The 288,358-nt window shown below is 45.9% G+C and overlaps 2 protein-coding genes and 1 long non-coding RNA gene across 3 annotated transcripts; all 3 read right to left on the bottom strand.

The window, feature by feature from the left end:
- Window positions 1-175,227: 175,227 nt before the first annotated feature.
- LOC103165721 lies at window positions 175,228-246,198 on the bottom strand. The gene is made up of 4 exons (XR_484651.2): window positions 245,921-246,198; window positions 239,475-239,554; window positions 198,764-198,810; window positions 175,228-175,642 (listed from the first exon to the last, which is right to left on the bottom strand). It is a non-coding gene; the product is annotated as an uncharacterized LOC103165721 (long non-coding RNA).
- A 3,270-nt stretch (window positions 246,199-249,468) lies between these two features.
- RPS15A (ribosomal protein S15a) lies at window positions 249,469-255,795 on the bottom strand. Its single transcript, XM_003428273.4, has 5 exons — window positions 255,652-255,795; window positions 253,258-253,395; window positions 252,714-252,793; window positions 251,454-251,539; window positions 249,469-249,681 (listed from the first exon to the last, which is right to left on the bottom strand). Exons 2-5 carry the CDS (start codon window positions 253,388-253,390, stop codon window positions 249,588-249,590), a joined length of 393 nt encoding a protein of 130 aa, XP_003428321.1. The 5' UTR covers window positions 253,391-253,395; window positions 255,652-255,795; the 3' UTR covers window positions 249,469-249,587.
- An 11,800-nt stretch (window positions 255,796-267,595) lies between these two features.
- On the bottom strand, window positions 267,596-284,711 carry ARL6IP1 (ADP ribosylation factor like GTPase 6 interacting protein 1). The gene is made up of 6 exons (XM_029057599.2): window positions 284,609-284,711; window positions 276,383-276,516; window positions 275,994-276,113; window positions 271,259-271,376; window positions 270,412-270,496; window positions 267,596-269,386 (listed from the first exon to the last, which is right to left on the bottom strand). Exons 1-6 carry the CDS (start codon window positions 284,642-284,644, stop codon window positions 269,268-269,270), a joined length of 612 nt encoding a protein of 203 aa, XP_028913432.1. The 5' UTR covers window positions 284,645-284,711; the 3' UTR covers window positions 267,596-269,267.
- Between the last annotated feature and the right edge of the window lie 3,647 nt (window positions 284,712-288,358).

Raw genomic sequence — 288,358 nt, 5'->3', positions numbered from 1 at the left:
TGTTGCCGACTTGTTCATCCCAAGCGCTTAGTACAGTGCTCTGCACATAGTAAGCGCTCAATAAATACTATTGAAAGAATGAAAGTGGCAGAGCCGGGATTCGAACCCATGACCTCTGATTCCCAAGCCCGGGCTCTTTCCACTGAGTCACGCTGCTTCTCTACTTGCACGCATACCCCATGGACAGAACTAAAGCAGGATGCTGATTCCCTTTCTTCAAAACCATTTTCAAAACAGCTCTTTGATTTCTCCAGTCCTATCTCCAGTCACTTATTCATAAATTTAGACCCTCTAGCATCGTGGTGACCCTCGACAGCAGCCCCTAGAGACACTTCTGGAAACCCTAAACCGATCCTACGACCAGATGAGGATTTCCCCAAAGGAACATACCAAAACTAGGCTTGAGGGTCACTGTTCTAAGCTAAAGGTGAAGGATGGTAACTAGGAATTTGTGGGATTAGAACACAATCCTCAAAGTAAAGTTGGAAGCGGCTGTTATAAAACACTTTCTAATCTAAGGCTTTTTTTTTTTTTTGCTTTTTTAATTATTCCTTCTCTCCCCTCTCTAGCTCTTGATCATAGCTGGCATTCTTGCCTTCTGTAAGCAAAATCATACTTTCATTCAGACTGAGTGCTAACATAGCAATGACATCTGACTTTCCTCATTAGAAGGACTCTGCTAATTAGACATTAAAAACGGACTTTCAAATTAAGTAGATCACAGCTCTCCAAGATGTATAAGGTAGCAATCAACCACAGTCCACTGCCCCAGCACACAACAGCTGTGGTTGGAAGAGTTATTTATCCAGATCTAAATCCAGTGACTAAAAGTAATTCTCCCAGAAGTATTCTGATCATGGTTAAAGCAGTGCTCAGCTTCCTCTGGGGCCTGGAGAGGGGTCTGTTCTGTGGCTGCTTGCTGATCGATTGATTTGCTGACAAGAGGGTTACTGGGTGTCCTCGTTAAGAAGAAATCCTGTCATTCTATGTTTTATTAAACAACAAATAACTTATCTTTCTGATTTCGCTATTTAGAAGTGAATGCATCTTCTCTTTTCTTCCATTACTCCTCTACTCTCCGAGACTTCATTTGGGAACTTTCCCTTTTCTTAAAGGAACACTGTATGAACAAAGAGGGTGAACTGGATCCACTCTCTACATATTTAATTCCCCAACTGAAAAAACATTAGGTAACTTATTTAGCTTATTTTAAAAGAAAATAACTTTGGGAAAGTATCGGTAAAGATTCCAGAAAGTTCTAAATCTCAGAGGCACGGAACACCTCAGTCCCCACCTCTAGAACTTCCAATGGCTACCCATTTCTCTCCACCTCAAATGGAAATCCCTAACCATTGGTTTCATGACTCTGAGAGCTTTCCACTCTCTTCTCCCAGAATATTCCAGCTGGCATTCATCACTCCTCTCAAGTAAATCTCCAATTGTAACTCACTCTTGACTCTCCCATCATTGATACATTGTACTCATCCTTATACTTGGACAGAACTCTCTTCTTCACCAAATTATGTCCCTCCTCATTTGAAGCCCTCCTAAAAAAACGCCACCTCTTTCAAGAGGCGTTTTCCAAATAACCCCCACCTCTTTGGTCATGTCAGCCCAACAAACCCCCTCAGCACTTACGGGTACATCAGTTTATTCTATTTACTCACTTTTGTTCTTCATTTTTATCAGTTATCGATATACTTTTATGCTTATTTCTCTTGTATTTATACAGTTTATCCTTGCCTAAACCCCTCCACTAGAACGTAACCTCCTTTAGGGCAGAGACCATGTTTTTGATTTTTATTATATGCTCCTAGGGTTTAGTTCGGTGCTCTGCACACACAATAAATACAGAAGTTGGAGAGAGAGAAGAGGAGGGAGAGAACCTCATGCAAAGCAGATTGGCAATTTCTGCTTATCAACCCAGGTAAATTACGATGTACTCTAACTGTGATGCTTAGAATGATTAGAAAACTGAATTTGATTTTTAATGTGTACATTACCCTCTTTGAATACTATGAAGAGCAAGAGATCTTCAAGTTGGAATTTGACTGTGTTTTTTCTGTCCCACTGAGAAACCTCCAGCTCAGAAGGTTAAGAGCATGCCCCAAGTCTTTGAGGAAGTGACCAATCAAAGGTATTTACTGAGTACATTTGTGTGCAGAGCACTGGACTAGGAGCCTGGGAGAGTAGAATACCACAGAGATGGTAGACATATTCCCTGCCCACAACAAAGATAAGCAAATGATCAAGAACAACTTTCAGATACAGCACAGGCCTACTGCCTGTCATGAAGTCAGAAGAAAATGGAAGTCAGGTACCAGCTATGCCTGGAAAATCCTACAATCAAGGCTTTCCGCCCACAGCACAGACACTGAAGCAGTCACCAAATCGTGCTGCCTAGTCTAAGCGCTGGCCAATAACGCCTGGATAAAGAGATGAGAAACCGAAAAATAAAGGCCAACAAGGTCCTTGGAAGACGAGGCACGAAAGTCCATACTAAACGGAACGATCATCCACAAGGCCGTTGTGGTGTCTAGTCTCTTATGTGGCTGTGAGTCCTGGGCCAGCTAAAGAAGAGACCAGCAGCTCCTGGAGCAGTTTCATCGCTACAAACCACATTCAACATCCGATGGAAGCACAAGATTACCAGGAGGTGGTTCAGGGGCAGAGTCGGCGCTCACTGGACATAGACTTGAGGGTCTACCCTCTCCCAAGCTTCATCCTCCACTTCTGCCTTCTCTCCCCAAGCCTTACCACCAATTTTCAGCTGGAAATGGTCCAGCCGGGGGTTGGGAGATGTAATGGTGGCTTTGTGGAGGATTAGATTTGGAGTGGAGGGGGGGTGTGGAGAGAAAAGGGAGGGGAATTGGGGGAGGCAGGGATGGGGAATGGGGGAAGGGGAAGTGTGCAAGTCTGGGATTTGAAGAGCCGTCACTGAGCACCAGAGCGTGGGGGAGAGAGGGGGCACTTTGACACCAACAGGGTCAGGGCAGGATAGCTCTTCAGTGCTCATTTCAAAAGGAGCTGAAAGCAGAGAGCAGCCTGGCCTAGTTGATAGAGCACAGGCCTGGGAGTCAGAAGGCCCTGGGTATTGATCCTGGCGCCACCATCTGTTTGACCTAGGACCTTGGGCAAGTCACATCACGTCTCTGTACCTCAGTTACCTCATCTGTAAAATGGGGATTAAGACTTTGAGCCCCATGTGGGCCATGGACTGTGTCCAAATTGATTAGCCTGTGACTACCCCAGCACTTAAAACAGTGCCGGGAACATGATAAATGCTTAATAAATACCATTAAAAAAGGTAAAACTTTGGAGGATCCTGAGGAGGATCCCTGCCAGGCACTGTACTAAGCGCTGGGGTGGATACAAGCAAATAATATTGGACAAAAGTCCCTGTCCCGTGTGCATCTCACAGTCTCAATCTTTACTTCTAGATGAGGTAACTGAGGCACAGAGAAGTGAAGTGACTTGCCCAAGGTCACACAGCAGACAAGTGCTGGAGCTGGGATTACTATTAATAATAATTATAGTATTTATGTGCTTACTATGTGCCGGGCACTGACTAAGCACTGGGGTGGACACAAGTAAATTGGGTTGGACACAGTCCCTGTCCCATGTAGGGCTCACAGTCTCAATCCCCATTTTACGGATGAGGTAACTGAGGCACAGAGAAGTGAAGTGACGTGCCCAAGGTCACACAGCAGACACATGGCAGAGTTGGAATTAGAACCCGTGACTTCTGACTCCCAGGCCCATGCTCTATCCACGATGCAGCCAGCTCTTGGACCCAGGAGGATGTGAACTTGGGCAAGCAGAGGGGAAATGGGATCTGGTGGCCCAACAGGAACCTCCTAAATAGGCTTGCCTTTATAGGGAAAAAAAAGGGAAATATAGAGGAAAGCTAATAAGCCTGAAGGGAAATATTTTCCCTTAGAAGAATGAATGCTGTGATTTTCAAACCTGACAAGGCTTTCAGATATCATTACAGTTCCTCTATCCAACTCACACTCCTTGAACATTTTTTTTTTTAATAGGAGCTCTTCTTTCTGGACTCAGATTGTTACCTGCCTGGATGGGTTTTCCTAAACCTAGGTAATAGAAAATCCTTTATGGATCATATAGATGGCTCCCGTTTTCAACTTGCTTTTTTTGCTTATTTTAAGAATAAGGAGGCAGCTTGTAATTCCCTGTTCAGCAATAATTACAAATGTTAATGAGCCTTATCTTTTCCTTTAAAATAGTCCCAATTGTCATGTCACTGCAGGCACAATCATACCCAAGGGACCAGGTAAATACCTCTGAGTTCCCTTCTTGCCCCAGGTCTCTATGATGGCAAGATGATATGATAGTGGGGTGCCACTTGTTCAGAATTATAAAGCACAGCATCCTCTTCTCTTGAGTTCAGTTGTTACTCTTATATCCTGTGGGAATGTCGTATTACATTTTTTTTTCCATTTCTCCCACTCTGATCTAATCCCTTAGAGTAGATGGGACAACTGTCAGTCAACAATCACCTACCTATAATAATAATTGTGGTATTTTAAGAAATTTCTATGTGTTGAGGACTGTTCTAAGCACTAGAATAGATACAAGTTAATCAGGTTGGACACAGTTCCCTGTCCCGCATGGGGCTCTCAGTCTACGTAGGACCCTCTAGGCTGTAAGCTCGTTGTGGGCAGGGAATGTTTCTGTTATATTGTTATATTGTACTCTCCCAAGGGCTTAGTACAGTGCTGAGCAGACAGTATGGGTTCAATAAATACAAAACCGACTGACCGATTGTCATGCTTTCAACTCTCCCAACTCCATTCTCTCACACAACTCCCCCAGTTCTCCCCATATCGTTCAGACTACATAGTTAAATCTCCCCCTAAAGCCCCATCTCCTCCTACAAACTTTCCCCAATTAATTTTCCAGCACCCTGAGCCACATCCCCTCATCATATTCTCCCCTTCCTCCTACCCCAAAGCTATACGTCTTTCTCTCTCAATCAGTGGTGTTTACTGAGAACTTATTAATAATAATAACAATAATGTCGGTATTTAAGTGCTTACTATGTGCTGAGCACTGTTCTAAGCGCTGGGGTAGATACAGAGTAATCAGGTTACCCCATGTGAGGCTCACAGTCTTAATCCCCATTTGCAGATGAGGTAACTGAGGCCCAGAGAAGTTAAGCGACTTGCCCAAAGTCACATAGCTGACAGGTGGCGGAGCTGGGATTAGAACCCATGACCTCTGACTCCTAAACCCGGGCTCTTTCCACTGAGCCACGCTGCTTCTCTTGTTATGTGCAGAGTTCTGTCCTACAGGACTTGGGAGAGTTCAACAGAGTTGGTAGACATGTTCCCTGTCCACAAGGAGCTTACACTCTAGAGGGAACTTCTTTACACCCTCCTTACCATCTGTACATATATGCTTAATTAATTTATTTTGACCACTTTACTTGCACACATTTTTATGTTTGCCTCTTTTGTTACAGTGAAAGCTACTTGTGGGCAGAAATCATTTCACTTGGTTATTCTGTACCTCCCAAGTGTAAGTGACCAGTAGAGTGCTCAGTGACCAAAAAATACAATTGACGTATTAATCGATCGATCCTGTGAGGATTTGCGCCCGGTCCTCTAGCCCTCAATAAAAATGGAATTAAATTGATATTCCTTCACCAGAATGCCCTGGAGAGCACCTCTGTACACTATTTGTTTCCTTCGTAAATTGCTGATTTCTTCTGGGAGCTGCTATCTACTGGGAGAAATTCTAGAATGAGGGAAGCAACCTAACTTCTCTCCGAGATGTGTAAGACAAGTTTCTTTATTTCTTGAACTCTGGCAAACCCACTGTGCCTTCCCCTCTACAGTGAAAATGTCAAGAGTACAAAACTTTAAGTATTATTTCAAGACTGATTTCCTTTCATCGGTCCTCTGCCTAATCCGTTCCCATATCCTGCCAGGAAAGTGGCCAAGGAGATGTGAGGAGAGGGAAAGGGGAGGGTGGGAGGTCAAGGAAGAGACTAGACTGAGGAATGGAGGAAGTAAGAATTGACATGAGAGTCCTTATCAAGATGAAGACTGCCTGAAGTGGCCAGGAGACCAGAATAGAACTCTTTCGTGGATAAAAGCGCTTGCTCCCGAGCTTCCTTCGGACCTGAGAATGTAATGATTTGTATTTTAGATTTGACTGTGGCATCGTGAAAGACTGTGACAGCCGCTGCTGTAGCAGAGGAGCAGCATGGCCTGGTGGAGAGAGCATGGGCCTGGAAGTCAGAAGGACCTGGGTTCTAATTCTGGTTCTGCCACTTGTCTGCCTGGACCTTCAGCCAGTCACTTCACGCCTCTGTGTCTCCGTGACCTCATCTGTAAAACGGGGATTAAGACTGTGAGCCTCCTGTGGAATAGGGACTGTGTCCAACCTGATTACCCCGTAGCTACCCCAGTGCTTAGAACAGTGTCTGGCACATAATAGGTGCTTAACAAATACCTGTTCTGTTGCCGATTTGTACATTCCAAGCACTTAGTACAGTGCTCTGCACATAGTAAGCACTCAATAAATACTATTGAATGAAATACCATTAAAAAAATATATTGATTGATACTACTACTTGTATTCTGGTGAAGCTCAGAGAAGCTGGAATTCTTCTACCTTCTTCAATCACCTCACACTCCTCCCACAATTTTCTCCTAACACCATAAGAGCTCTTCAAGGTTCTGGTTTTTCAGCATAAGCAGTAGGGGTATTTGGAGTTAGGGGTGCAGAGTGTAAAATGTTCAATGGCAACAGAGCAGACATCCGAACCTGCTTTTAGTATATTTTTCAGAGACCTTCCTAAAAAGCCAAGATGTGGGGAAATATGCAAGCGAAGTACCCATCAGAGACTATGGGAATAAAGGAGAAAACCAGTACTGATAAGAAAAATGGCATGATGAAGATTATTTTAAGAGGGCCCTGCATTTGCAAGTTAAGATATAAGAGCGCAAGGTAGCCAAATTGCCAATTGTGCTTATCAGTATGATCGTATTAGGTGTTAATAAACAAATTAGAAGACGAAATTCACTTAGACAGAAATCAATCTGATTCAAAACGGTGAGTGCTTTAGAGAGATAAATGAAAAAGTATCGTTTTTAAACCAAAGGAGTTGCATCTATCCAGAATGGGCATTTTGCACCGAGTAATCTTATTTAAAAATTTTACAATACAACCTCTTTCTCCTTACCAGTTATTGTGATTAATAATCTCTGAATCCCACAGGGCTGCAGTTCTCTAGGCTGGCTTTGAGTACTTATTTCCCTTCCAAGATGATAAAGCACAAATCCTCACGAATATTTTGTGAGGATATTTGTGTCAAGAAAGCCTATTCTATGATTACTACCATTTCTGAACAGAAACATTCCACCAGGACTGTCTCTCCCCTTTGAGTAAAGATATGATTGAAACTTGCAGAGCAATTGTTATTATCATCAAAACAGGGGCATCAAGGCTTAATATTTAAATTTACCTAGAAGCCAACTGTTACTGATAGCACAAGATGCGAGGAGCCATCCAAGTGTGGAATTGGCTAAAATATGAGTCTCATCATCAAAGCTAGAGACATTAGCGCAGATGCTTATATTGCTTGCAGCAATGATAATTAGCCATCATTAGTGCATTCCCAGAATGATATTCCTTTTTACAGCAGGAGAGGAAAGTTCAGCTCTGCATAGGTGCACTCTCAGCTTGGCGGTGTAATCCATCATTGTCTTACATTAAAAAGCTCAACCCGTCTTGGCAATTCGACTGCAGGCATTAAACTCTCCCTGTTTCTACCCTCAAGTGAAGGAAAATTAGTTGTCTTAGAAAATGGCTGTCACCTGTGAACCCATAGGGATTTTTTTTTGACAGTGTCTCTGCCGGAGGAAGAGGGGCACGTGTACAGCTCAATTAAAAAATTACCGGGGTCGACCATAAAAATGAACGTCACCTGCAAATTGTATCTTACTGAAAGTGTTCTTGGGGGATGACAGGTAGCACAGATACTAGAGCTTGGGGACATCATTTCTTTCTCTGTTTCTTCTTAGAAGATGGTATATTAACAAAAATAATTGCCCCCCGAAGATTTGCATGAACAATCTCCCTCTAGACAGTATGCTCGCTGTGGGCAGGTACCACATCTACCAACTCTGTTGTACTGTACTCTCCCAAGCACTTAGAAATGTTCAATGGCAACTGAGCAAACATCTGAACCTGCTTTTGGTATATTTTTCAGAGTCCTTTCCTGCCCACTGTAAGCATTCAATAAATAGAAAAGCAGCAGGGCCTACTGAAAAGAGCACGGCCCGGAGGTTCGGAGGACCTGAGTTCCAATCCTGATTCTGCCAAACTGCTTGCTGTGTGACTTTGGGCAAGAACTGTGCCGCAGTTTCATCAACTGTAAAATGGGGATTAAAATCCTACTCCCTCCTACTCAGACTGTGAGCCCCATGTGGGGCAGGGACTGTGTCCAACCTGATAAAATTTCCATCTACCCCAGCGCTTAGCAGAGTGCTCGACATAGGAAGTGCTACGAGCAGGGAATGTGTTTGCTAATTCTGTTGATTTGTACTCTCCCAGGCATTTACTACAGGGCTCCGCCCATAATAAGCACTCACTAAATACGATTGATTGATTAAAAAATACCATACAAAATAAATACCATTAATTGATTATTGACTGAAGAACTGGCTAGTGCGCTCTAAAAACTGGCGATTAAACTCTTCCATAATAAGATACGAGTTCTCCTTTCTCCAGAAAGGACAAATCTACCTGGTCTTTTCGATTTCTTATTCATTTGGCTCTACTTGCAGGAATCCGTTGGGCCATCTTTGAAAGTAGGGGGATAAAAACCTCAGCTTCTGCATCACATCTGTTCCTGCCCTCTGCTGCTCCTTTCACTTTTTCCTTGGTCCATTCACCATCCTGGGGTCAGGCAACAGTTGGCCTAGGATCCCATCTCTGGAATGGTGCACGTGTATCCAGACAAATACTGAGAAACTAAATCTTCAGCCATCTCTCAGTTTTTTTTCCTCTTCTCTCTGACTTCTCTGTTCCCCAGCCCGGCGTTCTCTCCTTTAATTAACCGCTTGTATTTATTGAACACTTACTGTGCGCAGAGCACTGTACTAAGTGCTCAGGAGAGTACAATACAACTGAACTGAGAGACACATTCCCTGCCCCAAAGGAGCTGACAGCCTAGAAGGGGAGGCAGACATTAAAATAAATTATGGATATGTACGTAAGTGCTGTGTGGCTGAGGGTGGGGTGAAAATCTTTCATCAATATATTAATGCCATCTGCTTTCCAGGCAGACACTATATTAAATAGGAGGTTTGAGAAATAGAACTGAGCTGCAGCCTGCTCCCAACTTCTTAAAACGATCAAAGAACACCTGATGGGTTTGAAAACCGTGAAAAACAAACAGGAAAGTTTACTATACTTTGCCTTGCTTGGGATAAAACAAATGAAGATGTAAATATTTAGCTAATTAAGTTGTTTATTAATTGGTGCTTGCACTTTTTTTCTATATGACAGTTGGTTTTTGCTTATGTTTATCTCATTCAAATCCACTTTAGAAAATAATTGCTCAGAGGAAGATACTGTATTTAACTTGTTTTATATACGATCGCTTCCTAATAAAAAAAATAACCGGCATAGAGTAGTTCCTAGACAATTGGTTAAAGACTTTGAATGTTGTTTTTAACGTTTGAGTTGTAAAAGTCCCCCATAGCATCAGGATCATATTCTGACACCAGCTTCCAGGTATCTATGGCATTGCAAAGGGATAAATTATAAGTAATTTACATTAATGTTTGCTTCCTTATGCCTTACGTTTGCCTTATGAACTAAGCACTGGGGTGGATACGTGATAATTAAGTTGGACACCGTCCCAGTCCAACATGGGGCTCATAGTCTAAATGTGAGAGAGAATAGGTATAAAATCCCATTTTACTGATGAGGAAACTGAAACCCCAGAGAAATTAAGTGACCAACGTCACCTAGCAGGCAAGAGGAGGAGCCAAGATGAGAACCCAGGTATTCTGACTCCCAGATCCTTGCTCTTTCTCTGAACACCAAGAATTTCCAGAATTACGGGATATGGCCCAAACTTCAAGTGGGTTTTAAGGAGAGGCTTAATTTCTGGGACCGTCCTGAAAAATCCAGAGACATATGGTCATCCTCCCAAGAGAAAAACTGCTTTGGAAATGGTCCTGACACATGATATTAAACTTGCTTCCAGTCATGCCTACTTGATGAATTCCCTCTGGCAACACTTGTGTACAGTTCAGAAAGCAATTAAAAGTAAATTGACATTAAAACTGCTAATTAGTTACTTTAGTGCTCAAATATTTCTCTCTCCGGGAGATCATGGAGCTTTCAATTCCCAGGGACACAGGAGGATACAAGTTGTTTCTCCACTGTTAATGCACAAACCCCCAAACACCCAATCTAGAGCTGATCCAAAAGCCCCATGTCCATTGGATGGCTCGAGTTAAGGAGTAATTAGATTATGACTTTAGACTCAGCTCGCTGTGGGCAGGGAATGTGTCGGTTGCTGTACTTTCCCAAGCATTTGGTACAGTGCTTTGCTCACAGTAAGCACTCAATAAATATGATTGAATGAATAAACGAATGAGTAAATGCTTAGTGACTGACAATTGATCTTTTCCCTAAGTTTCTCTAACGGGCTCTCACTGGCCAGTTTTGTGACCGTGAACACTCAGCTAACTTTTATCAAATAATAAGCATTGGCCATAGGAGAGAAAAAGGATTGAGATTGGTCAACTGACTATTCTGAAAAACCACAGCTCAATCGATCAATGGTATTTCTTGAGTCCCTGAGGCTGGAGCCCTTCACTAAGCACTTAGAAGCAAAACCCCTATTTCCTGCCTTTCAAGGGACTTGCAATCTGATGGGGGAGATAGGCAGACACAAATGATTTACAAATAGTGAGAGCAGGAGGAAAAACTATTTGTAGTACCAACATGTCAGGATGAACTATCCGAATAAATGACCAAATATGCAAATAAAACATGTACACTTAAGTGAAAAGGATGGATATAATAATAATAATTATGGTACTTATTAAGCGCTATGTGCCATACATAAAAGGCTTAATACAGAGGTTGAGTTGAAATAACAATAACCATAATAATAACAGTAGTAGCATTTCTTAAGTGCTTATCCCAGCTCCGCCACCTGCCAGCCGTGTGACTTTGGGCAAGTCACTTTATTTCTCGGTGCCTCAGTTACCTCATCTGTAAAATGGGAATGGAGACTGTGAGCCTCATGTGGGACAACCTGATTACCCTGTATCTACCCCAGCGCTTAGAACAGTGCTCGGCACATAGTAAGGGCTTAACAAACACCAATGTTATTATGTGCCAAGCATTTTAATAAGCAGTGGGGTAGGTACAAGGTCAGTCCCAGTCCCTGAACCACATGGAGCTCAGAGTATAAGTAGGAGGGAAATCAGGTACTGAATTCTCATTTTACCGATGAGGAAACTGAGGCACAGAGAAATTAAGCAACTTGCCCAAGGTCACACAGCAGGCAAGGGGTATCAGAAGGCTTCCCTGGAGGAAGTGGGACTTTAGGGAAGCTCTGAACATGGGAAGAGTTTAGGACAGGCAGATATTAGCCTGAGGGAGAGAGTTCCAGGCTGAGGGAATGGTATGAACAAGAGATCGGGGGCAGGAGAGTTGCGACCAAGTTACAATCGGAAGGTGAATTTAGGAGTGAAACAGAAAAGCCAAGGAGTAGTGCGTGGAGGAAACCGATAGACAAGATGGGGAAATCTAGGGCAGAGCCTTGAAGCAAATAATGAGGAGTTTTTGCATTCTGATGCAGTGAAGTCAACAGGGAATCCAGCTGGGAATTTCAAAGTCCATCAAAGCTTTTAACAATTCATCTCCAATCTGGCCAAGGTGATAATGAGCAGTGACACAGTGAAGAGGTGTGCAACAGGGGGAAGAATGAGGAGGCGAAACAAAGGGCCTGGCAGAGCAGACCGACTAGATGGCCCTGAATCACTGAGAGTGGGTTTGATGAAGCCAAGGAGCTTGCTCCACTGACAAAGTGCGATGAGAAAGAAGTGCCTCTGGCCACCTAATTGAGACTAAACTCACTGGAGGGCACCAGCGCAAGAGGACATTAAAGCATCGCAAGCCGATGAAGCCAGAGGTGCCTGGATGAGGGGCACCTGGGTATAACAGATGGTCCCAAGCCCATCAACCATATGCCAGTCCCTTCCCTGCCTTGCTTCCGGTAAGAGGTTGGCAGCAAAAAAGGCAGAAATCACTGGGCCGTTTTCTTTTGGTTTATGACTCAAGAGACACGGTTGTTCCGCGAGCTCAAAGACGATGTTACCGATGACGAGTGTTCTCCATGTGCACAGCCTTCTTAGGCAAGTCTGCATTTTTCTCTTTGACTGGACTTGTATGAGCAGGGTGGCCAGATGTCCCATGTATATGAGATTGTCCTTCATGTCGCTACCTTATGCCCCGTTTTCTGAGAGAGAGCTGTCTGGAAGGAACATACAATTGTCCCTCATTAAAATGGCGGAAGCCTCCCTCCTGTCTACAGGAGCTGAAGTGGGGTTGAAGCAGAATGGGTCCCAGAGTTTCTAAACAATGAACACAGAGCAAGCAGCAAGGTGTAGTGGATTGTACAGGGACCTGGGAATCAGAAGGTCATGGGTTCATTCCAAGCGCTTAGTACAGTGCTCTGCACATAGTAAGCGCTCAATAAATACTATTGAATGAGTACTATTGAATGGGTTCTAATCCCGGCTCCCCCGCGTGTCTGCTGTGGGTGACCTTGGGCAAGTCGGTTCACTTTTCTGGGCCTCAGTTACCTCATCTGTAAAACGGGGATTGAGACGGTGAGGCCCACATGGGACAGAGACTCGATTTGCTTGTATCCAACCTGGGGCTCAGTACAGTACATGGCACACGGTAAGCATTTAACAAATGCCATCATTTTTATTAACAAGTGGAGGAGGGATCCGTAAGGCAGAAACACCTTAGGTGGATCAGATGTCTCCTTCTCAGGATCACACCTGAAGAATTTCCAGTACTCTACCGGTCTTGGCTATGGGAGAAAGAGTCAAGTGCAGGCCTACCCATCCCATGCTTCGCTTGGGCAGCGGCGAGTGAGTGGAAGGCAATTTTCTACAACTCAAAACTCACCTGTGCTCGGCAGCAGTGGCACGGGAGAGAGTCAAGGGTGGAGACTCAAGTTTACTGCGTAGAAGGCAATGGTAAACCATTTCCACATTTTTACAAAGAAAACTCTATGGATACACTCCCAGAATGATTGCAGATGGAGGTGGGGCGTTCCGGGAGAGATGCGTCCATGGAGTCGCTACGGGTCGGAGGCGACTCGACAGCGTAAGACCTGACAAGGATCAGATGGAATTCTACAAAAATGTACGTTGGCAGTGTCATACACCACAGACCCAGTGAAATGCAGGGGAGCATATCTGCATTTCCTTTTCTGGTATCTGAGGAGTCCGTCAGCAGTAGCCCTAGTGGAAACTAAACAAGAGGGGGCACTACTTAGGTAACCGGTGCCTGAGATCTCTCTGATGTGATCAAGTCACTTAACTTGGTTCATTTATTTAGATAATAGAATATGAAAAGAGAGCCCTGTGAGGGTGAAGTGTTAGCATTAGTTTCTGGATTTAGGACTTTAAATAATACATACCAGTCACTCTTGGACACGAATACAATGCTTGCTATATGTGAAGGCTGCCAGAGAGTAGGCATAGAAAGGATGGAGAGTATTATCTTAGGAATTAAATTCAGGAAACAGTGGGTGAATGCATTCACAAGCTCCAAATTCAAAGACTGAATTTGCTAAAAAAGCCCCCCCCAAACCTGAATTGAAATAAGAAATCAAAACAAGGGGGAAAACCCAATTTTCAGAAGAGTTTTATTGGAGACCAAAAGTCCCTGAAATGGCCCCTTTTTATTCTCTTTACGTTGCTGGGAATTATCCACGCGTCACTATCATTTGCTACAACGAGCTGGGCCAACTACATTCATTCTAACTCAGCTTTCCGTACCTCAACGGCAAAATGAAGCCACAAAATAAAATACATTCTCTGCCAGGCCGAAATATAAAACGGAGAAAGGGTTGAATAATATGTTCTTTCCTTTGATTCTTTTAGGTCCAATCATGAAAAGATGCACACCTTTTACCTTTCTGAGTGAGCTCCCTTTTCACTTTGGCTCTCATTCTGTCAAACAGACATTCAAAGGAAAATATTTCCAAAAAACACAAATTTGGGAAAGCACCATGGGGAGTGATGCTCACCCAGATCGTGATAAGAATAGAGCAAGAAGCCCCAACTTTCAAAGCCGCACATTCTACAACTCCACTCTTTGAACAAATAATCTTCCCTGGGCACAGAATGTATGTAACAGCTGGAAACTGACCTCACAGTATTGGTCTCATCTAGGGTCTCTTAGTACGTATTCCAAACTGCGGCACGGAGAAGTTAAGCGACCTGCCCGAGATTACACAGCAGACAAATGGCGGAGCAGGGATTAGAACCCAGATCCTTCTACCTCCTAGGCTTGTGCTCTAACCACTAGACCACGCTGCCTCTCCATGGGCTTCCTTTTCCCTTCCAACTCATCAGACTACGTATAGCACCTAAAGTCCCGGAGATAGACATTATAGAACTATGTAAATGCTGATATACGGAGCCGCTCAGCGGATGATTCTACCCTAGAGCCGCATACTCGAGACGTCATGAAGATTATTACAAATGGCTTCGTGGAATCAGTCAGGCACTACAGACGGTATGCCGAAGAAAACCGAAACAATATATTAGCCTGCACTGGAGAAACTTTACACACAATCGGAGGTCTTTATTGGCCGCTAGAATCTATGTGCTGTCGGAATTCTATAATCTAAGCAGCACCTCATGATTTGGCCAAAAGAGAGGCTTGTAGAATCCATTTAAACATGCGAAGAGAGTTGAGAAACATGAGCGACAGGTATGTGTTATTAACAATGAAATCAACACCCACTGGTCTGAAGGGGAGAGACAAGGATAGAGACCGAAAAGATTATATAAGCATAACACAGATGAACTCATATTTAAGCCACCCAAGAATGATAATGGTATCTGTTAAGCACTTACTATGTATTAAGATTAGACTGTAAGCCCGTCAAACGGCAGGGACCGTCTCTATCTGTTGCCGACTTGTTCATTCCAAGCGCTTAGTACAGTGCTCTGCACATAGTAAGCGCTCAATAAATACTATTGAAGGAATATTAAGCACTGTTCTAAGCCCTGGTGTAGATATGAGTTAATCAGGCTGGACACCGTCCCTGTTCCACATGGGGCTCACAGTCTGAGGAGAAGTCATAACGTATTGCATCTCTATTTTACAGTTGAGGAAACTGAGGCACAGAGAAGATAGGTGACTTGCCTAAGGTCCCACAGCAGGCAAGTGGCAGAACCAGGATTAGAACTCACGTCCTCCGATTCCCTGGCCAGTCTTCATTCCACTAGGCCAAGGTCGTCTTCAGTGAGCAAGAAAAAGACAACATATGACCTGGCCCCCGGGTTGGCGGAAAGCTACGGAGCCACTGTCAATTAATCAATAGTATTTATAGAGTGCTTACTGTGTGCAGTACTCTAGACTGTAAGCTTGTCAGGGGCAGGGACCATGAATGCTAATTCCGTTATACTTTCCCAAGTGCCTAATACGGTCTTCTCTCTCATTCAACCTACGTGTTTAATCTATCGTTAAATCCTATCGGTTCGACCTTCACAACATCACTAAGATCCACCTTTTCCTCTCCATTCAAACTACCATATTAAACCAAGCCCTCATCCTATCCCACCTTGATTACTACATCAGTCTCCTTACTGACCTCCCTGCCTCCTGTCTCTCCCCACTCCCACCCACTCTTCACTCGGCTGCCTGGGTCGTTTTTCTACCGAGTCGTTCAGTCCGTGTTTCTCCACGGCGCATCTAACTCCTTACCGTTGACTTGAAAGCCCCTTGCCGCCTCCGACCTCACCTCGCTGCTCTCGTACTACAACCCAGCCCACACACTTCAACGCTCTGGTGCCTACCTGCTCACCGTACTCCATCTTGTCTAATAATAATAATGATGTCGGTATTTGTTAAGCGCTTACTATGTGGCGGGCGCTGTTCTAAGCGCTGCGGTAGTTACAGGGTAATCGGGTCCCATTCGGGGCTCGCAGTCTTAATCCCCATTTTCCAGATGAGGTATCTAGTTGCTGACCTCTTGCCCACGTCTTCCCTCTGGTCTAGAACGCCCTCCCTCTTCATATCCAACAGACCACTACTCTCCCCACCTACAAAAAGCCTTATTGAAGGCACATCTCCTCCAAGAGGCCTTCCCTGACTAAGCCCTCATTTCCTTTCCTCCCACTCCCATCTGCTCTGCCTTCATTTGCTCCCTTTATTCACCACCCCCTCAGTCCCAAGGCACTTATGTACAAATCTGTAATTTATATATTCATAGTAATGCCTGTCCTCCCCTCTAGATTGTTAGTGCATTGTGGACAGGGACTGTGTCTATTATATTGTTATATGGTACTCTCCCAAATGCTTAGTACAGTGCTTGGCACACGGGAAGTGCTTAATAAATGACCGATTATTTATTAGAGAAGCAGCGTGGCTCAGTGGAAAGAGCCCGGGTTTAGGAGTCGGAGGTTATGGGTTCGAACCCCAGCTCTGCCACTTGTCAGCTGTGTGACTGTGGGCAAGTCACAACTTCTCTGTGCCTCAGTTACCTCATCTGTAAAATGGGGATTAACTGTGAGCCTCACGCTGGACAACCTGATTACCCTATATCCACCCCAGCGCCTAGAACAGTGCTTGGCACATAGTAAGTGCTTAACAAATACCAACATTATTATTATTGATTGCTCTGCACATAGTAAGCACCCAATGAATATGATTGATTGCAGAACATTTTAATAAGCACTTGGGAGAGTTCCATCGGTAGAACCTCCCGTCTCTTCCCCACTCCAGTCCATACTTCACTCCACTGTCCAGATCATCTTTCTATAAAAACGTTCAGGACGTGGCACTCCTCTCCTCAAAAGTCTCCACTGGTTGTCTATCCATCCCCATATCCAACAAGAACTTCTCACCATTGGTTTTAAAGGACTCCATCACCTTGACCCCTTCTAAAACCCAGGCCGCACACTTCACTCGTCTGGTGCTAAGCTTCTCACTGTGCCCTGATCTTGCCTGTCTTGCCGCCGACCCCTGGCCCATGTCCTGCCTCTGGCCTGGAATGCCCTCCCTCCTCAAATCCGACAATTACTCTCCCCGCCTTCAAAGCTTTATTGAAGTCACGTCTCCTCCAAGAGATCTTCCCAAACTCAGCCCCACTCTTCCTCATCTCCCTCTCCCATCTGCATTGTTGTGATTTGCTTTCTTTGCTCTTCCCCCAACTCCCAGCCCCACAGCACTTATGTATATATCTATAATTTTATTTCTTTGCATTGATGTCTGTCTCCCTTAGACTGTGAGCTCATTGTGAGCAGGGAATATCACTGTTTATTGTTGTATTGTGGTTTCTCAAGCACTTAGTACTGTGCTCTGCATATGGTAAGCTCTTAATAAATGATGATGATTATGATGGTATTTGTTAAGCGCTTACTATGTACCAAGCACTCTTCTAAGCGCTGGGGTAGATACAAGGTGATCAGGTTGTCCCACGTGGGGCTCACAGTCTTCATCCTCATTTTACAGAAGAGGGAACTGAGGCACAGAAAAGTGAAGTGACTTGTCCAAAGTCACACAGCTGACTAGTGGCGGAGCTGGGATTAGAACCCACGACCTCTGACTCCCAAGCCCGGGTTCTTTCCTCTAAATCACACTGCTTCTCAACTACGTCTGAATGAATGGAGGTAGTTGATAAACACATTCCCTGCCCGCAGTGAGTTTACAATCATTGATTGACATTTACATCCATCTCCCTCCTAGAACTTGAACTTGCCAACTGACAGTGCACCAGAGAGCAGTGGACCATGGCATCTATTTTTTTTTAATGGTATTTGTTAAGCGCTTACTATGTTCTAGGCACTCGGGTCAATACAAGTTAATTAGGTTGGACAGAGTCCATGCCCCAGATGCTGCTTACGGTCTTAATCCCTATTTTACAGATGAGGTAACTGAGGCTGAGAGAAGCTAAGTGACTCGCCCAAGGTCACCCAGCCGACAAATGGAGAGAAGGTGGGATTAGAACCCAGGTGCTGACTTTCGTTTCTGACTTTCGTCTCTCAAAGTGCGGCTTGAGGTCGTTTCTGTGACCAGCTTCCCTTTGGAGGTGAGCAACTGCTGAGCTGATTCCATATCGGATTCTAGGAAAAAGGGATTTGGGGGACTCAGAAGAATTAGCCTTTCTATTTTACTATGTCTGTTGAGCCTGAAGTGAACCAGCTGTGATTTTCAGAGGCAGTAAACACACTTATCAGTAAACTGCAGTACAGGAAGCATCTTGCAATATTCAAGGTCACTAACAGGTGACATGACGAATAAAGGGAGATTAAGCATTGTGGCTTGTCTGACATGGTTCCGTCGGATATTTACCAATCACACGCTATGGAACATTTGCCTTTCCTTGACGAGAGTCACTGAACAGAGTGCAATTTTCCAGGAAAATGAAGCCTGCCATTTTTCTCAAGACAAAAGGACAGGGAGATATCACGCTAATTGTATTCACGGAAGCCCAGAGCACCTCGATCCTGGTAGTGGAGAAAGGGAAGATGCGGCTTCTGAGAGCAGAAGGGAAGAGAGAGTCGGAGAAGCCTTCACCATCATTTGTGTCGGACACTTGCGGTCTGCAGGACACAAAGATTGCCAACCATTAGAAGAAAACAGGCATTGGGGAGCATGAACAGTGCCACCTTTTTTCACTCCCTAAGAGTTGAGCTAGATACTGGGTGACTTTTCACCTTATTTTTTTACACTTTTGTGTATCCCTAAAAAAATGTAATTGTTCTGACATTTTTTCATGTCAGAGGACAGTCCATTCACCAAGAAGTGAGATTGAGGCCTCACCTCAATCTGGAGGCAGTGTGGCCTACTGGAAAGAGCACGGGGCTGGGAGTCAGGATACCTCCAGATCCACCACTTGCCTGCTGTGTGACCTTGAGCAAGCCCCTTAACTTCTCCGTTGTCTCATCAATAAAATGGAGATAAGATACCTGTTCTCCATCAATCAATCAAAGGTATTTGCTGAGCGCTTAGTATGTGCAGAGCACTGCACGAAGCCCTTGGGAGAGTCCAACACAAGAGCATAAGCTGACACACTCCCTGCCCATTAAGAATTTACAGTCTAGAGGGGGTACTGTGAGCGCAGTGTGGGGCAAGGACTGTGTCTGCTCTGATTATCTTCTACTTAGTGCTTATAATAGAGCAAGAACTTAATATAAGTGCCAACACTGTCACTCCCGAGGTGATTGATGCTTAGGTTTCCACTTTTGCAAATGAACCAGGGAGAAAAAACCCATCCCCTCTCTAATAGCATGGTGTGGGGAAGAGCATGGCGTAGTGGATAGAGCACGGGCCTGGGAGTCAGAGGGTCATGGGTTCTAATCCCAGCGCTGCCACTTCTCCTCTGTGTGGCCTTGGGCAAGTTACTTCACTGGGCCTCAGTTTCCTCTTCTGAAAAATGGGGATTAAGACCGTGAGCCCTACGTGGGATAGGGACTTTGTTCAACCTGACTACCCCAAAGCCAGGCACATAGTAAGCGCTTAACAAATACCACTTACAAAAAAAAAGCCAGAAACCTGATTACTTGCAATCTACTCCCACAGTGGATTGTTCCTTTTCACTTTCTTTGCCCCCTTTCCAAAGCAAGATGAATGGTTCAGAGCAATAGGTCAACCTCACAGGGAAGGTATAGAATTGGTTGGGATGGATTGGAGTGTAATAAGCCACAGCTTCAAATACAGCCACTTGATCCCTCTTTTGTGTTCAACATCCATCATGTGCTCATCCTTCTTTGTCCGCTTGTCTTCCTAATTGAGTCGATGTGTCTCCCCTAACCGACAGAGAACGCAGTTCTTTTTCTGAACTTTCAGGGAAGGAAAGAGACTGAGTCCACCTCCCAAGAGAACCCATGGGCCCAGATTAATGGTAGATATTGGGGCAATAGGTCAAGGAATAATAGAGCTGGACCTCAGATGTCACCTAATCCTGTCTCCTGCTTCGTGAACTTTCTTCTCAACAGGCAGTTGGCAATACAATTGAATGAATGAATGAATGAATGAATGAATGAATGAATGAATGAATGAATGAATGAAGATAACTCTAGATTGTCTAGACTGTCTCTAAACTGTTGGCTCGTCGTGGGCAGGGACCGTATCTAAAAACTCTATTGCACTGTACTCTCTCTAGCACTTAATATTGGGCTCTGCACCTAGTAAGCGCTTAATAAATACCACCGAATGATGAGTGCAAGGCGGGAAAAGGAGCAGAGATGGGGCGGAGCCAGAGCACTGAAAGTGTAGAGATGGACCACTGGCTTTGGATTAGTAGAGCTGGTGATGGCAATGGGGCCTTCAGTTATTTTAGGTCACTGTCATCATCATCATCCATGATATTTATTGAGTGCTTACTCTGTGTAGATCACGGTACTAAGCGCTTGGGAGAATGCAACGTAAGAGTTGACAGACATGTTCCCTGCCCACAATCTGCTTACAGTCTAGAGGACTGTACTACACTCTGTCCTCTCCTGGTTCTCCTCTTACCTCTCTGGCCGGTCATTCTCGGTCTCCTTCACTGGAGCCTCCTCCCCCTCCCATCCTTTAACTGTTGGAGTTCCTCAAGGGTCAGTTCTCGGCCCTCTTCTGTTCTCCATTTACACTCACTCCCTCGGTGAACTCATCCGCTCTCACGGCTTCGACTACCATCTCTACGCAGATGACACGCAGATCTACATCTCCGCCCCCGTCCTCTCCCCCTCCCTTCGGGCTCGCATCTCCTCCCGCCTCCGGGACGTCTCCACCTGGATGTCGGCCCGCCGCCTGAAACTCAACGTGAGCGAGACCGAGCTCCTCATCTTCCCTCCCAAACCCGGTCCTCTCCCAGACTTCTCTATCACCGTTGATGGCACGACCGTCCTTCCCGTCTCTCGGGCCCGCGATCTCGGTGTCATCCTTGACTCGTCTCTCTCGTTCACCCCACGCATCCTATCCGTTACCGAGACCTGCCGGTTTCACCTCTACAATATCGCCAAGATCCGCCCTTTCCTCTCCACCCAGATGGCTACCTTACCGTTACGGGCTCTCGTTATATCCCGGCTAGACTACCGTGTCAGCCTTCTCTCTGACCTCCCTTCCTCCTCTCTCGCCCCGCTCCGGTCTATTCTTCACTCCGCTGCCCGGCTCGTCTTCCCGCAGAAACGATCTGGGCGTGTCACTCCCCTTCTTAAACGACTCCAGTGGTTGCCTATCGACCTCCGCTCCAAACAAAAACTCCTCACTCTAGGCTTCGAGGCTCTACGTCACCTTGCCCCTTCCTACCTCTCCTCCCTTCTCCCTTTCTACCGCCCACCCCGCACGGTCCGCTCCTCCGCCGCCCACCTCCTCACCGTCCCTCGGTCTCGCCTGTCCCGCCGTCGACCCCCGGGCCGCGTCCTCCCGCGGTCCCGGAACGCCCTCCCTCCTCACCTCCGCCAAACTGATTCTCTTTCCCTCTTCAAAACCCTACTTAAAACTCACCTCCTCCAAGAGGGGTTCCCAGACTGAGCTCCTCTTCTCCCTCTACTCCCTCTGCCATCCCCCCTTTACCTCTCCGCAGCTAAACCCTCATTTTCCCCTTTTCCCTCTGCTCCTCCACCTCTCCCTTCCCATCCCCACAGCACCGTACTCGTCCGCTCGACTGTATATATTTTCGTTACCCTATTTATTTTGTTAATGAATTGTACATCGCCTCGATTCTATTTAGTTGCCATTGTTTTTACGAGATGTTCTTCCCCTCGACTCTGTTTATTGCCATCGTTCTCGTCTGTCCGTCTCCCCCGATTAGACCGTAAGCCCGTCAAACGGCAGGGACTGTCTCTATCTGTTGCCGTCTTGTTCATCCCAAGCGCTTAGTACAGTGCTCTGCACATAGTAAGCGCTCAATAAATACTATTGAATGAATGAATGAATGAATGAAAGGACATCAACGAGGGGGGATGGAACCCTAGCACTCACTCCGATCGGACTCCTCAGCCCCTTCTCCAATGTCGCTCCTAGACGAGTATGGATAGTGTTGGAATGCTTGCCGTAAACGACTCATTCATATCCCAGTGTATATCCTATAATAACGGCTTCATTCAAAAACTACCATAATCATTATCAGTTTATGGTATCTGTTGAGGGCTTACTGTGCAGAACAACGTATTAAGTAATTGGGAGAGTACAACAGAGTTGGTATACACGTTCCCTTGTCCACAAGGAGGTTACAATCTAGAGGTTTTGAAGAAAATCGGGAGATAAGAATATCATATCAGAAGAAAATCATATGAGAAGCGGTGCGGCTAGCAAATGGGAGAGTACAACAGAGTTGGTATGCACGTTCCCTGTCCACAAGGAGCTTACAATCTAGAGGGCAAAGAAAATCAGGAGATAAGAATATCGTATTAGAAGAATATCATATGAGAAGCCGTGTGGCTAGTGCAGGGGTTTGGAAGTCAGAAGGTCCTGGGTTCTAATTCCGATTGCCCCACTTGTCTGCTGTGTGACCTTCGACAAGCCACTTGACTTCTCTGTCCCTGTTACCGCATCTGTAAAATGGGTACTAATACTGAGAGCCCCATGTGGGACAAGGACTGTGTCCAACCCCATTAGCTTGTAACTATCCCAGCGCTTAGTATAATGCCTGGTATATAGTAAGCACTTAACAAATGAAATTAAAACTAAAAAAGAAAAATATGGAAGTGCAAATTTGCATGTTGTTTTTTTTGCAGGGAAGGTGCATTACTAATTTGCAGCCCCAGAGTAAATGTCACTGACTGAGGGATTCCAGGCAAAGGGCCGGAAAATGAACAAAATATATCCCCCAGAATCCTCTGGAGCTCATGATGAGGGAGAATTGAACCACACAAATATTGACCTTGGCGGTTAGATAATGTCTGGGCAAAGAATAACCTAATCATCATCGTCCTGGGAGCCAAAGATAATCAAATCAACCAAAGTTTCTTCATCAGGGTCTTGGGAACCTGAAGGCTGTCCTGGTTCAAATCCCTTTGTCATTTAATCCAAATTAAGCCCCGAGATCTAATTTGCCTCATGAATGAGTTAGGAGACACCGAAAAAAAAGTCAATAAGTGAAAGACATGGGGTGGAGTTTGTGTTGTGTTTCACGTACTGTCAAGGTCAGGAAGAAAAAAACTCCTGTAAAGAGACTAGCGCAGACCAGTTGAGATGTAGGAATCCCATCTCTTTTATCTAATCTCAAGATCCTCAACGGGAAAAACTCAAGAGAAAAGAGGTTTGATTTTCAGTTATGGACAGTGTTTTTTAGGAAATTCATCCTCCTAGGGATTTGCTGGAAGGCCCTCTCTGATGGGGCAATGGAGTTGAGCCTAACTCCTTCATCTCACCTTAACTTGGGCACAAAACCTAATTTTTTTTGGCTCTGAAACTGAGCCAAAGAGTAGGGATCCCCTGGCCAATCTCAACTGCTTTGGAGGAAAGGTGAACACAGAGCACCTAAGTCTTCTTTTATGCCAGTCTGAATCCCTGGGTTACCTGCTTTGAAGAGCAACTGCTGATTTGGAATTGTGAACTCTGGCATTTGCTCTCCGAGAAACGTTTCTCTTGCTTCCTCCGGAAGGCCTGTCACAATAATCTAAATTTAATTCTGTCTTTTTCAGTAAAAATACCCCTCCAGAAATCAACAAACCCTAAATGCCATCCAACTTTTCAACATTTTCTCTTCCTTTCTTTCCCCGAGCTTCTCTCATCGGATGAGCTAGCCACGACAGAATCCCAACTCCGAGAACTATCCCTCAGAAGATCTCCGAGTATCAAATAAAGACGAATTGTCTGTACCTGTACTTTGAAGAGGCCGAGGCTAGAGATGAAAAATTTTAAACCGACTTAAGAGATATAAATATTCCTGAGATTGGTATTCTTTACTCTCTTACCTCTTAAATACTATATGACAGACTCCACAGGTATAATGGGAAATACATTATCTATTTTCTAAGTAATGATTTTGCCTGGAGTATTAACCGTGACGCTATTCTTTATGTACGGGCCGTTCTTTACCGTGTTTAAAACTGGCCTATCTTCTATGCAGATAAGCGGAGCTCCCATCCTCCGCTGCGAGCGTTAAGAGCCTCTGAATCTGTCTTGCTTTTCAGCTGATTATCGGTGGCGATTTGACTTTGCGGCTAACCGAGACAGAACGAAAGACACGGGCTCATCGGGTCTTTAAACTGCGTGGCCTCAGATTCATTTAACTTGGCCATTTGGTGTGAATGGAGGGTGATTAATAGGGCCTGGGTAGTGCTTCGTTTCATCAACTTTTCTTTAAGTTGCAGGCCCATTTCAGAAGCAATAGAGTCCAGACGGTTTTGTTTGGATATGCCAAGAGGTCATTTTTGCCCTTTTGTCTTTCTCCTGTCCTCTCCCTCCCTCTCTCTCCTTTTTAATAGAGATCTATTTGCTAAAATAAATTGAAATGGGGGAAAGGATATAAGACACAATTTATACTAGATATCTCTGCAATTACTAACTCTGAATTAAACATATCCCTTCATGAATAATGAAGCAGAAATAGGCCAGAGGAAAAATGAGATAAGATCTTAAATCCATGTATTTTTAATTGCTTCATTATCTAAAATTTGGTATGAATAGCAGTGGATACAGTTTGCTGTTATGCACAAAAAGAAATGGGAATTTTCAGCCAAATCACAAAAGGCTATCAAAAATTAATTTTGTGTGCTGTGATCATTGAAAATGTAAGTGATTTTGTGGCAGAGTGACATTAAAAAAATACCATTTATATGCTAATAATGAACAAGTCATATTTTTTCATTTTGATGCAAAGTATATTTTATTTTCATTTTAATGAACTGTAATGAATTATAAGTTGTTTCTTTTTATCTTTAGGTTAAAACCGTGGAAAGAGAAGTTTGGCAGGAAGGCAACAAGAAATGAAAATGGGACAGAACAGAGAATGACCCATAGGATGGTGGCGGATTCGCTGGTCCTAAATGAAAGATGAGCTCCGTACCCGCTAACTCTTTGGAAGATTTCAGAGATGACGATAATAATGATAATAACCATGGCCTTTAAGCACTTGACACTTGCCAAACACTGTACTAAGCACTGGGGTAGACACAATCAGGTTGCACACAGTCCTTATTCATACAAGGGGCTCACAGTCTCAGTTGGAGGGACAACGGGTGTTGAATCTCCATTTTACAGATGAAGAACCTGAGGCCCAGAGAGTGAAGTGATTTACCCAAGGTCACACACTGTAGCAAGTAGCAGAGGCAGAATTAAAACTCAGGTCCTCTAACTCCCAGGTCTGTGCTCTTTCTACTACTGCTTCAGCGGCTTCTCGTAGCTGAACTGTGCCTTTCACATTTCTTAGGAGTTCCTTAGTAAACAGTTCAGTTATTTGCTCCACATGGGGCTAAGAGGATTTCTTGATTTGTTTGGGATGTCAGTGAATGGGAAGCCTAGTTATCCACTTTTAATTCCAAGGGTTTGGTTTCTTCACATTGAGAATGGCCAGCGTGCTGCTTTTAGTGGGAGACCAGTAGGACAGGTCACTAGAGTAGGAGACTAATTAGAAAGCAGCCCAGGCATCAGGTCTGACTGAGACTGTCTCTGCCTTGAGGTCATCAATTAACGGCATTAATTGTTTAATGGCCTCTTCTATCGGTGGTATTTATGGAGCATTTACTGGGTGATAGCACTATCCCAAGTCTCTAATGCTCTCATTCCTCCATGGGATAGATGTTTTGTTTTCATGGCTCAAGCCTCTGTTCTTCAAACAATTTAACCAGGGTTCCTAAAAATGGTAGCCTGTGAGTTACAGGGCAATAATTCAAACTCCGTGATCTATGGGCCCCAAATCATAGGTCAGATACTGCTAAAAACAAAGGAAGGCCTGAATTATTATCCAATAACTGACCCCACAGAAGTATCCTATTACAATCAGACAGGTCTCTTCACTGCCATTTAAAAAAATAGAGTTCTCTATCTTTTTTTTTCCCCGCCTAAAGTCAATGTCAGGACCAAAGTAGTCCTTATTTACAAGAATAAAAAAAGTATATCAATTATTTCCTTGACATTTGATAATAATATATCACAGACGTTAGTATCCCTATTCAAATTTAGCCTTCATACTGTCACATTATCATATAGATAATTCTTTCTCTTTCCTTCTTCCTTTTGTTGTTCTGACAGCGGTCCTGTCGGTAATGGGAAAATGGATTTGTTAAAAAGAACTTTTCCTTTAATGAAAAGGCAAGTTTGGGCTCCAATCAGCACAGAACAAACCAACTTTAAATGCTAAGCCAACAAGATCAAGAATTGCTCTGTGCAGACAAGATTTAACAGTTTTGTCCTCAGATAATTGGGGAAGCCACGTGGATCAGTGAAGAGAGCATCAGCCTGGCAATCATTCAATCGTATTTATTGAGGGATTAGTGTGTACAAAGCACTGTACTAAGCACTTGGGAGAGTATACTGTAACAATACACACGTTTCCTAGGCATGTTCCATGCCTTCAAGGAACAAAGCCTCAAGAGAATTGTACCCAGATACATATGATGTCACATACTAACTCCATATAATGTAATGATGTCATATGGCCGTGGGCAAGTCACTTCACTTGTCCATGCCTCATGTACCTCATTTGTAAAATGGGGATTAAGACTGTGAGCCCCTTGTGAGACGGGGACTTTGTCCAACCTGATTAGCTTGTATCTACCGCAGCACTTACAACAGTGCTTGATACATAGTAAGCGATTAACAAATACCATCACCATCACTATCGTCATATGGACCATTTTGTGCGTGTTCCACGGAGGCCCCCCCCCCCCCCCCCCAGATCTAGAGGGTGTCTCTAAGGCAACCCCTGACTCTCCAGTGAGCACAAATTCCAAGCTGGGAAACTTGGTGGCAGGAGCCAAGGAGTGGGGGCCTGGCATTTAAAATGAAAATACCCAACAAAAAATATCCCAAAAAGTGTGCAGAGCACCGTACTAAGCACTTGGGAGAGTACAATACAATCAATGCTATTTACTGAACGCTTACTGTATGTCGAGCACTGTATTAATTATTAATAATTTTGGTATTTGTTAAGCGCTTACTATGTGCAGAGCACTATTCTAAGCGCTGGGGTAGATACAGGTAATCAGGTTGTCCCACGTGAGGCTCACAGTTAATCCCCATTTGACAGATGAGGTAACTGAGGCACAGAGAAGTTAATAATAATAATAATGTTGGTATTTGTTAAGCACTTACTATGTGCCGAGCACTGTTCTAAGCGCTGGGGTAGACACAGGGGGAATCAGGTTGTCCCACGTGGGGCTCACAGTCTTAATCCCCATTTTACAGATGAGGTAACTAAGGCCTCGAGAAGTTAAGTGACTTGCCCGCAGTCACACAGCTGACAAGTGGCAGAGCCGGGATTCGAACTCATGACCTCGGACTCCCAAGCCCGGGCTCTTTCCACTGAGCCACGCTGCTTACCTGGGAGAGTACAACAGAATTGGTAGACGAGATACCTGACCACAAGCCACTTAGTCCAGTTCCTCTAAGGAGTAACAGCCACCCAAGCTCGGAGGAAATTGGGACTTCTTCACACGTACTTTCACGAATTCCCCCAACACCTTCAACTCTCCCCCTAAAATCCACCACTGCCTGACACAAGAAGATATTCCCTAGTAACCTCTCCACCTTAAAATCTTTCTGGCTGACAAAAGATTATGGGAAGAAAGCAGAAGAGGGCAAAGCCCTAAATCACAGAGTCAAAAGACGTTGGTCTACACACGAATCGGCCTGAAGATGTACTAAATGGACACACGATTTCCCGATTCGACGACTCTATGTTCTCTGCCAAAGAAATGAAGAAATGAGGCTTAGGTCTAAGATGAAAAGGCAGGATTAAAGAGGGAGGGTAATGAAGCTTTTAAGTGTATATCAGTCAAAATGTGTCGGCTTAGAATGGGAAATTGTGAACCCTTGAAAAGTAGAAGAGAACCAGACCGGGCAGTTAGAAGACTAAGGAGCTGATAAGGTACAAATCCAGTGGATGAAAGCAGAGCCCAAGGAGATGAGATAAGGAAAGTACTGCATTTAAACGTAATAGGCTTATAATTGGGTGATTTCAATCTCCCTAATATGAATAGGGAATCTTTCATACCTGGTGTTATGAAAGACCCTACGATAATGGCCTTGAGCAATGATTACTTCATGCGCTGAGTGTCAGGGGGAATCCGAGCTCTGCTTTGCTCCTAGGTCTAACGCAAACCCATGATTAAGCTAGCACTGTAGAGAGTGGGGAACACGGATGCCTTATAAACCAAGGGGATTAGGGCAAGAGGAGACCAAGGGATCCACCGAAGGACAGAGGGACTTGGAAGCTGGAGAGGAGCCTCTGTGGAGCCTCCCCTTCTTAAAAGGCTCCACACGCAAACCGATGTAGCCCTGAATTCTGTTGCATTTTGGTAGTCGCTTTCTTAACCATAAATGCTTAAAAAGGTTGCATTTCCCCCTTTCGACACCCTTGTGAAGATCTACTGAACCTGGGAGGAAAAACAGCATGGCCTAGTGGAAAGAACACGGGTCTGGGAATCAGAGGATCTGGGTTCTAATCCCACTTCAGCCAAATGCTTGCTGTGTGACCTTGAGCAAATCACTTAACTCCTCTGTGCTCCTGTGTCCTCCTGCTCATCCTTCTACTTAGACTGTGAGCCCCACGCGAGACGGGGACTGGGTTCAACCTAATTCACTTGTGTCCGCCCCAGCACTTAGAACAATGTTTGACATAAAGTAAGCGCTGAACAAATGCCGTTTAAAAAAAAAAAAGGAAAGGACTGCTACTGAAAAGAAGCCCTCAGAACTAATCGAGCAATAGAGAATGATTATACAATGAGTGCAAGGAAAAGAGAAAAACAAACACAAAGCAGCCAAGAGGACCTGAAAAAGAGAACCTATATAAACAGCACCACCAGACCAATTAAATGTATTTTTCTAGTACCACAGTGGAGCTTTGAACACACTTTGGATTTTAATTTTAGCTACTGCCTCAGCACATTCAATGGAAATTGGTTGTATTTTCGTTCTGTCTTTAATCAAGTGAAATTGCACCATAATTTTGTTTAGTCATTAAAATGTTCTATAGCAAATCTAACCAACAAGAGGCATCTAAAGAGTGCTAATCAGTCTCAGTCAATCTTGAACAAGGTAGAGTTACAACATTCTCCACGAGACAATTGGAAAGATGGAACACTAAAGACAAACAGCCTGATCTCTCCATCTGTGGAGAGCAGAGCTCTTTCTAGGTTTCAGACCAGTTTTTGTCCCTATGATCAGCAGCAAAAAAAGTCTTTCATTTTTACAAACTTACCAGCTTTCCTATCATTCTCCTCCCAGCACTGGAATCAGTTTTTATCTGTTAACACTCTTCTGGAAGATACTGAGGGAATGGATTTGTGGCAGGGGTGACTGGAAGGGGCTTCGGGCTTGGAGAGAGTTGACGGGTCCAGAAATAGTTCTCTCTGGGTTCAACTCCTGAACATGCCTTTTACTTCCTTGTGGGTAGGGAATGTGTCTACCGACTGTTTTGTATTACCCTCTCCCAAACAGTCAGTACACAGTAAACACCCAACAAATACCACTGATCGAATAAGTGGCAAGAAATGGGAGGTCCAAAGACAAAGGAAACGTGTGACTTTAAAAAAAAAAAACACAACTAAAAACACTCCTCGAGGAAGGAGACCTGAAGAAAGTTAGGAATTTAAGGTGAACTGGGATTTTTCTGCATTATTCATGAAGCATTCGCTTTTGGAGAGCAATATCCCCAATTTACTATTCATCAGGTAGCACATAGATAGTCTAGGCCATTAGACTATTAGAGAATAATAACAGAACACGAAAATTGAAATCAATGAGGATACCGTAAAATAACTGAATTATTAATTGCTTCAGTTCTTAATCACATGCTAGCAATAGCTAGAAAATGTGTTTGTCTACTGAAGCTAGGATCATCTTGGAAGCAGCAAGCAACATGGCCTAGTGGGGAGACCATGGGTCTCTGAGTCAGAAGGACCTGGGTTCTAATATCAGCTCCACCACTTGTCTGTTTTGTGACCTTGGGTAAGTCATTTGACTTGTCTGTGCCTCAGTTACCTCACCTGTAAAATGGGGGTTAAGACTGCGAGCCCCATGTGGAACTGGGACTGTGTCCAACCCGATTAGCCTGTATCCACCCCAGTGCTTAGTACAGCGCCTGCCACATGGTGCTTAACAAATGCCATTTTTTTAAAAAGGGTGCCTACCATTCCATTTCATGTAATAGAGAGGAGAGTGAAGGTCTGGAGGTGGCAAATCAAAATTGATGTTTCTGCAGTGGAAGTAGACCCAAGGGAGAGATGAAGGCTCTCCCATCCCAGGTTTGGGAGTTGCAGGAACAGTAGGCGGGAGTCTGGAGTAAAGCAAGGGGGACCCTGGGTCCATGCCCAATTCCCATAAAGCTATTTACAGTTTTCCTTTTTAAAGTCTGTCAGTAGCCTCCACATCTCCCTCCTACTAGGCTTGTGAATACATACTTAACCTTCTGCTATTTAGCAATGTTTCTGAGGACCGGTGACAAGTTTCGGCCTCCTACGGCTCCAACACACAGGTAAGCGAAGGGGGACGTTATTTCAAGAGGCATACAGTTTGAAGGCGCATGGCATCTTTCTGTGTGTGCCTCAACTCAAAAAAATTAAGTGAAGGAGAACATGGCTGACCCAGGAAACGTGCTCTGAACAATAGATGTGGGAAACAAAACTCGAGCAACCGCAAAACTGCCCCAGAAAAATGAGTGTGGGAATAGGTTAGGTCACGTAGAGGACAACATCTCTAAACTATTCGAATATGTGGGGACAGAAGAGGCCGTTCAGACTAGTTCCAGTTTTCTGTTCCGAAGCTCCGTATGCAGCACAGGGGACTCCCTCAGCATCGGACTGCCAAGGCCTGTGGCCAGGGAGGAAATCTCCCCCTCCCTCAGGCCACTGAGATTTCTCAGCAGCCCCTGCTCCAGGCTGACAAGGGAAAAGAGATGCCATCAGCATGAAGCCTTCTCAACCTTGAAAAAGTTGGGAAGCCGCAGTCTGACAAGGGCAAAGAGATCATATCAGCACAAAGCCTTCTCAACCTTTAAAAAGATCTAGGACATCACCTCACCCTCTGCTGCAACTGACACACCCATGGCCGCCTAGAATTCTGCTCTTCTAACCACAGTGCCCTCTTCATCTTCTCTGTCATTTTCCTTGTCTTTTATGTCGTCTTTGTGTTATCATTTCCTCTTCCCTTAGATATCTGTCACAAATCCCCCCCGCCGCCCCCAACATCTATTCTTAGAGAGTGAGCCCTTTGACGGCCAAGGAGTGTGTCTCATTCCCATCCTTGTATTTTTTCCCAGCGCTCAGTACGGCGCTCTGCGTACGGTAAGCACTTAATACAATTACTACAATGAAAGAACGTTTAGCCAAGGCGGCCAAGGGACTTCCATTTGCAGCCTCGGACCCTCTCCGCTTCCAAAGATGGAAAGGACAAAATTCAAAGAAGTCAAGAAAATAAGGACACAGTAGAAGTGATGCTTGGATCAGAAGCTCAGCATATCCACTAAAACCAGGTTACAGCAATTTGATCGGGAAATTCATCGAAATGTGTGTATGCAATCTCATTATCTCTTCAGATCCACCTAGAGTCAAGGACTTGGAGTCAAATAGGCTTGAAAAGCCAAGTAAATGATGAACTTATGTTAGAGGAAGGATATCTATGCATAATTTTCCTATGCATTGAAAGAAGACCCCCACCAATGGTGAAGTTCAGCTAGGAACACGTGCCAACCACAATAATAATAAATATAACGGCACTTGTTAAGCACTTACTTTGTGCCAAGCATTGTTCTAAGCGCTGGGGTAGGTACAAGTAAATCAGGTTGGACGCAGTCCCAGCCCCACACGGGGCTCACCCAACTCCCATTTTAAAGATGAGGTAACTGAGGCCCAGAGAAGTTAAGTGACTTGCCCAAGGTCACACAGCAGACATGTGGCAGAGTTGGGATTAGAACCCAGGTCCTTCTGACCCCCAGCCCCATGCTCTATCCACTAAGTCACGCTGCTTCACAATGTGCCCAAGAAAGAGCTGACCCTTATGTTGTCATGCTTAAGGTTTGCAGCGCCCGGCACTGTTTTTTTTTTTTTTATTTTGTTCCTTATCTCCTGTTCCTTAGGAAGCTTTTACTGAAAGAGAACCACTCTCTCATTGATGACAGTGTGTCATGCAGGCCTGTCCTCAACAACTGACTTCCAGGGTTCGTCTGGGATGCAGCTGTGTTGGAGATTGTCTTTTACGGCACCCTTAAAACGTTTCCTCTGCCCTCGTTGCTCTCTCTGTCCTAGGTTCGGCTCTCCATACAGCAGCTGCTTGGTTGTCTCTTTTATGCTCTGTCTCCTCCCAAATCCCAACAAGTGTAGCTTTGTGAAGATGAGAAGAACTTGGATATTAGGAAGCTGACACCTTTCCAGACTTCCATTGCCTGTGATTGCCTTGCCTTTCTATACCGAGTATGTCCATGTCAGTCAATCGTATTTATTGAGTGCCTACTGTGTGCAGAGCACTGTGCTAAGTGCTTGGGAGAGTCCAAACCAGAACTCATCTCCCCACCCAAACTTTGTCCTCCCCCGTCTTTCTCTTCAGTGTAGACAAAACCACCGTCCTCTCCATCTCCCAAGCCCATAACCTAGGCATTAACCTTTCATCACCGGCATATTAAATCTGTCACCAAATCCTGTCGGTTCAACCTTCACAGCATCACTAACATCCACCCTTACCGCTCCATCCAAACTGCTACCAATTTAATCCAATCTTCTCCCGTCTTGATTACTGCATCTTGCTGACCTCCTGCCTCCTGTCTCTCCCCACTTCACTCTGCTGCCCGGATCATTTTTCTAAAAAAACAGGTAAGTCCACATCTCCCCATTCCTCAAGAAACTCTAGTGGGTGGCTATCCACTTCTGCATCAGACAGAAACTCCTGAGGATAGGCTAAAAAAGCACTCCATTTTCTCACCCCCGCTCTTATCTTACCTGACTGATCTACTACAGCCCAGCCCACACACTTTGCTCCTCTAGCGCCAGTTTGCTCACTGTGCCCCAGTCTCGTCCATCTCCCCACTGACCCATTCCCACGTCCTCCCTCTCACCTGGAACTTCCTCCCCTTCCAAATACGCCAGACCACCGCGCTCCCCACCTTCAAAGCCTTATCAGAGTCACATCTCTTTCAAGAGCCCTTCCCAGATTAAGACCTCCCTCTCCCTACTTCATCAAATATGCATTTGGACCCACACTCTTTAAACACTTGATAATCACCCCACCCCAAGCACTTATGGACATACCCAAATTTATTTATCCATATCAATGTCTGTCTCCCCCTCCAGCCCGTAAACTCACTGTGGGCAGGAAAGGTGTCTACCAATTCTGTTAAATTGTAGGTTCCCAAGTGCTTAGTGCAACGCTCTGCACATGGTAAGCTCTCGATAAACTGCACTGATTGATTGATCAATTGGGTCCGGAGTCTATTCGACTGTCACCCAAAATATGTGTAGACCTTCTCGACTCAGTTTCCTACTTCCCTGTCTGTCACTGAGGGGTGGGCCGGTCTGCCGCCTAGAAGAAGGCGGTGCAAGTGGAGTCACCTCACAGCAAGTTTGTTGAAGTGAAATACTACGGTCCCTCACGGGAAACGGGCTGGGCCTCGCGTGAGCGATGGATTTTCTTGAAAAGAATTTGTCCACAGTCAGCGATGTGCTTCTGAATCATTTAATTTCGCCGACCAATCAATTAGATCGCTAATGTTTCTTTCCAAGAGGAATAGGTTTGAGAGGATCGACAATATGCTGACTTCGTGTCACAGGAACTCTGACTAGCTCAGTCAGCAGGATCTGTGAAAAGGTCTCCTTATCCTACCCACCAGAATATATTCCCTTTGACGGAAACCCTCTTGCAGAATTGCCCAGTCCTTGGCAGTTTACGGATTTAGGCGTAGGGTTTTTAAGGTCCTGTTTACAAAGCAAAACATTATTTCCCTGTGTTGTTTCCTATCAGCAGTGAATAGGGGTTCCTACCAGGAACCCCCCCTGCCAAAAAAGGGAAAGAACCCACCCGTCACTCCAGTAGAATTACCAAACCGAGAACGAGAAGACACGTCAAGGGGTCCACAACGGTGCAGTTTACTGACCTGCCTTTACACTGGTGCAGGGACCAGTGGACTCCGGCCTGCAAGCCCGTCATTGGGCAGGGATTGTCTCTATCTGTTGCCGAATTGTACGCTCCAAGCGCTTAGTACGGTACCCCGCACATAGTAAGCGCTCAATAAATACTATTGAATGAATGAATGAATGCAGAGCCAAGATCATTCCAAAAGACAATTACTCTCCCCAACTTCAAAGCCTTATTGAAGTGACATCTCCTCCAAGAGGCCTTCCCTGACTAAGCCCACTCCCTTCTGTGCCACCCTGATTTCCTCCCTTTATTCTTCCCCCCTCTCAGCAATCAAAGCACTTATGGACATATTTACATAATTTATTCATTATAATGTCGGTCTCCCACTGTAGATTATAAGCTCACTGTGGGCAGGAGATGTGTCGGTTTATTGTTATATTGTACTCTCCCAAGTGCTTAGTACAGTGCTCTGCACACAGTAAGCTCTCAATAAACAAGATTGACAGACCGCCTGACTGTACCCTGGATTCCTTTTTACCCTTCAACACTCTCTTCCCATCCCCAGTTCTGCCCTCAACCGGGCTTGGGAGTCAGAGGACATGAGTTCGAATCCCGCCTCTGCCACTTGTCAGCTGTGTGACTGTGGGCAAGTCACTTCACTGTGCCTCAGTTCCCCCATCTGTCAAATGGGGATTAACTGTGAGCCTCACGTGGGACAACCTGATGACCCTGTATCTCCCCCAGTGCTTAGAACAGTGCTCTGCACATAGTAAGCGCTTAACAAATGCCAACAGTATTATTATTATTACCTCTGACATAAGTCTGGGAGGTCTAGGGCACTCCTGAGGTGTCTCCATATATTTCAGGGTGTTCCCCGACTGGGAATCTTAGGCAGTTCTCGCAAAAGAGTCACGGGCAGGTCAGCTAGGCTTATTGTCCGCGGAGAGTTTCTTTGGGCCTTCAATACTGGCAACATCGATAGTTTTCCTAGTGGTGATGGGGTGATCTATTCTTTGTTGTGACCCTATCGTCCCTTCTTTTGTGCTCTATGTACTGTTGTGTGGCTCCTGGTACCTACCTTTTTGTGGTAATGCCAGAAACTGCTTGCCTCACCCCATTCTGCTGCTCCTTCCAGTATCCCCCATACATATACAGTGGCCCAGTGGATAGAGCACAGTCCTGAGAGTCAGAAGGAGCTGGGTTCTAATCCTGGCTCCTGTACTTAGGAAAATCACTTTAACTTCTTAGTGCCTCAGTTACCTCAACTATAAAATGGGGATTAAGATTGTAAACCCCGTTAGGGACCGGGACTGTGTCCAATCTGATTAGCTTGTTTCTACGTCAATGCTTAGTACGGTGCCTGGGACATAGTAAGCGCTTAACAAATACTACAATTATTATTATTATTTTACAGTTTTATCACCCCAGGATTAGCCCTAGGAGCCCTCGACCTCAGTGCCTAGCCTCCGCAACACCCTACCTACCCAAGAAGCTGTAACTGACACTTGAAATATGGAGTAAATTCTATACTCTTTTGTTCGCTGAGCTACGGGACCGAGACTTCATTAAAAAGTGCACATCGATTTTGGTCATAAAAATCAGCTTTTGCTACCTCAGCCTTGGAAATAAGTACCGAACATTTTTCAGGCCACAAATTATCTTGCCCAGCCTGCTCAACCCCTGGAGGGTTGGAGGAGGGGAAAGAGGGTAGTCTTACTGGGAGGGGGAGAAAAGGCAGTCTCTTCTAGTCACCCAGAAAATACTGTTAATTTGCCCTTACTGATAGAATAAGGAATCATCAGCATAATTCGTCTAGCTAAGTGTGTTGAATGCCTCTGTCTGTGGCCAAAGGATAGCTATTTGTCTGGTTTTAGTAGGAGGAATGATAAAGCTTATTACGAGCAGGGCACATATCTACCAACTCTGTTGTACTGTACTCTCCCAAGTGCTTAGTACAGAGTTCTGTACACAGTAAGCCCTCAATAAATACCACTGATTGGATGATTAATGGTGGCATTTGTAAAATGCTTACTATGTGCAAAGCATTGTTCTAAGTACTGGGGGGGGATACAAGGTGATGAGGTTGTCCCACGTGGGGCTCACGGTTTTAATCCCCATTTTACAGATGAGGTAACTGAGGCACAGTGAAGTGAAGTGACTTGGCCCAAAGTCACCCAGCTGACAAGTGGCGAAGTCAGGATTAGAACCCACGACCTCTGACTTCTAAGCCCGTGCTCTTCATTGAGCACCCATCTGGTGTGGTGCATTTTAGTAGGTGCCCTGCACTTGGGAAGTACAGAATCACAAAGTGACACATTCCCTGCCCACGAGGAGCTTACACTCAAATGGGAGGGACAAAAATAAAAATATTTACAGGAAAAAAATTTTTTTAGATTAAAATTATTCCTAAGGAGGGTGTTAATAACTTCATAAGTGATATTTTTTTTCTGACCACTTGAGCGTTCGGCTGGTCTGCCCCAGTCCAGAACAGTTTCGGGCCCCGGATGCCTTTAAGTCTGATATTTTTACTTTAAGTTTCAATCTCCTTCTGCCTCAATTCATGCCATCAAGTCGCAGGGCTTGAGTGCAGTGGTCAGACAAACCCTGAGAGAAATGCTCTAGTCTCACAGGAACTCGGTGTACTGTTACGAAATGGTGACTCTGGGTAAGTCATAATCTCTACAGGCCTCAGTTTCCTCATCTGCGAAAAGAGGGTGAAATACTTGTTCTTCCTTCTCCTTAGACTGAAAGCCCCACGTGGGACAGGGACTGTGTTCAATCTGATTGCTCTGCACCCACCCTAGTGCTCAGAGCAGTGGACGTGGATTACATTACCAACTCTGTTGTATTGCAACAATAACAATAATAATAACTGTGGTATTTGTTAAGCACTTACTATGTGCCAGGAACTGTACTAAGCATTGGTGTAGATACGAGGTAATTGGGTTGGACTCAGTCCCTGTCCCACATTTGGCTCAGTCTTAACTCCCGTTATTTTCAGTTGAGGGAACTGAGGCACAGAGAAGCAAAATGACTTGTCCAAGGTCACACAGCAGACACACGGCAGAGCCAGAATTAGAACGCAGCTCCTTCTGATTCCTAGGCGGGGCTCTATCCACTAGGCCTTGCTGCTTCTCTCCCAAGTGCACCATACAGTGTACTGCATGCGGGAAGAGCTTGATAAATACTATTAATTGATTGGTTTCTTGGCTTCAACACCACACTGTTGCAGTTAATATGTGTGTCTCAGTATCCGGTATCTTCAGGGTCAGTCAGCGGACACCCTTAACAGCTATGACATCAAAATTCTGTAGGCACCCATTTGGAATTCAGCTTCTAGACTGCAGTTTGTGCCCCCTTTAAGGATACTTTTTCCTAACATTCTTATCCCTTCAGTATCCTCAAAGCAACTTCCTTGGAAGGTTCCCTTGAGTTAAGGCAGGACACGTCTTGCACCGGAAGCAGAGGGAACTTGCTGGATTTCCCCGGGTTCTAGTCTCATAACAATCCAGCTTTACTGTGTTCCTTCAATCCCTTGTGGCTCTAGAAGATAAACTGAGAGGCCGGAGAGACCAGGAACATGGTATCAAAGGGACAGGGCATGTGTGATCATGTCTGCTATTCATTCAAAGCCTTCTAGACTCTTTACCTATGTAGCTAATAGAATCAAAGACATTTCAGGCCCTGTTTTCCACTCTGTGAGGGGAAAAAAAAAGGTATGAGGAACTCCCTCTTTCAGGGTTTTAATGGTGAACTGCAAAGTAAAGTTCTGTTTTCCAAATAAATTCTGAAAATCCTCTTCCTTGACAAGGAGGGGTTTTTGCCTGAATTGCTGGGTCTTCTCAGAATACAAATTCCAACAGCCAGTTAAATAGCTCTCTCCTCCTTGAATTCTCTCTCATCCTTAAGCTAAGACCCAGAGGCTTCCATAATGTTGAGTTTTCTACAAACCTCCTTCTTAACCCCAAGAGGCCTCTCTTCCACACACAGGGCCCTGAGAGGCATTATCACTGCTAAAACAGAAATGTTTCCTGTGATGTGAAGGCAAAACCAACCTCTTTAGCCGTATGCTGCAGTTGGAGTTTAAAAGAACTCTCTTTTCTGTGAAATTGTCATTTATACTTGCAAACCAGCTGCAAATGTTCTAAGAGTGAGCAGTCCACCCTCACCTCCCCCAAGTATATTCAGAACTGAAATCATTAGCTTTTATTTCTGTTCTGATTCATCAATAGTATCTAAATAATAATAATAATGGTACTTGTTAGGAGCTTACTATATGCCAAGCACTGTTCTAAGCGCTGTGGTAGATACAAGGTAATCAGGCTGTCCTCCTTGGGGCTCACGGTCTTAATCCCCATTTTACATATGAGGTAACTGAGGCCCAGAGAAGTGAACTGACTTGCCCACAGTCACACAGCAGACAAGTGGCTGGGCCGGGATTAGAACCCATGACCTCTTACTCCCAAGCCTGTGCTCTTTCCACTAAGCCACGCTGCTGCTGCAAATGTAAATCTTCTCTTAAATTTAGAACAATGGTCCATTCCCCATTTTCTATAAAATAGTTTTGCTGTGAAAAAATGTATGTTCAAGCAACTATGGTTCAGTTTTGTACATCCAGGTTACTGGATGGTCAGGGATTACTAACTCTATTGTATTGTACTCTCCTAAGTGCTTAGAACAGTGCTTTGCACACCTCCAACTGGCCACAGGAGTACCCAAAGGTGTCAAGTTGTCATCTGGAGTGGTGGGATGGGATGGGGATTTTAGCTACAGAGCAAAGGGGATGGGCTCTGAGGGAGGTGGGCCAAAGGAGGGGGGGATAGACTTTTTTCAAAGTACTGAAGGCCAGGATGTTACCTTAAGAAGTCTGATTAGGAACTCTTGTCAGAGATGAGGAAGTCCACTTTACAAGGATGGGGGCGGCTATTGACCGTACCTCCCCACCCAACTCCCAATCCATGGATTTGGCACCCACGGGAGTTCCAAAATTGATTGTCCGTGTCTTCTCTTGCATTGACCGAGCCCATTAAATCTAGCCTCTTCACCCTCGTTCTGGAGCTAAGGATGCCTTCTGCCATATGGGTTCATTTTAGGAGAGACTAAAGTCCTTAAGGTTTTTAGGGCTGTCTATTCGACAAGAATGGAGTCAGAATTCCTACTGTGCCTATGACATAATTTTTGTTACCTTTCTACTAGGCATCCCCATGGGTCTTTTCTTCCCAACCTCTTAGGGATCATTCGGTTTTAAAGGCCAAAAAAAAAAAAAAGAATCCATTTAGAAAAATCTAGGCCAGGGCCTTGGCGAACTGGTTTCATAATATTAGATAACCACCTGCAGACAATACATGTAGAAACATGTTATAAAATCATCCTCTAGGCCAGACGGTGGACTGACAAAAAAGAAATCGGGGGGCTGTTTGTTTTTACAGACTTATTTGCAAACGTGCTGACGCCCTAAATAACATGAGGATCTCTGGCTGTTATTGCTTTTTAAACGAAAGGTCTTTGTCAATGGTGGTGTTAAATGTTTTAAAAAATTTCTTGGGCTGGGGTGGTTGGCATTATTAAAAAATAGTGCTATTTGTTAAGCACTTTCTCTGTGCCAAGCACAGTACTAAGCACTGGGGTAGATACAGGATAATCAGGTCTCATTTGGGACTCACAGTCTGAATAGAAGGGAGAAGAAATATTGAATCCCCATTTTGCAGATGAGGGAACTGAGGCACAGAGAAGTTAAGTAATTTGCCCAAGGTCACACAGCAGGCAAATAGCAGAGCCAACAGTAGAACGCAGTCCCTCTGACTCCCGGCCCGTGCCCTTTCCAGGCCACGCTGCTTCTCATTATTTTATATCATTATTTGATTTAGGAAAAGCAGTATGGCTCGGGGCTGAAGATCAGGAGATGTGGGTTCTAATCTTAAGTTTATCACTTACCTGCTGCGTGACCTTGGGCAAATAATTTCTCCGTTTCATTTGTAAAACTGGCATAAAATAACTGTTCTCCCTCCCTCTGAGACTAAGAGCCCCATGTGGGACAGGGCTTGTGCCTGACCTGACTGTATCTACCCCAGGATCCCAGGGCACAACAGTAATTATGGTATTTAAGTGCTTACTATGGATCCAGGACTGGGGCATATAGTAAGCACTTAAATACTATCATTATTATTATAATGTAGTGGGTAGAGGGCGGGTCTGGGAATTAGAAGGTCACGGGTTCTAATCCTGGCTATGCCACTTGTCTGCTGCGTGACCTTAGGCAAGTCACTTCACTTATCTGTGCCTCAGTTACCTCATCTGTAAAATGGGGATGGAGACTGTGAGCGCCACGTGGGACAGGGACTGTGTCCAACTTGATTTGCCAGTTTACAGCCCCGTTCAATCATATTTACTGAGAGCTTAATGTGGGCAGAGCACTGTACTAAGCACTTGGGGAAGAGTGATTGCTTGGTGGATTTGAGGAGGGAGGGCATTCCGGGCCAGAGGTGGGATGTGGGCCAGGGGTCAGTGGCGAGACAGGCAGGTTTGAAGGACAGGGAGTAGGTTAGCACCAGAGAGGCGGAGTGTGTGGACCGGGATGTAGAAGAAGAGAAGGGAAGTGAGGTAAGAAGGGGCACGGAGGTGGAGAGCTTTAAAGACAATAGCGACGGGTTTTTTCTTTGATAAAGAGGTTGATACGCAACCACTGGGGATTTTTGAAGGGGCAGGGGTGGTAGGTGACATGACCTGAACGTTTCTGTAGAAAGATAATCTGGGGAGTGGAGTGAAGTACGGACCCCACAGCTTAGTACAGCGCCTGGCACATGGTAAGCGATTCACAAATACTATCATTATTATTCACTTAGAAGTCTCTGAGGAGGCTGGGTGCTATAAAGATGGTTCCGAAAACCCAGAATCCTTTCTCCAGGAGCTGATATTTTTAATAGAGATATTCAAGGATGGGTCCCAGGCATGATGAAGGCAGGAAAAGATGAAGAGCAAGTATCTAAAATGGGTAGAGGACAAGAAAATCGCCCATTCCCAATCAAGGTCCACTGTAGAAGTGCGCTCCTTCTGCAGAAGAAGAAGAGCAGAAGAGCAGCAGAAAACACCTGCAGAATCACAGTTGACGAGGAACTGGTTTCTGCAGTCAGCAAGATAGGGCTGTTATTAATAAGCCCGATGTGGTATTAGGAAGCAAAAACAGGAAAATCAACTTTCCTCCTCAACCCACTCCCATGACCATCCTCCCTGGCCCCAGGGCCCACGAGCGTGATGTCCTTCTTTCAGTTCTCCCATTCAATCAATAAGTCAGTTGTACTTATTCAGCACTTCTCTGTGCAGAGCACTGAACTAAGCAGTTGGGCGAGCAGTATTATCACTACGTATAATTATCGTGGTGCTTGCTAAGCACTTACTATGCGCCGAGCCCTGTTCTAAACGCTGGGGTAGATACAAGTTAATCAGGTTGGACACAGTCCCTGTCCCACTTGGGGCTCACACTCTTGATCCCCATTTTACAGACGAGGTAACTGAGACCCAGAGAAGTTAAGTGACTTCCCCAAGGTCACGGGGCAGACATGTGGCAGAGTGGGATTAGAACCCAGGTCCTTCTGACTTCCAGGCCCCTGCTCCATCCGCTGAGCTATTCTCATTTTTCTCCCCCCGCTCTATTACAGGTAAGCTGCCTTTCATCCATGACCTTTTCCTCTCTCGCTCTCTCCTCCTCCTCGCCCTTTCGGAAACGTGGCTCTCTCCCGAAGACACGGTCTCCGCCGCCGCTCTCTCCGGCGGAGGCCTCTCCTTCTCCCACTCCCCCAGACTCACCGGTAAGGGAGGAGGCGTCGGCTTCCTCCTCTCGCCCCGTTGCCGCTTCCGCACTATCCCTCCTCCCCCCTCCCTCTCCTTCCCCTCCTTCGAAGCCCATATCGTTCGCCTCTACCACCCCCTCCGGTTACTTGTCGCCGTCATCTACCGCCCTCCCGGTCCCACCTCCGACTTCTTCAACCACCTTGACCCCTTTCTCACCTTCCTCCTCTCCTTCTCTCTGCCCGCTCTGATCCTCGGAGACTTCGACATCCATACGGACGTACCCGACGACTCCTCTGCCGCCCGCCCGCTATCCCTCCTCGACTCTGCCGACCTCCTCCTCCACCGTACCGCGCCCACTCACCGACTCGGTCGCACCCTCGATCTCGTCATCTCCTACCGCTGCACTATCTCCTCCCTCACCGACTCTGAAATCCCTCTCTCTGACCATAACCTTCTCACCTGCCTCCCCCTGCAGATCTTCGCTACTGCCCCACAGAGACCTCCGCTCTCTCGATCCCATCCGTCTTTCCGATAGCATCTCTCCTCACCTTGCCGCCCTGTCCTCTCTTCCCACTCTCGACGATCGGGTCTCCGCTCTCGACTCCACCCTCTCTACTCATCTCGACTCTCTCGCCCCCCTTTCCCTCCGCCGCTCTCGCTCCACTGACCCACGGCCCCGGATCACCTCCTCCGTCCGCCTCCTACGCTCCTATGCTCGAGCTGCCGAGCGCTGCTGGTGAAAGTCCAAGCGCCGAGCCGACCTCACACACTTCAAATTTATCCTTTCCTGCCTTAACTCTGCCCTCTCCTCCGCCAGGCAAAACTTCTTCTCCTCCCTCATCGACACCCATGCCCGTCACCCCCGCCGATTGTTCCGGACCTTTAACTCTCTCCTTAGGCCCCCTGTTCCTCCCCCTCCCCCATCTCTCACCCCCGATGATCTGGCCACCTATTTCCTCACGAAAATCAACACGATCAGGTCTGAGCTCCCCAAAGTCACCCCTCCGCCTCTCCCCTCTGAGCTCCCCAAAGTCACCCCTCCGCCTCTCCCCTCCCCCACACCGACCCCCTCCCCTACTTTCCCATCCTTCCCTGCAGTATCCTCAGAGGAGATCTCCTCCCTCCTCGCAAGTGCCACCCCCTCCACCTGCGCCTCGGACCCCATTCCCTCTCACCTTCTTAAAACCGTCGCCCCTGCCCTCCTACCTTCCTTAACTTCTATTTTTAACCACTCAATCTCCAAGGGCTCCTTCCCCTCTGCCTTCAAACATGCCCACGTCTCCCCCATCCTAAAAAAGCCCGCTCTCGACCCCACTTCCCCCTCCAGTTATCGCCCTATCTCCCTACTACCCTTCCTTTCCAAAATCCTAGAACGAGTCGTCTACCATCGATGCTTAGAATTCCTTAACTCCCATTCTCTCCTAGACCCCCTCCGATCTGGCTTCCGTCCCCTCCGCTCTACCGAGACCGCTCTCTCTAAGGTCACCCGTGACCTCCTTCTTGCCAAATCCAATGGCTCCTACTCCATTCTTATCCTCCTTGACCTCTCTGCTGCCTTTGACGCTGTCGACCATCCCCTTCTCCTCCATTCCTTATCTCACCTCGGCTTCACGGACTCCGTCCTCTCCCGGTTCTCCTCTCACCTCTCTGGCCGGTCATTCTCGGTCTCCTTCGCCGGAGCCTCCTCTCCCTCCCATCCTTTAACTGTTGGAGTTCCTCGAGGGTCAGTTCTTGGCCCTCTTCCGTTCTCCATTTACACTCACTCCCTCGGTGAACTCATCCGCTCTCACGGCTTCGACTACCATCTCTACGCAGATGACACGCAGATCTACATCTCCGCCCCCGTCCTCTCCCCCTCCCTTCGGGCTCGCATCTCCTCCCGCCTCCGGGACGTCTCCACCTGGATGTCGGCCCGCCGCCTGAAACTCAACGTGAGCGAGACCGAGCTCCTCATCTTCCCTCCCAAACCCGGTCCTCTCCCAGACTTCTCTATCACCGTGGATGGCACGACCGTCCTTCCCGTCTCTCGGGCCCGCGATCTCGGTGTCGTCCTTGACTCGTCTCTCTCGTTCACCCAACGCATCCTATCCGTTACCGAGACCTGCCGGTTTCACCTCTACGATATCGCCGAGATCCGCCCTTTCCTCTCCACCCAGACGGCTACCTTACTGTTACGGGCTCTCGTTATAACCCGGCTAGACTACCGTGTCAGCCTTCTCTCTGACCTCCCTTCCTCCTCTCTCGCCCCGCTCCGGTCTATTCTTCACTGCGCTGCCCGGCTCATCTTCCTGCAGAAACGATCCGGGCATGTCACTCCCCTTCTTAAACAACTCCAGTGGTTGCCTATCGACCTCCGCTCCAAACAAAAACTCCTCACTCTAGGCTTCGAGGCTCTCCGTCACCTTGCCCCTTCCTACCTCTCCTCCCTTCTCTCTTTCTACCGCCCACCCCGCACGCTCCGCTCCTCCGCCGCCCACCTCCTCGCCGTCCCTCGGTCTCGCCCATCCCGCCGTCGACCCCCGGGTCACGTCCTCCCGCGGTCCCGGAACGCCCTCCCTCCTCACCTCCGCCAAACTGATTCTCTTTCCCTCTTCAAAACCCTACTTAAAACTCACCTCCTCCGAGAGGCGTTCCCAGACTGAGCTCCTCTTCTCCCTCTACTCCCTCTGCCATCCCCCCTTTACCTCTCCGCAGCTTAACCCTCTTTTTCCCCTTTTCCCTCTGCTCCTCCACCTCTCCCTTCCCATCCCCACAGCACCGTACTCGTCCGCTCGACTGTATATATTTTTCGTTACCCTATTTATTTTGTTAATGAATTGTACATCGCCTCGATTCTATTTAGTCGCCATTGTTTTTACGAGATGTTCTTCCCCTCGACTCTATTTATTGCCATCGTTCTCGTCTGTCCGTCTCCCCCGATTAGACCGTAAGCCCGTCAAACGGCAGGGACTGTCTCTATCTGTTGCCGACTTGTTCATCCCAAGCGCTTAGTACAGTGCTCTGCACATAGTAAGCGCTCAATAAATACTATTGAATGAATGAATCATACAACATATTTGGTAGACATGTTCCTTGCCCACAGTGAGCTTGTAGTCTAGTTTACAGTCAACTTCTAAATCCTGTCAGTTCTCCTTTCACAACATTTTCCGGATCTGCCCTTCATCCATACAAACAGTCACTACCTGTGTTTTTACCAGATCACAGTTGGGTGACTGCATCAGCCTTCACCGTGGCCTCCCTTTCTACAGTCAGAGGTAAGATAATGTTGGTATTTGTTAAGCGCTAACTATGTGCAGAGCACTGTTCTAAGTGCTGGGGTAGATACGGGGTAATGAGGATGTCCCACGTGAGGCTCACAATTAATTCCCATTTTACAGATGAGACAACTGAGGCACAGAGAAGTGAAGTGACTTGCCCACAGTCACACAGCTGACAAACGGCAGAGTCGGCATTCGAACCCATGACCCCTGACTCCCAAGCCCGGGCTCTTTCCACTGAGGTTTGGTAAGGTGAGGAGCTTGAGAGAGGTAAAGCAAGCTGGGTAATAGCTCACGCAACCACTCAGTCTCCAAAGACTCTTTCCCCTCTGCTACTCTTTCCCCTCTGCTTTCAAACATGCCTATGACTCTCCATCCTAAAAGAAAAAAACCCTCCCTTGACCCCATGGCTCCTTCCAAGTTATCTCCCCATTTCCCTCCTATCACTACTTTCCAAACTCCTCCTGGGTGTTGTCTACACCACTGCCTCTGCTTCCTGTCCTCAAGTTCTCTCCTAGATCTTCTGCAATCTAATTTCTGCCCTCTTCATTTCACAGAAACTGCCCTAAAGGTCACCAGTGACCTCCTTCTCGACAAATCCGATCCATTCGAAACCTCCTCGACCTTTCAGCTACCTTTGACGCTGTGGATCAACGCACTCTCCTCGAAACGTTATCTAACCTTGGCTTCACACTTCACTGACAGTGCCTGCTCCTCATTCTCCTATTTCTCTGACCACTATTTTGCAGTGTTGTTGTTTTTTTACTAGTTCTTACCCTGCCTCCCACCCTCTCACTGTGGTTGCCCTTCAAGACTTAGTTCTTGATGAATGAGGGAACAGAGACCAGGTTAGAAAGTGCTGGAGAAAGATCAAAAACAAGATCCATGTTCTCTTTTTCCTTCTCCCTATGGCCTTGCATACATGGTCTTCCCCTTTTGAATTTCTGTCTTCCTTCCTTTGTGAGTGTGTCTTGACTGTCTCTCATCATATTTAAAAAGAAAATTAGAGCAGCCAAGAAAACTAAACTGAGAGAGGACGCTGGTGCAAAAATAGAAGACTGAGTTCAATTGCCCTGTTTCAGTCTAAATGCTAGCAAGGATTTTCACGACAACTTAGTAACACGGGGCCAGGAAAATAGTTTTATTGGTTCACAACCCAGCTATAGCATGACTACCCACTTATATTTATCCTTGGTAGTTGTCATTTTTTCAATTGAACATTTGAATACTCTGTGTTACTCTGCAAATATGTTTATGTCTATCCTCACTTTAGAGGAAACAGCCCTTCAATCAATCCCACTTATTCATTCAACCATATTTTGAGTGCTTACTATGTGCACAGCACTGTACTAAGAGCTTGGAGAATACAACATAGGGGGTTGTTACTCACGCTCCCTGCTCACAACAAGTTTAAAGCCTAGAGGCTTGCGTTGTTGACTTGTACTTTCCACTGATTAATGCTCATTAAATACAACTATTACTCGTCTCCTCGCCTCCCTAATGCAAAAAAAGGGAGAATTAAAATTAAAATTAAAAAATTAAAATTAAAATTGTAAAAAAGAAGTAGAGATCAGTGAGATGACAATTAAAAGGTGAAAGAAAATAGGTGAGTGGCCAACCGGGAACCTTGTGGAGAAAAGCAACATGTCTGAGACACGCCCGGGTGAGGGAAGAGTGAATGGAGAGGTAAATCACTTTTCTAACCTGACCCATCGGATTTTATTTGTTGGATGAAGGAGGGAAGCAATCACCTGGAATTCAGAGTCTACTCGGTGTACCTGCACAAGACATGGCTAGAGCAGACAGCTGCTATTTTTCCATTGTCCCAAGCCTTTATTTCTCCAGGAAGGTCTTCCTGGCCACAATTTATAGCAACCCACCACCTCCTAATGCAATTTTGTAGATCTGTAAAAGGGGGCAGTAAACATCTCACTATATATTTCAAACATTAATTGTCTTCCCGGACCTTGGAATTTCTCAGTGAGCTCACTAACAACTTTTATTGGTGGCGTAAAATTTATCGTGTTGACATACCCTCTAAAATGCTGAATTCATCAGAGCCAGCCCAGCGCCTGGGTGACATTACAGAGAATGAGTCAAAGTTTTTATAGGAAGTATGTGTTTTTTTTTTCCTCGTCTTGCATAGCAACTCAAATTAAGCCACTGAAAAAGTGACAACACTTGTAAAGAAAAGTAATCATCCTTTACCAGAAGCATTCACGATGAATGGGTAATGAAACTCTGTATTTATTCTTGAGACATCTGAGACTTAGCAAATAGGCATCATCATAGGATTTTTTTGTTGCTGTTTGAAAGCCTCTGTATGGCAGGACCAAACCACACAAGACCTTGGGTTGTCATGTGAAATGTGAAATGAACTACTTTAGAAATTTGTTACAGAAAGTTCTGATTTCCATAAAATGAAATATATTGTAATATTGTCTTGCGAACCGACAGTTTTTCAAAAGTTCACCTTACATCTTACATTTTGACACAATTATTAAGGAAGGGTTTTTTTATAACATAGAGCAGAAGAAAGGGGAATAAAGCATATCATGCTGGGGCCAAATTTCCCGGAGTTATTAGATATCTGAGGTAAAATCTGAGGCTTGGAAACTGTGGCTTGTAGAAAAAATAAATCATGCTGGAAGAGCCGGTATGCAAGTGCCGTTTAAATATCAGGACAACCATTTCAGTGACCTTCCATGGTCAGAAATTTGAAGCCATACAGCTCATTAATTTTCATTTGGCCTGATGGGCTTTCTTGTTGTGCAGCTTATTCATTCTAATGAGGAATATATTCCCGGATACATCATCGTCTAATTCCTCTTAGCGGAAATGGCAAAATTCAGGACGATCACATTGGTGTGATTGCGCTTATTCCTTTCACATAGTTTCAGATGGCAAGTGTTTGGGAAGATTTTATAGATTCCTTAAGGTGAGGCGGGAATAAGGGAAGGAGAGGAGGGAACTTAGTTTTATAGAATAAGCCAACTATTCCCTTTTCTAACAACTGTGACTTCCAGATTCTCAGGGATGGGACACAAGTAGCTGATAGGCTATTTTCCTGATCTCAGATGGACACCTATAAAATTTCAAAAAGCTAGCTAAAAATAGTTGTCCTTTCTGTGCAAAACTCAGGAAAAAACAGGATTACTGACATATATTTAGAAAATGGATAAACCATCAAATTCTCCGGCTAAAAGTTCAAATTCCAAAATCTGAATTTAAGTCAAAGCAGGCTTCATCCATGACCCTTTTGAATGCATATTTATTCTTTCATGAACTCAGTGTGTTTTTTTGGATTACTCTGTAAATGCTCTTATACTCATCTCCCCCAGTACAGTATAATCCCCTAATGGACAGGGAATGGGTCTCCTACTTGTTTTGTACATCCCACTCAGCAAAGCGCAACACATCCAGGGTACACTCGATAAATGTTGTTATTAGTAGCAAACACCGCTTATTTCAAGATGCTCCATTCTGACCAATCATTCATAGAATTAGATTTGGAATATTAGGACAATAAGGATACAACTGCACGATGCAAATTCAATATTCATTGAGGGAGTTTGAAAAATTGCCTAAACAGCATCGAGTACGATGCGTAAAAGGGAAGAATCTTCCATTAGATGCTGCCAAAAGGAGCAGTTTTGTGGCAGCTTGTAGTGGGAGATGCTATCGGCTAGCTACGTTTCAGGTACAGTTTAATGAAACACTAAATGAAGGAAGTTAAACTTGCTAACAATAATAATAATAATAATGTTGGCATTTGTTAAGCGCTTACTATATGCAGAGCACTGTTCTAAGTGCTGGGAAGATACAGGGTAATCAGGCTGTCCCACGTGAGGCTCACAGTCTTAATCCCCATTTTACAGATGAGGGAACTGAGGCACGGAGAAATGAAGTGACTTGCCCACAGTCACACAGCTGACAAGTGGCAGAGCCGGGATAGAGGGCTTTAATTCAGACAGAGGAGAAGGCTCAGGCTTAGACAAACTCAATGATGCAGTTGGAAGTACAGCAGGGCATTTTATTGGTATTTGGTATTTGTTAAGCGCTTACTATGGGCAGAACACTGTTCTAAGCGCTGAGGTAGATACAGGGTAATCAGGGTGTCCCACGTGAGGCTCACAGTCTTAATCCCCATTTTACAGATGAGGGAACTGAGGCACGGAGAAGTGAAGTGACTTGCCCACAGTCACACAGCTGCCAAGTGGCAGAGCTGGGATTCGAACCCATGACCTCGGACTCCCAAGCCCGAGCTCTTTCCACTGAGCCACACTGCTTCTGGATGCAACAGGTGTGAATATCTGCCCACTAACCTAGTAGGTTTCATGTAGGTGCGTCTGATACCAGGAGTGACTGTTTGTTCTCTGCTGACATGGATGGAACTTGTCACAGAGGCAGAGAATTCCTTATTCATATTAATGTGTGTCTCCTCCTTTAGTCTGTAAACTCATTGTGGGCAAGGAATGGGTCTACCAATTTTTGTAGATTGGTATATTGAACTCTCCCAAGCACCTAGTACAGTGCTCGGCACACAGCGAGCTCTCAATAAATACGACTGACTGATTGATCGCTCTCTCGGGGAGCTCATCGCCCGGCATTTTTATGGCATTTGTTAAGGGCTTACAGTGCCAGGCACTGTACTAAGCACTAGGGCAAATACAAGATAATCAGTTTGGACACAGTCCCTGTCCCACCTAGGCCTCACACTCTCCATCTACATTTCAGAGATGAGGTAACCGAGGCGCAGAGAAGTTAAGTGACTTGCCCAAGGCCACAGAGCAGACGGCGGAGGAGCGGGGATCAGAATCCAAGTCCTTCTGACTCCCAGGACCATGCTCTATCCACTAGACCACACTCCTTCTCTAGCTTCAGTTGCTACCTCTGTGCTGATGACTCCTAAATCTCTCCACAACCCCTAATCCCTCCTTCTATATCGTCTCACGTTTCCTCTTGCCTTCAGGACATTTCCATATGGATGTCCCACCGGCCCCTCCAACTCACCCCGATAAAAAGTGAATTCCTTGATGACCCCCGCGAAATCCACTCCTACTGTGTCAACACTATCCAAGAAGCCCACAGCGGTGGTGTCGACTTGTACTCTTTACCATCTTTTAACTCTCGGATACGGTCTATCCTCAAATCCTGCCAATTTTTCCTCAAAAAATATTTTCCGGATCCACCCCGCACTTTCTGCTCAAACAGTCACCACTCTGATTCAAACTTGCAGAGGTTCAAGACTAGACTCTGCGTCAGCCTCCTCACTAGTCTCCTTCCCACTTCTCCCCACCTACAGTCTCGACTCCATTCTGTCATTTGAATCATCTTTCTAAAATGTCTTCCAACGCGCGACTCTCTGTTCTTCAAATGCTACCCCGGTGTTCTCCACCGTGCATACGCTCCTGACCATTGGCTCTGGGCTCATTCGCAGGTTTCTTGCCTCCTTGCATAGAAGCAGCGTGGCTGGTGGAAAGAGCACGGGCTTAGGAGTCAGAGGTCATGGGTTCGAATCCCAACTCCGCCACCTGTCGGCTGTGTGACTTTGGGCAGATCATTTAACTTCTCGGTACCTCAGTTACCTCATCTCTAAAATGGGGATTCACGTGGGACAATCTGATTATCCTGTATCTACCCCAGTGCTTAGAAGAGTGCTTGGCACATAGTAAGTACTTAACAAATACCAACGTTATTATTATCATCATCCCCAGCATAAGCTCAAGCTCCACTCAAGCCAACCTTCCTCCTGTGCCTCACTCTAGACTCTCTCGCACTAACTCCCACTCCCACTCCTGTCCCTCAAATTGCTGGGTTATTTCATTCAATAGTATTTATTGAGCGCTATGTGCCGAGCACTGTACGGAGCACTTGGAATGTACGAATCGGCAACAGATAGAGACAGTTAAGCACTTACCATGTGCCAGGCGCTGTACTGAGCTCCGGGGTAGATACAAGCTAATCAGGTTGGATACACAGTCCATGTCCCACATAGGGTTCACGGTCTCAATCCCCATTTTACAGATGAGGGAACTGAGGCACAGAGATGTGAAGTGACTTGGCCCAGGTCACGCAGGGGACAAGCAGCAAAGCTGAGATTAGAAACCAGGTCCTTCTGACTTCCAGGCCCACGCTCCATCCACTAGGCCATGCTGCTTGCTAGCCACCAGACCACAGCTTTCCCAATCTACAAGGTGCGCCTGAAATCCCCCCCACACCTCCTCCAGGAAGCCCTCCTGGATTCATTTCTGTCACACCAGCTCATGTCAACCCAGCAGCCACTTTCGACATTTATACAAGTATCCTTATTACTTATGCATATTTTGATCCACAGACACTACAGCCATTCTGCTTTATCATGATCTTCTTTTACTGCATTCCCTCTAAAGGGCTATTAAATTTTAAGGCCAGTATTCGTTACTGCACTTCGTGAGAGTGTTCTCAGCAGCAAGCATGCATTCTCCGTGTTGGGCATGCCCCGGCTCACCCAAGTAGTTGAATTTCATAATACTTCATTATTGGTAGATATTTTCATTGCTGTGATCCTGTAAGTTAATGCTGTTCCCTATACTGTGTTTATCATTTTTAAAAACCATTTATTGTTTTACTCAATTTGGGGGGGACTTGGGACTACATTAAGGCATTTTACATGATAGTCTATGGGAAAGTAGGCTTTATTTAAATACTCCAAAATTCCTCTGACTCTCTCTCTAAATAATAATAATAATGTTGATATTTGTTAAGCTCTAACGATGTGCAGAGCACTGTTCTAAGTGCGGGGACAGATTTACAGGGTAATCAGGTTGTCCCACGTGAGGCTCACAGTCTTAATCCCCATTTTACATATGAGGTAGCTGAGGCACAGAGAAGTTAAAGTGACTTGCCCACCGTCACACAGCTGCCAAGCGGCAGAGCGGGGATTCGAACCCATGACCTCTGACTCCCCAGCTCATACTCCTTCCACTGAGCCACGCTGAAATAACATATCTCTGCTTCTCTTTCCCATTAGATTGTAAGCATCTTGGGAGCAGGAACCCTGTGCTTCGCTTTTTTTATACTCAACCAAGCACTCGGCACAGTGCTCCGCACACAGTAGCTGCTCAATACGTGCTACTGACTGGTGCTCTGACTGATTGAGGGCAGGTCATTCGGGTAGGTCCCGGAAGACAAGCTAAGCTCGTTGGGTAAGGAATCTAAAAAGCACAACCTTCAGGGTGGCATTCTCGGAAATTCTGCTGATCCACGTCCAGGGCCTGAGAGACGGGGTCCAAAGTTTCACTGAGTGGATGCAATATGAGAGTTTAGAAACTCTAAGAGCTGGGTGACACACTGGGACAGGCGAGGTTATAATAATAATAATGTTGGTATTTGTTAAGCGCTTACTATGTGCAGAGCACTGTTCTAAGCGCTGGGGGAGATACAGGGTAATCAGTTTGTCCCACGTGAGGCTCACAGTCTTAATCCCCATTTTACAGATGAGGGAACTGAGGCACAGAGAAATGAAGTGACTTGCCCACAGTCACACAGCTGCCAAGTGGCAGAACCATGACTTCTGACTCCCAAGCCCGGGCTCTTTCCACTGAGCTACGTTGCTTCTCATCGATGAACCCAAACAGCAGCAGGTGGCTAGTCTTAAGAGTTGCTGAACCACCTTTTCCATTTTCTAACTAACAGCTGAGGAGATTCCAGAGGGGTGAAAAACTGGATAACCTATCAATAAAACTCCCACGAAGGAGGTGGTGCTGGGGGGTGGAGGAAGGGAGAGTCATAAAGAATCAAGCGGGACATTAGGGAAAATGATAACGGCAGATTTGGTTGCCCATCAAATGAGAAGCTGGCAGATGTAGACATTTCCACCCACTCAAGCTTGAAGGTGGTCAGGTCAAAATAAACAAAGCTGTTTTCACCCAGTATTTGGTAAGCAAATGTGTATGTGTGTATATATATATACATATATATATATATAAAAACACATAATTAATACCTATATTTACACTTACTCAGAAGAGAAGCAGCGTGGCTCAGTGGAAAGAGCCCAGGCTTGGGAGTCAGAGGTCATGGGTTCGAATCCCCACTCTGCCACTTGTCAGCTGTGTGACTGTGGGCGAGTCACTTCACTACTCTGTGCCTCAGTTCCCTCATCTGTAAAATGGGGATTAAGATTGTGAGCCTCACGTGGGACAACCTGATGACCCTGTATCAACCCCAGCGCTTAGAACAGTGCTCTGCACCTAGTAAGCGCTTAACAAATACCAACATTATTATTTATTAAGCACTTACAATGTGTCAGGAGAGCCGTTACCGGTGCTGGGGTAGATGTACGATAACCAGGTTGGACATGGTCCTTGTCTCCCTTGGGACTCACAGTTTTAATCCCCATTTTACCAATGAGGCAACTGAGACACCGAGAAGTTTAGGGACTTGCCCAAGGTCACACAGCAGGCAAGTGGCAGAGCTGGGATTAGAACCCAGGTCCAGTCTCTGTCCTCGAGGTCCGGCTGCTTCTCCAAACATTCAGAATCTGTTCCCGAAGAAACTGTGCAGGTAAAAAACGATCAGTAGTTTCTAAAAGGGCTTCGGATAAAGTCTGGAAAAGGTAATCCAAAATGGATTACGAGAGGGAAAGTTGAGGGTGTAGAGGTAAAAATTTAGGGTTTTTAATGATTGTCTCCCTCTCTAGACTGTAAGGTTATTGTGGGTAAGGTCACTGTGGGCAGGGAACGCGTCTATGAACTCTCTCTTACTGTACTCTTCCAAGCACTTAGCAGAGTGTTCTGCACACAGAATAAATAACATAGATGGTTCAGCCCTAAGCATTAGTATGGATGGCAAAATCTATGTTTCCTCTTGCCACTGTCAGTGAACGTACACTGGACTCTCACAGTAATGATTCTGCTTTCGTTCTTCTATCGCAGACCTTCTCATTGATTCTTACACGAGGGCTCCAGCCCCAACAATCATACAAATCGTACAGATGAGTCAGCCCTCTGAGCGGCTTTTCTGGCTTGGTGAGTCGGACCCTGACCGAAAATCTCCAAATCTAAGAGAAAAAGTCAGTGTGGTGCTCTACTTTGACATTGTGCAACCATAGCCCGAGTCTGATTTCCTTGGGGTAAGCGGTCTAAAAATTTGCATCTTGGGAGGACAGGGACACCTTCAGAGAATGCCAGAGGAAGGTGTAATAAATCACATTAACAACATTTAATGAAATGGAATACCCAAGGCTAAGGCATCTTAATAATAACTGTGGTATTTGTTAAGCACTTATTACGTGCCAAGCTCTGTGCTAAGTGCTGGGATAGAAACAAGGTCATCAGGTCCAACATGGGGCTCACGGACTAAGCAGAAGGGAGAACAGGTACTGAATCCCCATTTTGCAGCTGTAGACGGCACCACTATCCTTCCTGTCTCACAAGCCCGTAACCTTGGCATCATCCTTAACTCCTCTCTCTCATTCAACCAACATACTCAATCCATCACTAAATCCTGCCAGTCCCTCCTTCACAACATCGCTAAAATCTGCCCTTTCTTCTCTATCCTAACTGCTACCAGGTTAATACAGTCACTCATCCTATCCCACCTGGATTACTGCATCAGCCTCCTTGTTGACCGCCCAGCCTTCCGTCGGTCTCTTCTCCAGTCCATACTTCACTCTGCCGCCTGGATCATCTTTCTACAGAAACGTTCAGGACGTGTCCCTCCACTCCTCCAAAACTCCAGAGGTTGCCCATCTACTTCCACTTAAAATTAAAAGTTCTCACCATTGGCTTTAAAGCACTCCACCACCTTGCCTCCTCCTACCTCACGCCGCTACTCTCCTTCCACAACCCAACCCACACACACTTTGCTCCTCTAGTGCTGACCTTCTCACCGTGCCTCGGTCTCACCTGTCTCGCCGCCGACCCCTGATCCACGTCCTGCCTCTGGCCTGGAACCCCCTCCCTCCTCAAATCCGAGAATTACTCTCCCTCCATTCAAAGTCTTACTGAAGGCACATCTCCTCTAAGAGGAGTTCCCAGATTAGGGCCCCCGCCTCTTTCCTCCTCTCCCAGTGTCGACTTGACTTCCTTTATTCTTCCCCTCTCGCAGTCCCTCAGCAACTGAAATACATATCTGTAATTTATTCATATTGATGTCAGCCTTTCCCCTCTAGACTGTAAGCTCATTATGAGCAGGTAATGCGTCTGTTTATTGTTGTATTGTACTTTCCCCAAGCACTTAGTACAGAGTCTTAACATAGTAAATGTTTAATAAATATGACAATCAATGAATGAATAAATAACATCACAACAGATCAGCGGGGAAGCTGAGTTAAAAAAAAGGAGAAATGTGAAATCATAAATTGCGATGTTTTGGAGATAGTGAGAAGCCCAGATTAATGCTCTGGTGGGCCCAGGAGAATGGGGTCCAGTGAGCTCCCTCACCCACTCTGAACAAAGTATACACCCATCCTGTCTCCAGACATGCATGTTCCCTCCTGTCTCATCTCTCTTTAGTCCTGGAACTGCCACGGCAGAGATGAGGGTGGGAGCGGGAAGAAGAAAATAAGTGTTGGTGACAAAATGGCTGCCGTTATTCCCTGAAGACTATGGGATCACGGCAGCCGCCCCTTTTTGTCTAAGATGTGAAACAGCTCTGGTTGGAGAGAAGTTTAGAAAACGAGTTTTCCTAGAGGATTAAAAATTATTTCCATTCTCATCGGTGGTTTCCTTACACGTGTCTGTATATAGAATCTGCAAATTGTCCAACGATTCTCCCAGAGGCAGCAGTTTGTGAGACTCTTGCCTATAGCAATTTCCATGCAAATCAGGACAGTAATGCAGGCTCCACATAATTCAACAAATGCTCAGTGTTTCACTGAAACACACATAAGCCTTCCTTAATGAATAGCCAACCATGGCTTAGGAGAAATCCCTTCATACTCTAGTCCCTAATTCTCAAGTCAAGATCATTCAGATTTTTAAATTCTACCAGTCTTTTCTCATTCCCAAGGGCAAAGAAAAGGAACTTTCCTTTATATTTAAAAGGTGATTTTACTGGGTCAGTCGTGGTCGTCTATGGCGTGAAGTTAAGAAACAAAGAGGTGCAGCAAAATCCCGAAGTTTGGGGGAATATATTTCATTTTCCTTTGTATTTGAAGAGGAAACGTCTGATAATCGTCACAGTACGTGCAGATTGCTGGGGCCAGGGAATCTGTCCACCAACTCTTTTGCACTGTACTCCCCCACATGTTTAGTACAGTGCTCTGCACATAGTAAGTGCTCAACAAACAGAGTGGCCTAGTGGATAGATCATGAGACTAATAATAATAAATAATAATGATGGTGCTTGTTAAGTGCTTACTATGTGCCAGGGCACTCTACTAAGCTCTGGAGTGGATACATGCAAATTGGGTTGGACACGGTCCCTGTTTCGTGTGGGGCCCAATCTCCATTTTACAGATGAGGTAACTGAGGCCCAGAGAGGTTAGTGACTTGCCTAAGGTCACCTGGCAGAGCCGGGATTAGAACCCATGATCTTCTGACTCCCAAGCCCAGGCTTTATCCACTGGGACATGCTGCTTCTCTGACTAGGAGTCTGAAGGACCTGGGTTCTAATCCCCACCCCGCCACTTTTCTACTATGTGACTTTGGGCAAGTCACTTAACTTCTCTATGTTTCAGTTACCTCAACTGTAAAATGGGGAATAAGACTGTGAGCCCCATCTGGGGTCATGGATTGTGTCCAACTTGATTTGCCTGTATCTACCCCAGGGCCTAGTTCAGTGTCTGGCACATAGTAATTGCTTAATAAATTCCATAAAAAATAAATGAATACCAGTGACTGAGTGATGTATGTAAATTCTTTGTGGGCAGGGAACCTGTCTACCAACTCCGTCATACTGTGCTCTCCCAAACAGTACAGTGCTCGACAAATAGTAAGCGTTCAATAAATGCTACTGCCTGATGAACTGATGGGTCAATGGAGAAGAGTCACGACAGGACCTTTCATCACTACATATCTAAGGTCCATTCTGGCTTGCAGCTTGGGTTGTCTGCAGTCATTTACCTCAGACTCTCCGCCGTCACCAGAAGCTATTTACCTCAGACTCTCCGCCGTCACCAGAAGCTGTTCACCTCAGACTCTCAGCTTTCACCCAAAGCTATTTACCTCAGACTTTCTGCCTTCTTTCAATATAAATTATCCCATTCCTGCTTACCCTGATTAGCCCGGCTTTTCTTTTGCAAGTTCCCCCCGGCTGCTTCGCCACCTGAGGCTTAGCCTCCTTGGATCTGTGAAACCTTTCTTCCGTCCATTTTGCTTATGGATGCCCTTCTTCAATTCATCACCCAGAAGCTGTTTGCTGTCTCCTGTTCCTTGCAATGAACTAGATGCAATGCTGGAAGTCTAGCGGCACTCCAGTGATAATTAAATGTGTCATCCTCTGTGCTAAAAATGGAAATGTTGAAGTCTGGATTGCGATTTATGAAAAGCCTGCCTCTCATTCCGAGGCAGAGGCTGCAGAGGAGCAAAGGAGGGTTTGGGTCTTGAAACGGATCCTGCTGTGGAACGTGGGAGTCAGAACCATTGTCAGAAATGGGGCCTAGGCATCCACTTAGGGGCTCGAAGTCCTATTCGTGAGCTGGAAGGATTAATTCATTTTTGTTCTCCGTCTTGCCTGAGTCTGGGGGATGCGGGGAAGGACTTTAGACCCCACTCCAAGACTGAAAGATAGGCCATAAACATCACCTTTCTCCTCTGAGGCCTTGGAGGACAATAGGCAATAGGCAACAGGAATGCTAGGATTGCAGGATGACATATGCTGGGTCCCTTCAAGCCCTACTCTTACAGTAATAATAATTGTGGTATTTGTTAAGTGCTTGCTATGTGTCAAGCACTGTACTAAGCACTGGGGTAGATCAGAGATCATCTTGTCCCACAAAGGCTCACAGTCTAAGTAAGAGGGAGAACAGATATTGAATCCCCATTTCGCAAATGAGGAAACCGAGGCACCGAGAAGTTAAGTGACACAGCAGATAGTGGCAGAGCCAGGATTAGAATCCAGGTCCTCTGACTCCCACGTCGGTGCTCTTTCCACTATGACGTGCTGCTTTTGTGATTCTAATTCGCCTGTTCAAAGGTCTCCCCACTGAAGGTCCGGATCTTACTGGTGTATATAAGGTTCGGTTTGAACCCGTCTGAACCTGAAGCTGTCTGCATCGCAATCTGCTCTGACAGTCTCCTTAAAATGATGTTGGGCTTTGGGACCTGTATTTCTACCTTCCCAGAAGTGCATTAAATTCTGCTAGCTGGGCAGCACACTGCCCAAAATCAGCTTGAAAATTCTCTACAAATGTAAAGGTCCCTTCCAACGGCAAAGGGAGGCAGCGGGGCTGTAAAATGGGTAGAAAAAGAATAGAACCATGCTAGTGGAAGCGATAGCAGGGAGCATTAGGCCAGGGAAGTTTGAAGGAGGGGTGGCTGGAGAGCCTGAGAGAGAGTGAGACCTAGCCCGGGGAGCCTGCCAATCTCCCCATAGCTTCCCAAAACTGGATTACTCCCCAACTTGCAAAACTGGCTAGAATGGGAATGGCCAGACAATAATAATAATTGTGGTATTTAAGTGCTTAATATGTGCCAGGCACTGTACTACGCGCAGGGGTGGTCCCACATGAGGCTCACAGTCGCAATCCCCATTTTACAGATGAGGTAACTGAGGCACAGAGACTTAAGAGTTAAGTGACTTGCCCATGGTCACACAGGAGACAAGTGGCAGAGCCGGAATTAAAACCCATGACCTCCTGCCTCCCAGGCCCACGCTCTAGCCACTGAACCATGCTGCTGGTACCAAAGAATATTAAATTTATATCTCCTTCAAGAGGCTGCCCTAAGCCCTCATTTCCCCTACTCCCTCTCCCTCTGTGTCACCCATGCACTTGGATCTGTACCCTTTGAATACTTGATATTCACTTCACCCTCAGTCTCACAGCACTTAGGTACAGATCCATAAATGATGTTAATGTCTCTCTCCCTCTCTACACAGTAAACTCATAAAGGGCAGGGAACGTCTTTACTAATTCTGCCATTATTTTCCTCTCCCCAGTGCTTAGAACAGTGCTCTCCACATGGTAAATACTGAATAAATATCAACGATTGGTCGGTTGGCAGTGGGCAGAGAACGAGTCTACTAATTCGGTAGCATTGCACTCTCCCAAGCGCTCGGAACAGTAAGCGCTCAATAAATACCTTTGATTGGCATGATCCTTCTATCTGAATTTTCCCTGGATTGGTTCTCTCCTGGCCCTTCCGCCACTCCTCAAAGGAAGTGGTGGTTCTAAAGGTCAGGGTTCTGACGCTACCGAGATCCCGGGCCTCGCTGGAGCCGGTTGAAGCACAACCTTGGTCTTCGTGCTTGTAATCAGCCCACAGCACTTTGTGGAGTCAGTCAAGCGGTTCATAATTCTTCGCATGTCATCTTGAGTGAGTGCTTCCAGAGCGTTTAAATCAGGATTCATATAGCTGCCCTTCGCTTTCACAGATGACGCCTCTGACCGTGAAATCCTAGCCATGCATGCATGTGTGGCTGAAAAAACCCAGAGCACAACCGACAATCAAGTCTACACTGGGAACGTGTAAAAGTCACTCCTCCCTGTGCTGAATTGTTTGCTGCCTCCAGGCCCTGTCATGGTTTCAGAAACCGCTTCTTGACTCATTCATTCAATCCTATTTATTGAGCACTTACTGTGTGCAAAGCACTATACTAAGTGCTTGGGAGAGTCCAATACAACAACGGGCACATTCCCTGCCTTCAACAAGCTGCGGTCTCTGCTCTAGAAAAGCAACATCTCTCCCAACTGGCAGGTCACTGGGCTGGACTTTCAGCCGCGAACTGATGGGAGAGTCCACAGCAGTATCACATTGCTTCATTACTCCCTCAGCGTAATAAAGATTATTATTGTTATGGTATTTGTTAAGCACTTACTATGTGGCAAGCACTATGAGAAGTACTGCGGTAGACAGAAGATAATCAGGCTCCGCACGGGGCTGACAGTTTAAGTAGGAGGGAGAACACTATTCAATCCCCTTTGTGCAGATGAGAGAACGGAGGGGCAGAGAAGTTAAGTGATTCGTCCAAGATCACAAAGCAGAGGAGTGGCGGAGCCAGGATTAGAACCCAGGTCTTATGACTCCCAGTTCTGTGCCCTTTCCACTAGGCCAAGCTTGGTTTTGCCCTCCCTGATCAAATCTCTCATGCAGTAGATGCTAGGCACCATGGTCTAGGGGGTAGAACGTGGGCCTGGCAGTCAGAAAGTCCTGGGCTACAATTCCAGCTCTGCTATTTGCTGTGTGACCCTGAGCAAGTAACTCAACTTCTCTGGGCCTCAGTTGCCTCATCTGCAAAATGTGGATTAAGGTCGGGCCCCCCACGTGGGTCGGGGACCGGGTCCAACCCTATATCTTGTATCTAACCCAGCGTTTAGAAAATTGCCCGACACGTAGTAAGTGCTTAACAAATATCATAAAAAAAAATCCCGTTAATCAGCCATTCTCCTCAGGTGTCTTGCAAAGGGAAGTCGAGTCTCTGTGGGCATAGTCTAAATGGTCCAGGATCTCAACCTCAGCGGATTCGCCTGCTGACAGTGAGGAAACGTCCCCAAAGACTGCTCCCCTAAGGTTGGAGGGGGGAAAGACTGTGTGACTGTGGGCAAGTCACTTAACTTCTCTGTGCCTCAGTTCCCTCATCTGTAAAATGGGGATTAAGACTGTGAGCCCCACGTGGGACAACCTGATTCCCCTATGTCTACCCCAGCGCTTAGAACAGTGCTCGGCACGTAGTAAGCACTTAACAAATACCAACATTATTATTATAAAGACCAGGACTTTGCATGTTGTAACGAAATGCTGGAAAACCCACGTAGCGCATCATCGATTTTAAACACTTATGCTTACTGCAGGTCAATAAAACCGGCCTCTTCGCGTCTGGTCCACAATGTATCAAAACCAATCGGGACCGGTAGGTTGAAAATAAGGTCGGCATGAACTGTTCAATCTGTATCTACCGGCACGACAGCCGCTTCAGTGAGTCGGGGGCTCCTCAGTTGGGTGGGAAAAGGCCCCAAGCCGACCAAGTGTCTGTTGCGCCTTGAAATCCTTCACCACATTCCGGCTAGCTGTCTGACTGTTCTTCTCCAAATGTGAGGTCTGTTCCTTACACCTGTCAGTGGGCCACAAAACTTCCTCTATTTCCGGAGGCCCTCCACACTGGCTGCCTCATCCTTTATCTTAGCATCCCCCAAGTTTAACACTGCCACGTAACTGCCTTTCACACTGCTGCCAATTAAGTCTCTTTAACATTCATCCTGGAGCCACAGACATTTGGGGAAGCAGTTATGGTAACCAGTGTCTTTTTCAAAGTCTAGAGCCTCCAACTTTTAGTGCTAAAACTGGGCACGATTGGCATTCAGTGCCATGTGCAACATTGGTGGGCAGCACTCAGGCAGAAAGTTCTCATCAGATAGGGCTAAACAAACATAGACTCGAAGGGGAATAAAGGCCTTTGTAATGACGGATGTATGAGTAATTTAATAGCTATATTCATTCTTGCAGAGCGGATTTTTCTCAAATGCATACAAATAGAAAGTTTGAAAGTTATGAGCCCCTCGCTAGCTGATTCATCTTCTAATATAAAATTCACCTGTGGAAATTTCCTAAATCCTCTCATCTCCTTTTCAATTATTTTAACCCTCATATTCCGACAGGTTGGGAAAAACTCAGATCTTCATTACCAGGAGCTTGGAGATGGAGGAAAAGAAAGTCAGGGAAAATTGGGGGTTTTTTTCCTTCTCATTCATAGCAGGATCCAGGAAGACTGTCACTGATGATGATTTATTAAGAGCTTACTATGTGCCAGGCACTGAACAAAGCGCTGCGGTGGATACAAGCAAATCTAGTTGGACACAGTCCCTACTCCACGTGGGCTCAGTCCCAATCCCTATTTTACAGATGAGGTAACTGAGGCACCGGAAATAATAATAATGGCATTTGTTAAGCACTTACTATGTGGCACGTACTGTTCTAAGTGCTGGGGCAAATACAAGGTAATGAGGTTGTCCCACGTCGAGTTCACAGTCTTAATCCCCATTTTACAGATGAGGTACCTGAGGCACAGAGAAGTTAAGTCGCTTGTCCAAGGTCACACAGCAGACAAGTGGCAGAGCCGGGATTAGAACTCACGTCCTCCGACTCCCAAGCCCGTGCTCTTTCGACTAAGCCATGCTGCTTTTCTAGAAGTGATGTGACTTGCCCAAGGTCACACAGCAGACAGGTGGCAGAGCTGGGATTTAGAGCCCATAACTTTCTGACTCCCAGGCCAGTGCTCAATCCACTAGGTCACGATGCCAGTGAGGCAAATCCGGGAGTGGTGGCCAAATAGATCTCTGGGAGGGAGTAGCCGAGGGAGGAAGAAAGGAAGGGGAAGGGAGAGAGCTAGGCGAATGCCCTCCATGTCCTCAGTGTTATGTCTTTGAGAGAGGCAAAGGCACACCCTGGCTCGATTTTCAATCCTGGAGTGTAGATCAAAGGTCCTGCAGGTCCAGCTTTTGGAAGTTGGTGAGATATAAAATAGCCCTTTATGTTCCAAGACTAGGATTTGAGCTGCATGGAGAAAAAACTAGGTCCTATTCGTATCTCTGGGGCAGGGCTGTGTGTGGAGAGGATCCCTAGGGCTCACCTCAGGGTAAAAAATTAGGACCATAGGTGTCCTGGCTTCTTTAATAATAATAATAATAATAATAACGATGTTGGTATTTGTTACAGCTCCAGATCCCAACCAGACCTTAAGGCTGAGTCCCATTTTCCTCCTTGGATTGGACTCTAATACAATAGTGGCCTCGTGACTCTATTTCTCTGTCAAAAATGGGACAAAAGTTTCTCCTGAGTGCCTGAAACCCTAAGCTCTTGGCACAGGTTAAGCAAAATATAAAATGTCCCCTCTGGGCTTCAGAGGATGCGGGAATCACCAGGGTTTACAATTCCAGCTCTGGGTGTGGGTCAACATAGACCCAAAAGAGGATCCTGGCACCTCCCTGGAAAACAAATAGGAGACTAGCCAGGGAGAAGAAAGATGGAGAAGTGTTAAAATCCAGAAATATTTCACAGGTATCAGCCAATATTGATTATAATATTGGAGCAACTGCTATCTCTTTCTTCTGTGTAAACGAAGAGAAAGCCGTGTCTAATGGCAAGATAATTAAGCCCATGTTCACTGCCATCCTTCTCCCACTTCTCAGAGGCCTTGCAAATAGGGATCATTTTATTTAGTTAGCACACGACCAGGCCTGTGTTAAAATTTAAATTTGTTTCGTTATAAATCCTAATTTAACCCTTATGGGGCTATTTCATTTGCACCCTCCTAAAGTCAAAATTCCTTTTCTGAGTGTAAAAAACAATCTGCCTTCAGCCTGCCAATATTGCCTCTAGGGAGAGGGGTCAGGTGGGAAACAAGACTAGGGTTTCAAAAGATTTCAAAGTGTTTGTTCTGCAAACAGAAATTCCTGACCATTAGCTTTAAAGCACACAGTCACTTTGCCCTCTTCTGCCATAGCCTTCCTTGCTAATTTTCTACTGCAATCCAGTTCACACATTTCCTTTCTCTAACACTACTTTACTCACTACACTTTGATCTCATCCATCCCTCCAAAGATCCCTTGCCCACATGGTCCCTCTGGCCTGGAATTCCCTCTCCCTTCACATCCAATACACCATCACTCTCCCCATCTTCAAAGCCTGACTAAAAATCACTTCTCCTTCAAGAGGCTTTCCCCAGTTGTCATCTTTTCCCTTACTCCTCTCTCTCCTGTATCACCTCTGGGAAAGAAGCATGGCCTAGTGCATAGAACACAGGTCTGAGAATCAGAAGGACCTGGGTTCTCATCCCAGCTCCGCCACTTGTCTGCTGCGTGACCTCGGGCAATTCACTTAACTTCTCTGTGCCTCAGTGACCCCATCTGTAAAATAGGGATTAGGACTGTGAGCCTTACGTAGAACAGAGACTGTGTCCAACCTGATTAGCTTGTATCTACCCCAGCGCTTAGAACCGTGCACGACACATAGCAAGCGATTAACCACCACCATCATTTCCTACATACTTGCATCTGTACCCGTTAAGGACTTGATAGTCACCCCACTCTCGACCCCATAGCACATATGCACAGATCTTCAAATTTATAGTATAAATCATTTATTTACATTAATGTCTGTCTCCCCCTCTAGACTGTAAGCTAGCTGTGGACAGAGAATGCGTTATATTGTTGTCTTGTACTTCTCCAAATGCTCAGTACAGTGCTCTGCACAATGTTAAGCACTCAATAAATACCACTGATTGACTGCATTTGTGGTGGCTGTTTGTAATCTTAGATGCTCACTCCACTGGGGTGACCATCCCCTCCATGACTCCCACAATGTTTTCAGCTGGAATCTCAGACTTGCTCATCTCGAGCCTGAAACAAACTCAGATGGTGGTTTTTGGCTTTCTGATTTTTGATGCCTTATCCCATCCCCGAAATCCCTGCCTCCGTCTCCATCCCCCCCATTCACAAAGAAAAAGTTGCCACCTCTATCTGCAACTCCTGTATTCCACCGGCTGCTTTACAGTTAGTGTTTGGTAGGGTAGAAAAAGAAAACACTACAGGACAAACGACTCTCCAGTTAATTTTAACGTGAAGATTTTGAAGATTTATCTTGCCCTCACAAGAAAACTGACGTCGCTTTTGGTCTTCCAGAGGTCCTGAATCCTCACCCTCAATTCTTCCAAAGCACTGGGTGGCTCCATCAACTAGGCCTCGCAAGCTTTTCTTTTTTTATTTTATTTAAAGGGGATGGGGGGGAGGTCCATAATAAGCTAATCGATAACTAGCTCACTGAATAGCTTTCACCTTCAGGACCATCCTGTGTGATTTAGACTTTCTTCTCCAAAGAAGAAGGGGCTTGAGCATATAGTCTGCTATAGGACTGTATTTTATCCTATTATTTAGGGTCAGAGTGCTTACTCTGTGCAGAGCAATGGGCTAAGAACTTGAGAAAGCAAACACAACAGAGTAAGTAGACATTATGACTGCTCACAGGCACATCCGGTCTAGAGGATCATAACTAATACTCCATTCATGGTGGCCAGAGCTTACTCTTACAAAATATCCCGCCAACATTGTCCAATGACAAGCCAATTCTGCATTTTCATCATGTTGTCTTTAAATCACTTCAAAATACTTTGCAGAAAGCTTATCGGGCAAGCATTTTCAAGACAGGATATGAGTCTCCCAGCAACAGAATGTCCCGATCGACTCTGGGCGCCTTTACAACCAGGAGTGGATATTTATCTCCCTAGAGAAAGAATACACCTACAGTCATGTTATTTCTGGTCATTTACTCTTTCTCTACTTTTTTTAATATTTACTGAGCAACCAGAAAACTCCAGGAATAAGTCGGATCTCAAAGCAACGGAGCTATCTAAACACCATTAAGCTAAGCTGTCTCTCGACCTGTGCAATAACTCACTGTGACGCACCACAGTTCAACTGTCTCAATTGATTGGATTCTCTTGGATGGCCGAGGGGAGGAGGCTGTGGTATGGGGGAGCCTACGATAAATCAGCATTTGCACACAAGTTTAGTGAAGTGTGTGAGCCCACGTGTGGGTCTTCAGGGAAAGGTGATGAAAAGGGTAAATGACTGCTTCCTGTTGACATCAAGAAATATGAAGAAGACAGAAAATGGCTTAAAAACGGTGAACAATTGAAGCTGAACTGCCTTAATCTACTCCCACCCACATATGGTGTACACCATGTATATATATATATATATATATATATATCTGCCCCTTGTCAGCTGTGTGACTGTGGGCAAGTCACTTCACTTCTCTGTGCCTCAGTTCCCTCATCTGTAAAATGGAGGTGAAGACTGTGAGCCTCACGTGGGACAACCTCATTCCCCTGTATCTACCCCAGCGCTTAGAACAGTGCTCTGCACGTAGTAAGCGCTTAACAAATACCAACATTATTATTATTATTATTAAATCTGTTTTCAATACTGAACCCACTAGACTGTAAGGTCCTTAAGGGCAGGAATCTAACAAGCAGCATGGTGCAGTGGATAAAGTACAAGCCAAGAGACTGAAGGTCATGGGTTCTAATCCCAACTCTGCTTCTTGTCTACTGTGTGACCTTGGGTAAGTCACTTCGCTTCTCTGTGCTTCAGTTACCTTATCTGCAAAATGAGGATTAAGACTGTGAGCCCCATGTGGGACAGCGACTGTGTCCAACCCTATTTGCTTGTACCCACCCCAGTGCTCAGTACAGTACCTGGTACATAGTAAGCACTTAACAAATTCCAATTTTTTTTTTACTCTTCCAAACACTGAGTACAGTACTCTGCACACAATCAGTGCTCAATTAATCCATTGATTCAGTAACGTCTGTTTCCCCCTGTACACTGCAAAGCAGCATAACCTACTGGAAAAAGCAAAGTACTGGGAGTCAGGAGTCCCAGATCCTATTCCTGGCTTCGCCATTTGTTGGCTGTGTGACCTTGGGGAAGTCACAACTTCTCTGGGCCTCAGTTTCCTCATCTGTAAAAAGAGGAATAAGTACTTGTTTTTCCTACATCTTAGATTGCAGTCTAATAATATCCACACCAGGGCTTAGACGGGGATTGTATTTACCAACTCTGTTGCACTGTCCTTTCCCAAGTGCTTAGTACAGTGCTCTGCACATAGGAAACACTCATTAAATCACTGATTGGAAAGCACAGAAGCTCAATCACCTTACCTGTCCTTAAGGGCCTCAGCTTAAACAGAAGGATCGATTAAAAGTATGCAGATCCAAAGTATCTTCAAAACAGATGAGCAAACAAAATCCCTTCAATTTACCAAAATGTCTGAACTGACTCAACTCTGGCTGCCATCTTGGGTAAATTCTTGAAAACCAAGATTCAAATAACTACTTTTGAAGCTTCATTTTCATCTCAGATTCAGTATAATGGCAATAAAATTAATGGGATGAAAGTTTCTCTTCTAATAGGAGCTGCAGGAATAAATGTCTCAGCCATTTGTCTTTCAGTTAAACAAAAAAATAAAAAAAGCACCTCACATTACAGTATTGCTTTTCTCGCATTTTGGTTAACATTATCATTTAAATTGCATCTCACACGCTACTAGACTCGAGAAGATGATGGTTGAATGAGTTACAGTTGGCTTTTCCTTACATGATAGTTCAACAGTTTAAAATACATTTTGAACTTTCTAAAAACCTCTGGCAATGAGGCCATTCTGAAGAAGTATTAAAATACTAAGTATTTTTTAATGTTTGAAAAAAAATAGTCATCTCTCAATTTTCTTGCGTTTATTGGCAGTCTGAGGATTCTTCCTTCTTTTTTCCCTCCTGAAGCTCAATTTTTCACTTATATATTGTACTCTCCAAAATGCTCAGTTCAGTGCTCTGCACATAGTAGGTACGCAATAAATACCATTAGTCGACTGACTGATTTCATTGTTTGCCAGAACCTGCAAGTGAGCTGGAGAGGCAGTAGGATTTATTAGTTTTTCTTGTTTATCAACATCTGTGAAGCCTTTGCTGGGAGAAGAGGTGTAAACCCGTCACTTCTGTCGTCCCGCTAATACTGTGTTCTGCACATAGGAATACTTCAATAAATACCAGGGATTGATTGCCATGTTAAAAATGACGTTGCAATAATAATTATGGCACTTACTATGTGCTTACTATGCATCAAGCACTATTTTAAACACTGGGGTAGATATAAATTAATCAGATTGGATACAGTCCCTGTCCCACATGGGGTTCACACTCTCATCCCCATTTTACAGATGAGGTACCTGAGGCTCAGAGAAGTTGGTGCCTTGCCCCAAGGTCACACAGTAGTCATGTGGCAGAGCCAGGAATGGAACACAAGTCCTTCTGACTCCCAGGCTCATTCTCTATCCTCTAAGCTACGTTGTTGTAGTAGAAAATGTCTACAGTAAGAGACAGGAGAGAACAGGACCCTGTGGAAAGAGCTCGGGACTGGGCATCAGGAAACCTGGGTTCCTGACCCAGCTCTGCCACTGTCCTACTCTCTGACCTTGGACAAATCACTACCCCCCTCAGGCCTCAGTTTCTTCACCTGTAAAATGGGAATAAGGGTGGACTGCGAGCCCCATGTGAGACAGGGACTGTGTTTGAACTGATCCACTCCAGCACTTCGCAAGGATTTAATAACTACCATAATTACTAGAATTATAGCTCTATCCTGGCCATTTGATGTAACAGCTCTACAAGCGATGACGTGGAGATTTTAGTGAAACTAAATATTCAAACCGGCCTAACAGCTTGCTCCTAGCTTTTACAAAAAAGAATTGAAAAACAGAGAAAAACCCAAACTAACCACCAACTTTCCCACTGATGGAGGTCTGCATCACTCAGTTTAGGAGATGTATATCAGTGCTCAGACATTCCAGGTGATTGACAGAATCAACACTCTTCTCACTCACCAAACCATGGAGCATAAAGGGGCTAGGAAATATTTAAGCCTTTAAACCCCCTGGATCTCCCTCTAAAGGTGTCCTGCGCTTTTTTTTTCTAATTCATTAGAGAATAAATCTATGATAAGCAAAGTAAATTAGATTCAGTGACATTCCGCTAATTAAGTCATCTCCTTCTGCCTGGCTTGGCTGAGTTGTTAATTACCAGCTAATCTCATCAATACGGTGGATGACTGGCAGAGAGGTATCGTGCTGTATTACAACGCTGGTGAATGAGAAATAGAACTGCATGGAGCACTTCTTGACCCAGTTGTGGGGGTGTGGGCTACCCTTCCTTCTTTCTCCAACCCCCTCCTGCTCTTCTCCTGTCTCCCTTCCACCACCCCTTCCCGCTCTTTCCCTCCCCATCTCCATCCCTCTCCCCCCACCCCACCCACTAGGTGGAAATCATTCGGCAAAATCTCATCGAGTGATACGACCAATAAAGTCCCATTTCAGCTAAAACAGCAAAACAAAAAGTCTAAATACCAAAGGCAAGTGGCTTACGGGTTTTAAGCAGGAAATACGACTGAATTTTCTGCCCTAAACAACGAAAAAAAGTGCCATCCTCTTCACCTCAATGTTGATTAAAATGTATTTCACTGAAGCCAAAGGATTCAGTGAGCAGCGAAAGATATTGAACCATATTTACATTGCCACCCTGAGCGAGAACTTGAGTCTTGGTTTGATTTTATTGCCCTGAGAGATTTAATGGGGTTGTTCTCTTTCCCTCCTGCTTAGTCCCCTGAAGTGATTCTGATTTGCCAGGGCCCAGCATGGATGGGGCACATGCTGCACCTGAACTATGCCAGGCAGGGCTTGTACGGCAAATCAAGACCAAAGCCCTCCTCTGAACACACTTGATTTTTCCCCTCGCTTCTTTTTAAATTACATGGAAAGCCATTTGTTAATCTTCCTAAGGTTCTTAATGAGTGCATAGTAAATTAGGGTGCTAGAGCAGTAACTAGATCTGGCTTTCATCCCCTAAATCACCCTGCATTACACACACACGACGATAGCAGTTTCTTGTAAGGATAAATTTTATTTAATATCTATCATGTCCATCTGAACTCTGAAGAAGCTGTTGCTGTATCGAGTTCGTAACGAGTTGAAGTTAAGCTTCCCACATTCTTTGTATATAATGAGTTGCGGATGGACGGGGCGGGAGGGAGAGGGGGGATTGAAGGATTTAATTCACTAATAAAATAAAGAGAGATTAATTTTGACCTTGAACTCAGCTTTCCATTGATGTTTGAATTGGAAGACCAGGGAGAGCAAAGGATGAGACATGAAACTCTACAAACTTAGAATTGCTAAGTGAGCGGAAGTGTCTATATTAGCGAGACAGAGAGCTCACCGAGCTTTTTCTCTGTGCAGTTCACTTAAGGAGTGATCATTTTAGAAAGAGGGAACTTAAAAGGCTCTTCTAATATCTGTTCTAAATCAACAATCAGGCCACAGTATGGCTCTTCACATATTTCTCAAAAACCTCAGCGTGTTCCTGGATGCTGTGATAAAGGGGATATTTTAGCTCTGGGATAGAGACAGATGAAGCAAATTGGAGTTAGGAGCAGCAGAGAGAGGAAGGAATATGGCTATCAGGGCTTAAAATCCTCTATCTCAGGCTCTTCTGGATTTTAAACTCTGCTTATTTCTTCTCAAAATGGGAAGAGACACATTTCCTAATACCTCCTATTACGGCCCATCGCATTTCAACCCACTTTTTGAATTGAACATCAGCTCCAAAATCAATTTAAGCCTTTAGACATTTTCAAAATTCCATAGGATTTCCAAAAAACCTCCACAGGAATATTACTTACGAACTTTTTCAGACACAAGTTTAACTCGGAAAGTTTGTGATGATAATTTAAAGAATGCCCAGCAGTTTTTTCAATGTTCTTGAATAAATATAGCTATAGATTGTAGCACATTTGAGTTACCCTAATGAACATCCGCTCAAAGTATTTTAATCACTCTCGAGAAAGCAGCGTTAATGTATTCAGGATGTTTCCTTCCAAATAATTCTTTCCATTCTAGTGAAAAGAGCATTTATATTTATCCTTTGTGTGCTCCGTTCTCCTCTAGTGAATCAATCAATGGAATTTATTGAGCGCTTACTATGGGTAGAGCACTTTACCAAGTGCCTGGGTGAATCATTATCGCCCCTTCTTGACTGTGAGCTCGTTGTGGGCAAGAATGTGTCTGTCTGTTGTTACATTTTACTCTCCCAAGAGCCTAGTACTGTGCTTTGCACAACAGTAAGAGCTCAATAAATACAAATGAATGAATATAACAGAGTTGATGGACACATTCCCTGTTGACAACAAGCTTACAGTCTAGAGGGAGCATGTTTACGCTCAGCTCTGCTGGGGCACAGAGCAGCATAAACACACCCATGAAAATCACCTTATGTGCTTTTCAAATTCTGAAAATTAATCTCAACCACCTGACCAAGTCCTTAAAATAATCACACAATCAGGACATGTGGATTTTATGGCAGTACAAGGATGGCCCTTTAGGCGGTAAGCTTGTTGTGGGCAAGGAACATGTCTGCCTACTCTCTTGTATTATCCCAAACGCTTAGTACAGTGCTTTGCACACAGAAAGCACTCAATCAATACTATTAATTGATTGATGATAGTTAAGAGCCTCAAAAGCCTGAACAAGAATGCTACACTGAGGACTGCCCAGACATGCATTTCCACTCCACATTTGGATGGAATGCTGTTGGGGAATTGGAGGATTAGGGCATATTCTTTCAATAACACACAACTGTCTGGACACAGTATGATGCAATGATGGAATAGTTACAATAATAATTGCGATGTTTGGTAAGTGTTTACTATGTGCCAGGCACCGTACTAAGTCCTGGGGTAGATACAAGCAAATCCAGTTGGACACAGTCCCTGTCCCCCATGGGGCTCACACTCTTAATCCCCATTATACAGATGAGGAAACTGAGGCACAGAGAAGTTAGGTGACTTGTTCACGGTTACACAGCAGACAAGTGGTGGAACTGGGGTTAGAATCCAGATCCTATGACTCCTAGGCCCGCTTTTTCCACTAGGCTACGCCGCTTCCCAAAGAAGGGGTATGACAGATGCCACGCAACTCCAGACATATGAAATATATCTAGTACCAAGAAAGGAATTTTCCTCTCAGCAATAATTTGTAAGTTGCCACATATCAAGGTATCCTGGGCCTTATATCGTGCCAGGGCTGGAGGGGTTCAGTCTTGTAAACTTTGGAGAAAGTCCTACCGCCTTACTGGGCAGGACTCCAGGGCCTGGGAATAGGAGGAGGGCAAGGAGGAGAAGCCATGGCCACAGGAGACATCAAGAGGTGGGGTTGCCAGTGATTGCCCAATCAGAAGCCTAGAACTGCCAGGAAAAAGTCATATGGGAGCAGTGGCCTACCGGCCAGGAAGCAAAGAATCTCCCCCACATCCCCATCACAAACTCGACTCCCATCTCCTCCTTGAGAGCTAATAATAATGACAATAACAGCAATTATTGAGTGCTTCCTACATGCCCAGCAGTGTACTAAATGCTGGGTTAGATTCAAGATAATCAGATCGGATGCATTCCCTTTCCCACATGTGGATTACGGTCTAAACTAGGGGGAGAACAGCTAGTGAATCCTCATTTTACAGATGAAGAAACTGAGGCACAAGGAAGTTACGTGACTGGCTCAAGGTCACATACAGAATCCACCAATTGCATGGAGTCAGGATTAGATCTCAGATCTCATGACCCCCAGGCCCGGGTTTTATCCTCTAAGCCATATTGAATGGGAGCATCAGCAGCAGTCTTGGCCCTTCCTACCACAACTCAGCTATTTTGACCTTTATTTTTTAGTCTCATATTTTTCAGTGCTCCTACAGCCAGTAATTTGTCTTATATCTGTCTTTCCTTCCTCTCAGACTGTGAGCTCCATGTGGGCAGTGCCTGGTGCTGAACCGTTGGCCTGATATTCACCCCAGAGCACATAGTAAGCACTTAATATCATAGTTCACTCTTGCCACCTTGTCATACTGAAGCAGCATTTTTCCTGTACTAACACAAAATCACATTTCTGGTGCCATTATTTTTTAACCCTCCACTGGCCTATAATTCAGAGTAGCTTATTTTCTCTTAACTTTTCCCTACCTTCAAGAATTTCATTCATTTGAGAGAAACATGCATTTGGGGTGTAAGAGTTGTTGGGTAGCTTTTTTTTTTGAAACCAGAACACTTGGAAGACATTATAAAATGAACTGCTTCTTGTAAAACCTGGGTGTTGGCCATTTTTCTTTCCCATCCTTATCTAAGGGCTCATCTCTGAACTTCTTGGACTGGGTTCTACCATCCTATTTCCTACTATGGGTCCTACAGTCTCACCAAGCTTTCTCTGTGGATCTGGCTTCCATGAATAGAGCTAACAGAAGAGAGACAAATCAGCTCTTTCTCCTTTAAATACTCTGGCTTCATCAGGGTAGGCACAGTTCATAACACCGTAATCGTGGGGTTGGAAAAGATTCTCCTCTCTCCACATCTCTCTTCTTCCCGCTCTCTCCAGGGGTTTCTCGCCTCTTTGAAATTGACAGCACTCTTGGGAAGGATAAATAAAAAATTAAAATATCCCAAGACTTCAGACATCTGAATGACTAGGTCCAGGTTTACTCAACCACCGTGTGAAGAAAACCTGCACCGTACCCTTCATACTCAGTAGCTTTCTCTTTGGGAACGCTGTTTTCTTCAGTGGGGATGCGTTGACTGTTTCTTTTGGAAGTTCTCTCTGTTGTTATGTCTAGGTGGTGGGTTTGTCCTTCCTCTGGCCGAATGATGAGAAAACTTGAATTTAAGCCTGTCCATCCCATCCCGAGGATGGGCATTGATTCAAGGGTGTGAGGTGTTTATGGTCTGTGTCAGAGAGAAGAGGAATGAAGTCTGGGATCATTTATTGTCCTGGGAAATGGAAAAGCGTGGTGGATGGGGTGGTGGTGCTGGGGAGAGTCGCCTTCTCTAAATTACGACCAAACAGTATTGATCAGCATTATGGTAATAATAATGTTATTTCTGAAGTGCAGCATGGGCTAGTGGAAGGAGCATGGGCCAGGGAGTCAGAGGGACCTGGGTTCTATTCCCAGCTCCACCACTTATCTGCCGTGTGATCTTGGGCAAGTCACTTCACTTATCTGGGCCTCCGTTACCTCAACTGTAAAATGATAATTAAGACTGTTGGCCCCTGGTGGGGCATAGACTGTGCCCAACCTGATTAGCTTGTCTCTACCCCAGCACTGAGTACAGTGCCTGGCACATAGTAAGTGCTTAACAAATACCACAATTATTATATACAAAGCACTGTACTAAGCACTGGGGCGGACACAGTCGAGCAGATCGGACACGATCTCTCTTCCACGTGAGTGTCAAGCCCTAAAATGGAGGCCGCACCTGTATATAATCCCCAACTGATGAAAAATTAAGTGATCTGTCCAAAGTCACGCATGGCAGGCAACTGGCAGAGTCAGGATTAGAGACTTGGTTCCTGACTCCTAGGCCCAGGTTCTTAGTTCAAAACAGGAATCCAGGGGAAGATCTCAGAATCTCCAGGTTTATCCTCAAGGAGAGAGGCAGCCTTCCAGGAGAAACTGGGACAGAATGAACGCTGCTTTCCCTTTGCTCTCCAATCTCCTCCCTGCCCTCTCCTCCAGCTGGCAGAAGGGACGGAGTTCAAAAGCAGGGGTAGGGTTTATTTCATATTACTGTCCTCTGACTGGCAGTGACGGTCTCAAAGTGGCCACGGACCACGGACCAGTTCGTTGTGTCTCCCAGTGGGCACGCTATGATCTGACCCCTGACCTCTAGCCCTCTCCCTAGAATGTGAGCCCAGCCAAAGTCAGTGGTCTCTAAAGAGCAGCCCAGCTGGACAGGGTCAAAAATGGCTCTTTGAATGATCAGAAAGTTCCAAGGACACAATTACTGTCTATAAAAATCACAGGTCACTCTCACTTATAAGCCTTTACCTACTCAGGAAAATCCTGTTAACAAGCTTTAGAGGGCTTTTCAAGGCACTATAATGGATGTTATAAGCATCATTAACATCTTTCTTTTCTTCATTTGTCATTTCGCCAGTGACTTAATCTTACATCTCAACCCTATAAATTCTTATTGAAGTGACTCCTTTTTTTCCCTCCCTAAAATAAATCATATAATCCATGACTACAACCACTACCTTGCCGGGTGACTTTTCCTTTGAGATTTTTGGGAGATGGGAATTAATCTTTGTTCAATTATTTTTCAGCTGAATTTTTCCTTTACAGACCTACGTTCCCATTCGATTGGCTACTGTGTCTGTGGGGGATTATTTTCTTATTATTCCCAAGATTTCAGTGAGGGTTACGGTCTGACTCCCTCCAAAACCCAGTTATCAGGAAACCTCAGGTGAGGGGAATTTTGTGTGGGGGGGTGGGGGTTGGGGGGAGAACTCCAGGCCTCAGAATATCAATCAATGGTATTTTTTAAGGTCTTACTATTCATCTTGGACCAGGCTGTCTGGTCAGTCAGGCACAGGATAAAATGACATCAAAGGCAAGTAAAAGGATCCTGAAACATCTTTACGGATAAACACAAAAAGTATAATTATGCCCTTTAATTATGAAATTTATTAAGCACTATGTGCTAAGAACTAGGGTAGGTATAAGGATAGGAGATCAGACAGTGGCTGTGACAGGGACAGGGAATGTGTCCAACATGATAATAATAATAACTGTATTTGTTAAGCCCTTACCATGTGCCAGGCACTGCACTAAGCACTGGAGTGGAATACAACCACATCGGGTGGGACACAGTCCCTGTCCTGTGGGGCTCACAGTCTCAATCCCCATTTTACAGATGAGGGAACTGAGGCCCAGAGAAGTGAAGTGACTTGCCCAAGGCCACACAGCAGACAAGCGGCAGGACCAGGAATAGAACCCACGACCTTCTGTCTCCCAGGCCCGTGCTCTATCTACTATGTCATGCTGCTTCCTGATATGCTTGTATCCACCCCATTGCTTAGTACAGTGCCTGGCACACAGTAAACACTTAAATACCAGAGTTATTATTACTATTATCATCATCATCCAATCGGCCACCACGCTGGCCCAGTTGTTTGTCAAATAATAGCTTGATTAGTCTGGACTCCAGCTTTTCCCCCCTGCCAGGCCATACTCCACTCTGCTGCCTGGATCATTTCCCTCAAATGCCATTCTACAAAGGTCTTCTCCACTGTTTGAATATTTACTCATTCTTCTCAGCAGCAAGCAGAAACTCCTGGCTATTGGCTGTGAGGCACTCGATCTCTATAGTCTGAGCTATTCGCATAGCTTAACTATATAAAGAGAAAACTCTTCTGACTCCATGGAAAATTTTCCTCAAGGATGCATGGCTCATTCGAGAATCAGGGTTGAAAACATCATGCAGCTGTGCTTTATCAGATTTCTACATAAAGTTCATTAATTACGTAGAACTAAAGGAAACTTCATCATTCTACCAGTTCAGAGTGGAATTTTTGCATTATGATCATGACGGACTCTCCCGGCAGAACGACAAGGCAGGCTTGGGTCCCGAGGCTTCAGGACGGAGAATCTGTGCATGGAATTTTATGACAGTGATGTTGGCTTGTGCCCTGATTACTGAACAACCCTCTAAAAATAACTCTGCACAATGACCCAGCAGATCTTCCCCCATGCTGCTGCTTGAACTTTAAGATGAATTAAACTCTGATAGACCCTCACTTCTACTTGGTTTGATGTTAAAGTTCCTTTTTTTCGGTATTTGTTAAGCACTTACTATGTGCCAGGCACTGTAGTAAGCATAAGCACTGGGGTAGATACAAGCTAATCGGGTTGGACACAGTCCATGTCCCACATTGGGCTCACGGCTGAATCCCCATTTTACAAATGAGATAACTGAGGCACAGAAAAGTTAAGTAACTTGTCCAAGGCCACACAGCAGACAAATGGTGGAGCTGGAATTAGAAACCAGGTCCTCCTGAGTCCCAGGCCTTGAATTAGGAATAAAGTCTGTGTCCTGATTCCATGTTATCTTTTCTACTTGGCCCTGCAAATCTCTCACTGGATACCACAAAGGAGACGGTGATAGACTCAATCAGACATATGAGAAGCCGCGTGGGCTAATGGAAAGAGCACAGATTTGGGACTCAGAGGACCTGGGTGCTAATTCTGGCTCCACCATTCGTCTGCTGGGCAAGTCACTTAATTTCTAGTATGGTTAATGCTAGAAGGATTCCTTAAACACTTCCCATTAGAATCCAAACTTGTCTCTTCACCCATAATCTCCATTTCTTCCTTACTCCCCTTCAACCCTTTGATACCTCCTTTCTTTCTCCCCCTCTCTTCCTCTAGGGTGGAAATTCAGGACCTCTCTCATCTTCTCTTTTCGCACCCTCCTAAACCCTCAAATCTCTCCGTGACTGGGCTCAAACCTTCGCTCCGAGAAGAAGAGGGGCTCCTTGGAATGCCTAAACTTCTTGGATTCTCAACAATCCAAGAATGGTATTTCTTAAGCACTCACTGTGTGCAAGGCACTGTACTAAGTGCTAGGGAGGGTATAATGCAACAGAATTGAGAGATGCTCCTTGCCCACAACAAGCTTACAGTCTAAAGGGGGAGACAGACGTTAATACTAATAAATGATTTATAGATAGGTAAACAAGTGCTGTGGGACTGAGGGTAGGATGAATTCCAAATCCCCAGAGGACACGGATTCAAGTGCATAGAAAATGCAGAGGGAGAAGGAGTCAGGGAAGAGACAGCTTAATCGGGGAAGGTCTCTTGGAAGAGATGCGACCTTAATAATGCTTTGAAGGTGATGACTACTCCCTTCCTACTCTCTCAGTCATTTGTTTCATTAAATGGCTGCTGATGATGGACTTAAATCTATTAATAGACCTGTGCCTTCACACTCTTGAAACCTCAGGGACAATTATGGAAATCAGGAAAACAATGTTAAAAATGGCAACGGCCCAAGATGTTCCAAGATCCTTAAAATGCAGAATTTAAAGCAGGGCAGCAGTTGGGGTCAATGTTTAGAGGTGGAATTATAAGGTCAACACACTTGGAAACACAAGTCCGCTGAAACAGGTAAATTAATTCTATTAAGTGAATAGGAGCTGAACCCATCTTATCTTCTGTGACGTGATATGACTCGAGACGGATTTAGTGAGAAAGATAGATGATGATTTAACTTTTACCCTGCTCCTGATATCCTGGAGGCTAGACTATAGGTACCCTGGGGAGGCAGCATGGTCTCATGAAAAGAGTGTGGGAGTCAGAGGACCTGAGTTCTAAACCCAACTTTGCCACTAACCTGCTGTGTGACCCTGGAGAAGTCACTAACTTCTACGTGCCTCGGTTCCCTCATCTGCCAAATGGGGAATTCAATACCTGTTCTCCCACCTACTTAGACTGTGAGCCCCATGTGGGACCTGAATATCTTGCATCTACCCCAGTGTTTAGTATAGTGCTTGGGACATACAGCAAGTGCTTAATATTATTACTATCATTATTATTATAGCCCCAGTTCTGCCACATATGCTTTGTGATCTTGGGCAAATCGCTTAACTTCTCTGTGTCTCAGTTTCCTCATCTGTAAAATGGGGATAAAATACCCGTTCTTCCTGTGAGCTCCGCGAGTGACAAGGACTGTGTCAGATATGATCATCTTGTAATTCCCCCAGCACTTAACAGATTGGTTGGCACATAGTAAGTGCTTAATAAATACCATCACAACTCGAAACGAAATGAATAAGAGGTTCCGAGATGGAGCTCTCAGGCAACGGAAGCAAAATGCCACCAGAACTCCAGAAGCTGTAATGTTGAGCAGAGATGGCCATGATGATCTCAAACAAAGAAACCAATGATATGGCTGGCTTGGCAATGAAAGAAACTGTACCTCAAAAGGCAAGCTGGCAATCTGTGCCACAAATGGATGAAAGACGGATCTCCGAGCAGAACAGCCAGCGTGAGTCAGCATGAATACGGAGAAGGGAAAGCCGTGTCCTCTGGAGAGAAACGACGTGTTTCTGCAAGTCGGATGCCATAAGTGATGGTTGCTGATGAGCCCGGAATCAGTGTAGCGTGAACCAACTTGGGACTGAGCTCACTCATAAATTTGAGAAGAATTAGGCCATCACATGGTAAAGGCAGAAGAAACAACCAGGCGCCAAACACTTTGCCTGTAGCTTGGGAAAGCATATTTTCTGCCTAAGGAGAGGGGTTATCGGACAATCAAATTCAATCACGACGATAATTCAGAGGGCAGTATTTAATGTTAAATACATAAAATAAGGATGTTGGTATTTGATATTATTGTTATTACGGTATTTGTTAAGTACTCACTGTCGAGCACTGTTCTAAGAGATGGGGTAGAGACAAATTGATCGGGCCTCATGCAGTCTCCGTTCCACATGGGGCTCACAACCTTAAGTAGGATGTAGGATGGAGAAGAGGGGCTGAATCCCCATTTTACAGAGGATGAAACTGAGGCACAGAGAAATTAAGTGACTTGCCCAAGGTCACACAGCAGTTAAGTGGTAGATCCAGGATTAGAACTCAGATCCTCTGACCCCCAAACCCAGGCTCTATCCACTAGACCACACTGCTCCTTGAGGACAGACTACAGGCCTAGGAGTCAGAGGGCCTGGGTTTTCATCCCATCTCTGCCAGTTGCCTGCCGTTTGACCTTGGACAAGTTATCTATCTGTGCCTCAGTTTCATCTGGAAAATGTGGATTCAGTATCTGTCCTCCCTCTCCCTTAGATGATGAGCCTCATGAGGGGCAGATAATAGCATAATTTTGTATGTACCCAGCACTTAGTGTAGTGCTTGGCACATAGCAAGCGCTTAGAATAACCAATTCTGATAACTATGATATCTTAGCAAAGGGCCTCATGTTCTTCGGCTTGGCGTTAGAATAATGGGCAGTTTTCCTTTGCAGCTCCCAAAGGTGAGTTACCCAAGGAAGGCACGGAGGAACTGGAATGACAGAGGTGCAGTGTAGATCTAAGCTAATCAGGTTAGTCACGGTCCCTGTCCCACATGGGGCTCGCGGTCTCAATCCCCATTTTACGGATGAGGTAACGTAGACCCAGAGAAGTGAAGTGACTTGCCCAGATTCATACAGCAGACAAGTGGCGGAGTCAGGATTAGAACCCAGATCCTTCTGATTCTGAGGTCAATGCTCTATCCACTAATCCAAGCTGCTTTTCACTTGAATACCATCATTATTATTATCATCATTTTTAAGATCCCAGGAAGAGGGAGGGGCAGCTTTTGAATGTAGCTAAAAAAGAAGAGGTTTGTGAGAGTTTGAACACAAGAGAGGAGGAGGCAAGATGGAGGACGGAGAACTTCTGAAGGGAAGAATAGCAAAGTGAGAGCGGTTTTCTGCTGAAATAAGATCCTTGCTAAAGAAGAAATTAGTCTTCAATACCAGGATATTCACCCGTGGGGCCATACTGGACCCTTTTTTGAATGACTTTTCTCAGCCCCCAATTCTTTCCAAGGGCATTTGCATCCAGGTTGAGTGTAAGCACATTTTCTATTGTTCATCACTTATATTACTTCTACTCCCTTTCTCCCTGCCTTGTAGTCATCACCTGCCGATACCATGAGCCGAAGCCTGAAAACGGTTTGGAAGGTTAATTGTTTGTTAATGAGAGATTCCCTCCTTATTCCAATGGGAATCCCAGAGGTGGGAAGTCTGTTTAATAGAGACCCCTGTGAACATGAACCCAGGTCCTCAAAACCCCCTCTTCCTTATCATAGGGGTCCTCAGGGTAGGGAAGGAGGAGATTTTACAAAATAGTACTATGTCCTTAATCAAGCGATCACATTCACTGAGCGCTTACTGTGTGTAGAGAAAGGTACTAAGAGCTTGGGAGAGTAAAATATAACACACTTGGTAGGCACATTCCCTGGCCACAACGAGCTTACAAGTCTAGAGGATTCATACAGCACCGCTTCTTCCAAAGATCTAAAATCATTTCCTTATCCATATTTCCTTTTGTCATTCTTGTGAAATCGGGAGGGAGGGCCAGAATTGTTCCTGAGGTGGAAATAAATGCCCAGAGGGAGGAAGGGATTTACCCCTGTTATAGCTGTGGAAAACACAGTGAGGGAGGATTAACGATTGCCCAGGTTCAAACTGTCCCAAGCAGAGACAGGATTACTACCAGGGAGCCTCAGCACCTGGTTAAATGCTCTATATGACTTCAACTCAACCATGTTTCTGTCTCTCTTGAGGGTGTTTTCTCCCTGCAGAAACCTATTATTATTATTAATAATGGTATTTGTTTAGCACTTACTATGTGCCAGACACTACTAAGCACTGGGGTGGATACAAAACAAATCGGGTTGGAGACAGTCCCTGTCCCACATGGGGTTCACAGTCTCAATCCCCATTTTACAGATGAGGTAACTGAGGCACAGAGAAGTGAAGTGACTTGCCTAAGGTCACCCAGCAGACAAGTGGCAGACCCAGGATTAGAACCCAGGATTAGGGGAAGCAGCGTGGCTCAGTGGAAAGAGCCCGGGCTTTGGAGTCAGAGGTCATGAGTTCAACTCCCGGCTCTGCCACTTGTCAGCTGTGTGACTGTGGGCGAGTCACTTCACTTCTCTGGGCCTCAGTTACCTCATCTGTAAAATGGGGATTAATTGTGAGCGTCACGTGGGACAACCTGATTACCCTGTATCTACCCCAGCGCTTAGAACAGTGCTCTGCACTTAGTAAGTGCTTAACAAACAAATACCAACCCATGGCCTTCTGACTCCCAGGCCCGTGCTCTATCCACTACTCTATGCTGTTTCATATCAGGCTGCTTCTTTTAGCAGGGTATAATAATATTAATAACAATAATGATGATGGTACTTGTTGAGCTATTACTACGTGTCAAGCACTCTTCTAAGCACTTACTAAATGTCAAGCACGGTTCTAAGTGCTGGGGTAGATACAGAGTAATCAATTGGACACAGTTCTTGTCCCATATGGGGCTCACAATCTTAATCCCCATTTTACTAATGAGGTAACCGAGGCACCTAGGAGTGAAGTGACTTGCCGAAGGTCACACAACAGACAAGTGGCGGAGCCAGGATTAGAACCCAGCTACTCTGACTCCCAGGGCCGTGCTCTTTTCCACTAGGCCACACTGCTTCCTATGCAGAATATGTCTATAACTGAGGAGATTCCATTTCCAATTTAAGGAATGGATCCCAAAACACCATTCAAGATCCATATATGAATTACAGGACCAATTGCAGGTTAACAGAACAGTGCAAAGAGAGCATAGCTTTTCATCAAAATGTGTGATTTCTTTTACCTCTGAAGTCATCCACGCGTACAGTGCCATTCTCAGGTTCCAAGAGTATTATGTTTTATAAGTTTTGCTGAGATAGGGCACTGTGTGGTTTTTTCCTACCTCTATGACTCAACCATATTGCAGGAATACCTGGGCTTGGGATGTTTGACTTGGAATGGGAGAAGGAAGGTGCCACCGATCAATCAATGGCATTTGAGCGCTTTACTATGTGCAGAGCACTGTTCTACGTGCTTGAGAGAGTACAGTACACTAATATCATGATCCAAGCATTTCATATCCCACCTCAAACTCTGCAGCTCTCAAAATGAAATAAATAGTTCAACTGAATCTATTTTAAACATTGATAGCGCCTGCACCATTCTCCCTCTTTGAGGTTCTCGCCCAAGGCCCAGAAGCTGTGTTGTTCAAAGATATGATGAAATGAGGTATCCATGGGGGCAGAGAGTCATTCTGTATAGTCGAGGAAAGTGCAAGGAAGAGGCCGGGTTCAAGAGCAGGGTGGGGAACGTGATCTGGACCAGCACGGGAAGAGAAGATCGCATCCAGGGACTGACCTCACTTTCTATGGGCAGAATGAAAAAGCGCATCTCCTCCAAGAGACCTTTTCCAGCTAAGCCCTCATTTCCTCTTCTCCCATTCCCTTCTGCATCACCCTTACATTTGGATTTCTACCTTTTATTCACCCCGCCCCCAGCCCCACAGCACTTATGTACATATCCCTAATTTATTTCAATGACCATCTCCCCTTCTAGACTGTAAGCCCCTGTGGGCAGGGAACATATCTACCAACCAGCGCTCGCTCGATGAATACGATTAATTGACAGAGAAAAGGGGTTGGACGGGTGCATTTTCTTTGTTTGACTGGTAGACAGTGGAGCTGCGGGGATTGCTGAAGGCTATATCTGTCAACTAATAAGATTCTTAAACCACAGGAGAGGGATTGAACTGGCAAGGAAACTTTACGCACAAATGGCCGCTTATGTTTCAGAAAGCCAGGCGTGATCCCTTGGAGGAAGCTGGTTTCTGGGTCAAGTTTCTGATGGCAGGTTTCCCCAGCTAAAATGACACCAGAAACATTTCTTGTTAATTTCCCTCCTGAGTACTCCCACAGTCGCTATCTGAATCCTGATGGAGAGGGCCTTATTTTTCTCCAGTGCTTTCGTCCTCCTCCTCCACCACCTCCCCACACTGTCTCACAAAGGGTGTATTTGGAGGAAATCTGAAGACATTTTGGAAGGATGACTCACACTTTCCTTTCTGTGCAGCCTCAACTCCCTCATCCCCCACCACCCTCTCCCGCAAAATTAACACGCTACTTCTGTGCCAGTTCGAACCCCTCCCTACCGACAGTCCCCATCACAGAGCAGAACTCAAGAGCCGAAGCGGATCAAAGCAACTGGCAAAGGGCCAGCCATCAGAAAAGCGGCCAGAGGCAGACCCGAGCCAATCTAAGCTGTTATTTCAGGGCCACAGAAAAGTCAAGGAGAGAAACAAGGAGCACCTGGAAGTCTCTCAGGTTGACGATAGGAAGATAAGCCTTGGACTAGGGGTCAGTGTGAGAAAAACATCCAAAGATGACCCATTTGCAGATAAATGATTGACTTCCTCTGGGTGAGATTCTATTTTCCATCTGACTGCACGATTTAAGGGTCCTGAAGAAAAGCAGAGCCAGACATTCCCCCACCCAAAAGTAGGAACTATTAGCAATAAACTCTATTTTGAGGATTTATAGCGGCAGACACATCCTAAGAATTATTTCCAGAAAGTAAGAAAAGGAGAGTATGACCTGATCCTTGCCATTTTCTGAGTAGTCTTTCCTAACACAACATGCATTCAGTCTCCATTTGGAATGAAGTATCAGGGTCTTGGGGATAGCTCCACTCTTCCAAATAGTACAATATTCAGAGAGGAAATAGAAGGCAAAACTCCAAAAAATCCAGGTTCACACAACCTGCATTTTTCAGGAAACAAGTTTTTTAAAGATGTGCTGGAAACAGTGAAATATAGTTCTTAATTACATGCATTTTTATGTGTCCTTTTTCAATCAACTATGGTCCCTTGGTAGTTTATCACACTATTCTCCCCTAAACAGCCCTGTGTCGCTACAATTTTTCCCATTTCACAGATAAAAATGGAGTTTTCCAACTCCATGTCTAAAGCCAACGGAATCACGGATGAAGCCTGAAACCCACACCTCCTAGTTCACTGTGTCAGGCTCACTCCACTAGCCTCCGATGGTGTCTTGATTCAGTTCCTCTTACTAGGACCTTCCTATCTGGAAGCTCCATATCAGTGCTAACCACTCATCCCTCTGAAAAGCCAGCGTTTGAGTGATTTTTAGACCCAAAGGTCTTCTTTCACCGATTCCTCCTTGCCTCTCTGTCTTGTAGACACCAATCTAGAAGCTCTGTGTCTGTCTGAAAACATCCTGACCATTCTCCAGTGACTCTATGTGGATTCACTCATTTCCTAGGTTAGCTGCCTTTACAGTCAGTCAATCGTATTTATTGAGTACTTACCATGTGGTGAGCACTAAACTAAGTGCTTGGGAGAGTACAGTACAACAACAATAATAATAATAATGTTGGTATTTGTTAAATACTTACTATGTGCAGAGCACTGTTCTAAGCGCTGGGGGAGATACAGGGTCATCAGTTTGTCCCACGTGAGGCTCACAGTTAATCCCCATTTTCCAGATGAGGTAACTGAGGCCCCGAGAAGTGAAGTGACTTGCCCACAGTCACACAGCTGACAAGTGGCAGAGCCGGGATTCAAACCCATGACCTCTGACTCCCAAGCCCGGGCTCTTTCCACAGAGCCACACTGCTTCTCTATAATAATAATCCATGACCTAACTGCCAAGATGGCCCACCATTTGGAGAGAGACACAGAGAAACCATGAATAATATTTTCACTTACACTTCAAGTACCTCCCATCTTTCTGTTAGATTTAGTCTTTTTAATCTGAGGTACTGAAAGCTGCTTTGCTTCCTTCAGCATAATCCCAAAACAGATGAAGTTCATTAATAGAGTTCCACTTGCAGCTCTGAGTTCACATGGTTTGTGTTGAATCAATATTTTGCATTCCCCACCAAAAGCAGACAGGTTGCAAATAAAAATGCCGTTTATCACATTGCCCTTCCGACAGCTGATTAAAATGGCAAGTGACTGGGACGGCAGGTTCGCGAACCTTTGACTACGGTCTGACGGGAGCCTTGATTTCCACTCTATCCACCTCCAGGAGGCTCAGGAGCTCTGGGACAGAAATTACTAGCATTTCCTAAAGCTGTGCTCCAAAGCCTAAAGACACCGAGGCTGAATTTTGAAGAAAAGCGATACTTGGAAAAGAAAGAACAACTAATGATCGGCCCACGCATACTGAAAATAAACAATTGGTTCATTTTTAGCTCCTGGTTCTTCTTGCCTTACTTTCCCCTTAATTTGCCTTTCAATTTCAATCGTCTTGAAAAAATATATACTATTAAGTTCTGATTGACAGAAAAAATGAAGGAAACAGATGTTAAGTCTCTCGACATCATGTAGCTTTTATGGAGCAACAAACATGGACTGACTCTACCGGCCAAACACAATATGCAAGGAATCTTCAAATAAAAGCAATGAGCAAAACCAGAAGAACTGGTCAATCATTCTTATTTCTATCCTTAGGAAGCCAGGATCTCTTCCGAGTGAGCTCAGTCCCTGGGGCAGTTTCATCTCTTCCCTGCGTGACCAGATCAGAGTTCCCATCCTGCTCTTACCCCTGCCTTCTTTCTAGTACTCTGAGTTTTTTCTGATGCTTCAGTTCAGTAATCAATCATTTTTATTGGGCACTGTTTGCAGAGCACTATTCTGAGCACTTAGGAGAGTACAATAGAGTAGGTAGACATGTTCCCTGCCCTCCATGAGTTTATAATTTAGAGGGAGACAGACATTAGTATATACTACAGATAAATACATAAGCGTGGCGGGGCTCAGGGTGAGGTGCATTAAAGGTGAAAATCCATATGATTCATTCATTCATTAGTATTTATTGAGAGCTTACTATGTGCAGAGCACTGTACTAAGCGCTTGGAATGTGCAATTCGGCAACAGATAGAGACAACCCCTGCCCAATGATGGGCTCACAGTCTAATCGGGGGAGACAGACAGGAGAGCAAAATAGAATAAAACAAAAACAAGACAACATTATCAAGATAAATAGAATCAAGGGGATGTACATCTCATTAAACTGGGGGGGGGGGAAGGTGGAGGAACAGAGGGTGGGGAAGAGGGAGGGGGAGCAGAGGGAAAGGGGGCTCAGCTGAGGGGAGGGAAGGGGGAGGAGCAGAGGGTGGAGGGGGAGCAGAGGGAAAGGGGGGACTCAGTCCGGGAAGGCCTCTTGGAGGAGGTTAGCTCTCAGTAGCTCTCATGTGCAAGGGTGATGCAGAAGGGAATGGGAGAAGAGGAAATAGGGTACAGTAGGGGAAGGCCTCTTGGAGAAGATGTGCTTTTAATATGGTTTTGAAAGTGAGGAGAGTGGTTTGTCAGATATGAAGAGGGAGGACTCTCCAGGCCAGAGGCAGGGTGTGGGTAAAATGTCACTGGTGAGACAGACAAAATCGAGGCATGGGCGTAGACTGACAGAGGAGTGAAGTACGCAGGTGGGGGTTATAGCAGGGAAAGAGGAGGTAAGGCAGGAGGGGGTAAGGTGATTGAGTGCTTTAAAGTCAATGGAAAGGAGTTTGCTTGATTGAAGGTGTAAGGCGTAACTACTGGAGGTCTTGAGGAGTGGAGAAACATGGACTGAAAGGTTTTGTAGAAAAATGATCGGGGCAGCAAAGTGAAGTATGGACCAGTACTGGGAAAGACAGAAAGCAGAGAAGTCAGTGAGGAGGCTAATGCAGTAATGAAGGTGGGATAGGATAAGTCGTATTTATTGAATGCTTACTATGTGCACTGCATTATATTAAAAACATTTGGGAGAGTACAATACGATGGAATTGGCAGAAACATTCTCTGCCCACAAATGAGATTCCAGTCTAGAGGGGGAGAGAGCCATTATAATATATCATTTTAAAATATACATAAGTGCTGTGGGGTCAATATCAAATGCCCAAAAGTCACAGATCCAGAAGGGAGAGGGAGCCGAGGAAAGGTTTTGTAGAAAAATGATCCAGGCAGCAAAGTGAAGTTTGGACTGGAGTGGGGAGAGTCAGGAGGCAAGGAGACTGATGCAGTAGTCAAGGGGAGACAGGACAAGTGCTTGGATCAGCATAGAAGCAGTTGGGATGGAGAGGAACGGTGGATTTTACCAATGTCACGAAGATGGAACCTTAGAGGATCTGGAGATAGATTGAATAAGTGGGCGGAAAAAGAAAGATGAGCCGTGGATAAATCCAAGGTTACGGGCTTGTGAGATAGGGAGGGTAGTGGTATCGTCTACAGTGATGGGAAGGACAGGAGGAGGACTGGGTTTGGGTGAGAAGATAAGGAATTCTATTTTGGGACAACTTTGAGGTGTACACAGAACATCCAGGTAGAGATGTCCTGAAGGAAGAAGGAAATTCCAGAATCCAGAGAGGAGAGAGATCAGGGCTGGAGATGTAGATTTGGAAATCATCCATATAGAAATGGCATTTGAAACCAGGGGAGAAAATGAATTCTCCAAGGGAGTGGGTGTAGATACATCATGGCACAGTGGATAGAGCATGGGCCTGGAGTCAGGAGGTCATGGGTTCTAATCCTGCTCCACCGCTTGCCAGCTGTGTGACCTTGGGCAAGTTAGTGCTTGGCACATAATAAGCACTTAACAAATACCATCATTATTATTATTATTATTAAACTTCTCCGGGCCTCAGTTACCTCATCTGTAAAATGGGGATTGACACTGTGAGCCCCACGTGGGAAAAGGTACTGTGTCCAACCTGATTTGCTCATAGCCACCTTAGCGCTTAGTACAGTGCCTGGGACACAGTAAGCGCTTAACAAATACCATTATTATTAGATAGAGAATAGAAGAGGGCCCAGAACTGAGCCTTGAGGGACCTCCACTGTCAGAGATAGATAGGAGGGTTTATGTGGCACATAGGAAGCGCTTAACAAATGCCATCATTATTATTATTAGGATATAGAAGATGGTCTATAAAAGTTATGAAGGGAAAATGATGATCGGCAGGTGAGGACTGAGTGAAAGCCAGTGGAATTGGACGAATAATCAATAGTATTTATTCAGCATCTGTGTAATGATGATCATGATGATGATTAGGGTATTTGTTAGGCGCTTATTACACACCAGGCGCTGTTCTAAGCACTAGGGTCGATACAAGATAACTGGGTTGGACACAGTCCCTGACCCACACATGGCTCACAGACTTAATCCCCATCTTACAGATGAGGGAACTGAGGCCCAGAGAAGTGAAGTGACTTGCTGAAGGTTACACAGCAGACAAGTGGTGGAGCCGGGATTAGAACCCATGACCTTCCGACTCCCAGGCCCGTGCTCTATCCACTAGGCCATGCTGTTTCCCTATATTGTAGAGAAGCAGCGTGGCTCAGTGCAAAGAACCCGGGCTTGGGAGTCAGAAGTCATGGGTTCGAATCCCAGCTCCGCCACTTGTCAGCTATGTGACTGAGGGCAAGTCACTTCACTTCTCTGTGCCTCAGTTACCTCATCTGTAAAATGGGGATTAAAACTGTGAGCCCCACGTGGGACAACCTGATCACCCTGTATCTCCCCCAGTGCTTAGAACAGTGCTCTGCACATAGTAAGCACTTAAATACCAACATTATTATTATTGCTATTACTATGTACTAAGTACTAAGGAATATAAGGAATGTAAGTCTGCTGTACTATATACTAAGACTGTACTGTGCTCTTGAGAAAATACAGCAGAATAGATACAGCCCCTGCCCTAAAGGCCCATACAGTCATCCAGGGGAGTCAGAATTCATTCATTCATTCAACAGTATTTATTGAGCGCTTACTATGTGCAGAGCACTGTACTAAGCGCTTGGAATGTGCAAGTCGGCAACAGATAGAGACAGTCCCTGCCCTTTGATGGGCTTACAGTCTAAACGGGAGAGACGGGCAGACAAGAACGATGGCAATAATTAGAGTCAAGGGGAAGAACATCTCATAAAAACAATGGCAAATAAACAGAATCAGGGTGATGCACATCTCCTTAAACAAAATAAATAGGGCGATGAAGATATATACAGTCGAGCGGACGAGTACGGTGCTGAGGGGGTGGGACGGGAGAGGGGGAGGAGCAGAGGGAAAGGGGGGAGAAGAGGGTTTAGCTGCGGAGAGGTGAAGGGGGGGGTAGAGGGAACAGAGGGAAAAAGGGGGGAGCTCAATCTGGGAAGGCCTCTTGGAGGAGGTGAGCTTTAAGCAGGGATCTGAAGAGGGGAAGAGAATTAGATTGTCGGAGGTGAGGAGGGAGGGCATCCCAGGACCTCGGGAGGACGTGGCCCAGGGGTCGACGGCGGGATAGGCGAGACCGAGGGACGGTGAGGAGGGTGGGCGGCAGAGAATTGATAAAGCATAAAGATAAGTCCACAAATGCTACTGGGGGGGAGGAAGGAAAACAGGGTGTGAGGACCCAAGTGTTCAGGTGTCACGGAAGTGCCAAAGGGGCAGTTGTAGAACAAAGCGGGAATGGAGAGTGGGGACATGATATAATCAGGGAAAGCCTCCTGAAAGAGATGAATGAGTATCCCGTCTGAGGAGACTGAATAGGTTTGAGTAGTCAGAGGAAACCAGCCCCAGGGATGGATGGCTGAAGAAGGGGAACTGTCTGGATGACACCATTCATTCAATCTTATTTAAGCGCTTACTGTGTGCGGAGCACTGAACTAAGCAAATCACCAAAAAGCTTCCAGATGGCACTCACAACGGGAAAAAGCAGAGGCAGTTTTCATGGGGGCTTTTTTTCCCACACCTGAGAAGCAGCAATTGAAAACGGATCATTGCAGATCATCTTCAGGAGCAACTGAAAGCCTCACAGCTAACCAATTCCATTAGTCAACAATACGCTATTCTGACGTAGAAAAGAATAGCTCATCAGGAATGGTATTTGCAAGTGAGAGAGGCTTGTTAAAAGCTGTGTGCTTACCTTTTCATCTTCAGAAAATAAACGCAGATTAGCAATCTTCATTGCTTGTTCCATTTCCTGACCTCACATTCTCACACTGCCTCTGCAAATGCGCTCTCAAAAATCCACCATAAATCTAAGTTTGGAGCCACAAATGGATGAGTTTTCAGGATCCTTATTCATTCATACCCAGCCATGAAAGAAGAAAGAATAGTATACGGGATGCCCAAAGTAAGTCTGGTTAAGGGAGAAAGGATGTATTAGTAATAATAATAGTAGTAATGAGAAGCAGCGTGGCTCAGTGGAAAGAGTCCGGGCTTAATTAATATTGGTATTTGTTAAGCGCTTACTATGTGCCGAGCACTGTTCTAAGCGTTGGGGTAGACACAGGGGAATCAGGTTGTCTCACGTGGGGCTCACAGTCTTAATCCCCATTTTACAGATGAGGTAAGTGAGGCACCGAGAAGTTAAGTGACTTGCCCAAAGTCACACAGTTGACAAGTGGCCGAGCCGGAATTTGAACCCATGACCTCTGACTCCAAAGCCCGTGCTCCTTCCACTGAGCCACGCTGCTTCTCTTGGAGTCAGAGCTTGGGCTTGGGAGTCAGAGATCATGGGTTCGAATCCCGGCCCTGCCACTTGTCAGCTGTGTGACTGTGGGCAAGTCACTTCACTTCTCTGGGCCTCAGTTACCTCATCTGTAAAATAGGGATTAACTGTGAGCCTCACGTGGGACAACCTGATTACCCTGTATCTACCCCAGTGCTTAGAACAGTGCTCTGCACATAGTAAGCGCTTAACCAATACCAACATTATTAATAACCAATGCTATTTGAGTGTTTAGGAGAGTACAGTAGAGTCAATAAGCATGATCCCTGCCCTCAAGAAACTTCAAACCTACTACCTAATAAATAATATGCAATAGATCAGCGATGGTTCCTAGGTGGATTTTCGATTGAGGAAAGGGAGAGAAAGAAGTGGAGATACTTAAGACCTCCAAGGGGCCCCCGAAACTTCTCATCTCCCTCCACCTCCCCCATGAAGAGAGCCATAGAGAAGATGGTTAGAGTCGGAATTGTTAGGACTTTAAACCCTGGTGTGATCTTGCCCAAAACCAAGGTGGCTGACTGAACAGCGATAGCCCTGATACTCAACTAAAGTGACCCAGAGTCACTTTAGAGTTGATTTTTCTTTTGGGGATGAAATGACTAACTTCCCAGAATCGCAGGGGTTCCCTCCTGACAGACTGATCAAACAGCCTGATCAACCACCTTCATGTCAAGAAGCAGCGTGGCTCACTGGAAAGAGCACGGGCTTTGGAGTCAGAGGTCATGGGTTCGAACCCCGGCTCTGCCACTTGCCAGCTGTGTGACTTTGGGCAAGTCACTTAACTTCTCGGTGCCTCAGTTCCCTCATCTGTAAAATGGGGATTAAGACTGTGAGCCCCACGTGGGACAACCTGATTCCCCTATGTCTACCCCAGCGCTTAGAACAGTGCTCGGCACATAGTAAGCGCTTAACAAATACCAACATTATTATTATGTCATAACAGATTCTCCAAGCCGACCCAGGTAAATCTGATGGTAAACAGACCTTCCTCGTCTGTGCTCATCAGGCTGTTGTGTTAATGGTCTCCTTTAGATGCATCTCTCTCATTCTTCAGAGATCTCTCTCTGTACATCATCAGGGAGGATAAATTTTAAAAGCCAAAAGTTCCTAGTCTGTTTTGGGGCTCACAGCAGCCTATTATAAATCACACCTGCTTGGAGCCATTTTGCTGTATCCCATTTACCCAGTTGAGAAATTTTTCTGCTACTCTACATGCAGCTGTTATATTTGCTTCTTGGTGCAAAATTGGCATAGCGGTTAAAGAATGGGGCTGGGAGTCAGGTGGTCATCGGTTCTAATCCCGGCTCCACCGTGTCTGCTGCGTGACCTTGGACAAGTTACTTAACTTCTCTGTGCCTCAGTAACCTCTTCTGGAAAAAGAGGATTGAGACTGTGAGCCCCATGTGGGACAGGGTTTGTATCCCACCTGATTGGCTTGTATTCACCCCAGCACTTAGTACAGTGCCTGGCACATAGAAAGTGCTTAACAAATACCATAATTATTATTATTAGATATGTCGTTCTTGGAATTTCCTATCAATGCAACCCCAGGGCTGGGTTAACACTCCTTCTATGCCCAGGGCTAATGGATTCTGTGGGGGCCCTCTCTATGATACATCATGTCTCTATGTCACACTGAACATGAAGACACTGGACACGGTTTCCTGGTTTATTCCCTGCTTAACTGATTAGAGCCCATTGAGAACCTCTCCCAGCATCATTCCCATTCTGGTTCTCCTATACTACTCTCCCAGCCCAGTGAAGAATTATCATTCCTGAGTATGCTACCAGTCCTAACTCCCATTAACAACCACTAATTCCCCATCAATTAACACTTACTAGTTGATGTGGCTCTTAGCCATTGCTCATGGAGATCTTTAGCATTCTGACCACTTGCTAGTTGATGTGGCTCTTAGCTATTGCTCATGGAGATCTTAGCGTTTTGAAGCTGGGGCAGATACTTTCTCTGGGGCAGCTCCCTCACAGCTAGGTGTTTGTGGGGATGGAGGGAAGTGAAGAAAGAGGACAGGTGACGGGAGGGATCCTCCACCTCTGTTTCTCCCTCTGTAGGTCTGGGGGCTCGGTTCCCTTCCTGATTTACTGAAGTGGGGCCGGGCTTGCCCGAGCCAGGTTGACTGGGGGCTTCGGTTGCCTCTAGTAATTGGCCAGAGCTAAAGGGCTGGGGAGGGAATCCCACCGTGGGAGGAAGAGTCATTGAGGGGAAAGCATTTTGAGGGGAACGTTGGCAGCTTAGGCAGCCAGAGACCACCCTACGGTGGGAGGAAGGGGGAGGAAGGGTATAGGGGTATCCCTATTAGCCCAGGGACCCTGGGCTTCAGCCCCTTGAGGCTATGTAATAATCCATCCCTGCATAGCCAACTCCATCGTGTGAACACCAACAAGAATATTTAGGGAGCAAGGTCAGATGTCAACAGCAGCCTCTTCAGACCATAGAAGAGGAGAGACATCACAGCACCATGGAAGAGGGAAAGTGCAAAAATTGAACTCATATACCTTGATGGTGTGATGAATATTGTCCCGAAAGATGGCTTCAACCTCCATCTTAAGACGGAAGGAGGGAAATACAGGCAAAAACAGGGAATCTGGGAGACTGTCAGTTTGAGAAGGAAATTTACCAGTTGTAAAGACACTAGGTCCATATAATAATAATAGATAGTATTCCTTAAGCACTTACTATATGCCAGACTCTATACTAAGTGCTGGGGGAGATACAAGCAAATCAGGTTGGACACAGTCCCTGTCCCACCTGGGGCTCACAGTCTCAATCCCCATTTCCCGATGAGGTAACTGAGGCACAGGGAAGCGAAGTAACTTCCCTAAGGTCATACAGCAGAAGTGGTGGAGCTGGGATTAGAACCCAGATCCTTCTGACTCCCAGGCCCGGGCTCTATCCACTAGACCATGCTGCTTCCCCACGGTGGCTTCTCCTAACATGTCCAGCCCAGCTCTACAGGAGCCTAGTGGGAAAAAATCCAGGCCTAGAATTCTACTCCTGGCTCTGCCACTTCCCTGCTGGGTGACCCTGGGCGAGTCAATTTCTCTGTGACTCAGTTTCCTCAACTGTAAAATGGGGATTCAATATCTGTTCTCCTTCCTACTTAGAATGTGAGCCTCCTGTGGAAGAGAGACAGTGTCCGACCTGATTAAGTCTCATCTACCCCAGCACTTAGAACATAGTAAGTGCTTAACAAATTCCATTATTATTACTCTTAGGATGCATAAGATCAATGGCCTCTTGATCTTATATAGGTAGGGCAGATCTGAGGACTAAATTATTGAAAAATAGGTATGGACTGTGTATGGTTTAACCCACTGGGGTTGAAGCACTAACCTGACGGGCTCCAGGATTCTACAGCCCCAATGGCCAACCAATTCACTGACCAGATATGAATTTACGTCTGGCTTTATCTCCCTTTAAAAACCCTTCATTTCAGTCTATTCAGTCTAAAAATGAAAGAATTTTTTAACAAAATGTCGGTTTCAAGGTACAGCTCATTGTGTTCATCCAGTCCATCCATTTATGTATACACACACACACGTACATACAGAGGTCACAACTGGTGCTCATATTGGAGGGAAAAAGTCATCTTAAGGAATGGGGCCTGAGAAGTAGCTGAGGAAAACCACGATCATTTGTGCTTCATCTCTATATACATTCTGACATAGATACCTGATCAAAAATTAACTGCATCCTGCCTTGTGTGAATGCTGAGATTGCTCTGAAGGTCAAGGTCTTTGATCAGTTATTCAGGATAATTTCAGATTCATGATTCCCCAAATTAGTTGTACACGACAAAACTGAAAAATCTCTCTCAGAAGATACTAACAGTACAAAAGTTATTCAGAAACTCCTTTGTCCAACAGAAATCCAAGCAAGTAGATCAGGCTAATTATTTCCTGACAAAGATGCAAAATTCTATTTAGCATTTTCTTACCTCAAATCATAAAACGAGCTATCCGTGGCACTTTTCTTGACAAGGCAAAAAAAAAAAAATCAAGAGTGGTCTGTGTCTGAATCAAATAATATTTTCACATTATTTCCAGTTGGATTTGCTTAAATCTATCACATTTTACTACTTGCCATTATTTAAAACCTTCATGTTGAGTTATAGCTGGTGGGGGAATAGGAAGGCACTCAGGTGAATAGAGCCCTGGATAAGATTATGACAAAAGGCAAAGACATGTGTTCATAACGAATGATGAATAAAAGGAGGAAGAAAGAGGTGCCTGTTTCATCTCAATAATGTTATTGATAATGGAGTCCATTTGAAAGAAGTAAAGGAACTGAGTCACTGGACTGCAAAGAGAATCACTCCAAAGGAAAATCAATGTTTGGCTGAAAATGGGTTTATTAAGTGATCGCCTTTCATTCTTTCCTCGGGATCTCTTTTAGAAATAATATCCTACCAGGAAGTCTCATCCTTTCCTGCTTGAAAGCTGGTGTTAGTATACCTGGCCGGTGAAACCCTTTCCAAAAAGGGACTTAGCTGTGCAATACTTAGTAAGATGGAAGCCACTGATTGCCACGGTTGCCTAGGGTCACTGGTTGCCATGGTTGCCCGGGCTGACTCATCACCCTGGAGTTGGCCCTTGCTATAAAAAGCTACCATCGGAGAACGGCGAAGTGGTCTTTCAACCCATGAGGGTTCTCAGCTTGACTGGTTTCCTGACCCAAAGGTGAAATGCAACAAGTGGAGCCTCGTCACTTCCTGGTCCCCTTTCAGGTTTAGACTGATGCCCCATATATCGGTATAGTTAATGCATCCCCACTGGGCCTTTGTGGGGAAAAAAAGGCAGGGAGCAATGAGGGGGTGTCCCCTTTGACCTCAGTAGCAACCAGGAGTGTGGGTCTTGATAATCTCTACCCATGTGCCCATATATCAAGAGATTCAGCTTCTCCTCTTACTCTGCCCTGCCTTGTTGCACCTATCCTGTGGCCCAGAACACTTGGGGTATGTGAAAAATCAACTAGACTGTAAGCTCCTTGAGTGCAAGGATCACACCTTCTTACTGTACTCTCCCAAGCACTTTGCATACAGTAAGAAACAGGGCTTTGTATACTTCATTCATACTTCATACTTCAAGGCTTTGCATTCATTATTTTGCATCAGTAATGAATAAATTATTTTGCAAACCTATGGTCTTCCCACTCCCGGACAGGAAAGAAGCCGAAAATGGCCAGGCATGGGGTAACCCTTTCATTTCTCACCCGAATTTCGGTAAGAAAGGTGCACGGTTAGAACTCCAGGGTTAAGACAACGAGGAACAGGTTGAAAGCGCCATGCTGAGAGAGCTGGATTCCTGGTGTGGAGTTGGCAAACAAGATGCAACAGAATGATCCATGGGTGGAAGGTTGACCTATTCCCTCTGATGGGGGTGTGGCTGCCCTAGCCACTTGCACTGACAAACTGCAAAAGACCTAAGGTCAAATTCCCCACCCCTCATCAACCAATCAATCGCATTTAATGTGCACTTATTGTGAACAGAACACTGTTCTAAGCACTTGGGAGAGTACAATATAATAGAGTTGGTTGCCATATTCCCTGTACCCAACTAGCTTACAGTCTAGAGGGGGTGACAGACATTAATATAAATAAATTAAGGATATGTACCTAAGTCCAGTGGGGCTCACGGTGGTGAATAAAGGGCGCAAATCAGGGAGATGCAGAAGGGAGCGGGGGAAGAGGAAAAGGGGTCTTAAGAAGGCCTTTTGGAGGAGATGCGCCTTCAATAAGGCTTTAATAGGTGGGAAGAGTAATTGTTTGTCAGATATGTCATCAACCATGGAAGCAAGTTCGATTGGAGGCAATCCCAAAAGGCCCTCCGAGGACCACTTGTAGGTAGTCTCCTTCTCTGTAAACATTTTCCAAGCCATCTACACATCCCAATGCCATAAAACTATTTTCACAACTAAGACTGATGGCTCACGGTAGAATTTTTCCACAGTGGTGGTTGGGCATAAAAGTATGTAATGTTGTCTGAAATAACAGGATATTAAAACTTTTATAAATATACCAGGCAGCAGACAGGCAAAAATTAATGCTGTTCCTTTGTACAATACTAAGTGGGATGCTTTTTTTTAATCCTAAGAATATTTTAGCATTAATTAAGATAAACAATGATATATGCTGAAAGACAATTGAATTCATCTCAGTTAAAAATGGGCTCATATAAAAATAGTACCCACATTATAACACACAAAGCCTCAGGGGGAAAAATACAGTAAATCTGTAATGATTAAAAATAGAAATGCAAATAGATAAGCCTATGTTAATAAAAAGGCCCCTTTCTTCAGAGCTCATTCAACAAACTGTTGCTCATATTCTTTACTGAACACATCTTTATTTACCTCTAGAATTCTTCACCGTCTGCCTCATCCTCCCCCCATCCTTCCCTACTCTTCCTCCCTCCCCCCTCCCCCCCAGAGGGCTTCCTTCCTCCGGGCCTGCAAAAGACATTCAATTTCTGGCAGTTGTGAGCTATAGAATGAGCCCCACAACCTAGGCATTTTCCATTTGCTTTGAACTGGAGGAAAGTTCACATTTCAGTAGGAAGAAGGCCTCTTACGTTATCTGAGTTCTTGTACTGGTGAAGCCCAAATTAACCAGAGGGCAAAACAACACTTACCCTGATAATATTCTTTAGGGACTTCTCTTCTTTCCTCTCCATGCACCAAACGCCATAAAGCAAATTTTCTTTCTGGTTCCTGAGAGCATTCCTCCGGTTGATCCGCATAGGACGATGCTCTCAGATCTCTCTCCTGCCCTGTAGCCAAAATCAGGGCTCCTTCTTTAGGCTTCAGGGAAAGGGGTCACCATTTCTTCTTCTTCCTAAGAAGAAGAACAGCCTCAGCATATTGAAGGCTAAAAGAGAACAGGAAAACCAGGAGATCTGAGCAACCCAGAATTTACTTGACCCCGTGGGTGACTTGAGGCTCATTTTTCATCTCTCAACTTATTTCCTTCTAGAAAAGGAAGCTAATCACACCTGACCTCTCTTCCTTCCCAGAGCATTTGAAGGTGAGCTGAGCATGCTGGTGGGAGGCTAATGAAACACAAGGTTCCATGGCATCACAGACTTTTAAGAGATCACGCCAAAAGAACCTGAACTCTTCACTCCCAGAAGTAAGCCCAAGTTCAGGCCACCAATGAAAAACAATCACCCATTCCTCACAAGCATCTGATCTGTTCATTATCCGAAAGGAAAGTGACAACCAGCATTTTTCTGCCTGAGTTTTCTTGCTCGCTGCCCAGCTGTAATTTAGGTTGGTTTTCTACAGTAGGACACGGAGAACGACTTAGAAAGCTTTAACTGGTCTCAAAACCGATCGACAAAGATGGGCTCTAGGTGCCTCCTCTGAATCAACTGAGTAAGAGTGCTTCCGTCAGAAGCAAAATAACGTGGCTGTAATGATACGTTGCTCTGAGCCACTAGAGTTCCATTTGGGGTCTGATTTGTCACCTTCGCCCAACGAGTGAAGTTGCGTCTACTTTAACACCTATCATTTCCCATTCCTCTGCTTCTTTCTACCAGAGTGCAGCTCATTCCCAGGGAAGGGTTTCAGTCACCATTTCCTGCCCCTGTGACACGGAAGGGACCAGTGGATGTGCTAATGTTCTATCTTGGATCCGTACTCACTGGGTACATCGGTATTCACCTCCCCCTCAACCCCAAAGCGCTTACGTCTTGTAGTATATGCTGTTGAGTCCCATAGCCCTCCTCCATCTGCAATCGTGGACATTTCCATAATTTACTTATTTAGAATAATGTCCATCTCTCCCTCTAGACTGTAAACTCGTGGGCAAGGAATGTGTCTACTAACCCTGTTGGCATTGTAACAATAACGTGAAGCGCTTACTATGTGCCAGGCACCGTACTAAGCACTAAGGTGGATACAAGCAAACAGAGTTGGCCACAGACTCTGTCCCCTGTGGGGGGTACAGTCTCAATCTCCATTTTACAGATGAGGTAACTGAGGCACAGTGAAGGTCACACAGCAGACAAGTGGTGGTGTACTTTCCCAAGCACTTAGTACAGTGCTCTGCATGCAGCAAGTGCTCAATAAATACCACTGACTGATAAGGATCTCTGGACAGGAAACCATGAAATAGGTAGACGCTGCCCAAGCCAAGAGTGGCACGGACAGGTGGGAGCTCCCACACGGATGATAATCCGTGTCGGCTCGTTGGCCCATTTGGCTGAGCAAGCCGAATGAACCAACTCCAGTCTTCTTGTAGGACGCTCCCACTCCGAGGGCACTGAAATCAAGGGGGTGTGTATGCCCCACCGCCCCCTTATCCCCAACTTATTATTGTTATGGTATTTGTTAAGCGCTGACCCTGTGCCAAGCCCTGTTCTAAGCGCTGGTGTAGATACAAGTTTATCAGATCAGACATAGTCCCTGTCCCACATGGGCCTCACAGTTTAATACTCCTGAAGAGGAGTATTTAGCAAGGATAGGCCTTTCTAGGAATGCCAAGAACACCAATGCCAAAGGGAAAGAGTGAGCCGAGGCCACTGGGGGCACTCACCATTTAGTCATTCAATCCTATTTATTCAGTGCTTACTATGTGCACAACACTGTACTAGACACTTAAGAGAGCACAATATAACCATAAATGGACATATTCCCTGCCCACAATGAGCTTACTGTCTAACAATCATAATGATAATAATAATTACCTATTTGTTAAGCACTTACTATGTGCCACGCACCGTTCTAAGCGCCGGAGTAGATACAGGGTAATCAGGTTGTCCCACGTGGGGCTCACACTTTTAATTCCCATTTTCCAGATGAGGTAACTGAGGCCCCGAGAAGTAGAGTGACTTGCCCAAGGTCACACAGCAGATAACCTAGGGAGCCGGAATTAGAACCCACATCCTCTGCCTCCCAAGTCCGTGCTCTTCCCACTGAGCCTCGCTACTTCCCTAGATGGGGAGACAGACATTCATATATTTATGTATTAATATAAATAAATACATTTCAGATATGTACATAAGTGCTGTGGGGCTGGAGGGTGAGGGGATTAATAAAGGAAGTCAGGGCAGTGAAAAAAGTGAGTGGGAGAAGAAGAAAGGAGGGCTTAGTGGTCAGCCCGCTCCAGTCTTTAGAGCAACCCACTTGATGGTTCTGTCGGGTGAATCACAGCCTCCACGGCCACCAGCTCCAGATGGGACAGACTGTGGCCAATCCCGGGAAACGGGCCCAGACTGTGATTCAACCCGAGAGCCACAACCTCTGCCCACCTGGAGTGAGGGAAGAAGGGAGGGAGGGAGAGGGGGGGGAGGTTGGGAGACAGGGTATGCTGGGCACACAGGAACGACACCTGCTACTCGAAGGGATTAAGAACAACTGCCGCTATTCTTATTTGATTTACAGTTATTGCCCCCAAGGGACAGATTTATCATGTTTTTCACTTCTGCAGAGATAGTTGTGCCCACTTAATGATAAACAAAGCTAAAAGCACTATCAAAAGCTCTTCCCCGCTCACCTCAAAAACCTCAGAATTTTTTTTAGCCTTTCATTCATCCAACAGATGCTTCTGAGCCATGTCCCATTGGGGTCTTTTGTCTCTGCTGTAGGCCCAAACAGGTCAAGCTCCAAAAGGGAATCTCACCGAACCATCTCAGAGCTGGGGGGGGGGGGGGGTGTCCCCAAAATACTGAGAAACTTGTTGTTCTTTTGGGCCCCTGAGTCTCTTATAGACATTCCAAGCCTTTCTACTTGGCCTCACTCAACTCCCGCTACAACCCGGTCCGTATTCTTCGCTCCACTAACTCCAATCACAAGCCTGCCTTACGGAAATCCTGCATTCCCTTAGACGGTGCAATAGAGTAAATCGACGCAATCCCTGCCCTCAAGAAGCTTGTAATCTAGTAGGGAAAGACAGATATTAAAATAAAATGCACATATGGAAAACAACAGAGTATTAAAATATGTGCATAAGTGCTGGGATGGGGAAAGGAGTGGGGCCAGTACGTGCTTAGGGGCAAGAACTCAAGTGTGTGGGTGATGCAGTAAGGAGGGAGAATAGATTGGGGTGATGAGAGATTAGTCAGGGAAGGCTTCCTGGAGGAGATGTGATTTTAGAAGGGCTTTGAAGATGGGAAGTGTAGTGGTCTGTCGGTCATAATTTATTTTAATAACTCTCTCCCCCTGTAAACGGTAAATTCTTTGTGGGCAGGAATTGTGTCTACCAACTCGGTTGTATTGTACTTTTCCAAATGCTTAGAACAGCGCTCTCCACACAGTACGCCCTTAATAAGTGATAATAATGATAATAATGGCATTTAGGCACTTACTAATAATAATAATAATGTTGGTATTTGTTAAGCGCTTACTATGTGCAGAGCACTGTTCTAAGTGCTGGGGTAGATACAGGGGAATCAGGTTGTCCCACGTGAGGCTCACAGTTAATCCCTATTTTACGGATGAGGGAACTGAGGCCCAGAGAAGTGAAGTGACTTGCCCACAGTCACCCAGCTGACAAGTGGCAGAGCCTGGGAGTCGAACCCATGACCTCTGACTCCCAAGCCCAGGCTCTTTCCACTGAGCCACGCCGCTTCCCCGACTATTTGTCAAGCACTGTTCTAAACTCTGGGGTAGATGCGAGCTTATCAGGTTGGGCGCAGTTCCTATCCCACGTGGGGCTCACAATCTTAATTCCCATTTTACAGTTGAGGTAACCGAGGCTCAGAGGAGTTAAGTGACTTGCCCAAGGTCACCCAGCAGACAAGCGGCAGAACCAGGATTAGAACCCAGGTCTTTCTGACTCTGAAGCCTATGCTCTAGCCACAGGGCCACACTGCTTCTGTTGATTTACGGCTCACTGATACTATTGACTGACCGTGGGAGTTCCGAGTTAGAGGGAGGGCATGGGCAAGGGGTTGGTGGCAAGAGAGTGGAGAGGCCGGTACTGTCAGAAGGAAAGCTGCACCCAAATTGAAGTTGCTCAAACCTGACTCTGGAAGACCCTGCTCTGTAGGCAGTTGCCCCTAGGCTAGAATTTGAAAGACTTTATATGGCTCTCTCCTGTTATGATGCCAAACTCTGTTGCCGGCCAGGAAATTTTATGTTGTGAATATCAAACCCTGACTTAGATCAGAAGTCCCAAAAGTGGGATTTGCATCATCACTTGCAATACAGCCTACGTTACACGTACTCATACACACACACCGCCGCGCAATCTGCCCTTTCTGCTCCACGCAACCTGCTACCGTGTTGATACAAGCATTTATTCCATCCCGCCTTGATTTCGGCATCGGCCTCATTGCTGGTCTCCTGTCTCTCCCCAGTCTAGTCCGTACTTCACCCTGCCACCTGGATCATTTCTCTAAAGAAAGAGTTCAGTCCATGTTTTCCCATTCCAAGTACCTCCAGTGATTGTCCATCTACCTCTGAGTCAAATAAAAACTCCTTACCGTCGGCTTCAGAGCACTCATTCACCTTGCCCCCTCCTGACTCGCTGATTTCCTACAACCCAGCACATTCACTTTGTTCCTCTAACACCAACCTACTCACTGTACCTCGATCTCATCTATCTCTCCACCGGCCCCGGGCCCCTATCCTTCCTGTGACCTAGAACTGCTCCCGCTTCAAATCTGACAGATGATCACTCTCCCCATGTTCAAAACCTTATTCAAATCACATCTCCTCCAAGAGACCTTCACTAATGAAGCCCTCTTTGTCCTCACAAGAGGTTAGTGTAGTGCCCTGCACACAGTAAGTGCTCAATAAATACGATTAATTCACATATACTCTCCCCATAGGCCACTGCCAATGTGGCCTATACCTGGTAGGCTTTTCACCCAACTACTAATCTTGGCGACCTATGTCAACTTCAAAGTAACCGAACCGCACTCCAGCAGGCTCGCTGAGGAGTTGAACACCATTTCCCAGAATCTTCTCCCTTGTACATTTGGATAGGATGATGGGCTCCCTCTCCCTCTTTTTCCTTGTTTCTTACGATGCCAATTAGGGTTGTTCCAATACACCGAGAAACCGCCAACCTACAAGATGTGGAAGGGGCCGTTTTCCATCTCAGTTAACCTTTACAACAGTTACACTCATTTGCAGGCCTTTCCTCGTGAAAAGAGAAAGCCCTGCTACATTTTTCATCCCGTGTCAATTAGCCCGATGAAGGCAATCTAATAATGATATATTGGCTTTCCGGGACCCACGTCTAAGAGCTGACCGAGCGGGAGGCAGAGAGAATGGATTACTCAGCAAAGCAAAGCCTGTACCCTTCCTCAAACCCAATCCTTACCTGAGTTCTCGAGAATTTCCACTGTCCCAACGACAATTTGCTGCTGGGTTTAATATGAGTTGAATAGATATCTACTCGGAAAAGAGTCTTTGATCAATTTTAAGACAAATGGGTTGGCTTGGTTTTCTAAATATCGTGCTCCCTTAGGAAAACTCGGCCCAACCCAACTCCCGTCTCCTATGACTTATTTTTCGTTGATATTTGTGAAGCGTCAGAACGTCAGCCTCCGAGAGTACAAACTGTGAGTCTGGCAGCTTCTGTCCTGCCGAGTACACGTTGGGTGTTTGGTGAATGTGAAATCAGTCGATAATTCCTGCTCGAAGCCTCAGTATTGACCAGGTGAATGCCCAAAGAGAAACCCAGTTGGAGATCCCATCTCTTGCCTTGATCACTGCAATTACTTGGACTGCGAGTTCCACGTGGGACAGGGACTGTGGCCAACCTTGCATCTACCCCTGCACTTAGAATGGTGCCTGATACACAGTAAGCACTTAACAAATATCATTTCATACACCTCTCTCTCTCAAACTATCGTTTTTCACTCGGAAATATGAGGGCCTATTAAATTCAGAACTATTGCCATCTCCTGGACAAATCGGAGAAAGCTGCTACACTAGAGAATTTCTGGGCATTTCAAGCAACAATTTTTATTCAAAAAGTGGAACGAATCGGTGACAACTGTTACTTCAAGGACCAATCGAGCTAGAAGAGGAAATTTTTTAAAGAAGGCCAGAGATACGCTAGTACTAGTTTAGACCAATGGGCCGAATACGACCCAGCATTCGGTCTCCGGCATGCTTCCCCCGGGTGTATTTTGGTGCCAGTTTGATGATTGTCCCGGACAATCGACTACAGGACTAGGGATGGCTTTAAATCCATAACTTTTCCCTCTAATTACCCATCATGGTGCCCATCATTTTCACTACTAGAGCCAAAATTCCCTAGGCTCTGCCTCTAACAGTCCCATGTGTATGGATCCTCTGTCGTGAACTTTTCAGGAAAATACTCAAATTTCCCACTCTATTTTCACCCTAATTACTACCACCAAGTGTCAAGATGAATGTGAAGATATTGACCAGATATATACACAGCGCTGAGATAAGCCTAGTGGATCTCCAGTGTGCTGTGGGACCCAAGCTATAAAATGTGATCAGATCGGAGTTAATATTGGTCTTTTACCTAGAAGAAAGTAGCTAAAGAGAGCCGGAGAAAAATCTGATGAAAGTAGGGGAAAATAGTATGAGTACCTTCTTGGGAGAGGTGGCAAATCAAGTATAGAAACAGAATGGAAAGATAAAATGGGACCCTCAGGATGCCATATGAGAAGCAGCCCAATGAGTACAGCATAGGCCTGGGAGTCAGAAGGACCTGGGTTCTATCCCAGCTCCAACACTTTTCTGCTGGGTGACCTTGGGCAAGTCGCTTAACTTCTCTGTGCCTCGGTTACGACATCTGGAAAACTGGGGATTAAGACTGTGAGCCCCATGTGGGTCAGGGAATATGTCCAACCGGATTTGCTTGCAACCACCCCAACACTTAGTACAGTGCCTGGCACATTATCAAATACCATAATTATTATTACTATTATTATTATATGATCTGAATAGCGTGGTCCAAAACAGTCAACCGAAATCCTCAGGAACTATGATGCTGGGTGTCAAAGGCATGGATAGGTTGATAGGGAGATGATTTCCACTCATTTGCAGAGAATCGTTCATTCATTCAGTCGCATTTCTGGAGCGCTTACTGTATGCAAAGTTCTGTACTAAGCGCATGGAACACTGTATTAAGCTCTTGTGCACTGTACTAAGCAGTTTCATCTAAAATAAAATACCTTGAATTCCTAACGCATATTTTATTAGTACCAAGGCATGTGCATTAATGACTCTGGAGCAACAGAGCTAAATATGAATTGGAGAGGGAAAAGTCTAGAAGCTGGGAGATCAGTGAGGGGGCTGATTCAGTAATCAAACCACTATATGAGGAAGTTCCTCTAGGATGATTACTTTCTGAGTGCAGAACAAAGGGAGATCTGGGAAGTGCTGGGGAGAAAAAAAGTCAGGATTTAGTGACAATGTAAGAATTGAAAAAGATCAAGGGATCCAGGATGATTGTGGCATTTATTGAGCACCCACCTGGTGTGCTCGGGAAACAAGATTACACTGATATATTCCCTGTCTACAAGGAGTTTACAAATGTAAAAAGGGAGACAAACTTAAAAATATTTACCACTGGAGTGGTCAAAGTAAATACTTGAATAAACATATATACATGAGTGCTGAGGAGGGGGATAATAAAGTTCGATCATCACTAATGGTATTTGTTGAGCACTTATTGTGTTCAAAGTAAATGCAGTTAGAGCAAAGCAATCAATCAGTCCCATTTACTGAGCACTGAACTAAGCGCCTGGGAGAGCACAATATAACAGAGTTGGTAGAGAAGTTCTCTGCCCGTGACAAGCTTACAGTCTAGAGGGGGATACAGACATTAATATAAATTACAGACATGTACCTAAGTTCGGTGGGGCCGAGGGAGGAGTGAATAAAGGGAGTAAATCCGAGTGGAAGGATGACACAGAAGGGAGTGGGAGAAGAGTAAATGAGGGATTAGTCAAGGAAGGCCTCTTGGAGGAGATGAACCACAGAGTGATCATCTGTCAGATAATGAGGAGGGAGGGTGTTCCAGGCCAGAGACTTGTACTAAGCACTTGGAAGAGTAGAGTGCGGCAGAGTGGGTAATCACATTCCCTGACCACAGTGAGTATGTGTGCTTCTGAGATGAGGATCACTGTTATCTATGATCCTACCCCTTGGAATCAGGCAGTACATCAGTTTGCTAATTCATTTTGAGAGGATTCATGCTGTGATGTGTGGACCGGATTCTCGAACTGCATTTTGGATTTTTTTCCCCCCTCGAACGCTTTCTTCCGAGCATCGTGAAGGGAAGGTCTTAGAAAACAGGATGTGGAGGAGAGGGAAAGAAAATGGGCAGCAAAATTTTCTTTCAAATCTTCACCTCTGGACTTTGAAGTCTCCCTGATACTTAGCTGGAGAAGCAGCAGAGTTCTGAAGGAAGGTGTTATCATGAAAAGATAATGGGAGGACACTTGGAACTGAAGTGTGCTTGATCTTAGCTTGGTGGCTGAAAAAGCATTTTTCTTAGTCCCATCTGCCACCCTAGAAACTGTCATTATAAGGCCCCAGATGTCATATTGCTTGTATAACCTAGGTGTTCAGGAGAAAAAGGAGAAGAGCTGAGGAAATTTCAATCAAATGAGCAATACTAAGAAGTACAAGCGATAGCCACGCCATCAAAAAGATGGTGAAAATAACTAGAACTCTGAACTTCCCCATTTCCTGTTGGAATCAGCCAATTCTTAGTCTGACCCTGAATTCTGAGAGAAGAAATACACCATATCACCCACCCAATACCGTCTCGGGATGCTGGGAATTGCCTTTGGCAACAGGGAAATCCAGGAATGGGGTTAAGCAAGTTAGAAACGCTCAGACAGCATGATCACATCAAGGCATCGGAAACTAGCGGGACAGGCCCAAAAAGATTATTTGGTCTACGCTACGAACTCTCTAATAATATTATGTATACGCTTCTATTGACTTATCCCATGTGACCTAGGGGGAAAAAATAGAATTTTCTTTAAAAAAAAAAACCTCAAAAACACTTCCTCTGACATCCACTGTTCAAAGCAGAAACACTTATTCTGTATCGGGCTCCTGAAGGGAAGCATTTGTATCCTTAACTAGCCGTGCCAAGATTTATATTCCAAAATGTATTTAATCAGAAAGCACCTACACTAAAAAACTCATTTCATTTCTAAACACATCAAAATCCAAACTTTACCCAGTCTGTATAAGTGGCTTGCAACTAGCCAAGGTTGGCGATTCGATGAGGAAAGAATCCCACCTGGACCCAGGAGGAAAAATGGGAGGAAAGTTATCCAGGATCACAAGACTTCAAACAGGAATAATACTCCAAAGCAATATGCAGAAAATCCATTTCCCAAAAGGAGAAGAAACAGCTCATATTAGCTGAACAGAACATACCAAAGCCATAGTTCTTGCCCCTGGGAACATGACATTCAGAGGAGCAGATCAGGCCTCCAAATCACCTTCCCTTTAGACAAACTTCACTTCTATTCTGTTAGATACTAAGGAACAGAAGTGAATATGGGATTTTAAAATTTTGTCCCTGATTTAATAAACAATCGCCCAGGTAATCCAGTTATGGTTTTTTTGTTTGGGGCTTTTTTATGTTAACTGGGTTTTTCTTTGGGGAGGGGGAGCGGTTGTGTGTGTGTGCGCATGTGTGGTATTTATTAAGCACTTATTATGTGTTAAGCACTGTACTAAGTCCTGGGGCAGATACAAGCTAATCAGGTTGGACACAGTCCATGCTCCACATGGGGCTCACAGTTGCAATCCCCATTTTACTGATGAGGCAACTGAGGCACCGAGAAGTGAAGTGATTTGCCCCAGATCACGCAGTAGACAAGTGGCAGATTTGGGATTAGAACCAGGTCCTTCTCATTCCCACACCTATGCTCTCTCCAGTATGTTGTGGGGTCTACTTGGGTCTCTCTTTTCCCTGAATCTCATCACAGCTTCAGCCATCTCTTGCACTTCTTTTGCCTATCCTCAGCATTTGTGTGTGCTGCAGTGCTGAATTCTATTGAATAAATAGTGAAGGAAACTGGAATTAGGAATCTTCTACCTTTTTTTTGGTAGCCAGAAGAAGGTATAGAAATTCCCAATAATGATGAAGTGTCCTGAGTGAAATTCCACTTGTTTTCTACTGCTAGAAAATGGGCAGTTTTTCTTGGTGTGTTTTAATATGACTCTGGTGAAGACTGTCTCTCGGAGAGGTGGCCATGATGGACAATAATTTCTAACATAATGTTCACATTCTTCTGAGCACATTCCGTAGTTTGACCTGTAAATAGCATATTTATCCTCTTATTTATTATGGCATTCATTAAGCGCAAAGGAGCGTGGCTCAGGGAAAGACCACGGGCTTGGGAGTCAGAGGTCCTGGGTTCTAATCCCAGCTCTTCCACTTGTCAGCTGTGTGACCTTGGGCAAGTCACTTCACTTCTCTGTGCCTAAGTTACCTCATCTGTAAAATGGGGATGAAGACTGTGAGCCCCACGTGGGACGACAACCTGATTACCCTGTATCTACTCCAGCGCTTACAGCAGTGCTTGGCACACAGTAAGCACTTCGCAAATACTGACATTATTATTATTACTATGTGTCTAAATGCTCTAAGTGCAGGGGTAGGTAGGATTGATACAAGTTAATCAGGATAGACACAGTGCTTGTCCAACCTGGGGTTCACAGTTTAAGTAGGAGGAAGAACAGGTATTGAATCCCATTTTACTGATGAGGAGACTGAGGCCCAGAGAAGTTAAGTGATTTGCAGAAGGTCACAAAGCAGATAACTGGCAGGGTAGGGATTAGAACCCAGATCCTCTGAGGACGAGGCTCTAGCTCTTTCCCCTAGGCCACGCTGCTTCCCAAATCGCTTCCAAAATGGTTTTGTATTCTTGTGCGGATGCCTGTAACTCACTGAGACTGTAAGTGAAGAGAAAGTATAGAATAACTTTGGATGCACTTCACTCATCTCGATTCTGTTGGTAGCCTGCTCTCCATTTTCACATTTCAATCTCCCAGGGATAGTCAGTTTTAGTCTTCCTGTTCAAGATTTTTCACACTATTCCTTTCTGCTGCTATTCTCAACTTCTCTCTTCATGGCCATTTTAAATCGACTTCCAAAGCCCAGGCAAAGCATCCCATATTCCCTGTGGTTTCTCCCTATGCCTCAAATGTGTGCCTTTCCCACCATCATTTTCAGTATCTCTTCCTCAAACCTTGGATACTTTCTTGGCTCCTCTACCAGAGGTTAATTTGTAGACTAAACATAATCACTGTCTATTTCCCTGGCAAAAATGCAGTTGAAGTCCAGTGTTCATGATTCCAATGCAAATGCTACTTTACTAAACAGGAAAAGCGGAGTCTAATGGAAAGAGCGCAGACCTGGGAGTCAGAGGGCCTGGGTTCGAATCCCGCTTTGTAATCTTCAGCAAGACACCTAACTTCCCTGTGACTCAATTTCCTCATCTGTAAAATGGGGATTCAATACCTCCTCTTCCTTCTCCTTAGATTGTGAGCCCTGTGTGGGACAGGGATTATTTTCTATCTTCCCCTGTGCTTAGAACAGTGCTCAGTACATAATAAACACTTAAATACCACAGTTTTCATTACAAAATGTTTAGGGTTTGAATGAAAGGAGAAACAAAACATCCTTAAAGCTCAAGCTGAGAGCCAGGAGTTTTTAGCTGGCATTTATGCTAGGCAAGACATAAGCCTAGTTCCATGACTATGAAGGATTGAAGAGTCAGTGCTTCATTGCTATGGCCAGAAGCCCCGGCAGACGCTGCTATGTTAAATGTGACTTGATAATTGTCCTTCTCACCCTCTCTGAAGAAATTTGTAACAATTCTAAAGTCTGAATGCAAACTGGACCTTTTTTAAAGAAAAAAATCTCAAAGTCTGGCTCCCAGTAAAGGCCGGAGCAGCTGGAGTTCCAAAGGACTGGTCATTTCTCTGGCTATTTCTAGCCCAGTGGGAAGCAGAAGTTCAAAAAGCAGCATGGTCTAGTGGATGGAGCATGAGGCTGGGAGTCAGAAGGGAATGGGTTCTAATCCTGGCTCTGCCATTTGTCTGCTGCACGACCTTGGGCAAGTCGCTTCACTTCTCTGTGCCTCAGTTACCTAGCTGTAAAATGGGGATTGAGACTGCGAGCCCCACGTGGGACAAGCGACTGTGTCCAAACCGATTCGCTTGTATCCACCCCAGTGCTTAGAACGGTGCCTGGCACATAGTAAGTGTTTAATAAATACCATAATTATTATTCTCTGTGCCTCAGTTACCTCATCGATAAAATGGGGATTAAGACTTTGAGCCCTATGTGGGGCAAAGACTGTGTCCAACCTGATTAGCTTGTATCTACCCTAGAGCTTAGTACAGTGCATGGCACATAGTAAGTGCTTCACAGATACCGTAAAAAAAAAAAGGAAAGAAAGTTCACGTGCAAGATTTGGGGGTGCAAATTCCATTCTAATGGTCGGGGCTTGCAGAGGCCAGGTGATTGGCAGTACATGTGAAGTAGTTGGAGTTCAAATGTGCAGGCAGCCCGAACAAAAACCATAATAACCATGTCCAAACGCCCATCTCCAATGACCCCCTTTGCTTAATGATATTTAAGTGCTTACTATGTGCCAGGCACTGTACTAAGCGCTGGGGCAGATAAAGCGTAATCAGGTTGGACACAGTTTCTGTCCCCATCTTTCAGATGAGGTAACCGAGGCACAGAGAAGTAAAGTGACTTACCCCAAGGTGACACAGAAGACAGATTAGATTAGAACCCATGTCCCCTGACTCCCAGACCCATTATCTTTCCATTGGGCCACACTGCTTCTAAAGACCCCTTCAAGGTCTGAGGACGATTTTCATTTTTCTAAAACAAAAGTAGCTGAGACCAATGAGGATCAAAACCAAGAGAAGACAGGTAGAGAGCTCTCACACACAAGAGCCCATTAAGTGGGGACATTTTATTGGTAATATTTCTTCAGCAATCACGCCTGAGTCGAACGTAGGGTCAACAAAGGACAGCGGGAAAGAAGAGTTGGACTCTTCCTGAAAAGTCACGAAGGAATCTTCAAAATGGGCTGTTTACACCCTTGTGCCTTCCCTTTTTCCCTACCAACTCACTCTGACCCACCACATTCAGGCTCTCCACCCATTCACCGCACTCAACCAGCACAGTCCTGGGCCTCCCAGGGCTTCACAGTAGCCATGTCCAAAGGATTCTTCTCCATCCTAATCCTCTTGGGCCTCTCCTGCCTTTGACATCGTGACCATTCCCTCCTCCTTGAAATCAGTCAATCAATGGCATTTACTGAGCACTTACATGTAGAGCACTATAGTAAGCACTTGAGTAAGTACATTTTGACAGAGTTAGTAGATATGTTCCCTGCCCACAATGAGTTTTCACTCTAAAGGGACCCTTCTAAAACCCTTGGTTTGGCCAAAATAGTACTCTCTTATTTCTCCTTTATTATCAGTAGTATTTATTGAGGACTAACTCTGTGCAAAGGACAGAGTGCTTAGTACGGTGCCTAGCACATAGTAAGCACTTAAATGGCAAAAAAAAGTGCTTATTAAGTGCAACGATAGATATAGGATAATCAGACTGGAGCCAGCCTCTGTTCCACAGGAGGCGCCCACAGTCTAAGTAGGAGGGAGAATAAGACCTGAATCCCTATTTTACGGATGAGAAAACTGACGCCCAGAGGAGTTAAGTGATTGGCCCCAGGTTACACAGAAGGCAAATGGCAGAGCCAGGATTAGCACTCAGGTCCTCTGGCTCCAAGGTCTGTGCTCTTTGTACCAGGCCACACTACTTCTAGCCTGGTGTCCGGTACTTTTGGCATTATGCCTGGCACTTCTCCTGTTTCCCTGGCTCCAAAAAGGAAGTGGCGGAGCCACAGTAGAATACTGGAGGCCATTGGTGCCTTTTCCTTTTCTGACTCAGGAGGGGCTCATAAACCAGGGTGTGTTGGGATTGGGGGTACACAGTGATGCTGTGCAATTCTCAAAATTCACTCAACAGTACGGGAGTGCTTCGGGTTACCGCTGCTTCCTTATCACTGTGGAATTGGCAAAAGTCATCAGCTCACATCTATTTTTAAACATTTTCATCACATTGAGCCCCCTTCAGACCACTAAAAGTCCTTACTGTTTTCACCCCAGTGCCAGAAATGACCAGAAAAGGGAAGAGGTAAGGCCTTTGTCCAGTCCGGCATCTCATTTCCACCTACCCCACCCCAGTCTGCCTGACTCTAGGCTCAATCGCTCCAACTGTTTTAAAACGTTCCTCATAGATCCTCTATTCCAGACGTTCATTCATGCATGCCATCTTCCCTGAGCATGCCCGAGGGCCTCTATACTCCCTCCAAAAGATGCAGACCCAGCAACCTGAAAGACCCTCGGGCAGAGAATGAAATAAGAGCATGAAGACTTTCTACCTTTCACTGTGACTCAAAGGCTCATGCCTGCATAATCTCTAAAGCGTCCCTTCCTTGGTCCGGAGCATTCTGGAAAAGTTCGTTCATTCAATCATAATTATTGAGTGCTTACCGTGGGCAGAGCGCTGTACTAAGTGCTTGGGAGACTACAGCAGTAAGCAGAAACATTCCCTGCCCTCGAAGAGCTCCCACCCTCTTACCTCCCACCTCCAGGTCATGATCTCCGCTAAACGGCAGCTTTGGCCGCTAGCACCAAGCAACGTGTATTTATCAAAATCCTTAGCAGAGAAACATCTTACAAAAATATCTTCAGGAGCCTTTATTCCAAATCTTCCTTAAATTAATCAATTCAAATGTTCCAATTACTCAATTTAAATTGCCCTGCACTCTAATACGCACCACAATTGAAGAGGGAAAAATAGTGATAGGGCATCAATTATGCGGCTACCCCAATAACTGGAAACTATTAAAAGGACAGCACATCAATTCCAAGAACAGGTAACCAGCTTTCACCCCTAGGAAATGAATTACCCTCTTCCAAACGTGCATTCTCCGGAGGATTTCTGAGCAAAGAAATTAATGATAATAAAGATGAGATTAAACCAAAACCAGGACCCGTTCTGTCTGCATATCTTTCCCATAGAAATGTCAGCTAAGGGGAATTCGTTTCAAAATGATGCACCTGGAGAATGCATCATATAATAATCTGATCATTTTCAATATTGTGCTCTTAAGAGACGTTTATGCACTCTGCTGCTAGGCACCAAGCAAACTATTTGGCAGCACCGGGCACTGTGGAGGATATGGATTTAAGCAGCCAAGGGGCACCATTAATCTCTTGGAGGTGATTAGTCAGTTTTTCATTTGCTTCTTGGACTTGCAGGGTAATCTCCACGTTGTGGCTTCCCCTCCCGGCCTTGGGGGAGCCCTCTGTTAACTGCTCGGCCTTACAAGATGGATACCCCCAGGAGATCGGTGATTAATAACTTGACAGGTAGAGCGTCATGAGTTGGAGAGAGGCCTGTGGAAGAGGAAAGCCTCCGGTCCATTTGTCTTCAGCGGTGAAGGAAAATCTTTTCCTTGGAAGAGGGACTAAAATCTCCTGTGGGGGGAAAAGGCTAGGGGAGTCGGACCATAACTGGGCCCGGGGACTCAATCGATGGTATTTATTGAGCAGTTACTGTGTGCAGAGCACTGGATTAAGCCGCTGGGAGAGTCTAATACAAAAGAGTTGGTAGGCACGATCCCTGCCTGCAAGGAACTTACAATCTAGCGGGGGGGATGGACAGTAAAACAAATTAGGGGAAGGGACAGAGTAAGGGGATGTATACATGCCAGTTGGAAGCACGTGAGCAGCTGTGTCCATGGCACCAAGGGGCAGAGAGTAGCAAGCTGGGAAGGGGGCTTCTCCCTAACCTGCCCTCTTTGAAGGAGAACCGACCACAGGCCAGTGGGGATCCTGTGTATTAGACCCACTTTGGTCCCACTTTGCGGTCTGGAGGATCTCCAGTTGTCCTATAAATACTCAATTAGGTTCTTCATGCTAGATCCTGCACTGGCAAAAAGCTGGGCCCGACAAGGGAGTCCATTCTTCACTCTGCTGCCCAGATCGTCCTTCTATAAATACGTTCAGGCCACGTTCCCCCACTCCTCAAGAACCTCCAGTGGTTTCCCATCTACCTGCCCATCAAACAACAACTCATCACAGTTGGCTTGAAACACTCAATCACCTTGCCCCTTCCTACCTCACCTTGCTTCTCTCCTACCGCAACCCAAGCCACCCAGTTTGCCCCTCTAATGCACCTCACTGCACCTGCATCTCGATCTCATCTCTCTCGCCGCTGACCCCTCACCCACACCCTGCCTCTGGCCTGGAACGCCCTCCCCTCCTCATATCCGACAGGCAATTACTCTCCCCGACTTTTAATCCTTACTGAGGGCACATCTCCACCGAGAGGCCTTCCTTAAGCCCTCCTCTCTTCTTCCACAACCTTCTTCACTGCCCTGACTTGTTCCCTTTACTCATTCCCTCTCCCAGCCCCAGAGCACTTACGTACATATCTGTCATTTATTTATATTAATGTCTGACTCCCCCTCTGGACTGTAAGCTCATTATGGGCAGGGAATTGTGTCTGATTGTTATACTGTACTCTCCCAAGTGCTTAGTACAATGCTCTGCCCATAGTAAAGTTCTCAATAAATATGACTGAATAAATGAATGAATGGGAGGGGCACAGGCTCCATGCTTGAGCTGTCTCTGGCCAGACTAGATCTGTGCAAGGCTCTGCCTCGTGATTTTCTCTCTGAGTTGCAGGGCGGGGTGTGCTAGGTTCCAGTTTAGCATTCAACATCTTCTCCAAATGGGGTTTGGCTTGACCGAAGTACGCGCTGCTCTCTCCATTGTGTTTTCATTTTCATCTCAGCAACATACTTGGCATCATTCCTGCCTCCCAAAGTCAGCGCCTCTTGTTTTTTTCCCTTCTTCCCCATCATCAGTGATATTTATCAAATGCCTTCTGAATGCAAAGCTCGGTACTGAGCTTTTGGGAGAGTACAGAGTGTGGCAGACACAGTCGCTGCCTTCCAAGAGTTCACTATCTAATGGGACGGAAGGGCAGACATTGCGTTCAAATAGTGAGAGCAAGAGGGAGGCCGAGGAATCAGGATGAAATAAGCCGAATGAGGAATTGATGATATAAATAGATACGACTAGGTACTTAAGTGGTGAGGGCAGCATTTATAGATGCTAATGTTGGGATTAGGCTGACGTGATTGGAGTGGTGCCAGGAACTGGGGAACTTGCTCCAGTGCTGATGTATATAGATGGATATAATGACATTATGTCACATGGGAGCCCCACAAAATCCATCCACACTGGCAACACAGCGGTGGGAGGAGATGCTAACAGAACCCTATGGCAGAATAGCCAAGGTGAGATGTCCTGGATGTGAGTAGTTAAAAATTAGGTGAGAGGTGTCAGCTTGAGAGATTGAACTGGGTGTCATCCTCAAGGGTGAACGGATTTATCCAGGGGAGAGGCAAAGCCTCGTAAGCAGATTCACCTTCCCAAGAGGGTGACGTACAACAGCAAGAAGAGTAAGAAAGTAAGGGACCCGGAACCAAACCTTGCCGTATATAAGGGGAGAGAGGTGGAAGTGGAGCCCTCGGACAAGATGGAGTAGGAGCATCAGAGAGAGAAAGATTACCGTGTGCTCTGCACACAGGAATTCCTCAATAAATACCATTGATGGTAAATGAGAAATTAGACAGTAAATGGTTAATGCCCCCAGATACGTAAAAAATCTATTTTTTTAAAAAAAAAGTACTTCTTAAGTGCTTACGGTGTGCTGGACACAGTTCATGACCCACATGGGGCTCACAATCTTAATCCCCATTTTACAGATGAGGTATCTGAGACCCAGAGAAGTAAAGTGACTTCAACGAGGTCACACTGCAGACAAGTGGGGGAGCCGGGATTGGAACCCAGGTCCTTCTGACTCCTAGGCCCGTGGTCTACCCACTAGGCCATGGTGCATCTTGCTTAAGCACTAAATATCACAATTATTATTGTAGATAATAATTGGGGTATTTGTTAAGTGCTGACTATGTGCCAGGCCCTGAACTAAGCGCTGGGGTGGATACAAGCAAATCGGGTTAGACACAGTCCCTGTCCCACCTGGGGCTCGCACCCTCAGCCCCCATTTTACAGATGAGGTAACTGAGGCCCAGAGAAGTGAAGTGATTTTTCCAAGGTCACACAGCAGACAAGTGGAGGAGCCAGAATTAGACCTCATGACCTTCTGGCCTGGCCCGAGCTCCATCCACAACACCATGCCACCTCTCATACCCAAGACAATTGATTCTGTCCCATTAACAGCGGAGTTATTACCAGTTTACTGTGCCAGTTTGTATTTAAATCCTCATTTTCCCTGGTTTGATTTTTGTTCAGCCTCTGGCCCCTTAGGGCTACACTAATTTGTGTGGCTGCTGGAAGGACTAAGTCCCTCTAGGGGACCTATTTGCTTCAGTGCAGTCTTCAGCAAAGAGACGACGTAAATCCTGTGCCCAGGGAAAGGGGCTAGAGATTGCATTGAGCCAGTCAGGGCTGCATTTTCCTTTCCCCAAAGAGTCAGCTGGGAATTGTGGATCTCCCTCAAGCCTTAGATGCACTGCTCTGTGTTGTACTTCAACAGAGAGAAGCACCACGGAAAGCAACACAAGCAAAAGCGGAAAACATATTGTGCCCTTCACAGAGCAGATGATAGAGAAATGCCTGTTCCAGCCAGAGGACCTAAAGAATTCATCTCTGCCATCCCTGGATCATTTTAAGTGACCATGGCCCTTGAAATAATGGAGTATTTAACAATAGGACTTACTAACCCGGAAAATCAGCTGAAAAATAAAACAAGTTCTCAAAAGGTTTTTTTGCTAGCAAAAGACCATTTCTCTCCTGGTAAGTAATTCTAAAAACAATAATTGCAGGTGTACGTTAAGCGCTTATTGGGGTAGATAAAAGATAACGAGATCCTACATGGGACTCACAGTCTAAGTAGGAGGGAGAAATAAGTATTGAATTCCCAATTTACAGAAGAGGAAACTGAGGGACAGAGAAGTGAAGTGACTTGTCCAAGGTCATACAGCAGGTAAAGGGCAGTCAAGATTAGAAGGCAGGTCCTCTCACTCCCAGGCCCTGACTCCTCTACTAAGCCACTCTGCTTCTTTACTTTCTCAATTCTGCTGTAACGTGAGAGTTGTGTAGTTAAAGAACTTCATTTATGAGAAAGTCACATTATGACAATGATCTATTCAGTGGGAATTAATATGTTAGAGGATAGATGATGTAGATCTATGGGTCAGGCATCCATACAACTCCTTCATTCATTCATTCACTCAATCGTATTTATTGAGCGCTTACTTTGTGCTGAGCACTTCTTCCTCTAGCCGAACAAGGAGCAGCGTGGCCTAGTGGATAGAGCACAGGTCCAGGAGTCAGAAGGACTTGGACCCTAATCCCAGCTCCACCACTTGTCTGCTGTACTATCTACAGCCAGTCACTTCTCTGTGCCTCAGTTACCTCACCTGTGAAACAGGGGTTAATAATAATGCGGGTATTTGTTAAGCGCTTACTATGTGCAGAGCACTGTTCTAAGCGCTGGGGGAGATACAGGTGGCCCCACGTGAGGCTCACAGTCTTAATCCCCATTTGCCAGATGAGGTAACTGAGGCCCAGAGAAGTGAAGTGACCTGCCCACAGTCACACAGCTGACAAGTGGCAGAGCCAGGAGTCGAACCCATGACCTCTGACTCCCAAGCCCGGGCTCTTTCCACTGAGCCACGCCGCTTCTCTAGGACTGTGACCCCATGTGGGACACGAATTGTGTCCAACCTAATTAGCTGTATCTACCCCAGTGCTTAGTACGGGGCCTGGCACACAGTAAGCACTTAACAAATACTGTTCAAAAAAATTGGGGGCATTAGCCATTTGCCACCCAGAAGGAGTCACATTCTTCAGATAAGATTCCAATAGGGAATCAGATTGGCTGCTTCTAAATGTTAAGGCCTTGGGATCCAGCCCATTATTGCCTACTTAAGGAAGGGCTTAAAGATGATCTGTGGATTTTATTTCTAAGTGCAAATTTATTCCAGGGCCACATGATGCCAAGAGGGGAAGAGACATGCACAGAACGACGTTTTAGAAAAACCATCCGGGCAGCAGAGCAAAATACTGACTGGAGAGGGGAAATGTCGACCGGGAGGCAGAGAGGTCAGCAAGGTGGCTGTTGCCGTAGTCAAGTTGGGATATGACCACTGTGATGGCCATTTAGGTGGAGAGGAAGTGACATATTTTGGAAGTGCTGCGGAGGAAGAACCAACAGGATTTCGGGACATTGAATATGAGGGTTGAAAGAGAGGGCGGAGTCATGGATAATGCCAGGTTTATGGGCTTGAGAGATGGGAAACGTCTTGGTATCGTCCATGGTGATGGAAGAATTTGGTGGAGGAGAGAATTTAGGAGGTAAGATGAAAGGGGAGTTCAGTTTGGGACATCATGAGCTTAAGGGGCCGGTGAAACATAGCTGAAGCGATGTCCTGGAGGCAAGAGGAAATACAAGACTGCAGAATGAGAGAGAGCATTTGCATAGAGGTGATTGCGGAAGCTATGGGAGCAGATGCGCCTGCCAGAGGGGTGAATGTAAAATAAGAGGAGAGGATCCAGAACAGAGCCACGAGGGAGACAGGGGAAGAGCGAGCAAAGAGGACTGAGAAGGATCATCGGGAGAGGTAGGAGGAGAATCGGGAGAGAACCGTATGTAAGGTTAGATGCTGCTGGCAGGAGAAGGGGGGTGGTTCCAAAGTAGAGGGACCTGAGACGTGGAGAAGGACTAGGATGGAGTTCATTCGATTTGGCAAGTAAGGGCGTGGGGGCGATTTTGGTGACCTTGGAGAGATCCGTCTCAGTGAAGTCTGAGGTTCAGGGCTTTCTCATCACTCTATAACAGACTGCCATCGCAACCATACGGACCAAGTTCCACAGAGAAGAGTGAGAATCTCAGTAAATACTTCAGATGAACAACTCTTTCATCTTAGAATAGCCAACCACGGACCTGGGTCTTGTAAATTAGTAAAGACTGTTCCTGCTCCGAGGACAGAAACTGTGTATTCTTCAACTCAGCCCATCCAGGAGAATAACAGAGTGTCATAAATCCTGTGGGTGGTCAATAGAGACTCGTTTGGAACAGTCACCAGATTAATGGCCTCGGGATCACAATCCTGAGCTCTGTCCAACTAGGTTTTATCATCTCGCTCTCTCTGAACGGTCTACCAATAACAGTCCCACTCATTTTATTCCAGGAATAAAATAGAGAAGCAGCGTGGCTCAGTGGAAAGAGCACGGGCTTTGGGGTCAGAGGTCATGGGTTCGAATCTCGGCTCTGCCACTTGTCAGCTGTGTGACTGTGGGCAAGTCACTTAACTTCTCTGTGCCTTAGTTACCTCATCTGTAAAATGGGGATTAAGACTGTGAGCCCCACGTGGGACAACCTGATTCCCCTGTATCTACCCCAGCGCTTAGAACAGTGCTCCGCACAAAATAAGCGCTTAACAAATAGCAACATTATTATTATTATTATTTTATCTTGCTATCAACCCTCCGGTCCTGGTGTTGCCGCTTGTCGATGCGAGAGAGGATATCGATGAAAACCTGAAACAAAGTCAACAGCCTTCTTCAAGACCCCCAGGCTGTAGCGGTGGATTCTGCTAAGCTATTGCAACTATGGTATATGTTGTTCACTTCACCACATAAGTGAAAAATGAAGATTGTTCTAGGTAAGTGGCGAGACTTCTTAACCACGTTCAGAAAGTCTAACGGTCTTTGATAGGCTTGGCATAGTGTGCCATGCACCACAGAGGAAAGGGAAAGAAAAGGACAGTTGAAGGAAGTAGATGAATGGTTTTGCATTCTCAAATCCTACTAAGAAAAATCATTTATCAAAGCCCTGGGATCCCACTGACTGTCAAAACACCTGGGCTAATTACATCTGAAGAACAATGAAATATAAAGTCCCAAAATAACTGCACATTTAAGCAAATGGAGTTGGAGGTCCTTGATATACAAACTTTTAGATGGCAGACCAAGATAGATTCATAATTATTTATCACAGGGGGGGGTGCTGGGTTTTCTATCTGTCCAAAAGCTCTTCATCATCTTTTTATTTTAGCCAAACAAATGATAGCTATTCACAAGTCTTCAACAAACATAGCAATTAAATCCTGATAACTTTTGGAAGCTCCTTTGGATTCTTTTGGTAAATGTGCAAGTGTGAAATTGCATGTAAGATAAAAACTCTGACAACACCTAGCAAGACACCAAAAAAAAAAAAGTCACAGGCTGGACTGACCCCAATCAAGTTCCCAGTCACTTTAATAATAATGCTGGTATTTGTTAAGCACTTACTAGGTGCAGAGCACTGTTCTAAGCGCTGAGGCAGATACAGGGTAATCAAGTTGTCCCACGTGAGGCTCACAGTTAATCCCCATTTTACAGATGAGGGAATGTAGGCCCAGAGAAGTTAAGTGACTTGCTCACAGTCACACAGCTCACAAGTGGCGGAGCTGGGATCCGAACCCATGACCTCTGACTCCCAAGCTCGGGCTCTTTCCACTGAGCCACGCTGTCCCTGGGATACACTGCTCATGCTAACAGAAAGGCTACAAACATGTGGTTTGAAGTTTCCCTTGGCCTACTGCTAGGAATCCTAGCAATTTTCCTCTCTGCCCACTCTTTTAACCATATCTTGCTGATGACAAACTTGCCCCTTAGGAGTAATGATATTTGTGCAGCACTAGGAGCCAAGCACTGTATTAAGAGCTTGAGTAGATACATGATAATCAGATCCGACATGATCCCTGTCTCACATTGGGCTCCCAGGCTAAGTAGAAGGGAGAACACGTACTGCATCTCCATTTTCAGATAAGGAAACTGAGGGACACGAGAAGCTAAGGGGCTTGCCCAAGGTCACACAGCAGGAAAGTGGAAGATCCAGGATTAGAGCCCACATCCTCTGTCTCCCAGACCCACTTTCTTCCCACTAGGCCACGTAAGTGCAGTGGGCTCCTTAAAGAACTCCATCATCATCAGCCATCCATAAATCAAAGGGTGAGCCATAACCCTGAAGTTGAACCCTTGTATTGTATTGTACCCTCCCAAGTGCTTAGTACAGTGTTTTGCACATAGTAAGCACTCAATAAATATGATGGAATAAATGAATGACACGGAGGATTACCCAGTCTGCGGGAGAGACGATCCTTATCTTCAAGCCCCTCTGGAACAAGAATCATTAAGTCCCCAGATTACTAGCATATCATTAGTTCCCTCTTATTCAATAGTATCTATTGAGCGCTTACTATGTGCAGAGCACTGTACTAAGCGCTTGGGATGAACAAGTCGGCAACAGATAGAGACAGTCCCTGCCGTTTGACGGGCTTACGCTCTAATCGGGGGAGACGGACAGACAAGAACAATGGCAATAAAAGAACAATGGCAATAAAATAAATTCCCTCTTATGCCTGGTAACGAACTACTCAAATACTGCAGAGGCCTGCCAGAGTCCGTATTTCTCCCACATGGTCTGATTAATACCAAGGGCACGATTTACCCAATTTAGCCATGGCAGGAGCTGGCCTTTCCATAAAAAAAAGATGGCAACTGATGTTACAGCTTGGACCCAATCCCTGATGGTGAATGAGCACTCAGGCCCCTGTGTGCTGAACACATAACTAGAGTGGGTCCAGGAGAATTAGACCTTTTGTTTTTTAAGAGAAGCAGCGTGGTGTAGTGGATAGAACACGGGCGTGGGAATCTGAAGGTCGCGGGTTCTATTCCCGGCACCACCACTTGACTGCTGTGTGACCAGGGGCCGGTCACTTCACTTCTCTGTGGCTCATTTACCTCATCTGTAAAATGGGGACTAAGAATGTGAGCCCGATGTGGGACAGGGACTGTGTCCAACCTGATTTGCTTGTACCCACCCCAGTGCTTAGTACAATGCCTGGCACATAGGAAATACTTAATACCATAATTATTCATTGTTATTTTAAAATGGCATTTATTAAGCACTTACTACGTGCCAGGCACTGTACTAAGCACTAGGGTAGATACAAGCTGCTCGGTTTGGACACAGTCCCTGTCCCAAATGGGGCTTGCACTCAATCTCCATTTCATAGATGAGATAATTGAGGCACAGAGAAGTTAAGTGATTTGCCCAAGGACCCAGAGCAGAAAAGTGGCAGAGCCAGGATTAGAACCCAGATCCTTCTGGCTCCCAAACCCAAGCTCTATCACTAGGCCATGCTGATTTTTGAGCATTTGGCTTTACTGGGCCTTCAGATTTGGGATGGGCAAGAAACGCCTCACTTACTGGGCCCTGAAATGGAAGTTCGGTCATTCGATCAGTGGCAATTGTGTGTTTTACTGGGTACAGAGCACAGTACTAAGCACTTGCGGTACTACAGTACAGGTGGTTGGCATGGTCTCTGTTCTTAAGGAGTTGACATTCTAACGGGGTAGAAGGACATTAAAATAAATTACAGGTAGGGAAAGCAACCGAGTATAAGGAAATGTACATAAGCGCTACGGAGGTGAGGGTCGGGGAGGGGTTACCTAAATGTTTAGGGGGGTGGGACTGAGTGATTGGTGAGGTGTTAGAGCAAGAAAATAGAAAATAGGACGGGCGGTGGAGATGAAAGTTTAGTCCACATAGGCTTCTTGGCTGAGACATGATTTTGGTAGACCTTTGAAAACTGGAACACTGTTACTCTGTTGGACTTAAAAAGGGAAGGAAGCTCCAGGCAGAAGAGAAGCTGGGAGCAAGGGGTCAATGGCACTGGAAATGAAACAGGTGCACTGTGAGTAGGTGGGCTTTAGAGAAGCAAAGCATGGGCTGGGTTGTAGTGCAAATGATGATTCCAAAAGTGGAACAAGCCCAGAGAACAAAGACATTCTGAAGGTTATGCTACAAGAGAACTCCCGCACTGAAGACCGGGAAATTTTTCAAGTCTATAAAGCACAAGCCGCCGCGTTCAGCTGCTTCGGTTATTTATATGAACAGTCCCCGATTCAAAATGCCTGCTCAAATCAAATTTCCCTGCTTTATGCCACCTTCAGCAATTACTTAAAGGAAGTTTACCTCTCTCTGGAGAAACATAGCAGAAAGGCTCAGAGTCAAAAATCTCGTTGACTTAAGCTGTATGTGCTCAGAAATAAACTAAAGCCAGATAGAGGGCAGCGGTTATTTGAACCTGCACTTGGCTTGTTTTCAGACCCCCTCCCGCCAGATGAGAAAGTGTAGGAGATAAAGTATAGAAAGCAGTCTTGGGAGCAGGATCAGGTACGTGGTACAATCACGACCCCCTTGATGCAGCTATTGCACTTTTATAGCGATGTGTAGTTATCCTAAAGCTTGGAGCAGAGGGCTTATCAACTCCAGTACGACGCCTGCCTGAGAAGGGAAGGGGACCACTTTTTTGCATAGGGTTCCAAGAACAAGTTTCCATTGTTATTGCTATTGTTCTTGTCTGTTCGACTCCCCCGATTAGACTGTAAGCCCGTCAAAGGACAGGGCCTGTATCTGTTACCCATTTGTAATAATAATAATAATAATAATGTTGGTATTTGTTAAGCGCTTACTATGTGCAGAGCACTGTTCTAAGTGCTGGGGTAGATACAGGGTCATCAGGTCGTCCCACGTGAGGCTCACAGTTAATCCCCATTTGACAGATGAGGTAACTGAGGCACAGAGAAGTGAAGTGACTTGCCCACAGTCACACAGCTGACAAGTGGCAGAGCTGGGATTCGAACTCATGACCTCTGACTCCCAAGCCCGTGCATTCCAAGCGCTTAGTACAGTGCTCTGCACAAAGTAAGCGCTCAATCAATACTATTGAATGAATGAAAGTAGTGGAAAAAAATGCTGCAAGTGTAAATTTGATGCAAGAGAATGGACTCCTTTGGGGCACAGTTGAAACCCACGGTGAGAAAACCTTGTGAAATCATTTTAGGCAAGCTTTGTCAAGGTGGGACAGACTGCTTCATGGAAAAGCGCTCTGTTTCATAAAATGGCCTAGTGCAGTAAGAACTGCTCCGTGGCCACCAGAGTCCTTCGGCAATTTGGTTGCCAGCTTCCCTGAATCAATGCCAAACACACTATGTTTTCCTCATCGCTGCCGACGGTCTTCATTGCATGCGAGCGCTCTTCTGAGCACAGAAAAGAATTAAGAGACACGACCTCGGTCCTTTAGGGGTTTGCAATCTATAGGGGAGACGGGTTGACCCAAACTGCAGACTACAGAATTAGACAGACGAGCAAGAGAATATATGGCACACTCTAAAATGGTGACTCTGAGACCGTCCTCGATTTCAGTCTCATTTTCTTCCTCCAAAATACATTTGGAAGCTACATATGCTAGAGAACAAAAGGATGCATTACAGTTGTAAGTAAAAGGACCAACAAAGAAACCCATAGTTACGCCACATTGGAAGAACATAACCCACAATTAGACTCAAACGTCTTTACAGCCAAGACAAGGCCATGTTTGGGCTATAGACCAAAGATACATTTTGACTAATCTCCAGCATTCACCACCATCTGCTCTCTTTGCATGAAGTATTGTAAATTACTACCAGTAGCTAGTATAAACACATCTTTTTTTAAAAAGATTGCATTAATAAAGAAATGTGAAAAGGAAAAAAAAATCTGAAAAAATACATATTTGCTTTCAAATTGCTGAATTATTTGGCCCTGATGCAGTGGGCCTGATGCAGAGGGGGAGATTTTAATTGCCACTAACACAGCAGCCTTGGGGAAGATTCTCGCTGCAGGTTGAGCATTTTCATCGCAACAAATCTGGCTAGTATTTCTAGCCAGAAGATGAGCGCCGATTCTGTTTCTTTGAAATATTCCAGTGGAAGGCATCATTTTCAATAGCATTTGTTAAGCATCTGGGCGCAGCGCCTTAGGCCCTTGAGAATAAACAGAAGTTCCCTCCCCACAAGGGGCTTACAGTCTAACGTGGGAAACGAATGAACCCAAATTTACATCCAAATTACAAGAGGTAAAAGAGTAACAGCATAGAGAAAACTGATAAAAATAAAAGCAAACAAATCTGAGAAATAAGTCAAATATATTCATGTGTGGGACTGAGGCCCACTCTAATTTCCAACTGTGTGTTCTTTCCCGAGTAATTCTTAGTGTAATGCTCTGGATATATAGTAAGTGCTTAAGAATTACTATAACTACCACTAAGGAAACTGGTGAAGTGGCTGATGAGGCAGCTTGGAGATTAGTTTTTATAGGAGGGTTTTGAAGGTGAGGAGAATGTGGGTTTGGCAGATTGGGCGAAGATGGGAATTTGAATGGGGATGGGGAGAGAGTGGGCGGGCAATGGGTCAACTACCAAAAAAAATTCTCAGCCCACAGAACTTATATACATATCTTTATACTCTACCCTTTGTACTATCTAGAGAAGCAGCGTGGCTTAGTGGAAAGAGTATGGGCTTGGCAGTCAGAGGTCGTGAGTTTGAATCCCAGCTCCACCACAGATCAGCTGTGTGACTTTAGACAAATCACTTGACTTCTCTGTGCCTCAGTTACCTCATCTGGAAAATGGGGATTAAGACTGTGAGCCCCACGTGGGACAACCTGATTCCCTTGCATCTACCCCAGCGTTTAGAACAGCGCTCGGCACATAGTAAGCGCTTAACAAATGCCATCGTGATTATTATTACCACTTCTCCTATCTGCAGTTTAACATCTGTCTGCCCTACTAGATTGCAAGCTCCTTGTGGGGAGGGGATATTTTATACCGACTCTATTGCATTGTACTCTCCCAGGCACTTCGTACATCGGCTCTGCACAGAATAAGCACTCAATAAATACCACCGATTGATTCTACCAGAATTTCACCCCTGATAATGAACCAGACATTCTCTACCTACCGAACTCCTTACGTTTCCTAGACCCGCTACACTGTAAACTCGTTGTTGGCAGGAAATTTGTCTTTATACCTGTAATTTATTTATATTAATGTTCGCCTTCCCCTCTAGACAGTAAACTCATGGTGGGCAGGCAATTTGTCTGCTTATTGTTGTACTGTACTCTCCAAAGCGCTTAGTACAGTGCTCTACAACACAGTAACTGCTCAATACATGATTGACTGATATATTACTACACTATACTCACCCAAGGGCTTAGTACAATGCTCTGCACACAGTAGCACTCAATTATTATTAATAATATGATTGGTTGAATGACTGGTATATTCAGGTTAGCAGACCATGCTCAAGGCAACACCATGCCCCTTCTCCCCTGCTTAGCTTTCAAGGGTATAATTTAGAAGTCATTCCTAATTTGATCTTTATGCTGCTATAACTGGGCATTTGTATTTAAAGGGCACCCAAACTTTTATTTATATATTACAATGCATACTTGACCCGGGGGAGCCATGTTTAAACTACTGATCAATCAATCCATGGTATTTATTAAGCACTCATTCTGTTCAGAGCACTGTATTAAGCACATGGGAAAAGTACAGTACAAAAGAGTTAATGGTATGATCCCTGCCCACAGGGAACTTGTAGTCCAGCGGGGGAGACAGTGCTCGGCACACAGTAAGCGCTCAGTAAATACGATTGAATGAATAAATGAGTGTTACACTAAATCACTGATAGGAGCAATGGGAGAATATAGGGATATACGTTTAAATACGGGGGGCGAGGGGTCGGGGTGAAGATCAACTGCTTAAAGGGTACAGATTCAAAATACAGAGGTGACTCGGAAGGGAAGCCAAACAGGATAATGAGGGCTTAAGTCCGGAAAGGCCTCTTAGAGATGTGATTTTTAAGTAGGGCTTTGAGGGTGGAGAGAGTGGTGGACTGTCAGAAATGAAGGGCAAGGAGTGCCAGGCCAGGGGGAGGACATGGGCAGGGGGTCAGTGGAGAGACAGACAAGACTGAGGTACAGTGAGGAGATTGATAGAAACACAGTTCAGTAGTGCATAAATCCTATTGGATGCTGATGATAGGCATTATGATTTGCATGTAATTTGGTATATAAAATGTCTGTATAAATATGTTTAAGGATGCAATCTCACCAAGATTTTTCTAAATTGCCTAAAGTAGAAAATGGGGAGTGAGCAATACACCGCCATTGTGCTTCGTTTCTCTCCTCCCGCCCCCAAAGAAATCTCGAATTTGTCCCATCTCTTCAAAAAGATGATAGATAACGAGAGTGGTAAAAAGCTAGGAATGAACTCATGTCCAGGACCCTTGAATGCAGCACATAGGTTTGGATAATTATATGGCTCTTAAGCACTATGAAGATTAGCAAAGTACAAACATAGTGCTGTCTGACATAGAGGACCATTTTCAGCGGGAATAAAGAAGGAGACACTTTTCAGTTTTTCAATTCTGCTCCTGATTTGCTTTATGACTTCTGGTAATATAATAATAATGGTTTTTGTTCATCATTATGTGTCAAGCACTGTTTTAAGCACTGGGGGGATACAAGGTAATCAGGTTGTCCCACCTAGGGCTCACAATCTTAATCCCCATTTTACAGATGAGGGAGCTGAGGCATAGAGAAGTGATTTGCCCAAGATCACACAGCAGACAAGTGGCAGAGCCAGGATTGGAACCCACATCCTCTGCCCCCCAAGCCCATGTTCTTGCCACTAGGCAATGCTGCTTCCCTAACTGATATCTGTTCTGACCCCTCAGAATTCAGTATTTCCCATATATATAATGATTCTTTTACTGAGTTTTATATGGATTCAAAGGTATCGTTGGGGCAAGGCTCTAAAAATACCTTTTTCAATCCATCAGTGGAATTTGAGTTCTGGGCATACTATTAAGTGCTTGGGAAAGTAAAACAGAGTTGAAGGCAGTCTCCCTGCCTACAGGGAGCTTACAGTCTAGAGGGGGAGACAAGACATTAAAATAAATTATGCTTATGTGCCTAAGTGCTGTGGGCTAAGGGTGGGATGAATATCAAATGTTTAAAGGACACAGATCCAAGTGCATAGGTGACACAGAAGGGAAAGTTTCCTTTCTTTCAGAGAACAAGTTGGCATAAAAATACATTATGCAGGCTGAAAATTCTGCTTTTCCTGCTCTAAACTATGAGACCACTGGAGGTAATCGGATGCTATACTGGAAAAAAGAACTAACAATGCAGAATTCCCAAATTTTGTTTGTTTGGATGCCCTGTCATATACTCTGTTTCCTGCTGAGTGCCAGGTTAATCTTTACTTACCTGGAAGTCAGTTACTAATTTAGCATTGACATAAATTATTTGCACAATAAGGTGCAAACCAAATAAAGGTGCATTTAGTGCACTGTAAGATACGCATATCTCCTCCTTCTAATTCTCCCAAAGTTCCACCATCTGAAGATCCTAGAAGAGTTTATTAGAGAATAGTTTATTATCTGAAGGTGCTATTGAATAGTTGAGTAATTACATTCTTTAGAAACTAAACCTGAGAAGGTAATTTGAAATTTAGAATGAGGAACACTCAGTTTTAATGAAAATTGTTCCACAAAGTGTTCAAAAAATGCTCAAAAGAAAGAACAATTTTAGTTCTGCAAATGTAAAGTCATTACAATGTCTGGCCAAACACCTCATTTAGCTTGAATTTTAATTGCTGTTTTCTGATACGAAAGCTAGTGATGTTTCCCTTTTTCCATAATGACTATTCTTAAACCACTAATTTTGTGCTTTGCAATTAGCTTTTTTTTTTTTTAAGTGATTATGCATTATCCCCCCGACACTATTTTGGATATATTGAACACATAGTCTCCCACAAGAATGGACTTATTAATTTTACTTCACTAGCAGTTTTTTTTAAATGAGAAGAAAAGGCCAGACTATAGGCTAAGATGACCATTTTATTTTAACACTCTGAACAAAATTATTTTTTCCTCCAGAAATAGATACACCCAACCCTCTCCTAAAAGGTTAAATTTTTAGGCCTAGATTTTTCAATTCTACAAATTCATAATTGATATTTTACATTGGTCTACATTTTGAGCTACTGATTTCCCTCTTTGGACAGAATTAAGAAGGAAAGGGGAAGGTGATTCTTTGGATTTTGGTAGAACAATCTGAAGGCCTTACTCCAAGAAAATCCAAAATCAGAATGGCTTGTTCCTTCTCCCTTAAAGTCAGGCTGTTTATTTTCACTCTCAGACTGTTTATCCCGGCTCTGCCACTTGTCAGCTGGGTGACTGTGGGGAAGTCACTTCACTTCTCTGTGCCTCAGTGACCTCAACCGTAAAATGGGGATTAAGACTGTGAGCCTCATGTGGGACACCCTGATTACCCTCTATCTACCCCAGCGCTTAGAACAGTGCTCTGCACATAGTAAGTGCTTAACATATACCAACATTATTATTTATACAGAGGCGCGGTAATAACAACATCTCTGGTATTTGTCAAGGGCCTACTATGTGCCAGACACTGTACTAAGTGCTGGGGTGGAATCGAGCAAGTTGGGTTGGAAATAGTCTCTGTCCCAAGAGGGGCTCTCTGTCTCGAACCCCATTTTACAGATGACGTAACTGAGACCCAGAGAAATGAAGTGACATGCCCAAGGTCACACAGACAATAAGTGGCAAAGCCAGAATTAAAACCCAGGTTTTCTGCCTCTTAGGCCCGTACTCTATCCACGAAGCCACACTGCTTCTCTATGCCACAGTGCACTGTTAGGAGAAGCTGACCTGGGATAAAACTCCAATCTGTATTTTGATTTTTGAATCAGAAGAACAGCAAGCTGGGAATGGATTCAGATTCATTGGGCAGGGATTGTCTCTATCTGTTGCCGAATTGTACATTCCAGGCGCTTAGTACAGTGCTCTACACATAGTAGGCACTCAATACATAATAATGTCCGTATTTGTTAAGCGCTTACTATGCGCAGAGCACTGTTCTAAGCGCTGGGGTAGATAAAGGGTGATCAGGTTGTCCCTCTTGAGGCTCACAGTTAATCCCCATTTTCCTGATGAGGTAACTAAGGCACAGAGAAGTTAAGTGACTTGCCCACAGTCACATAGCTGACAAGTGGCAGGGCCAGGATTCAAACCCATGACCTCTGACTCCCAAGCCCGGGCTCTTTCCACCGAGCCACGCCAATAAATACTATTGAATGAATATTGTCCTCTAAACAAGCACTTCTCACTAGCAAACAATTCTCACTAGCAGATGCAATCTGATTCACTCAGCTGCATTTGTTAATACTATCAGAGTAAGGTGTACTCAACCAAAGGCTGTGACTCATTGTTCTTAACTGGTAAAATCCACTAAGATTTGTCATGACCCGAACAATTTACATTTTCAACATACAGACCCTATTTCTGCCTCTGGAAAGAAATTTAAATCATGTTTTGGGTATTGGCTGTGGTGAACTGCCACGGTCCACCTTCAAAGCCTTACTATTCATTCATTCAATAGTATTTATCGAGCGCTTACTATGTGCAGAGCACTGTACTAATAATGTTAGAATGTTGGTATTTGTTAAGCGCGTACTATGCGCGGAGCACTGTTCTAAGCGCTGGGGCAGATACAGGCTAATCAGTTTGTCCCACGTGAGGCTCACAGATAATCCCCATTTTACAGATGAGGTAACTGAGGCCCAGAGAAGTGAAGTGACTCGCCCACAGTCACACAGCTGACAAGTGGCAGAGCCGGGAGTCGAACCCATGACCTCTGATTCCGAAGCCCACGCTCTTTTCACTGAGCCACACTGCTTAGCGCTTGGAATGTACAGGTCGGTTAACAGAGAGAGACAGTCCCTGCCCCCTTTGACGGGCTTACAGTCTAACTGGGGGAATATGTCCTCGAAAAGATCTTCTCCGACTAAGCGCCATTTCATTTTCACCCACTCCCTTCTGTGTTCACCCTTACACTTGGATTTATGTACATCCCCTGTGTACCTATCCATAATATAGTTCCATTAATGTCTGTCTTCCCCTCCAGACTGTAAGCTCCTCACGGGCAGGGAACATGTCTACCAACTCTGTTGGACTCTATTCTCCCAAGCACTTAGTACAGAGCCCTGCACCCTGTAAGCCCTCAATAAATACAGTTGATTGGATGATGGAAGATTATAAAGGGAAAGATGAAAAACTGAGGCTTGTTCAAATACCCTGGATTTGCAGTGCATTCACTTCTTCTTTCAGGTTCCCCATGGGAAAAGCCGCATGAAGCCTTTCCAGTAAAATCCTGGGGTGTTGTTTCTACATCCACTGTGGTCATAGGCAGCATTTTATATTATCTCCTAGAAGCAGTAGGCCTAGTGGATAGAACACGGGCCTGGGAGTCAGCAGGACCCAGAATCTAATCCCGGCTCCTCCACTTGTCTGCTGCGTGACCTTGGACGAGTCACTTCCCTGTACGTCAGTCACCTCATCAATCAAATGGGGATTAAGACCGTGAGCCACATATGGGACAGGGACTGTGTCCAACACGATTAGATTGTATCTACCCCAGTGCTTAGAACAGTGCTTGATGCATAATAAGTACTTAAATACCACCATTACTATTATTATTACTGGAACAAACTTCTGCAGAAACCCAGAGATCGCAACTGAATTCACAAGCTCCTCATGGGCATTTTTTTTAAAATAGTATTTCTTAAATGCTTACTATGTGCCAGCCACTGTACTAAGCAATGGGGTAGATACAAGTTAATTGGGTTAGACACAGTCCCTGACTCACACAGGGCTCATAGTCCCCCCTTTTACAGATGAGGTAACGGACACAGAGAAGTGACTTGCCCAAGGTCGCAAGTAGAGAAATAGCAGAGCTAGGATTAGGATCCAGGTCCTTGGACTAAAAATAATAATAATAATGGTATTTGTTAAGTGCTATGTGCCGAGCACTGTTCTAAGTGCCGGGGGAGATACAAGGTGATCAGGTTGTCCCACGTGGGGCTCACAGTCTTAATCCCCATTTTACAGAGGTGGTAACTGAGGCACAGAGAAGTTAAGTGGCTTGCCCAAAGTCACATAGCAGACAAGTGGTGAAGCAGGGATTAAAATCTACATCATCTGACTCCCAAGCCCATACTCTTTCCACTAAACCATGCTGCATCTCAACTTGACCATCCAATCTTGTGGCACTACCATTCACTGTGTGCAAAGCACTATACTAAATAAGCTCTTGGAGAGTTCAATCACAGTAGTCATCGTCATCAATGGTACTGACTGAATGCTTACTGTGTGCACAGCGCTGTACTGAGCATTTGGAAGAGTTTTGTACAGAATTGGCAGACATTCCCTGTCCACAGCTGTATTTCTCAAGCACCATACTAAACACTGGAGTAAATTCAAAATAACCAAGTCTGTTGTATTGCACTCTCAAGCACTTAGTACAGTGCTCCGTACACAGTAGGCGCTTAATAAATACCACCGATTTCCTCTTGTTCTTCCAGCTACAAAAGCTAAGCACAGCTGCCAAATTGTCATCAGGTTCCCCCTCAACGTTTTTGTCTCCAGGCTAGATACAGTCTGTTCCTTTGACCCTTTTTTGCAAGTCTGACTTTCTAACCCAAGTGTTCTTTTCCCATCCCTCAAGTGCATCTTCCCTTGTATCAAAACAAATGGCTAAATATTGATTTTCCTTCTGCCGGATGCCTAAATAGAAGGCTTTGCTTTCCCTCCCTGGACTTTAATCACCATCACTTTATTTTTCCAACTCCCCACCAGTCACGTAAGTGTCAAAGTCACACCGGTAAATACACCCAGCAAATACCAAGAGACACTTTAGCACTTAGGTGCACGCATTCAGATTTAAATGGAATTGACATCAAACCGCTAAGACCGGGGCGCAAAATTGTGAGAATTCACACCAAAATGCAAAGGAAACTTATGTAAACGATGACTTCACCCGGCAAACCTCCCTTTAGCCAAACTAGTAGCTTCTCCTTTCAGTCTACACCTCCCCACTCAAGAACCTCCAAGGTTTGTCTCATCCACCTCTGGATCGAAAAAGACTCTCCTTGCCCTCGGCTTTTAATACCAAGGGCTCCCCTCAAGATCTCACCTGGAGAGTTTCCAGTACTCTACCAGTCTCAGCTACGGGAGGCTCTGGGCATGTCACTCCCTTCCTCAAAAACCTTCAGTGGTTGCCTATCAACCTACGCAAGAAACAAAAACTCCTCACTCTTGGCTTCAAAGCTCTCCATCACCTGGCTCCCTCCTACTTCACCTCCCTCCTCTCCTCCTATAGCCCATCCCGTCCACTCCGCTCCTCTGCCGCTAACCTCCTCACGGTCCCTCTTCTCGCCTGTCCCGCCCTGGAGTTCTGACATCTGCAGGAGAAATTCTGCGGATTGAAGCCGACAAGTCTTCCCCTCACCAGGTCAGTGAGGGCCAGAGGAGTAGGGGCGAAGATCAGGGAGAACACTTCTTTCTTAGGCTAGGGAAGGAGGAGGGAATGTGACTGAGAGATACTCCTTGAGAGGGGTGAGAGGGGAAATAAATTCAGGCTTTCAAGTGCACAGTAGGTCGAGAATAAACGGCTTAAGAGACAACAAGAGGTGAAGTGGTCTCGGCCGGAAAAATAAATGGGCAGGAAAGCGGCAAGGTTCCACCCAATTCACATGTTAGGTCTGGGGCAGCAAGGCTGACCCTAGAAAGAAAGGAATGGAAAGAACAATCTAAGATAAAGAGGCCTCAGGCACTGGAGGTGAAGGGAGGAAATACAAGTCAGTGACTGAATACAGAAACCGTGCTGCCCGTCAGACAGATGATGAGATCTACCGATCACCCTGGACTTGCCTTCAGTCTCTCTTTTCCTGCTTTAAAACGGAAAGCTACTTCCCTTCAGCCCTACCCAACTCCTCCCCAAGTGCATATATCCACTTCTGTCTTTGCCGGAGACATTACATAGCTTTATAGAAATGATCACATCTCTGATGACAGGATTTGCAGGGGGAGGAGGGTCAGGGTAAGGTACCTAATGCCTCTTTTCTGTATAACAAATCGAGGCCCTCAAAGATGAAGGACCTTTTCTGGGACTTCCATCTTTCTTCCCCGGAGAAGGTTGCCCACAGCCACGCAGCTGAAACCGTGGGCAAGGCCAGAAGTGATGGAGAAGACGGCCAGGGGTCCTGGGATAAAAAGGCTCTCACTATGTGGCCCCCATGGGCATGAGCTGCTGTCACTGATCCAAAACCTAGGAAAAGCCGCCCTCATGCACAGCTGGGTAGAGCACCCTTCCTCCTCACCCCCTTGCCAAAATAATAATAATAATCCTGGTAATAATAATAATAATAATGTTGGTATTTGTTAAGCGCTTACTATGTGCCGAGCACTGTTCTAAGCGCTGGGGTAGACATAGGGGAATCAGGTTGTCCCACATGGGGCTCACAGTCTTAATCCCCATTTTACAGATGAGGGAACTGAGGCACAGAGAAGTTAAGTGACTTGCCCACAGTCACACAGCCGACAAGTGGCAGAGCTGGGATTCGAACTCATGAGCCCTGACTCCAAAGCCCGTGCTCTTTCCACTGCGCCACGCTGCTTCTCTGAGGTGGTATTTGCTAAGCACTTACTATATGCCAGGCACTGTACTAAGCGCTGGGGTGAATTAAAGCAAATAATACTGGACACAGTTCCTGTCATAGCCTTAATTCCCATTTTACAGAAGAGGTAACAGGTCCAGAGAGGTTAAGTGACTTGCCCAAGGTCACACGGCAGACAAGTGACAGAACCTGGATTAGAACCCAGGACTCCCTGATTCCCAGGCCGGCGCTCTATTCCATAGAGAATGCTGCTTCACTCCATCCCAGATTAGAAACATCATCCTCTCTCCTGCAGTTCTGGACTGTTTAAAATTACGTGCATCATTTTGCATCATGCTTTGGATACAAGGCAAACGGGAGAAGTCAGTCTTTCAGGAATTCAACTTACACAGATTCCACATTAAGCAAGGCAGGCCTGGAAATACAGTGTGCCTGGGAAGCAGGAGAAAGCGATGAAACATGAGAGTAGGCAAACGGCACCTGTACATCCCTGTACAGAAAAAAAGTCCTCTCCCGCAAAACCATCTGAGCCTCTTTGCAGGTACGACTCAATCCTCGTTTAAATTACAATCATATAGTTCCGGCGAATGGGAAAGATTAACATTAGAGTAGTTGAAGCATGAAAGCACAAGTAAAATTTGCCTCAAGCATGAGAATCCTGCAGTATTTTCCAATTAATTTTCTAGATTATGCAGGCCCAGAAGGAGCATTGCACCAAAAAGCTTGGCTTTCCAATTTAGGGAATGGAGAAGCAAGGCCTTAGAGTGGGTTTGCAGGTGGTTTCTGCAGCAGGCCTGTTTGAGCAAGGGCTTGTTTAAAGGAGATTTCAAAGGCATTCAGCGGGTTGGCATGGAGGCTTTTCATCTAGAAAGTAGACATCAGGATAGCTGTGTTTCCCCACTTAGTGTATCCTCGGGCTCACTTTATCTCTCCACCAAGCATTCATCTTCAGCCCCAAATCCCCAGAACTAAGCAAAGTTGCAAGCATATCGTTCAGCAAGTTCACCTGCCCATATTTGCAATCTTAAATCTTCTAACCACATAGACTGTCGAGGTGCCCGAGGTGATGGACATATCTGGGTGACCCTGAAGTTAAACAAGTTAAAACCTCCATTCGCCAATCCGCTGGTCAGGGGTCTTGGAAGAATTTAAGCTATGAAAATTGAAAATCTGAAAACTGTCACTGAGCTCAATCCATTGCTCTAGTTTGTGGGATTTCTATATGTTGGGGAAGTAAAACTGGATGGGTAGGATTGCACTCTTCCTCTACGCCTTGCTCTTCCTCCTGTCTGGGAGTAACGTTTCTCTGTCGGTCCACCGTCACGAGATTGAAAACCTCTGGAGGACAGGGAGTGTGTGTCATGCTTCTGTTGTACTTCACACTTTGTAGGCACTCAAATACTTCGTTAGAAGACGGAGGCCCCTCAAGCAGTCAAACATAGGACCCGGCTGGCTCACAAGTATCGTTGAAATGAGTTGCTTCATCCTCCTCCTCTGAAGACACGTGTGGCAACGGTGTTTTGTTCTGACACTGCCATTTAGCCCACTCTCAGACACTGGCTCGGTACGCTTGCTAGGCTCTGTGGCAACTGTGAAGCAGGATAGAAGAGCCCGAAAACCACCCTAACCCTTTCCTCCCCTCGTGGGGGCGGAGAAAGGAAGCAGAAGGGGGGCCTACAGTCAATAGAATGGCAAGAGAGGTAACAGAAGTCAGATGTAGAGCAAAAGAGAGGGGAAGGCTTTTGAAATAGCCTCACTTGTTCAGTCCCTGCTGAGGGCAAGGCAGGCCAAAGTCTGGCAAAAAATGAAAATATAGGCAACTCTGGAAGTCAGTCAGTCAATCCTATTTATTGAGCTCTTAATGTGTGCAGAGCACTGTACTGAGTGCTTGGGAGAGTACAATATAATGAACACAGTCCCTGCCCACGGTGGTCTTTGTTCTGCTGGCATGCCCTCTGACTCCCACCTCACCAGAAGATAGGCCCAAATGGGTCAGGAGGGAAGGAAGGGACACTTTTTCCTGCCTAAGTTTCTGAGCCCAGGTAGGGAGCACAGGAGGGGAAGGATCGCTCTGGGCCTGTGACTGACAGGAACTCCCCAGAAGAGACCGTTACACCACCAGAGCCCATTTTCCTCTCTACTGAGATGGTGTGGTTGGAAATGTAACTCCCTCTCTTTACCCTATTCCTTCTGGTCCCTTGGGAGGTAGAGGGGAAACAGGATCCAGGTCCAGTCTCCACACAGGCTTACCCAGATTTTGGGGGTGATTCATGGCAGTGAGCCCAGGTTGGGAATACAGAGAGAGCATCCTATAAAGAGGAGTTTTTTTGTTCTTGTTTTGTTTTTTGATATTTAAGTGCCTACTATGTACAACAGCTGGGGCAGATACACGATAATCAGGTTGGACAGAGTCCATGTCCTACATGGGGCTCACTGTATTAATCCCCATTTTACAGATGAGGTAACTGAGGCACAGAGAAGTTAAGTGACTTCAACAGGGTCACACAGTAATAATAATGTTGGTATTTGTTAAGCGCTTACTATGTGCAGAGCACTGTTCTAAGCGCTGGGGTAGATACAGGGTAATCAGGTCGTCCCACGTGAGGCTCACAGTTAACCCCCCATTTTACAGATGAGGGAACTGAGGCACAGAGAAGTGAAGTGACTCGCCCACAGTCACACAGCTGACAAGTGGCAGAGCCGGGTGTCGAACCCATGACCTCTGACTCCGAAGCCCAGGCTCTTTCCACTGAGCCACGCTGCTTCCACACAGTAGGCAAATGGTGGAGCGGAACTAGAACTCAGGTCCCTCTGATTCCCAGGCCCGTGCTCAGTCCACTAAGCCACACTGCTTCTGTTGCCAGAGAGATCTACCCACTCCAGGATCGTCCTACCCAAATCACGGTGGCCATTCTCTTTATGTTTAACTGTTTGTCATATTTAATATCATCATATTTCCTCTTCTAAACAACTCTATAGTTGAAATGACTCTGAACCACTTAAAAACAAACCAAAACATTTACCTTCTAACAGAGGCTGAAAATCTCAATGCAGGGGCTAATTCTGAAAATAAACACACAACAACCTCCAATATTACATTTTTATAGAGATGTTTATTTCTGCACTTAGAGGAAAACGGATGTAGACAGGACAACATTAAACCCTATTAAGCCACCAACACTGAATTCCTCTTGATTATCCCCCCAATCGTCAAAATACGAGAGGAACAAGAACAACACTTTACTGAGCCTCACTGGCATCACAGGCACCCCATATCTGCCTTTTAACACCTGAATTCCAGCTCTTGGATAATGACACTAATAAGTAATGCTAAACCTTTGGGGCTTTCTGCTCTATTTTAACTTCATTTTTATGAGCTGTCTATAGGAACAAAAGCTTCCTTTTAAGGAACTAAAGGGAAAGATACAAGTTTTTGTCTGTAACTGAATTTATTCCCTGGGCATTAAGAGAGAAACTAATAAACTTAGAAATTCTGTAGCTAAATTAAGACTATCACTATGGAACTTTGAGGCTTTAAGTCTCACTGATAATCATATCTCCTCCAAGAGTCCTTTCCTAAGCCCTCATTCCCTCTGCTCCTTCTCTCTTTTTGTGTTGCCCCAGCTCTTGGATCTAAACCCTTTAAGCACTTAGTAGTCACACCGCTCTCAGCCCCACAGCAATTATATACATATTTGCAATTTATTTTAAAGTGTCTCTCCCCCTCGAGGATGTCAACTCCTTTGGGCTTACTGTGTACTTGGGGGGAAAACAACAATTAATGGCATTGACTGGGCTCTTGACAATAATAATAACAACGTCCTTACTATATGTCATGAACTGTACTAAGCATTTGGGTAGATACAAGATGAGGTGAAACCCAATCTCTATCCCAAATGGGCTTCACAATCTAAGTAGGAGAGAGAACAGATATTTGATCCCTATTCTACAGAGGGAGAAACTGAGGGACTGAGAAGTTAAGTGACTTGCCCAAGGTCACAAAGCGGGCAAGTGGTAGAGCCAGAATTAGAATCTAGGTCTCCTGATTCCCAGTCCTGTGCTCTAATCATTAGGGCACGCTAATGAGAAAAGGAATATTTTATTCACTTCTTGCTACCTACCCTTTCATAGGACACAACTACCTACAGCAGTTAATATTTTTTCCACATAAGCTGCGTAAGGTTTTCACCACGGCCATCAAGAAGCAATCTGTAAAAAATGACTTTCATTTCTGCTAATTAAAAAAATGACTCCTAACATCAGCTTCCAAATCATATTAGGTCAGAAAATGGCATACGGTTATATCAGTGGGAGCCCCATCTAGGACAGAGACTAAGTCTAACCTGATTAACTTGTATAAAATAAAAACAAATAAATGGTGGTATTTAAGTGCTTACTATGGTGCAAAGCACTGTTCTAAGCTGGGGGATACAAGGTGATCAGGTTGTCCCACATGGGGCTCACAGTAACTGAGCCCCAGAGAAGTTAAGTGACTTGCCCAAAGTCACACAGCTGATAAGCGGCAGAGCCGGGATTAGAACCCATGACCTCTGACTCCCCAGCCCAGGCTCTTTCCACTGAGCCACGCTGCTTCTACTCCAGGGCTTCAAACAGTGCTTGACACATAGTAAGCGCTTGACAATTACCGTAAAATAACTATAAAAAGAATGTTACTACTACTACTAATAAAAAGCAACACATTTTGTTAAGCACTTACCATGTGCCAAACACTGTAATAAGCACAGGAGTAAATACAAGATAATCAGCTCAGACAGTCCCTGTACTATTGGGGCTCTAAGTAGGAGGGAGACTCTGCACACAGTAAGCGCTCAATAAATACAACTGAATGAATGAATGGTATTTAAGCCACATTTGACAGATGAAGAAACTGAGTCACAGAGAAGGTAAGTGACTTGTCCCAAGGCCACTCATTAGGCAAGTGGCAGGGCCAGGATTAGAACTCAGGTATTCTGGCCCCTAGGTCCAGGCTCTTCCACTAGGCCAATTTTGGTTTCCTAACTAACCTTGTTTTACGGCAACATTATAGAAGTGTTTTTTAAAATGTAGAGGATATTTTAGAACACCACTTTCTACCCCCATACCAGTGCAAAGTAATGAAAATTTTAAGCAATTATTTTTCTAATTTTCAGACAGCTTGTCAGTCCAAAGATTTCTCCAAGAAGAAAACTCCCCAGAAAAATGACTGTTCATCTTATTTCAAGGATATCACCATGAATTCGTTGAAGCCTGAAAACGACAGAATCTTTCTCTCACCTTTTCTTTCTTCTCCATCACTGGTGTTTGGAAACAGAGATGTGCAAAAATCACTCCCACAATTAGCTAAACAAAATGTCTGTCTTTTCAAATAGCCTGCGCTTTCCACAAGCCTCGGTTGCAGTAACAGCTCGGTGCAGTTAACGGAACCACTCAGACAAGCAATGTGAGAGGCAAGAGTTCTTTCTTCCTAGGTTCTGATGGAAGACACAGAGACAGTCTCAATAATAACTGTGATATTTGTTAAGCGTTTACTGTCTGCCAGGCACTGTATTAAGCACTGCGGTGGATACAAGCTAATCAGGTCGGACACCGTCCCTGTCCCGCATGGGAATCTCAGTCTCGATATCTACCGAGCCCTCGGTTGGAAGCATTCTCTGCGGATACTAATGCCGGGGTCACTGTTGAAACTAGAAGTTGAACTTTGCTCACCAGCACCTACCTCTTCTCTTCCCGGTGTACTGGCAGGGCAGCTGGGCTTCTCTGTCATCCCTAACATCAAGTCACTCCAATCATTTGAATGGCATGATACGGTTTAGCTCTCCCCCTGGATACCCCAGAGAAGTTGCTCCCTCCACACGCGCAGGTCAAGTCCACAAAATGTCATGGCAGCAGGCCTCATCAGGAAAATGCCTGGCTCCAGGGGTGGCCTGTCAGCCCCTATATTCCAGAAAATTCCAATGGTGAGGTGGTCTCACCAAAAGAGAGCTATTTCCTATGCAGACTGAGTTTGGAACCCTAATGGCTTTCCTTGGAGACAGTTAAGAACGGGCATCACGGAAAGCAGAGAATTCAACCGCTCACACATCCAGGCTCCTTGGTCATGAGACATTAACCGAGAGAGCTGGAGTCATAATATAGGACACGGATGTTGGCTCAGGAAAGAACTTGGGACTCCTCCCTCAAATGAATTTGGGCCATAATATTTGCTCCGAGGCTTGAAAGAATGACCAAGTCACCAATCGTTCTCCCTCCATAGCAGCAAGAGTATTCCTCTTTAATAATAATGGTATTAAAAACTCACTGCGCCTAAACAGTCAATTGTAATTATTGAGCATTTACTATGTGCAGACTACTGTACTGAGTGCTCGAGAGAGTACAGCATAACAGAGTTGGTAGACATGATTCCCTGCCCAAAATGAGCTAACAGTCTAGAATGTCTGACACTGGGGTAGAAACAAATAATCAGATTGGACACAGTCCCTGTCCCAGGTGGAGTTCACACTTGAAGATGGAGGGAGAACAGATGCTCAGCGGAGTTAAGTGGTATTTAATCACCTAGATCACCGAGGTCACACAGTAGGCCAGTGGCAGTGCTGAAATTAGACCCCAGGTCTGCTGGCTCCCGGCCATGTGCTCTTTCCACTAGGCTATCCCCTCTGCATCACTCCAAATAGAAATTAGACCGTCACATCCAATCAAGTCTCCCTGTTCATGACCCCTTCCACATCTCAGCTTGAGCTTTAAATCAGGGGCTGTCGGGCTAACTTTCAGCAGTCCCCACAGTTAACCACTCGTGACCAAGTATGTAGTATTTGTTAAGCGCTTTCTGTGTGCCAGGCACTGCACTGAGCGCTGGGGTGGTTACAAGCAAATCATGTGGGACACAGAGCCTGTCCCATGTGGGACAAAGAGTCGCAATCCCCATTTTACAGATGAGGTAACTGAGGCACAGAGAAGTGAAGTGATTTGCCCCAAGGTCACACAGCAGACAAGTGATGATGATGATGATGTTGGTATTTGTTAAGCGCTTACTATGTGCCGAGCACTGTTCTAACCGCTGGGATAGACACAGGGGAATCAGGTTGCTCCACGTGGGGCTCACAGTCTTAATCCCCATTTTACAGATGAGGTAACTGAGGCACAGAGAAGTTAAGTGACTTGCCCACAGTCACACAGCTGACAAGTGGCAGAGCCGGGATTAGAACCCATGACTTTCCGACACCCAGGTCGCTCCGTTATCCACTATACCATGCTACTTCTTCTATAGTTGAATTCTATGCTTTCTCTAGTGCCGGTTCTTACTGTCTCCCAGTAAAAACCATTCGGGTTCCGAAATCAGTCTGCATAGGGCATAAAACAGGGACTCTCAACCAAGTACAGGATGTTTAACTCGGGCTCTTGAAGAGATTACTCAAATTTCCATAAGAGAGTCCCTAAAAACATCCCCTACTGGAGTCATTTCACTTATTTCTCCTAGGCCCATTAACCAAAGTCCCTTCTGCTCCTAAATTATAATGGGTTTGTATACAAATTCCAAATAGGATATCGCTTTCCTTCCTAAAAAAGTCCACATCATTTTATGCATGGCAAACAAGCCTAATGTACCCTTTAGAGATGGGGAAAAGGTAAAATATGTCAGTATTTTCTCATTATTGAAAAAAACAGAAAAAAAAATAACCCACCCGACACCTTTATGCTAATCCATCTCTGGGGTAGAGGTTTTCTGACTGCATGTTTAAAAATAACATTTGAATGAATACTCAATATTAATGTTACAGGATATTAATATTAAAATACCATTATGGTTTGGCTCCACTTTTGTTACAGGATTCATTTTGTTTTCCCCTCTTGGCTTCGATTTATGGATTGTGGTCAAGTAGGCTTCGGTTCAATGGAGATTTTTTTGTTTTATTGCCATTGTTCTCGTCTGTCCATCTCCCCCGATTAGACCGTAAGCCCGTCAAACGGCAGGGACTGTCTCTATCTGTTGCCGACTTGTTCATCCCAAGCGCTTAGTACAGTGCTCTGCACATAGTAAACGCTCAATAAATACTAATGAATGAATGAATGAATGAATGAATGGAGGCGTTCATTGGGATTTATTAGAAAGGAGAGTAACTTGGTTTGCTAGGGTAACGTGATATAATCAATCATTCAAGAGACAAACTAAGGCAAGGTTTGTTCATCAGGTGCCATCTTTGGATGTGCTCGAGAGAACGTGAGATTCACACAGAGAGATGCGGTGAAGATGCATCGTTTTCTGCAGCCGATTAAGCTCGTGCCCAGATCTGTAGAAAGTCTCCATTTAACTGCTAAACTGTCGAGCCAGAATCAATCAGTGGTATTTATTGGGTACCTGCTTGGGAAGTACAATACAACCGAGTTGGTAGATATGATCCCTGCCCACAGAGAGTTTACAGTCTACAGGGGGAGGCGGACATTAAAATAGATTACGGACAGCGGAAGCGGTAGAGTAGAAGGACATTTACGTATGTGCTGTGGGCTGGGGCGACCAGAGGAAGAGGTCCCTTAATGGTTTGTGTTGGGTTCTACTACTGTGAGAGGGACATAAGATGCAGGACCAACGAGAGTTCCACTGGGTGTTCCGAGGAGCCAGACTAGATATTCCATAAAATTGAGTTCGTTGTGATTTGGTTGAAAGTGGCAATTGCCCCCACATAGTAAACTCATCCTCCTCCATTTTAGGCACAGCGGCACCGGCTTTCTACAAGCCAGGCACTGTCTTTGATGAACACAGTCCCTTACTGATACTTCTGCGGTTTGCAGAATGAAAAGAGTAAACAACACAGTTCTCCGTGGCTGAATAAAAGATGTGTTTCTTCCGTTCGTCTCTCAAAGATCCACGTATTTTTTCTCTGCTGACAGTTATTATCTATACTTTTACTGAACAAAGGCACCCAAAACACAGCTGCTCTGTATCAGTAAAGAAAATCATTCTTTTATTAATAAGACGGTTATTAGCTGAAAAACCCATGTTTGGGAGGGTTGAGAGGAAGTTAACAGGCTATTTCTAAGAAATGTGGTTGACTAGGGCCAATACCATTGGAGGCAATTTCATGATAAAATGTCCTATTATGTTGTTTAAAAATTTTATAGAGAGTGTAAATCTGAGGTATTTTCTATTTGCTCTAAATATTTAGGTGCTACAGGAGAAGCAAATCAAATTAAAGAATATTGCACACATATTTAACCGGAATTACACAGGGAGGTAAATTATGCTGTTTGTTACAGGGTTTTCTAGGAAGCACATTTGCGAGAACAATATTTTGTGTTTCTATAGCATACTACAGGAAAGAGAAAAGAAGCGTGCCACCTATCTAAACCAGACGATGAACTGGTATTCTTGCTAGTCACTGTGCTCTACCCTTTTGTCTCCCCAGTGGCAATGAAACTCTTTGAGGCCATTTGGGGGCCACAGTAGGCAATTCCCATGACGGCTAAGGTTTTGTGGGTGATGAGAGTGGTAAATACCGTTACCATTGATACTCACTATTGGCTCCGGTAAGTTATCGGTGGGAGAAAAGGCCCTGGAAAGCAGCATGGAGTAGTGGAAAGAGCAGAGGCCTGGGAGTCAGAAGGTCATGGGTTCGAATCCCGGCTCTGCCACATCTGCTGCGTGACCTTGGCCGAGTCACGTCCCTTCTCTGTGCCTCGGTTACTTCATCTGCAAAATGGGGTTTGAGACTGTGAGCCCCCCATGGGATAGGGACTGTGTCCAACCTGAGTTGCCTGTATCCACCCCAGCGCTTAGTACTGTGCCCGGCACATAGTAAGTGCTTAAAAAATACCATTAGTATTACCATTATTATTCCGCCACGGTTCTGGGCAGATCTGTGTGTGGCATCAGAGGGGGAGGTAACCGTGAATGGGATTGGGCAGGTGGTGAAGTTGAAGGCATTTCCCTGGTGGCTACAGGAGTAGCTGATGCTAGATGATAGTCAGGTTGATGGTGGATACAGGAGGCCGGTGGAGAACCGGGACTTGGAATAAGAACTGGGGGCAAAAGCAGTGTGCAAGGCATTCAAAGAAGGAGATTAGTGTTGGGGTATTTGTTAAGCGCCTACTATGTGTCAAGCACTGTTCTGAGCATTGGGGTTGATTCACGTTAATCAGGTTGGGCCCAGCGAGATGGTCTGAAAATGGTACCGGGGGGAGGCTGAATAATAATAATGGTATTGGTTAAGCGCTTACTGGGTACCAGGCTAGACCCTGGGGTGGATATATGCAAATTGGGTTGAACACAGTCCCTATCCCACATGAGGCTCACAGTCTCAATCCCCATTTTTCAGATGAGGTAACTGACGCACAGAGAAGTGACTTGCCCAAGGTCACAGACAGACAACAGACAAGTTGCGGAGCCAGGATTAGCACCCACTACCTTCTGACCCCCAGGCCTGTTCTCAGTCCACTACGCCATGAATACGCTGACTCCTACCTCTTTCCCAGGGAGCTATTTCTCCTCCTGGATACCTCCCCCTCCACTTATTGACCCAAGCTCTAGCTTCTATGAAGCAGCGTGGCTCAGTGGAAAGAGCCCGGGCTTGGGAGTCAGAGGTCATGAGTTCGAATCCCAGCTCTGCCGCTTGTCAGCTGTGTGACCGTGGGCAAGTCACTTCACTTCTCGGTGCCTCAGTGACCTCATCTGTCAAATGGGGATTAACTGTGAAGCCTCACGTGGGACAACCTGATTCCCCCGTATCTACCCCAGCGCTTAGAACAGTGCTCTGCACATAGTAAGCGCTTAACAAATACCAACATTATTATTATTCTACGGCTGATATCGGCAACGTTCACCCACCATTTTAAACAGCTCCAGTTGGACTACGTCACGTCCATCCCTAGGGCCAGCTAGCTGTCCCTATGATTTAGGCCCTGTTCTTCCAAACAATGGCTCTCCCAAATTCACTTCAGCCTTTCCCCGACCCCCTTCGGTAGTTTACGCCTACCCTCAGCCAGCTCTGCACTCCCTCACTTACCCCTATCTTCCCCAAGTCCCACTCTCCAAATTTTAGACCTCCCTCTTCCCACCTCCTTCAGCTGGACCCATCCTTCCCGAATAGCCTCTTCCTCGACCCCCGCTCCACCAGCCCCGATCCAGTACCGCAAGGCCCCCGGCCCTGGAATCCACTCTTATTCTATCCTGGAGTCCTCCCCCGCACGGAGCCCCGGAGGCTAGGAAGCGACAGCTCCCGCAGTTAGGGTCGAGTTCTGCCCAGTTCCAGCAGAGGTTAAGAGACGGCGCAGGGGGATGGCAAGAGATGACTATCCACAGTCCCTTCCTGGATTCCAAGGAAGGATGACCGAGTCGAATAAAGAGTGTGGGATTGGGAGGCACAAGGCTCGGATTCGAGTTCCAGCTTGCATGCCCTTGGCCAAGTCAGTTAACTTCTCTGCCCGCGCCAGGTGTCTAGTCCGTAAAACAGATAAGATACTTCAGCTTCCTGTCCCTCAGACGGTGACCCCCATACGGGACAAGGACCGTGTCCAATCTGATTATCTTTTATCTACCCTAGTGCTTAACGCAGCTCTGTTCACTAAAGCAAGCCCTTAAATGCAGGAAGTAAAAATCAGCCAACTCTACTTTTCTTTCCTCCCACTGGCCCAAACCTTCTGCTTCCCCTGTTCCCACTCAGCAAGCTTCTATTTTCCTCCTTTCCTTCCTTGATGACTGTCCCCGAATTTCCATGTGCAGCTCAGTAACAGATTATATTTGAGTTTTATAGATTCCAAAGAACCATCTGGTACTTAAAGAGAAACCTTTCCTTCTCCCGGTCTAGTCGATTGTTAGCTTGAGGGGCCCGGGAGCCCCACACGAGACAGAAACCGTTTCTGACCAGATTATCTTCCAACTACCCCAGTGCTTAGTAATAATAATAACGATGGTATTTGTTAAGTGCCTGCTTTGTGCCAAGCACCGTTCGAAACGCTGGGGGGATACAAGGCAATCAGGTTGTCCCACGAGGGGTTCACAGCCGTAATCCCCATTTTACAGATGAGGGAACTGAGGCCCAGAGAAGTTAAGTGACTTGCCCAAAGTCACACAGCTGACAAGCCCGTGCTCCTTCCATTGAGCCACGCTGCTACTCTTCAAACGTTTAAATATCACAATGATTATTATGACTCACCCTTTGGCCCTTAACAGCTTCCTTTTAAGGGCCTTTCATAGGAAATTGAGAAACCACGGGAAGAAAACACATTCTGAAGCCTATGGTCACTAGGTTTGGACTACTCCAGCGTTTTAGGTTTTTTCCCTGTGGCCTGTTGGTTATATTCTCTTTTTTGCCCTTTCCCAGTAGGTATGGAGATCACCTCTTCTAGTCTAACCCACCCACTTATTGATAGTATATCCAGTCCTCATCCTCCTGCTGCTCCTAGTCCAGTCGCTGCTCGTCCTCACTGTCACTGAAACCTAACTCTCCCCAGATGACACCCCCATTGTGGGGGCGAGCTGGAGGGAGATCATCTTTTCCCGCTCCCCGCGACTCACTAGGACAGGGGAGAAGATGGCTTGCTTCTTCCCCCCCACCGCCCCGCCCCGCCCCAAGTGTCATTTTTACACCATCCTCCTCCAAAGCCCACGTCATCTACCTCTGCCACCCACTCCAGGAAAAGCAGCGTATCCTAGTGGATAGAGCATGGGCCCGGGAGTCAGAAGGACCTGGCTTCTAGTCCTTGAGCCGCCACTTGTCTGCTGTGAGACCTTGGGCAAGTCATTTCACTTCTCTGGGCCTCAGTTCCCTGATCGGTAAAACGAGGATTTCGACTGTGAGCCCATGTGAGACATGGACTGGATCCAACCTGAATATCTTGTATCCACCCCAGCGCTTAGAACAGTGCCTGGCGCATAGTAAGTGCTTAATAAATACCATATAAAAGACTGGTTGCTATCATCTCCTGCCTCACCAGGCCCCACCTCCCACTTTCCGAACCATTTTTCCACTCTCACCTCCAGATTTATAGCTCTCCTTGATCCTCAGCCTCCGTTTTAAAGATCCTGCCCACTCTTGGGACATCAAGTTCCTCTTTCCCCATACCCCACAGCCAGGGCCACCAAGGCCACCGTGAGAGTAGCATGGAGTAGTGGATAGAGCACGGGCCTGGGTCATGGGTTCTAATCCTGGCTCCGTCACTCGTTTGCCGTGTGACCTTGGGCAAATCACTTAACTTCTCTGTGCCTCAGTTCCCTCATCTGTAAAATGGGGATTAAGACTGTGAGCCCTAGGTGGGTCAGGGACTGTGACCAACCGATTGGCTTGTATCCACCCCAGTGCTTAGTACAGAGCTTGGCACGTAGTGGGAAGCAGCGTGGCTCAGTGGAAAGAGCCCGGGCTCGGGAGTCAGAGGTCATGGGTTCGACTCCCGGCTCTGCCACTTGTCAGCTGTGTGACTGTGGGCAAGTCACTTCACTTCTCTGGGCCTCAGTTCCCTCATCTGTAAAATGGGGATTAACTGTGAGCCTCACGTGGGACGACCTGATTACCCTGTTTCTCCCCCAGCGCTTAGAACGGTGCTCTGCACATAGTAAGCGCTTAACAAATACCGACATTATTATTATTAAGCACTTAAATGCCACGATTTTCATTATTAACTACTTGAAAAAAGAGCCCCGTATGCTAGGCCAACACTTTCAGCCTCACCCCAATGTGGTCATCAAGGAAGTCCTCACTGGGTGAGGGGACGGGGCCTGGCAGATTCACCGTGTCTGTTAGAGGATACCTCCAGGTGGGGTGAAGGATAAAGACAACCCCAGCAACACCAATGTGTGCTTAATAGAAGATGCACAAGTGTCCTAAAAAAGTAGAGAAAATGATTAATTTTGCTTTTTTTTGTGGTATCTGTTAAGCACTTACTGCACGCCATGCACTGTTCTGAGAGTTGGGGTAGAAAGTAATTATATTGAACACAGTCCCTGTCCCTATAAGGTTTGCAGTCTTACTCTCTATTTTACAGATGAGGTACCTGAGGCACAGAGAAGTTAAGCGACTTGCCCAAGCTCACACAGCAGGTAAGTGGTGGATCCAGAATTAGAACCCCGAACCCCAGACTCCCAGGCCTGTGCTCTTTCCACTAGGACACGCTGCTTCTCAAAAAATCCTCAGGCGTGTCTTCTTTCCACCTCCCACTGCTAAACTGAGTAGTTACTCTCTCAGTATCCCTACCTAGCCCGCCCTCAGTCACAGCATGGCTCAGTGGAAAGAGCCCAGGCTTGGGAGTCAGAGGTCATGGGTTCAAATCCCGGCTCTGCCACTTGGCAGCTGGGTGACTGTGGGCAGGTCACTTAACTTCTCTGGGCCTCAGTTACCTCATCTGTAAAATGGGGATTAACTGGGAGCCTCACGTGGGACAACCTGATTACCCTGTATCTCCCCCGGCGCTTAGAACAGTGCTCTGCACATAGTAGGCGCTTAACAAATACCAACATTATTATTATTACATAGTCAGTGCTTAACAAGTACCATAATTACCATTATTATTACTGTCAGTCCACTTGGGAGAGCCAGAAAACCCAGGACCCTGCTTTTTCCCCACATCCTGAGCAAGGATACCCACTGTCCCTCCCTTAGGGGAGCGACAGGATTGGCCCCCACATCCTAGAGAATGCATCAAATACCTTTCCTGGAGAAGCTAAGGGCGCAACAGGTTTTTAGTTGTGAGCAATTTCATCTAACAAGGTCCTCGTTGGGAAAGTTACAGCCTAAGGAGGCTATTAAAACCCGAAAGGAAACCTTCTCCTGTAAACATTCTCCACCAGCTCCAGGTCTGTGTCAAGCTGACAGCCTGAGAGATAAGAAGCGAAGGAAGAAAAACGTACAAAAGGTAAGAAACCTCGGTTCTCGGCGAGGATGCGACGAAACAAACAGAAAGCCAAAACCAAGAGAAATATCACTGAATGGAAGCAGAAAGCCATTTAATTGAATGCTTGACTGCCATTAAATTAAAGAGTTGCAGATTGCAACACAACAAGTTAAAAGACTTTCAGAGCAGAGGCTGCCAGACCAGATGATGGAAGTTGTCTCTGCTATTCTCCAGGGAAGAGGCAGTCTCTCTGTGACACACTGTAGCTAACGGGCTTTTCTCCACTGCCTGAAGAGATGCCAGCCTCACCTAGTACTCAAGGCTTTAAAAGAACCCCCCAAAAACGATGAGGCGGGGGGAAAAAAAAAATAAAAGAAAGCTTCATTCATTCAATAGTATTTATTGAGCGCTTATTATGTGCAGAGCACTGTACTAAGCGCTTGGAATGAACAAGTCGGTAACAGATAGAGACGGTCCCTGCCGTTTGACGGGCTTACGGTCTAATCGGGGGAGACGGACAGACGAGAACGATGGCAATAAATAGAGTCGAGGGGAAGAACATCTCGTGAAAACAATGGCGACTAAACAGAATCGAGGCGATGTACATTTCATTAACAAAATAAAAAGGGTAATAAATTTCTCAATTCTCTAGTTATGCTAACACTCTGGGGTCACAAAATGAAAGCAATGTTGGGCAGTTCTGATGTAGAGAATAGAACTGGGGGAAAATAGATTGGGAGCTAGGACTTCTTCTCATCTTTTTATGGTATCTGTTAAGCAGCGTGGCTCAGCGGAAAGAGCCCGGGCTTGGGAGTCAGAAGTCATGAGTTCAAATCCCGGCTCTTCCACTGGGCACCTGTGTGACTGTGGGCAAGTCACTTAACTTCTCTGTGCCTCAGTTACCTCATCTGTAAAATGGGGATCAAGACTGTGAGCCTCATGTGGGACCTGATGACCCTGTCTCCCCCAGCGCTTAGAACAGTGCTCTGCACATAGTAAGCGCTTAACAAATGCCAACATCATTATTATTAAGCGCTTACTATGTGCCCGGCCCTGTATCAAGCATTGGGATGGGTAACAGTTAATCATGTTGGCCACAGTCCATGTTCCACAATGGGGCTCCCAGTCTTAATCCCCATTTTACAGACGAGGTAACTGAGGCACAGAGAACTTTAGTGGATTGCCCAAGATAACACAACATTCCAACAGGGGAGGGAGAAAGAGAAATGATCACACTGAGGCACATTTGCGACGACTTCCCAGTTGCCATCTCCAGCCACATTTTCTTTACAGCCGGGATAGACTTTCTATTTCCCTGGATGGCTTTAACTGATCAGCTGCCCAGCTGGGGAACCATGGAGAGGAAGGGGGAGGGAAAGAGAGAGAGAGAGTGTGCTATCCACCAGCACCAATGGCCAAACCCCAAGAGGAAAGGACCACAGCTAAAATTTTCCAAATGTGTAAAGAGGGAAAACACCCAGGAACTAATCGGTCATTAAGACCTAGGGAAATCAACTTTCACCTCAAAATAAATAAAAATCAGTAAGACAGTCAAGCTTTCATTCCATCGGAATCACCGAGCCCTGCAACCTCAGATTTGGCCTGTCTGCAGTAATCATGTGTATCTTGGCAAGACTCTACCGAGGTGAACCGTGGTTAGGAGGATAAGGGTTTGAGCCTACCCTAATCAAGGCTGCATAGAAAATCCCTGGGGGAAAAAAAAAAAAGAGGAAAAAGACAGTCTCGCTGATACCGGCAGAGATGTCACCACCAGAACCGTTTCACCCCCAAAGCCTTGAATATATACCTGTCCCTAGGTCCTGTGGGTCTGCTACTCTTCTCCCTCTGAGGTTGGGGGGTGGAGGGGGTGGGTGTTAGGGGAGGGTTGAGCTAGGATTGGAATGGCGACTTCTGACCCTGCTGACAGGTCACTCTTGGGGCAGCAGCTCAACAGGGGACAAAGAAATCAGGCAGAAACAAGTGTCGAGGCAGGGAGAGGCCCCAGGGCTGGGAAGTTCGATGGGAAAGACACAGGTCTTTAACTGGGTTTAGGATTGAGGCAGAGACAAGACCAGGAAGAGAGGAAATCTCAATCTATTCCGTAAAGTGTGGTCACACTTACAGTGCTGGCATGCATGGTGATGAGAAGATGCCACTCAGCTGCCATTTGCAAGAGACCCTTAGGTCTGACACGCACCTAGATCGTTTCTCTAGGATACCTTGACCCTCCCATGCCGGCCCGCATCCAAGGTGCCGTACCTGGCAGCGGGAGCTGTGATGGAGGGAGGCCCGCTGCCAAAGGCCAATCAATGGTATTTTATCAATCAATCACATTTATTGAGTGCTTACAAGGGTGTAGAGCACTGTATTAAGCACTCAGGCGAGTACAATACAACGCAGTTGGTAGACGTGTTCCCTGACCATAACGAGTTTACAGTCTAGAGGGGGATACAGACATGAATAGGAATAATCTACGGATAGGGTCATAAGTTCTGTAGGGTGGAAGGAGGGGTGAATAAAGTACAGTGCCTGGCACATAGTAAGCACTTAACGAATACCATTATTATTATTATTATTAAAGGGTTCAAATCCAAGCACAAGGGTGACACAGAAGGGAGTGCGAGAAGTGGAAATGAGAACTCAGCCGGGAAAGACCTCTTAGGGGAGATGTGCTTTTACGAAGGCTCTGATGGTAGGAAGAGTAACTGTTGGATATGAAGAAGGAGGGCATTCCAAGCCAGAGGAATATTTATTAAGCATCCACTACGGGCAGAGCAATATACGGAATGCTTGGGAGAGTACGATACAGTAGAGTTGGTCAGAACGTTCCCTGCTCACAACGAGCTTACAGTCTAGAGGGGAAGACAGACGTTAATATAATTTACAGATATGTTCATAGTGCTGTCGAGTTGCGGGGGCGGGGGAAATACCAAATACCCACAGGGTACAGATCCAAAAAAAGTAAATATTAAGTTGTCAAGAGTCCCAGAGATGGACCGGCCACTGGCCACCCAAAAACTGGACTCATCAAACCTCTGGCCATCCCACGTCATCTAAATTTTCCCCATCACAGCTGACAACATCAATCCCGGTGCAGCCTTTCGGTAAATCCATCTCTCCCTAAATCCTGTAGGACTTTTCTCCACAGTATCTCCCTGTCCCATCCCATCCTCTCCCTGTAAATGACCACCATTTTGGTGCCAGTACTCATCACATCTTAGCTAGACCAGGAGAAGCAGCATGGTCTAGTGAAAAAAGCATGGGCCTGGGAGTCAGAGGAGCTGGCTTCGAATCCCGGCTCCATCATTTGTCTGTTGTGTGATCTTGGGTAAATCACTTCTCTTGCCCTCAGATTCCTCATCCGTAAAATGGGGATTACCTCGGTGAGCCCCATGTGGGACGGGGTCTGTGTCCAACGCAATTATCTTGTATCTACCCCAGAGCTTAGTACAGTACCTGGCACGTAGTAAGTGCTTAACAAAATATCACAATTATTATTATTATACTCCTCCCCGGTGTCCTTATCTCCAGCTTCTCTCCTCTCCAGTCCTTATTTCACTCTACTGCCCAGGTCATCTTCTCAAAAAGCAGCATGTCTTAGTGGAACGAGCAAGGACCTGAGAGTCAGAGGACCTAGGTTCCAATCCCCACTCTGCCACCTGCTTACTCTGCAAGCTTGGTCAAAGTCACTGAACTTCCCCATGCCTCAATTACCTCATCCGTAAAAATGGGAATAAAATACCCAGTCTCTCTTCCTCTTAGACCATGAGCCCTAGGTGGGGCAGGAATTATGTCTGATCTGCTTTTGTCATATCAACTCCAGTCTAACTCTGTAGTAAGTGCATAATATCACTATTATTATGAATAAAAGGTTGTTCTGCACATGTCTACTCCACGCCTCAAAATCCTTCAATGTTACTCCTTCCTCTCAGCCTCAAGCAGAAATTTACAAATTTGTTTTAAGGCACTCTATCAACCCTCTCCCTCTGATAATCATCTCCCTTCTCCTACCATGCCCCATGACATACCCATAATTTACTCTTTTATATTAACATCCGTCTCCCTCTCTAGACTGCAAGCACACCACGGGCAGGGAATGTGTCAAAGTATAGTGCTTTATACACGGTAACCACTCAAATACCACTGATTGCTTTCACCCTTCCCCTTTTTCCCCCCAAGTTCACCTCACTGTGCCTTGTTCTCGACTCTCTTACCTCTCACCCTTACTCAATCCCTTTCTCCTGACTCAACTCCCTCCTCGTATGCCAAACCATAATAATGTTGGTGTTTGTTAAGCGCCTACTATGTGCAGAGCACTGTTCTAAGCGCTGGGGGAGATACAGGGGAATCAGGTCGTCCCACGTGAGGCTCACAGTTAATCTCCCTTTTACAGATGAGGTAACTGAGGCACAGAGAAGTTAAGTGACCTGCCCACAGTCACACAGCTGACAAGTGGCAGAGCCGGGAGTCGAACTCATGACCTCTGACTCCGAAGCCCAGGCTCTTTCCACTGAGCCACGCTGCTTCGCTCTCCCCATCTTCCAAGCCCTCCTGAGAGCCCCGCTCTTCCAAAGGCTCCCCCAACCAGCTGATTTTTTCCCTGCCCCACTCCCATTTCAGCATCGATGCGCTCGCAGCCGCACTTAGCACTTACGAACGTATCGATTTACCTATGCTACTTGTTGAGCACATACGACGTGCCAAGCACTGTTCTAAATGCTGAGGGAGATACAAGTTGATCAGATTGGACACAGTCCCTGTCCCACATGGGGCTCACAGTCTTAATCCCCATTTTACAGATGAGGTAACTGAGGCTGAGAGAAATTAAGTGACTTGCCCAAGGTCACAAAGCAGACACATGGCAGAGCTGGGATTAGAACCCAGATCTGATTCCAGGCCCGTGCTCTATCCGCTACGTCACGCTGCTTCTCAAATACCGTTAAAACACGCATCCATCTTTCTTCTACCTTTAAATTATTGTCTCTCTCTCCCTCATCAGGCTGTAAGTCCCTCGAGGGCAGCGACCATGTCTCCGTTACTGCCTCCCACGCCTTTAGTTTCACCTTCTGCACACAGTAGGTGCTCAACAAATAGCTATTGACAGATTTTTGCATGTCTGAACAGGTCAGTTCTCGCGTTACTCTTGTGCTGTCATCTCCTAGACAGCCAAGCATGTTTCCAGTTACACCGAATGCTGCACTACGGAGCGAATCAGAGTATTCGTTCAATAGTATTTATTGAGCGCTTACTATGTGCAGAGTAGAGAAGCAGCATGGCCTAGCGGAAAAAGCACGGGCCCGTGAGTCAGAGGATTTAAGAATTAATCCCGGCTCTTGCCAAACGCTTGTTGTGTGATTTTAGATGAGTCACTTATTTTCTCTCTGCCTCAGTTCCCCTGTCCTCCCTCCTACTTTGACAATGAGCCCCTTGCGGGACGGGGACCGTACCCAACATCATTCGCTTCTATCTACCCCAGTGCTTAGACTAGTGTTCAGCACAGAGTAAGAGCGCTTAAATAAAAGGTTAGACTCAGCACAAAGCTATGTGGCAGAATTTGGACTGTGCCCCCTCTCCATCCTTCTTCGCCTCCTTATTTTGATAATAATCATGGTATTTGTTAAGTGCTTACTACGTGCCAAGCACTGTACTAAGCATTGAGGTGCTTATAAGCCAGTTTGAACACAATCCCTGTCCCATGCGGGGCTCACACCCTCAATTCTCATTTACCAGATGAGGTAACGAAGGCCCAGAGAAGTGAAGTGACTTACCCAAGGTCACACAGCAGACAAGAGGCAGAGCCAGGATTAGAACGCATGACTTGCTCGTACCTCGGCAGTGTTCCCGAGGCCTATTACAGCCCCATTTAGACACAGAGCATTGGGGTAGGGTAGGTAGTCCATGAGAAACAGATCAGGAGTCAGAAGGTCATGGGTTCTAACTCCAGCTCCACCACCGGTCTGCTGTAATAATAATAATAATAATGTTGGTATTTGTTAAGCGCTTACTATGTGCCGAGCACTGTTCTAAGCGCTGGGGTAGACACAGGGGAATCAGTTTGTCCCACGTGGGGCTCACAGTCTTAATCCCCATTTTGCAGATGAGGTAACTGGGGCACGGAGAAGTTAAGTGACTTGCCCAAAGTCACACAGCTGACAAGTGGCCGAGCTGGGATTTGAACCCATGACCTCTGACTCCAAAGCCCATGCTTTTTCCACTGAGCCACGCTGCTGTGTGACCTTGGGCAATTCACGTCACTTCTTGGAGCCTCAGTTACCTCATCTGTAAAACGGGGATTGAGACTGTGAGCCCCACATGGGACAGGGACTGTGTCCAACCCAGATGCTTATATTCACCCCAGCACCTGGCACATAGTAAGCGCTTAACAAATACCATAATTATTATTATTTCATGGATCCAAAAGATGTTTCTTGGGTTGCTGGGCAAAGCCCCTGGGCTAATCCTGTATCTAACAGGGAGACCAACCCTCTGGAAGTTGACTACACGATTACCTCTCCCCCCTCCACCGCCTTGTCCTCTTTGATTCTCATTTTACAGACTGAACGTATGACGTTAGCTCCCAGAGAGAGTTGGGGGGTAAATAGGGGGAGGTCACGTTGTATATGTATTTCGAGGGTCATCTTGCAAATCTCCAACAGCTGTTAGTTCTCTCAAATAATCTAAACATTTCATTCTTTAAATTATATATTAGACATCACTTAAATCAGTAGTATGTGTCTTCCCCTCTAGACTCATTATGGACAGGGAGTGTGTCGGCAAATTCTGTAGTATTCTGCTCTTCCAAGAACTTATGTGCTCTGTATGTAGAGAAGCAGCGTGGCTCAGTGGAAAGAGCCCGGGCTTGGGAGGCAGAGGTCATGGGTTCGAATCCCGGCTCCGCCACTTGGCAGCTATGTGACTGCGGGCAAGTCACTTCACTTCTCTGTGCCTCAGTTCCCCCATCTGTGAAATGGGGATTAAGACTGTGAGCCCCACGGGGGACAACCTGATGACTCTGTATCTCCTCCAGTGCTTAGAACAGTGCTCTGAACATAGTAAGCGCTTAACAAATACCAACATTATTATTAGTAAGCATTCAATAAATACCATCAATTGAATGATACTGCTGATAATCAGGAACTTAATAGGTTTAGGGTAGTGGGGGAAAGGTGAGGTTGGGGATGGCACTGGGGAATTCCACCACTTCTAAAACAAAAAAAATATTTAAACACTATGTGCCAAGCACTGTACTAAGGACTGAGGTTCGCACAGGAAAATCGGGCCGGACAGTCCCCGCCCCACACGGGGCTCACCATCTTTTCACCATTAATTCAAATTTTCCACACAAAGTAAACTGAAAATACCCTGAATACATAGCAAAAGCCTGTCTTAAATGATAGAAATAGTTGCAAGGGCTACAAATAGCTGGGTTGAGCTTGTCATATAAACAGGGTTACAGTGTCCTTCTGCTTAACAGACCAATCCTTGCATCCATTTATAAAGCACGGGCAGCACTTTGGTTCAGTGGTAAGATGTGATTAACTTTAAATTACAGTGGAATGGGAAGGTGCAACATTAAGGGAAAGACATGGGGCAGATCCACCTATAGTTCAGTTTGCTACTGTAGCGGCTGTCAATAAACTCAAACTATAGCAAAGGAAGACAGAGAGAGGAGGAAACCCAGGTTTCCAAACAGCTGGGTGATTTATTCAGCTGGACACTGTCCCTCTAGAAAGCTTCATTTCTTAAAAGACAAAAAAGTGAGATTGAAAAATCAATGACAGCTTCCAGCTGACCAAGTGCTATTTGGTAAGCCCGTAATACTGTTTTGAGCTTTGCCTTAAATTTTGAAATGTTCCTTCATTTCTTCCTATGAGATTTAGATAGAATTTGGGATTACTTGCTGTTTCCCAGCCAACTCGGGTATGGTCATGGTCACTGAACTTGAATTATTCAATGACCCGAACACAAAGAGTCAAATGTCACTGAGGAGTGATTGTCAAGAAGTGATTCAAACCAACAGGTCAGTGCCTTATTCAATCGTATGTATTGAGCATTTACTATGTGCAGAGCACTGTACTAAGCGCTTGGAATGTACAATTTAGCAACAGAGAGAGAGAATCCCTGCCTAATAACGGGCTAACAGTCTAAACGGCGGAGAAGACAGCAAAGCAAAACTGAACAAGTAGACTGGCATAGATATCATTGAGATAAACAGAATCATAGGTATATACACACCATTAACAAAATAGAGTAATAAATAATATATACAAATATGCATAGTGCTGTGGGGGGGGGGGAAGGGGCAAGAGCAGAGGGTGGGATAAGGGGGAATGGGGAGGGGAGGAGAAGCAGAGGGAAAGGGGAGGCTCAGTGTGGGAAGGCCTCCTGGAGGAGGTGAGCTCTCAGTAGGGCTTTGAAGAGGGGAAGTTAGTTTGAATGCTATCAATCCATCACATTTATTGATGCAACAAGCCCCCACTGGCACCCACGCCTGCATTCTCAAATTTAGATGGGACCATGGGGCACTAGGGGAAAGCAGCAGTCCTAAACTTCAGAAGGCACTATAAAGGATGCCACGTAGAAAAACCGATGAGCAAATGACTGAAAATCTTCTCTGCAACCTCACATTTCCTCCAGGACAGCAGGTGGGAGCTTTCAGAAGCAAAGGAAGCATCTGATACAGTCACACAGCTATAGGCTTTCATTTACTGGTCTCTGAATTCTGTTGATATCTGTTTTATTCTGTGCCACTGCAGATATCTGCAAATGACGGGACCCGGTCTAATCTCCTCCCCTCTTCTCCATTCTCTCCCCCATCATCATGGCAGGGAAGGAAGCGGAGGGAGGAGCAACAGGACTGAGGCGGCAAACTAGCCAAGATCATATAGGGCAAATGAAGTTGAAAAAATCGAGTCGAGGCCAGAATCCCTGTTGAAAAACTGATAGAATTGGGCAGCAGTAAGACACAGACCTTCATAATGACATGAAAGCCTTCTAAATGAGGTGGAGACCAATCTTGTATGTGATGGTGAGAACAGGACCTTGCAGAGAAAAATCAAAAACAAATCATTTGAACTACTTCATCAACATAATCATCATACTATTCCTACTCAGGATCAAATGGCAATTGAGGACTGTAACTACTGAAGCCGAGTGATGTAGTGGAAAGAGCATGGGCCAGGGAGTCAGAAGACCTGGGTTCTAATCCTGCCTCTGCCACTCGTCTGCTGTGTGATCTTGGGGAGTAGCTTAACTTCTCTGTGACTCAGTTACCTCATCTATGAAGTGGGGGGTTCAGACTGTGAGCTGTATGTAGGGCGGGAACTACCTTTCCAACCAGGTCCAACCTGATCCTCTCATCTCTACCCCAGCATTTAGTACAGTGCCTGGCACATAGTAAGTGTGTAACAAATACTATCATTATGATTATTGAAATTCTGGAGTAAAGGCATCCTGCTAGCTTTAAGGCACTGATCACTGCAGCACAACTTCCCTGAGCAGAAGATATGAGGAGACAGTTGACGACTGTGTTGGTGAAATAGCGTATTCCAAAACAGCAAGTCAAACATTTTAGAGGCAGAATCACGGGGGAAAATGATCAGTGGGTTTCGGTAGTCTCCGCGATAGCTGGGAGACAACCACCACTGTGTCAAAGGAAAGGGGTTGCTCTCCTTGATCAGAGATACTCTGGGAAGATCAGGAAATCAAGAGAGTAATAATAATAATTACTGTTATTTGTTAGGCACTTTCTATGAGCCAAGCATTGTATTAAGTGCTGGGGTAGAAATAAAATCATCTGGTCCCACTTGGGGCTCATATTGAAAGTAGGAGGGAGAAGTGGTATTGAATCCCCATTTTACAGAGGGGGGAACTGAGGCCCAGAGAAGTTAAGTGATTTGCCCAAGGTCACACAGCAAACAAGTGATAGAGCCAGTATGAGAATTTAGTTCCTCTGACTCACAGGCCTGTGCTCTTTCCCCTAGGCCACACTGCTTCCCTACTGTGCTCAGAGCACTAGTCTAAGGACTACGGACAGTCCGATGAAGACATGACCAAGTGCTTAGCGCTCAATCGATACAACTGAATGAATGAATGTTGTGGTCAATTCAGCCACAATTGAGTCCCACACGTAAAAAACGCAAAAACCAAATGAAAAAACCTTTGCATCTACTTCACAGTGTTCTACTTTAAAACAAAACAAAAACAAATGAAAAAACAACAACAGAGCATCCCAGGAGGGAAGTCTCAGGATTGAGATCCATCACTTGTTCCCAGTGGGAGACACCAAAAGACTTCACCTGTACCCCAAACTTTTCATCATTCTGCTTTATCTCCATTTAAGAATACACGTGGATCACAAAGACACTGAAGGGCATGGAGCAGCCACTCCCAGAGGCCATGCTTTAGCTCTTCACTCCATTTTTTAAAATGGCAGCATTTCTCACAAATTCCAGGATCCAAAATCAAATCAAGGGTAGTGAACACACTGTACGTTCTCTCATAATGTGTGTCAACACTTGAGGAAATCACAGAGGCATAATCCTTGGGCATGTAGAGCGGCTAACACATAACCACGGCATTAAGCTTCCTAATTAACCCTGCTCATAATAGAGAAAGACTTGCCTCAACGGGTCATGAATTTTAGAGGACCTGCATCCCGGAACAGAACAGCTCTTGGTAAACCTGAGTTATAGCATCCTATTTTGCCACTGATCTTAAAATGCAGAGTCCTGAGGGGACCAGGTCTACCCTTTATAGATTTAAAAGAGCAATGAATCAACACACTGAACTGTGCTAAGCCACTTTCGGGAAATCACATCTCGGTCGTTTGGCTACGATGACAACTACTAGACATAACAAAACACTGTTCGAGTATTTCCCATGACACTATGCCTCCTGCGTTTAGTAGCTAGCGATAAGAATCAGAGTTGGGGTGTCAGTGAGAAATATAAGAATCCTACTTTAAAAAATGGCAGTCCAGGGCAGATTAACAAAAGCTATGGCAGCTGATGATTTTAAAGGAAAGGCTCTTGGCATGCCTGGTTAATGAAATAATTTTCCAGGAGTTATAGACAAAACTTTTGATTAAGTTAGATCCTAAATTATCCAGTCTTGGCAGTTGTATATACACCCTGCTTCCAACTCTGCCACTAAATCACACTTGTACAGTTACTCAGTTCTCACCAACTGGCATCCCCTACTGTCAGTACATGCAAAGAGAGTTATTCCAAGCCAATGCCGCCATTTGTTTGTGTTTGTCTGTAATTAGGATGGATTTTCATCTGCCTCAGATGCTCACTGTGGCTCTCCTTGAAAGGCAGGGTAAGGGAATGGACACCTCTCAGCCTCGTGATTCTAGGATTCTGAATATGATCGCATTTTCCCCATCTTTACAGCTTCAAGAAGGCAGTTGGTAAAGACTCTAACTTGCATCTAGCGACTGACCCGCAATAAAAGAGGTTTCTAAAGCATGGGGTACTGGATAGAACAGGGGCCCGGGAATCTGAGAGTCATGGGTTCCAATCCTGGCTCTGTCCCCTGTCTGTGGGATCTCGGGCAAGTCACGTCACTTCCCTGTGCCTGTTACCTCATCTGTAAAATGGGGATTGAGGCCGTGAGCCCCAAAGGGGACAGGAACTGTGTCCAACCTGATCTGTTTGTATCCACTCCAGAGCTAAGAACAGTGCCTGGCACAAACTAAGTGCTTAACAGATATCATGATTATTATTAAAAGGAGCAGGTACCATCTACTGTAGATTTTATCTGATGTGGAGTAAATAGGTTTCTTTGAATTAATGGAGGACAACAGAATTATAAGACATCATCAGCAGTTGTGTACTGGATAATTTAGGATCAAACTCAATCAAAGGTTTTGTCTAGTGCTTGAAAATTCTTTTAACTAGGCATACCAAGGGCCTTTTCTTTGAAATCAACCACTGCCAAGTGTTCTCTGGAAGCCATATGCCTGATGAAGTCTATACCCAACTTGTTTTCTCCTTGTGCTACGTGAAGCAAGCTTATAGCTGTACAGGAAGCCACTGAATTGGAAGAGGAGAGTAATCAGAGATACCACCCTCCCCACCCACGGAGGCCCAGATTCATTCCAGTGCTATTCAAAATGGACCAGCCCTTTCCCATTGTTCCAAAGCCCGCAACAGCTGCAGGGATGAAAAGGAAGCGGGAAATCAGAGTCGGGTCTCTGGAAACAAAGCTGTGAGAGCTGAGGCAGGAAAAGGGTCTCAGAAAGCAAGGGAAACATCTGTAGGACACACTCCAGCTGTGATTCCTCAGTCAGCAGCAAGGATGGGAGGGTGAACATGCAACCTGCATCACAAAAATCCATCAGGAATGTATTTAGGAGATGGTAATTAGGGTACAGTCTCCTAGAGTTCAATATAAATGAGTCAGTTTCCACACAATTCTCCTGGCAGGACTGAGACACAGCGATATCTGGGGAGGAGCAATTTGCACTCCTGGACCAAGGTGGAGAACGGGGATAGAGAAGAAGAGGAGAAAGGGGGAAGGACAGGTGTACCGTTTCACCGTTTGTTTCTAAATTTGAAGGGAATTTTTCCGAGATTTTCCCTATGAGGTCAGTTTCCCAGGAGGTTCCCGGGCAGCAGTAGCCCCACAGCAAAAATCTCCATGAATTAACTTAAAATTTAGAAACAAAAGTCACAGAAAGCCAAAGGGTAGTCACCCTGACCCTCTATATGTTCCCCACAGCACAGAGTTAAATGGAGTTCAAGTCCCCTCTCCAAGAAAAACTCATCCACTCCCACACCTTCAGCTCGCACCCCTATGCAGAGGATTCTCCAAACCTCTCTCCCTAGCAACGACTGCACTTGACCCCAAGATATCTCCACATAGATATTCCACCAGCACCTCGAGTTGAGTGTGTCTAAAACTAAATTCCTCCCCAAATCCTTCCCTCTACCAAACTTTCCCGATCACCCTCCCTGTCCCGGAAGCCTGCAAGCTCGGAATGATCCTTAACTCCTCACTCTCCTCCAAATCTCACATTGTGTAAATCTTATTCATCCTCCTGACATTGTGAGGTTGAAATGGGGACAGAGATTTTAAGGGAGGGGATGGGGTAGGCAAGAACTCTCTTCTTGCTTTTTCCTCTCCATCCAAACTATCATATTAATACAATCACTCATCCTATTCCACCTGGATTACTGCATCAGCCTCCTTGCTGACCTCCCAGCCTCCTGTTTCTCCCCACTCCAGTCCATACTTCACTCAGCTGCCCAGATTGTTTTTCCATAGAAACGTTCAGGACATGTCATCCCACTCCTCAAAAAATTCCAGTGGTTGCCCATCCACCTCCATAGCAAAAACTCCTCACTATTTAAAGAACTCCATCACCTTGCCCTCTTCCATCTCACCTTGCTACTCTCCTACTAGAGCCCAGCCCTCAATACTTTGCTCTTCTATGACACAGCCCTGGGAGTCAGAGGACGTGGGTTCTTATCCCCGCTCCACCACTTGTCTGCTGGTGACTTTGGGCAAGTCACTTAATTTCTCTGTGCCTCCGCTTCCTTGTCTGTAAAATGGGGATTAAGACTGTGAGTCCCACGTGGGACAACCTGATTACCTTGTAGAAACCCGGCTTGGAACAGTGCGTGGCACATAGTAAGCACTTAAATGCAGCGTGGCTCAGTGGAAAGAGCCTGGGCTTCGGAGTCAGAGGTCATGGGTTCGACTCCCAGCTCTGCCACTTGTCAGCTGTGTGACTGTGGGCTAGTCACTTAACTTCTCTGTGCCTCAGTTCCCTCATCTGTCAAATGGGGATTAACTGTGAGCCTCACGTGGGACGACCTGATTACCCTGTACCTCCCCCAGGGCTTAGAACAGTGCTCTGCACATAGTGAGCACTTGACATATACCAACATTATTATTATCGTTAATCTTCTCACTGTGCCTTGATCCCGTCGCCTATCCCTCACCCACGTCCTGCCTCTGGCCTGAAATGCCCTCCCTCCTAAAATCCAACAATTACTCTCCCCTCCTTCAAAGCCTCATTGAAGATACATCTCCTCCAAGAGGCCTTCCCTGATTAAGCCCCCCTTTCCTCTTTCCCACTCCCTGTGTTCTTCTCCCCTTCTAGCTGCACAGCATTAATGTACATATCTGTAATTTATATTAATGTCTGCCCCCAGCTACTCTAGACTGTAAGCTCGCTGGGGGCAGCGAACGTGACTGTTTATTGTTATACTGCACTCCCCCAAGCTTAGAGTGTACAGTGCTCTGCACATATTAAGTGCTCAATAAATACGACAGAGAATGAATCTTCCAGCACAGCTGCACAGAATAAACTGACCAGGGCCAGGACTTCCACGCACCCAGGATTCACTCCATTAGCATTCGGCAAGGAATTAGACATGGCACCCTCGGCTCTGACACGGCAAGCCACGCCGTCTTGAAATAATCTTGAAACATCGATGCTTTTTTCCAGGCAGCCACATTTGTTAAAGTAATTTCCAGAGCCCAAATCTGCATGTGAGTTTGGAGATGGTTGAGGGGGGTGACAGGACCGGGAAAGCGGAGGTTCATCTACACCCACCCAGAACGGAAGGTAGGAATCACGTCCTCTGCCCCTATATCTCCGAGACCCTCCACCGCTATTCAACAGAAAAAGATACGACCAAGATCATCTTGTGATAGCATTCTCTCTGCCAACCTGAGTTACAACATGAACTGCTGACAGAAGCCCCAAGAAACTGTTACTCCATCTTGTAGATTAATCTCCTTGCACACTGGCATTTGGCCATGAATTTCTGCTAGGTCATTCATCTGGATGTGCTGAATACAGCAATGTTGCTTTAGAGATTTAAACACAACATTAATGACTTCGAACAATGGATAAAAGGATGTATCCAAGTGTGAAACCATCAACAAGGGATAAGCTGTAGATCAATGTCCAAATGCTCAAAGATTCTCTACAGCGATAGTCTCTAGCAAAATATCGTAAAAGACAGACTTCTAAATTTTTGTCATGCACTTCCTGGTACGTACAAGCCCAAGGAAAATCAAAGCCTTTCTCCACACAAGAGGGAAGACTTCATCTGTGAAGATTTCCCTCTAGCTTCCACTAGCCACAATTCACCAGTCTAAAGACGCCATGGGCTAATTATCAGTTTAACGGGAGTGGTGGGTTGCACTGAGTTATCCACACTCTGGCCGGCTCCCCCAGTGACCAAAATGATTAATTGTGAGGCGGCTGGACTACGACACCTGTTCTCTCTGCCGAAAACAGAACAAAATAGCTCTGAGCCCTCATCAACAGCGGGCACCTCTGGGCCCCCAATATGCTCACGAATGCAGCCTGTCAGCAGCTTCTCTTCCAACCGAAGAACAAATCAATCAACCAGTCAATCACACTAACTGAGCGTTTACCCCGGACAGAGCACTATGCTAAGAGCTTGGGAGAGTACAACAGTTGATAGACACATTCCCTGCCCACACCGAGTTTCTGGCCTAAAGATGAGCCTACAGTCTAGATAACTGTAGAGTCTACAGTTATCATTAGAGAAAACCTCTGCTGCTTCAGGATACAATCTTTCCAAGCAAAGGACTGTTGGCAGAGATATTAAAGGTGGCATTTGTTTTGTCCGCTGGGCAAATGGAGAAGTATCAAGGAAATAAAGTCCTTGTTTCAGAGGCACTTTGGAACACAGTTTTAGCCCACCAACTGTGGTGATGCCATTACTTTTTTTAAAAAATGACATTTAAGCGCTCCGCACTGGAGTAGATGCCAGCTAATCAGGTTGGACCCAGGCCATGTTCCATGTGGGGCTCACAGTCTAAATTCCCACATTACAGATGAGGCAACTGAGGTACACAGAAGTGAAATGACTCACCCCAGGTCACACAGCAGACAAACGGCGGAACAAGAATTAGAACCCAGGTCCACTGACTGCCAGATCTGTGCTCTTTCCACTAGGTCATGATGCTTCTTGTTGCCTGTCTGCAAATTAACTTCAAATCACCACCCAGTTGGTTAGGAAATTGACTCAATGTCTGAAGCTCCTCTCATAAAATCTGGTTTGAAAAAAGGAAAGGGTTGAATGATAATACTTCCTTGGAGGAGATTAGCTAGTTTATTCTCCTTTGATTGACCCTCTCCCTCCATTTCCTTTTGGAAGCTGGTTTCAGGGTCAGTAGCAGCTCCAGGTTACTTGGGATCTGCTCTTTGTCTCAGGTGCTGAAATCACTGGATCTGGAGAGGACTAGGAATCTCTCGGTCCGATTCAAAATTTTAGTGACTGCCTAGGAAATGCATGTACCTGGCCTCCAGGTACGTGGAGTTCTCCCCAGGAGTTTCCAAAACACCTGCCACTTGCCAGGAGGTGCAGATGTAATTGGCAGAGGCAGGACATTTCCTCATGTAAGGACCGATGACTGTAAGCTCCTTGTGGGCAGGGGCAACATCTATCAATGATGTTGTACTGTACTCTCCCAGGGGCTCCCAAGCTTTCCCAAGTAATAATAATGTTATTTGTTAAGCGCTTACTATGTGCCGAGCACTGTTCTAAGCGCTGGGGTAGATACAGGGTAATCCGGTTGTCCCTCATGAGGCTCACAGTTAATCCCCATTTTACAGATGAGGTCACTGAGGCACGGAGAAGTCAAGTGACTTGCCCAGAGTCACACAGCTGACAAGTGGCAGAGCCGGGATTCGAACTCATGACCTCTTACTCCCAAGCCCGCGCTCTTTCCACTGAGCCACTCTGTGGAAAGAGCACAGGTCTAGGACCTGGGTTCTAATCTCAGCTCTGCGACCAGTCTGTTGTATGACCTTGGGCAAGACACAACTTCTTTGTGCCTCGGTTATCTCATTCGTGAAGTGGGGATTAAGAGTGTGAGCCCTCTGAGGGACAGGGACTGTGGCCAACCTGATTATCTTATACCTACCCCAGTGTTCAGTACAGTTCCTAGCACATAGTAAATGCTTAAATACCATAAAAAGCAGATGTTACACCCAGTTCGTGCTCAATACATACCACTGATCATCTTGGGGCACTTAGATGACAGAACTCTAAAGAGAACACTTTTTTCCCTTCTAAAGTTCCACCCTTCCCAGTCCGGGTTTACCTCCTTGCTCCACCACTGAGGGCCAAGGAGTTGAACTCTTTGTCAAATACCCAAAACATTAAGTACTGATCTCCTCGCTGCCTTTTAGCCATGGACGAAAGAGATGGCAAGTGACCCATCTGAAATGAGCACTTGAGGGGCACAGCTGGCACAAGGACAGGGCAGCTCTTAAGGAAGCCCTTCACGCCAAACTACTGGTGGAGGCTGCGTGCTCATGCATGTACTCACTCCCTCCCTCCCTTTCATCCCCCTCCCTGCCGCAGTTTGGGGTACTGGGTGGCTTTTTCTTTTCTCCCCTCCAAGCTGCTCTATTCCCAGTTACCAGCTTGCCACTTTGCCTCCCTTTAGGATGAAGGCAGGAAGGTTGCTCTCCATCAATTCATCATATTGATTGAGCACTTACTGTGTGCCGGACTCTGTCCTGAGCGCTTGACAGAGTACAGTATTAACCCTAAACAGAGTTGATAAGCATATTCCCGGTCCACAAAGAGATCACAGTCTAGAGGGGGAGACAGACCGATATAAATAAATGAAGGATATATACATAAGTGGTGTGGGACTGGGACGGATGAAGAGAGAGTGCAAATCCAAGTGCCAGTATGACACAGAAGGGAGTGGGAGAAGAGGAAATGAGGGCTTTGTCAGGGAGGGCCTCCATGGTCAGAGGAGAGCTCTGTTTGTGGGTCATTTGCATCACCCACAGCGACATAGGGAAATATCTCCTGACTGCCAATCCTCAGCAGGCATGAGAGCCTGCCACATATCCAAGCATTAGGCAGTTTCCTCTCAAAATGACTTTCCTGTATCAGTTACAAGCCAACTGAACCTTCCTCAGTATTCATGGTCTCAGCAGGACCGGTCCTAGACACCAGCCCCTCTGCCTGTTCAGAGGATCAGTCACGTGCCAGGCCTAGGGGAGAAGCAGCGGGGACTAGTGAAGAGACCACAGAACTTGGGGGGGGGGGGGGAGGAGGTCAGAAGATGTGAGTTCTAATCCTGGCTCTGTCTGCTGGAAGACCTTGGATGACTCCCTTAGCTTCCTCATCTGGAAAATGGGGAGTCAATACCATTCTCTCTCATACTTGAGCTGTGAGTTCTGGGTGGGACAGGGACTGTGTCCGACCTCATCATCTTACATCTACCCCAACACTTTAGGGTAGTGCTTAGCACTTAATAAGCACTTATTAATAATATTATTATTGCCCTAAGCCCTTCCCTTAGGCCCTCTTGGATGAAGAGAGATGACAACCCCCAACCCCACAACATTTATGTATGTATCTTTAAATTATATATTATTTATTTATATTAAGGCCTGCTCCCCCCTAGACCGCGTAAGCTCGTTATGAGCAGGGAATATATCCACTAATTGTTTTACAGTACTCTTCCAGGCACTCGGTACAGTGTTCTGCACACAAGCACTTAATACCACTGATTGATTGACATGGACCTGACAGAAATCCACAATCCACCATTCCCTATATGGACACAAGATCAGACAATCGCTGCCTTCTGCAGGCTCCAAATCAATTCTACCCCAGGGCTCCAGGAGTCCAGCTTCCAGAGCGCCCAACTCCTGGTCCTGCCAGAGCCTGAATCGTGTGATTGGAGCCTAACTCTCAAAATAAACTTGCCATCATTTTCCCCCCACCCGCCTTTGCACCTGAGACAATTACTACTTGTCATAAACAAGAACTGCCAGCTGTGAAGAGCCTTCAGCTTGCTGTTCTTCAAATGCTTTATAATTGATTCGCTCATCAGAGAAGAATCCTCTAACTCTACAATGGTCGGGTCTGGCCAATCCCAGCGGGTCCCAGGAGTTAGCCCCGAGAAAGCCATCTATCACTGTCACTCAGAAGGATCCAGGAGCCCAGGAAGCTTTCGCAGAAAAACGGAGCCGAGGGAAAGGCCAAAACCCTCCGAGGTTGTTGCCAACTGCTCGAGCTCCTGGGAATGGGCTGCCTGACAAACCGCCATCATTCAGAGCAGAAGCCTATGGTAATAGGCCTTCCTTCCGGCTGCCCAGGCTCCCTTTCGTTGTTTGCTTGCCTGTCTTTCGAGCTGTCATTTCAGAGTGAATGGAGATGACTTCATCAACTGTGCACAAGACAGCACCAAGCAAGGAAATAACTCCCTAGGGGAAGAGGGAAGGTTGGTTGGGAGAGAGGGATTCCGAATCATAGGTTAAACCCAACCAGTTTCCAATATCACATCCCTATCAGTATGGGCTAGGGGGAATCATTTGCCCGTCCAGTCGATGCAATCACCTGGGAGAGAGCGGAGAGAAGTGGGGAGGACTTGACAACTGGGAGTAAGAGCTACTGACTGACCCCTGTTCTTCCTGGGTGACGTGGGGGAGGAGGAGATGGATATTTTCTGTCGCCGTGGCCCAAATATGATGTACAGGGAGCACAGTTTGCAGGAGTAGCTAAAATGTCCTGAAAAAGTACTTCTAATACTTTCTATTACACCGTGAGACCCATGTGGGACAGAGACTGTGTCCTACCTGATTAACTGTATCTACCCCAGGGCTTAAAACAGTGTTTGACACATAGTAAGTGCTCAGTAAATGCCATTATTATAAGCCCCCCGCCCCCCAACATCCACACACACTTCTCATGAAGCACACATACCACAGATGCAAAATGGGGTTGCTGCTCAGCCTACTAACAACTCTGGCTTCTAAAAGTTCATGAAAACATGAAGGGTTTCTGATCTTCCATGTGAAGCAGTTAAGGAATAAATTGAAGAGTTCAGCTGGCAGGCTTGAAACCACCCCTCAAGAGCCATAGTGATATGGCAGTAAAACAAGAAATGGAAACCAATTTCTCAGCCTCTGGCAAATGTTTAAATGAACACACCCCTCTGCAACTCTCTGGGAAGATCAATATAAGATACTTAACGTTATTATTATTAGTTGTTGTTGTATAGGGCTAAGAGACAGTGAACGGGTGAAAATATTAAAAGACTTAAAGGTTGTCTATATATTGCGATTAATAAACTATTTCAGATCCCCAAATAACACTTTGGCCTCAGCTTTATAAGGACTTCAGAAAGATAGCATTCTTCTGCTTAAAGGTAGATAACTAGTGCTAGAGCAATTTTTATGCCTCTATTAGCCAGATAATTTGCATGTTGCAAAAATACTGCATTTTAGAAATCGCTTCCTTTAGCTATTATAGGCTTGTGTTAATTTCCCCAAATAAGGGATCGGTTATTAATAAAAATAATAACAGTATGTTGAGCACTTCCTATGTACACGTAGGATCATCAGTTCAGTCCTGTCCCACACAAAAGAGGGAAGAACAGGTATTTAATTTCCATTTTAAAAAATAAGGGTGCACAGAGCAGTGACTAGCTCAAAGTTGCATAGCAGCTGGAGTTAGAACCCAGGTTCTCCGACTTCTCTATGCTCTTTCAAGTAGGTCTCAGTGCAAGAATAACCTTATAAGCAATACAGGAGCATAGACTGCATTGTTCTCTTAAAATACCACTTGGGCTTTGCTGCAAAGAACACCACCCTCCCCCACAACACTTCTATACATATCCACTTACATACCCCTTTGCAGGTTCATCTATACATCCATTTTTTTCTTTTCTATCTACTTATATTGTATCAGTCGCCCCTTTTAGACTAAATTCCTCAAAGACAAGATCATATCTTTTTACTCTCTTGTATACTTCCAAGCACACAGGGCAGGGTTCTGCATACATTACACTCTTAAATACTATTCCTTGATGGTCCAGGGTCATACTTAAGATTATAAATTACTTCTGAAGAGAGATCTGGTGAAATGTAATCATAAGGAGATGCCTAAGTAAATTAGTGGATTAGGAAGCAAATTTTAGGATACCGAATTCAAATATTGGAGCAATATCCATCTTGCCATAGTTGTGAATTACACATTTGCATAAAAAATGTTGATCTGCAGCCTAGAAACATTCACAATCTGTTTCAAGAATTCCATTGCTGTGAGAAACACTGCTTTTTCCTTATTTCTAATGATGTTTGTTAAGCATTTATTATATGCCAGGCACTGAACTAAGCTTTGGGGTAGATACAAGATAATCAGGGTGGACACAGTCCTCGTTCCATATTGGGCTCACAGTCTTGAAACCCATTTTATAGATAAGGTAACTGAGGCACAGAGAAATTAGTTGACTTGCTCAAGGTCACACAGCAGACAGAGATGAGCTGGGGTTAGAACCCAGCTCCTCTGACTTCCAGGTCTGTGCACTTTCCACTCAGTTATGCTGCTTCTCTTTTAAGGAAAAGAGATGAGAATCAAAGACTATCCTTGATGATGGAAACTTCTCTCTCTACTATCCAATCTCACCCAAGTAGTGTTATATTTAAATTATTAATTTAAGAGACCATAAGACAATTCTGGAGAGTTAGGAGGAGAGATTCACCGGGAATAGTTACTGGAGGTTGATTTTGGTTCCGCCCCCATGGGCCACCCTGACTTTATAATTGTGGTATTTGTTTAGTGCTCACTTTGTGCCAGGCACTGTTCTAAGCACTAGGACAGATAAAAGCAAACTGGGCTGGACACAGTCCCTGTCCCATATCAGGGTCACAGTCTCAATCCCTACTTTACAGATGAGGTAACAGGCACTGAGAAGTGACTTTCCCAAGATCACACAGCAGACGAGTGGTGGAGATGGGATTAGAACTCATGACCTTCTGACTCCCAGGCCCGTACTCTATCCGCTATGCTACACTGCTCTCAATGGAAGCAGAACAATCAGGAAAAGCACTAACTCTGGGATGTAAATGTGTCCTCTAGACTATAAGCTCATTATGGTCAAGGAATGCATCTCATATTGTTAGATTGCCCTCTCCCGAGTACTTATTACAGTGCTCTGCACACAGTAAGTGCTCATTATATACAACTCACTGAACTCAGAGATCGGGGCACCAACTCTGGCAGGCTTAGCATACAAAGATTAGAAATTCTGCCATTTTTCTAAAGGGAGCAGACAGTGTGGCTATCTTCCCTTTTCCCCTCCCTCCTCTACCTCAGGCAGTTCATTCTGCTGTTTGCTTTAAAGGGACGCATTTCCTCTTCATTGGCTAAAAATTATCCTCACTCTTGGTCCTGCCTGATCTTTGCTGTAGGGGGAAAATTTAAGACCTCTGGTTTTCGTGCACTTCACACACACACATTCGACTGCCTTTCCCAGGGCAGCCCCTGCCGCTTCTGCTGTTCTTTCATCAGTGGCATTTATTGAGCACTTAAGAGCACTGTACTAAGCACTTGGGACAGTGTAATACATTCCCCCAGTAGTTGCTCAACCAATTCCATTACTGCTTCTGAACTCTGGAATTTGCCTAGTAAATCTAGCTGCTCCCAAAAGTTCATTAAGAATCTGTGACTATTTCATGACGTTATGATGGGCCAGATCAGAGCCAAGAGGGTTCAGTCCAATGCATTCCCCTTTGGCAGTGCAGTAAAGTAGTGTTCTAATCCTGGCTATACAACTCGTCTGCAGTGTGACCTTGGGCAAGTCACTTCCCTTCTCTGTTTCTCAGTTCCCTCATTTATAAAATGGGGGATAAGACTGTGAGCCCCACATGGGCCAGGGACTGTGTCCAACCTGATTTGCTTGTATAACAGTAACAATAATAATGTTGGTATTTGTTAAGCACTTACTATATGCCAAGCACTGTTCTAAGCACTGGGGTAGATTCAAGGTAATCAGGCTGTCCCACGCAGGGCTCACAGTCTTGATCCCCATTTTACAGATGAGGTAACTGAGGCACTATCCACCCCAGGGCTTAGTACGTGGCTGGCTCACTAAGTGTTTAACAAATACCATATTTATAATTATTAGCATTATTAGAAGATGCAACAGGAGACCTGGCTACAAGTTCATTCATTCAGTAGTATTTATTGAGTGTTTTCTATGTGCAGAGCACTGTACTCGGTGCTTATTTTGGAATACACTTCCCACTTAGACTTTGGGCATCATCCATGGTCCTTGAGAGTCTCAGTCTAGAAGTGCAGTGCCAAATGCAGACACAGAGATGACATGTAAATGACTGAAAACCGCTTCCCCAAAGTAGCCTGCTACCTATCACAGACTGAAGGCTCAAGAAAACCAAGGTAAATAAAAAAAAAAAATAAATGGTGGTATTTGTTAAGCGCTTACTATGTGCAAAGCACTGGGAGATACAAGGTGATCAGGTTGTCCCACGTGGGGCTCACAGTTTTAACCCCCATTTTACAGATGAGGTAACTGAGGCACAGAGAAGTGAAGTGACTTGCCCAAAGTCACACAGCTGGTAAGCGGCAGTAGTAGGTCAGCTTGCATCAGGGAAGCCACACAATACCCCTTTCCAAAACAAAAAGGATTTATGCATCACGAGCTAAATTCTGCCCCAGTGGACTGTTAAATAATAGTAATAATTATGGTTTTTAAGTGCTTACTGTGTGCCAGGCACTGACACAGATGGGAATGGGAGAAGGGGAAAGGGGGGCTTAGTCAGGGAAGGCCTCTTGGAGCAGATGTGCCTGCAATAAAGCTTTGAAGAGGGGGAGAGTAATCGTCTGTCGAATGTGAGGCAGGAGGGCGTTCCAGGCCAGAGAGAGGACGTGTGAGGGGCTGGCGGAGAGACAGATGAGGTGGAGGTGAAGTGAGAAGGTTAGCATTAGAGGAGCGAAGTGTGCGAGCTGGGTTGTTGGAGGAGAGTGGCCAGTACTGAATCTCCACTTTACGGATGAGCAAACTGAGGCCCAGAGAAGTTAAGTGATTGGCCCGTGAGAGACTGCTTTCTATATATAGTGCCCTTAACACACGTTAAGCAGCTGGGTTTCAGGGAATTCATGCTAACTATACATTTCTCTTTTCCATCACATCTACCCTACTTGGGAGATACCGCTCGAGCAGTGATTTGCTAAAAATTCCTCTGCAGTTAATAAATCTCTTCCCCTTTTTATCCTCCAATTAATCTATAAAGATTGAATCTGTCTGGCACCAAGAGAGTGCCATTATTAAAAAAAGGTCGAGTGCAGAGGTAATATAATTCAATCACCTGTTTTCATTAAGTATCACCCAAGGAGGATCTGTGTTCTTTAACTGGGTAAATTTAAATGGCCCTGATTTGCGCATTTTAGAGCCTAGAGTTTCCTGTATATTTAGAAAAAAGAACATTTTTTGCTTATAAGGAGAAGAGTGATACAGACAATGGGTAATATAGCTCTTTGAAGATGAAGTGTTTCTATCTACACCAAAATTTCGTTGTTTGGCTAAATTTGATTGCAGGGAGCTGTCATCCTATCACCCTATCTGGAGTTAACAGAAATGAACCCCACATTATAAAACAGAAGAGGCGGGGGAAGAGGCCAAGCTGGGGAAGGCAGAAGTTGCTAGATGATTTGAGCTGGGAGACAAGTGAAAAAAAAAAAAAAATCAAGCTCCCTGATTAAATTCATAATCTTTGTCAAGGTGGGAAATATTGTTTCTAAACCTATGGCTCTTTTGTTCAGGGTGAGAGTTGAAATCCACCTGCATCTGATTCCTTGTTTTGTTTTATGGGCAATTTCTTTTTAACATTCCAAGCTTTTAACCTTGAAAAATAGTGTTGTTTTGCTGCTCTATTTTCTGATTGTTAGTCTCCAGGCATCTTTATAAATCTGCTGGAGCTGGTAAATATTTCTTGCCAACCCGAAGCTGAAATGTGAAAATACCAGCTCGCTTTTAGCTGTCAGGCAATTAATGTAATTCAAAAGGAAATGAAAGGTATGTGCAACTGGGACTACTTTTAATAACTGAGACTTCCAGGCTCAGGCTTCTAAGGGGAAGACTGGGGTGGGGAAAAAAAAAGCATAAAAAGGGGTGGCAGAAGCTAGGGAATACAATTTTTTGTGCCCTGTTTCTTCAGCAGCTGGGGACACGCTAATATTTTCACAGAAACCATGATAAAATGCATTGATTGGTTGTCACTGGGAATGGGAGAGAAATGCAAACTTTTAATGGCTTAAACCACTACAGGGTTTCTAAACATTCTTTCCCACCTTCAAGTCTTTGTTTCCTGTTGGGTCAGCAGAGCAGAGGAAACTGCTCAAAACTGGGGGAAAAAATTCTCTCTCTCTCACAAAGTGAGGGGTTGTTGGGAAAGATGAGACATCTTAATTAGGCAGAGCTGGGAAAGGCGGCATAGTGGTTCTCTTCTGACTGGTCAGCTAGACATTTTAAACACAGAGGCAGTGTGGCCTAATGGCATAAGCACAACCCTGGGAGTCAGAGGACCTGGGTTCTAATCCCAGCTCTGCCACTTGGCTGCTGTGTGACCTGGTGCAAGTCACTTACCCTTTTCTGTGCCTTAGTCATCTCATCTGGAAAATGGGGGTTAAGACCGTGACAACTTGTTTACTGAAACAAGGACTGTGTCTAACCTGATAAGCGTGTTTCTACCCCAGCATTTAATACAGTGCCTGGCACGTAGTAAGTGCTTAACAAATGCCATTTTAAAATTTCATTTAAATATCAAGTTGGGAAAAGTACTCTACACTGAAAGCTCATTATGGGCAGGGAACGTGTCTACCAACTCTGTTATACCGTACTCTCTCAAATGCTCAGTACAGTACTCTGCACACAGTAAGAGCTCAATAAATATTATTGGGTAATGGAAAAACTAGCAGTCTACATCCATTACAAATTTAAGCCTGGTGGAGAGATGGCATACTAAAGAATTGTCATACAACTTGAATTAAATAGTTTATTGTGAATCACTTGGCTTCCACTGCTAAAAGCAACTGCTACTTGTCTGGGCCCCTAATCTATCCCTGAAGAATGTCGCCTATCCTAAGGCATAGGCCAGAATCTTATGATCCAGTAAAAAAGAATAAATACTATTTGGCTCTCCTCGAACTTCACGATTTAAAATGGGGGGAAAAATTGTGGGCTGGTGTGTTTCTGAAAGATTGGATTAAATCTAAAGTGTTATTCCTATTTTTAAGAAACTAAGAATGTAGTTTGGAAACTGTCTCTTGTTTGTTGGTCCTGTCAATTCTAAACAAACAACTCTTGTCCGATATATAATTAGTGCTGGTCTCCCATTGTCTTCATATCCATCTCACAAGGAATCTCCACTCCTGTACAACTGCCACGGAAACGCTGCCAAGTCCTCTTCCACATAAGGAGAAAGCGGAGACGTCTGCTTCCCCAGAAAAAAAAGAAAAAAATGATCCAAGAAAGTTTTTCCTGTGGTCCTGAGGGTAGGGAACAGATTAACCATCTTTACTTTTTAGGTGTTTCACAATCGAGGTGGGCCTCGGGAAACTACGGATTCGAGGAGTGAGATAGTAGAAACACACCATCTCTGGAAACTCGGTTAGTTCTAATTCCCAAGTGGGTTGAAAGCAGGAACAGACTGTCTGGAGACCTTCCCAATCTGGCCCCTACAAGACGAGAAATTATATTGGTGCTGCAGCCAACACTGGACACCTGGCATACTAAACTCAAAAGGCTTTTTATCAAGGACTCATGTCCCAGTGGGGCATGAGGTAGTCGGCAAGTGATTCTGACTGCCTGCTTAGCACTGTCCCTTGATGTCAACAGCAGCAGTTATTGGGAAAGTCAATACACAGCTCCGTGTTTCTTATTTTGGCTTCTCCTCTAAGCAGGAAACAACACTCCAATTTTTAAATGATGTCTAAATTGCCTTTGATTTTTCCTACCTAGCCGGCAGGAGGAAGCATGTAAGGCCTCCTCGACCTTACCCAGAGTTTGCCTAGTGCTGGCCCAACCTGGTCCCAGTTGTTCAGCTTCTACAGGCCCTTGGCAGAGACCCGGTGGAAAGGGTAGCTACCCATTTTACAGAGGGGGCAAGGATGGCACAGAGAGGGAATGAGGCTTGCCCAAACTCACCCCACAAGTTCAACCTAAACGATGTGACTTTCTTCCTAGTACTCTAATCACTGGCTGGTCCTACCTATCATTCATTCATTCATTCAATAGAATTTACTGAGCGCTTACTATGTGCAGAGCACTGTACTAAGTGCTTGGAATCACAGCCACAGCCCTTCATCCCTTAGACAGATACATCATGGGGGATGAGCTGAGTGGATTTTAAGATTACCTCTTCTCCAAGGTACCTTCCCAAATTAAGTCCTCTTTTCCCTGGATTCCTCTCAATCATTCAATCATATTTATCGAGTGCTTACTGTGTGCACAGCACTGAACTAAGTGCTTGGGCGAGTACAATAAGACAATAAACAGACACATTCCCTGCCCACAACGAATTTACAGTCTAGACGACGAGCTTACAATCCCTTCTCCATCATCTCTGTACTCGGATATAGGGCCTTTAGGCATTTACTAGTTGCTCACAGCATTTACGTGCTCCTCAAACATTACATGTCCAAAATACAATTCCTCATCGTCCCACCCAAACCCTGTCCTCCCCCATCACTGTAGATGGCATCACCATCCTTCCAGTCTCACAAGCCCGTAACCTTGGCGATACCCTCAACTCATCTCTCTCACTCAACCCACATATCCAATCTGTCTCTAAATTCTGTCAGTTGGACATTCACAGCATAGCCCAAATCCACCCTTTCCTCTCTAAACTACCACATTAAGTCAAGCACTTCTCTTAGCCTGCCTTGATTACTGATTCAGCCTCCTTATTGACCTCCTTGATTCCTGTCTCTCCCCTCTCCAGTCCATTCTTCACTCTGCTTCCCAGGTCTTTTTCCTTTAAAAAGCATTCAGACCACTTTTCCCCCCTCCTCAAGAAACTCCTGTGGTTGCCCGTCCACCTCCGCATCAAACAGAAACTCCTCACCCTTGGATTCAGAGCACTCAATCACCTTGCCCCCTAACCTCACTGTTCTACTACAAGCCAGCCCATACACTTCACTCCTTTAATGCCAACCTACTCACCGTACTTGGATCTTGTCTATCTCACCGCCGCCCTCTCACCCCCATCCCACCGCTGACCTGGAATGTCTCCCCTCTTATCTGATAATCACTCTCCCCCACCTTCAAAGCCTTACCGAAAGCAAATCTCCTCCAAAGGGCCATGGGAGTCAGAAGGACCTGGGTTCTAATCCAGGCTCCACCACTACTTTGCGGTGTAACCTTAGGCAAGTCACTTCACTTTTCTGGACCTCAGTTCCTTCATCTGTACCACAGGGATTAAGTCTGTGAGCCCCATGTGGGACATGGACTGTGTCCAAACTCATTTGCTTGTATTCACCCCAGCGCTTAGTAAAGTGCCAAGCACACAGTAAGCATTTACATACTAACATTATTAAATTATTATTTCCTCTTCTCCCACTCCCTTCTGTGTCACCTTTGTGCTTGGATTTGCTCCCTTTAGTCATCCCTCTCTCAGCCCCACAACGCTCATGTACATATCTGTAATTGATTTATTTATATTAATCTCTGTACCCCTCTAGACTGTAAGCTTGTTGTGGGCAGGGAACACGTCTCCCGACTCTGTTCTATTGTACTCTCCCAAATGCTTACAGTGCTCTGCACACAGTAAGTGCTCAATACATATGATTGATCGAGCCGAGAGTAGTGTCTACCGCGGACATACGTGAGCAAAATTTCTACATCTTCGATGCTACAAATGCCATGATTTTGGCCCTTAGCTCAATCCTCCGCTTTTTACTCTGAGTTCATCTCAGTGCGATTTGCGTTGCTTTGGCATACAAGCTTTGGATAGCCAAGGCTGGAACACTGAGTTAGCCAAATGGATTTTTCCTCTCTCCTACTTAGTTTTGATTCTTTAATACAGCAAAATAATCCACAGGATCTAAGTGGATAATTCTAGTAGCTTAAAATTAATTCGGCCACACAAGCAGATAAGTCTTCCTCTTTATTTGAAATGTCTGCTCGGTAGTACCTTTGAAAACCATGGTAACCAATGCAATTACTGAGGTTCTTTTAAGTTCCATTTAAAATGAAGGAAAATTACTGTCTTGTATTCATTTATAAAATCAGCTAAAATTTGCTACACACACACACACACACGGAAGCATTTCCTCAGCTTGAGCATTTGCTTAACAGTCTGAAGTTCTCTTGGCTAACTTTTTATTGCTGTTTTTGTATTACTGAAAATTGCTTTCTCCATCTGAAGGACTAGATTCAGCATAGTTCTGAGTTCAACAGTTTTCTCTGCCTGTTCCTACCTTGGGAAGAAACCGGACAATCTGTCCTGTCCAGGGCCTGCATCCCACACTCCCTACTGAGATAATTGCCGTAATTTTACCTGTAGCCTCCCATTCAAAGTACTTCCTGACCTACAATGGGAAGCAATGTCTCTGCCAGGGCTAATTCCCTTATTTGCGTCCATGCTTAGACTTTCTGTTAAAAGATGGTGCCTAATCCAAACTGTTTCCTTCTTCAGGATCTGTCATCCTGCTCTCAGATGGGACTGTAAAAAAAAATAATTAAATCAATGGTATTTATGGAGCGCTTACTGTGCGCAGAGCACTGTACTGTTTGGGAGAATACAATAAAACAGAGTTGGTAGACATGTTCCTTGCCCACAACAAGCTTACAGTCAAGAAAGCGGGTGGCTGGCAGCTGCTGCCTTAGTACATTCTGGAAAAGCCCAGAGTATGGACAGGCCCATGGATAAATATTACCACCTTCCTCATCCTCAGGTACAAAATGGATGTTAAGCAGAGCTAATCACTGGTTTCTAAGGAGGTAGCTTTGATTCTAAGCAAAGCTGAACCCTACCTTCCTCTGACACAATAAAGAAGGGATGGATGCCAAGAGAAAACATGAGTCTGGCAATCAAAGGAGCTGGGTTCTTATCCCTAGCTGTCACTTGCCTGCTGTGTGATCTCGGGCAAGTCACTGAACTTCTGTGCCTTAGTTTCTTTATCTGTAAAATGAGAATTAAATTCCTACTCGCTCTCTTATTTAGACTGTGAACCTCATGTGGGGCTGGGGACTTGGATCTGATTACCTTGTATCTACTTCAGCACTTAGAATGGTTTGGTGCATAGTCAGTGACTAACAATTGCCACAGTTATTAAGTCAAGGCCACCAGGAAGAAGCAGCGTGGCTTAGCAGAAAGAGCATGGGCTTGGGAGTCAGAGGATGTGGGTTCTAATCCCGGCTCTGCCACTTGTCTGCTGTGTGACCTTGGGCAACTCACTTAACTGCTCTATGCCTCAGTTCCCTCATCTGTAAAATAGGGATTAAGACTGCGAGCCCCACGTGGAACAACCTGATTAGCATGTATCTACTCCAGTGCTTAGAACAGTGCTTGGCACATAGTAAGCGCTTAACAAATGCCATCATCATCAGGAAGTAAAGGAAAGATTGACAGGGTTCAGGAAAAAAGGTCTTACACTTGCAACCAAACATGAGATGTCTAGCCATAAGGGGACAGACCAAGATCAGAGAGTTCATGTTAGGTTTGCCTCCAACAATAATAATAATGTTGGCATTTGTTAAGCGCTTACTATGTGCAGAGCACTGTTCTAAGCGCTGGGGTAGATACAAGGTAATTAGTTTGTCCCACGTGAGGCTCAAAGTCAATCCCCATTTTACAGATGAGGTAAGTGACGCGCAGAGAAGCTAAGTGACTTGCCCACAGTCACGCAGCTGACAAGTAAGCAGGCTAAAGGGTACTCTTCCTCAAGTGTGGTGATGCCACAAATATATGTAGCTGGAAAACCCAGCGTGCCCATTTAAAAAAAATATGTTAAAAGAGAGCCAAAACTGTGTGATTCAATTCAGATTCCACAAGGAAAGTAAGGGAAAGGGGCTGTTCTTTTGTATCCTTCTTTAATCTAGTACAGTGTGATCTGAAGTTAGATAAACGTCAGTGCGTTAGACTTTCCGGATTTGGTAGAAATTCACACAGTTTCAATAGTGGAAGAGGCAACTGCTTTAAGTACATTTGCTGTAAGATATTTCTAAGAATATCTTTTAATAAGTCAGGTTTAAATTGATCAGATGATGTTGATGTGTATACATAACCGCAATATATCCAAATTGTTCATTTGTGGGTAAAAGTATATACTAACAATAATACTCTTTATTAAGCACTCACTATGTGTCGAGTACTGTTAATAATGATGGCATTTAAGCGCTTACCATGTGCAAAGCACTGTTCTAAGCGCTGGGGGCATACAAGGTGACAAGGTTGTCCCACTTGGGGCTCACAGTCTTCATCCCCATTTTACAGATGAGGTAACTGAGGCTCCGAGAAGTTAAGTGACTTACCCAAAGTCACACAGCTGACAACTGGTGGAGCCAGAATTCGAACCCATAACTTCTGACTCCCAAGCCCGGGCTCTTTCCACTGAGCCACGCTGCTTCTCCGAGCTACTGTTCTAAGCACTAGGGTAGATACAAGTTAACCCGGTTTGGCACAGTCCTTGTCCCACATGGGGCTCACACTTTTAATCCCCATTTTACAGATGAGGTAATTGAGGCTCAGACAAGTTAAATTCATTCAGTAGTATTTATTGAGCGCTTACTATGTGCAGAGCACTGTACTAAGCGCTTGGAATGAACAAGTCGGCAACAGATAGAGACGGTCCCTGCCCTTTGATGGGCTTACGGTCTAATCGGACTAACCTGCCCGTGGTCACACAGCAGACAAGTGGTAGAGCCAGGTTTAGAAACTAGGTCCATCTGACTCCCAGGCCCAGGTTCTATCCACTAAACCACACGGTTTCTCTAAATACTCTTTTATCCTAGTACAGTTGGTTCACAGAGAAACTCATTTCCACAAAATGGTTCCTTTTCATTTGTGGGTAAAAGCATATACTAACAATAATACTCTTTATTAAGAGTATTATTTATTAAAGAAAAAAGTTGTTCGGTCATTAAAACAATAAGAAAACAGTCTTATTCGGTGGATCTTCATGCTTTCTCTGTAAGGCTGACAAAGAACTTAAGTCAGCAATGTATTTCTATTTCTAGAGAGAGGAATTCAGCTTCAGGGCATCCGAGTGTTTCTCTAGCTAGGATAAGATGCAGTTGAAATGTACTTCTTCCTCCTAATGCTCTGCAGGACCAAGGGACTGCTTAGTCAATCTAACTTCAGAACGTAGCTAGGGGAAAGGCATTAAAATTTAAAACGGAACCAGTCGAGGAGCACCGTACTAAGCGCTTGGCAGCGTATAATACAACAGAGTTGGTAGACATGGTCCTTGTCCAGAAAGAGCTTGCAATCCAGAGGCTAAGACAGACTTTAATCAGAAGTGTAAGGCCAACTTATTAACCAAGTATGAAAATTAGCCCCAGAAATTCAAGGTGCTTCTCTTTCCAAAGATGTGGCCTCCACCGAGTCTCTCGTGCGCCGAGAGCAGCAACGTCAGTCAATCGGTCCCGGCGTTCCTGCTCTCAAAAGCAACTTCTCTCAGAGAAGCAGCGTGGCTCCATAGATAGGGCACGGGCCTGAGAGTCAGAAGGTCCTGGGTTCTAATCCTGACTCCACCATGTCTGCTGTATGAACTTTGGCAAGTCACTTCACTTCTCTGTGCCTCAGTTCCCTCAACAGCAAATGGGGATTAAGAGCGTGAGCCCCTTGTGGAACAGGGACTGTGTCCAATCTGATTAGCTTGCATCCACTCCGGAGCTTAGAACAGTGCTTGGCACATAGTAAGTGCTTACCAAATACCGTAATCACTGTTATTTTTAATCCCCAGGTAGGGTCAATTGGAGTGTTCCAAAGTGAACTTCACCTCCAAGTAGTTAGTGGTATTGCCGGTGGTAACGAGGTCATTTCTACCTGAGTCTCCTATCTGACCTAGGATGAGGTGTGAGAAGTCAGCTTGTCTCTTCATTGCTACTTCGCTAGAGTGCTGACCTGAAATGAATATGTGAGCATTAAACCTAGCGTAGCCATATCATTTTTAGAGATAAAGAGCTGGAGAAAATGAAATATTGCTCTCTAAGCCAATATGTAATCTTCACAGACACCATCTTATTAAAGTTTGGGAAGCTGTTTTTTTTTAGCACTGTTCCCTCTATTGATTTATGAACTAGGCTGAAATTCATATTAAGGTTCATGTTTATTTCGCTCTTGGATCCTTGTCTGGGATTCTGGTCTCTTCCACTCCCCCACAATCATCCCCTCCCCTTTCTAATCCCTCTCCCATTTGGATTATCTGGCTTTCACGCTTCTGCTTCACCTCTGTCGTTTCTGGCCCTTCCACTTTTAGAGGTAAAGTGGTGTATGCAAGTTGGGGGGTGCCAAGTGTCTCATGTAGGAGGGAAGTCCCGTGGTCTAGTGGAAAGAGAACAGGTCTGGGAGTTGAGACCCGGGTTCTAATACCAGATCTACCATTGCCTGCTGTGAGGCGTCGGGCAAGTCATTTCTCTGTGCCTCTGTTTCCTCATCTGTAAAATGGGGGTGACACCTGTTTTCTCTCTCCCTTAGACTGCGTGCCCCATGTGGGACAGGGACTGTGTGTATACCCCAGTATCCCAGAGAAGCAGCGTGGCTCAGTGGAAAGAGCACGGGCCCTGGAATCAGGGTTCATGAGTTCGAATCCCAGCTCTGCCACTTGTCGGCTGTGTGACTGTGGGCAAGTCACTTAACTTCTCTGTGCCTCAGTTCCCTCATCTGTAAAATGGGGATTAAGACTGTGAGCCCCACGTGGGACAACCTGATTCCCCTATGTCTACCCCAGCGCTTAGAACAGTGCTCGGCACATAGTAAGCGCTTAACAAATACCAACATTATTATTATTATTATTATTATTATTTAGTACTGTGATTTGCACATAGTAAGCACTTAAATACCACTATTAATAGTTGCTAATAATAATTAGAATCCAACATTAAGATTGTAATAATACTTGAATCACGAGAGAGGAAAGGATGCAATCAGTGGAGATAGAGGGACTATATATCTCTCAATGAGCATAGCACCCTGAATAGCATCAGGACAAGGAAGCATCAGGGGAGGAGAGTGGCCTAGTGGAAAGAGCACAGCCCTGGGAGTCAAAGGATCTGGGTTCTAAACCTGCCTCTGCCACTGGTCCGCTGTGGGACCCTGGGCAAGTCACTTCACTTTTCTGTGCCTCACTCACTCTCATCTGTAAAACGGGGATTCAGACGGTGAACCTCAAGTGGGCCACCGAGTGGGTCCAACCTAATTAGCCTGCACCTACCTTAGTGCTCGGTATCGTGCCTGGAACTTAGTAAGCACTTAAATAGCATTAAAAAAAAGGAGTAAAGATAGTCCCTGGAACTTTTCTAAGGAAAACATTGCAGGAGTTGTTTCCTCCATTTCCCTACAAGGGCAAGATTTGCCTCCTTTAAATTAAATGTAATGTATCTACAGGTTTCCAAGTAGCTATTTTTAGCTTTTAAAACCCATCCATTTATAATGAAAATCGAGGTACTTTAAGGAATCACTGGTACACTTCTCGGTATGCCCTAAATATCAGCTTCCCCAACCCCGGCAATCTTCATTAGATGTCTTGAATATTTATATAATGCTCAAAACTGAAAAACTGGGAATCCACATATGTTCTCTAAGTTAAGCAAATATTTTCATAGGCCATTTTTCTATTGTTTAACTACTTCTCCAGAGTTCGCTTTTCTCTCTGTACCAGGGTCATGGGCTAGCCCAGCCTTGAAAAAAAAAAAAAGTCCTCAACTATTTGACCGGAGCCTAGAAGAAATAAAGGTGGGGCTAATGAGAAACAGGGAAGTAGTCTAATGGAAAGTTTTATATACTCTGCCTCTCCTTTAGACTTCCTTTCTGTTTGGTTTCTATGGTGACCTGATTTATAAAGAAAACTGAGTACATTTCTTGCCAACAGATGCTCTGGTTCCATAATCCTAGTAAGAAAGGGAGGAATAGAAAGAGCTAGGTATAGGTAACAGGTTGCCAACTCCATAGGTCTAAAAGCTTTCAAAGTCAGTAGCATTAATGTACACGCAACATTGATGATGATGGTATTTGAGCACTTACTGTGTGAGGAGCACTGCACTAAACGCTTAGGAGAATACAGTACAATATAATTGACAGTCATGACCCTGCCGCAGTGATCTTCTAGTCTAGAAAGAGCTAAACAGTACCTTTTGTCAAGTGATGTCATTTTCTTCCACTAATGGGAAATGGGAAAGAATGGGGCACGATTTTTTTTTATTTGTTAGGCACTTATTATGTGCCAGGCCCTGTACTAAGTGCTGGGGCAGATATGTTAATCAGGTTGGACACAGTCCACTTCCCACATGGGGCTCAAAGTCTTAATCCTCATTTTACAGATGAAGTAACTGAGGCACAGAAAAGTTACGTGACTTGCCCAAAGTCAAACAGCAGGCAAGTGGTTCAGCTGGAATTAGAATCCAAGTCCTTCTGATTCAAGCTCTATCCCCTAGGCCATGCTGCCTCGTCACTGAACTGATACGTCTGCCAAGCATCTTGTAGTAAGAGAGCCTTGAGAACTCAAGAGATAACCCCATATCATGATTAGTCTTAATTGGCCCTGAGAAAATCTGATCTGTTCAGCCTATAAAAGGGAGGCTAATGAGCCCAATAGAAGCAGGGATTTCTAGACTCAGTGAACATAAAAATGCATCAACTATATTGGTATGATTTCCCTTCTAGAGTGTGTCTACTTTCAGGTCTAATGTTATTAAGAGGATGGGTTTAGTTTCTAACACAAAGGCATTGTTGCTTAATGGTTACTTCTGGTAACTTAGAGCTTTGAAGACAGTCAAAATGCCAGAAGAGGTCATAACATTCTTGAAAATTCTATCAGAGAACCTATTCCAGGCTTCCAAGTCAGGAAAAAAAAACCTGACATTAAATTCTGATTGACTCATTTTCAGTCACTTCATGTGACTTTCTTACATTCCATTCTGATGTACTGTACTGCATTACAATCACTGTGAATTTCATGTACAAAAAAGTGATGCAGTCAAATGCAAACAGTATTGAAATGAATCCAACCCAAATAGTATCAGGGACACCCATTACACCGTTGTCTAGCAGACAGAGGAGTGAGCACCATGAGTAGAGAAGAAGCAAATGCATTCTTGAAAACAATGCGTGTTGTGAGCAGCGAATGTGTCTGTTATATTGCATCCACCCCAGTGCTTAGTTCAGTGTCTGGCACATTATAAGTGATTAACAAATATCAAAAAAGATAGCATTAAAAAAGCTACAGCAGTCACACACCCTGCTGTAATATGGATTCAATGGTATTTACTGAGTGCTTACTGTGTACAGAGCACTGTACTAAGCACTTGAGTGAGTACAATTCAAAAGAATAGTCTCTCCAACAAGTACCTTACTTACAGACTACAAAGGGAGATGGACATCGAAATAGATTACAGACACATGTAAATAAGTGATGTGGCGTTGCAGAGGAGGGGTGAATATCAAAGTATCGAAGGGGGGCAAACCCAAGTGCTTAGGGTGGCATAAGAAGGGGGAAGGGAGACTTTAGTCGGGAAAGTCCTCTCCAAGATGTGATTTTAGTAGAGTTTTCTAGGGGGGTTGTGGAACAGCTAGACACAAACACACCCAAAAAGAAAAAACACCCAGGGTCATGTTGTTTCTTTTTGCCTTCAAAAATGTCTTCTACTGAACGGGCAGATTTCACCGAGTCTGGAGCTGCCAGCCTGACCTCAGAATTTCCCCTGCATTTCAAGCTCTTGTTCAGATTTAGCAGTCTTTGTGACTGATTAACAGAAATGAAAGGGGAGTTAAAGAAAAAGTTTTAAGTGGACTTTAAAATGGATAGTGACAACACATTCCCGGTCCTTCAAGGGTAGAGGTGACAAAGCAAGTTTCACACCGATTTTACAAGTATAAAATGTGATCGAAATTAAAACCAACTTTTTTCCCTCTTCCTTGTAAGGAATATAAGCACTTGGAAACAGAACTGTTGAGCACAAAAATGCTTAAGAAGTGACAACCATCAACAACAACAGGAGAGGTTTGGGAGCACAAACCCCTAGGCTAGGAAAAAGGTGAGTGGAGAGTGTTTTCAAGAATAGTCCAACCCCAACACTACCAGGATCAACATTATCCAGAGAGACCACCTTCTCTCATTAACCTCACTAGGCAGTACTTGAGTCGGATCCTAAGCGGGAAGTTAATAATCCCAGTCCTTTTTTTTTTTCCCCACTTAATAGAACAGAATATGGAAGCTGCCGTTTCAAAGAAGAGGGTGCTGACTAGCTCCTTAATAAACCCCACTGCTTACTGTCATCGCTTAAGAGAGTATGCTGAGAACCTAACCCCGATAAACCCCGAAAAGATGCAAAATGAATAGCAAGAGATAGGGGTTCTTACCAACAAGTTGTCAGAGGCCAACATCTATCACCTGGTTTACGTCATGATTAAGGACCACCGAGTGGAGATATGTTTAGAGAAGAGATATATTTAGAGAAGCAGCGCGGCTCAGTGGAAAGAGCACGGGCTTGGGAGTCAGAGGTCATGAGTTTGAATCCCAGCTCTGCCTCTTGTCGGCTCTGTGACCGTGGGCAAGTCGCAACTTCTCTGTGCCTCAGTTACCTCATCTGTAAAATGGGGATTAACTGTGAGCCTCACGTGGGACAACCTGATGACCCTGTATCTAACTCAGCGCTTAGAACAGTGCTCTGCACATAGTAAGCGCTTAATACCAACATTATTATTATTTTTTCAGTCAGCAGTACATAAGAACACAAAAACTTACACATGGTACACTTAGCAGGAGACCCTACAACTCCGAGAAGACTTGGCTTGGCAAGCCTACCTGTTGCCTCCTCCTCTGCTGAGATCTGCCAATTTCACCCACCCGAAGAGTTTAAATAAAATGGTGGTGTTTGTTAAGCGCTTACTATGTGCAGAGCACTGTTCTAAGCCCTGGGGGATACAAGGTGATCAAGTTGTCCCGCATGGGGCTCACAGTTTTAATCCCCATTTTACAGATGAGGTAACTGAGGCACAGAGAAGTTAAGTGACTTACGGAGTTGTGAAAGTCCTCTGAAGGAAGGCTGATTTCCACTCTCACCATCAGAAGCACTTTCTTCAGCATAGTGGAGAACTCTCTATGGTAACTGAGGAAAATTTTCTTCAACACCATCAGAGAAACAAATATAACAGGAACAACCTTACTCCTCTGTGCTTCCCCCTTATAATCAGAATGTTGCTGATTGAAAATGGATACCAGCTATGAAAATCTCCATTAGCATTACTCTATCAAGGAGATCAAAGCCAGCTGTTCACTAATTGCCATTAACTATCTTGTCTGGTCCCATTTACTGTTAATGAAGAACTTTCCCATCGGTTCTGAGTTTAATTAGTGGCAAACCTATACATTTTTTATGGAAAATAGGCTGCTCTTTTGTAATTTGCATCTCCCCCATCATGTATTGTGCTTGCAGATGGCTTAGCATCACATTTAGTTGATTTCCTTCTACTAGAGAAGCAGCGTGGCTAAGCTGGGCCTGGGAGTCGGAAGGACTTGGGTTCTAATTCTGACTCCGCCATGTGTGTTCTGTGTGACCTGAAGTCACTTCACTTCCCTATGCCTCAGTCACCTCATCTGTAAAATAGGGATTAAGACTGTAAACCCCCTGTGGGACCTGGATTGGGTGTCCAATCTTACTAGCTTGTATCTACCCCACCACTTAGTACATTTCCTGGCACATAGTAAGCATTTAACAAATACCATAAAAAAATGCAGTCAATCACTACGGCTGGCTCCCCCATACCACCGAAATCAGTTTTCCTCCATATTTCTAGAGGTTTGCTAACGTTTGCATCCCTTAAATTACAATGCGCTGAAAAGCTGCTTATCTGAATGTCTCAACTGGATAAGCAGGGAAAAAAAACTCAGACACAACATTACGCTAACATCTGAGTGGAGTTTGGGGCTGTTATTTTATTTGATTACTAAAGTTTTGAATTATCCAAAAATATTTCTGTTGAAAATTTAACCCATAAAGATCATCTGCCTCATGCCCAGTTATTGACGCTCTAATCATCAATAACACAGTCACGGGCATCGAACCTAACACTGGACAGAGGTTTAACTCCAATTCTATTGAGATTTTTCCACAGTGGAGATTTCTTCCAAGGTTGGGGACTCTTGAGCTCTGTTGTCAGTTTGGCACCTGCCCTCGTTGGTAAATCCCACTTCCAATCAATCAGTGTATTGAGGGCTTATTTTGGGCACAAAGTGCTTGGAAGAGTACAATGCAACAGAGTTGGTAGACATGATCCTTGTCCACATTGAGTTTACAGTCTAGGGGGGAGACAGATGAAGAAATAAATTATGGTTATGTATATGTGTTGCTAGGCTGAGGGTGCAGTGAATATCAAGTGCTTGAAGGATACAGATCCAAGTGCAAAGGTGACACAGAAGGGAGAAGGGGTAGGAAAAATGAGGGCTCAGTTGGGGAAGGCCTTTTGGAGATGTGATTTTAATAAGTCTTTGAAGGTGGAGAGAATGGTGATCTGTCAGATATGAAGAGGGAGAGAGTTTCAGGCCAGAGGCAGGATGTGGGCAAGGGGTTAGTGGTATGACAGATGAGATCAAGGTACAGAGAGTAGGTTGGCATTAAAGGAGCAAAGCATGCGGGCTGGCGTGTGGTGGGAAATCATGAGGTAAAATAGGAGAGGGCGACCTGATTGAATGCTTGAAAGCCAACGGTAAAGAGTTTCTTCCTGTTCCTGCTTCCATAGGGAGGAAAGGGCTCATGGAGGAATATGCAGTCATTGTCTCATTCAAAAATCCATGCATTCATTCTACCTTTCTTGCTTTTCAATGAACATTAATTTTGCCTTATGCCAACTCTGCTAGTGATTGCTTGCATTTCCAGGATGAGAGATGATCCTTCAGGAATGACTCTCCTGCACAGGAGCCTGATTTTCTACCATAAAAACTGGCTTTCTTCCCAGCAGTTAACACATCCTATGCAAGAAAGAGGCTCTCTGACTCCCCAAACCTGCCTCTGATATTTTAGCATGTATTTCCGAGGCGCCCAGCGCAGTTGATCATTACTAGCAGATGCTTGATCACTGAGATTTGGCCTGATGCAAAAAAATAGAACCATTCAAGCTCTCCCATCGGCCTGCTCCTCTCCACTCTAATAGCATTTCTCTGGACTGGAGAGTTAGTCACTGTCATTACCTGCTGAAGCGGTCCAAAACCAAGAGTATTTTTAAGGAGATGATCTCATCCCGAGGAGACGTACCTCGCAAATAAACATCTATTGGCTTAAGATGGGTGCCAGCTTAAAATCTGGGGGAAACTGAACAAGGACTCTTGGAATTCAGCTCCATTGAGCCAGCCTGCCAGTAGAGCGAGATGACTGTTGTCACCATCATCAGTGGTATTTATTAAGTGGCTGGGAGAGTAGAGTACAACAGGGTTAGCAGGCATGCTCCCTGCAATCAGGACTAAACTGTGAGGCAGATATAATAAGCATTGCGGTCTTTGTTAGGTACTTACTATGTGCCCACCCTTCACTAAGCACTGAGGTAGATGCAAGATAATCAGGTAGGACACAGTCCCTGTCCCACGTGGGGCTCATGGTCTAAGTGGAAGAGAGAACGGGTATCATCCCCATTTTACAAAATGAGGAAACTGAGGCACAGATAAGCCAAGTGATTTGCCCGAGGTCACCCAGCGGGCAAGTGGTGCTCACTATGAGCAGGGAACATGTCTGTTATTTCTGTTGCACTGTAGCCTCCCAAGTGTTTAGTCCAGTGCTCTGTACATAATCAGTGCTCACTAAATACCAGTGATTGGTGGAGCTGCCCTTAAAACCCAGGTCTGTGCTCTTTCCACTAGGCTTTCCACTCAGCCCACAGTAAGCACTCAATACATATTTCTGATTGATTGACTGCTTGATCGGTTGCCTTCAGGGCACAAATCACCCGCCCCCCACCCAACCATAGACTATAGAAGTTTGGAGGTGGGAGGGGGCCACTGTAGCTGATTAGATGAGGAGGTTGTTCTGCTTCTGTTCTGTTAGAGAAGCAGCATGGCTTAGTAGAAAGAACACGGACTTAGGAGTCGGAGGTCTTGGGTCCTAATCCCCGCTCTGCCACTTGTCAGCTGTGTGACTTTGGGCAAGTCACTTCATTTCTCTGTGCCTCTGTCACCTCATCTGGAAAATGGGGATTAAGACTGTGAGCCCCTCGTGGGACAACCAGATTGCCTTGTATCTACCCCAGAGCTTAGAACAGTGCTTGACACACAGTAAGCGCTTAACGAACACCGTCATTATTATTATTATTATTCTCCTGCATCACTGTTACCTAAAAATTGCTCTGGGGCCTATGTGCTCTAGGGAGGACAGAGGGAGAGTGGATCCCAGGGCTTTCACTGTTTAAGGCTCCAGTGGGGCTCAGGGCCTCTTGTTCCGCTTGCCTTCCTCAGGCTCAAGCTAGGTGGCAGAGAGGTGAGCCCAAGGAAGCTTCCACCATAAAGTCCTGCACATGGACTTTTTTCCCAGCCTGCTACGGTGCTACGGTGGTTTTTTCTCCCGCTAAACCGTGGTCTGGGTTGAGCTCTGCAATTGGGGGAAGGAGACCGGAGCCACTCACAGAGGGGCCTCTTACCTGCCACCTCTGCTGCGGAGCCGCCCTTCCCCTCCTCCGTCCCCTCTTGACTGAGGCGTACCCTGAAAGCCCCAGCTGCCGCCACTTTGGAGCACCTCCACGGTGTTCAGCAGGGGTCTCCATCCCCAAACACAGCACTCCCCACCCCCTGCCAGCCTCGGGGCCCGGCTCCACCGCCTGACCGGCTCCAGCGGCCCAGGAAACATACCCCACTTCCGACAGACACCTCAGTCTAGGCCGGTCCCCCAGGCCCCGACCCAGAACGCAGCCCACCGCGTCTGCTGGAGCTGTGGCCGCAACAGGACATCTCCAACCCCCACCCCACTGCAGCTTGGGGTTGACACCAGTGCCCTGTGTTACTCCAACGCCTTGGTTTTTGGGGCGGGGTGTTCCCCTGTTCCCCCCACCACAGGCTATGTAGCTCCAAGATGGTAGACCAGTGGAAGGAGGGACCAACAATGATGACTTGGGACCACTGAAGACAGAGGGATGTCCACTTCCTGCTCAACAGCCAACGAGAAGCCACAGAACCCAACATCGTTGGGAGGGCCAAGAGGAGTTAATAATAATAACTGTGGTATTTGTTAAACACTTACTATGTGCCAGGCACTATATTAAGCATTGGGGTGGAGCCAGCAAATCGGGTTGGACACAGTATCTGCCCCATATGGGGCTCACAGTTTCAATCCCCATTTTGCAGATGAGGGAACTGAGCCACAGACGAGTCAAGTGACCTGCCTAAGGTTACACAGCAGACAAGTGGGGAGCCGGTATTAAAACCCACTACCCTCTCACTCCCAGGCCTGTGTTCTATCCACTCTGCCACGCTCTGGCTCAGGGCAGGCTTATGCAAATAAAATGAATGCGCACACAGTAAGTGCTCAATAAATACAACTGAATGAACAAATGTGTTAAAACCCTTCCCGTGGAAAAGACCTGCGCTCTGTACCTGGACCAAAAGCCATGTGCTGAGCTCCTCCCCTTCCTCCCCCAACCCCGGGAGAGAGTGGAATTAAAGGTGCCCGACTTGGAATAAATTTTGTCTCTATGCTCTCTATACTACACCTCTTTGGGAGTGGTAACGGCTCTGTCTGTGATGCTTCATCTCCCATATCCCTTCTTTTTGTAAATGATATTTGTTAAGCACTTACTGTGGGACAGACACTGTACTAAGCACTGGGGTAGATACAAGCTAGTCAGGTTGGACACCGTCCCTGTCCCACATGGGGCTCACAGTCTTAATCCCCATTTTAAAGATGAGGTAACAGGCAAAGAGAAGTCAAGTGACTGGCCCAAGGTCACACACGGCAGACAAGTGTGTGACACGGCAGACAGGGAAGCAGCGTGGCTCAGTGAAAAGAGCCTGGGCTTCGGAGTCAGAGGTCATGAGTTCGACTCCCGGCTCTGCCACTTGTCAGCTGTGTGACTGTGGGCAAGTCGCTTCGCTTCTCTGGGCCTCAGTTCCCTCGTCTGTAAAATGGGGATTAACTGTGAGCCTCACGTGGGACAACCTGATTACCCTGTATCTGCCCCAGCGCTTAGAACAGTGCTCGGCACATAGTAAGCGCTTAACAAATACCAACATTATTATTATTATTATTATTAAGTGGTGGAAGCGGGATTAGAACCCATGCTCAAGGAGCAGCTTTTTTTCCCATAGGCCATGCTGTCATAGTCTTGGTCAGGACTGGTTGGGGGTAGGAGATCAGGACTGGGGGAGGGAGGAGGAGGAGGGAAGAGGGGTGGTCCTCCCAGATTTCCACCGATGGGAGAGGGAGGGATCCCGACTCTCTCTCTCTCTCTGCTCTCACCGTGAGCAGAGGCCAGTCACGAGGCAGGCTTTCACTCAGCTGGCCAAGCACCCTTGCCTCTTGCTGCGACTTAGAAACTATTTGCCGGCAAATAGAGACGGGTAAATGATTGAGATTCAGCCCCTCAAGAGGCCTTCAAATAGCACGATTGCCGTGGTCAGCGGCCGCCGTCTGACGTGGTCCATCAAACTCCACGCCAAGGTACACACTAGTGCAGGAGCGGTTGCCCTGCCAAGCCCTCGTGTCTTCTGCGGGGCACATTCACTGTTCCGGCTGCGGTGATCGCAACCCACCTCGTGCCGTTAGCGTGTACTGCGGTGACGTACCGCGGGCCGGGAGAGGAACGTGACCTGCCGTCTCCTCAGCCCCTGCTTTATGGTCTGTAAACTGTTTGGCAATCATGGGGGGGCTGACACCACAGAAAGAGAAACAGGCCGTGTGGGCTGAGCCACTGCAATCATTTCCCCGAGCTGGACAAGTGAGGCGTGAGACTCATTTAAAAACTATTCATCAAGGTCAGGGGACACTCGCCAATCCAGGCTAGGGGACAGGGTCGTCCCCCCCTCAACCTTTTAATGTTTTTTGTTAAGTGCTTACTATGCACCAGGCGCTGGAGTAGATGCGAGATAATCAGGTTGGACACCTAATCCCACATAGAGTCACAGTCTTAATCCCATTTTACAGGTGAGAGAACTAAGGCATAGAGAAGTGAAGTGATTTGCCCAAGGTCACAAGGCAGACCAGTGGCAGAGCCGGGATTAGAACCCAGGTCCTTGATATATGCCTCACTCCTAAGGACGAGACAGGTCCTCCTTATCAATTGTGGTTTGAGGAGTTGGGAAGCCCTGGACAGGGGGATGAATGCCAGGGAGCTGCTGCTCACAAAGGTTCCGAGCTGCCCTGGCCTGAGCCAGGTTGAGCTGTGCTGGGGAAAACCGAGCTCCAAGTCAAGCACCCAAAAGGGAACAAAGCAAGAATTGGGTCTCTTTTGACCTTTGGTTTCCTCTTTGGCTAAATTTACCTTCCAGACCTGATTAAACCAAATAGTCCAAGTGTCTTTAGGCGATCCCAGACAGCGGGTTCTGTGCCTGAAGCCAGTGATGGGCCTTTGACTGAGGAACCGACCGAACCGGGGAGGAAACCTGAACTAGTAGAAGAGAGCAGCAGCGGAGGCAGAACTCCTCAAAAAATTTCTAACTCGCTGCCCATTCATCTCCGCATCAAGCGGAAACTCCCCACCATCGGAATTAAGGCACTAAATCAATTCCTTCCCCCTGCTTATCCTTGCTCCTCTCCCACAACCCCACACACTTCTCCCAAACACTTCGCTTCTCTAATACCAACCCAATCACTGTGCCTTAATCTCTCTTGCCGTGGATCCCCTGCTCGTCCTCTTCCTTTCATTCATTCAATCATATTTATTGAGCACTTACTTTGGGCAGAGCACTGTATTAAGTGCTTGGGATAGTATAACAACAGACACACTCCCTGCCCACAACAAGCTCACAGTCTAGAGGGGGAGACATACATTAATATACTTTAATAAATTACAGATATATACATATGTGCTGTAGGGATGGAAGGGAGGATGAAAGAAGGGAGCGAGTCAGGGTGACGCAGAAGGGAGTGGGAGAAGAGAAGAGGAGGGTTTAGTCAGGGAAGGCTTCTTGGAGGAGATGTGCCTTCAATAACGCTTTGAAGTGGGGGAAATGTGCCAGGCACTGCACTAAGCCATGGGGGTAGATACAAACTAATCGGGTTGGGTGCGGTCCATGTCCCATATGGGGCTCACACCCCTAATTCCCATTTTACAGATGAGGTAACTGAGGTAGTGAGAAGTGAATTGCCCAAAGTCACACAACAGACAAGTGGTGGAGCCGGGATTAGAATCCAGGTCCTCTGACTCCTAGGCCCAGGCTCTTTCCTGCAATTATCTGCCTGATATGAGGAGGGAGGGCATTCCAGGCCAGTGGGAGGATGTGGGCGAGAGTAGGCAGTGAGACAGACAAGATTTAGGTACGGTGAGAAGGTAAGCATTACAGGAACAAAGTAGGCAGGCTGGGCTGCAGTAGGAGAGTAGCAAGGTGAGGTAGGAGGGGTAAGGTGACTGAGTTCTTTAAGACCAATAGTGAGGACCTTTTGTTTGATGGGGAGATAATACTAATAATGTTGGTATTTGTTTAAGCGCTTACTAGGTGCCGAGCACTGTTCTAAGCGCTGGGGGAGATACAGGGTGATCAGGTTGTCCCACGTGGGGCTCACACACTTTTAATCCCCATTTTACAGATGAGGGAACTGAGGCACAGAGAAGTTAAGTGACTTGCCCACAGTCACACAGCTGACAAGATGGATGGGCAACCACTGGAGTTTCTTGAGGAGTGGGGAAACACGTCCTGAATGTTTCTGTAGAAAAAGGATCCGGGCATCTGAGTACGTACGGACTGGACTGGGGAGACACAGGAAGCCGGGAGGTCTGCAAGGAGGCTGATACAGTAATCAAGGCGGGAAAGGAAAACTTCTTCTCCCCTTACTTGTAATTTATTCAATGTCTGTCATTCATTCAACCGCATTTATTGAGCGCTTACTGTGTGCAGAGCACTGTAACTGGAAGCTCCTTGAGGGCGGGGATCATATCTAGCAACTCTGTTGTATTGTACTCACCCAGATGCTTTGTATGGTACTTTGCCCATAGTGAACACTCAATAAATACCATGGATTGACTGATTCCTAAAAGTTGAAAAATGCCAAGAGAGAACTCTCCTGGCTCTAAATCTTCCTCTTTGTTGCTTAGTAGCAAGCCCTGTTTAGCCATAATTTTCTCACACACTCACCTTTCAAATAAACGCAAATTAGCTGGGGCCGGGCACACAAGGCCCTAGAGAAATTGGAAGGGGAATAATAATGTTGAGACATATTGTGATTCAGGAGGGGCTTGTGTCCTATGGCTGCCCCTCTTGAAGTTCGCTGCTATGGAAACCAGCCAAGTCGGAAGGAACCTGTCTGCCTTCCCTCAGTGTAAGGTCCAGGGAGTGAAGTTGGGGAGGTGATGAAGCAGCAATGCCTAGCGGAAAGACCCTGGGCCTAGGAGGTCAGAGGACCTGGATTCTAATCCTGGCTCCACCACTTGTCTGTTGTGTGACTTTGGGCAATTCACTTCTCACTACCTCAGTTACCTCCTCTGTAAAATGGGAATTAGGGGGGTGAGCCCCATATGGGACATGGACGGCACCCAACCCGATTAGCTTGTATCTACCCCCATGGCTTAGTGCAGTGGCTGGCACGTAGTAAGCACTTAAATACCCCCCAAAATATAAAAAATGTAAAATTAGCATCATTTGTCTCCAGCCCCTCCCTCAGCCCCTAGACTATGACATCCTTGGTGGGGGTGGAGGAGAGGACTGTGACTTTCTAAACTTAGAGTTTCTACTCAGGGGTTTTTCCGCTCAGAACTGCCACCTTAAGGGGAAGATTCCTAAGAACACATTTTACTTTTAGAAAAATCACAAAGACCTTTTTTAAATTTAGGAAGCAATACTCAAGGGGAGTATGAGGCCATGTGTACCTTTTGTACTCCGAGTTACTAGGACCAGGGATTCAGAGGGACAGGGCCCCGTTCCCTTTGCGATGGTTTGTTAAACCTTCCTGGATCAAGATCCTGAACCTGGAGCCAGGTAGCAGGGATGGGGAGAGAGTGTATGCATGCAGAGATTGCTCTAATTCATCTGAAACTCCAGATCCAAATTTATGCTCAATAATAAGCAGCTAGACTTTTCACTGGAAAACCCTGGCACATTTTTAAAGTAGAACTCCCATAGGTGTTAGCCTGTTTGGAAATTGGCACCTCGGGGGTTAAAAAAATTAACCCCCCCCCCCCCCCACCAACTCTGACTCCCTCCACCCTTTCGTGACGGGAGGTCAGTCTCGTCCAATCGGTTCATCAAACCTGGCAGATTTATTTTCTTCCGATGACTCGCAAGTGCTCTGCCTCCAATTTTTGCTGGATTTTCAAGACAATCAACCCTTGAGCTTTGAGGGCTCAGACCAGTTAGCACCTGATGTGCTACTAAGTAGCACCACTGGAAGTGGGAAGGGCTTTTGGAGGCTTGAGGAGCCACTGAGTGGGTGATTCACTCTGGCTGAGAGCAGGCCATCTAACACTTGAGGTGACTGGAGGATTGGCCAATTTACTGTTTCAGAGAGGACACAGTACAAGTTATAAATAAAGATACAAACATATGAAACCACTGAGTGGTGACTCATGAGTCCCTGCTGCCAACCCTGAGCAAGTAACTTTGATTTGACTGAACTTTATCTCTTACTCAGTAAAAGGGAGGACCCTGGATTTCCATTGTTGCTTGTTCTAAAAGAAAATGGATTCTGCCTGGGGTCCAGGGAGAGACCATTTCTCCAGTTTCTCAGCCCTGAGGCTCTTGTACCTTACTGCCTTTAAAAATGGTTTCAGGGGTAGCTGCTTTTAAATGATTCTTGCTGAAAATATATTATCTACTATTGTTCAGAAGAGGGGTGCATTTAAGGAACAACAGTCTGCCTGCATGAGTCTTGAGAAAGATGATGACTAAGTCCCATCCCAGAGAGGTTTTCAGAATGTTTTCTTCCCAAGATTAAGCTCAAAGATCCAATATCCTGCTGCTGGGACAGTGGGTCACCCATTTGGTGAAAAGAGATGGTTCCTTTCAGAGAGAAAAGAGACAGAGAGACAGAGAGACAGAGAGGAATAGAAAGAGAGTGATTCTCTGAAATATCCAAGCCAAGGCCCACGATCTCCTCAGAAAATGCCTCTGGAATGGCAGGGTGCCTTGGTTGCCATGGAAACCAATTCCCTGGCTCAATGGTCCCCCACAATTTATGGTAGATATCAGCGATAACTTTGTTAGACACTGGACAGTTTACCAAGGAAAATGATGACATCTCCTTTGTGGGAGAATGGAGAACCAGAAGGCTGTAAGAATTCTCAGGAGGTCATCTATTCCATTCCCTGCGTCCATATATTTTGCCCAAACCAACCAGGGAAGATGTCTAGGTAATCACTGTTTAGAAGACCTCTAGGATCAGAGCTACCACCTTCCCTTTGATCTTTATTAATAAAACTGAGGAATCGAACTAATTAAAAGTCATGGAAAAATCGCCTGAAATGATGCTTGATCAGAAAGAAATAGTACTGTGGATAAGAGAAAGTACAATTCAGACCACCAAAGGTGTACTTCTTTACAGTACCTATGCTCAGACATCTTCTCTAGGACATTGCTCCATATGGGAAGGTGGTGAAACTTTTACTAGCCAATAAAAATATCTGCAGGCCTGGAGATTTTTTTTAAGCCAATTGTCTTCACTTAAATACCATTTAAAACTTTTAGAACCTAGAGACAAGTCTATCAAATGTGACAAATCGATATGCAGCCATATCATTTTAAACAGTGCTGCAGCCTTGTAAATAGGTACCAGCCCATGAGAACTTCCTGTCATCTCATTTTCTCATTAGGAGGTAAATAAAACAAAATAGACAAAACCGACATCCTTCCCTGGGTGCACTCAGAAGGAGATGTGATTTTTCAAAGTCTGATTCGGTCTATTAGACTTCTAGAGTTTGAGGAGACCCTGGAAGGATGTCAGATAAAAACGTAGGAATCTCTTTCAGGAAGCTGCTCCAATGTTTATTTTACTCTCACTGTCAGAAGCTCCTCCTTCAGGCCCCCATGCTGCTACCTCTCATTATCTCCAGAGTTTTACATCCTACAGAAAGGCCAGATGTGGAAAAACATTAGCCCTCTCCACTATCCGGAAAACATCACTACGATCCAGAAGCATCTTAGAAATCAGCGGAGCAGAGAGACTGCTGACTGCAAGCACCCAGTCGAAGGATTGAATGGAAGGAAATATGACGACAGCTCATTCACTACCAGGTGCTTCAACAAGAATAAGAAAAAGAAACAAGACTCACCCCGGCCATTTTTCTCCTGTGTTTCTCTCATAAGTGACCTTGGCTTCCTGAAAGAAATTTCCAATTTAGGATTTAGTACTCTGATTATTAGCACCACTAAACTGTCTTTCTAAAAAAAAACATTTGAAATTTCCAGAAGAGAAATGATTCTGAAGAAACCAGGCAAGATGGTGCCAGGACCTTAAAAGATTAAGATTAAACAGCAGTTTATGTTCCCAAACATATTTTTTTTTTTCAGAAATGTCTAAGACTATAAGAACTCCAGATGCTCTGTTTTCAAAGAAGCCATCTCTCTGTCAACATGTGTTCCTTATTCTCTCCCGGCACTCCTGAAGCCAGCTATTCCTTCTTCAAGTTTATCTCTCCCATATTCGTGAAGCATGAATAAACTGGCTTAGCTTAGTGAGAAAGAAACCACACAAGGTGAATTTGATTTTTTATGAGGGCGACAGAACACACGTGCAAGAAAGACAAAAATTAGATGAAACCGATCGAGATCATGGCCTAGTGGAAAGGGCAAGGGGCTGGGAGTCAGAGGACCTAAAGTCTAATCCAGGTTCCGCCTCCTGTCCGCTCTGTGACTTTGGGCCTCTCTCTCCACCGCCCAGCCCACTGGAAATCCACTGGAAACCTGCCGCCTTCCCATAGCCACCCCCACAATTGCCACCCTCTCACTGCAACATCCGGGTCCTTCTGCATCCTGCAGTGTGGCTCAGTGGAAAGAGGCTTGGGAGTAAAAGGTCACGGGTTCAAATCCCACTCTGCCACTTGTCAGCCGTGTGACTGTGGGCAAGTCACTTCACTTCTCTATGGCTCAGTTACCTCATCTGTAAAATGGGGATGAAGACTGTGAGCCTCACGTGGGACAACCTGATTACCCTGTATCTACTACAGCGATTAGAACAGTGCTCTGCACGTAGTAAGCACATAACAAATACCAACATTATTATTATTAGTGGCCGACCATGCTGCCTCCCTGGGATCCCGTCCCAGCTCTCCACCACGTCACTGAAGATCCTCCATCCGACCTGCCTCACATCACCCCAGCAAGATAGAGAGAAGCATTAGCAGGCCGGCACCATTTCTACAAAGCCTCGGAAGATTGCTGCTTCTGGAGAGGTCACTGTGGCCATGATTCTACTATGGATCCTTAGTCACGAGGATCCTGAAATTCTGCTCCTCTAGCCGATATTTGTTTTTATTTCGTGTATTTGACGAAACCTTTATGCTGTCTTGGTGTTTTGTTTCATTGCCCATAATGATCCTGATCCCCCTGAGGGTCAGGAACCTTTTCTATTTCCCATTTGTGTATTCTTAGTGCTTAGTATGCTGCTCTGCACATAAATATTATTACTACTACTAGTAATGAGCATGGCAGCGGTGGCACGAGGTACGGAAGCTGAGCCATATTTGTCATTCCTTCCACTTCCTGCTACTGTTCCCTGCCCCATCCTGCTACCTGACCCCGCTATCACCAGCACGCCACCACAGCCTCCGTGGGCCAGGGAGACTTTTGGGAGTCCTCCCAGCCAATTGGGGATGCCGGGATGGTGGTGAAGGGTAACCTTTACACCCATGCCACCTAATGTGGTACACAGAGGCTAGTAAGGAGTCCAGTACTAAACTGAGCCTTGTCAGGAAATTCCAGGCACTTGGAATTCCTACGTATCCACCCTGAATAAGGAAGGGAGGCAGAGAGCTTGGAGTGGCTGCCTGCAAAGGGAGCAGAGAGTACAGTACAGCCATTTGGCCTCAAATGTTTGGCTGCCTTAGCAACTGTGTGTAGCTCTGGGCAGAATCCAGTTAGCTGTCTTTCTAGCTGTGACTGAAGGACTAGAGCAAAAAAATTAGTGGATAAAGGTACTTGTAAGGCATTTTGACAATAAAATGAACAGCAGATAAACATGCACCAATACTTGGGTCAACTGCCCCAGCAGTTTTCCTGTGGAAAACCATTCTCCCTGTTGATAAGGCAAAGCTGATTTTCTGTCCACTTCTCAAAGCCCAAAAAAGGAGAAATGTGTTCAAGGAAGCAAGCCCTTTTCATGGATGGATTTTCACAGAACAAACCAACAGCTAGCAGTTTTGTTGACAACCTTCTCAATCTCTCATGGGAATCGCTTTCGGGCAAAGGAAGAGATGTTCCTTCTTTCTCCTTTAATGAGGCAGATTTACCAGGCCTCCATTAAGAGGTGAGGTGTTGACATCCAAGCTACGGCTCAAACATTTGCCCTACCACAGCCTCCCAAAATGTTTTTTAGCCTCTTAAGCCTCAAACTGACCACTGCCATTATCTTAGAGGTGAGGCATCTAAATGAATCAATTTTACTTTATTAAGTGCTTACTGTGTACAGATCACTGTACTAAACACTTGAGAAAGTACAATACAACAGAGTTGGTAGACATAGTCCCTGCCCAGGAGCTCACTGTAGAAGAACTGTGTGTGACTCATTAGGTGAAGACTATGTCTTTTCACTATTTTCTATGTTTCTCAAACACCTAGCATCATGCTATGCATACAATATACAATACTCATTAATTGATGATTATGAGGAAAGCTAATAAAAACCACTTAGATCCCTTTTCCTACAGCTTTTAGCTACTTGCCCAAATTTAATTTCCTTATCCCTTTGCATTCAAAGTGCAATCTCTCCCGCAACATTCCAGCTCTTTTTCATTAGCTAGTCATATTTCACCCTCAACAAAGGAGATGTTTACACACACCTGCTCTCCCTCTCTTAGATTCGCTGGACAGAGACCATGTCTGATCTGTCATATCAACCCCAGCACTTAGCACACAATAAGCACTTAATATATTATTAGTCATTCAATAGCATTTATTGAACTCCCACTGTGTGCAGAGCCCTGGGCTGTGCCTAGCTTCTGCCCTCGAAGAGGTGTATCATCTTCGGGGGGAAGACAAGGCAATGTATATAAAGGAGAAAAAATATAGATACACCTAGTAAGAGCAATAGGATAAAACAATGAATAACTAAAAGCAGCATATATACATTTATATTATTTTGTGTTAATTGTGACTACTGGGTGACCAAGGATGGTGAAAATTGGGGAGTGGCCAAGAAGGGGAGGGAGGAGGAAGGCTTTCGGAGGGATTTCTTCAACTGTGTATGAACCCTGATGAAGGATGCTAGATGGACCCGGGGAAGATCATCAGAGAAAATGATCCCGCCTCCAGACTTGTGCTTCAGTGATTCACCCCCTCAAAAATATCCTGAGGGGTTGCCAAGAGAGAAATCACAGGACGTTAGGTTCCATTGTTCCAAGAAGCACCACAGCACTGAAGAAACTTCTGAGGTGTCGAAGTGTGAAGAATATCTTAACAAAAACTCACTGACCTTTAAGGCAACATTCAGTACAGACCTTTGGAGGTCTCCCTGCCTGTACTGAAAATTCTCAAGTCAAGACAAAGCGTGAAACCGCTTCCCAAATGGAAAGAAATAAGTTCGATCTTTAATTTTTTTGGATCAGTGGAGGGGACTCAGAGCCAGATACTAGCTGCTCCAGATTTTTGTTCCTTTCGTTCGTTTCATTCCGAGGTGCATGCCAATGTGCGCAAGGGAAGGGACTGTTTCCCTTGTTTCTCTCTCAAAACCAGGCCGATCCACCTTAGATTTTGCCGAGCATTTAGCACCAGCCTGCTCATTTCAAAAGAGTTCATCCACCTGTTTCTGTGCTGATTAGGGATTTGATCTCCTTCTTGCCAAACCCAACGCCCTCTACTCCATCGTAATCCTCTTTGACCTCTCAGCTTCCTTCGACACTGTGGACCACCCCCTTCTCCTGGAAACATCCTGGACTCTGTCCTCTCCTGATGCTCCTCGTATCTCTCTGGCCATTTATTTCTCAGTCTCCTTCACAGGCTCCTCTTCTGCCTCCCACCCCCTAACTGTGGGGGTCCCTCAAGGTTCAGCTCTGGGCCCCCTTCTATTCCCCATCTACACCCGCTCCCTTGAAGGATTTATTTGCTCCCTTGGCTTCAACTACCATCTCTATGAGGATGGTACCCAAATCTAAGTCTCCAGCCCTGATCTCTCCCTCTCTGCAGTCTCGCATTTCCTCTTGCCTTCAAGAAATCTCTACTTGGATGTCCTCCCGTCACCTCAAGCTTAACGTGTCTTCTTCCCCTTGACTCTATTTATTGCCATTGTTCTTGTCTGTCTCCCCCGATTAGACTGTAAGCCCGAAAAACGGCAGGGACTGTCTCTATCTGTTGCCGACTTGTTCATTCCAAGCGCTTACTACACTGCTCTGCACATAGTAAGCGCTCAATAAATACTATTGAATAAATAAATACTATTGAATGTCCAAACTCCTTATCTTCCCCTGTCCATCCCCTGACTTTCCCATCACTGTAGATAGCACCACCATCCTTCCTGTCTCACAAGCTCATAACCTTGGCATTATCCTTGACTCCTTTCTCATTCAACCCACATATTCAATCCATCACCAAATCCTGTCGGTCCCACCTTCACAACATCACTAAAATCCACCCTTTCCTCTCCATCCAAACTGCTGCCACGTTAATTCAATCACTCATTCTACCCCGCCTGGATAACTGCATCAGCCTCCTTGCTGACCTCCCAACCTCCTGTCTCTCACCACTCCAGTCCACACTTCACTCCACTCCCCAGATCATCTTTCTACAAAAACGTTAGGACATGTAACCCCACTCAAAAATCTCCAGGGGTTGCCCATTCACCTCTGCATGAGAAGCAGCATGGCTCAGAGGAAAGAGCATGGGCTTTGGAGTCAGGGCTCATGAGTTCGAATCCCAGCTCTGCCACTTGTCGGCTGTGTGACTGTGGGCAAGTCACTTCACTTCTCTGTGCCTCAGTTCCCTCATCTGTAAAATGGGGATGAAGACTGTGAGCCCCACGTGGGACAACCTGATTCCCTTATGTCTACCCCAGCGCTTAGAACAGTGCTCGGCACATAGTAAGCGCTTAACAAATACCAACATTATTATTATCAAACAAAAACACTTCACTACTCTAAAACACTCCATCCCCTTGCTCTCTCCAACCTCACCACACTGCTATTACAACCCACCTGCACACTTTGCTCCTCCAATGCTAACCTTCTCGCTGTATTTCGATATTTTCTATTTCAACCCTGACCCCTTGCCCACATCCTGCCTCTGGCCTGAAACGCCCTTCCTCCTCAACTCCGACAATTACTCTCCTTTCGTTCAAAGCCTTATTGAAGGCACATCTCCTCCAAGAGGCCTTCCTTGACTAAGCCCCTGCTTTCCTCTTCTCCCACTCCCTTCTGCATCGCCCTGACTTGCTCCCTTTGTTCTTCTCCTCTCCCAACCCCACAGCACTTATGTACATATCTGCCATTTATTTATTCTAATGTCTGTCTCCCCACCTCTACAGTGTAAGCTCACTGTGGGCAGGGAATGTGTCTGTCTATTATTGTATTGTATTCTCCCAAGGACTTAGTAGAGTGCTCTGCACACAGTAAGCACTCAAAAAATATGACTGAATGAGTGAATTTGCTGCCTCCAACAGAACAGCAAATCTCCATTCCTCTGGACCTGCCAGAGTTGTGCAAATTTAGCTTCAGTGGTCAGAAAAGATTTACACTGACCTTCCTGGTGACTGCCCCAGGTGATCAGTAACTGCACCCTCTTCCCATCCCTGGAACTCTCCCACTCCCCTTCCCACCAGGCCCACTTTTCACCTCCCTTTTTCCCGTTCGATTATAGTTTTTTTTCCCCCCATTGTTCTCCCCACAGGCTTCATACACTCCCCCTCCCCACCAAATCCACTCTCACACACTCCTGCAACCCCTCAGGTCTTCTCTGCCCAGGGCCACCTGGTTTCTTTAAAATCCACTTCCCATCCAGGCTGCCCTCTTCCCAGCTTGCGGCCCCCAGAAACTGCCAAATGGGGCCTGAGCCAGGACCGAATGGGTTGTGGGGAGAAGGACAGTGGCAGGACCTTTCAGGCTTCCTTCCCCTCCCCAGGAGCCTGGTCTGGCCTTGCCCAGTCCCCAGGATTGTGGCGGTCCAGGAGGATACAGACAGGGAAGGGGCCAGCCCAACTGTGAAAGAAACTTTAAAAAATATTTAATTCAAGAAGTGGTGTCAGCCTAGGTAGGAGGGGAAGGGCTGGGGACAAATGTGGAAACAACTTTACCACTTTCAAAGGAGTAACAGTGGGGGGAAAAGGAATTTAAGTCGGGGCGGGGGGGGTGGGAGGGAGTGGAGGAGACCAGAGGACTTGGAGGGGGAAGGGGCACTACTATCACCTGGTAGAGTCACTGGGGAGGGTAGCAGGATTATTTCATTCCTGTTGGATTAAGAGTCAGACAACCGACCAAGGATCCCTGCCTAGCATCCCCTCGAAGTCTGCAGTCAGTGAAAGCGTTGAAAAAACACCCACTGAGTGCAGAATCTGGGAGGAAGCACTCTAGATTAGAGGAGAAACGAGACACAGCTCCCGCCCTCAAGAAACTTAGTCTAGTGGGGAAAGGCCCAATGGATTTAGATATACCAATGAAAAATAACCATAGCTCCAACACTTACATAAATATTTTGATAACAGTAATAATAATAATACCTGTTAAGCGCTTACTATGTGCCAAGCACTGTTCTAAGCACTGGGGTAGATAGGAGTTAATCAGGTTGGACACAGTTCTTATCCCTCAGGGGGCTCACGCTTCTAATCCCCATTTTCAGATTAGGCAACTGAGGCCCCGAGAAATTAAGTGACTCGCCCGAGGTCACACAGCAGACATGCAGTAGAGCTGGAATTTGAAACCAAGTCCTTCTGACTCCCAGGCCCGTGCTCTATCCATTAAACCACGCTGCTAAAAACAGTAAATGTCTAATACATAAAAGGACCAGGTTGCTTTGGGAATATTAATTTTCGTGCAGAAAATTTAGGAAGGCTTTCTCACAGTCTGATTCCCAGGCCCCTTCCTTTAACCTCCTCCTGGAGACGGTTTCCTCCAACCAGCCTCAATTACTAGGAGAAAGCACTCAGATAAAGGGGTACATCAATGAGATGGTCTTTCACTCCCTAGTAAATAATAATAATGATTGTATTTGTTAAGCGCTTACTATGTGCCAAGCACTGTTCTAAGCACTGGGGTAGATACAAGGTATTCAGGTTGTCCCACGTGAGGCTCATAGTCTTAATCCCCATTTTACAGATGAGATAATGAGACTCAGAGAAGTTAAGTGGCTTGCCCAAGGTCACACAGCCAACAAGTGGCAGAGCTAGGATTAGAACCCACTTCCTCTGACTCCCAGGTCCGCGCTCCTGAATGTGCCTCATCTCTTCATCTCCTGCAAAGGGGGATCTGAGAGCCCAGGACACTGAAATTTCCTTCACAGTCAATGGCATTTACTTAATATAGTACTAAGTGCTTAGTACAATACTTAGCACATAGTAAGCACTCAATAAATACAATTGAATGAATGAATGTACTTAGACATTGAGCAGGGACTGGGCAGGGACTGTGGATGGTCTGATTTTTTTGTACCTACCCTAGCATTTAGTAATAATAATGGTGGTATTTGTTAAGCGCTATGTGCAAAGCACTGTTCTAAGTGCTGGGGGGATACAGGGTGATCAGGTTGTCCCACGTGGAGCTCACACAGTTTTAATCCCCATTTTACAGATGAGGTAACTGAGGCACCGAGAAGTTAAGTGACTTGCCCAAAGTCACAAAGCTGGCAAGCGGCGGATCCGGGATTCGAACCCATGACATCTGACTCCCAAGCCCCCGCTCTTCCCACTGAGCCACGCTGCTTCTCTGTGCAGTTCTTGGGTCCAGAATAAGCATAAAATACTAAAATTATTTATTGAGTTCCTACTGGGGGCTAAGCACTGCAACTGTTTGGGAGAGTACAAAAGTAGCAGGGTATATGCATTCTCCCCTCAAAGGGCTTTTGATCCAATTGGGGAGACAGGTAGAAGTTATTTTTAGATGGCAAAAGCTAGAGAAAGAACAAGAAAGAAGCAGTTTAAAAAAGATTTCACAAACATAGGAAGTTCCATCTGTCTCACAGGAGAACTGAGGCCTATACCAGACCACATTAATAAGAGCTGAAGATCTAGCTTTGAGGGGTGGAGGCACTGGTTTTTAGTCACCTCCTCACTTCCCCCCACCACTAAATGGCCAAGACAGTCCAAATCCATACTTTTACCTGCACGCTAGCACCTTCTCCCGAACAAGACCTCCCAACCTGAAGTTTCTCTAATGACACAGTAAATAAAGTCAAGGTAGCTCTTCCCTTGAGTAGTAAAAGTACTCAACTGACCGGATTGTGCTTGAGGTGGGGGTGGATTTAACAAGGTGAGGAAGTATTTGCATGGTTATATAAGATTATAAATGCTGGTGTTAGAGAATGTGTTTCTGTTGGGAGTATTACACTGTTCATTATATTTTAGGCTTGCAAGAAATGCAATGTTGAAAGAAATAGCCCCTAGGGACGGTAGCTGTGACTTCCAAATGTAACAGGATTTTGACTCCTCTACTCTCCCAACCTCTGCCCCCGGGAAACCAGCTAGTGTATCGATAATGTTGGTATTTGTTAAGCGCTTACTATATGCAGAGCACCGTTCTAAGCACTGGGGTAGACACAGGGGAATCAGGTTGTCCCACGTGGGGCTCACGGTCTTAATCCCCATTTTCCAGATGAGGTAACTGAGGCCCCGAGAAGTTAGGTGACTTGCCCAAAGTCACACAGCTGACAAGTGGGCGAGCCGGGATTCGAACCCAAGACCTCTGACTTCGAAGCCCGTGCTCTTTCCACTGAGCCACGCTGCTTATCAAGTATTTACCCATCATCCAGAGGGGCTCCGAAATGGTTCTAGGATCCAAGTGGTACCATGAGGTAACAAGAGGCATCGTGGCCTGGTGGAATGAGCATGGGCTTGTGCCAGAGGACCTGGGTTCTAATCCTGGCCCTGCCACTTGTCTGCTGTGTGATCGTGAGCGAGTCACTTAACTTCTCTGTATCTCAGTTACTCGATCTATAAAATGGGGGTTAAGACTGCAAGCCCCATATGGGCCAAGGACTGTGCCCAATCTGATTAGTTTGTTTCAGAGAAGCAGCGTGGCTCACTGGAAAGAGCACGGGCTTTGGAGTCAGAGGTCATGGGTTCGAATCCCCGCTCTGCCACTTGTCAGCTGGGTGACCTTGGGCAAGTCACTTAACTTCTCTGTGCCTCAGTTACCTCATCTGTAAAATGGGGATTAAGACTGTGAGCCCCTCGTGGGACAACCTGATTCCGCTGTGTCTACCCCAGCGCTTAGAACAGTGCTCTGCACATAGTAAGCGCTTAACAAATACCAACATTATTATTTGTATCTACTCTAGTTCTCGTACAACGTCTAGCACAGACTAAGCATTTAACAAATATTGTAAAAAGATGGGATGGTGGAGTTCACATAATGAAGTTTTGCATCTGCCCCACCTACACAATATAAAGTTTAAAATCTGCCTTAAAAAAATGAAACTAATGTTCATCTCCTGAACATTTTGGGGGTGGACGTGATGACACCCTCAGCGACATCTTCCAGTTCGAAGAGTCTAGGATGCTAAGAATTAATTTTGATTAGGAAGGAGATGCAGAAGAGCTGCTTAGAAGAATCAGCATGGCCTAATGGCTAGAGCATGGACCTAGGAGTCAGAAGGACCTGGGTTCTAATCCCGGGTCTGCCACTTGTCTGCGGGGTGACCTTGGGCAAGTCGCATCTTCTCTGTGCCCTAGTTACCTCATCTGTAAAATGGGGATTAAGACTGTGAGCCCCATGTGGGACATGGATGGTGTCCAACTGGATTAACTTGTATCTACCCCAGTGTTTAGTACATTGCCTGACACACAGTAAGTGCTTAGCAGATATCATTAAAAAAAAAAATGGAGGTGTGACACATGCAGTGAGAGAGGCAGTGGAGGTTGACAGATGGGAGGGCTTTTGAAGATGAGGCGGCGAAACAGGTGGAGGCAACATTTCAGGGTGAGAAGAATGGCAAAAAAGAGTCATGAGCAAGCAAATGTGTTCAGACAGAACAGAGAGCACAATCTGAGGTAGAGCAGGAGAAAAAAGCATCAGGGTTAGAAGGAAAATGAGTGGGAAGTTGATGGAAAGCCATTAAAATCCATGGCCTAGAGTTCTACTCTGGTAAAAACAGCACCCCGTCACAACCTTAGACTATTTAACAGAGAGATGAGATCCTGTTGATGCTTGAGAGAAATTATTCTTGCTGCTGGGCGTAGGATATACTAGAAGAGAAGTGGAAGACTGTAAGAAAAGCAAGGTGATTATAACAGCAATTCGGGACCAAGATGCTCGGGGCTTTCCCTAGGAAATGACTGGGAAGGAAGGGACAGATTAATGAAATATTGCAAAAAAAAAAAAACCAAACAACAGGATTTGGTGGCACATGAGAAGAAATTGAAATGAGACAAAGCTCCTTCTAAGTCTAGCGTTTCACCAGAAACCTGGGAAGAAGGGATGGGTTAGAAGGGAAGATGAACTCAATTTTTGACATCTTAAGTTTGAGGTAATGGTGGGACATGACGAACTAGAGAGAGATCGAGGGGTCCCAAAGAAAACTATAGATTTGCGAGTCATCCACTGAGAGGTGATAGGTGAACTCCCCAAGATTCAAAGAAGAGCCACAGGCCCAGAAAGGAGCACAAAGGAACATCAGTAGTTAAAGGGTGAGGAGAATTAGAGGAGCTGGCAAAGGAAATAGAAAAAATGGTCAAAAGAGATATGAGGAGAAACAGAGTATTGTGACCACACAAACCCCAACCAGAAAATATTTTGAGGAAGTTGAAGAGTGGAGACAAAATCCTTGAAGGAATGTAAATGTCAAAGGGAGAAGGAAGATGGGACATAGCTGGAGAGACTAGTGGAGGAACTGGTGGAAATGATGGAAAGGAGAGTGAGCCCAAAGATTGATGACACCAGTAAAGATCTCAAGGAGAGGAAAGAAGGGTAGAGAAGCAGAATGGCCTCATGGAAAGAGCACAGGCTTGGGAGTCAGAGGACCTGCATTCTATTCCTAGCTCTACTACTTGTTTGCTGCATGACCTTGGGACAGTGTGTCTCAGTTTTCTCATCTGTAAAATGTGGTTTAATACCTGTTGTCCCTCCAAAAACTATAAGTCTCTTGTGGGACAGGACCTGTGTCCAACCTAGTTATACTGTATCATCATCATCAAGGGTATTTATTCAGTGCTTATTATGTGCAGAACACTGTACTAGGTGCTTGGGGGAGTACAAATTAACAGAACAGTGTAGCCTAATGGATGTAGCATGGGCCTGGGGGTCAGAAGGACCTGGGTTCTAACCCCTGCTCTGCCACTTGTCTGCTGGATGAATTTGGACAAGTCACAACTTTTCTGAGACTCAGTTACCTCATCTGTAAAATAGGGATGAAGACTGTGAGCCCCCTGTGGGACAGGGACTGTGTCCAACCTGATTAGCTTACCCCAGAGCTTAATACAGTGCCTGGTGCATAGGAAGCATTTATAACAAATATTACAAAAAAGTTGACTGACACTCCATGCCCACAGTGACCTGTGTCACGTTTACTACAGTTCCTGGCACGTACTAAGCATTTAAATATTCCAATTATTAGAAACAAGCTTTGCATGAGGTGACAGAAAAGGGTGGGTGGGAAGGATTTAAGGCCAACCCGATTTGCTTGTATCCACCCCAGTGTTTAGTAGAGTGCCAGGCACATAGTAAGTGTTTAACAAATACCACGATTATTATTATTAAGGTACACATGGAGGTATAAAAAGGAGTTGAGAAAGGAGGGTGGAGGCAGAAGGAAAAGGACATCTAACTGAAGATCATACACCTGATAATCTCAGTGTTCTTAATGAAATAGGTTCCAGGAAATAGGTTCCAGGGTCACTGGTCATCAAGGGTCGGGGGAGGGGAATTAACCAGAAAGTTAAAGGAGTGAGCTGAAGGCTTTAAACTGGCCCTAGGGCTTTAGAATAAAACATTAATGAGGGAAGGAAAATGGCATTCTCTTGCCTAGGTGGGAAGAGAACTGCAGGAGAAGACTAAACTGTAGCAGCCAACTCCATCTGAGGATCTCCTCAGTTGTAGGAGCTGGAGAAGAAGCCAGAAGAGAGGGTGGAAATTAATCAGAGGTAGTCCTCAAATCAGCCAACACCTGCAGCCAAGCCACAAACCTCAACTGGAAAATGGATGTAAAAATTGCAGGAAATCTGACTACAAAAGAAAAGCCAAGCGGGAAATGGATGAACCCGAGCCACCCAAAACAGTCACCCCCAGGCTGAAACTGGCAATCGGCATTGGTAATTGAGAAACAAAGTGGGTGAAATGAGGCAGGGTTGCAGCGTGCAAAATTGATTAGCACTGTTGTTTAGCAGGTGGAAGGGAAATTAAAAATGTGGTGATTCTCGATTATGTAGGAATTCAAACTCCAACAAGCCCTTGTGGAAGGAGACAGAGCTGGAGTTCACAGCCAGAGAGCTTCCAAGATTTGGTCAGATGGATTTATAGCTGGGAATTGGAAGGGACATTGGGCTCCCAAGAGGCATTGAGCTAGAGGGCAAGATTAGACTCAGAAGCACATGCTTCGTGAAGTTGGTGGGACCACCTTGCTAATTTACACTGATCAAGGATTAAGATGAATAGGGGGCTTCCTAGATTCAGTGCATCTCAGACCAAAGGAGGAGGTCAGTGAGCAGGCCCGAGGTGGGCCACTAGCTCTACAAAAGTGCTTGGTAACCATGACTGAACTAGGTACCCAGCCAGAATAATGGCCAATATTACTTTTAATCAATTTTCCAGGTAGAAAGCATACAAACAGAAGTACTCAAATGAAAGCTGCAAGCAACAGAGATTTACCCCACACCCACCAAGACTGACTAAGGGATCAAGTAGCCTTTTAACATGTGGCCTGGTAAAAGTCTGCAGAGCCCATGTGCCTCTCCCTTGAAGTTTTTATTTGTAAAAAGTAGTGAAGCCCACCCTCCTGAAAATCAGTCCTTGCGTCCTTGCCTATTTTCTTTTAGATAATGGTTAATCAAAAGGAAAAAGCATCTCTCATAACTTGAAAGCCTCTTCCAGGCAGTGTCCCAGGCAAGCACAGGTGAAGGGGCAGCTAGGCAAATAGAGAGCAGAGAGGCAGCTGCCCGCAAAAGGGAAAGAAGCCAACAGAGAGAGGCTTCCTCTGGGAATTCCCTTGGGAAAACTGCTCTGCCACTGGTTGACCCAAAGTGATACATTCTCTCCGATGGCAGAGGAGGCAAATGCTTTCCAGAATACCCCATTAGCTTCTAAAAAATCTAAGCAAATTTGTCCCTTTTTTATGGCATTTGCTAAGCACTTTCTATGAACCAGGCACCGTACTAAGCACTGGGGTAGATACAAGGTAATCAGGTTGGACACAATCCCTGTCCCACATGGGACTCACAATCTTAATCCCCGTTGAAGTTACTTCATCTTTAACTGAGTCACAGAGAAGTTAAGTGATCTGCCCAAGAACACACAGCAGACAAGTGGTGGATCCGGGACTAGAACCCAGGTCCTCCTGACTCCCAGGCCCGTCCTCTATTTGGCCACGCTGCTTCCCTTTGCTTTCTGGGTAGTGGGGCTTGCTTCTTTTCTTTCTCTGGAATTCCCTTGTCAGCTCTCAACTTGTCTGTAGGGTTTAGAAGCACTCCGTTCTACGGGAGAGACTAACCTGGACCCAGCCAACAGACAGAACCAGGTGAGCACTTACTTACCTGTGCCTTTTGCCCTTCCCCACTGCTTATCTTTCTCTAACCAAAAGGGTCCGAACAAAAGGAGAGGGAAGAAGGGATGCTGAGCAAAGATTTCTTCCCCAGCCTACCACCATCATCTCACGCCACGGCCCAGGCTAGAAGTGACCCTCCCTACACTGCTGGGTGGAGGATGTGATAAAAACTAATTTAGTATCAGAATTTCTGATGCCACGATAGAGAGAATTTTAAATTCCACTTTGGCTCATTTTTTAATACCAAAGACAGCTTGCTTATCATTCCAATGAGCAATCACAATAGCATTTTCTACCCAATGGAGGACGAGGCTTAGATGGACTTTATGTCAGCCTCAGGAACACTGACATTTCCATCTTTCTGGAACTAATTGAACTAGGAGGAAATGATGTGGTTTCAGCTGACGAAGCGGCCAGCAGTCCACACACTGCTATTTAGAGACAGCATGTGTTCAACCAAACTGTTCCTGGGAACCTCAGTCGAGACTTTGAACAAAATTCATAAAACATGCGGCAACCCAAACTCAAATTATAAGTACTTCTCTGGGCCTTCCAGAAAGAATTCTCATCTCTTTGAGTGCCTTGTCTGCCCTAGCCTGCTCTCTTGGGGAATCCTCTTAACAACCCTCCACTGAATTACACCTTAACTCCCTTAAGGGCTAAATCTTTGGGGTTTGAAACTCTCCACCAGGTTTCTCGGCTTAGTCATCAGCTCTCTTCACCCACCACTCTCCAGCTTACACTCCTTGCTCTTGCCACACTCACCTTCTGGCAGTGCCTTGCTCTTAAGTTTTCTCCTCTGACCGCTGGATCAACCTGTTCCCCCTGCCTGGAACTCCCTCCCTCTTTAAATCCATCAGTCCACAGTTCTCCCTATCTTCAAAGCCTTCCTAAAATCCCACCTCTTGCAAGAAGTCTTCCATAATTAATTCCCACCACCCAGGCCACATCACCCCTTAGTACTTAGCACACCATCCTCAACATTTATAGAACTATTGAATATTCAATTACTTATTGGGTATTCCCCTTCATGATGTACTTATGCTCTTGTCCCTCCCAAAACACAGGGCTGTCCAGGACCAAGTGGGGGAAAGGGGACTCTGTGGGAAGCCCCATCTTCTCCATCAATCATCCTGCCTTAGTCCTGTGCCAAGCAGTGTGGGCTGTAAGAGACTGATGCAACAGGAAAGGGGCAGAGGGGGCTGCAGATCCAGAGATTTAAAAGAGCCAAGGAGATGTTGGGAAGGAGGAGGAATAAGAGGAGCGAAAACTTGGCCAAACGTATATGGTCACCGTACTCCATGGATCCCAAGCCCAACCGTTCCCCTGGCCAATTCAGGCTGGGTCCCAACTAAACATCTGGTCGCGTTTTAGCCGGGCTCAGACAGCATCTAAAACCCTGCTGTGCCCAGTGTTTCAGAAAGACGGAGCAGCATTTTTTTCTCCTGCCTCAGGACAGTCACATGTCTGAAGCTGGCCCCGATTGCAACTAATTCCAAGCTAATTCAATTCTGAGGTAATGAGAAAAGGGTTAGAAGGAAAAATCAACTCAAGGAATAAGATGGACTGAGGGTTGATGAAAATGATTCCTTTTTTTCCCGTCTTTGCCTTGTTCCAAACACTTTGCATTCAAGTCAACTCTCTTATTCCTCCCAGGTTTTCACTTCTGTTTTGGTATTATTCCAGTGAGGATGGGGTGGGTTTGGAGGACAAGATTAGAGAGATGGCCAGAATGACCATTACTTCAGTTCCAGGGTGAGTTCACATTCTCCTAAAGCAATTTTCCAAGAGGCCATGGATTCTACTTCCTCCTGACACCTCTTACCTCTGGCCCCTTTCCTTGACGGAAAGTTTATGTGGTTCTCTCTCCTTCACTGATTGGCTCTCAGTTCACAGATGTGGCCCTGGGCCCCTCTGACGCTTTCCAGAATGTTCTAGAACCTTCTCCAAGAAAAGCCGGCAGACAGACACTACATACTCCCTTAGCCCTGGGCACCTGGATGAACTCCACAAAGTAGCTGTGCCCTTTTTGTAGGGTCTTAAGGACATTGTCCCAGGGACTCAAGGTGAAAGAAAGGAAGGGATATGTCCAGAAACCACAAGGAAATGGGAAAACTGTGAGCCCGTCATTAGGCAGGGATTGTCTCAATCTGTTGCCGAATTGTACATTCCAAGGGCTTAGTACAGTGCTCTGCACATAGTAAGCACTCAATAAATACTATTGAATACAATCTTAAAAGTCTTGACGGATGGTAGGGAAAAAGGAGCAAAAACTTTAAGATGGCATTCATTCATTCATTCATTCAATAGCATTTATTGAGCGCTTACTATGTGCAGAGCACTGTACTAAGCGCTTGGAATGAACAAGTGGGCAACAGATAGAGACAGTCCCTGCCCTTTGACGGGCTTACAGTCTAATCGGGGGAGACAGACAAGAACAGAGGGCATGACGGGAAGAGCAGAAGGGAGAATCACCAAAAAGGGTCAAAATGCCCATTTTATTTCCAATCAAGTGGGCCACCTTGTCTTGGAACCTCTTTGACTGGATATCTCTCTCTTAGTATAGCTGAACTACTCATCTATAATGATTGAGTACACAATTCAGGTTAATTTGGGTATCAGACTTTGGTTCAGAAATCAATCCTCCATTTATAGCAATGGCATTTGGGCTTAAGATGCAATTTTGAGGAACCAATTGTGTCATAAATCTGAGGACTGCTTGTAGTTGTCAGAGATGGAGGGAGTTTTATATGCAAGCTTGTTCTTCACCCACCTAATGGTATAAAAATTCCCTTCTATATCCCTTGTTTCTCATCTAGTCTATTTAGCTCTCCTTCCCCTATTTTTGGATGAATATGTTTCTAGAGCATTTTGGCTTAAGACTCTTTGTGTACTTAAAATCCTGGAAACAGCAAGAAGACTAGAAAAAGTCAATAAATCCCCTTCAAAATATCCAGTAGTCCATAATATTACCTGTTATGTGTGTCCCAGATGCAGAGGCTTCTAGAAACTCTAAGTGGACTTCTGGCAAGCATTGAGAACATGCAGGCAGTGTCTGGCCCCACATAATCCATCCTCTTTTTCACTAGGACAGTTGCAACCCCTGCGGGTTTGTTTAATTGTTCAGTTTCTGGCAGACAGGCAGAAACTCCTGATGTAAAAATAATCTTGTTACCTTTTATTGCATTTATACATTTAATTAAAAAGCTCTCAGCAGCCTGGCACTCACACTGACCAGTGATCTGCAAACTCTATTGATTATTTACCACTCATCAAAAGAAACGGCAAAGGAAGGGGCTAGATCTTTTTTTAATCAGGCCTGCTTCCCTCCATCTCCATTCGAGACAGCCTGTTGCTGTTCCTAGCCGTGCATCTCTAGTGCTTACCAAGCCTGAAACAGGCAACTTGAAAAGAGCTCTGGTTTAGCACAAATCCACACAAAGGAAGAATAAGGATCTCTCGCTTCTGTTGCCTTAAATCACCTACCACTCTGGTCCCGCTCAGTGAGGGAAGAAGCATTTATTGAGTGTCGTCCAAAGGGTGAATCCATCTAAGGCTCCCTAAGGCTAGCGGAGCCCGTGCCACTGTTCAAAAGCCACGGCAAAAAGATGTGGCTTTTCTGGAGAGACGATTTAGCCGGAGCATCCAGGTGGAAAGGTTCGGCCCTGCTCCCCAGAATAGTTTTGATATACCCGAAGTGCCGAGGACACTGGAGTAGGCTTTTTGAGCTCTCATCCCTTTCTATAGAGGCCAGACCTTTCATCCTCCTGGGATCAATCAGTCAGTAGTGAGAGGGTGCCAATTCTGGGCCAAAAACTGTACCAAATGCTTGGGAAAGTACAATAGAGGTAGGAATTATGATCCCTGCCCTCAAGGAGCTTACAGTCTAGCAGGGGAGACAGATAAATCACAGCTGGGGGTATAATGATAGCTGTGGTACTTGTTAAGTGCTTACTACATGCCAAGCACTGTACTAAGTGCTAAGGTAGATACTGGATAATCAGGTCCCACAGGAGTCTCACTGACTAAGTAGGAGGGAGAACAGATATTGAATTCCCTATTTCCAGATGAAGGAACTGAGGTCCAGAGGAGGGGCAGGGAATGTGTCTGCTAATTCTCGTGAACTGTACTCTCCCAAGTGCTTAGAACAGTGCCGTGGACACAGTAAGAGCTCAGTAAATACCAATGTCATAGAGCAGACAAGTGATGGAGTCAGAATTGGAATCCAGATCTTCTGACTCCCAGACCAGTGCTCATTCCACACATGGAATTGGAAGATACATACATAAGTGCTACTGGGGGAGTACCCAAGTGCTTAGGGAGTGAGCAGCCTGGCTAAGTGGAAAGAGCACGGGCTTTGGAGTCAGAGGCCATGGGTTCAAATCCCGGCTCGGCCCCTTGTCAGCTGTGTGACTTTGGGCAAGTCACTTCACTTCTCGGTGCCTCAGTTACCTCATCTGTAAAACGGGGATTAAGACTGTGAGCCCCACATGGGACAGCCTGATTCCCATGTCTACCCCAGTGCTTAGAACAGTGCTCGGCACATAGTAAGCGCTTAACAAATACCAACATTATTATTATTATTAGTCTGTAGGTGACTCTAAAATGCTGAAGTGGCAGGGGGGGGAAATGAAAGTTAATCAGGGAAGGCCTCTTGCCGGAGATGACATTTTAGAAGGACCTTGAAGATGGGTTGTGGGGCGGGGAGGAGGGGGTGGTAGTCATCTGCCAGATATGAAGGGAGAGGGTTTTCTAGGCAGGAAGGAAGACAAGAGCAACAGGTCAATGGCAAGAGAGTCAAGAATAATCCTGGAATGATGGAGTTAATCCTGACTGGAAACTGGGGAATGGACTAAGTGACCTCTTCAGGGCCCTTCCTGATTTAGGATCTTTCGATTTCAAGTATAATAGAAGCAGCATGGCCTCATGGACACAGCACAGGCCTGGGAATCAGAAGGGCCCGAGTTTTAATCCTGGCTCCGGCACTTGTCTGCTGTGTGACCTCAGGCACGTCATCCAACTTCTCGGTACCTCAGTTACCTTATCTGTAAAATGGGGATTGACTGGGGGACATGCATCGTGTCTAACTTGATAGGCTTGTATCTATCCTAGCTCTTAGCAAAGTGCCCAGCACTCATTCAATCATATTTACTGTACTAAGTGCTAGGAAGAGTAAAATACAACAACAGACACATTCCCTGCCCACAACGAGCTTACAGTCTAGGCCGGGGGAGACAGACTTCAGTACAAATAAATGACAGATACGTACATAAGTGCTGTGGGGCTGGAAGGGGGGAAGAAGGGGGAAGGGAGCAAGTCAGGGCAACGCAGAAGGAAGTGGGAGAAGAGGAAAGAAGGGGCTTAGTCTCCTGGAGGAGATGTGCCTTCAGTAAGGCTTTGAAGACAAGGAGAGTAATTGTTTGTAGGATTTGAGGAGGGAGGCCATTCCAGGCCAGAGGCAGGATGTGGGCTAGGGATCGGCAGCGAGATAGGCGAGATCGAGGCACAGTGAAGAGGTTAGCATTAGAAAAGCGAAATGTGCAGGCTGAGTTGTAGGAGAGTAGTGAGATGAGGTAGGAGGGAGCAAGGTGATGAAGTATTTTAAAGCCAATGGTGAGGAGATTGTGTTTGCTGTGGAGATGGATGGGTAATCACCGGAGTTTTTTTTTTTGAGGAGTGGGGTGACATGTCCTGAGCATTTTTGGAGAAAAATGACTTGGACAGCAGAGTGAAGTATGGACTGGAGTGGAGAGAGAGAGAGGATGCCCGGAGGTCAGCAAGAAGGCTGCTGCAGTAATCCAAGTGGGATAGGATGAGTGATTGTTTTAACATGGTAGCGGTGTGGCTGGAGAGGAAAGGGCAGATTTTAGCTATGTTGTGAAGGTAGGACCGACAGGATTTATCGATGGATTGAATATGTGGGTCGATTGAGAGAGAGGAGTCAAGGATAACACCAAGGTTAAGGGGTTGTGAGACAGGAAGGATGGTGGTGCCATCTACAGTGATGGGAAAAGGGAGGGGGAGGACAGGGTTTGGGTGGGAAGATACAGAGTTCTGTTTTGGACATGTTAAGCTTGAGGTGATGGGAAGACAACCAGGTAGAAATGTCTGGAAGGCAAGAGGAAATGTGAGACTGCGGAGAAGGAGAGAGATCAGGATTCATAGTAAGTGCTTAACAAATACCATAAATATATAGCATTCAGATATATTTATATATATATATAACATGCTCAAACTGAAAGCACCAGAAACAATCTTTTGCTCCTCCAGACTTTGGATGCTGTGGTTTCCTGCCCCCACAAATTCATCATCCTACACAGAGTAAACAGTGACAATTAGCAGAAAATTGTATTGACAGATACTGATTGGGTATAATTTGCTTAACAGAAAGCATCCTGAATCAATTACCCAGGGTGTAATTCAACTCTACTCCCCAACTCAGAAAAGTCACCTTTCTTATTTTTTTCCCCAGTGAATGTATGCTACACAGTTTGTTAGCAGGGGTTGAACTATTTTAGATTAATTGAGGAGGCGATAGAGCAATGAATCAGAAATGGATTCAAACCGCTTTCTGCAACAAGGCACAGTGTGAGGGATCTGGGTTCTGGTTCAAGGAAAGGAATGGAATTCCCTGAGCTATAAGATTCTTGGAGTCCCTGGAACCCAGCAAGTGAATCTCTCTAGGATGAGGCCCCAAAATTGCTGCACCATTCATATAACCACACACACACACACAAACACATAATTATGGTATTTGTTAAGTGTTTTCTCTGTGCCAAGCACTAAATGCTGGGGTAAATATGAGAAAAATCAGGTCACACACACAGTCCTTATCCTACCTGGAGACCACAATCGAGATTTTATATATATATATATATAATGTGTGTGTGTGTGTGTATATATATACATATATATATATACACATATATATATATATGTATATATATATACACACACACACACACACCTATTCATAGATGAATAAAATGCATTCTTTAGGGGGAAAAAAGAAAGGTGACTTTTCTGAACTACACTCAAAATATATGTGTATATACACACACACTTGCTACGCTAGCATTCTTCTTTACTGGGTCAAATGTTCCCAGAACAGGAGTTACGTTGTAGTGGAGAGAAAGATGAAATTTGGTGCCACCACACTCGGATTTTAAATCCTGCTCTACTCTGGGTTACTCAGTGAATTTCTGTACCTGGGCTTCTACCTCTTGAAATTGGGGAAAATATTGTCCCACCCTGCCTCACGGACAACTTGTGAAAAAAAATCGATGCAACTGTATTCTATATATGAAGATCTTAGAGCTACAGGAAAGAAAGCTTGCAAAATACAGTCAAACTGTAAGCACTACTGCTCTTCTAAAGAGGAGAAAGAAGACTGCCACCCAAGAAGACTGCTCTTAAGAACTTTCATTCTGAGAGGGAGAAGGGATTGTCTGGAAGAGCATGGCTGGAAATTCTGAAATCTTGCCTATCAAAAATTGATGCTTTTTTCTGGACAAAATACAACAGAACTGAGCAACCCACACACAAAATATATGAGCTTCCCTGCACAGCTGAGACAAGGAAAAAGAGACAGAGAGAAGTGATCCCAGCCTTTCAAATAGGCTCAGTAAACTTAATGCTCCTTTAGGCCACACATTTCAACAGAATTTTAAATGCCCGTGTTCTTGATGGATTTGCCCGTCACTGGGCAGGAACTGTCTCTATCTGTTGCCGAATTGTCCATTCCAAGCGCTTAGTACAGTGCTCTGCACATAGTAAGGAAGCGTGGCTCAGTGGAAAGAGCCCGGGCTTTGGAGTCAGGTCATGGGTTCGAATTCCGGCTCTGCCACTTGTCAGCTGTGAGACTGTGGGCAAGTCACTTCCCTTCTCTGTGCCTCAATTACCTCATCTTTTCATTCATTCAATAGTATTTATTGAGCGCTTACTATGTGCAGAGCACTGTACTAAGCGCTTGGGATGAACAAGTCGGCAACAGATAGAGACAGTCCCTGCCGTTTGACGGGCTTACAGTCTAATCGGGGGAGACGGACAGACGAGAACAATGGCAATAAACAGCGTCAAGGGGAAGAACATCTCGTAAAAACAATGGCGACTAAATAGAATCGAGGCGATGTACAATTCATTAACAAAATAAATAGGGTAACGAAAATATATACAGTTGAGCGGACGAGTACAGTGCTGTGGGGATGGGAAGGGAGAGGTGGAGGAGCAGAGGGAAAAGGGGAAAATGAGGCTTTAGCTGCGGAGAGGTAAAGGGGGGATGGTAGAGGGAGTAGAGGGGGAAGAGGAGCTCAGTCTGGGAACGCCTCTAGGAGGAGGTGATTTTTAAGTAAGGTTTTGAAGAGGGAAAGAGAATCAGTTTGGCGGAGGTGAGGAGGGAGGGCGTTCCAGGACCGCGGGAGGACGTGACCCAGCGGTCGACGGCGGGACGGGCGAGACCGAGGGACGGCGAGGAGGTGGGCGGCGGAGGAGCGGAGCGTGCGGGGTGGGCGGTAGAAAGAGAGAAGGGAGGAGAGGTAGGAAGGGGCAAGGTGATGGAGAGCCTCGAAGCCTAGAGTGAGGAGTTTTTGTTTGGATCGGAGGTCGATAGGCAACCACTGGAGTTGTTTAAGAAGGGGAGTGACACGCCCAGATCGTTTCTGCGGGAAGACGAGCCGGGCAGCGGAGTGAAGAATAGACCGGAGCGGGGCGAGAGAGGAGGAAGGGAGGTCGGAGAGAAGGCTGACACGGTAGTCTAGCCGGGATATAACGAGAGCCCGTAATAGTAAGGTAGCCGTTTGGGTGGAGAGGAAAGGGCGGATCTTGGCGATATCGTAGAGGTGAAACCGGCAGGTCTCGGTGACGGATAGGATGCGTGGGGTGAACGAGAGGGACGAGTCAAGGATGACACCGAGATTGCGGGCCTGCGGGACGGGAAGGATGGTCGTGCCATCCACGGTGATGGAGAAGTCTGGGAGCGGGCCGGGCTTGGGAGGGAAGATGAGGAGCTCAGTCTCGCTCATGTTGAGTTTCAGGCGGCGGGCCGACATCCAGGTGGAGACGTCCCGGAGGCGGGAGGAGATGCGAGCCCGAAGGGAGGGGGAGAGGACAGGGGCGGAGATGTAGATCTGCGTGTCATCTGCGTAGAGATGGTAGTCAAGGCCGTGAGAGCGGATGAGTTCACCGAGGGAGTGAGTGTAAATGGAGAACAGAAGAGGGCCAAGAACTGACCCTCGAGGAACTCCAACAGTTAAAGGATGGGAGGGGGAGGAGGCTCCAGCGTAGGAGACCGAGAATGATCGGCCAGAGAGGTGAGAGGAGAACCAGGAGAGGACAGAGTCCGTGAAGCCAAGGTGAGATAAGGTACGGAGGAGGAGGGGATGGTCGACAGTGTCAAAGGCAGCAGAGAGGTCAAGGAGGATCAGAATGGAGTAGGAGCCATTGGATTTGGCAAGAAGGAGGTCACGGGTGACCTTAGAGAGAGCAGTCTCGGTAGAGTGGAGGGGACGGAAGCCAGATTGGAGGGGGTCTAGGAGAGAATGGGAGTTAAGGAATTCTAGGCATCGATTGTAGACGACTCGTTCTAAGATTTTGGAAAGGAAGGGTAGTAGGGAGATAGGACGATAACTCATCTGTAAAATGGGGATTCACTGAGAGCCTCACGAGGGACAACCTGGTTACCCTGTATCTCCCCCAGCGCTTAGAACAGTGCTCTGCACCTAGTAAGCGCTTAACAAATAGCAACATTATTATTATAGTAAGCGCTCAATAAATACTATTGAATTTGCACCTGGATCCTTCAGTGAATGGCAGCTCCTAGCGATCCCCAAGTACCCCGTTGTATGTCGAGCTTAATACCGTGCCCCCAAGGCTCTGAGTAAATGTTACCGGATGATGACAATGATGACCTAAACTGTGGCAGATCTGATTTCTGCCCTTATTAGCTTTGGGGCTCAGTCCTCCTCCGGAGGGCGTTTGAGAAGCAGCGTGGCTCAGTGGAAAGAGCATGGGCTTTGGAGTCAGGGCTCATGAGTTCGAATCCCAGCTCTGCCACTTGTCGGCTGTGTGACTGTGGGCAAGTCACTTAACTTCTCTGTGCCTCAGTTCCCTCATCTGTAAAATGGGGATCAAGACTGTGAGCCCCACGTGGGACAACCTGATTCCCCTATGTCTACCCCAGCGCTTAGAACAGTGCTCGGCACATAGTAAGCGCTTAACAAATACCAACATTATTATTATTATTATTATTATTAATATTTCTAAAGCCCTGGCCAGGTAGTTGTGAGAGGGAGGAGGGGAAATTCCGGGGTCAAATCTAAATGAAGGAAGGGAGGCCCTCGTCCCATTTCAGGATCTCCATGTTCCACTTCCAGTTTGGGTCCAAGTGGAGTGTTCTTGGAAAATGCTTCGGGAAAATGCTTCGGAAAAATGCTGTTGAGGCATTCATTGTCGGCCGCTGCCCCCTAATGGATATTCCACCACCCTCCGCTTCTCGCCAGGAGGAGTTGAAGGAAAAGGATGGGAGCTGTTCTCACTATTTTTCTTTAAATGGCATCTGTTAAGCACTTACTATGTGCCTGGCACTGTACTAAGCGCTGGGGTAGCGGCAAGATAATCAGATTGGATGCAGCCCCTGTCCCACAGGGGGCTCACAGTCTTAGTACCCATTTTACAGATGAGGTAACCACAGAGAAGTGACTCTCCCAAGGTCACACAGCAGACACGTGGCAGAGCCAGGAATAGAAACCAAGTCCTTCTGACTCCCAGGCCCGTGTTCTATCCACTAGGCCATGCTGCTTCTACCGGTAATTTCTTGAATAAGCACTCAAATATTGACGGCAATGACGACCTGGGCTTCCTCCCTTATGCGACTTGGAGGAAATTACGTAGTGCCTGGTAATATTTTGTAATCAGTAATATTTTCTGAGCATCTACTCGGAGCAGAGCAGTGAACTAACATTTTGGAAGAGCACAACAGAGGTAGGAGAGATGATGATCATTCTCCTCCTTCCCCTCACCCACCTTAATTTAAACTCCTCTCAAAGGGGTGGTTCTTTGAATGCTCCCTGAGTCCCCCTCCCCACCCTGCATTCGAAACCACTCTCAGGACAGCAACAGAAGTAATCCCCCCGCCCTCATACCCCCACACGACCCTGTAGGGTTAGAGTTCCCTAGGGTGGAGTTTCCGATGGCTCTCTGTTCAAGAAGGTGACTTTCTGGAACTTTCCCACTTTCTGAAACCTAGCAACATCCTTGGGAAATACGGAGGGGCAGGTATTGTCATCTCCACTGTATAACCGGAAAAATGGAGTGATAGAAACTATAGACAATAATACATAATTTCCTCCACGTCACATAAAGGAGGAAGCCAAGGTCATCGTCGCCATCAATATTTATTGAGTGCTCATGTCTGCAGAGCGCTGTAATAGGTGGTTGGAGAACATCCAAAAGATGGACGAGACAAGATCCCTCCCATAATGAGGGAGGATGAACAAGCACAAACTGCTGAATATACAGTTGATAAAAGGCATCATTGATATACACGACGTAATGCAAATAATGCCTCCAGGAGAAGGTTAAATTTCTGAAGGGTTGTGGAAAAGAGGAGTGACATGTTTTGGTAAAGTGAGCCCCAGAAAGATGCAGGGTATGGGTGTGAGCTAATCGTATTGAATCTACCCCAATACTTCGCATATAGCAAGCACTTAAATAACATAGTTATGAGTATTATTAAAAATTAAAAGCCATAGTTATAAAGCTCCCTAGTTATATATATACACCCCCTAGGCTGTAAGCCCACTGTGGGCAGGGAACATGTCTTCCAACTCTGTTAAATTGTACTCTCCCAAGCACTTAGTACAGTATTCTGCACAAAATAAGTGCTCAATAAATACGATTGACTGAAAAAGACCAAGTCTCTTTGTGAGGAGATTTTGAACATGCCGAGTTTAAGGTGTCAGTAGAGTCCCCGGTGGAAAATCCCAAAAGAATAGGAGTTGCAAGAATGTTAAGCAAGTGAGCAGTCAAAACTGGAGCTGTAGATTTGGGAGTCCTCAAGAGTATCATTAACTGATGAGAACGAGTGTCAAATGAGAAATGTTGGAGAGCCAGAACTGGACCCTGTCAAACATTCACAGTTAAAAGGATGAAGAGCCAGAGAGGAGCCAGCAGAATAAACTGATTAAACTGGTTGGAAAGAGAAAATTCATTCAACTCATTAAATAGTATTTATTGAGCGCTTATTATGTGCAGAGCACTGTACTAAGCGCTTGGAATGTACAATTCGGCAACAGATAGAGACAATCCCTGCCCAATGACGGGCTCACAGTCTAAACGAAAATGGAAATCACGGGAGTACTGTGTCAGTAAACCCCAGCCAGAGAGTTGCTTAAAGAAGGGTACTATCTGGTTTCAAAATCAGCTGAGAAGTCAAGGAGAAAGAGGTCAGGGAGAAGCAGCATAGCCTAGTGGAAAGACCCTGGGTCTGGGAATCAGAAGACCTGGGTTCTAATCCTGGCTCTGCCACTTATCTGCTGTGTGATCTTGGGCAGGTCACTTAACTTCTCCGTGCCTCAGTCTCCTCATCTGTAAAACAAGGATTACATCCTACTACCTTCAATTTAAGACTGTGAGCCCCAAGTGAGACAGGGACTTGAGTATCTTGCATCTGCCCCAGAGCTTAGTACAGTGCTTGATACATAGCAAGTGCTCAAAAAATACAAAAAAAAAAGAAAGCCAGACCCCATCAGGATTTTGCCAGGAATTTTTGGAGAACTTAATGAGTGTTGGCTTAGAGTGAAAAGGGGAAATCCAAGTTGTAGGAAATCGTGAAGAATGCTAGTGAAGCGAACATCAAAACAGCAAGTGAATATAGCCCACTTCAATCAACGGCATTTATGGAGCACTTACTATGTGCAGAGCACTGTACTGACTGCTTGGGGAAGCACAGTACCATAGAGTTGGTAGACACGATCCCTGCCCGCAAGGAACTGACAGTCTAGGAGGAGGAGACACATTAAAATAAAATTAATTTACAAATACAGAGGGCAAAGCTGGGTATATAGGTGCTGCGGTTGGGGTGGATACTGAGTACCTAATGGGTACACAACTCTAAGTGTGTAGGTGACGCAGATGGGAGCGTGGGAAATGAGGGCTCAGTCAGGGAAGGCCTCTTGGGGGAAGTGTGATATTAGGAAGGCTACAAATAAGGAGTTTATAATCTAATGGGAAGAACAAACATTTTTTTACAATGATGGGGTCAAGAGCAGGTGCAAGAACTGGGTTCTAGAAATAAAATAAATCAGGATGAACTATCCCCTTCTTTATCACCCTTCCTCCCAAACCCCCCAGTAACTGAAGGCACCCAGACTTTTTTTTTTTTTTTGAAGAAAGGAGAATTCCCAGACCAAGCCCCCCTTTTCCTCAGTTCCCCCTCCCCTCCGCATCACCCCGACAGTCCCTTTGCTCTACCCTCCGCCTCACAGTATTTGTATATATACATATCTGTAATTCTATTTATATTAATAAGTGTTTACTTGTTTTGCTATGTATATATCTAGAATTCTATTTGTTTACATTAATGCCTATTTACTTGTTTTGATGTCTGTCTCCCCGCTTCTACACTATAAGCCCAGTATGGTCAGAGATTGTCTCTTTATTGCTGAATTGTACTTTCCAAGCGCTTAATATAGTGCTCTGCACACAGTATTGCTCAAAGACGGTTGATTGAATGAATGTAATGCCTATTTTGTCATGAGTTTTTGCCACCTTTTTTAGAGGACAAACGGCAGTTGGGCCTGCAAACTTCCAAACTCCAAGATTTATTGTCAGAAAAAGACAGTCTATTAGTCCAACAGCACTTACAATGGAATAAGATGTCTGACGTTGCAGCCAGAGGGATGTAGGTTAGACATGCGCACTCCCAAAATGGAAGGGTAGTTAACCGTGGGTGACTGTGAGCCAACCTCAGAACCCGTGGAATTTCCTTCCCTGTAAATCTTCAGATCTGGGCTAGACACTCCCCTGACTGGGCAAGATTACACAGAGTTCTGCCCAGAGAGGAGCCTGAATTAGACTTCCTCGAAGCAAGCCCCCTCCCTTCATATGCTAGTTCTTTGATTATTCCGAAACACAGGCAGATAGGGGAACGGAGCAATAAATAGCCAGTCTGAAAAGAACAGGTAATAAGAGCCATTCGAGAAGCAAGAAACAGAGGGAAATTACCTGTCATAAGCAGCTTCTAAAGAGTCATATTCCTCCCAGAAGGAAAGCAGGCTCCTTCACTAGCTGTTCATCAAAGTAAAATTACAGTTTCCAGCTGTCTCAGGAAAGAAATGCCCAATAAAATAGTCAAGACTCTGGCAAGACACCACTCTCTTTTCCTCACCATGGGAATGGCCAAACATTCTTGATGGATAATGTGGGTAGCAGCATGCTGTGCCAGTAATATGATGGGGATTTCAAGCCAGAGACTGATTTCAGGGGCCCGAGGTCCTGGAGGCCCTAAAACCCAAGCTGGCAGGCTACTCGCCACCCATCCTAAATCCTCTTTCGTGGCGACAAGACGGCCTAATGGTGGAACGCTAGGTTGGGAGATGGGGGCCTGAGCTCTAGTTGTAGTTCTCCCACTGAGAAAGTCACTTGTCCACTATGAGCCTCAGTTTCCCCACCTGAAAATAGGGATGGTAATCCCTGCTCTTCCTTTCTGTCGTCATCAGGGTCGGTATAAGCAGGAACAGCATTATTCTGGGCCTGAGAAGGATTTGGGAGTATCAACTGAAGTAATAGAAATGGATACACTTTGAGTTCCCTGGAGGAATAATGCTATGGGAATCCAAGGTGCCGCCGACTCTCTTCCCTGCAGCAACAGCGAAGACAGGCACAGGTAACCCAAAATAGCAGTTTCTATATTATAAATCTGGGAAGGTGGAATGGATGATCGACAGGAAGCAGCCACAGGGCAGGTTTGAATGAAGGAGCGGGGCAAAGAGGGAGGAATGGCCGGTCCGAGTTACAGGAGCCCAGCCATGACCGTTGTTTTTGGGTTTGGGGTTTTGGTGGGATTTTTTTGATATTTGTTAAGTACTGTGTGTCAAATACTTATCTAAACACTGGAGTAGGTACAAGTTAATTAGGTTGGTCGCAGTCCCTGTCCCACCTGGGGCTCACAGTCTAAGTAGGAGGAGGAACAGGTATTGAATCTGCATTTTTCAGCTGAGGGAACTGAGCCTCAGAGAGGCCAAGTGACTTGCCCAAGGTCACACAGCAAGCAATTAGCAGAGCTGGGATTAGAATCCAGGACCTCTGACTCTCAGCCCCGTGCTCCTTCCATCAGGTCACACTGCTTCTCTAATTGTTGGATACTTTGGGGGTTGTGCATCAGGAGGAGATCGAAAGGGAAGGCAGAAAGCACACAAAGCTGGTAGGAGAGGCAATTACTCAAAACAGATTCCTAAAAGTAGGTAATCTCCTCCTTAACATTCACGCCTTGACTGTAGAAGCCTGTCCCAGGCTACAGTCACCCAGTGATATTCAATTATGGCTTGATACCTGACCCCAGGTTTCAGCCTTCCCACAATCAATCATATCCACTGAGCGCTTACTGTGTGCAGAGCACTGTAGTGAGAGCTTGGCAGAGTACAGTATAACAGGGTTGGTAGATGCATTCCCTTCAGCTATTACTATTTGATACCTGGACAATCCAATACATAACTGCAAGATGCCCAAACGGATTAAGAAATTACAGTCTCCTCTCCACCAACTCAAATGTAGGGATTAAAAATTCTTGTGTCAATTTTAAAGAAAGCTGATGCATTTTTAAGAATGATTGAAGAAGACACCGATGGAGAGAGGAGTTCAGAGGTGTTCAGGGCAAGTTGACCCATTACAAGGCACCTTATTAAGACAAGAAAGCTGCTGTTCAATTTAAAATTGGACAAACTCCTCCCTAAGGCTGAGAGCACTACTCAAAGTGTCTTTTGCAGCTTCTTGCAAAGACACATAATCATATTACTATTCATTTGGTTAATGTTGTGATATTATGCTTTGATCCCTTTAACAAAGACTAAACAATAGTGATATTTAATTTCACAATATGTAGCACATAAAGCAATTACAAAAATGTTTTTTCCCCCCAGAGGTTTTTGAATGAACCCCTATTTATTTGCAAATCTATGAAAAAACATACCTCAAAATGCAACCATTCTTGACACATCCGCACTTTCAAGGATCACAACCTGGCTGTATCATGACTTTTTTCTTCCAAGTAGACTGTGACCTTGCAGGTAGTAGGGAAGCTTACAAGAGCCAGTGACCTTCAGGGCTAAGCTGTTTGGAGTACTTGTCTGGTTTCTAGCCCAATTTCCCTGAGCAAATAGGTTTAAGGTGAGGATTCAAAGTAAAAAGCTCCCATAATTTCAAGCTTTCCAATGGTGGGGTAGGTGGAAAAGGCCCTTAAGATCCTTAGCTGTTTGCAACTGAAAGCACAGGCAGAAAGATGTGGGTCCTTGACCACGGGGGTTCCCTCTGCCTGGAACATCCCCCCGATCCCCATTTCGGCTTCTCCAAACAGTGTCCTTACCCGCTCTTCAGAATCTTTCTAAAAATTCACTTCCTGCATGAGGCAGTGCCAGACTAACTTTCTGCCACTTGGATACACTATCTTCTGATACCTCCCAGGCACTTTGGAACATATGGAATTTGTTCAGTGCTTACTATGTGCCAAGGTCACACAGCAGACAAGTGGTGGAGCCAAGATTAGACCCCAGATCCTTCTGACTCCCAGCCTATGCTCTATCCATTAGGCCATGTTAAAATAAATTACACACTGTTCTCCCCAAACAATATTGACCTCCCCCCATTAACTGGAGGCCACAGAAACAGGCTTGGAAGCTCTTGTTTAAGACTCCGCATACTTTATGTTCCTTGTAGGCAGGAATCATGTTTACCAACTCCGTTATACTGTAATTTCCCAAGCACAAAGTAAGCCCTCAATAAATACCATTGATTGAAATGCCAAAAAGTATCCACACCACAAAAAATTATCTTTCTGCTTCTCTGCAGTTTTCTATTTCCTCCTGCTTTCAGGGCATCTCTAACTTGGGTTTCCCAACACCTCGAACCAAACATGATCAGAACAAAACTCATCTTCTCAACCAAACCCTGTCCTCTCCCTGACTTTCCCATCACTATAGACTGCACTACCAACTTCCCTGTCTCACAAACCTCTAACCTTGGTATTATCCTCAAATCATCCCTCTCATTTGACTCATATTTTCAATCTGCCACCAAATCCCATCAGTTCAACCTTCACAACATTGCTAAAATCCTCCCTTTCCTCTCCATCCAAACTGCTTCCACATTAACCAAAGCACTTATCCTATCCCACCTTGATTTTGGCTTCAGCCTCCTTAATGATCTACCCTGTCTCACGTCTCTCCCCACTTCAGTCCATACTTCACTTGACTGGATCATTTTTCTACCAAACTGTTCACCCCATGTTTCCCCATTCCTCAAGAACCACCAGTAGTAGCCCATCTACTTCCACAAATAAAAAACTAAAAAAAAGCCCAAACTCCTTACCATTGGCTTTAAATCACTCAATCATCTTATTCCCTATCCTACCTCTCTGATTTCCTACTACAAAATAGCCTTCACACTGCACTCATCTAATGCCAAACTACTCACCTTACCTTGATCTCATCTACCTTCTATAAACCCTCTCACTCACACCCTGCCACTGGCCTGGAACACCCTCCCCGTTCATAGCAGACAGACCATCACTCTCCCCATCACATCTCCTCCAAGAGGCCTTCCTCAACTAAACGCTCATTTCTCTTCTCCCACTCTGTTCATCATACTTTGCACTTTTCTTTGCATCCTTTCTTCACCCCACCATCAACTCCACAGCACTTAGATACATATCTGTAATGTATTTATATTGCCCTTCTCCCCCTCTAGACTGTTAGTTCCTTGAGGGCAGGGAACGTGTCTACCGACTCGATTATACTCTCTCGAGCGTTTAGTATGGTGCTTTACTCACAATAAGCACGCAATAAATATGATTGAAGAGCTATGTCAGAAAGATGCAGAAGCTCAAAATCAGAGGGAGGCTATCAAGTGGGATCTTCCCTATCAATGCTTAAATGGAAAAGTGGGAGCCCCTCACCCACTGCAGCTAGGGTGCATCAGCTGTCAGGCTCATACCAAAGTCACTGCAACTTTTGCAATAAGCTCAGTCCCCTTGCGTATAAAAGAGCCCCCTTCCCAGTAGCTGGGGAAAAGAGCAGAGGGGTCCCTAATGTGGGGAGGGGAAAGCTCCCGAGACAGACGGCAAGCCTGGAAGTAATGCCTGTTTACTTGTTTTGATGTGTATATATCTATAATTCTATTTATACAGATGCTATTAATGTCTGTTTACTTGTTTTCACATCTGTCGTCCCCCTCTTCTAGACTGTGAACCCCGTTGTGAGCAGAGATTGCCTCTCTTCGTTGCTGAATTGTACTTTCCAAGCATTTAGTACAGTGGTCTGCGCACAGGAAGCGCTCAATAAATAAGATTGAATGAATAGGGAGAGAAACCCCCACCACCCCTAAAAAAATCCAGAAATCAAATTAGTCAGAAGTTGGGAAGAGGAAGGGCAAAGTTAGGCCCAACCTGTGGGGAAAAAAAAACCAAACAACAACAAAAAAAACCCCCATATCCCAGCATGCGTTAGTCAGCAACATCTGGGAGGATTTTAAATTCATCCCAGTTACCTCATCTGAAAAATGGGGAATGAAACTGTGAGCCCCATGTGGGGCTGGGACTGTGCCCAACCCGATTTGCTTGTACCCACCCCAGCGCTTAATACAGTGCCTGGCACAAAGTAAGCGCTTAACTACCACCCTTATTATTAAATCTCACTGCCAATAACTGGAAAGAGACTCTAAATTCTTCACTAGGAAGCATTCAAGACTGGTTCAATAAAATATTCAGAAGACTCATGAACTGATCGACCACAAACACCAGCCTTTCATATCTGGAAAAGTAATATCAGTTCTGGCCAAAGAAGCTTAATCAGCAGCATTCCTACGTCAAGTTCCAAAGTAAAGCTAAATGTTATGAAGAATAGTTGGGTAAAGTATGGCCTCATGGAAAGAACACGGGTCTGGGAGTCGGAGGACCTGGGTCCTAATCCCAGCTCTGCCACTTGTCTGCTGTATTACCTTGGGCAAGTCACTTAACTTCTCTGTGCCTCAGTCCCCTCATCTGTAAAATGGGGATTAAATCCTATTTCCTCCTACCTAGACCGTAAACCCCAGATGGAACAGGGACTGTCTCCGACTGATTACCTTGTATTCTACCCCAGTGCTCAGTATAGAGCTTGGCACATAGCGTTCATTCAATAGTATTTATTGCGCGCTTCCTGTGTGCAGAGCACTGTACGAAGCACTTGGAAAATACAATTTGGCAACAGAGAGAGACGATCCCCGCCCAACAATGGGCTCACATTCTAGAAGATGGGCTCATAGTAAGTGCTTAACAAGTACCTTAATACTAAGTAAAGGAGGGAAAGATTAAATACCTAGACAACATTCAAAATTTTGTGTGGGGGTATTTTTCCAGGCCTTTAAAATCCTTTATGAGAATCCTTTTCAGTCCCAGCACCCCAAGACACCCTTTTGAGGTCAAAGTTTGAAGAACATCTGATCAAAGACAAGGTAGCCCCATAGCAAGTTTGGCAAGCCCGCTTCATTGTGACGCAGTTGCCTAGGGCAATATATTCAAGTCCATCTCTTCCCATTTCAGAGACTATTTCCGTATATTACCTACCAATCCTTGGGAAAGTGAGGAGAGCCATTACGGGGATGAAGAACGGCAAAGCACCTGGAGTAAATGGAATCCCTGCCCCAAATCTCTAAATAAGGGGGAAGAGGAGTTTATAGCCTGGCTTTTCAGCTTAAAAATGCAGAAATCCTAGGGATTCTCAGAGATGCCATGATCGCTATCTTAGCCTGGGGGGCCCAGGGGGAGCAGAGGGGGCACGCTGGGCCTCCGCTCCCAGAGTGCTGGTAGAGGAAGGATATCCATTAATCAATCAATTGTATCTACTGGCCACTTACGTGCAGAGCAGGAAGGATATAAAAACAAGGGAAGCCTCATGGTCTAGAGGCTGCGGGACTCAGTGGAATGAGCCCCGGCTTGAGAGTCAGAGGTCACGGGTTCAAATCCCAGCTCCGCCCCTTCTCCGCTGTGTGACGGTGGGCAAGTCACTTCACTGGGCCTCAGTTCCCTCAGCTGTACAATGGGGATGAAGATTGTGAGCCTCACGTGGGACAATCTGATGACCCTGTATCTCCCCCAGTGCTTAGAACAGTGCTCTGCATGTAGTAAGCGCTTAACAAATACCAACATTATTAGAGAAGCAGCGTGGCTCAGTGGAAAGAGCCCGGGCTTGCGAGTCAGGGGCCATGGGTTCGAATCCCAGCTCCGCCACTTGTCAGCTGTGTGACTGTGGGCAAGTCACTTCACTTCTCTGTGCCTCAGTGACCTCCTCTGTAAAATGGGGATTAAGACTGTGAGCCTCATGTGGGACAACCTGATGACCCTGTATCTCCCCCAGCACTTAGAACAGCGCTCTGCACATAGTAAGTGCTTAAATACCAACATTATTATTATTAATGGTTAGAGCACCAGCCTGGGAGTCAGAAAGATTTAGGTTCTAACCCCCGCTCTTCCATTTGACTACTATGTGACCCAGGGCAAATCACAACTGGTCTGGGCCTCAGTTATCCCATCTTTCAAATGGGGATTAAGTGTGAGCACCATGTGGGACATGGATTGTCTCCAATCTGATTAACTTATCTACTCCAGCTCTTAGTACAGTGTTTGGCACACAGTGCTTAATAAATGCCATTTTTAAAAAATGGCACTCAGTAAGAGTTTACTATGTGCCGAGTGGCTGGGTAGATAACAAGATCATCTCAGGCATAGCTTTCTCACATGGGGTTCACAATATAAGAAAAGAGTACTTTTTCCCCATTTTACAGATGAAGAAACTGAGGCACAGAGGAGTGAAAGAGCGTAGCCTCGTGGAAAGCCCATGGACCTTAGAGTCAGAGGACCTGGGGGTTCTGTTCCTGGCTCTGCCACTTCCCTGCTGTGTGGCCTTGGCCAAGTCACTCAACTTTCCTGTGCCTCAATTTCCTCATCTTTAAAATGGGGATTCAGTACCCATTCACCCTCCCTCAGACTGTGAGCCCCACGTGAGACAGGGACTGTGTCTAAACTGCTAAATTTGTATCTACTACAGCACTTAGCATAGGTTTTGCCATCTAGTAAGCACTTAAATGCCAGTTATATTAAATGACCTCTCCAAAGTCACCCAGCAGGCTTGTGGCAGAACTGGAATTGGAATCCAGATGAAAGCATGGCTTAGTGGACAGGGCACAGACCTGCAATAATAATGATGGTATTTGTTAAGCGCTTACTATGTGCAGAGCACTGTTCTAAGCGCTGGGGTAGATACAGGGTAATCAGGTTGTCCCACATGAGGCTCACAGTCTTCATCCCCATTTTACAGAGGAGGTCACTGAGGCATAGAGAAGTGAAGTGACTTGGCCACAGTCACACAGCTGACAAGTGGCGGAGCTGGGATTCGAACCCCTGCCCTCTGACTCCCAAGCCCGGGCTCTTTCCACTGAGCCACGCTGCAAGTCAGAAGGACCTAGGTTCTAATCCCTCCTTCGCCATTTGTCTGCTGTGTGCATTTGGGCAAGTCACTTAACTTCTCCGCGACTCAGTTACCTCAACTGTAAAATGAGGATTAAGATTTGAGCCCCATATGAGACAGGGACTGTGTCCAACCTGATTACCCACATCTATCCCAGTGCTTGGCACATAGTAAGCACTTAACAAGTATCATTATTGCTATTATTATTATTACTGCTTGATTCCCATGCTGTTTCCATTAGGCTACTCTCCTTCCTGCCTTCTCTAGCTCTGGGGAAGACCCTCTTCACCCTGACTCCACATTCCTGCCTCCTTTTCAGGGCCCTGAAGAAGTGAGAGGGAGAAGGACCTCCATTCTCTTTCCCTAAGTTCAAGGTCCTAAGGGCAGTAAACCAGAGCCACCCACGATCAACGGGGCCCAGCTCACATCCCACAGCCCCGCTGCTACAGGGAAACTCAAACTGTGAAAGGCCCATGGCTTGGACTCCATTTTTTGTTTGGCCAAGCTGCCATCTGCTCAAGATGGGCACATCACATATGCCATAGGCCTTCCCCATTGCCAGGCCATTGGGATACTCCGGGCCACAGCCGCTGACCACCTTGCGGGCTAAATAAAGTGGTATTTGCCCACACCCCTGAGCTAATTAGAAGAACAAGAGACTGGTCGTGGGTTCGAATCCCAGCACTGCCACTTGTCAGCTGTGTGACTGTGGGCAAGTCACTTCACTTCACTTCCTTCTCTTCTCAGTTACCTCATCTGTAAAATGGGGATTAACCGTGAGCCTCACGTGAGACAACCTGATGACCCTCTATCTACCCCAGGGCTTAGAACAGTGCTCTACACATAGTAAGCGCTTAACAAATACCAACATTATTATTACAGAGCACTTGGGACAGTAGAGTTGGTAGATACAATCCCTGTCCACAGGGAACATAAGCCTAGAGAGGGCAGCACGTTAAAATAAATTACAGATCAGGGAAACGGCAGAGTACCCTGTCCTTTCCTTAGGGTAATATTTTCCTGAACTTACCAGAGACTCCGTCTATCTAGGATTGGTCTTATCCCTGTGGCACAATAAACAACACTTATGGAACACCATCACTGTTATTCTCAATTCTCAATCTTATTCCCAATAATGAGCATTTTGGTCATTATGTGGGTCCTTGGGGCCGATCTGTTGACCCGTAGGCCTCTGGAGCCTTGAGAGATGGCCGGTATAGGACGTAGACTCCAGATTTCTTCATTCCTTTTTCCTTCCTCTAAGAAGAGGCAGCAACCTTGTAATCACGACTGCTTCAAAAGTATTTGAGCACTTACGATGCGCAGAGCACTGTACTAAGCAACTGGGAGAGTATCATATACCAGAGACTTCCTCTGCCCACAGCAAGCTTACAGTCTAGAGGGACGAGCCGTGCCTTCAATATCCCCCGTCCCCCCAGCTCTGGAATGAATAACCATTCTTTCTTCTACCTCATCAAGCTTCCCCTGTTCTTCGTGCCTCTCACTCCCCTTCGTTCACAGCTGGTCATATAGAATCTCCCATAGGTTTCAGCTGAAACTAAACTTGCCTTCTCCTTTGATGAGCAGAGAGTGTCCCTTTCCTCCCAACCCTCTTTGCTGAAGAGATAGCTAGCTTCCAGGAGCCACCCTCATGTTCTAAAGAGAGAACAGGGTCTCAAAGCAGTGTGGTCTGGTGGATAGAGCATAGGCTGGGAGTCAGAAGGACCTGGGTTCTAATTCTGGCTCTGTTACTTTTCTGCTGGGTGACCTGGGGCAAATCACTTAATCCCTCTATGATTCAATTACCTCATCTGTAAAATTGGGGATTAAGGCTATGAGCCCTGTGTGGAACAGGGATTGTGTCCAATCTGATTACCTTTTATCTACCCCACTGCTTAGTACCGTATCTGGCACATAGTAAGTGCTTAAAAACCACAATCATTATTATTACCTGCGACCCACACAACTCTGTCCCCCAGTTTGAGTGAGGGTGAGTGTTTGAAGAACTCTGCTGAATCTCTTTGGTAATGGGCTCCTCTGACAGTTGATCACCATGTTTACCACATCGAGGACACCCCTCCCTCCCCCCAGGTCAGTATGTTACAAAAATGTGTAAAATGATTTGGGGGGGAAAAACCAAGTAGCAAATACTTTCTGATGAGCATGACTAATCAAAACCCAGACGGCACCCCTAAATTTATGCCAAAAGAAGGGGACAACACATTCATGTGATGAGGACTGGGCACTCCCTCCTTCCCTCAACCTAGGCAAGTGAGGTCAGGGTGAAGGCAAAGGCTCCAGGTGTGACCGTGGAAAAGGAAAGCATCTTGAGGAGAAATGAGCTCTGAGAACAATAATAATAATAATTACAGTACTTGTAAAGTCCTTACTATGTGTTCTAGATAATCAGATTGGACATAGTCCCTGTCCCACATGGGGCTCACATTCTCAATCCCCCTTTTACAGATGAGGTAACAGGCCCAGAGAAGTGATGCGACTTGCCCAAGGTCACACAGCAGACAAGCGGCAGAGCCGTGATTAGAACTCAGGTCCTTCTGATGCCCAGGCTTATGCTCTATCCACTAGGCCATTCTGCTTCTAGTTAGTTGAAAGACATCAGGATGATAGGAGGGTAGCTATTCCTGATCATCCAAGGCCTACATTAAGAGGTCATGTGTCAAGACAATTTGAGCCGACTGTCCTGGCTGATGAGGCTCTTTGGAGTTGCCTGCCTGGCCCAGACCAATATCTGCACAAGTTTTTCTAGGCAACTCAGACATCTGGGAAATCTCTAATTGCCTGGAGCTTTAAAAAAAAAAGCACAGAAAGATTTGCTTTGGAAAGCAGGAGATGGACTGGTGTGAAAAGGCAATGGCTGAACGATAATCAAGATCTTAATGACTTGGTCCACCTTCTCCTACCCAACTCTACAAGGCTTCTTGGAAATTCTTTGCAGAATCACTGATAAGGCATTCATTCATTAATATTTAAGCACTTACTGTGTGCAGAGTACTGTACTAAACGCTTGGGAAAGTACAATACAACAACAAATGGTGAGATTCCTTGCCCACACTGAACTCATAGTCTACAGGGACTCACAGAAGCTCTCACAAAGCTTATTGGGAGAAGACACTAACCTCCTACAGTATAAGCCTTTCCCTCCCCTCCCCTTCCCCTTCCCTCCAGTTACAGAAGTAGAATGCTGTAATAAGGAGCAGTAAAAGAGACTCTAAAATAGCTGCAAATCTTCAAAAGGTTGGGGGGGGGGGGGAGATGGCAGCCCAAGAGTTCTGCTTCTGATCCAGTTTGTCTGTAACATCACCTTGCAATTCCACAATATTGCAGCTCATTAAAAACAAAGGGTTGCTCATTTTATTAGCAGCTGTTTCTCTGGCCCTCAAAATTGATTTTCATCAGTGGAAATAGCTACAGGAAGGGCTCAGCTGGGCCTCCCACTCCCTCAGGAGAAATGCCACAGAGCAGCTCCGAACTTGGAGATCGCTACGCCGGAGCCCGTGTCCCAGCCTTCCCCCGCGCAGTGGAAACCTACCTCTAACAAAAGCGTCATTGATCTCCCTTCGAAAGGTGCCACTTTCCCGGGTTTACTCTCATTTAGTCAGCTTGGCAGCTGCATCTTATCAAACTCAAATGACAGGTAATGGTTTGCACTAAACTGCAGGCAAGCTGAGGGCTAATACATTAGAGGAACTTTTGTCAATTGCTCAGTCAATTCAGCAATCCTAGAAAAATCAACAGGGGCACCGACGGCATATGATTAGCATTCACCGGTGCATAGTCCTCCCTGCTATTTCAGAATATTGGTTCGGCTCTTGAATAAGACTGAACTTGGATGGAATCGCCCTACCGGAATTTCCCTGTGTTTGTTTCTTCTGTATCTGTCTTGCCTGGTGAAGACCCCAAGGCAGTTGGGATGAGCCACACAAAAGCCACCTCTTTCCCTGACAAAAGTATTCTAACGACTCCAGCAAAGAATCAAATGAGCGTGGCCACAAAGTGTGCTTTAAGTGGAGACAAGGGATAATCTTTCTCGATCCTTTTCCCGCTACCCCCTCCCAAATGTAGTTTTCCTACCTCCAAAAGCATCCTGGAAATAATAAAAAAAAAAAACCAAAGAAATCCAGAGTCTGATCCTTGAACACAGCCCGTTGACTGCACCAGAAAGAAAGTCACGATGAAGGAAGTCGGAGAATCAGTCTAGGAGTTATCAGTAAAAACAGTTTCCACTGCCCTGAGGGGGGAAACACACTACAGAAAACTGCATTCAGCCTGCCACTCAAAGTCAATCCTAGGCACCTGCTTTTCTGCCCACCTGGAGATAAAAGTAAAATGAAAGAGGCACATCCTGTCTCGCCAAAGGGAGGACCCTAAAGTCAACCTGGAACTTTCCTCCCCTAGATGAGGCCTCCTGTATTTAGCCCTAATCAACACAAGTGAAGACAGCTGAGGCGGCATCTATGGAATTCTTTGAATTTTACTGATATATTTTTATGCAAATAAAAGATCTCGTGCCTATGGATTCTGACCATCGGGAACATAGTTCAGACTCCCTAACAGACCAGTGAGGTTTGCGAGGGAAAAGCTAGGTCTTGCACACACATTTGTCTTCAAAGTTAAAGAGCCCATAAGAGAGACAAAGGGATTGTGCTGCTGGAGTGCCTGTGTCTTCTCTTCTGATATTTGGGTGCCTGTCACATGCATCTTATCCTTTTCTGTCCCAGGGCAACTGCAGAAGTCATCGAGCCTATAGCCAACTCTGGGAACTAAGAAAAAGGCCCAAGAGATCAGCGACCAGTCACAGGTGGTCCAGACAAGTCCCACAGCCAGCTGGCCCCTGTCCCATAGGCCCCACCACCATCACCACCATGCTGAGGAGCAGCAGGGCCTAGTAGAAAGAGCCTGGGAGGCAGGAGACCCGAGTTCTAATCCCAGCTCTGCCTCTTGCCTGCAGTGTGACCTTGGGCGAATCGTTTAACACCCGTGCCTCAGTTTCCTCATCTGTAAAATGGGGATTCAATGCCTGGTCTCCTTCCAGCACTTTGAACAGTGTTTTGCACATAGTGAGCACTTAAATACAATAATACATATAGTCCCAGACAGCCCAGTGATTGATGATAGAACGATCTCATCACAAAAAAGACACCAGTACTAAGAAGAGTCATCCACTTTGCTAATGTTTGAACGTGGAGGGTATACGACGAGACCTCACCTCTCTTTCTGAAGCAGCAGGGGGTTCTCGGAGAAGGTCAAGTCTACCGCAGTTCCCCTACATGTTCTGCGCTCTTCTCTCTGCCACCGGAGAGGGAAGAGAGGGTAACTTCTTGACATCCGCACCAGAATCTCTCCACGGAGCCCAGCTGGGCTCCCACATGCATCTCAATCAGCGGAACGATAAACAAAACAATATCATAATAATGCACGCTCTAATTACACCTAGTCTGGAAAATACACTGCTCACATCTGCACTTTTTTCTAATGATCTATTGTTCTTTAATAAGACACAGAAGTGAAAAACCCATCCCTTGTCAAACCCCGTTGTTATGCTAACTAATGCGAGATAAATAAGCCACACTACAGTTAATAAGCATCATTCATTTGAATATTTATTCCAAACATGTTTGTCTGAATGTCATGCCTAATCAGCCCATCTCCGCTGAACTAAAGACAGGACCTTTATTTTTAGTGAAGGAAGGAGACTGTAGGAAGAAAGTCGGCAATCAAAGCGTATTTTGGTTCAGCTTGGTTTTTGGAAACTTCAGCTGCTGGTGGAAGCCCGTTCCACACCGTAGCGATTTCCTGCACCTTACGTCCTCCACTTTCCTTTTTCTGGGGAAAAGGTCCAACAGCGGAAAGATGCGGCCAAAGGGATGTCTCTCTCAGGACCACCACCCACTTTCTTGTAGGAATCCGCAGCTCCGCCTCCCGGTGCTGGTCTTCACCAGGTAGGCGTCCCCCGTAATATCTTCTGCCGCACGCATTTGTGTTTCCCCAGAGTCTTCTTCTGTCTATATTTACCCAGGGGTTTGAAACTTAGTGATTACACACGAGTGGAGAAGAACCAGTCTGGGCTTGGGAAATCTTCAGCCACTCTCAGCAGTGCTTCCTAATAAACACATCCTTTGCAAGGAAACAGTCTGCTGTAGAAAATAGCTATTTCCTGCTAAGGGATCCAGATATGTCAAGGACGGACGGGACAGAGGATTTTCCTAAAGAGGAACATACTGACACCACTTGAGATGTCCCAGGAGCACAGATCTAATAATAATAATAATAATGTTGGTATTTGTTAAGCGCTTACTATGTGCAGAGCACTGTTCTAAGCGCTGGGGTAGACACAGGGGAATCAGGTTGTCCCACGTGGGGCTCACAGTCTTCATGCTCATTTTACAGATGAGGTAACTGAGGCACAGAGAAGTTAAGTGACTTGCCCATAGTCACACAGCTGACAGGAGGCAGAGCTGGGATTCGAACTCATGAGATCTGCCGGGCCTGGTGGGCACAGGGACAAGCGATAGTGATGATGGTATTTGTTAAGCACTTACTATGTGCCAGGCACTTTCACATGAGAAGTGGAGTCACCTGGTGGATAGAGCAAAGGCTTGGGAGTCAGAAGGCCCTGGGTTCTTATCCTGACTCGGCCTCACGTCTGCTGTGACCTCAGAAAAGTCACTTACCTAGGCCTCAGTTATCTGTAAAATGGGGATAAAGACTGAGCACCTCATGTGGGACATAGGCTGTGTCCAACCTGATTAGCTTTTATCTACCCCAGCACCTAGTACAGTGCCTGGCACATAGTAAGCACTTAAGTATCATAAAAAAAGGGGGGGGGTTAGAGATGGTCAATCTTAGGGAGAGAGAGAGCCCATGTGAGAGCCTGGCAGCTGGATTTTTATCAGAATTGCTTTCCAAGTCCACAGAGGCAAATCGCTTGACTTCCTGGACTCAAATAGGAAGTCTCCTCAGTTCAGCATTCAGCTCCCTAATCATTCCATCCTTGGGATGGTAAACAATTAGAACCATAGAGAAGCAGCATATCCTAGTGGTTAGAGCCCAGATCTGGGATCAGAAGGACCTAGGTTCGAATCCCAGCTCCACCACTTGTCTGCGGTGTGAAGTTGAGCAAGTCACTTCACTCTCTGTGCTTCAGTTACCTCATCTGTAAAATGGGGTTTCAGACTGTGAATGCAATATGCAACAGGGATTATGTCCAATCTGGTTAATTTGTATCTACCCCAGAGTTTAGTACAGTGCCTTGGCAAATAGTAAGCATTGAAATACCACTAGAAAAAAAAAAAAAAAAAAAAACCTATGGGGAAGGGCTTTTTACTGTTCAAACAAAGGGAACAAAAAGCTCGCAGCTCCCAAGACTCCCAGAGCTAGGCTACCAAATCACTACCAAAGCCTAGTCCTACTTCGACAGCAGGAAGAGTTGTGGGCAGGGATCTCATCTACTTTATGGTATTGAACTCTCTAAGGCACTTAGCACAGTGCTCTGCACACTAAGTGCTCATTAAACGATTGATTCTGGAAAATGATTCAGGAAGGCGCTCCTTTGAAGGGAGAGGCGGCGGGGGGTCTCTAAGTATGCAAAAATCTCCACTGAGATCAATGGGTGCCACTGACCAGAGTGGATTTTTTTTTTTTTGCCTCAGCAACATGCATTAGATCTATTATTGTTAAACCCTTACTCTGTGTCAAGCACTGTTCTGAGAGCTGGGATAGATAAAACTGATCTAACTGGACACAATCCCTGTTCCGTTTGGGGCTCACGTTTAAGAAGGAGTGGGATTTAATTCCCATTTTACACAAGAAACTGAAGAGCTGGACACTGAAGAAGTAGCTCTCCTTCCCAAAAGGACAGACTACTTTAGAAATATTGCCAAGTTCCTTTAAGAGTTTCCAACAGCCTGGAGGGAGGACTCTCTTATCCTAACAATTTCCTTTTAATCCAACCATCGTTCTAACAAAAAGGGTCATTACCTTGCGGGGCAACACAAGATGGAATGAGGTGTATCTAAGGGCAAAGCTCTAGCTGGCTTGGCTGACCCTGGACGTTAAACTTCCTCCTGAAAATACAGATCGGGAAGGGTAAACGGTTCAGGTCATAGACCCATGTGAACTAAACTGAGGACTAGGCAGACCCCTCAATTATATTTGAGCACTGTATAGGTGCTTAAGCACTAGGATAGACAAAAGATAATGGGATCAGATACAGTTACCGCTCTCCAGAGACTACAGTTTTTCACCAAGGTTGGAGGAGGCTAATAGGGATGATGTTAAATAACCAGCGATGGCATCCACCTGGATGTTTTTCTGGGGAATACATCAACTCATCTGCCATGTCTCTGCGAGTCCCTACTGTTCCAGACTTGGTTATCCTTCCTTACTTTCTGAAATAAGATAGATTTCTCACGCCTAGTCACAGCAATAAATTCCCATGTGAACTATCATTGTCTAGTTCCAGAGCAGCTAAATTTGTCATTTGGAATGCTGGGGTTAACTCAGGGAACAGCAAACAGTGGCAAGGAAGGAGGGGGTAAAAAGAGAATAATAATAAGAGTAGTATTTGTTAAACGCTTAACAAATACCATCATTACTAAGCGCTTACTATGTGCCGAGCACTGTTCTCAGCGCTGGGATAGATACAAGATAATCAGGTTGTCCCACGTGGGGCTCACAGTCTTCATCCCCGTTTTACAGATGAGGGAACTGAGGCACAGAGAAGTGAAGTGACTTGCCCAAAGTCACACAGCTCACAAGCGGCAGAGCTGGGATTCGAACCCATGACCTCTCCCAAGCCCGGGCTCTTCCCACTGAGCCATGCTGCTTCCCATAATGACATTTATTAAGCACTTACTATGAGCAAAGCACTGTTCTAAGCGCTGGGGGGATACAAGGTGATCAGGTTGTCCCATCTGGGGCTCACACTCTTTATCCCCATTTCACAGATGAGGTAAACTTAGGCACAGAGCAGTTACATGACTTGCCCAAATTTCACAGCTGACAAGTGGCTGAGCCGGAATTTGAACCCATGATCTCTGACTCCGAAGCCTGGGCTCTTTCCCCTGAGCTACACGGCTTCTCTATGTGCCAAACACTGTTCTAAACATCGGGGTAGACAAAAGATAAACAAAATGGACACAGTCCCCATCCCACATGGGGCTCAGTCTTAATCCCCATTTTATAGATGAGATGACTGAGGTACAGAGAAGTTACGTGACTTGCCCAAGGTCACACGGCAGACAAGTGGCGGAGCCGGCATTAGAGCTCAGGTCCTCTGATTCCCAGGCCTGTACTCTATCCACAAGGCCATCCTGCTTCCCCTAGAAAGAGAAGCAATGTGGCCTAGTGGAGAGAACACAGACCTGTGAGCTGGAGAACCCGAGTTTTAATTCCAACCCTAACCCTAAATCCCGGAGAATTGATCACACCTGACCATGACTGCGGAAACTTGGGCAAGTCGCTTAAGTTCCCCGTGCCTCTTTCCTCCACTGTAAAATGGGAATTAAAATAACTATTCTCCCTCCTACTTAGACTGTGAGCCCCGCATAGTACGGGGACTGCATCTGACCTAATAAACTTATAGTTACACCAGAGCTTAGAAAGGCATTTGACACATACCAAGCCCTTGACAAATACCTGAAAGCAACCAGACAACTGAGTCAAGTAAATAAAGAGCATTATGTCCTAATAATTAAAAAGTTAAAAAAAAGCAGCACACTCCATCTCCTGCTTTCACAGTTGGGGCTGCATCTGGCCCCAAGTTGAAGCCACTGCCATCCTGGGCTACTGCAGGACCAGCTAGTCGTGGCTTGGGATAGGGATGAAGTGGTTGAGCAGTTTCCAGCAGCCACAGTCCCAAAAAGCCACCTCGCCCCCTGAGCATCTCCCTTTGGCTGGTCCGTGGGGGCCAATAACAAGCCCTGAATGGACTGGGACTCACTTAAGACTGAGACTTGGGGACTCGGGTCTGCTGGGAGGGAGCAAAGGGAGCCCCTTTCTGGCTCCAAGGGATGGGTAAATTATCTCCTCCTGGGTGCCTTTCCTGCTCAAGAATCTGTGCGATAACCCGTTAGCTAAATCCATGGGAGTGGCCTTCCTCACCCTTTAGAAAGCTGGAACCCATCTAGTTCACGCGTGCGTTGGAAACCAGTTGAAGTGATCATGTACGCCGGTTACGTGTTTGCCTTCCCGGTCACTTTCTTTTAGAGGTTGTCATATTACGAGGGGCTGTATATTCCGGCAGCTCTCCCGATGCTCTCCACCCAGCAAGTGCTTAATAAATTCATTCAATCATATTTATTGAGCGCTTACTTGCTATTATTACTAGAAGAGTATGAAAATGGTGTCAGTACAAAACGTGTCTTCCCAGCTAAGGAATAGATAATGGTGAAGCTAATGGGAGATAACGGGAGGTGGAGCTTCTAAACACGATAGAAATCACTCTGAAGGATATCTGTCTCACCGTAGAAAATAACGTGGGGGGAGGAAGGAGAAAGAGGAGGCAGGGAAGCATTTCTACCAAAAAAACACTCAAGTCAGTAAAGTGCCTAAGAATCATTGATGAAAAAAGAGAGGCTTCTACAAGAAGAGGATTTTGTGATTTCTATTTATGAAACTTCCAGAAACAGCCTCCAACAACTTCAAATTTTGTTAGTACCAGAGAATTGAACAAAAGTGACCAAAGACCCATGTCTGACGTGGAAAAGGTGGGAAATATTTAACCTTGGCTAACAAAATCAGAAGTGATTGACTGTCATCCACTCTTTCAAAAGGACCACCTATCTTAGAGACATTTATCAATTAATGGTATTGACTGAGCACTATACTAAGGGCTGACTTCACAAATCAATCGTAAAACCTTGTGCGGTGCTTCCAAACTATTTTTGGTAAACTTCTAGAGGGCAGGGATCATTTCTGCCAACCAATGGTGCTTACTGTGTGCAGAGAACTACATTAAGCATTTAGCAACTCTGCTGGGCTCAATCACTTAGTAGAGTGCTCTATGCAGAGTAAGCATTCAATAAATATCATTTTTTCTACAGGGGTTTTTTCCCCTCCCACAGCAAAGGACCACCATGGCTTCCTGTTTGTAACCTTCTATAGTCCCATCTTTTTTTTAAAAAAAAGTACATTGAATTCCCATTCAGAGCCTGCAAAAAGGTATATCCTTTATAGTGCTAAAGTACAAATATCATCTTAGAGGCTTTCTCTTTCGGCCTAAATACTACTGTTCATTTGACAAACAAAATAAAGTAATAACTCATACCAAGTCTTTCCTGAACCTGGGCAGCCTCAGTGAAACATAGGGAATCAGAGCACACCACCAGGGTTAATAATAATTATAATAATATAATAATAATGTTGGTATTTGTTAAGCACTTACTATGTGCAGGGCACTGTTCTGATTTCAAGGTAATCAGATTGTCCCTCGTGAGGCTCACCGTCTTTATCCCCATTTTACAGATGAGGTAACTGAGGCACAGAGCAGTTAAACGACTTGCCCACAGTCACACACTAAGTGGCAGAGCCAGGATTCAAACCCGTAACCTCTAGACTCTCAAGCCCGGGCTCTTTCCACTGAGCCACTGTGAAAAGGTGGTTTTGTTTTTTTTTCCACTTAGTTTAGCCACCGAGCAAGAGAATGACACATACACAAACTCACTCCACCAAGGGTCCACTACCAGTCTGCTGGTCACAGGAGTCCGTTCTTCATCCCACTGCAAAAGATTGGGCGAAAATCTTGGAGACACTGGCCACTGGTGCCGCAAGGCTGCTCTCCTGCTTCTACTCGGCGTGCTTCTTTCCCCACTGCTTCCCTCTCTCCCCGTGCTTCTTCCTCCTTTGCTTCTGTCCCTCGTGCTTTCGCGATTCAAAAAGAAATCGCCTTTTACCTGCCTTAGGCTTCGCCCCCGTGGCTCTGCGTGAGTCCTCGATTGGCTCAGGCCCGGGAGAACGAGGAGAGAAGGCCACACCTCCCTCCCTGCTCCCCTCCCGCGGGCCTTGCAATCACCTGTCTCAGGTAAAACCCATCAGTGCCTCCCTTGTTCTCCAGATCGCAAGCAGTCACTAATAAAGCAGATTACTGGGAGCTCAGCACGGTGAACAGTTTAAGCTATCCAAAATTGCCTTTCCGAATCCACTTGAGGTCAAATAACTCCATCTGTGGCAGAATTGCTCTAAAAACTGACCACTGGATGGAACTTAGTGAGTAAATGTTTTAAAGTGATCATCGATCCTCATATTCAATTTTAATCGCTTTAAGTATTATAAGATAGTATCGCCTACTTCCTCTCCCAGTAGTTTTTCCTAAAAGCTCCCAGGAATGTTGAGACTTCGCCTGGAAAAGAAGGTTTGAAGCCCCCTTTCCCTCTGCTCCTCCCCCTCCCCTCAGCACTGTGCTCGTTTGGATATATTTTTATCACCCTATTTACTTTAATGAGGTGTCCATCCCCTTGATTCCATTTATCATGATTATGTTGTCTTGTTTTTGTCCATCTCCCCTGATTAGACTGTGAGCCCGTCGGTGGACAGGGATTTTCTCTGTTGCCGAATTGTCCATTCCAAGCGCTTAGTACAGTGCTCTGCACATAGTAAGCGCTCAATAAATACTATTGAATGACTTCCACTGCACCAGGAAAAGCTGCTTTAGTGAAGAAAAATAACAGCTACAAGTATCCACGGCTGACATTACTCACAATCTTGTTTCAAAGGTACCAAATGTAATGGAGAGGTTTAGCCATGTAACAATAATGTTGGTATTTGTTAAGCGCTCACTCTGTGCAGAACACTGTTCTAAGCGCTGGGGTAGACACGGGGGAATCGGGTTGCCCCACGTGGGGCTCACAGTCTTCATCCCCATTTTACAGATGAGGTCACTGGGGCACAGAGAAGTGACTTGCCCACAGTCACACAGTTGACAAGTGGCAGAGCCGCGATTCGAACCCATGACCTCTGAGTCCAAAGCCCGTGCTCTTTCCACCGAGCCACGCTGCTTGTCCAACAGATAAGTATCTGCGATATGAGTCTCCTGCCCGAACTTCTGGCAAACTCTCTATTCAGAAAAAGCAGGTACCATTTAAGCTCAGTGGAAGTGATTTCTACTGGCAAACTGGACCTGAGAAGTTGACAGTGGCCGGCCACAGTGTAAAGTACCCTATTATTGTTTATTACCCTATTTGTTAATGAGATGTACCTCCCCTTGATTCTATTTATCGTGATAATGTTGTCTTGTTTTTGTTTCCTTCTGTTTTGCTCTGCCATCTGTCTCCCCCGATTAGATTGTGAGCCCATCATTGGGCAGGGACCGTCTCTGTTGCCGAAATGCACATTCCAAGCGCTTAGTACAGTGCTCCGCACATAGTAAGTGCTCAATAAATACTATTGAATGAGTGAATGAATGAAAGTTTACAAGGATGGTGGTTTAGTGGAAAGACCACAGGCATGAGAGTCAGAGGTCATGGGTTCTACATCTGCTCTGCCACTTAGCTGTGTGACTGGGCAAATCACAACTTCTCTGTGCCTCAGTTACCTCGTTTGTAAAATGGGGAGTAAGACCGTGAGCCCTATTTGGGACAACCTGATTACCTTGTAACTACCCCAGCTCTTGGAATGATGCTTGGCACATATAAGCGCTTAAATAGTCATCATTAGTAGTACTACAAAGAACACAGGCCTAGGAGTTAAAGGATTCCGTGGTACACATACATCACATTTTGCCAAGGCAGAGGCAGTTCTGTGCTACAGATATCTGCAGGCAAGTCATTCTAAAATAAACAAATATCAAGCACAGACGAAAGTATTGCAACTCAAATAGACAACTTTGGCTTCACTCACTGATTCTTGCAACTTAAACTCTTGGAAACATCCAGCAGTCCCCTCTTTTGCTCTACTATAGCAGAAGCAGCATCACACGATCTTCGGATTGTTAATCTCTTCACTAAAGAAAAATACACTGGCTGTCTAACCCATGCTGCCAACCCTAGTCTTATTTCTGTTGAGTTTTACCTGCCTCCACTTCAGGAAATTCTGCAGAATTATGCTTCTCCCAGACCCTCACTCAAGTCTCCACTGGATCAGATCAATGTTATTTACTGAGCACTTACTACGTGCAGAGCACTGTACTGAGTGCATGGGAAGGTACAATACAATGGAGTTGGTAGACGGGATCTCTGGCCACAAGGAGCTTCGTCTACATGGGCAGACCAACGTGAAAATTTGTTAGATTATCAAGTGCTGTGGAGCCATTTCCGAATCATAGCGACTCTAGGATAGATTTTCTCCCGAACGCTACAGATGGGAAAATAGGATATTTACCTGTATTGTGGGGCTGGGGTACTTAACACTAGCCTCTTAATAGTTTTGGCAGTAATGCAAGATGAGTTACTAAAGGAACAAAAAACACAGCCCGTGACTGATAAGTTTCAAGTCTAATGCTGCACTACAGGACTAAGATAGAAAGGAAACATTGATCTATTCAGTAGTGCCCTGAATAAAGTGATCTACCCCTAACACTTAGTGCTTGGTCCACCTTTAAAGCTTAAACAAATAAATGATAAATTCCAGTTATTAGCTTAAACCTAACCCATTCATGAGGGGCAGGATATCTTAAAAACCATTTGGATGCCCTTACATGTCTCAATTTAAGGGGTTCAGGAGAAAGGCATCAAGGCTCACCTTTGATATTTAGTAAATTATGGTATCTGTTAAGCACTTACTATGTGTCAAGCACGGTTCTAAGCACTGGGATAAATACAAACCAGTCCCTATCCTATTTGGGGTTCACAATCTAACTTGGAGGATTTAATCTCCAATTTACAATCGAGGAAAGTTAAGAGCAACTGTGGAGCTGCAATTCGAACCCAGGTCCTCTGACTCCTAGGCCCATGCTCTTTCCAATAGGCCCTGCTACCCTGGATAACTCGTGGTTCACCACTGGAAAAGTAGTTGATGGATCAGGCCAAGACAGACTTAATCTTGCAACTTTGCCGACCAGAAGCTACTTCAAGCGGTCCTCCTGAGGGGAAACTTGAAGGCGCATACACGGAGAATTACTGAGCGGGTGAACGGGCAGGTCTTTTCCTCTCCACCATGCCCAGAATGACAAAAGGGGGAAAGAAATAAAGGTCCAAAGTTCTGCATTTAAAAAAACAATCCAAACACTGAACCCAAAGATTGGGCTCCGATGAACAGGAAGAGTGAACCACGTTTCTTAACTTTTAATATCATTTCCAATACTGCCACAAATGCTCCTTAAAGTGATTTACATTTTCAAGGCCAGAGTCCATTTGAGCATTTTATTGGTATTGCATCTTTTACAGCCTTAGAAAAAGAATCCCAGGATTTTGCCTCCTGTGTGTTTTCGTCTTGCTTCCTCATGGTCCATGATGCCAGCTGAGGTTGTAAGCACAATAAACCTGTTGGGAGAAAAGGAGAGAGTTAAAAAATCTGTTTCCATGTAAAGCAGTCTTGGAACTAACCACCATGTTCAGGTGGTAGGTGGTAAGAAGTGAAGTGACTTGCCCAATGCCACATCAAAGTTTAAACGGCGGAGCTGGGATCGGAACCCAGGTCCATCGGCTCCCTGGCTCTTGCTCTTTCCACTAGGTTATGGGGTCTCCTGGCTTAACTTGGTCCTCCACACAGCCGACAGGTTGTACCAAGTACTATGGCCAGATAGTGGGGGAAGAGAAAAAAGCCAGATTTTTGCAGGATTTAAGATGAAAATACACCTGCAGTTTATAACTCCAGATGTCCTCAGTTTCTGAATTTGAACAAAATAGACATCTGATGAAGAAAATTTGCCTAAAGCTTCCCTTGTCTAGTATATAATAATGTTGGTATTTGTTAAGCGCTTACTATGTGCAGAGCACCGTTCTAAGCGCTGGGGTAGATACAGGGTAATCAGGTCGTCCCACGTGAGGCTCACAGTTAATCCCCATTTGACAGAGGAGGTAACTGAGGCCCAGAGAAGTGAAGTGACTCGCCCACAGTCACACAGCTGACAAGTGGCGGAGCCGGGAGTCGAACCCATGACCTCTGACTCTGAAGCCCGGGCTCTTTCCACTGAGCCACGCTGAACCTTTATTCCATATCATCTGCTCAGAATACGAGTTGACCATACTGCTTTAAGAAAAAAGTAATTTTTGAATTCAAATGAGATACTAGTGATTAAAGCCAGCAGAATGTCACAGACAACTAGAAAATGCAGTGCATCAGGTAACCCTGTAGTCTGCTAAGCTGTACTATGAATATTCAAATTAAAATGTACTATACATTTCAAGAGATAAACTGTAGCAGTTTCGCTTAATATCTGTTTTAATATCCATCAGACTGTAAGCCCGTCAATGGGCAGGGACGGTCTCTGTTGCCGATTTGTCTATTCCAAGTGCTTAGTAAAGTGCTCTGCACAAAGTAAGCACTCAATAAATACTATTGAATGTTTTAAAGAGCCACAACCCAACATTAAAAACAAGCAGTGCTATGGCTAATCAGACCCACGCTCCAGGTAGCCCAACATTTTATCTCTACAGTGGATGGGGATGGAACGTCCTATCGAGAATGACAATCGAGCCACGGTCCTGAGGTTGTGCCAAGGAATCTATTATACTACCCGCTGGTTCACCATTCATGCTCTTGTCCCCCTGATAATGCAAAGCGCACACCAGAATTATGTACAAAACTCATTCAAGATCAGTGATTGGGGCTTAGTGCTGATGCCATAGCATCAGAAAAACGAGGTAGCTGTCGCAATAAAGGTCTTGTTGCCCAGATTAAAACCCTCATTTTTTCAGCGTACCTGCTAGGCTTATCCACCTTGAAGAACCCTCCGCCCCCACATGTGGTTCATCTTTCTGGCCCCATCTTACAACTAATAGCAAGGCCAATAGGCGCTACTTCTGGCTGTTTCATACCTCCTTTCCAACACCCATAATATAAAATGAGGGCTGGGTCAGACTCGAGTGGAAGGCGGTTGGTTAGGAGTGATGGAAATACTATAATAAACTTTCCCCTTCCAATACAATCTAATTTCTATGAATTTATCTAAATATTTCACGTTTGTTGACGTTGAACCATAACAAATCTGACAAATTATAAATAGTAATAAACCTTTGCATTACCTGAAGCAGTTACCTACCAGAGGTTGGCTGACACTTGATCCAAACTTTAGCTTTTAATTTCTACTCACCCAAACTGGCGTGACGGCAGCAAGTTGTTCTGCCACTTTTCCAGATCTTTCAGTTGAACATCAAATCTGGGACTGATCACTCCACACTGTAAAACAGCATTCCCAAATACTATTGAGCACCTAACCCAGAGCAACCAACACCGAGTGAAGCCTATCTAAACCCAGGCACCCAATAACAATATCCCACTGCCTTGACCGGGAGCTCCTCACGTCGGTTTACACGGATATGGGGGGCAAGCGTAGAATTCTTTTGTAGTGGCGGCCTGAATTCTCATAAGACAAGGAAAGGGGAAACTGCCTCAGTCTAGGCAACCTGATGCTGTTCACCCCATGCACATTTAGCCACAGGACACCGGAACTAGACCGAGAGAACCCACCACATGATTTATTCACAGGTTAAAGCCACACCTGGGCAAATTTTTCGACAAGTGAATCAAGCAAAACAAAGTCGCAATAAACCACTCCAAACATTTAACACACTAGCCGTTCAATTCCCAACAGTAACTGGATCATGCACATCCACCACCCCTTCAAGTGCAAACTATCCCAAATTTACATTACGATTTGACTTGATCAGTTGCACTGATTAAAAAAAACTATTGAAGAGCATGTTCTAAGACTCAGCTCTGCAGAAGGCGGTAGATACCAGGTCTCCTACACTCCACTATAATATGCTGTTTCGCTCATGTCCATTTTATATCCCTCTTCAATCAATATTAGCAATTGAGCCCTTACAGTATGGATTCAATACACGAATTCCATACAAGTAGTAGGAATTACCCCTGCCTTCAAGAAGCCTATGATCTAGGGGGCCAGATAAACACTTAACAGGAAACCATGTGTTTAAGGTATGTTTATACAAAAATCCAGCACAACTGACCTTTGCACAAAGCATATATTCGCATTTTACAGACAGGAAGAAATTAAAGGCACCTTGCAATGGGTGATATTGTGAGCCTAGGACAAAGCAGGAAATATATGAGCCTTGTGGTCAACTTCCAAAAACTTCAACACTTTTAAAAACAGGGGCCAGTTGCTGGGAGAACAGCAGGCAGCCCGGATGAAATAAAGCTAAGAAGAGGTATAATTGGGTAGAAGGGCTGAGGCAACCATGCCTTAAAATTGCAGGACCTTCGTGGAACGGCATTTTATAGGTGGGTTGAAGAATAAGACTGGTAAAGGGCAAATCATTCCAAATAAGCTAGCGATAAATGGAAGTTCACAAATCACTTTAGAAGCTTTAAACAAATTAATTCCTACCTTGTTCAATCTGCCTGTGAGGTTGACAACAATTTTCCCAGCTCTGTGATCATCAATGATTTCAAATTCGCCAATGTAGCCTAAATAGATTAAAAAGAACATTTCACTTCGTAAGAGTGGAATTCCACTCCATCTTTCCCATTCCTTCAAAATAACGTCACATCGCCAGATCACTGCAGTTCAGAATCGTTACACCACCAAGACGACAGTGGTCTCAAGGCCCCACCTCAATTACTGCATAAATTTTACTCATGTTATAACTGATGTTGGCCTCAAGCTACAGGTAAGATTCTGGGGAGTCCAGACTGAGGGGGAAAAAGGAACAAGGGGATCAACTGACAAAGACTCCTAGCAAATCTGGAGGCCCAATCTTAAGCGCTTAGTCCAGTGCTCTGCACATAGTAAGCGCTCAATAAATACTACTGAATGAATGTTCAAGTTCCCCGGCCCATCGCTTCCTTCACTGAACCCCAATGGCTACTTTCACTTGTGTCCATAAATTTCCCGAATCCGAGTCCAACCGGAACAGGGCCGAACCACTTACCATGCTTCATCATCACAGTTAAAAACCTGACGATGACTTTGGAGCACGGCCTAATGAGGACCTGGCGTTTTCCTCGTTTCTCTGCATTGTTGATGCTTTTCAGAGCATCCGCCAGGACGTTCATGCGCACCATGGTGGCTGTACAGATAGATGAGGGTGGGGGAGAGAAAAGTTCCAAACATTACTAACGCTGCCAAGCCCCATCGGGGGCACGACACCGATCGGGTTATTATTAAGCGGTAGAACCAAGCTCTAACTCTCTCCAAAACGTGGTGAGCCCGACTCGCCTTCCAGCGGTAAAGACACTGCTTCTATCAAAAGAGCCAGCATCTTTGGACAACCCCAAAGAGTTTTCAACTGGGTGAGCCCATTATTGGGTAGGGGTTATTTCCTACCTGTTGCCTAATTGTACTTTCCAAGCGCTTAGTACAGTGCTCTGCACACAGTAAGCGCTCAATACGATTGAATGAAGAGGTGGGCCACTGTTGGAAGCAAGAATTTCGCACCTGGTCGGACCAGACGTGTACAAGTTACACCCTGAGGGTCTTCCAAGACGAGGGTGGACCATTTCGGTCTGTCTTCTCGCTTGGGCAAACGTTTTGCTTTGAAGAGGGGTTATCACATTGGAGCCCCCCCACAATGTGGTTCATCTTTCTGTGACCATCTTGCAGCTATTACTATTCATTCATTCAATAGTATTTATTGAGCCCTTACTCTGTGCAGAGCACTGTACTAAGCGCTTGGAATGAACAAGTGTGGCAACAGATAGAGACAGTCCCTGCCGTTTGACGGGCTTACGGTCTAATCGGGGGAGATTATTACTACTTAGAAGCAGCGTTGCACAGTGGAAAGAGCCCGGGCTTGGGAGTCAGAGGTCATGGGTTCAAATCCCAGCTCCGCCACTTGTCAGCTGGGTGGCTTTGGGCAAGTCACTTCACTGGGCCTGTGACCCCATCTGTAAAATGGGGATGAAGACTGTGAGCCCCACCTGGGATGACCTGATCCCCTTGTATCCTCCCCAGCGCTTAGAACAGTGCTTTGCACAGAGTAAGCACTTAATTGCCACCATTATTAACCATTCATTCAATAGTATTTATTAACGGCAAGGCCCCACCCTTCTGGCTCTTTGACAACTCCTTCCCAACACCCATAATACAGAATAATAATAATATTGGTGGTATTTGTTAAGCGCTATGTGCAAAGCACTGTTCTAGGCGCTGGGGGAATACAAGCTGAACAGGATGTCCCACGTGGGGCTCCCAGTTTTAATCCCCATTTTACAGATGAGGTAACTAAGGCACAGAGAAGTGAAGGGACTTGCCCAAAGTCACCCAGCTGACAAGCGGTGGGGCCGGGATTAGAACCCATGACCTCTGACTCCCCAGGCCGGGCTCTTTCCACTGAGCCACGAATAAAGTATGGGTCGGGGGTGGATGGATAGGAAAAAGATCCAGGAAATGCTTCTAGGTCATTGGTCCATTCCATCGTATTTATTGAACTCCTGCTGTGTGCAGAGCACTGTGCTAAAAGCTTGGAAGGAACAGTAATAAATAGGTACAGAGTAGCATTATGGCTCAGTGGAAAGAGCCCTGGCTTGGGAGTCAATGGTCATGGGTTCAAATCCTCTTGTCAGCTGTGTGACTGGCCAATAATAACAATGTTGGTTTTTGTTAAGCTCTTACTATGTGCAGAGCACTGTTCTAAGCGCTGGGGTAGACACAGGGGAATCAGGTTTTTCCATGTGAGGCTCACAGTTAATCCCCATTTTCCAGATGAGGTAACTGAGGCCCAGTGAAGCGACTTGCCCACAGTCACCCGGCTGACAAGTGGCGGGATTCGAACCCATGACCTCTGACTCCCAAGCCCGGGCTCTTGCCACTGAGCCCCGCTGCTTCTCAAGTCACTTCCCTTCTCTGGGCCTCAGTTGCCTCAATGGGGATTAAATGGGAGCCCCACGGGGGACCACCTGATGACCTTGTCTCTCCCCCAGCGCTTAGAACAGTGCTCTGCACCTAGTAAGCGCTTAAACGCCAACATTATTGTTATTAAAGGGAGGCAATCCATGGCCACAATGGGCTCACAGTCTAGGGGCAAAGTGGAAGCCGTGGTGGGTCCAACACCAAGGTTAAAGAGGCAGAATGTGCAGCAGCCACCAGCCAGGGGATGGAAGGGGAGCAAGGACCGGATCCGCCATCATAAAGGGGGAAGGATGCCGAGGATGGAGCCCAAGCGGCGGCCCATCCTCCCCGGAATCCCCAGCCGGAGCGCAGCCAGACCATGTCGGGCGGCCCGGGCGGGCTCTGGAGATCCGACCGGGCCTAGACGCGAGCCCCCGGGGGCCGAGATGGCGCCGATGGCCGCTGGATGGAGGAGCGCGGAGCCTCCCGTACTCACCGGCCTCGCAAGATGGCGGAAAGAGGACGGCTTCCACCGCCGCGGGGAGATATGGGAAAAGGGCCGTCTTCTCGCGAGAGTTGGGACGGGCGCCGGCGGGACTGGCCAGGGAGGGGCCGGAGAGCGACGGTCACGTGACATTTGGGGCGGGGCCCTGCGCGATCGGGTCACGTGGTGCGGTGGGACGGGGCCCGGCCGGCGCATGCGCGTTCGGCTATTGCAGCCCTGCCTGTCTCTCCTTGAAGCTGTCATTCATTCAGTAGTATTTATTGAGCGCTTACTATGTGCAGAGCACTGGACTAAGCGCTTGGGGTGGACAAATCGGTAACAGAGACAGTCCCTGCCCTTTGACGGGCTTACAGAAGTTGTCATTCATCCATTCAGGCGTATTGATTGAGCAATGACTGTGCAGAACACTGTATTAAACGCTTGGAAAATACAATTTGGCCACAGGTAGACAACCTGGCTTCGAGAAGCAGCGTGGCTCAGTGGAAAGAGCCTGGGCTTGGGAGTCAGAGGTCATGGGTTCGAATGCTGACTCTGCCACTCGTCAGCTGGGCGACTGTGGGCAAGTCACTTCACTGGGCCTCAGTTCCCTCATCTGTAAAATGGGATTCACTGTGAGCCTCACGTGGAACAACCTGATGACCCTGTGTCTCCCCCAGCGCTTAGAACAGTGCTCTGCACATAGGAAGCACTTAACAAATACCAACATTATGATTATTCTAATCCCGACTCTGCCACTTGCCTGCTGTGTGACCTTGGGCCAATCACTTCTCTGGGCCTCAGTTTCCTCAACTGTTAAAATGGGGATTCAACATCAGTTCATTAATTCAATAGTATTTATTGAGCGCTTACTACGTGCAGGGCACTGTACTAAGATCTTGGAAGATAGAGAAAATCTGGCTTCTAATCCCTACTCTGCCACTTGCCTGCTGTGTGACCTTGCGCCAATCACTTCTCTGGGCCTCAGTTTCCTCAACTGTTAAAATGGGGATTCCATATCAGTTCATTCATTCAACAGTATTTATTGAGCACTTACTATGCGCAGAGCACTGTACCAAGTGCTTGGAATGGACAATTTGGCAACAGATAGAGACAATCCCTGCCCAATGATGGGATCAGTTCTTCCTCCAACTTGGACTGCAAGCCCCATGTGGGACAGGGCCTGTGTTTGACTTGATTAACTTGTACCTACAGAGAAACAGTGTGGCTTCTTGGATAGAGTACAGGCCTGGGAGTTGGAAGGACCTGGGTTCATTCATTTATTCAATCAATTGTATTTATTGAGCATTTACTGTGTGCAGAGCACTGTACTAAGCACTTGGAAGATACAGTTGAGCCACAGATAGAGACAATCTCTACCCTACAATGGGCTCGCAGTCTAGAAGGGGGAGACAGACAACAGAACAAAGCAAGAAATAATAATAAAGATGGCATTTAAGTGCTTACAATGTGCAGAGCACTGTTCTAAGCGCTTGTGGGGGGGGAATACAAGGTCATCATGTTGTCCCCCATGGGGCTCACAGTCTTCATCCCCATTTTAATAATAATAATAATAATAATAATGTTGGTATTTGTTAAGCGCTTACTATGTGCCGATCACTGTTCTAAGCGCTGGGGTAGACACGGGAATCAGGTTGTCCCACGTGGGGCTCACAGTCTTCATCCCCATTTGACAGATGAGGTAACTGAGGCACCGAGAAGTTAAGTGACTTGCCCAAAGTCACACAGCTGACATGTGGCCGAGCAGGGATTCGAACCCATGACCTCTGAGTCCAAAGCCCGTGCTCTTTCCACTGAGCCACGCTGCTTCTCTAATGAGGGAACTGAGGCCCAGAGAAGTGAAGTGACTTGCCCACAGTCACACAGCTGACGAGCGGCAGAGCCGGGATTCGAACCCACGACCTCTGCCTCCCAAGCCCGGGCTCTTTCCACTAAGCCACGCTGTGTTAAGTGCTCACTATGTGCCAAGCACTGTTCTAAGTCCTGGGTGGGGGAGAGGGGAGAAAAATAAAGGTAATCAGGTTGTCCCACATGGGACTCACAGTCTCAATCCTCATTTTCCAGACCAGGTAACTGAAGCACCGAGAAGTGAAGCGACTTGCCCGGAGTCACACAGCTGACAAGTGGCGGAGTCGGGTTTAGAACCCATGACCTCTGAAGCCCAAGCCCATGCTTTTTTCATTGAGCCATGCTGCTCCTTTTCATTAATGAAATAAGTAGAGCAATAAATAAGTGCAAATATATACAAGGGCTTTGGGGAGGGGAACGGGGTAGAGCAGAGGGAGGGAGTCGGGGCGATGGGGAGGAGGAGCAGAGGGAAAGGGGGGACTCAGCCTGGGAAGGCCTCCTGGAGGAGGTGAGCTTTCAGTAAGGCTTTGAGGGGGGAAGTGAGGGCTCCCAAATTTCCTGCTTCAGATATATCTGGGCAGTTTCATTCATTCAGTCCTATTTATTGAGCCATTACTGTGTGCAGAGCACTGTACTAAGCGTTTGGGAAAGTACAATCCAACAATAAACACACACATTCCCTACATACAACGAGTTTACAGTCTAGAGGCGAGAGACAGACACCAATGCAAATAAATAAATTGCAGATATGTACGTAAGTTTCAGGCAACAAGCCTCGGAGGGTATCTCCCCTCCTTGACCACCCGGCCCCAGGGGTGGGAAGCAGCATTAGGAGAGCTGATTTTTTGCTAAACCATAATGTCAAAAGAATTGGGAGCCTTGTCTGATTTCCCATCGATGGTTTGAGGATTTTGCCTAAATTCACTTGAAAACAAAGAAAATGAGTAAGGATGAGCAAGCATTTGACATGGGAAAGATAATAGAGACTTAGGAAGGGAAATGAATTTTTTGCGACAGTTCAAAATTACACTCTTACAGTTAATAGAAAAATCCTAGATAAGAGAAGATATTCTAACTTCCAAATTAAAATCCAAATGACAACACTGGCTGCTCTGCATTCGGACAGAGCTCTTGCAAGTGGGCAGTCAGTTCAACCTCTAGACCCTTAGTTCTTGTAGGCAGGGAACGGGCTTATCGATCAATCATATTTATTGAGCGCTCACTGGGTGCCGGGCACCGTACTAAGCACTTAGAGAATACTACACTGTAACAGATTCATTCAATTTAAAGTGAGCTCCTTGAGGACAAGGATTTTGTCTCCCTCTCTAACAGTAATAATCATAATAATGATAATTGTGGTATTTGTTAAGTCCTTACTCTGTGTCAAGCACTATTCAAAGCGCCGAAGTAGATACAGGCTTATCAGGTTGGACGCTGTCCCCACCTCACATGGACCTCACAGTCTTAATCCCCATTTTACAGAGGAGGTAACTGAGGCACAGAGAAGTGAAGTGACTTGATCAAGATCACCCGGCAGACACGTGGTGGAGTCAGAATTAGAATCCAGGTCCTTCCGACTCCCAGGCCCGTCCTCTATCTACTACTACTAATAACGTTGGTATTTGTTAAGCGCTTACTATGTGCAGAGCACTGTTCTGAGCGCCGGGGAGACACAGGGGAATCAGGTCGTCCCACGTGAGGCTCCCAGTTAATCCCCATTTTCCAGATGAGGTAACTGAGGCACCGAGAAGTGAAGTGACTTGCCCACAGTCACACAGCTGACAAGCGGCAGAGCCGGGATAGACCGTCCTGCTTCTCACGCTCTAAACCCGAGAGGCTGGGGATAAAAGCTGCCGCCTCAAGCTCTAGGATCCCTCCGCCATAACTGAGAAAACCATCTGTGGTCTTTATCCCCTTCCCTCCCCCCACCGAGGGTCCTTGCTCTCAGCAGGCTCTGGGCCTTGCAAATTGGAGAGAAAAATTACTCCAGGGCCCCTCTCTACATCCTCCTTGCCACCGGACAGCCAGCCACTCTGCCAAGCACTCAGTACGGTGCTCTGCACATGGTAAGCGCTCGATAAATACTATTGAATGCCTCCGCAGGGACCGGCCCCAGCTCTCCACTTCGAGGAGACTCCACCCCACCCTGCCTACCACCCCTCACAGCCGCATCATCAAGCACTTATCCTATTCCGCCTCGATCGCCGTATGAAGCCTCCCCGCTGACCTTCCAGTCTCCTGTTTCTCCCCGCTCCAGTCCATTCTCCACTCTGTCGCACAGACCATTTAATAATGTTGGCATTTATTAAGCGCTTACTATGGGCCGAGCACTGTTCTGAGCGCTGGGGTAGACACAGGGGACACAGGGTTGTCCCACGTGGGGCTCACAGTCTTCAGCCCCCTTTTCCAGATGAGGTAACTGAGGCACCGAGAAGTGAAGTGTCCTGCCCAGAGTCACACAGCCGACAAGTGGCCGAGCCGCGATTCGAACCCATGACCTCTGACTCCAAAGCCCGTGCTCTTTCCACTGAGCCACGCTGCTTCATTTATCGACTAAAACGTTCAGGCCGCGCTCCTCAAGAACCTCCAAAGGCTGCCCATCCACCTCCACGTCAAACAGCAGCGCCTTACCCTTGGCTTTAAAGCACTCAATCATCTCACTCCATCTTACCTCATTTCACTGATCTTTCATTCATTCGATAGCATTTACTGAGGGCTTACTACGTGCGGAGCACTGCATTGAGCGCTTGGAACGTATAATTCGGGAACAGATAGACACCATCTCTGCCCAGTGACGGGTCCACAGTCTGATCGGGGGAGAGATTGGATCTCCTGCTCCAGTCCAGCCCGCACACTCCACTCCCCTAGCTTACTCCCTGTGCCCCCGATCTCGTCTATCTCGCCGCCGACCCCTTTCCCACGTCCTCCTCCTAACCTGGAACTCCCTCAGAACGGTGGACTGGACGCACTCTTGTTCCGAGCCCACGCATGGTTGTGTTTATTTTTTCCCGGCACCCCTCCGCAAGTCCCAGAAGTGCTTGTTGCCCCGGAGCCTTCTACCCCGATTCACGGGTTCTGGATCCCACACTCTTCTGGCCTTCTGCATCGCGTCCGGCCGTAAATCAGGGGAAATTCCATTAGCCATTATAAATTATTAATTGCTGCAGCAATCGAGATTTCATTTAGGAATACGGGAAACGGGTTAGGCGGATCTAGCCTCGAGGCTTGTTGCTTTGCTTTTGGATTGTATCTGGAGTTCTTGATTTTAGGAGCGTTCCACCGAATCAGGAAGATGTTCCTTGAACTTAGCATCAGGGAAAATGCAGAAAGGGTGCCCAGGGTCTGTGCAACCGATTCTGTAAATTCCGTCTTCCATCTTCTTCGATCGTATTTGTGGAGCAGTTACCGTGGGCAAAGCACTGTTCACTTGGGAGAGTACAAAATGACAACAGACACATTCCTGCCCACAAACGAGCTCTCAGTCTAGAGGGGGAGACAGACATTAATAATAATAATGTTGGTATTTGTTAAGCGCCTGCTCTGTGCAGAGCGCTGTTCTAAGCGCTGGGGTAGATACGGGGTAATCGAGTCGTCCCACGTGAGGCTCACAGTTAATCCCCATTTTCCAGATGAGGGAACTGAGGCACAGAGAAGTGACTTGCTCACAGTCACACAGCGGCCGAGCGGCAGAGCCGGGATTCGAACCCGTTACCTCTGACTCCCAAGCCCGGGCTGTTTCCACTGAGCCACACTGCTTTAATATAAATAAATAGGTAGATAAATAAAACACAGATATATACAGATGGCAGAAAGAGTGGAGGAATACAGGGTAATGCTTTGAGCTGGCTTTAATTTTCCAATTTTGTAACAGAACCTCCGGGCACTGTCAGTGGCATTTGTAGATCCGCTATGAACCTGAGAAGCAGCGTGGCTCAGCGGAAAGAGCCCGGGCTTGGGAGTCAGAGGTCATGGGTTCGACTCCAGGCTCTGCCCCTTGTCAGCTGTGTGACTGTGGGCAAGTCACTTCACCTCTCTGTGCCTCAGTTCCCTCATCTGTAATATGAGAATTCAGACTGTGAGCCTCACGTGGGACAGTCTGGTTACCCTGTGTCTACCCCAGCGCTTAGAACAGTGTTCTGCACATAGTAAGCGCTTAACAAATACCAACATTATTATTCTCTGTGCCTCAGTTCCCTCATCTGTCAAATGGGGATGAAGACCGTGAGCCTCACGTGGGACAACCTGATGACCCTGGATCTGCCCCAGAGCTTAGGACAGTGCTCGGCCCCTAGTAAGCGCTTAACAAATACCAACGTTGTTTCATTATTAACTTCCAGTGAGTTGGGATAACTGCCGATTTCGGGTTTTGACTTGGCAAATCTGGGTTCTGGCAAGATACACTGATGAGTCAGCAGGCAGGGTTCAGTTGGCAGGCTAAACTGCAGTTTCCCAGCCCGAAGCTGGCAAGCTCCAAACCCTTGGGCCACTCTCCATTGACCCCTGACTTCCCATTAGCCGGTAAATGAACCGCACGGCCTGAAAGATGCAAATCTAGACCAGAATCCGCGTGAACACGGAAACAACTGAACAGACCCTAGAGCAAAAACAGTCAGTGCCGTTGAATCTCTCAGTTTTTCAGTAATTAACCGGTCTATGATGTAGGCCCACCCTTCACTTCTCCTCCCTGCCCTTGTTTTTTTTCATTCATTCATTAATGCCTTTAAGGAGCTGCTTCTCAGTAACTCCCTTTCATTCATTCAATCATTCGTAAGTATTTATTGAGCGCTATGTGCAGAGCACTGTACTAAGCGTTTGGAATGTACAATTCGGCAACAGATAGAGACCATCCCTGCCCATCGGCGGGCTTAGGGTCTTTGCTGTGAGAGGAGGCTGAAACCCACGACTAATAAGAGGTTCATGGATGAACTTTGGTTTTAATTTATTCTCTCCGTCCCTGTCCTCTGTTGCCACGGATAAAGCTATAATAGCCGTGCGGCAAGCAGGTGAGCAATTGATTTACCGGAAACAACTGCTCTTACTTCAGTAGGTTTAGAACAATCAGTATCCTCTCCGGCAACCCTTCCTACCCCCTTCCCCTCTCCCCCACCTTCCAAGAAATGGCAGAAGGGTCACAGAAAGACGGTCAATTATCGATATTTATTAAATGCTTACTGTGTGCAGAGCACTGTATTAAGAACCTGCGAGTAAGTAGACACGATCCCTGCCCTCAAGAAGCTTACAGTCTCGTGGACCAAGAAGATCTTTGGAGACCAACGGAGGGGGACGTGGCTGAGGATAGTCAATCAATCGATTATATTTATGGCACTGGATTTAGCGTTTGGGAGAGTACGGCAGAGGAAAAGACACATTCTCTGCCCGCAATGAGCTAAAGACTTGAAGGGGAGATAGACATTAATATATATAAATTACGGATGTGTGCGTAAATACTGTGAGACTGGGGGCGGTGGGAGGGAACCAATGAAGGGAACAAGTTAGGATAATGACGTTGGTGTTTGTTAAGCGCTTACTATGTGCAGAGCACTGTTCTAAGCGCTGGGGTAGACACAGGGGAATCAGGTTGTCCCACGTGGGGCTCACAGTCTTCATCCCCATTTTACAGATGAGGTGACTGAGGCACAGAGAAGTGAAGTGACTTGCCCAGAGTCACACAGCTGACAAGTGGCAGAGCTGGGATTCGAACTCACGACCCGACTCCAAAGCCCGGGCTCTTTCCACTGAGCTACGCTGCTTCTCTAGGATGATGCAGAAGGGAGTGGGAAAAGAAGAATTGAGGGCTACCCCAGAACCAAAGCAGGTAGGCCAATTTGGGTGCCTCAGAGCTGAGTCTCTTACAAGCTCTTTTGCTTTTTCTCCCCCATGTTTTCTGCTCTCCTCACAGAGCAGCTTCTTGCAGATAAAAAGAGGCACATGCTTCATGGCTTACTGACCAGGCCTGGTGACAGAGCAGTGGTCTCAAACTCCGGAGATTTTATCCCCGCTCTGCCACTTCTCTGCTGCGGGACCTTGGGGAAGTCACTTCGCTTCTCTGTGTCTCACTTACCTCATCCGTAAAATGGGGATTGAGACCGGGAGCCTCACATAGGACAGGGACTGTGTTCAACTCCATTTACTCGTATCCACCCCAGCGCTTAGTACAGTACCTGGCACACAGTAAGCACTTAAATACCACTATCATCATTATTATTATCCATGAGGATTTTCTATCTTCTAAGCCCCGTGAGGGCAAGAATCATGTCTATTTTACTCTCTCAAGCCTTTGGTATGATGCTCTAAACCCAGTGGGTGTTCCATAAACTACTGATTTTGAAGCATAACAATTTTGAGATCGGCGCAAATAGCAAATCTCCGAGAGGTGGCAGGCCCAGACAGATAAGTTGGGATAAATCGAGGTAGGAGGAAAATAGGACTTGACAGACTTTTGCAAACTTTCTGTGAGACTTCATTACGTTGGGTTGTGGGCCTGGAAGGTTGTTTGTTTTTTTTTCCCCACGGCAGGATGGCCAAATATTGGAAGTTGATTCTGCTTTCCAGGCTCTTCTCCCGCTTGCCCACTCTGGAGCTGGCACTTCCAGAGTTTTTTCTTCTCCAAACACTGCTGGCTCATCACTGGATGGGACACTTGGACTAGTCATAGTAAAATAAAAATAATGGTACTTGTGAAGCGCTTACTATATACCAGCCACTGTACTAGGTGCTGGGGTGGACACAAGGTAATCGAGCTGGACAGAGTCCTTGTCCCTCAAGGGCTCACAGTCTTGATCCCCGTTTTACAGATGAGGTAACTGAGGCACAGCAACCTGTGACTTACCGAAGGTCACACAGCAGACGTGTGGCAGAGCGGGGAGAAGAACCCCCATCCACTGACTTCCAGGCCCGTGCTCTTTCCACCAGGCCATGCAGCTCCTTAAATGCAGCGGGAAGGAATTTTAAGAGATTATCTGGTCCAGTCCCGGCTTGCAGGTAGGTGCACTCAATCAGTGGTATTTATTAAGCTCTTACGGTGTGCAAGGGCAGCAATGAACACTTGGGAGAGTTCACACAATCGGCACTCAATCAATTCATCCCCTCCTGCCTTAGCTCGCTAATTTCCTACTTCGGCCCAACCTGCACACTAGCAGCAGCTCGCTCGCCGTGCCTCGATCGCATCTATCTCAGGGTCGAACCCCTTTCCCAAGACCTCCAACTGGCACTCCTTTCCCTGCATGTATGATAGACCACCTCTCTCCCCACCTTCCAAGCTTTATTAAAATCACATCTCCTTCAAGAGGCCTTCCCTGATTAATCTCTTTTTCCCCTACTCCCTGTCCCTTCCGCATCACCTGCGCATTTAGATCTGCACCCTAGAAGCACCTAATATTCACCCCCTCAGCCCCACAGCACTTGTGTCCATATCGGTAATTTATTTATTTAATGTCTGTCTCCCCCTTTAGGCTATAAGCTCCTAGTTGGCAGAGAACACGTCTATCGACTCTACTGTTCTGTACTCTCCCAAGCACTTAATACAGTTCTCTGCACAGAATAATAATAATGTTGATATTTGTTAAGCGCTTACTATGTGTAGAGAGCACTGTTCTAAGCGCTGGGGTAGATACAGGGGAATCAGGTTGCCCCACGTGAGGCTCACGGTCTTAATCCCCGTATTTTACAGACGAGGTAACTGAGGCACAGAGAAGTTAAGTGACTTGCCCACAGTCACACCTGACAAGTGGCAGAGCCGGGTAAGTGCTCATCAGTACAGTGCCTGGCCCATAGTTAAGTGCTTAAATGCTATTTTTATGTATTATTATTTTATTTAATAAATACCATCGAGCGATTAGTAGAGTCAGTGGAAACGATCCCCTCGGTCAAGGATTTTACAGTCTAGCGGGGGGGGACAGACACAAAAATTAATTACGGGTAGGGGAAGGAGCCATTACATGTAGGGGAATAATCAAGACAGACGGTTGCCCATTCTTTCTTGAACATCCTCAGGAATGACAGCTCTCCTCATCTATTCTTATTCCTAGTCCTGTGCCTATTCCAGTATGCTACTACTTTGCAGATTTTTATTTTCCTTTGCACAATCAAAATCTCTTCTGCTTTAATTTAAACCTAATTCCTTTTAGTTGATCCCTCTGTGGACATGGACAATATCATCTTCCTAAAATTGTTTCACAGCTTTAAGAGGTTTTGTCACCCCGATCCTTCTTATCAGGCCAAATCATTCCAATTTCTTCCTTGCAGGATCCTTGAGGATCTCTTCTCTGGACCCTGTTCCAATTTCCCCAGATCCCTAGTGTCCAAATCCAAAATTCTGACAGTGCCTAACTGGGAACTGTCAGCTGTCTCGCACTAACCTTTCTTCTTTCTTCTCCTTCAGTACCCCAATTCACACTTTTACTAAGTAACTGCATCTTGCTCATTACTAATCTCTGACCTTTGACTCATGGCGTGAATGTTGGAATGTCCCTTTTCTATCTCACCTCCCCTCTTATCCTAACTCCCATCCCCCCAGTTAATTCACTGGTGGGAGTGAATTTACAAAACCCAAAGATAAATAAAATCCTTACCCATATGGGACTCTAGAAAAGTCCGAGGATATATAAGGAAAGAGAAAGGTTACTTAGAAAGTTTGCACTGAATCTAAATGCAAAGACCAAGAGATAAATAGGGAGGACTGGAGGTTTTACCATCCAGCTATAGCTGTGATGTAATGGGAATAACTAAGAAGAGGGGAGACAACACTCGTGCCTGGAGTGCAGAACTAGGATATTGGCGATAAAGAGGGCAGTGGTGTTGCCCTGTGGGTCAAGGATAGTTATAAATACTCAGAGAGCTAGGAAACACAAAGAGGTATCCAAGTAAACAGTGACTGCTTTGTATTTGTATTTTAAGACAGGGCAGTTTACCTAGGAGCATGAGCGGGGCTGAAAAAGCCGACGTGGTACCTGAAAGTCCCGAAAACAACAGGGACGCACGCGACTGTCCTACCTGCTGACGGGTTCCCTATCCTGCTACATCTGGCGCTCTTTTCATTTTTGTCTCTTTGCCTCTTGAAGCCCGTTGGACTCTGCTGCATCGATCTGGTCTTTCACGCAGTCGCCGAGCTTTCAGCGTGAGCCCACACTGTACTGGGTTCTTTAAAGAGTTTCCTCTGATGCCCTTGTTCTGGTTGTGCCCCACTTCAGCCCACCAGACAGTCGCCGTCGGGCAGCCTGCTGGTAACCGTTCTCCTCAAAATGTCTTGCCTAGTGAGGTTGTGGAGGGGTGAGCATAGCTTCAGTGCTAGGAGTCTGACCTCAATACGGAAATTCGTTGTTTGCTGCTTGGTTTTAAGTATAGTCTGCAAGGGGCACGGAGAGATCCATCTCTGGCCCCGTTAGGCACACGAAACGGCCGTCCTCTGTGGTGTTGTCATGTTTAATGTTTCTAAGTCCCTAGCCGTGCTTCGTCTCCTTATCGTTTGTTCCTCAAGTAATACCTGGTACTTACTGAGCGCTTACACTGTGCAGACCACTGTACGGAGCACTTGGGAAAATACAGAGTTGGTAGATGTGATCCACTGCCACGAGGAGTTTACGGTCTAAAGGGGAGAGAGACGTTAAAATAGATGGGGGAAATAGCGTATAGGAATATTGGCTTCAGTACTGTGTGGCTGGGGTGAGGATCAAAGGGCTTAAGATCATCACTGGCAGATTACTGTGATTACGGGCTTACTGTGTGCACAGCACGGAACTGAGCATTTGGGAGAGGACAGCACGGCAGAGTTTCTAGACACGTTCCCTCCCACGGTGAGCTTCAACACTTGGCAATAGGAATTGGACAGTAAGAAAGAACTGCTTTCTTGGCCATCCCGGGTGCAAGTTCTGACTTCTTCTGTATGTACCCTCCAGAAGAGTTATCAGTGTGCTTTTAAGACTTTTTCAGGGGAACGCCCCTCCCCTCTCACCCTCTGAATCTTACACACACCGTCCATGCCAGGGAAACCTAGCTGGCTGAGTCAGCTGCCTAACGAACCGATTTAAATTACAAAACCTCACGGCTCACCTTTTAAAAACACTGCGGCATGCAAGAATACTGGATCCAAGGCAAGAGTTCAACGTTTTAATGTTTCCCTCTCTACACGTAACAGTGAAAGGACCAAAAGGTACAGAACTGCAGAAGCCATCGGGACACAAATAATCCAGATAGGAAGACAGGCTTATTTACAAGAGGAGATCCACGAAATTGAGTTGGCTCGCATACAGGACGACATTCATAAAACCGATGACATGCTACCCGGCTCCATGAGTACAGTAGTATTTCAAACACGGGAATTCACTGTTAGGGACATCACAATCGAGTTGCTATAGCCTCAGTGCGAGAAAGGTTACAAAACTACATCACTGCTAGTTGAATGCGATTTTCAGGACTGTTCCCAAACGTATTTCATGCGACCTTGAATCTACGGGGACTGGGTTAACTGGTTCTCCCTAATCTCGGCTCCTCCGGCTTTCAGGCTGCAGGTTCAAGATGGAGGGAGACGCCCGACCCTCAGAGAGGGAGTCAGCTCAGACCAGTCAGGGTCAGACTCGCCTTCCGAGGTGAGAGTATCGTCGTGTGGCCCGGTTAGATCGGCGATCGCTTGCAGAACCAAATCGGACTTTCTAAAGACAGAAGGCAGTCCTCCCCGACTTCAACTCTGAATTACTGGCAGGACTGTTAGTTTCTCTCTCAGAAAGGATCCGGGCTGGGTCATAGCTCGACATCCCATTAAGTTTGATGCTTGAAGAACGACAACATTTGGTCGATCCCTTATAGTGGTTCCTCTACCACTGATGAGAGCCCTAATACATCGGATGGATAGGTTGAGCCTCATCAGCCTCACGTTTAGTCCTCTGCCAAAGACTGTGACTTACAAGTGGCTGTCTGAGCTTTACAACTGTTCTGACCATCAAAACTTCCAGCTAAGTCAAAGAGAATTAGAATAGTTAGCAGCCTCAAAATGGTAGCACATGTCTAAGAGGAATCCTTCAAGAACATCTCTGACACTTTACTAAATCACTAAGGGGACACTAGGGATAACACTTTCAAAATGTTCCAGACCCCCAACTGGCAGGGGAGGCAACTGGCAAAGGGTCTACGGATGGCTAAGATTTTCAGTAAGAAAAAAATATTAATAACAGGTAGGCGATGGAACCCATTTCAGTAGACTTTGTTGGTATTTTCCCACAGAGAAACAGGAATGGAAAATTAATCACGCTAATTGGTCTCTTTCCATTAGAAATGGTAAAATTGGTCTTTACATTCTTGAAAGCAAACAATAAATCCAGCTCTCTGCAGACACAGATTCCCTGAACAGGTCTAGCTGGTTCAGAATATCTTCTGAGATGAGGGTTGATCATTTACACCACTCTCACTGTACTAAAGGGCTGATGTTCATTACCACATTAAATGATTTTCCTAGAAAGAAGAAATCAAAATATATCCTCAGAGGGTTTTCTTTCCCAGAAAGTCACTTTCCATAAAGTCAAAATGAGTGAGGACACGAAACTCACTTGACAGGCAGAACAAAGGCTGATAATCTTTCGATAATCTAGATTTTTTTTTTTAAACTACAGACCCATTTTTAAGTTAAAACAAAGGAGTATAAGAGAAGCTGCTTCTGTAACATTTTAGTACACACACACACACACCCACACACACCAACCCACACACACAGTAGGAACTGTTCCCGGGGTCACTATAGGCCACATTAAGTCAGGCTGAACAAGGCAAACCCATCACTCATTTTTCTTTTCTTTCTGCTTAAGGAGTTTGTTGATCTCCCTTTTGGCCATTCCGATGTACTTGGAAATGATGCCATGCTGATTTAGTCCAGGAAGGAGCAGTAAGAATGTCACTAAAAATAGAAAACAAATCCAATTAAACAGCTAGCAATACATTCCCTTAAGTAATGTCCGTTTACCGGACAGTAGACGATTTTTCAGAAATGAACATCACATCTAGAATCCGAATCTCTGAAACAGCAGCCACTTGAAATCCCTGTGGTCAAACCCCGAGCTACTTTTATCGGCATAATGTGCTATTTGGGGCTTTGGTTCCGTTTTTTTTTTTTTGTTGTTATTTTTAAAAGGTTACACCACGCACTTTAGCAAAATCAATCAACGGTACGGAGCACTTTACAGTGCACGCAGAACCTTTTGAGAGATCTAATACAGCAGAAGAGGCTGACGGGAGCCCTGCCCATAAAAAGTGTGCAATCTAGCAGTGTGGGGACACAGATCCCTTCAACTCGGGCGGGTGCCCCCGGAGTGGGCTGGGGGGCCATGGCCATACACAGCAGACAGGTGGCAGGGCCGGGATTAGAACCCAGGTCCTTTCACCCCCAAGTCCAGGCTCTTTCCACTAGGCCACACTGCTTCTCGGCACACCGCACGTGCTCGACACGTGCTATGAATGCTCCTACTCTGACTGCATTCTCCCAAACGGTAGTGTGCTCTACACAAAGAGAGCATTTAGTACACTGCTCGGTATAAAGAAAGCCATCGAGCTATCAATCGACGGTATTGTTTGAGCGCTTAGGGTGTGTGCAGAGCTTAGGAGAGACCAGTACGGTGGAAGAGGCTAACAGGAGCCCTGCCTGTAAGGAGCCTGCAGACTAGAGGAGTCTGGGGACGCGGGTCACCTCTCCCCCCGACTTCTGCCACTACTAATGTGTCCCCGAGACGTCTTCCAGGGTGTCACTGTCGCCCTGAATGGGCAGGAGTGGGCCCAGTTGGACCGCTGACCCTCCGCTCCCGGCTCGGGGCGCCCCCGAGGGAACCAGTGCTATCTATAACTTTGACAAGGACTCGGGACGGGGGGGGTGGTGCTTGCTTAATAGACCCTCCGCCCCGCTTCTGTCTGCCACCTACAAACACTTACCAATAAGGTAGGTGAGGAAGAGATTGTGAACTTGCTGTCCTACCCAGGCAACGGCAGCCAGAGAAAGGATCATGGTCATGAAGTACTAGAAGATAAGAATCACACAGAAGGGTGTCAGGTTAATTACAGAAACAGACTGCTACTCCAAAACGGGAAGGTTCTCCTTTCATGCACGCGACAAGCATCGTATCCAGTTAGAAATATTTATTCCTGGCCGTATTTCTTTTAACGACTTAGGATAATGAGGCTAAAATAATTCTATTTTCTTATCTAATTAGTATTAGGCAATTTTACCCTAAACAGAGGGGTTTGAAGTGTCGCCATATTCAGTACATTGGCACATTATACTCTCAGAGCTCCTGTTACCTGAGAATATAAAAATGTTCTTCTGATTACCCAGGAGCTTTCCCCAGTTCTGTAGCAGACTTTACAAAATTACATTACGCAAAGATAGAGAAGATACAAAATAGGGAACACCACCAACTTTGAGGTGTTCTGTTATTATTTTGGAAACCAAAAAGGAAACACAGTGACAGAAAACAATTGCCTAATTAGAGACCAAACAACAACTTCAATTCCTAGCTGATAGGAGGAAAAAAAAGTCTGTAAACATTCAGAGGAACTGAACCAATGGGATAATTTACAAGTGACACCAAAACCACTGGACCGCGGTGATTAAAAGCATCCACTTTAACAGGCTGCTGGTTTTAGAAGCAGCACACTATTTTAAAAAGAACAAAGGCTTTTTTAAGTCTTGCATCGTGGGGCTGTCAATTATCAAACCATTTTAAAGCCATATTTGAGGCAGCCTTTTCCCACAAGTGAAAGGTATCCAAGTGAAAAGTACCATTTTAGGCTTTTCCTCCTTCAACGTGAAGAGACGCTTCCACCAGCCAACAATTCTCCGTCGAGTTTTTACTAGGTTACTGCAAATTTCATGAAATCTTTGCTGTTGTTCAGTGGTCCTTATGGAGACAAAATTTTACCAAACTATAAATAGAGCCGACGGCACCAATATTCAAAGGATGGCAGATCAACGCCTTTTCAGGCAAGATCTATTACAAAGCAAGTCTGCGCCTAAATTCATTTACGAATTGAAGTCATTGAGGAGCTCTCCAGGGCTCCTTTTTGTCCCCCTTCTCACTCTTGACGACCAAGATGGTAGAACTCCAAGGGGAGTGGACAACAACCATCTATCATCTTGGCTCTTTTGTTGTTAGGGTTTAAAACAAAACGAAATAACCTCCCCCCAAAAAGCCATGCTCTGCAGATCTCCCCAGTGACTTTAATTTGTAAGTGACCTTTTAGAAGCACAAATTATTTGTACAGTTATGTAATTAGTACAGTGCCTGGCCCTCAGTAGGTCATTACTACCAAAACTAACTCTGTGCTTCTGTAGTTCAATTTTTTTTTTAAATTACATCTGCTTCTTTATAAATACTCATTGAAAAACCGCATGGAGATGTGGAAAGAGCATGGGCCTGAGAGTCAGAAGACCTGGGTTCTAATCCCAGCTCTGCCAGTTGCTTTTTTTCTTTTTAAATGGCATTTCTTAAGTGCCGGGGTAGACACAAGCTAATGGGTTAGACACAGTCCAAGTCCCACATTGGGGCTCACAGTCTTAATCCTCATTTTAGAGATGAGGTAACCGAGGCCCAGAGAAGTTAAGTGACTTGCCCGAAGTCACACGGCAGGCAAGAGGCAGAGCTGGGATTAGAACCCAGGTTCTCTGACTCCTGGACCCAAGCTTTTCTCCATTATGCCGCATTGCTCCTTGAATTGTTACGTAACCTGCGGCAAGTCACAATTTTTATATGCCTCAATTTCCTCAACTATAACATGGGGATTAAATATCAGTTCTCCCTCTTGCTTAGACAGGGAGCATGTCCAACCTGAGTAATTTACATCTACCCCAACACATAGAACAGTACTTGAAACATATTAAGTACTTAAATATAATAATAGTATTACTGATAATAATACTTCCGTTAGTTCATTCAACCATAAAATTCATTCAATCATATTTATTGAGCACTTACTGAGTGCAGAGCACTGTCCTAAGCACTTGGGAAAGTACAACACAGCAATAAACAATGACATTCCCTGCCCACAATGAGCTTCCAGTCCAGAGGGGGGGGAGACAGACATCAATACAAATAAATAAAATTACAGATATTTATAATAAGAGCTGTGGGCTGGGGGGGATCAAAGAGCAAGTCAGGGATACGGAGAAGGGAGTGGGAGATGAGGAAGAGCGGGGCTTTGTCTGGGAAGGCTTCTTGGAGGAGATTGGCTTTCAATAAGGCTTTGAAGTTTGGGGGGAGGGAGGAGAAGGCGGGAAGAAGAGTAATTGTCTGTCGGATTTGAGGCGAGAGGGCATTCCAGGCCAGAGGCAGGACGTGGACTAGGGATCAGGGGTGAGACAGGTGTGAACAAGGTACAGGATTTGAGGAGGGAGGGCATTCCAGGCCAGAGGCAGGACGTGGACTAGGGATCAGGGGTGAGACAGGTGAGATCGAGGTACAGTGACAAGGTTAGCCCTCGAAGAGCGAAGTGTGGGCTAGGTTGGAGAAGGAGAGAAGCCACGTGAGGTAGGCGGAGGCAAGGTGATGGAGTGCTTTAAAGCCAATGGTGAGGAGATTTTGTTTGATATAGAGGTGGATGGGCAACCACTGGAGTTGTTTTTTTGGGGGGGGGGGGGGGAAGGGGATGACATGCCCTGAACGTTTTTGTAGAAAAGTGATCTGGGCAGCAGAGTGAAGTATGGACTGGAGTAAGGAGAGACAGGAGGTTGGGAGGACAGCAAGGAGGCTGATGCAGTAATCCAGGTGGGAGTAGCAGTTTGGATGGAGAGGAAAGGGTGGATTTTGGTGGTGGTGTGAAGAAGTTCTGCGGTGAGGTTCCTTCGTTCACCCTCACGTTCCTAGTTGAACTTTCTGTTTAGCACAGTCCACTGAACCAAGTGGATACTCAGTAAAGGACATTACTCATTTTCAAAGGAACTCATTTGGAATATTCAAGGTATTCGATTCTAAATGTGTACTAGCCTATCCAGTAAATTTTAGTGATCGCGTAATAACATAAAAGTCTTTACTGGTATCTATTAGCATTCACCACAGGGGATATTTTAGTGCAGTGCTTCACTCTCTGACCTCAAGCTTTTAGATTCTGAGTCAGCTGACATCCTCTTACACCCACACATCTTCATATGGGTTTTTCCTATACTGACATTCAATATCTGAACATGGCATCATTCAATTGACTGTTGTGCTAGGAGTCATCTGAAGTAAATCCCACTTCAATTTAGACGGGCTCCGAGAATCCACCGAAAAGCTTTTGCTTGCCTTTAATTTGTTTATGCAAAGTGCAGTTTTCCCGAGTGTAGGATAGCATGACAAGAGCAAAATTTCATTTAGGGCTTTAAACGCCTCTGAAGCAGGAGAGCCTGGTAGTGTGTCGCCTTGACCTATCCAAGCATGAAGGAGAAGACTCCTTGAGCAAGTTTTAACTATGCTTTAGTATGAAGGAATACACTGAAAACTAGGTAGATTATTTGTTCTCAGATAATCCGTTGCCAAGCCTTATCAGACTAACATTTCAGAGAAGAATGATCCAAGGATTTCTTTTTCTTCCCCCCCACCACTTCCTGGAAAAAGCCTGCACCCCCCCCCCCGCCCGCCCCGCCCCGGAAAAAGCCTGCCAGGGCAGTTTTTAAGAGATTAATTACTCCAACTAAACTGGAGAAAAATGGACTCACTAAGCCATATCAACGGCTGGAGAACATGGCAACTCCCAGCAGGGCACTTGGCATAAATGGAAGAGAGAAGCATTTCAGGGTAGCGAAAATAAATTACCCTCTTCTAACTTGAGGGGGAAAAAATGATTCTCAGCAAACCCGGCATGGGGTAAAATCAATGATCTTTTTGACATATTAAACTAACTGCTAAGAATGGCAAAAAACAAGGCATCTTCTACTCTGTCGGCCATCCACTAACTAAAACTAATCCCATTTCTTAGGAAAGGGGGAGGGAACTGCCTGCCAATCAAAGGTATTTATTGAGTATTTACTTTGCGCAGAGCACGGTACTAAGTGCCCGGGAGAGTTCAATAAAACGGCGTCGGTAGGTACATTCCTGGCCCAAAACAGGCTCATGTCAAAATGGAAGATTCTAAAAGCCCTTCGATAAAGACTTCGACACCAAAGAAGTTTCTGAAGGGCTTTGTGTGTGTTTAGGAATTAAAGGACATCCATATATCCACAGAGTGCAGCAGCATGGCCTGGTGGATAGAGAACAGGCCTGGGAGTCAGGAGGTCACGGGTTCTAAATGCCAACTCTGCCACTTGTCTGCTGTGTGACCTTAGGCAAGTCACTTAAAATCTCTGTGCCTCAGTTCCCTCATCTGTAAAATGAGAATTATGAGCGGAGCCCTATGTGGGACGGGGACTGTGTCCAACCCGATTATCTTCTATCTGCCCCAGGGCAGAACAGTGCCTGGCACAAAGTAAGCACTTCAAAAAAATACCATAATTATCATCATTACTATCAAATCGTAGTTTCTATTTGTACTACTTTCTAGTAGCTTGTGGGTCCCCTTTCCAAAATCAAAATCCAAGAAGTTCTACCTCCTGCTCCCTGAAAAGGCAGAAGGATCATAATACTTGTCAGCTGTGTGACTGTGGGCAAGTCACTTAACTTCTCGGTGCCTCAGTTACCTCATCTGTAAAATGGGGATTAAGACTGTGAGCCTCACGTGGGACAACCGGATTACCCTGTGTCTACCTCAGTGCTTATTAGAACAGTGCTCGGCACATAATAAGCGCTTAACAAATACCAGCATTATTACTCACAGATTAACAAATGATACTCTGTTGTTCCACAGTGCACGCCTATATTATATATATATATATATATGTTTTGGATACAGTGCTTTCAGGAAATGTTCAACATCTTGGGTCTATCTGAACAGAATGCAATGCCAGAAAAATGGTGGGGGAGGGAGGAATATGTCAAGATGTGGCAAGTCGTAATGAACTTTTCTCATAGTCAAGAATATTAACTTTTGCATTATACCGGAATTGACTGTGCGAAATCTGCACGCACAGTAAATTGGAATATTTATAAAATGATCACTTTTGCAAAGAGGAAGCTTTTCCTGGCCTCTCCACAGAGGAGAAATTTCTTAAAATTCTTATCCCGCAGCCTATCATCTTTCAAAGGCAATGACAAATCTGGTACCTGCGTCCCCACAGCACTTATGTATACGTCTGTAATTTTATTTATTTCTACAGATGCCTGTCTCCCCGTCTGGACTGTGAGCTCGTTGTGGGCAGGGAATGTCACTGTTTATTGTTGCACTGTACTTTCCCAAGGGCTTAGTACAGTGTTCCGCACAGAGTACGCGCTTAATACGACTGAATGAATCCGCGATAATCTTTTCACCCGCTCTGCATGCTGCCCATCTCCTGGGACACCTTCCTCTGACGCACGAAAGCCAACAGGATGAATCTAATTCTATTTCCATATACGTACTGAGTAAGTTAATGACCAAAAAGTTGCTCGTCTAGTTCTCAATTCACATACCATTTGTTGGAGCCAAAAATTCTAGGCGCGAGAATGGGAACAAGGTAATCAGCCAGGCACAAAAACATAACAAAGCAAGAAACCCCAGACAGCACCGACGGATCCAAGTAGTAGACCAACCTGTAAAGCAAAAAAAAAAAAAAAAAAAAAAGACCCGCTTTCAACATATGATTACCGACTGAGGATTTTAATCACGCTTACGTTAAGTGACCAAATTCACACAAATATCCTGAATGCTAAGGGCAGAAAAGAACTGCCTCAAGGAAGTGCCTTCTCTAGATCTTACATAATACAGGGGATTGAAACGTTTTTTAGGAAACGAAGCGGTTGGGGGTACTGCTCGCACCTTTCGACACTACCGAATCAAAACGATTTTGTGGCTCACTTACAGAAATACCAGAGAAATCACACCCATGAGGGCAGGTGGAAACCAGGCTCTTTCCCATCGAAGGATCTTGTCGGCTACCAGCATCACTTCTCCCCATCCTTGCAGATGCTCCTCCAGGCTGGCGGTCTCGGCGGCCTACATCGCACAGACATTCTCAATTAACCACCGTGCCGCTCTCCGAGGAAGGGAGGTTAATGGAAAGCAAGGACCTGACGAGGCCCGCTTTTTATTTAAGGAACCCGTTCTTGGCTGACCAGCATCCTGAAGCCTCGTGGGGAATTCCAAACACGGCACGGGAATACCCGACAACCCAGCCGCGAGGGGTCCCTCAGAAGCGGCCGGGGCTGGTGGAGAGAGGCACGGGCCCGGGAGCCAGAGGGACCCGGGTTCTCATCCCAGCTCCGGCGCTTGCCTGCTGGGTGACCTTGGGCAAGTCGCTTCACTTCTCTGGGCCTCAGTTCCCTCATCTGTTAAATGGGGATTGAGGCTGTGAGCCCCCAGTGGGACCGTGTCCAACCTGATTAGCTTTTATCGACCCCAGTAATGGCATATAGAAAGCACTTAATAATAAAAAAGGGTGTGGGGATGTATTGTGGGGTAACATGTATTTTGCTAGGTGTTCCCTATAATTCTTTAAATCCATTCCCGCCCTCTGTCTCCCCTTCTTCTCCCTTGTTTCCAAGGGCTCTCCTGCTCCTGGCTCTCCTCAGCACCTCCCTCCAGCAAAGGCGTACCTCCCGACACAGGGAGAGGATGGTCTGAAAACCAGGCTGGATCACGGGGTATGTTTTCCTGGATTTGTACCAGAAATTGGGATGTGTTTCAAAGCCTCAGGAAAAAGACTGCAATTCCTTTCTATACTAGATTGTTAGAGTCAGAATCACTAACCTATTGTTCAAGTAATTCAAACTATAACATCCCACTGAAGGACGAATTGAATCTTCGCAGGAGGCTGCAAAGGGAAAAGCTTGTTCCGTCGACCGTGGCGTCGGTTTTCAACTTTAAGGAAGAATCTGTCCCATTTAGACTGAACGACGGCCTTCTTCTTGCCTTCGTAATGCTCCCTGTAGTGGGCCAATTCCTCCAAACCCTCCCAAACCCACGAATGCCTCCCTCCATCAATCAATGGTATTTATTAAGCCCAGAGTCCTCTAAGCAGCACTCGGCAGGGTACGATACGATAGAGTTGGCAGACGCTTCCCGCCCACCTCATTTTTACAGATTCATCTGCTTTCTTTTAAAATAAAAAAAAAAAAAGGAAAACAAAATGAGGTAAGGCTTCTTAATGCCCAGATTTTAGCTGACGGTGTAGAGACCGGAACTCCTTCATCGGCTTTTAACGTCCCGCGACGATGTACTGGATCGTCGGCTTTTAACGTCCTGCGACGATGTACTGGATGTTCAAGAAGTGAAAACAATACAGGCGGAACCCTCAGGTCATACATGTCACGGATGTTACCGATGACTGGGGGCTGTAGGCATTTAGGGGTGGCTATCACCTTGGGTACGCCCGCCCCGTAGTGTTAAATACGAATTCTCGGCTCCCATGTTAAAAAGTTGCCTCAAGATGGGTCTCATCTACGAATCGATAGTTACTCTATCAGTTCAGAGTGGTTGCTAAAGCACATCTGATTTAGGAAAAACACGCTCTTCGTGCATTACACCAAACAGTTTCCGAGATTCTCATTAGACCGCAAATTGGAGGGCAGAGGGGTTACTTTCTTTCTTTAGGGTATCTGTAAAATCTTTATTATGTGCCACGCGCTGTAGCGAGCACTGGGGTAGATACCAAGCTGATCAAGTTGGTCACGGTCCACGTCCCACGCTGGCGTTCACTCAGTACCCATTTTACAGACGAGGTTAACGGGCACAGAGAAGATAAGTGACTCGTGGCTCGGTGGAAAGAGCACGGGCTTTGGAGTCAGGGCTCAGGAGTTCGAATCCCAGCTCTGCCACTTGTCGGCCGTGTGACTGTGGGCAAGTCACTTCACTTCTCGGTGCCTCAGTTCCCTCATCTGCAAAATGGGGATGAAGACTGGGAGCCCCACGTGGGACAACCTGATTCCCCTATGTCTACCCCAGCGCTTAGAACAGTGCTCGGCACATAGTGGGCGCTTAACAAATACCAACATTATTATTATTATTATTATTACGGTCACCCGGCAGACGGGGGGCAGAGCCGGGACTGGAACCCAAATCCTCCGACCTCTGGGCCCGAGCTCTTTCCGCTAGGCCACGTCGCTTCTCGCTCCACCACGCCGCTTCTCCGAGTTCATTTCTCACACTCAATTGCACTCACCCAGGTGCTTAACAGAAAGCTCTGCCATCCGGTAAGGGCTCAAATACCGTAAACAACAACTGAAGAGCTGAAGCTACCTCACGTTCCCCCGAGGGAAGACATCTGATGTTGCTAAAAGCCCCAAAAGAACCAAAGACTTAAGTCACTTCACCCCCCTCAAATAACCCTACCCTTCCCTCAGAAGCAGCGTGGCTCAGTGGCAAGAGCCCGGGCTTGGGAGTCAGAGGTCATGGGTTCGAATGCCAGCTCTGCCGCTTGCCAGCTGTGTGACTTTGGGCAAGTCACTTCACTTCTCTGGGCCTCGGTTCCCTCATCTGTAAAATGGGGATTAAAAACCGTCAACCCCACATGGGACGACCTGTTCACCTTGCGCCCCCCACGGCGCTTAGAACAGTGCTTTGCACAGAGTAAGCGCTTAACAGATATTTATTGCCTCGATTCTATTTATCGCCACTGTTTCTGTCTGTCCGTCTCCCCCGATTGGACCGTGAGCCCGTCAAAGGGCAAGGACTGTCTCTGTTACCGATTTGTCCATTCCAAGCGCTTAGTACAGTGCTCTGCACATAGTAAGCGCACAATCAATACTACCGGATGCACGAATGAACAACTACCACCATTCTTCCCGGAGTGGATGAGTTTGCAGAACAGCCGTCCGCGACACGAAACCCTCTGGCCTTGGCCGTTTCACGACGCAGCGCCCCGGGCGTCGCAAAGAGCGCCGTGCCCGGGGGGGGGGCCGTTTCTCTTCTCCGGCTAACGACGTCACGCCGCTCGCGCTGGGCTCGGACTGATTATTTTCACTCGTCCCTCGAAAGCCGGGTCTGGACGTCTGGCGGAAGGTGATGGGGGTTCTGGCAAGTGCCTCGACGGTGCCCACGGGCTCCGGTCACACAGGGAGGCCCACGGACGACCCAGGGCGCGCGCCGCGTGTAGCCTGGCGCCGTGACCGGACACAAGACGTGCCCGGGAACGCGGATTCTGGGAAACGCCCTTGAGGTCTTTCAGAGAACCAAGGTCGGATGATGGATAACTCACGGTCCCTGCGGGGCGCCTCCCTTTCACGGGACGGTGCCGGGCCCGTCGGACTCGAAGTGGACCCCAAACGGGTTCTTTTCCCACCCGCCCTTACCTTGGACTCGCCCGAGCTCTCAGCACAGTGCTCCGCACCCAGGAAGGGTTCGCTAAGAACGGCCGATTGAGTGATCGGAGCCCGGTTATGGGCTGGGAACGTGTCCACGCTACACTCGCCCAAGCGCTTAGTAAACAGCGTGACTGCGGGGCAAGTCACCTCTCTGTGCCTCAGTTCCCTCCTCTGTAAAATGGGGATTAACTGTGAGCCTCACGTGGGACATCCCGATGACCCTGTATCTCCCCCGGCGCTTAGGACACTGCTCTGCACCTAGTGAGCGCTTAACCAATACCAACATTATTATTACTCGTCAGCTGTGTGACTGTGGGCAAGTCACTTCACTTCTCTGGGCCTCAGTTCCCTCCTCTGTAAAATGGGGATTAAGACTGGGAGCCCGGGACAATCTGATGACCCTGTATCTCCCCCGCCGCTTAGGACAGTGCTCTGCACCTAGTAAGCGCTTAATCCCAACATTATTATTTATTATTAAAGCGCTCTCCACACGGTAGGTGTTCGGGAAATACAACCGGCTAATGGATCAAACCCGGGTATAAACTCGTTAAGGGGAGGCAATGTAGCCGCTTCTTTTGTACGGTACTCGCCCAAGCGCTTAGTACAGTGCTCTGCGCACACTAAGCGTTCGATAAGAACGGCCGAGCGATCAAGCCCGGATACGAGCTCATTACGGGGGAAGGAACGGGTCCGCTTCTCCTTCTGCAGTGCTCTGCACCTAGTAAGCGCTTAACCAATACCAACGCTATTATCATTTATTATTAAAGCGCTCTCCACACGGTAGGTATATTCGGGAAATACAACCGGCGAATCGATCAAACCCGGGCGTAAACTCGTTAAGGGGGGGGGGGGGGGGGGGCAACATAGCCGCTTCTCCTTTTGTACTGCGCTCGCCCAAGCGCTTAGTACAGTGCCCTGCACGGGGTGAGCGTTGGATAAGAACGACCGAGCGATCAAACCCAGATACGAGCTCATTACGGGGGGAGGAACGGGTCCGCTTCCTCTTTCGCACGGTGCTCGCCCAAGCGCTCGGTACGGCGCTCTGCACACAATGAACACTCGATAGACGCCCTTTATCGACTGATCTTCTCTACCGCGGCGAGCTGAAGCTGGAATCCGCTGCCTCCAGCCCGCCTCGTCTCCCACCCGCCGGCAGGGCTACGGACTCGGGCGAATTTCAACCTCTTCGGGGCGCCCGGCCCCACTCGCTTCTCTGGGCCTCAGTCCCCTCCTCTGTAAAATGGGGATTGAGACCGGCAGCCTGGGGGGGGGGGGGGGCTGTGTCCACCCCGATTTGCTTGCATCACTATCAGGACGGTATTAGGAGAAGCCGCGCGGCTCGGTGGACAGAGCCCGGTCTTGGGAGTCAGAGGTCATGGGTTCGAATCCCGGCTCTGCCATCTGTCAGCTGGGGGTCTGGGGAAAGAGTCACTTCGCTTCTCTGGGCCTCAGTTCCCTCATCTGTAAAATGGGGATTAACTGTGAGCCTCCCGTGGGACGACCCGATGACCCTGCACCTACGCCGGCGCTTAGAACGGTGCTCGGCCCCTAGTAAGCGCTTAAAAAATACCAACATTATTATTTAAGCGCTCACTAGGTGCCGAGCACCGTTCTAAGCGCCGGGGGAGATACGAGGTCAACGGGGTGTCCCCCGTGGGGCTCACGGGCTCCATCCCCGTTTTACGGATGAGGCCCGGGGACGTCAGGCGACTCGCCCGAGGCCCCGCAGCAGAGAAGTGGCGGAGCCGGGATTAGAACCCATGACCTCCGACTCCCAGGCCCCGGAGCGTGGTACAGTGGAAAGAGCCCGGGCTGGGGACTCAGAGGTCATGGGTTCGAATCCCGACTCCGCCGCTTGCCAGCTGGGTGACTCTGGGCAAGTCACTTCACTTCTCGGGGCCTCAGCGACCTCGTCTGGAAAATGGGGATGAAGACTGTGAGCCTCACGTGGGACAACCCGATTCCCCCGGGTCTCCCCCAGCGCTTAGAACAGTGCTCGGCACATAGTAAGCGCCTAACAAATACCAACGTTATTATTATTATATTGTATTGTACATTATTATTATAAATATATTACTATATTATTATTTGGGCAAGTCACTTCACTTCTCCGGGCCTCAGTTCCCTCCTCTGTAAAATGGGGATTCAAACCGTGAGCCCCACGTGGGACAACCTGATCACCTTGTTCCCCCCAGCGCTTTGCACAGAGTGAGCGCTTAACAAATACCACCATTTTTACCCCGCGCTCGGTACAGTGCTTCGCCCATGGTAAGCACTTAACGAATGCTATTCTTATTACTCGACAAACAGCACGGCCTAGGTGACAGAGCCCAGGCCTGGGAGTCCAGGCCATGGGTTCTAATCCCGACTCGTGACCTTGGGCAAGTCCCGTCCCCTCTCTGGGCCTCAGTGTCCCTCATCTGTAAAACGGGGTCTGGGCCGGGGGACCGCGCCCGACCCCGTTACCTTGGATTCGTTCATTCAATGGTATTTACTGAGCACTTACGGTGTGCAGGGCACTGTCCTAAGCGCTTGGAATGGACAATTTGGCAGCACTCACTCATTAATGCGCATTTAATAAGCGCATCTATTGAGCGCTTACTATGTGCAGAGCACTGGTCTAAGCGCTTCGAAGCTACAATTCGGCCACAGAGAGAGACGATCCCTGCTCGACAAGCGGCTAAAAGGGGGAACCTACCTCGTACCTACCCCAGCGCTTAGGCCAGTGCTTCGCACATACTAAGCGCTTAACCGAGGCCATTATTTAATTTATAATTATTATTGCCGCCGTTGTTGGGGGGGAGGGGGGCATCCACGGTCCAGCGCTCAGCGCAGTGCTTCGCACAAAGCAAGCGCTCCACAAAGGCCATGATTCGCTTTATTTACAATTATATTATTGCCGCTGTTGTGAGGGGGTCCACGGCCCAGCGCTTCGCACATAGCAAGCGCTTAACCAAGGCCATTGTTTAATTTATAATATTATTGTGGCTGTTTGGGGGGGGGGGGGATCCACGGTCCAGTGCTTCGCACAGAGTTAGCGCTTAACAAAGGCCATTGTTTAATTTATAATTATATTATTGCCGGCTGCTGGGGGGCGGGGGGAGGGTCCACGGTCCAACGCTTAGCACATGGCAAGCGCTTAACGGAGGCCATTATTTAATTTATACTTATTATTGTTATCGTTGCCGCCGTGAAGGGGGTCCACGGTGCAGCGCTCGGCGCAGTGCTTCGCACGTGGTAAGCGCTTAACAAAAGCCATTATTTATTTATAATTATATTATTGCCGCAGTCGGGGTGGGGGATGTCCACGGTCCAGCGCTCGGCGCAGTGCTTCGCGCATAGTAAGCGCTTAACAAAACCTATTATTTAATTTATTTCTAATTCTATTATTGTCGCAGTTGGGGGGGCGGGGGTGTCTCCGGTGCAGCGCTCGGCGCAGTGCTTCGCACGTAGTAAGCGCTTAATAAAAGCCATTATTTATTTATAACTATATTATTGTCGCAGTTGGGGGGGGGGATGTCCACGGTGCAGCGCTCAGCACAGTGCTTTACACGTAGTAAGCGCTTAATAAAAGCCATTATTTATAATTATATTATTGTCGCAGTTGGGGGGGGATGTCCACGGTCCAGCTATCAGCGCAGTGCTTCGCACATAGTAAACGCTTAATAAAAGCCATTATTTATTTATAATTCTATTATTGTCGCAGTCGGGGTGGGGGATGTCCACGGTCCAGCGCTCGGCGCAGTGCTTCGCACATAGTAAGCGCTTAACAAAACCCATCGTTTAATTTATTTCTAATTCTATTATTGTCGCAGTTGGGGGTGTGTCCACAGTCCAGAGCTCAGCGCAGTGCTTTGCACACAGTAAGCGCTTAGTAAAAGCCATTATTTATTTATAATTCTATTATTGTCACAGTTGGGGGGGGGGAGTCCACGGTGCAGCGCTCGGCGCAGTGCTTCGCACATAGAAGACATTTAATAAAAGCCATTATTTATTTATAATTCTATTATTGTCGCAGTGGGGGGGGGATGTCCACGGTCCAGTGCTCGGCGCAGTGCTTCGCACGTAGTAAGCGCTTAACAAAAGCCATCATTTATTTATAATTGTATTATTGTTGCAGTTGGGGGGTGGGGGCATTTATTTCTATTATTGTTGCAGTTGGGGGGTGGGTCCATGGTCCAGCGCAGTGCTTCGCACATAGTAAGCGCTTAATAAAAGCCATTATTTATTTATAATTCTATTACTGTCGCAGTTGGGGGGGGGGATGTCCACGGTCCATCGCTCGGCGCAGTGCTTCGCACATAGTAAGCGCTTAATAAAAGCCATTATTTATTTCTAATTCTATTATTGTCGCTGTTAGGGGGGGAATATCCACGGTGCAGCGCTCGGCGCAGTGCTTCGCACATAGTAAGCGCTTAATAAAAGCCATTATTTATTTCTAATTCTATTATTGTCGCAGTTGGGGGGGGAGGGGGGGGATGTCCAGGGTCCAGCGCTCAGCGCAGGGCTTCGCCCCTGGCCAGCGCTTCACCAAGGCCGTGATTTTATTTATAATTCTATTATGGTTTGCTGTTGGGAGGTGGAGGGGGGGAGGGTCCTGCGCTTAGCACAGTGTTTGGCACATGGTAAGCGCTTAAAGATGATGATGAAGGCTGCTTCCCCGCCCCCCCCCATGGCCGACCACACCCCGCGCATGCGCAGAGGCGCGGCGTCGCGACCCCCCCCCCCTCCCGCCAACTGTCAGCAAGCGGGCCCGCGCATGCGCACTGCCGGCCGGGGCCTCTCACCAGCTGGTTGGTGCTGCGGTTGTCTCCCTCCGCCATGGTCCGCTCGCCGGCCGCAGGGCAGCTCCCTCCTCCTCCGCCGCCGCCCACCCCGCGGAGGCCGCCCCCCTGCGGGGTCCTTTATATAGCGGCCGGCTCCTCCCGACAGCCCGCGCGAGCCCGACCCTCATTGGTGGAATCAAGCCCCAGCGGCGCGCGACGGGCGGGGCCCGGCCAATCGCGGCCCGGGGCCGGGCCGCTCCAAACGAGGCGGGGAGGGGGGGGGAGGCAGCCAATCAGCGCGCGAGAGGGGGCGAGGCTCGGCCAATCGCAGCCCGGGGTCGGCCCGGTCAAAGCGAGGCTGGGGGGGACGGGAGCCAATCAGCGCGCTCCGGCCGGCCCCGCTCCCCCTCCAACGGTCGCAGGCCTCGCGGGGTCAGCCTCCTTCTGGGAGCAAATCATCATCATCATCATCATCATAAATCATAATAATCTCGATATTTATTAAGCGTTTACTATGTGCACAGCACTGTTCTAAGCGCTGGGGGAGTTACAAGGTCATCAGATTGTCCCACGTGGGGCTCACAGTCTTCACCCCCATTTTACAGATGAGGGAACTAAGGCCCCGAGAATAATAATAATAATAATAATAATAGTAGTATTTGTTAAGCGCTTACTATGTGCAGAGCACTGTTCTAAGCGCTGGGGGAGAAACAGGGCCATCAGCAGATTGTCCCACGTGTGGCTCACATTTTTTAATCTTTAATCCCCATTTTTACAGATGAGGGACCTGAGGCACAGAGAAGAATAATAACAATAATAATAATAATGATAAGGGCATTTATTAAGCATTAAGCATTTACTATGTGTCAAGCACTGTTCTAAGCGCTGGGGGAGATACAGGGTCATCAGGTTGTCCCACGTGGGGCTCACATTTTTTAATCCCCATTTTTACAGATGAGGGAACTGAGGCTCAGAGAATAATAATAATAATAATAATAATAATAAGGGCATTTGTTAAGCACTTACTATGTGCAGAGCACTGTTCTAAGCGCTGGGGGGGGGGATACAGGGTAATCAGATTGTCCCACGTGCGTCTCACATTTTTTAATCCCCATTTTTACAGATGAGGGACCTGAGGCCCAGAGAACAATAATAATAATAATAATAATAATGGCATTTGTTAAGCACTTACTATGTGCAGAGCACTGATCTAAGCACTGGGGGAGATACAGCGTCATCAGGTTGTCCCACGTGAGGCTGACAGTCTTCATCCCCATTTGACAGATGAGGGAACTGAGGCACAGAGAGGTGACTTGCCCACAGTCACACAGCTGACAGGTGGCAGAGCTGGGATTCGAACCCGTGACCTCTGATGCCCAAGCCCGGGCTCTTTCCACTCAGCCACGCTGCTTCCCTAATAATAATGATGGTATTTGTTAAGCGCTTACTATGTGCCGAGCACTGTACTAAGCGCTGGGGGGGGGATACAGGGTCATCGGGTTGTCCCACGTGAGGCTCACATTTTTTCATCTCCATTTTTACAGAGGAGGTAACTGAGGCCCAGAGAATAATAATAATGATGATGGCATTTGTTAAGCGCTTACTATGTGCAAAGCACTGTTCTAAGCACTGGAGGGGATACAAGGTCATCAGGTTGTCCCACGTGAGGCTCACAGTCTTAATCCCCATTTCACAGATGAGGGAACTGAGGCCCAGAGAAGTGAAGTGATTTGCTCAAAGTCACACAGATGACAAGTGGCAGAGCCGGGATTCGAACCCCTAACCTCTGGCTTTCGAGCCCGTGCTCTTTCCACTGAGCCACGCTGCTTCAAGCGATAGTGACAATCCCCACCTACAAGTGAAGAGGGGGGAGACAGGCATCAGTACAAATGAACAGACATCAATACCAATAAATAATAAATAATAATAATAAGGGCACTTGTTAAGCACTTACTATGTGCCAAGCACTGGAGTAATAATAATAATAGTGGTATTTGTTAAGCGCTTACGATGTGCAAAGCACTGTTCTAAGCGCTGGGGTAGATCCAGGGTAATCAGGTTGTCCCACGTGAGGCTCACAGTCAATCCCCATTTGACAGATGAGATCACTGAGGCACAGAGAAGTTAAATGACTTGCCCATAGTCACACAGCTGACCAGTGGCAGAGGCAGGATTCGAATCCATGACCTCTGACTCCCAAGCCCGGGCTCTTTTCACTGAGCCCTGCTGCTTCTCCGTAGATACAAGTAGATACAAGGTAATCAGGTTGTCCTCCATGGGGCTCACGGTCTTAATCCCCATTTTACAGATGAGGCCACTGAGGCCCAGAGAAGTGATGTGACTTGCCCAAGGTCACCCAGGTGGTAAGTGGTGGAGGTGGGATTAGAAACCATGACCTCGGACTCCCAGGTCTGTGCTCCTTTCATTCATTCATTCAATAGTATTTGTTGAGCGCTTACTATGTGCTGAGCACTGTCCTAAGCGCTTGGAATGGACAATGCGGCAGCAGATAGAGACAATCCCTGCCCCATGACGGGCTCACAGTCTAAACAGTCCAAGAGAAGCAGCGTGGCTCAGTGGAAAGAGCCTGGGCTTGGGAGTCAGAGGTCATGGGTGCGAATCCCGGCTCTGCCACTTGGCAGCTGTGTGACTGTGGACAAGTCACTTCACTTCTCTGGGCCTCAGTTCCCTCATCTGTCAAAGGGGGATGAAGACTGTGAGCCTCCCGTGGGACAACCTGATGACCCTGGATCTCCCCCAGAGCTTAGAACAGTGCTCTGCACATAGTAAGCGCTTAACAAATGCCAGGATTATTATTATTATTATTACTATGCATTTGGACTGAGTTGGAAGAACCATTCCCTGCCCACAAAGAATTTACAACCTAAAAGGGCGACATTAAGGATATGTTTAAGTACCGTTGGAGCTGAGAGTGGGGAGGAATATCAAATACTTAAAAGAATATTTATTCGTTCGATCTTATGTACTAAGCGCTGGGGGAGAGTAGAAACAGCGTGGCTCAGTGGAAAGAGCCCGGGCTTTGGAGTCACAGGTCATGGGTTCGAATCCCGGCTCGGCCACTCGTCAGCTGTGTGACTTTGGGCAAGTCGCTTAGCTTCTCGGTGCCTCAGTTCCCTCATCTGTGAAATGGGGACGAAGACTGTGAGCTCCACGTGGGACAACCTGATTCTCCTGTGTCTACCTCAGCGCTGAATCCCCATTTTACAGATGAGGCCACTGAGGCCCAGAGAGGTTAAGTGCCGTGCCCAAGGTCACACAGGTGGTAAGTGGTGGAGGTGGGATTAGAAACCATGACCTCGGACTCCCCAAGTCCGTGCTTTCATTCATTCATTCATTCAATAGTATTTATTGAACGCTTACTATGTGCTTCAACGCTTAGAACAGTGCTCGGCACATAGTGAACGCTTAACAAATACCAGCGTTATTATTACAACGATGAACAATGAACAGACACAGTCCCCGCCCACAACGACCTTATAGCAGCGTGGCTCAGTGGAAAGAGCCCGGGCTTGGGAGTCAGAGGTCACGGGTTCGAATCCCTACTCTGCCACTTGTCAGCTGTGTGACTGTGAACGAGTCACTTCACTTCTCTGTGCCTCAGTTCCCTCATCTGGAAAATGGGGATGAAGACTGTGAGCCTCACGTGGGACGACCTGATTACTCTGTTATCTAGCCCAGCGCTTAGAACAGCGCTCTGCACATAGTCCACGCTCAACAAATAACATCATTATTATTATTATAGTCTGGGGG

This window comes from Ornithorhynchus anatinus, chromosome 2, assembly GCF_004115215.2.
Source record: "Ornithorhynchus anatinus isolate Pmale09 chromosome 2, mOrnAna1.pri.v4, whole genome shotgun sequence".
Classification (NCBI taxonomy): domain Eukaryota; kingdom Metazoa; phylum Chordata; class Mammalia; order Monotremata; family Ornithorhynchidae; genus Ornithorhynchus; species Ornithorhynchus anatinus.
Note: the sequence above shows the minus strand (reverse complement) of the source record. Positions and strands in the feature narration are given on the sequence as shown.

Coding starts and splice junctions, on each gene's coding strand:
- RPS15A (XM_003428273.4), bottom strand. CDS start 253,390: ATGGTGCGCATGAACGTCCTGGCGGATGCTCTGAAAAGCATCAACAAT. Junction 251,540..252,713: donor TCACAGGCAGATTGAACAAG/GTAGGAATTAAT, acceptor GCTGTTTTACAG/TGTGGAGTGATCAGTCCCAG. Junction 249,682..251,453: donor CTGCCGTCACGCCAGTTTGG/GTGAGTAGAAAT, acceptor TTCTCCCAACAG/GTTTATTGTGCTTACAACCT.
- ARL6IP1 (XM_029057599.2), bottom strand. CDS start 284,644: ATGGCGGAGGGAGACAACCGCAGCACCAACCAGCTG. Junction 270,497..271,258: donor AGGAGGAAAAGCCTAAAATG/GTACTTTTCACT, acceptor CTTATCTTCTAG/TACTTCATGACCATGATCCT. Junction 269,387..270,411: donor CTTCCTCACCTACCTTATTG/GTAAGTGTTTGT, acceptor TTCTATTTTTAG/TGACATTCTTACTGCTCCTT.